Genomic DNA, 260,264 nt, shown 5'->3' on the forward strand with positions numbered 1-260,264 from the left:
GCCCAGCACGGAGCAGGCCCCGCACAGCCCTCACCGGGCTGGGGACGAGGCGTGTGGCAGCCGTCCCGAGGGCGGCCCCGCTGCGTGCCCCGTGTGCCCGAAGCCGGGCCATCGGCAGAGGAGGTGTCCGTGGGGCCGCTCCCGCGGGCGAGCAGCACACGGGGCTGGGAGCCCCTCGGGAGGCAGCTCAGAGCCGCGGGATTCAAACCTGTGCTGGCAGCAAATGCCAGGGCAGCCCACGAAGCCCCAGAGCTCTCCCACATCCGTCTTCACAAGCGCTCTAGTTGTAATGGCTCGGTCTCTTTGTCCTCATTTAGCCTTAACCTCCCTTGTAGGACAGTGAATTGCTCGGCTGCAGCCGGCAGCGTGGATTGTTCACCAAGCTCCAGCGAGGCACTTAATTGCTCTAATAAATCATGGGCTGAAGCGATGGAAAGGGACTGAAACGCTCCGCCGGCTTCAGTTTGCTGTTTTGAAGGCTGTCCAGGAGTCCTTGTGAACTTCAGGCTCTGCTGCCCTAGTTATGGGATGGGAGCGCGGCGATGCAGCGAAGGAGATCGCCAGAAGGTGGTGGTGTGGCTTTGGGAAAGGCGGGGAGAAGGGACGGGGAAAAGCTCGGTCTTGTCCCAGCTGCTGTGCACCGGGAGAGCCCGGCAGCAGCTCTCTGAGCCCTTATGTCCTCGTCGTTATTGTCACCAGTCCGGCACTGATCCGACCCTTCTGAGGGTGGCAATTTCTTGGTGGCTCACGTCCTTTCCCCTAGTCAGGGGCTAATTGCATCAGGCTGAAGGATCGTTCTCTGCCCATCCCCTTCAGGCTGCAGGAGAGCTTTCAAGGGACCCAAAACTCCTCCCCCCCTGGCAGCCAGAGTCACCAAAGAACCTCTCGTAGCCCAGCCCGGGACAGCGGTGGCACCCCGGGCAGGCTGCTGGGAGCTGTGCAAGGGCTTTCAGAATTTCCCTGCAGCCAGGAGCTGCTTAATTTCCCCATGCATAATGGCTGTTCTGCATTTCCCTCGCTCTCATGTGAATTTTGGGAACTTTGCGGGGGAAGGATCTGTGCGAATTTGCAGTTGGGTTGGGAGAGGAGAGCTGCAGCAGCGTGCTCCAGGGTGGCTGCGTGCTGCAGGCGGGCAGGGAGCTGCTGCTTGCTGTCCCAAGGAAGACGCTACAAAGTGAAAAGATCACTGGTTCGGCCTTTCCTCCTACGGGCTCTGAATGAAGGGGCCGATAGAGCAGCCTGGAGGAATCCATCCCTGTTGCAGCTGCGCTCCAGCAGCTGATAGGGGGAACCAGAGGAAGGCAGAGGGCCATGGGTGGTGGCACAAGAAGTGGGAGCACAGAGAGCTCTGCCAGACCCCGCGGGGGTGCCTGGAAAAGACGCTTCCTCCTGCTGCCTCAGCTCCTCACTGCTGAGATGTGGCTGCTAACGCTGCTGCGCTCCTTGCGTGGGGCAGAAACACTGAGCGGTGCCTCCGAGGTGCTCGGTTGCTATGGGGATGGGGATCCGGGGAAGTGCAGAGGCTGGGGAGCCTCGGTGAAGATTCGAAGTTGCTGGAGCTCCTCCATGCCGTGCTGTGCCATGCCGTGCTGTGCCATGCTGCTCTGTGCTGTGCTGTGCTGTGCTGCACTGTGCCATGCCATGCCGTGCTGTGCTGTGCCGTGCTGCACCGTGCTGTGCTGTACTGCACTGTGCTGGGCCACACTGTACCATACTGCACTGTACTGTGTAGTGCCACGTTGCACCATACTGCGCCGTGCCGTGCTGTATTGTGCTGCGCTCTCCCACCTGGCAGAGCCTCACGGGGCTGGCATCAATCCCGTGGTGGCTGCAGCACGCAGTCCCCACGCAGTCCCAGTTGCTGCTGGCCTGTGAAGAGCAGCGCACATCTCCAGAGCACCTCTATATTCTCAGGTGAAAACTAGACTTTCTTTCCAGCATTTCCTTTCTTATGGCACTGAGAGCTCTGTGGAATATGGTGCGTTCAGGAGCTATGCTGCCATCCCCTTTAAAGAGATGAGTGACAGCCAAGATGAATTCCACTGAGCTCTCCTGCTATAAACTGACAGGTCTGGGGAGACCCCGCTCCTCTCCCTGCCTTTCTGCTCTTGCTGAAGGGCCTCCGCTGATGAAGGGCCATTCCTCTGCAAGGCTCTGGCTGTTAGCTCTGTGCAGGCAGCTCTGCAGCTCAGCGGAGGAGAGCCCAGCAGACACGGACCCACGGATCAGGGATGGATGCGTGGGGCCTCAGGAGCACCTCAGGGCCTCGAGCACACAGCTCCCCATGGAGCTCAACGTCTGGAGCCCCTCAGCACAGCAGTCAGGGTCCAGGAACAAAAACACAGAGTATCAGTGGTGAATTTATTCTACCAAAACCAGATTTGCAGTACTGGAAGCAGTCACGAAGCACTAAAACTGGTTTTTGCTGCCCACCCCATGCTTGGCAGTGGGAAGCAGCGTGAGGAGGAAATATCAGGAGATTGCCAGTGAGGTCCCTCGCTGTTCAGCCTTGTCTTTGATCTTTACATTTTCGTTTAGGACCTCGGCACAGGCCTGAGGAGCGCTGGTAGCTTTTCTGATCGTGCCAAGTTTTCTGGAACTGCTGCAGTCAGTACAGATGGGGATCAGGAGATCAGGGAGATAAAAATGATGGGGTGAATTGGGATGAAACTAAGTGCCACAATGTTTGAGAATATGCACTTGGAAACTAAAAACAACATTTTCTTTTACAATCTGGAAAACATCTCAGTTGTGCGGGTGAATCATAGGAAGGCTATGAGCAGGGGCTGGGTGCTGGGATGCTGGGAGATAAATGAAATCCTAGAATGCAACAAGTCTGCATTTCCCGTCCAGATGGGGAATGTCTGGTTTGGAGCACAAGGCACTGGGAGGCTCACCTGGAGCACCCTGTGCCTCTGTTCAGGACGAGATTCGACCCAGGGGGACAGGCAGGGAAGGTGGTGAGGAAAAGAAGGTGGTAATGAAGCTGGTGAGGGAAATCCTACAAGAGCTTATTTTGCAGAAGGAGACCAAAGGACTGCTTGCTCAGACTAGGAGAGAGGTCTGAGAGCAGGCAGTAAATAGCAGGGGAATGATAAAGAATGAAGAAAAGGGTGAAGTCGGCAGTATATCACATGGGTACAAAACGTTGTGCATGGGGCAAAGCCGCTTTGAAATCTGGAGAGAAAGAGCATATCTGCCATGTCCCTCCGGGAGAACTTGCAGATGCCAGTAAGCTTCTTCACGGATTAGGTCGATGGAAAGTAGATGCCTCCAACCAAAGCCCAGGCTTAAGGCACGGCCTGAACCAGAGGCAGAAGACACTCAGGAATTTGGTCTGTGCAGGAGGGACGTCTCTGGGGCTGGGCACGGGGAAATGGATGAGCGGCTGCAGACCCCCTGCAGGGGCCAGGGAACCATCAGAAGCACCGATCAGGCGACCCGGGGACGGTGCTGGGCTTGGGCTTTGCTGAGTGAGGAGCGGGCGCTGGGCTGGCACGTGCTGCCTGGTGCCTCCTGGGCTCGCAGGCGCTGGGCTTTGCACGTCCTTCGTGCAGAGCCAGCCTGTGCCAGCACCACGAGCAGCTCTGCCCGGCAGGCTGCACGCTCTGGCTAACCCCACAGATCCTGGAGAGCACCAGGATAAGGGTGAAAACCCCCTGGGGTGGGCACGCTGCTGCGGATTTCAGCCAAGAGCTGTCACCAACATAAAGCTCATCTCCCGAAAATCTGCCCCCTGCTAACAGGGGAGACTTGGGAGCAAGGCTGACCTCTTTATTCGCCCGCAGGCACCCATGGGCATGTGCTGGGATCAGCCCCCAGCCCCCAGCTCCCCAGCCTGCCAGCTTGTGCATTTTTGCGTGTTTTTCTCACTACGTTGGCCCATTGCCTTTAAAAGGCTAAATGCTCCGGACTAAATTTGGTCATGCAGCTCTGCATGGTTCCCTGGAATGTCCTCGGGTTTCAGGCTGCTCTGATAGCACCATTCCCCGCCTCCCGCTGGGCTCCATTGGCTTCCCCGCACCCGAATCGCCGCTGGGCGCTGTTATTGGCCAACTCTTGGGCCGAGGGGTGTCCTCTCTTCATCACTACCAAGCCCCGGGGCTGCAGCGGTTGAGAGCTGCTGCGATTTAACGCTTCAGCACCTGCTGCCTCTGTGGGGAGCAGTGTTAGAGCTTCGGCTCTGTTTTTTTTCTCTTGCTTTGGGTACCACAACAACCGCAACCGTGTCTCGCCAACGGGCCAAGATGTCCAAAGTTGCCAAATATCGGCGACAAGTTAGTGAAGATCCGGACATCGACAGCTTGTTGTCGACTCTGTCTCCAGAGGAGATGGAGGAGCTGGAGAAGGAGCTGGATGTGGTGGATTCGGATGGAAGCATCCCTCTGGAGCAGAGTCAGAAAAACCAAACGGAGAATTCGCCGACCAGCCCGCAGAACTGCGACACGGTGCTCAACCACTGTGAGAAGGACACCAAGAAACGTATCCAGAGGGAGCAATCGATAGATGTAAGTCCCATCTCCCCGCGTTTCAGCTGGCTCTCGGACATACCCATGAGTTGGGGCTGTTTTAGGGGACGAGGCGGAAAACGTGAGCTCCGTGAGCGGTGTGTGGTGCGTGCTAGAGAGGAATAGCTGTCGTGGAGAGACCAGAGGATGAGGCGGGGAGCTGGTCTGGCACACCAGGAGCCAACAGGGGATTTCATGAAATCTCTGAAAGCCAAAACTGGTGCTGGTGCCAGGGGGTTTCTCTCTGCCTCTTCTCCAGCATCCTGGGGCAGGACTGGTGGCAGAGGTGGCTTCTACAGCCAGAAGAAGGCTGGAGGGGCAGCTGCAGTGACAGCGACCCTGTGGGCTGTGTTTCTCTGTCCTCCTGCTTTTGCCTTTGGAGATCTCCAGATTCTTGGTCCGTTCAGTTCCTCTTGTGCAAAAGCTCAAACAGTTTCTGGTTCTTGTGGAATAAAAAAAAGAGCAAAGTTGGCTAATTTGTGGAAATCACCCCAAGAAGTGGGTTATGTCCTAAGCCATTTGTTTCCTCTTTATTGTTCAGTTGAAACACATTCTTTCATTTTGATTTGGGCACATTTATCTCCTTCTCTGCACTTGGCAAATCCTTTAAGAGCTCGCCTTGAGCCAGAAAGCTTCATGCCAGTCCCTCATCCCGCCTATTTGTGCCTCGCCTCAGTGGGAGCCAGTCCCACTTCTCTGTAACATTTATTAACCTCCGCACTAAGAATATTTGGTATGTGCTCGGTGCGTGGGAGGCTGGGAAGCATTTGGTTTCCCTCGTTTTTTATGACAGGCTGAGCCAGAAAGCAAAAGAAGGGGACCCTGCAGCTATTTTTCTGTGGAGCACAGGCAGGTTTTGTGTCCCAGGCTGGGTCCACATCCTCGGTGCAGGGGCTGAGGAGCCTCATAGGGGGAGCGGAGCAGAGCCATGTGTGAGCTCCCCAGAGCTGCCTGCTCTGGCTCTGCTTCCCTGTCCCAGGGCACCCAGCAGCACCCTGCAGAGTAATCAAGCTCTACATGGCCTGGGAGCGCCTGGAAAGCTCCCTGGGGATGTGTACAGAGCTTATTATAGGACACCCTCTCCTGACTGGAGCCTGGGGTGCAGCCAGGATGCAAACAGGGAGAGAAAGATGAAAACTGCAGGAGAAGTAAGAGCAGGTTGGTTCTGGAGACCTGCACGAGGGGTTAAGCAGTTCTCCCAGCTGCTGGGGAGCTTTCCCCTGGCAGCGAGGACACGGCACTGGCAGCCTTCACCTTCTATATGTGGTGTTGGCGTGGGCTGGGGGACCCATTCCCACTGCTGGGTTGCTGCAGAAAGTGCTGTGCCCCTGGCTGAGGGCACCGCACTCACCTTCGCCCAGCGGAGAGCTGCCAGCACAGCAGGACAGGCCTGCCCCAGTCATCCCAGTGGCATCGCAGGGGTCTGCACTGGTTTGCAAGGGCTGGCACAGGGAGGAGAGGTGTCCTGGGAGTGTGCTGTGCAAGAGCTGGCGGGGAGCACAGTGAGGGAGCTCCTGGGAAAGGCTCTCCCTGTGCTCCCGTTTCAACGTCGGTAGCTTTGGGCCATGGCGGACAAAGCAGATGGGCTTCCCGTCAAATTGGGCAACGAAACTGGCCCCGTTAGATCGCGCTGCGGTGACTGGATATTGCAGAACTGGCTTTCTTCTTCTATTTCAGTCCCTGGAGGGTAAGAAAAAATACCCTCCATCCTTTCCTCCCTGGCATTGTTGGGACCTGGGATTAGCACCCAGAAGGTGCCAGCGCCGGCAGGACGGGCCCCGCCAGGCTCTGCCGTGAGGAGCAGGGGGCAGGACGGGATCACTGGGACACCGGAGTGCTCGAGGAGAGCAGCCCCGCAGGCAGAGTGCTTCCCATGCCCCAGGGGGGTGTTTTGGATGAAGTGAGTGCGTGGAGCCCTCTGGAGCATCCCGCGGCTCCCAGCTCTCAGCCGGCTGCTGGGAGCTGTGATGACAGCTCCCTCTCCATATCAGCAGATTTCGCGGTGCCATGGGCTGCAATTCACTCATGCCCACTGGCAGGAGTGCCGCGGGTTCACACAGCGGGTGGTGGTCAGGCTGGGTGCCGACATCGCCCACCCAAACCTCTGCCCCTCGGCAGCTCTCAGCCCTCCGCACCCTCAGGCACATGGCATCCCCCGTGAAATGCATCAAGTGAAAGCGAGTGAGAAGCAGGAGCCTAAGCACGGGGAGGTGTTGTCCTGCCTCTGGGCTGTCTCTGCAGCAGGGGGAGGCTGGCATCTTGTCCTGCAGCTACAGGTCCCCAGGTCCGCAGCTGCCTTGCACAAAGGTGCTGAGGATAGAAAATATTTGGGAGTTCCCTGCCCAGCTCCGCTCATTGCCCACCGTTCGTTGGTGCAGTTGCTCGTGGGGCTTGGGTGCCAGTGGGGACAGCAGGAGCTGGCCAAAGGGGAAGGAGGTGTTGTAAAGGGAAGGGGTTTTAAAGGAAAGGGCTCAGTGCCGGCCAGTCTCACGGTTCTTCTTGCAGGCGTTTCTCTGCTCTTGGACCTGCTCCAGGCACCCCAATTCCCTCCTCAGCGTTGGGTATATTTAGAAATATTGTAACTTCACAATAACATGTCGTCTTTCTCTGTGATGAAAAGGGCAAACTTGGGTAACTAGGAAGCAGTTTATAAACAGCTCAAAATAGATGTGAGCTTTGCCCTGACTTCTCCACACCGTGCAGCCAAATTCATATCTTGGTGATGCATTAATTAATTAATCTTCATTAAATATTGCTGGTGTGTGAAGGCATACCCCTGTTCAACCATGGAGCTCGGGGCTGTGCCTCTCCTCGGATGCACTCAGCACGGCCTCTCCGCAGGCCCGAGTATCAAGGGAGCCATGGTTAAACTAATATTAAAACAACGGGATAAATGAGGTTTTTAATGGGTTGTGGCTTTTTCATGTAGCAGGCAAAGACATCATGAAAGAGAAATTCGGGTTACAAACACGGCAGAGTTTGAAGCAGTGGCATTGTGCTGTGAGTTAGCAGGGGCCCAGCTGACTTGCTGTCACTTCAAATTTTTGTATCGTGCCTGGGATTCCTCTTCAAAGGAGGAGAAACTGAGGCAGGGCCTGGTGCATGTGGTGTCTCTGGGGGGGGTTTGCTGCCAGGAGAGCTGGGTGAGGGCTGCAATTTGGGAGAGCTGCTCCAGCTGGCTTTGTCTGCCTCTTCCTCAGTTGCTGGTGACACCTCTGACAGCATGTATGCGTCCATGTAGCACCGTGATGCACACCATGGGGATATCCCCATCTTCCCCATTGGCATTTGGTCACCCCCAGACCCCCTGGGGTCACACTAGCCAGGAGGGACCGGGCTGAGAAGAGCCACTGTGGGGAGCCCCGCAGCTCGGCGTGACCCACATAAGCCATGGCACCAGGAGGTTGGGTGGATGAGCACACCGTGGCGGTAGCCATGTCCTCAACGGGACATTTTGCTTTTCAAAGCACACCACTACACCCACCTGCTGATATTCTGGGCTCTCCCTGGGCTCCTGCCTGGCCTCAGGTGGCTCCCAACCTGCTGAGTGCCTGGTGGCAGCGGCACCGCCTTGTGCCCCCTTTCTGCAGCCCCACCACCCTCCCTAGGGACGGACGGAGCCTCCTTCCCTCACCCTCCACGCCTGCAAGGAGAGGACACCTGGATGTCCCGGTCCCACCAGAGCCCCCAGCCCTGCCTCCCTATGGGGCTGCACAAATTTCAAGCTCCTTCAGGCAGAGAAGGCTGGGGACGTGTGGGGATATTGCATGTGGGGGCGTTCATCATCCTGCCAGTGGAGGAGATTCGTGCCAGGGCCACAAAACTGCTTTTTTTTAGCAAGGTGCTTGCACGTGTCTCTGCGTGTAAGCCTTGGGACCCACTCCTTGGAGGTCCTACACAGGTCCTAGTGCCATGGTCGGGGATTATGGAACTCCTTGGGAAGATCTTCAAGAAAGTCCTGCTGCCTTCCTATCCTGTTGCTGAAGTGTGCACAGGTAGACTCGGGCGCACGCTGCTGGGTTGTGTTTAGGCCACTTTTAAGGATAAATAGTGGATTCACAGAGGAAGGAAACACCAGGAAAAGTGATGATCCCTACTGGCGAGCCCTTCTGCTACACTACAGAAAACCAAGTTAAAGTTGCCTATTAATGCTCAAAGCTTGTCTTTTTTTTTTCTTTTTTTTTTTTTCATGGAAATATCTGGAAGAAAAACAAGCTCCGGATTTAAATAGCTGGGACAGACTCAAGGGGAATTGTAAACGAGGGAAAAGAAGTGCTTGTATCATTCTTTAAGCATCTTACCAGTCTGTGACTAACACGAGTGTATTTAAACTCTGCTGCTCTGTTTATCAGCCGATCTGTCGATATGCCAAGGCTGTTCCCTTCCCTCTCCAAGAGCCGCCACCAGCTCCCCGTTTTGCCATTCTTTCAGCCCAGGCTGGGGCAGGCTCTGGCAACATCGGTGCCTGCTCTACCCATCAGAACAAGGAGGTGTTCTGCCAGCTCCCAGCCTCCAAAAGAGGTGCAGACAATAGCTGGGGACATCCAAAATAGTCACACATTCTGAAAGAAGCCAAAGGTGTTGAGTGGCTCCCATCTGGCCCTTAGGGGCAGCCACGGATGGTCTCTGCTCCGTGGGCTCTCCAGCCTGCTGCAGAGCAGCTCCTCCAGGAGAGCCCTTCCCCTTCTCACCTCTCACTGCACAAAACCAAAACCTGCTGCTGCCTGTGCTCGGATGTGTAGTTCTTTATCTCTGAAAATGCACCAACCCTGGAAGGAGAAGGACGAGCATCAGAAAGGAGCTCCGGCTGGCCACAGGCAAGGAGACAGACCTCCGAGGCAAGAAGGAAAGCAGGAACGATCCGCTGATGGGTGGCTGAGAGGGCTGAAGCAGGAGAGGAGGCAACACACAGGTCGGAGCTGCATTTTTGAACAACCACTGTGAGAACTCCCACGCCCGGAGCAATGGGCTGTAGTGCCGTGGGGAGGGGGTGATGGCAGCACAGCCTTGCTGTGACCAGCGCGAGTCGCAGCACGCAGTGTTCCCAGCGGCTCGCAGCTCGTGCCAAGAGCAAACTTTCTGCCTGGAAGGCACCCAGTCCATCTAAGGGCACAAGCCCAAAAAAACCCCGGGTTTCTGGTCAGTCTGAAAAAAGAGCAGTTAACGGCTGAGGTCTGTACTTACATAATCCACAACGGGGACGCAGACAAACCTATGGAAATGCTTGGGGCGTTCAGCTTATATGGGCCGAGCTGCCACCGATGGGGGGGTTAATTTTCTGTTTAGGTGTTGCTGATAAAGAGGTGCTGATGCAGGGTGCCGGGGCATTTGGGGGCATGCAGCCCCTTGATGTTGGGTTGAGCAGCCCAGAGCTGAGACCCCAGATTTGTGTCCCGGTGTTTGGGTCAGGATTCACACACAGATGTGCCGGATGCTGCCAAAGGCGCCGAGTGGCCCTGCCTTTGGCAGGGGGACCAGGGCCAGGATGTGCACGGCGTGGGAATTGGCACAGAGCTGCATGGGGATGGGAGCAGCCCGCAGGAGAAGGGGAGCTGCAGTTTGCTTCCTTCCAGGGAGCGTCTGCAGTTCCTAGGAAGCAGAGAGCGTGACCCCGGCATGCCGCGCTGTCTCATGAAGGGCTGGGTTTGGGGCTGCAGCCCCCACGTGGCAGAGGAGCCCAGGTGACGCAGGAACTCCTGGGGTTTGGGCCAACAAACCAGCCCTCTAATTTTGGCAGCGATGTCGTGGGGTGGCTGCGGTGGCCCCCGTGGGAGTCCTGCCCCAGCAAGGGGCTTGGAGATGTGTCCATGTAGCCCCGGGAGGCCGGGAGCCAGAGCCCTGCTGCTCCAGCATCCTGCTCCCAGTGGTGTGGAGGGCAGGAGGGGGTTGTGAGGATCACTACAGCTGGTTTTGACGTTCTTCTGTCCTAAAAATCCAAGGAATGCTTTTTGTGGGCTGCCCATGGAAACTGCACCAGGCAGAAATCCAGCCTCGAGGTGGCTGGGGTGCACATCGCTGACATCCACTGCCCTTCACCACCTCTGCCGAAGACGGGGTGAGCAGAGCAAAGACCTCAGCTTGGGAACATCCCCTTCTGCCACGGCTCTGCTGGGAGAAGGGGCTGGGAAATTGATGGGTAGAAGAGCAGAACCCAGGTTTCTAAAAACAGGTTTTGTTAGAGCAACAAAACTTTCCATTTGCAAAGTATCCCACGGCTTTAAGGGCCACTGGAAAATGGAAATGGAAAATGGCTCTCTGGAAAATGGCTGCGTGCTGCTGCAGAGGAGCTGGGGCTAGCCAGCTAAAGGAAACAGCTGAAATGTTTGTTATTCGCCTTAATTCAGCAACGAAGGCAAAGAAAGACAAAAGTCAGGGCCAAAAGCTGGCCAGTCCCTGGAGAACAGCTCTGCATCTCAGAAGGAGCATGTTTTAAACAACACTGGCCTGGGAAGTGCAAAGAGGCGGTGATGTTTGGGGTTAGAAAGGCCTGAGCAAAGGGGAAGGGGAATAACTGGGCTCCTCGTTAGAACAACAGTAAGAGCCGAGGCGGGACGGGGCAAGAAGTTGTTTACATCGCTCTGGGCTTCAGCACGCAGAGCACAGCCTGGGGGTCATGCTGGGCCTGCATCCTTCCAGCCCTGCTCCATGCCAAGAAAAACAAACGTGCCAAGGGAGAAAAGGGAGAAACTGGCTGCTGCCTGCGGATGGTCCTACCAGGGAGCCCACGGCAGGCACAGCCACGGGTGTGAGCAGCTTTGCTCTTGGCTGAGGAGCAGGAGGGCTGCCCGGGGTCTGCCCAACACAGACCAGCCCCAGGTCCATGCTGGCGGCGCAGTCCTGGGCTTGGTGGAGGAGCCGGAGGCTTCTGCTCCCTCCTGTGCTCTCCAGTGGTCTGGGTTTAGTAGCGCTCCGGCCTCAGCCAAGGACACGGCATTTTTCCAGGAATGTCCTTGGCTCTGAGCTGTCCCCGGGTTACTCAAACTTGGTTGAGGAATGGAGGAAGGGAACAGCTCGGCCCGCTCGTCGTGGATCAGCTTGGCTGCAGCAACCTTTCCCTAGAGCACAATGGCAACGGGTACCCAAACACCCAGCAGCATCTCAGGCAATGACAACCGATGGTTGGCCACTGAGACTCAGGGGACTTCTGCACGCAGAGGAACAGTCTCAGGGGGCATCCCTGTCCCCTGGGAGTTCTCACATGGCTTGTGCCCAGCATCCTCACCCCCTTCACCCACAGTTGTGCTGGGGGGTGGTGGGAAGCTGCTGACCTCCCACAGCCGCTGGGTAGATTCGGGTGAGTTGGGCAGGACGGAGGGGACACGGGGGCTCCATACAGCCCATACCACGAGGATGTTGCAGATGCCCAGTTAGAGCTGTGGGTTGGACCTCAGAGTCTCACAGTGGCTCTGGAGACCTTTGAAGGACTCAGAAGCACGTGTAGGACAGACTGAAACCCCTTGGGCACAGATACCAGATCGGGTGGTCAGTTATGGAGCTGTAACTATGCCTAAACCCCTTACTTCAAATAACCAAACCCTTCCCTTGACGGTTTGGGATCTCCCCGTTGTGTCTCAGATGTCTGCCCCCCGCGCCCCTGCTCTCCCCACTCCAAAATCCCCTCCATCACTCAGGATTTGTGCAGGTGGTTTCCCATTGCCCGAGCCACGTCCTGCCAAAAGACAGATAGGAAAATGTCCCACGGGGGGAACTTATTATCCTAGCAGAGGCTGGGAAAAGGGGACTGCCACTCGGCTTAGGCTTTGCCCTGCAGCTCTGGAGGGAGCCTGGTCGGTCTGTGCAGGGCACAGCTCTGGGTGGACGGCCCCCGTGGGTGGCAAAAGCCAGCAGGCATGAATGGCTCTGCCGGGGAGGGGTGGTGCAGAGGAGCCATGAGAAGACCCCTGGGCTCCAGTGGGCTCCAGGCTGCATGCAGTAGTTACCCCACGAGGCTGAAATCATTCCTGGGGCGATTAACTTCAGCTGGCCCAGCTGTCCTTCGGCAGACGCCTGCTTCTTGGTGCAGGAGAGCTGTGCACCAGTGCTCCCCGAGAACAGACGTCCCCCCCCTCTGCTGGGTGCCCATGTCCCTGCTGCCACCAAACAGCACCCAGAGCTGGCAGCCCCTTGGGAGCTGACCCCCCTGTGCCCCGGGGCTCACAGCCTGTTCTTTGGTGCCCTCTCCATCCCCATGCTGGGCGAGCAGCCCGATCGGCACCCACTGATTTCCCACCCCAAAACAAGCCGTGGGGCTTCAGGGGCAGGAGCCGAGAGCTGTCGAGCCCCCCACTCACCGGGGGGAGAAGCAGAGCCCGGCAGCCCCGGCTCCCACCCAGCCACCCCGGGGCCTGCCCAGCGCAGGGCTCAGCCACGCGGCACAGCCCGGCCACGGCTGCTGCAGCGGGCTGTGAGTGCCGGGATTCCAGGCAAGAAGTTCCCGCTCTGCTTTGCCTTTTAAGGAAGCATCTGAGTGGGTTTGAGGGTTGCAAATGCTAACAAGCAATGGCAATGCTCATTTTAGTCTATTTAGAGGAAACGGGGAGGCATTTCAGTTCATCAAAACACTGGTGATTAATCAGCCAAGTACCAGGCTGTTTTCATTAGGCTTATTTTTAAAGGTCTGACACGCAGTGTAAAAATATTCCCCTAATAATCGCGCTCGCAGCAGAGGGAATGGCACGGGAGCGGGTGCCGTGGTGCCTGTTTCTAGGTGCCCAAGGTAAATATGTCAGCGCTGGGGAGAGGAGCGAGCAGCAGGGCTGGAGATGGCCATGGAGAGGCTGTGGGGTGGCCACGCTGCTGGAGAAGGTGCAGGGAGGAGCAGGGGACGTGCTTGTTCCCCCCATCCACCCCCTCCTGCACCATCCTGCCACCGAGCCCCATGGCTGGGGTCCCCGATGTCCCCTCCGTGTCCCCCCAGCCCAAGGTGGGCCCTGGCGGAGCTTTTCCCTGCAGGCACGGGGCTCTTTCTGCCAGAGCCCGCAGCTCTAACAGCACACCCAACGTGGGCGCGCAAACGCTGCCCGCACCAGCAGCAGCGCCTGGGGTGGTCGTTGCACGCCAGTCCCTTCCCTTTTTGCTCTGGATGTGTGGCAGCATGTCAGGGGATGGTAGCTTTAATTAGAACAGTGCTAATGATGTGATAAAAAGATACACTTGCTGCAGCCACTTTGCCTAACGGGGATTTGCTGTTCATCTTATTTTGCTCTGGTTTCGTCTTGTTTGCAGAAATCCGTTGCCTCCTCTGCGTACGGGAGGTGTTGCAGCTCCTTCTTGCCAGGTTTTTCCTCCCTCTCTCCAGGATCTGCTCATTCCTGGCCAAAGCCTTTGCTCTGCTTGGTCTTGGAGCTTAGGGGAGCCCCAGGCCCCCATCACCAAGTGAGCTTGGGCCAAGAAGGAGAAGGCTTTTGAAGCACTCGGTGTGCAGGAGCTGCTGCCTGTGGGTCCGGGAGAGCTCAGAGGGCTGCAGAGCCCCGGGGGGCTGCAGGGACGAGCAGGAAACCTCCAGCCTGGGACATCCCCAGACACCTTTGAAGGGCACCGTTGGGCAATGCTGTGCAAGGCAGTGAGCCCCCATCCTGTGCACCTCCCGCCAGGGACCTGGCTCCCCTTCACCAAGGTGCTTCGGGATGTCAACGAGCATCCCTGCACCATCCCGACCCCAGGAGCAGGGCACACCTGGGTCAGAGGGGCCACCAGCTCCGTGCTGGAGGTGGTGGCACTGCTTCCTCCCTGCAGACCCCAGGACAAGGACGTGCTGGGATCAGGACATCCCCAGAATGGGGTCTGTCCCCGCTCCTGGGGGTCCGCAGCCCAGCAGTGCCGCAGGGGCAGCTCTGTGGGGTCTGGTGCCTCTCTGCTGTCTGTTCAGGTCCGTGCCAGGGAGCCAAGAAATTTCTTAACTAAACAAACAACTCTCGTCCCAGATGGCATCTGTGCACACGCCAGGTACAAGCTGTCCCCACAGCTGCCCTGCTGACGGCTGGGCCAGTTCTTTCCACCAAGCTGCCATCCCAGAGGGCTGGCATGGGGCTGGCAGAGCCGCAGCCTGGGCTATGGGGTCCCAGCTGGGGGGACAGCCCCGGCTGCACTCCAGGGTCTCCAGGCTCTTATTTGGGGTTTCAAGGCGCTGGGCGAAGCCACGGTGCTGTCCTAGTGCTATGAGCTCATAAATGCTGCATCTCCCAGAAGCATTTCTTCTGCCTTTCCTTGAAGTCCTGATGCCCCCCAGCAAAGATGACACTTGCCCTGACACCCCCTCGCCATGGTGCTCCCTCGTCCCGCAGCCAGCAGCACTACTCAGCCACCAGCATTGCTGTGGTCAAGATGAGGACACTCAGATTAACACCACCAACCTGAGCGTGTCCTGACCACAGCACCCAGCCCTCTGCTTCCCCTGGACAGAAACCTTCGAGGCCACCAAAACCGACTGGGCACCCAGGAAGAGCTGGGAGGAGAAGAACCTGCGTGCTCCCGGGCAGGGAACAAGGAGAAGGAGACTTAAATCACCAAACCCAGCCGCAGACCTTACAGAAGGCTCTTCCCCGGCACACCAAACCTGGTCCCAGTGTCAGGGGTTCAGGTGCAACCAGCATCGCTTTGTAACATCCACTCATCTCCGTCAGTGGGAGCAGAGGGGTCTCATCTGGTGTTAGGAGAGAGGAATCCTGCCCCACTGCCCCGCTCTTGCTGCGTTGCTGTAACCAACTCTTGCTCCCGTGTCGGCATCACTCCAGGCACGTGAGGAGGTGAACCCAGCGCTGTAGGGAAACCAGCAGGCTGGAGGGTGCTTGCACCCAGCAAAGCCTTGGGTTGCAGAAGCAGAGCATTGCAAAGTGGTGCTGGTGGGAGACGCTGCCCAGCCCCATCCACCCAGGGTGAAGGCAGCACCGGGACACGCGCTGAGTCCTGGCTGTGGTCAGCAGCAACGCAGATGCTGCACAAATGATCAAATGGCCCTAAAGCACAAAGGGAAAGGAAAATCCTTAGGTGCTAGAGGTAGCCCGTAAGAAAACAGCCCTTGAGCCTCAGGGTTGCAGCCCGCATGCAGGGAGGACGTGGTCACTGCCTGGCGGTCAGCGCTAGCGAGCCGAAAGCTGGACTGAGCCCCTGCTGCCCACAGAGCCCCGCGGGCACGGCAGGGGCATCGTGCTGAGCACACAACACAGAGCCAGAGCTCGCTTGGAGGAGCAGGCAGGCAGCTGCAGACAAAATGAAAGCGCTGCTGTTTGCCAGCCCGCTAGGGAGTGAGCAGACATCCTGACTGGCCTGGGGACAGAGGAGAAAGCTCAGGAGGTGCGAGCACTGCTGCACGGCCTCTTCGTGCGCATGGGGAAGGGGTGCCAGCTGCAGCGACACTGCCGTGCCCAACACGTCCATCCCTGAAACCGCCCTGTAGGAAGCTCTTCCCTCCTCTGATGCCTTTGGACACCAGAAGACGCGTTGCAGATAAAGGCCACATCCCAGTTCCTTTGGTTTTCTGCAGGGAGCTCAAACCTGCAGAATCCTGGCCTGGGGAACCCCGTTTCAGAGAGCCCAGGGCTGGCTGTGACCGCTGGGTGGGCAGCATCACCCGTGTCACCGTGCAGCAACGATGCCCTGGGGAGCTGCAGCAGGAGCTGGGTACACCCGGGTGCTGCAGGCTCTGCCTGCACGGGGGGCACTCGCACAACGAACCCCCCCCCGGAGCCAGGACCTCGGCTGGGATCAGCAGCCTCTTGCAAAGCAGGGCCATGGGCTGTAATGTGTGAGCAGTGCTGGGAAATCACTCGGGTGAGATGAGGAGACTCTGGCCTGTATTCAGGGCTAAACCAGCCCAATTTGGGGCAGATCGCTTAGCTGGCCTCGTGCTCCCCTCTGGCATCCCCATTGCCTCCTGGGGACCCTGTGCGATGCCCTCCGCAGGTTTCTATCACAAACTGCCCACGCCTCCCTTCACCCAATTGTCCTTTCCCACCCTGAGCAGTGCTGGGGCTGGGGCTCTGCCTTCCCCATCTCCCCCAGAGCCTCCAGCCCTTCGCTGGCCCCATACAAACGGGCTGAAAGCCACCAGCAGCAATTTAGGAAGATGGTGCCTGTTGTGTTTCAGGGCAGCTCATCCCTCGTGGGCTCCCAGAGCTCCCCGAGCCGGGCTGTGTGAGAGCAGCTGAGTTTGTGGCGATGAGACCGGGGTGGTGAGGCTGGAGGCCGGGGACCCTGCCCCTGTAACGCCTCCCTGTTTCTCTGTTATTAGGAAACCAGACTGGCCGAGAAGAAGCAGGAAGCCAAGAATGGAGAAGAAAAGGGAAAGGAAGCTCCGTCCAAAGACCTGGCCCGGAAACGAGATACAGGAGTGGGGAAAGACTCGAAAAAGGAAGAAAGTGCTCAGAAGACAGACCCAAAGGCTAAAGCTGAGGCTGAGAGCAAAACCAAGGATGGGAAAGCCATCAACGACAAGGTCAAGGCCATGGAGAAAAAGCTGATGGGGAAGGACAAGAAGGAGGAAGAGAAGGATTCAGTGGTAAAGAAGGAGAAGGGGAAGGACAAAAAGGAAGAGGAGAAGGGCTCAGTGTTAAAGAAGGACACAGGGAAGGATAAAAAGGAGGAGGAGAAGGGCTCAATATTAAAGAAAGATGCAGGGAAGGATAAAAAGGAGGAAGAGAAGGGCTCAACAGCAAAGAAGGAGACAGGGAAGGACAAGAAGGAAGAAGAAAAGGGTTCGGCATTGAAGAAGGGCACGGAGAAGGACAAAAAGGAGGAAGAGAAGAGTTCAGGGTCAAAGAAAGAGGCAGAAAAAGACAAAAAAGAAGAAGAGAAGAAAGAAAAAGACAAAAAAGAAGAAGAGAAGAAAGAAAAAGATAAAAAAGAAGAGAAAAAGAGTTCAGATCTGAAAAAATCAAAGGCAGATGAGAAGGAGGAACCTCAACCAGCGGCAGAAAAGGCAGCAGAGGAGAAACAGGAGGCCAAGGCGACGGCGGCGGCCGAGAGCAGCCCCTCCAAGCCTGCCACCGGCAGCTCCCCAGACCAGGCCAAGGAAGACGAAGCTTCCAGCATCTTCGATGAGCTCATCGAGAAGGTGAAGAACAACGATGCAGAGGTGACCGAAGTCAACGTGAACAACTCGGACTGCATCAACAACGAGACCCTGGTGCGCTTCACCGAGGCCCTGGAGTTCAACACGGTGGTCAAGCTGTTCGCGCTGGCCAACACCCGCGCCGACGACCACGTGGCCTTCGCCATCGCCATCATGCTCAAGTCCAACAAGGTGCTGACGAGCATCAACCTGGACTCCAACCACATCACGGGCAAGGGCATCCTGGCCATTTTCCGGGCGCTGCTGCAGAACAACACGCTGACGGAGCTGCGCTTCCACAACCAGCGGCACATCTGCGGGGGGAAGACGGAGATGGAGATCGCCAAGCTCCTGAAGGAAAACACCACGCTGCTCAAGCTGGGCTACCACTTCGAGCTGGCCGGGCCTCGCATGACGGTCACCAACCTGCTGAGCCGAAACATGGACAAACAGAGGCAGAAACGCCTCCAGGAGCAGAAACTGGCACAGGAGCGCGGGGAGAAGAAGGACCTGCTGGAGGTGCCCAAGGTCGGAGCCCCGAAGGGGTCCCCCAAGGGGTCCCCGCAGCCATCCCCCAAGGCTTCCCCCAAAAACTCTCCCAAGAAAGGGGGAGCGCCCGCCGCGCCGCCCCCGCCTCCTCCTCCGCTCGCCCCGCCGCTGATCAACGAGAACCTGAGGAACTCGCTCTCGCCAGCCACGCAGAGGAAAATGGGAGACCGGGCACTGCCGGTCCAGGAGAAGAACTCGCGGGACCAGCTCCTGGCGGCCATCCGCTCCAGCAACCTCAAACAGCTCAAGAAGGCAAGTGCGGGGCCGCGGCAGGGCTGGCGTGGGGGCTGAGATCTGCAGCCACGTCTGTCGTCATCTGGTGGTGGGGGGTGAGGGCTGCCCTCGGGGGGGGACAGCCTGGGGTCTGAGGTTGCAGCCCCCATGCACAGCACGCGGCAGGGGTGGGTCCGTCCCTTCACAGAGCACACAGGGTGGGCAGATCCGTCCCTCTGCACCATCCCTTGTGCAGTGCATGGGGCCAGCAGATCCAAACCTTGGCAGAGCACCTGGGGTGGGCACCTCCTTCCAGTGGCCTGATCTGGCCCAGGGGTTGGGATGCAGAAAAGGAGCCGGTTTTAACCCGTAAACCTAGGGGGTGGGGATCCAGGACTTCCCCATGCTGAGTGTTAGTGGTGCTCAGCTGCAATGGTGCCAGTGCAGGCAGGATTGTGTGGGCAGCAGGTCCCTGAGGACAGCAGCTCACCAGGCTCCTGCACCCCCGGGGCTGGGGGGGACCCCGAGGGGCTGCATCTCCCCCTCATCCCAGCGCCAAGCCCTGAAATTCCTCGCTTGCCCCAGTGCTTTGTGTCCCTGTGTGGGCTGCCCTGGGGACAGCTATAACCCAGCCAGGTGGGATGGGTGGCCCTGGAGCTCTGAGCATCCTCAGCAGCACTGGGGCAGGGTCCAGCAGCACCGGGGAGGGGTCCGGCACCACCAAGCAGCTCTGCATCAGGTCCTGGAGCCCCTCCAGCAGCCCCTGCCACCTCTCCCAGCTCTGCCCAGTAACGGGGTGTCTTCTCCGGCAGGTGGATTTACCGAAGCTGCTGCAGTAGGGAGCGGGACGGCTTTGCCCCCGCAGCCCGGCGTGGCAGACCCCGGGACTCTCGCCTTCCTCGTGACTCTTGCCATGACGAGCCCTCTGGGACCCTGCAGTGACCGACGCCGAGGAGCAGCGATCTCTCTGGGACTGATGGAGGAAGGGCTGGGCCTGAGAAGGGCCAGCACGGCCGTTCGATGCAGTGTGTGAGGAAGACCTTGTATTTATTGTTACGGTTGCAAAGCCCTCAAGCTCTCTCTTCTGCCAGCACCGTGCCCCGCTCTGTCCGGCCACTCGGGGATGTCAAGGACGGAGGAAGGGGTAGTGGCTGTCCCCACGTCCCTGCTGCATCCAACCCCACTGCGGGGAAAGGGGGCTCGCGGTGGAAGGGGGGCAGTGCCAGGGGCTGGGGGGGTGCAGTGGGGCCGGGGGTCCCCTGGGAGCGCATTGAGGGGCTGATGCCCTCCAGCCCAGTCCAACCTGGGCCGAGCAGATGGACTGCCCCATCCAGGGGACATCTGGGCCATCGTCACCGCTTGTGTCCCCGCGGGGTCTCCGAGTGGCTAGGAGGGTGATGGGGACATTGGTGGTACACGGGGTCGGAGGTGGTGGAGAGCTGCAGCAGGAGGTGGAGCTGGGGTGGGGGCGTGCACCCAGGGCTGTCCCCAGGACCCCAGGGCTGTCCTGCCCCTGCAGGATGCGGGACCTGACCTCTGCACCCAGACATTTGTCCTTGTGCGGTGATCAAGTGCTCCGTGGGAAGAGCAGGGCTCATAGGGGGGTCTGCTCCTGGGGTGGGGGGCAGCAGGAGGGGGTGGCAGTGGCCCCCCGTGCTGCCAGCATCACCTGCAGCCCTGCCAGGCAGGGGATGCTGTCTGCCCATGAAGCCCTGACTTGGGGGGGGCAGTGGGTTTTGGGGCCGCTGTGCCCACCCCTGGTGTGAAGCATTGCTCACGATTTGTACAACTGCGGCCACTGCATCAGCAATAAAGCTCACCCAACGCTTCCGTGCGCCTCGGGGACAGGGCTGGGGGGACCGTCACCCCCCAGGAGCCACAGCCACTGCACCCCTGCTGCACACCAGGGTCCTGGGAGGGGGGTACTGGGGTTGTTTGGATGCAGCTCCCTTCTGGGGCAGCTCTGGCAGCACCCAGAGCCCTGCCATGGGGACACCACAACTGGGACACCCAAAAAAAAAAGAAAAGGGCACCTCACCCCAAAATTGGGCACCCTGAGGCCACCTGGGCACCCCAAATTTGGCACCCAGCCGCTGTTGGATATCCAGAACCAGGCACCCCACAGCCACGCAGTCACCCCCAACTGGGCACCCTGGGGCCACACAGAGCTGTGCCAGGGCTCCTCAGAGGCGGTGATGGCAGCACCCAGCTGAGGCCAGATCTGGAGTGCAGGTGGGCACCGAGATGGGCCCTTGGGGGGGCTCCCTCCTTTCTTGGGGTTCCCCTGGCTGCAGGCTGCGTGGCTGAGTGGCAGGTTCTGGAAACGGGGAGAAATGCCTTTATTTGGGCATTTCACATGAGGGCACCCGTGCAGCGCGGGCGGGCGGCCAGCCTGGCTGGGGGGAGGCATGAGGACACAGGGGTGAGGGGGGCCCCACCACCCCCAGCCCCGGTGCTGCCCCCCGGGTCACACTGCTCATCGGGGACGGGGACGGAGCAGGGGTGTCTGGGGGTGTGGGAGTTTGGGGGTGCTTGGCACCCCGCTGGGGGCACGTATGTGTGGGGGCGTGGTAGCCAGAGACCCCACAGGACACCGCAAGTGGGCTACCCTGAGGTGAACCCAAACTGGGCATAGTGGGGCACCCAAGCTGGGCACAGTGGGGCACCCCGGAGCCCTCTGGGCACCCAAACCAGGCACCTTGGAGCACCCACACCGGGCACCGTCCTGGAGGCACCCCGGAGCCCTCTGGGCACCGAATCGGAGCACCGTGGGGCACCCACAGCGGGCACCTGGGGGCACCCCAAACCGGTGACCCCGCCACCTCCCCGATCCGTCCACCGGGGGGCTGCCGGCGACCCCCGCCCGCCTCTCCCGTGCGGCTCCCGGCGACCGGCTCCGAGCCCCGGCTGCCGGCAGGGGGCGAGCTCCGGGAGCGGGGCGGCGACTCCCGGCGGCACCGGCAGGCGGAGGGCGGCGGCGGCGGCGGCGGCGGCGGGGGGGGGGGACCGCAGCGCACCGGGGGCCGGCGGCAGCGGCAGGGGTCGCGGTGCCGCCGCCCGCCCCGCCCCGCTCCCCCCCGCTCCGCTCGGTGCCGGGGCGGCGGCGGCGCAGACAAAGGCGGCGGGGGGCGATGGGCGGCGGGGCGGCGGCATGACCGGGCGGCGGCGGCGGCGGCGGCGGCGGGCAGCATGGCGGCGGCGGCGGGCGGCGCGGCGCGGCGGGGGCTGCTGAAGCGGAAACCGAACTTCACGCTGCAGGAGATCGAGATCCTGATGAGCGAGGTGCTCCGGTACGAGCCGCTGCTCTTCGGCGCCGCCGCCAGCACCGTGAACGCGTACGAGAAGCAGAAGATCTGGTGGCGCATCACCAACAAGATCAACGCCGCCGGCCGCAACCAGCGCGACATCGGCGAGGTGAAGAACCGCTGGCGGGGGCTGCGCCGCCGAGCCAACGACAAAATCACCCGGCACCGGCAGGAGCGGCAGGGCCCCGCCGCCCGCCCCGCCGCGCGCCTCGGCACCGGCCCCGGCACCGGCACCGGCCCCGGTCCCGGCCCCGGTCCCGGTCCGCCCGAGCTCGGCCCCGGGCCCGCTCCCGGCTGGGGCCTGCGCGCCGCCGCCGGCCTCGACCCGCCGCTGGTCACCGTCGAGGTGGTGACACCGCACGGTGAGCGCACGGGCACCGGGACGGGGGGCGCAGGGTGGGCTGCACGGGGGCAGCGGGATGTGGGATGTGGGACTGGGACCGGGGACCGGGACTGGGGTGCGGGGAGCAGGAGCGGGATGGGGAGAACGGGGACAGGGGGACAGGGATGTGGGGGACAAGGGGGGCAGGACCGGGATGTGGGGTGCTGGGACAGGGGGACGGGGATGTAGGGGGACACAGGACAGCGATGTGGGGGGCAGGAACAGGGGGACAGGGGTGTGGGGGCAGCAGGAGCAGGACATGGGGGCACTGGGAGCAGGACAGGTGCACGGAGGGACCAGGGCAGGGACATGGGCACAGGGACCAGGACTGGGACAGTGATGTGGGAGCACTGGGGCCAGGACAGGGACACAGGAGAGGGGACAGAGACCAGGACAGCAAGGCAGGGACGTGGCAGACAGGAGCAAGGGACGGGGAACCAGGACAGGGAACCAGGACGGTGACAGGAGCACTGAGACCAGGCCAGGGACGTGGGGGACTTGGACCAGGACAGGGAACTGGGACAGGGCCGTGGGGGCACAGGGATGGGGACAGGGATGTGGAATGATGAGGGCATAGACACAGACATGGGGGGACCAGGACCAAGGAAGGGACAAGGGACAGTGTCATAGGGATGGGAGGATAGCAGGATCAGGCCAAGGGCACGAGGGACTGGGACTGAGACAAGGGCATGGTGGAGCCAGGACGGGGACACAGGAGAGCAGCACGGGGATGGGGACATGGGCAGGACCAGCACGGGGACATGGGGGACAAACATCATGACGGGGACGCAATGGGATCGGGACAGTGACATGGGAGACAGGACAGGGACATGGGGTCACTGGGACTGGGAGAGAGACAAGGGACATGGATGGGGGTGGGCGAGGGGCACAGGGCTGAGGGCACGCAGAGATGTGGGAAGGAGCAGGACAGGGACCAGGGACATGGAGGGGACCAGCTCCAGGACAGGGTCTCACCACCACAGGGCACCTCCCAGCCTCCTGCCCCAAATCCCGGTGGCACCGCACCCCAGCACTGGGGGCTCCCAAAGGCCACCGTGGGGTGGTGGCAGGACAGGGGACATGCATCTGCTGGCACCACCGCTCCAGGCAGCCCGGCGTGGAGCCGTCCAGCTGACGTCCACGGGGTGATGGGGCGGCAGCACGGCAGCCCCAGGGCATGTGCTCTGTCCCCACCGGGTGAGAGGGTGCGGGGCTGGGGGTGCCACCAAGGGGTTGACCTGACCACGTTCCCTGCCCGGCCAGGTGTGAAGGAGGAGCCGGTGAAGGAGGAGCCGGTGGAGGTGAAGACGGAGCCTTTCCACGACCCCGCCGACAGCGTCCCAGCGCGGCGGCTGCCCCGTGGCAGCACCCGCCCACCCGGCGAGGGCTGGAGCCCCCCGCGGCCCCCCCAGCCTGACCTCCCCCTGGGCGGCCTGGGCGGGCAGCCGGAGCCGCCGGGCTGCGACTTCCCCAGCATCATCTTCGAGCAGGAGCCCGAGCACCTCAGTGACTGCAGCCTGGGCGAGCCGGGGGGGGCCCCGGGCACGGCGGAGGGGACCCCCGAAAGCGCCCGGCTCAGCCCGGCCGAGCAGCGCCTCATCCAGTGCAACGAGCGGCTGGTGCAGGAGATGCGAGCCTTCCGCCGGGAGTGCGCCGAGAGCCGCCGCGAGACCGCCGCCGTCCTGCGCAGCATCGCCCAGGCGCTGGGCGGCCTCAGTGCCAGCCTGGCCCAGATCCGCGAGCGCTACCTCGGGGGGCCGCCGGCCCCCCAGCCCTGAGCCGGGACTGCCTCCTCCGGCCCCTGCGTCTTTGGTTTCTTTTTTGTCCTCCCACTTCAATAAAACTCAGCGCTGGCCCCCGGATCCCTCTCCCTGGGCTCGTTGCAGACGGCTCGCAGGATTTTTTTTTGAGGGGGAAGGGGTGCTGGCACCCAGTGTCCCCCCCCCCCCCCGAGATGGGGCAGCGTCCCGTCAGCCAAAGCACCCGCAGCGGGGCAGGATCCAGCCACTGGAGGAGGGCGAGCACCGTGCAGCACCGGTGGCTGCCGGGACGTGGCGGTCCCAAATTTAGCCCCTGTGGCGCGCCGGGCCCCCCCTGCACCGCTGCGGGGTGTGAATCACACCGAAAATAGCTGGGTGAATCACTGCCTGCGCCGCCTGCTCCGCGCCGCTGGCTGGAAAGGGAGGCGCGTCCCGGCCCCCGCCACACAGGGCGGGTGGGGGGATCGGCCGCCCTGGGTTCAGACTCCCAGATTTGCTGCTTTTTGCCCCAAAATGTCAGCGGGGGTTGTTTTCGTGCCCCGTTTTTGTGCTGGCTCATCCTGGCTGGTTTGGAGGGAAATAAAACATTGTGGGGGAGGGGGAGGGCAAAAATAAATCACCTCTTTTTGGATGGAGAAATGCCTGGAGGGAAAAGGGGAACTGACCCTCCAGGCCCCCCCTCCCAAAAAAAAATAAATTGTGCCCCCCTCCCCTCCCCATTGCTCCCAGGGCAGGGGGCACAGAGCCACCAACACGATACAACACGTGGGGGGGGGACACAATTTAATGCCACCCACTTGGGAAGAGCCAAGGGTTCGGGGTGAGCGGGGGTCCCACAGTGCCCCCCCGGTGCCGGCAGGCAGGGGGACCCCCAGCATCGCCCCTCCGTGTGTGGGGCCACTGGCGCCCGCGGGCACCCACAAAGGTCCCAGTGTGCGGGGCGGGCGTGGGGACAAAAGCGGCTCTGTGCTCCTCGTCCCCACGATGGCCGGGAAGGGCCGGATCCAACCATCAGCCTCACAGGGTGGCGTCACGGCCCGGGGGGGGGGGACAACAACGGGGGCCCCCAGGCCGTGCTCACCTGCCACCCATGGGCGCCCCAGGGTGTCACCAGTAGAAGCGGGGTCCCCCAGGGGGCTCAGGCACCGGGGTAGCTGGGCTGTGCGGGGACGTAGGGCGGTGGTGCTGCGGAGAAAGGGGGGGGGTCAGTGAGGGTACCCCCAAAAAGTTTGCCGTGCTGTTGTAGGGGGGGTGCAGTGCTCACCTGCAGGGTTGTAGACGGGGGGTCCAGAGGGGTACAGCGGGTACTGGGCGGCGGGGCCGACCGGCGGGTACATGGCCATGGGGGTGAAGCCAGGCTGGGGGGGCACGGGGCCGGCTTTGGGGTCCACAGGGAATGGGGCTGGGGGGGGTGCGGGGTAGCTGGCCAGGGGGATCTCGGGGCCTGTGGGAGAGATGGAGCTGGGGCTGGGATCCACGGGGATGGAGCCCAGGGGCTGTGAGCCACTGCCCTGTGCCCCCCATCCCTACAACCCCACCGCACCCCAGCCTCCCCCCTGTGTCCCAATCCCTCCCCCAGCCCCTCTGCAGGACTCCCCCACTGCATCCCATATCCCACATCCCTACAGGACCCCACAGCATGCTGAGCCCCCCACACACACACCTTACACCTTGCCAGCCCCACCCTACACCCCAAATCCCTCCCCCGATGTCCCTGCAGGCCCCCAGGTCCCCCTCGCCCCCCCAAGCCCCCCACCTTGCAGGGGGGTGCGGAGGTGCTGCCGGCGCTGGTAGAGGTAGCAGCAGGAGCACATGAAGCAGCAGACGATGGTGGTGACGATGGCGATGAAGAGCACCACGGCCGAGGCGATGCCCGCGATGGTCTTGGGGCTGGGGGACACCGCGGGGACATGGGGGCGCAGGGCCGGGGGGGGCACCCGGGCAGCCCCCTGCCCTGCACCTACAGCAGTGCCCTCAGCACCGAGGGGCACCCTTGGAGCACCCCCTTGGAGGGGCGGTGGGACGGGGACATCCGGACAGGCACCAGCACCAGGAACCAGTGTCCAGCACCAGCGCCCAGCACCAGGAACCAGGGACCAGGAATCGGGAACCAGTGCTCAGCATCAGGAAAGTGCCCAGCACCAGTGCCCAGCACCCCATGCCAGTGCCCATCATCAGTGCTCAGCACTCAGCACCCTGTATCCAGCACTCAGCACCCAGCATACAACTCCCCAGGACCCACGACCCACACTCAAACACCCAGCCCCATGCGCCCATCACTGAAGCTCAGCACCCAGCCCCAGCACCCAGCAGTGTGCAGCCGTGGCACCTGAAGGCGAGGCAGTGGCGCTGCTGGCGCTCGGTGATGAGGCGCAGCGGGTCGCGGCAGCAGTACCGCTGGTGGCACGTGCCGCAGCAGAAGGTGAAGAAGTTGCAGTCGAAGCCGGGGTGCCACGAGCCGTTCCTGTCCACGTACCACAGGCAGTCCTCGTCGCCCGCCGCTGGGGACAGCCGCCCGTCACCGGGGCCTCGGGCGCTGCACCCGGCCACCGCCACCCCGGGGCCCCCAGCAGCAGCCCACGTCCATGGCCCCCAGGTGCTGGCTCGTGGGTGCAGCCTGTGTGTCACTGCCCCAAACCCTGCTCCGTCCTGTCCCCATACCTGCCCCCATCCTGCCCCATGTCCCCACACCTGCCCCCGTCCTGTCCCCACATCCCTGTCCCCCTCTCCACCCTGTCCCCATATCCCCATACCCGGATCCACCCTGTGCAATGCCCCCCCCACACCCTGCTCCGTCCTGTCCCCATGTCCCCATACCTGTCTCCATCCCCTCCCATGTCCCCCCCCCGCTCCACCCCGTCCCACGACCCCCCCCCCGTCTCCATCCCCTCCCACGTCCCCCCCCGCCCCCCCGCTCTATTTCTGGCCGGAGCCACCTGCGCGCCCAGAATAGCCCCGGGGACGGGGCCCGGGGGCGGCGGGAGGCGAAGCGGCGCCGGTGCCACGGGCAGCAGCCGGGGCCGCCCTCCCCCGCCCCGTCCCCACGTGGCTCCCCGCGGGACTCCCCCGACGGGAAACTCAGGCACGGGCACGGCCCCCCCGGGCCGGCAGCGCTCAGAGCCCTCGGGAGAGCGGGGTGGGGACACCGGGGGGACACCGGGGGGACACCGGGGGGACACCGGGGGGACACGGGAGCCGCGCTCCGGTGGCACGGCCGAGGTCACCGGGTCCCACGAGCGGGCGCCCCGCGGGCCCAGCCGGTGGCACCGGGTCCCCCCACCCCACGGGGCGCCCCCTCCCGCTCCCCCCCCCCGCGTCTCTTACCCAGCGAGGCGGCCACGGCCACCAGCACGGTCCCGGCCAGGGGCCAGCGGCCACCGGGGCCAGCGGGCCCCATCCTGGGGGCGGCCGGGGCGGGGGGAGCGGGGCCGGGGTCGGTGCGGCGGGGCCGGGGTCGGTGCGGCGGGGCCGGTGCAGCCCCGGTGCCGGTGCCGGTGCCGGTGGGAGCGCGGTGCCGCCGCAGGCCCGCAGTGACGCCGCAGCCCGGCGGAGCTCGGTCGCTGCCCGGTGCCCCCCCGCGGCGGCGCCTCCAGCCGCAGCCACCGGCCCCGCGCCCGGCCCCTGCCCGCCCCCGCCGGGCGGAGCGGCACGGCCCCGGCACGGCCCCCGCGTCCCCGCGCCCCTCCTGCGCCCCAGGGCCTCCCTTCCCTTCCCTTCCCTTCCCTTCCCTTCCCTTCCCTTCCCTTCCCTTCCCTTCCCTTCCCTTCCCTTCCCTTCCCTTCCCTTCCCTTCCCTTCCCTTCCCTTCCCTTCCCTTCCCTTCCCTTCCCTTCCCTTCCCTTCCCTTCCCTTCCCTTCCCTTCCCTTCCCTTCCCTTCCCTTCCCTTCCCTTCCCTTCCCTTCCCTTCCCTTCCCTTCCCTTCCCCCCAGTGCTGATGGGGATGGGGATGGGAATGGGAATGGGGACTGGGATGGGGACAAGCATGGGGATGGAGGGGACAAATCCCGAGGGGCTGTCGAGGACAGGAGTGACCATGGGGAGATCCCAAATGACCACGTTTATTAGAGAAAAAAGCCCCAAATACAATGTCTTTGTACCACAGACCCTCTTGGGGTCACCGATGAGGGGACACGGGACAGCAGGTGGGGGCCAGCCCCAGCCACCCCATCCCAGCCCTGGGCACCGCAGGGTGCTGGGGGCAGCTGTGCCTCCCCCCGTGTCCCCAAGCCCGGGGAGGTGTGGGGGGGGGGCAGGACAGCCCCAGCCCCCTGTTCCCAGCGCCCTGGGCCAGCCAGGCCGTGCCCCCCTGGGCGGGGGGGGCCGCGCTCACACCTGTGTGACGATCTCACCGTTCTCAGGCACGTAGACCTGCACGGGCACGCCGTCCGGGGAGCGCCGCAGGACACGGATCGGGGGCGCCTGCGTGGGAGAAGGGGCCCGTGGGTGCCGGGACCCCACCCCATGGCGCCCTGGGGGGCACGGCCCCAGGGAGGGATGGGGGGGCTGTGGGGGTGGCAGAGTCTCGGCAGCGAGTCCTGACCTGCCCCGCGTGAGCCCCAGGGAGGAAGGGAGTGAGGCAGCCCCAAAATGTCTGCGGGAACCTTCCTGTCCTCATGGGAACATGAGTCCTGCTGGTGGGACCCTGGATGTGGCTATAGGGACCTTCTGCAGCCCCTCATCCTGCCCCAAAGGGGCTTGAGGACCTCGGTCCTGGCCCCAAGACCAGATCATGAGACCCTGGTGCTGTCCACAGGATCCAATTCTGCCTTAAGGACCCTTCTGGGACCCCTGTCCTGCCCCAGGAACCCCCTTGGGACCAGCTCCTTTACCTGGAGATCTTCCCCAGTCCTGTTCCAGGGACCACTGAAGGTCCCCAGCCCCACCTGAAGGACTCTCATGGGTCCCCAATACTTCCCTAGGGGCACCTCGGGACCCTGGCCATGCCCCAGGGCCCCCCATAGGACCCCGGTCCTGCCCCACCGCAGCCCCCTGTCCCCGTGCCACCAGCGGGTGACACCACACGTCCCCCACCCACCCGCAGGGCAGCACCCAGGGTTTCCCCACAAGGCGACAGCCACCGCGGTGCCCCCCACCCGCCTGTCCCCCGCTGTCCCCACCCCACTCCCTGCACCACCCCGGCCCTGTGCCCTACCTGAGCCCGCAGCGGGGCCCCACGGATGGGGGGGCCGTCACGGGGGGTCCCGCCGCGGGGTCCCCGGAAGGCGCCCTGCCTGTCGAGGGAGTGGGGCCGGGCGCCCCGCAGCCGGGCACGCTGGTGCCATGACTTGAGCTCCTCCGTCACCGCCGCCTTGGAGAGCCCGCGGGCGCCCGCCGGCGCGTAGTCCTTGAGTGAGGGGGTGCGCACGATGCGGCTGTGCGAGGGCACCAGGCGCTGGTAGCGCAGCGGGGCCAGATCCTGCTCGTAGAGGAAAGCCGGGGGGCCGGGGGGTGGCAGGAGCCGAGAGGCGCCCCGGGGGTAGTAACCAGGTTCGGTGAGGGGTGGCGGGGCTGGGGGGCGCGGGAAGGAGACGTCGGGGCTGCTGCTGCCCGGGGAGGTGGCGTGGGAGATGCTGGAGACGTCGGAGATGCTGTCGTCGGAGCCGGAGCGATGCGTGGGGCCGGGGCCCGTCAAGCAGGAGGTGGGCACCGTCACCGTGTAGTACGTGGGGCGGCGGCGGGGAGCGGTGCTGCGGCCCCGCGGCTCGCCGGGCTCCCAGCGCGCCTCCACCCTGCGGGCACAAGGGCTGCGGCTGCCTCCTGCCCCGCTCCTCCTGCCCCCGGGACAGGGCGGCCGGGAGGGCGTGGGGTGCTGGCTCCCCGTGGGCTTAGCTCCATCTTCCTCCCCAGGGATCTCTTGCCATCCTCCTCACCCCAGGGTCATCTCCAGCCTCCCCGTGGGGTTATCTCAGCCCTTCTCCCCATGGGTTTGCTCCATCCTGCCCATGGAGGTACTTCCTTCTTCACAAGGGGTTGTCTCCCTCTTCTTCCCCGTGGATCTATTTCCATCCCACCCATGGGATTATCCCTTTCCTCCTACCTGTGGGGTTACCTCCATCCTCCCCATGGTTCTATCTCCATCCTCCCCATGGGATTATCCCTCTCCTCCTACCCATGGGGTTACCTCCACCTTCCTTCCCCTCGGTTTCTCTCCTTCCTCCCCATGGGGTTATAACCGCCACCCCACAGGGTTATCCCTCTCCATCCTCCTCCCAGGAACCCTCGTCCCTGCTCCGTGCACGGGCCATACCTCAGGGACTGGGATTGTCCCCGCCGGCTTGGTGGCTCCGGGGTGCTCGGGGCGCTGGAGCCCGCCTGCCGGCACAGCACCAGGGTCCGGATGGGGACGAAGCGGTACGGAGGGACATCCGTGGCCCTGGGCGCCAGCGAGACTGTGAGGTCAGGGCTGCCAGGGGCGGTGGCGACAGCAGGTGGGGACGTGGGGCAGCATCGGGACCCCCAGGTTTCGCCGTCCCCAGGGTCATCGCCGACTTTCTTGGCATTCTCGTAGGGCCCATCGAGGCTGGTCTCCCTCCAGGGGCTGGCAGGTGTGGGTGGGTGCCCCGGCCCCTCCGCCTCAGAGCACTCCTTGGGGACTGAACGGGGCCGTGGGGAGGGGGACGAGGACGGGGACGGAGATGGGGACCCCCGCGGGGTGCCGGGTCCTGGCAGCTGCGTCTCCTCTGCGGGAGAGAAAAAGGGTTGGGGTGGAGGGAGAGGGAATGGGACACGGCTCTGTGGTGCCCCCCACCAACGGCCCCTTACCCTCCTCCAGCAGGACGGCGTCCGACAGTGAGCTCTCGTCCGAGGCGCTGAGCTCTGCGGGGCAGGGGACAGCGGTGGCACCGGGGGCTGGCACCGGGGGCTGGCACCAGCCTGCAGGCCCCGGGGCTGGCAGCGGCCCAGCGCTCCCACGGCCCGGCACCCGCCGCCACCCAGCGCGTCCCCATGGGCCCCCGCTCCCCTCCCGCGCCCGCCTGTCCCGACACGCTCGGGGACGGTGGCGGGACCGGCCGGGCCGGCTCAGCCGAGCCGTGGCGCTCGGGGCAGCTCCCAGCCCTGCCCAGGCGGCTGCTGGCACCCGCCGCGGACGCAGGGTTGGGGTGCGCTCACGAGGCTGCAGTCCCTGGGGGAGCACAGCGGGGTGCAGTCACTGGGGGGTGTTGGGGTGCTCCCGTGAGGGTGCATCCACCACGGATGAAGGTTTGGGGTGCGTTCACAAGGGCGCAGTGGCTGGGGGGTGTATTGGGGTGAATTCCCTGTGGGGAGGGCACAGCGGGGTGCCTGCAACACGGATGGCATTTTGGGGTGCAGCCATGAGGTGCCTCCATCAGGGACGGGGCTTTGGGGTGCACCCACGGGGGAAAGCGTATCGGGGTGCGTTCGGTGTACCGGTGTGGGAGATTGGGGTGCACTCAGTGGGGCACGACCCCTGGGGACGGGGTGCCAGCAAGCAGCCAGTGGGGACAAGGGTTGGGGTGCACCCAGGGGGAGCATTGTGGGGTGCACGCAGCAGGGACGGTGCATCGGGCTCCACACAAATGAGTCAGTTCCTGACCCCCCTTAACCGAAGCACCCCCGGCCTCACCCTGAGCACCCCCGGAGCCGCTGGCGGGCAGGGGCCGGTGGCCGGCCAGGAGGCGGCACTGGCTGAGGGTGTTCTCCAGCTCCTTCAGCTTCTTCTCCTCCTTCAGCGCCGCTGTCTTCCTCCTCCGGCGCAGCTGCTTGCTGATGTTCTCCTCCCGGCACAGGCGGTGGGCGGCCTTGGCGATCTGCAGCTGCAGCGCCAGGTCCCGCTCCAGGGCGCTCAGAGGGTCCTGGGGACAGAGGGGACGCTCGGCACCCCCGCACCCCCTGCCCCGTACCCCAGAGCCACGCGAGCCCGCGGCCACTCACATGCCAAGGGGCGGCTTTGCCTTCTTCACTGGGACGGGCGCGTGGCCCCCCGCACCCCGAGGAGCAGCGCACCTCCCCTGGGACAGGGTGCCGAGGGGTCCCCCGGTCACCGCCTGCCCCTTTTTGGGACCCGCCCCAGCGGTGAAGACCCCCCCTCCCCGTTTTGCACCCCCGGTCGCCCCTCACCGCCCCGCGCAGCACCAGGGTCTCGTCCAGCTTGAAGGCGGCACCGATCCTGCGCCGCACCTTGGGGGGCTTCTCGCCGGCCTTCAGGGGAAACTCACGGGGCAGCGTCCCCGTCAGCTCCTGGGGACGGCACGGGGACGCTGAGCGGTGGCCGGGGGGGTGGTGGGGAGGGTGTCAGGTCCCCCCCAGAGCCCCCCGCACCCCGCTCACCGCCTCGCGCAGGCAGAGCCGCCGCAGCTCCTGCACGCACGCCTCCAGTGCCTGCTGCTGCCGCCTCACCCGCTGCGCCAGCTCCTTCAGCGGGGACACCGGGCTGCCGGGGCCTGGGCGGACGGACAGACGGATGGACGGATGGACAGACGGGCTGAGGCACAGCCCGATCTCCCGCCTCCCTGCCTCAGTTTCCCCCCCTCTGCCTCCCCGTCGGCCCCGGTTCCCGGTTCTCCCTCCCGACCCCCGTGGCAGGACGGGTGCCGGCTGTGCCCGTGGCTGCTCTGGCCGTGACTTCCCAGCGGAAGGGGGGGGGGGGGGGGGCAGGTTTCACCCTGACTCAGCCCAGCCCGCAGCGAAACGCTGCTGAGTCAGAGCCAGCCGCAGACCCCGGCCCCCCCCGGCCCCACTCCCTCCTCCAGACTGGGAACCCCCAAATTTCCCAACAGCAAATTCCACCCCTTCCTGCCCCCCCCCCCAGCCCCTGCACAGCCCCTTGTCCCCTGGGGGGGGTTGGTTGCAGTTTTTACACCACCGCCGTGCCCCTGGCTGTGGGAGGGGGCACCCATCGCACCCCGGGATGCAGAACCCCTTTGCCCACCCCCCCGGCCCCCCCCTGCTCACCCGAGTGCAGCATGATCCCGCTGTCGGTGTCGCTCGCCTCCTCCCTGCCCTCCATGCTGGACCCTGCAGGTGACAGTGAGCAGACGCCGTGTCCCCGCGCCAGCCCCTGGCGAGCACCCATGGGTGCTGCCCCCCCCGCGTTCCCCCCAGCCCGCAGCATCGCCCGTACGGCTCTGCCACAGCCGCCGCGCCGGTGGGGGAGGAAGGCGAGGCCGTGTTTGCTTTGCCTTCCTGTAGGTCCTACGATAAACAAAGGTGTGCAAACACGTGCCTGGCAGCGCGGGCTGCCGGGATGAGCCCCATCCCAGGGGCAAAGGTGGCGGGGGCGCGGGCCGGTTTCGCTGGGTGCCTCTCCCAGTTTTTATTCCTTCCCCGTCTGGGCTGCAGGCATTTCCCGTGGTGGGGGTGGCTGCGGGACGTGGGAGCCTGCCCCCAGCCCTGAACCCGGGGTCCCCTCCTTTGGGGCAGAGCGGGTGGGATAGGAGCAGCCGGGGGGGCTCACGGCGTGCCTCAGTTTCCCCAGTGGGATGAGCCACACTGGTGAACACCCAGGGAAACTGAGACAGGGCCGGGGGCTCGGTGGGCTGGCTGGGGAGTGTTAGAGGGGCTGGGACCCCCGGTGGGCGCGGGGCTCAGCCAGGGCCGGGGCTCGGCCTTACCTGGGCGCCGGCGCGGCGGGGCTCCTGGCGCGGGCGCTCGCTGCGGCTCTGCTGCGCCCGGGCTGTGGGGACGTGTTTTGACTTGAGACGCAGGGGAGGAGCGGGTGAGCAACACCGGCCCCGCCGCCGCAGGGCCTGCCGGCTGCAGGGCTCGGCTCAGCGCGGCGTGGGGCGGCACGGCGTGGCAGGGGTGAGCGTGGCACAGCATGGCGCAGAGCACCCTGGCGTGGCACAGCGTGGCGTGGCACGGTGCAGTATGGCTTGGAAGAGTGTGGCACGGCATGGCACGGCACGGCACGGCATGGCATGGCATGGAATGGCATGGCACTGTGCTGGGTGGAGGCCCCATCCCAGGGCCAGCAGCACAGGGCCCGTCACAGTGCGGTGGCACTGTCCCCACCCCTGCCCACGGCCCCTGGCTGGGGACATCTGCCCCAGGGTCCCCCAGATGCCACCGCCATCCCTGTCCCTTCCCACACAGGGACCTGCTGGGTGCCAGGGAGCCCCGCAGGTTCTGCTGGCCTGTCCTTGTCCCCAGCCCCCCACCTCTGCCCCCAGGGCCCTTCTGCCTCATGGGGAGAAGCACTGACCCTCCTCCTCCTCCTCGGGCAGGGACAGGGATGGGGAGGGGAAGGGAGAAGGGAAGGGACAAGGGCAGGGGAAGGGCGAGGGGCAGCACAAGCTGTGTCTTGCTGAGCCGAGCCGTGCTGTGCCAGGTTGTACCATGCCGTGCTGAGCTGTGCCATAGCCGGCTGTGTCACGGTGTGCCAGGCTGTGCCGTGCTGTGCTGTGCCATGCCAGGCAGTGCCAGGCCGTGGGAACGGCAGGGCTGCGGCTGCCGGCGCAGTGTGAGATGAATCAGGGTGGCTGGCACGGGCGAGTCAGCCACATCCTGCGCTGCTGCATGGGGCAGGTGGTGGAAAGTGTGCCTCAGCTGTGCTGGCAGGTGCCACGGGCTGCAGGGACGGGGACAGGCACAGGGACGGCGGTGGGGTGCGGCAGGACCACCCGCCCTGCTGCAGCATCCTCAGCCCTGGGGGGAGCGCGTGGTGGTCCCTGAGGAGGAACTGAGCAAAGAGCGGGGCTGAGACCTGGCACGTGGGGCCCTGCACCAAAAAAGGGTGAATTTGAAGAGAAATGGCTCAGGGCTCCACTGGGAGGGCACGGGACTGTCCCCGGTGCCTGGGGACGCACCATCGCCCACGGCTCAGTGTGGCCCAGCTCAGCCCCGCGGCAGCTTTATTCCCCAGGCAGGCTGTGAAAAAGAACTCCACAACCGACACCGCTGTTGGTACGCCTACAGCTGTATTCGTTTTCTGTAAGACCAGAAGCAACCAGAGGCGCTGCCCGAGCCGTCCCGTTTAGCTCCGAGCCTGGCAGTGTCAGTGCAGCGGTGCCTTCTCGGTGGGACCTCACTCGCTGCCCGCACGGCCCCAGCTGCAGCTTTCTGCCCACACCGGGACGGCGCAGAAACCAGGACAGGATGGGACAGCGCAGCCAGGGGCTGCCCCTCGGGACTCCTTTGGAGCAGGTGAGCGCAGCGCTCGGGGGGGCTGGAACCACTGCTGGGGCACCGGGGCTTCTCCCGGGAGGGGACAAACCTCAGCGACCGCTTTGCCAAAGCATCCAAACACCCCCCTGGCACTGTACCGACAGAACCCCCCCCCAGCCCATTCGCGTCCCCGTCCCCCCTTACGTGCCTGGCCGGGGGCTGGGGACCGGGGGGAGCTTGGTCCCGCTGCCGGGCGAGGGGCTGGAGGCGGTGGTGGAGGGGGGGGTCCTGGCACCGAGGGCGGGTGGGCAGCGGAGGCGCGGGTCCATCAGGGCGTAGATGACGGGGTTGACGCAGCTGTTGGCAAAGGCCAGGCAGGTGCTGGTGGCCACCACCCAGCGTAGGGTCCCCTCCTGCCCCGCCGGCAGCACCAACGTCCCCTTGGCCAGGAGGAAGAGGAGCACCTTGCAGGCGTTGAGGGGCAGCCAGGAGCAGACAAAGGCCGCGATGATGGCGACGATGACGCGGTGGGAGCGCCGCACGCCCCTGCCCAGCCGCACGTGCCGCTGCAGGCGGCAGTAGATGGAGCAGTAGCAGAACAAGATGACCCCCAGGGGCAGGAGGAAGGTGAGGAAGACCATGGCCAGGCTGAAGTCCTCCCCGTCCTCGTCCCAGCAGTCGTCCCCGTCCAGCCGCCGGTACCACAGCGCCGGCGCGCCCAGCAGGAGGGAGACGGCCCAGATCAGCCCGCAGGCGAACAGGACGTGCCGCCTGGAGCCCGCCCGCCTGGTGTCCAGCACCTTCCAGATGACCAGGTAGCGCTCCACGCTGAGCGCGGTGAGGAAGAGGATGCTGGAGCAGCGGTTGACGCTGATGGCGTAGCTGCTCGCCTTGCACAGCCCTTCCCCGAGCAGCCACCGGTTGCCCCGCGCCCCCGCCGCCACCCAGAAGGGCAGGGTGCAGACAAAGACGACGTCGGCCACGGCCAGGTTCAGCACGAAGGTGTCCACCGCCCTCCTGCCGCCGCTCCTCTTGGCCAGCAGCACGATGACGAAGAGGTTCCCTGCGAAGCCGAGGAGGAAGATGAAGGAGTAGAGGACGGGGATGACAACGGTCGTGAAGAGCTGCTCCGGGCTCCCCGTCGCGTTGCTGCCCGCCAGGTACTCGTAGTCGGCTGAAGCCTCCGGTTCCTCGGTGGCCTCGGGAGCCATGGGGGTGGCCGAGCCCCGGGTGCCCCCCCTGTGCCTGGGTGGTGCTGGCGGTGCCCGGCAGTCGGGTTGTTGATCTGAGCTCTGCTCAAAACAGGCTTCTGCACTTCCTTTCGTACGGGGCAGGGTCCGTGGGGTGGATGGGTGCCGGCAGGCACGAGGTGAGCCGCAGTTAATTTTGGAAACAGAAAAACAACGAGAAAAACAGCCAGAGCACAGCGAGCCCCGGGAGGAGGGTGCAGGACGGCTCCATGCCCACAGGGACGGGCAAAGCCCCGGCAGTGCCGGCCCCGGCCCCATTCCTCAGCCCTGGGGGGCACCAAGCAACAGCTGCAGCTCCGTCACGCTCAAACCTCCACATCCCCTTCCCAGACACATCTGGTTAGCAAAAACTGCACAAAAGCCTTGGTTTTGTGGTGTTGTTTTTCTTTTTTTTTCTTTTTTTTTTTTTCTTCTTTTTTTAATTTTTTTTTTATATTTTTTTTTTCCCAAATGCACAGCAGCAGGTGCAGGGCTGTGGTGGGAGCCAGCACCCGTGCCCAGGCCCTGCCAGCTCATTCCAGCCCCAGGCACTCTGGTTCTCAGCACAGGGGGCACCGAGAAGCGATGCCCGCGGCCGCCCACAGCCACAAGTGCTCCTGGAATGACAACACCGGGCTGCGGGCACGGGACGGGGCCGTGGGAGCGCCGCGGAGCCCCGGTGGCACGGGGGGGGGAGGAGAGGAGGCACCGACCCCGCGTGCGAGGCCTCCTGCACCCAACGGCCGTGAACACCCACAGCCCTGCACCACGGCCCCAAACCCCAAACTGAGAGGGGTCGGGGATGGGAGTGGGGCCGGGGTGCAGCCAGGAGGGGGGCACCCATCCCGGGGACACCACGAGCTGCTCTGGTGGGTGCCCCGTGCTGTCACCTTCCTCTTCTGAGCCCCTCCTGTCCCCGTGACTTGGCCTCCCTTAACCTCCCCTCGCCCCGTGCGGCCTCCCCCGGCCATCCCCCGGCTCCTGCCCCCCTCGGGCACTCCTCGGCCCTCAGCCCAGCAGCTCGGCTGTTGCCCGGCCGCCCCCATGGCCCGGCCTCCCCCACCCAACCCCACCGTGAGGCCTCCTCCTGCTGTGGGGCGGTGAGCGGTGGGAGGGGGGGGGGGTACACAGACTGGGGAGATGGGGGGAAGGAAAGGGGGGGGGGGGGGGGATGGAGGGAGGGGGAGGGAAGGGAAGGGAAGGGAAGGGAAGGGAAGGGAAGGGAAGGGAAGGGAAGGGAAGGGAAGGGAAGGGAAGGGAAGGGAAGGGAAGGGAAGGGAAGGGAAGGGAAGGGAAGGGAAGGGAAGGGAAGGGAAGGGAAGGGAAGGGAAGGGAAGGGAAGGGAAGGGAAGGGAAGGGAAGGGAAGGGAAGGGTGAATGGGTGGATGGATGGACAGATGGGTGGATGTGTGTGTGGGTGGGTGGATGGATGGATGGACGGACGGACAGATGGATGGATGGATGGGTGTGTGGATGGATGAAAGGATGGATGGATGGGTGGATGGCCAGGCAGATGGACAGATGGATGGACAGGCAGACGGATGGATGGACGGACGGATGCAGGAAGGCAGTGTGCATGCAGGACGGGGTGCAGACACGTAGTGCTGGGCGAACAGACGGGGGTCAGCGGCCAGCAGGGCCCTCCCCTGCGCCCCGGAGCCGTTTCTGCAGCCGCTGCTCGGGCTCGCAGGGTCCCGGCCGCTCTCGCAGCGCTGGGCTCGGTACCGGGGCCGCCCGCCGGGGCCCGTCCTGTCCCCGGGGGCCGTCCCGGGGAGGCCTCATGGGGCTGGAGCCCCCCCCCCCGTGTGTGTGTGTGTGTGTGGGGGGGTGACCGTGAAGGAGATGGGGGGGGCGCAGCGCGCGCTCCCGACGCTCGGTGGAGCCGCGGGGCCGCGCCGCTCGCTCCCGGCGGGGCGTCGGCCGCGCGCATGCGCAGAGCGCTCGGGGCCGGGGCGGCGCTGAGGCAGGGCCCCGGGGCCGCCATGACCAACGGTGAGCGGGGGGGGGGGGGGGGCGGCGGGAGAGCGGGGGGGGGGGGCTCCGTGCCCGGTGCCCGGTGGCGGTGGCGGTGCCGGGACGCAGCCGTGCCCCGCAGTGTACTCGCTGGACGGGCTGCTGGTGTTCGGGCTGCTCCTGGTGTGCACCTGCGCCTACCTGCGGAAGGTGCCGCGGCTCCGCGCCTGGCTGCACGGAGAGAGGAGGGGGCTCGGCGGGGTCTGCTACAAGGGTAGGGGGGGACGGGGCCGGGACACCGGGGGGGTGGGGACCTGGGACGGGGAGCTGGGACGGGGACGCGGGTTGGGGACGTGGCACGGGGGACGTGGGGCTCCAGGATGGGGACACGGGGCTGCAGGGGGGGCGTTTGGGGGTGTGGGGCTCTGATATGGGGCCGGGGGGCTATGGGGGGGGGCAGGGGGCTGGGGGCGTGGGATGGGGACATGGGGATGCAGGGGGAACATTTGGGGCTGTGGGGTTTTGACATGGGGACAGGGGGCTCCAGGATGGGGACAGCAGTTGGGGACACAGGGCTGGCACAGGGACAGCTGGGGACATGAGGTTGGGAGATGGGGACACGGGGCTCCGGGATCGGGACATGGGGCTGGGGGCATGGAATGGGGACACGGGGCTGCAGGGCAGGTATTTGGGGACGTGGGGTTCTGACATGGGGACGTGGGGCTCCAGGATGTGGATGTGGGTTGGGGATGTGGGATAGGGGACCAGGGGCTCCAGGATGGGGACATGGGGCTGCAGGGGGGGCGTGGGGCTGGGACGGGGACACCTGGGGACATGGGGCTCTGGGATGGGGATGTGGGACAAGGGACAGGGGTTGGGGACATGAGGCTTTGGGATGGGGAGGCTGGAACCTGGGCTCCGGGATGGGGCAAGGGGCTGCAGGGGGCATGTGGGGGTGTGGGGCTGGCATGGGGACATCTGGGGACGTGGGGCTCTGATGGGGAGATGGGGCTGCAGTGGGGACATGGGGACGATGTGGGGCTCCAGAATGGGGACACAGGGCTGGGGGCATGGGGTTGGGGATGGGGAACACGGGGCTCTGGGATAGGGACATGGGATGGGGATGTGGGGCTGTAGTGGGCACGTGGGGCTGTAGTGGGCACGTGAGGCTGCACGGGGATAATGGGGATATGGGGACGTGGGGCTCTGAGATGGGGACATGGGATAAGGGACATGGGATAGGGGACAAGGGGCTCTGGGATGGGGACACGGGACTGTGGGCATGGGGCTCTGGGATAGGGGGCATGGGGCTGGGGGCATAGGATGGGGACACAGGGTTGGAGGGGGGATGTGGGGGTGTGGGGCTGGAACGGGGACATCTGGGGATGTGGGGTTCTGATATGGGGACACGGGGCAGCAATGGGGACATGGGGACACGGGGCTCTGGGATGTGGACATGGGTTGGGGACATGTGATAGGGAAAATGGGGCTCCAGGATGGGGACAGAGGGCTGGGGGCATGGGATGGGGACACGGGGCTGCAGGGGGGATGTCTGGGGACGTGGGGTTCTGACACGGGGCTGTGGGATGAGGACGTGGGGCTGGGGGCATGGCATGGGGATGTGGGGCTGCAGGGGGGATGGGGCAGCAATGGGGATGTGGGGATAGGGTGCTGGGGGCGTGGGGCTGCAGTGGGGACGTGAGACCAGGAGGGGCACATGGGGCTGCGGCAGGGATATGGGATGGGAGGTCCCGGGATGGGGACACGGGGAGCTGGGCTGTGGGTGCGGGATGGAAGTGGCGGTGTTGGGGTGTGGGATGGGGACACAGGGCCTGGGACAGGGGCATGGGGCTGGGATGGGGATGTGGGGCTCCAGGATGGGGGCACTGCGGGCTGGGCTGTGGGCACAGGGTGGGGGTAGTGGCACTGGGGTCTGGGACTGGGGTGTGGTGGCCGGGATGGGGACACTGGGGGCTGGGTTTGGGGGCACGGGGTTCCCGGCCAGGAACACGGGTGGGTGCGGTGGGGCTGGGGGCTGGGTTGGGGACACAGGGCACAGGGGGGGTGCTGGGGGGCTGCTCCGTGGGCTCGGGACGGTGGCGTTGGGGTCCCGACGGGAACGTGTGGGGCTGGGTGGAGGGGGGCAACGGGGCTGGGCTGGGGGCACGGGGTGGGGACGGGGGCATCGGGGTGGGGCCGTGGGGGTCGTGCCCATCTCTCCCCCCCCACAGCTGCCGTGATCGGCACCCGGCTGCACGCCTTCGTGTCGGTGTCCTGCGTCCTGATGGCGTTCTACGTCCTGGCCCTCAAGTGAAGCCCCCCGCGCCCCCCGTCCCGGTGCTGGTGCCGCTGCTCCGCCGCCAGCGGCCCGGGGGCTCGGCCCCCTCCCGGGCAGGACGCAGCCCCCGGTGCCGCCGGCCCCTCCCCACGGCCGGGGGGGACCCGCGGGGCCGGGGGGGGCGCGGGGGGGCGCGGGGGGCTCCCGGTGCGGCGGGGCCCGGCCAATAAAGCAGCGAGCTGCACGCAGGGACCTGACTGGGCGGGGCCTCGGGGAGGGGCGGGGCTACGGGGAAATGGGCGGGGGCTCGCGTGGTGTGGGCGGGGCTTCGTGGGAGGGGGCGGGGCTCAGCCGGAGGGGCTCTGCGAAACGGGCAGGGCTCTGTGGGGAGGGGGCGGGGCTCAGGCAGGGGAGGGCGGGGTTTCCGTGGGAGGGGGCGGGGCTCCGTGCATGGGATGTGCGGGGGGCGCGGCTCGTGGTGGGCGGGGCTCCGAGGTAAGGGCGGGGCATGGGGCGGGGGCGGGGCTCAGCGGTCCTCCCGCCGCCAGGAGGCGTGCGGCAGCGGGGCGGGGCCTGCCCGCTACCCGGCGTGCCCCGCGCGGGGCGGAGGTTATAAAAGGGCGGGGAGGGGCGGGGCCGCACGCAGAGCGGCGGCAGCGCGGGCGTGTGCGGGTGGGGGCTGCGTGTGCGTGGGTGGGGGGGGGCGTGAGTGTGTGTGTGTGTGTGTGTGCGCGTGGGCTTTGCGCGTGCCGCCGCCTACACGTTGATCTTATTTGATCGGCCCCCGGCCGAGATGAGAAGAGCCGCGCCGCGAAGCCCCCGGGCGCTGTGCGGCGGGCGGGCGGGATGAGTCGATCAGATAGGCGAGGCCCGGCCCCGCGGCCGGCCCCTGAGCGCGCCGCGATTCTGATCCGCCCGCCGGCACCGCGCCGCACCGGGCCTTTATTGCGGCGCTACGGGGAGAAGAAGCCGCCGTCCGCCTTGCGCGAGTAGCCGCTGTTGGTGGCCGCGCTGTGCGGGCACTCTGCGGGGCGACACGCCGAGGGTGGCGGCGGCACCGGGACCGCCCCCACGGACCCCCCCCCTGCGTCCCCGCAACCGGGCCGGGGGCACCGCGGCACCCCCGGCAGCCGGGTCACACCCCCCACCCCGCAACCGCCCCGTCCCGGTAGCCCCCGCCCCGTCCCGGTGCCCCCCGTACCGATGCCCCCCTGGATGCTGTGCACCGACTCCTTCTTGGGGCTCACCCAGCACCGCGGGGAGGGCTCCGGGGGCTGCTCCGGCTGCCGGGGGGCCCTGCACCGGGACAGGGGCTCAGCCGCCGCACCGGGGCCGGGGGGCGGCAGCGGGGGGCACGCAGCGGGCACTCACCCGTGGTCCCGGGTGCACCGCGCGGCCGTGGCGTGGAGGCGGCTCCAGGGCCGGGGGGGGCCCGGCGGGGACGCGGCGCCACCGCCTTCCATGGCGGGGCCGGTGCTGGCCGCGGCTGTTGCCCGGTAACGGCTGCGAGGGCGGGGCCGTCACCGGGGTTGCCCGGTGCGTGGAGGGAAGGGGGGGGGGGGCACACGGCGGGGATGCTTCGCCGTGACACGGGGACACCGGGAGGGACGGGGCACGGGGGGTGATGCCCGGCACCGGGCTCCCGAGGGGCGACGACGCCCGGTGCCGGTGCCGCCCCCGGGGGTGGTGGGCGGCGATGCCCCGGGGGACGAGGCCCGGTGCCGGTGCCCGGTGCCGGGGGCGGGGCGGGGGCGGTGCAGGTGGCGGCAGGTGCGCGCGCGGGGCCGTTGGCGGGGGGCGGGGCCGCGGGGCCGGTGCCCGCACGGGGCCGAGCGCTGCCGCCGCCGCCGCTGCGCCATGGCCGGGACCGGGGCCGGGGCCGGGGCCCGGCGGCTGCTGCTGGCGCTGTGCGTGGCCGCCGCCGCCGTGCCGCCGGGCCGCGCCGGGGAGCGGCTGCACGTCTGCAAGGAGGTACCGGCGGGAGGGGGGGGGCTGGGGGGGCCGTAACGGGAAGGGCGCGGGGGGCTCCGCGCCGCCCCCGGCCCGGTGGGGGGCTGTCGCCGTGTCCCACGCGGGACCGGGGCTGAGCGGCCCCCGGTGCGGGACCGGGACCGGGCGGCTCCGGGCCGCTGTCGGCTGTCAGCCGGGAGGAGCGGGGGTTAACGGGTGACAGCGGCGGGGACCTCGGGGACGGGGCCCGGCTGGGGCTCCGCTGCTGGGGGGGCTCTGGGGCTCGCCCCGTCGCAGCCCGGTGCCCCCATCGCTGCCCCCCCGGAGGGATACCAGCGGGGTCCCCAGCCCTGCCCCGTGGTGTCGGTGGCAGCAGGGCACGCGTCCCCTCGCCCGTGCGCCTTTGCCAGGCCGGCACGCGGTCACGGCACGGCTCTTATCTCGGGTCCGGCCGGCACAAAGCGTCCTGCACAGGTGAGCTCGGGGAGGTGCCGGGCACAGGGACAGTCTGGGGGGGGCATTCAGCTGCCCCCAGCTGCCCCCAGCTCCAGCCCCACCAGTGCCGTCCTTCGCCGCCTCCACATCTCCCTCCCCGCCTGGCAGCTCTTTGCCTTTCGACCCAGCAGCTCAGGGCACCTGCTGGGGGGGGCTCCCTGCCCCATGTGCTCCCCGCTGCCCCCCCCCCCCTGCTCCAGCGGCTGCTTTTCATCTGGGCCATTCTTTTTTGCTGTGATCCAATTTTTTTTTTTTTTTGTTCCACGGCCCAGAGCTGGAAACAATGGGCTGCAGCCGATGCTGGCACCGGGGGGGCTGCTCCCAGCGAGGTTCTGCCCTCGCCCCTGTCCCTTGTCCCCTTGCCTGTCCCTGCTGGTTGGGCATCGCTCGCTAGGAAGGGCTCGTGGCAGCACCTGGGGTCCTCAGCCCCGAACAGCCGCCCCGGGGCTGAGTTGGGTCGATGGAGTTGGCTTTAATGAGCACACAGCGGGTGAAGGCGAGCGACTCGCTGCTGTTGACAGCTTCACGCTGCCAGCCATGCGCTGAGACTGGGGGGGGGGGGGTTGCAAAGTTTGGGGAGAGGAAAACACCGAGGTGCAAGCCCCAGAGAGCCTCGAGCACTTGTGACATTGGATGCTCAGGGCTTGCTCTCTGCTCTGGGCTGCCCAGAGCGGTGTGAGGGTGCCCCCATCCTGCCCGTGGCCATAGGGACCCCCGTGTCCCCAAGAACCGGCCCCTGCAGCACCACAGACACCTCCTCTATGCCCAATCTGGGGGGCTGCCAGCGCCTCTGCGTCCCCCCATCGCTGCCTCGTGCTGGTAGGAAACATCAAAGCTTTGTTTTCGCACAAACCTGCCACGCTCCCGCGTCTGCTGCCGGCACTGAGCTGCAGCTTCGTGCTCTGGAGGGGCCGGGGGGGTTGCGGTGCCGCTGCCTCGCCCCCGCCAGCTGCCCGTGGGCACGGTGAGCACCGGGCGGCCAGACCTGGCCTCGGGGACTGAATGTGCCGCCTGCCTCCAGCGTCGCCTCCTCCCGGCCTTGAGCAAGTCCCGGTTGGGAGGCAGCTGGCGGCTTATTTCCTAACGGGGAGGATGCAGCCGGCTGCTCTGCGCTTCAGCAGCCCCATGCATCCACCCAGGGGGTGCTACCAACCCGTCCCCCCCCCTCCCCGTGCCCCTGTCCCTGTGCACTCTCCCAGTGCCTGGCTGCAGCCTGGGCGGCTCCTGAGCAGGACGGTGCATCCGGCAGCGTGTTTAATGAGCAACGCGTGCCGCGGCCACGCCAAGGCAAACAGGGCCTGGCTGCCTCCGGAGCAGGGCCAGGGGTCCCCCAGCCCTTGGGGTCTCTGCTGCAGAGGTGGCACGGTGATGGCACCAGCTGTCCCTTGTCCCCGCACCGGAGCGGTGCTGGTGCCGTGGCTGCCCACAGAGGGGCTGGCAGCGCCGGGTGCCTTCGCTGTGCTGGGGATGGCTCGTCCCCTGGGGACAGCCGGGGGACAGGTGTGTGGCCTGGTTGTCCCCACAGCCCTCTGGGGGTTTGGCACCCTGTGGGGAAGACGTCAGGGCTGGGGGATGTCGTCCTGCCTAACCCTGTCCCCAGCATCCTTGCCCGCCATGTGCATGGTCCCTAGAATCCGGCATGGTTGAGCTGCTCGAGCCAGCGCGCTTGAGGCGTTGCAGCAGCTGAAATGAAATGTTCAGAGCAACAGGGTGGGCACATGGGGGGGTGATCCGGCCCCATGGGGTCCCAGCTCTCCTGTGCGTTCTCTCTTCCAGTCTGAGTACCACTACGAGTACACGGCGTGCGACAGCGCGGGGTCGCGGTGGAGGGTGGCTGTGCCGCACACGCCGGGACTCTGCACCGGGCTGCCGGACCCCGTCAAGGGCACTGAGTGCTGTAAGGTTGGGGTGCAGGAGCGGTAGGGGGGCTTTGGATGATCAGCAGGGGTGTAAAAGTGGAGCAGAAAGGGGAGGGGCGGGGGGGACAAGGCTGAGCCTTCCTCCCGAGGAGCAGCTGCAAGCCGAAACGCGGCTTCTCAGAAGCCTGGTGGCAACGCGGTGCCTTCAAAGGCGCCGGCAGGATCCAGCTGCTCCTTAGCAATAAACACTCATTAACGGAGTTGTTGGTGCGGCACACGGATGGCTACAGCGGGGCCGTCCCTGGGATGCCGTGGGGCAGACAGAAGCCCCTCTGAAGAGGGTGGGTTGGGGGCTGTGCCTGGCCCGCACCTCGTTTCGTCCCGGGGTCCCTTCCCAGCTGCCACGTGCTGCGTTGTAAGGCAGTGGCACGGCCAAAGTCACCCATCCAGGGCTGCTCTCCCTCCTGCTGGGGGCTGTGCAGGATGCTCAGGACAGGGCTGGGGGGGGGGTCCAGCTGGGAAAGCAGAGCTGGGGGCAGTGAAGCCAAAGCAGCACCGGTGGGAGGGGGCAGTGGTGACGCTGATGCCCCCCCTGCACGCGGGCAGCTTTCTCCTGCAAGGCAGGTGAGTTCCTCGACATGAAGGCGCAGTCGTGCAAGCCCTGTGCCGAGGGCACCTACTCGCTGGGCACTGGCGTGCGCTTCGACGAGTGGGACGAGGTGCCCCACGGCTTCGCCAACGTCGCCACCAACCTGGAGGTCGACGACAGCTTCGGTGACACGGTGGAGAACTGCACGGCGTGAGTGGCCCCGGCCGTGTTCTGGGGGCTTCCTGCCCGGCTGTTGCCCGGGTACCGACACCCGGGGGCTGCAGCATGCTCGGGACACGTCCATGCATGGAAAATTGCCCCCCTGCTCCCTCCTTGCCCATCCCTGGCAGCCCTGAAGCAGCCCAGCCACAAGGAGGGGACATCCCAGCAGCCTCGTCCCACCCTGTCCTGGCTGCAGCCCCATGGCAGGACCCGTCCACAGCCCCCGTCACGGAGGGAGCTGCTGTCTGGGGCCCTCCCCGCTGCTGCCGCACGAGCGGTGCCTTTGTTTTCCACCGCGGGCCTTTGATCAGTGCCGGCAGCAGCCGTCGAGCCCCGCCGCCCGCCGTGCCAGCAGCCTGCGCCTGCCACGCGCCGCAGCGTCGATGCAGCTTGCAAATGTAACCTACTTCCAGCAGCCTTTAATTATTCACCCGCGGTCCCGGTGCTGCAGGATCCCCCTCCCGCAGCCCACCCGCGTCTCAGCCCACTTGGCTGAGGCAGCACCAGGGGCGGGCTGGCAGGGGGACGTCCCCTTGTCACCACGCTGTGACGTCCCCTGGGTTCTTCCCAGCATCCGGAGCTACCCCGCACTGGATTTCCCCCAGCCCTTTAGCACACCCCTAAACTCCTTGCCTCCTCAGCACCCTGCAGGTGCAGCAGCAGCACCTTGTGCTCTTCCATCCCTGTGCTTTCATGTGCTGTGCCCTGGGTCACGTTTTGCTCCCGTGGGCCTCCCAGGGCTGTCACCTGTCCCCACTGCCCTTTTCCCAGCATCCTGGCCACGGCAAGGTTCAGACCTCGAGATGCCCTGGGGACAGAGCCCGTGTCACCCCGTGCTGCTCTGTGTCACCTGCCCCAGGTCGACGTGGGTGCCACTGGGTGACTACATCGCCTCCAACACGGACGAGTGCACGGCCACCCTCATGTACGCCGTCAACCTGAAGCAGTCGGGCACTGTCTCCTTCGAGTACATCTACCCCGACAGCAGCATCGTCTTCGAGTTCTTTGTGGGTGCGGGGTGCAGGGCAGGGGTCCTGGGTTCACAGGGGGTGTCCCCCTCATGACGCCGTCCCTGTCCCCGCAGGTGCAGAACGACCAGTGCCAGCCCACGGTGGAGGAGTCGCGCTGGATGCGGACCACGGAGAAGGGCTGGGAGTTCCACAGCGTGAGCGAGGGGGATGGAGGTGGCACAGGGGGATCCACGGCACAGCCCCTTGGGGAAGCCTCACAGGGCTCCCACCCAGGGTCCTTGTCACAGCCCCCCCGAAGGGTCCCTCGCCACAGCCCCCCTGGGGTCATTTGTCACCTCTCACAGGTCCCTTGTCACCCCAGCACAGGGAGGTGCTCTCTGAGGGCACAAAGGGGAGGGTCGGCGGAGGCAGACGGGTGGGTGCCGTGACCCCCTGTGGGTTCCAGCCCCTCCCCGATCACTGGGATCCCCCCGCTCCCCCCCAGGTGGAGCTGAGCCGCGGCAACAACGTGCTCTACTGGAGGACCACGGCTTTCTCCGTGTGGTCCAAGGTCCCCAAGCCCGTGCTGGTGAGGAACATCGGGATCACAGGTAGGTGGGCACAGGGTGGGGGGCTCCCACTGTGCCCCACCCCACCCTGAGCACCTTCCTGCTGCCAGGAGTCGCCTACACCTCCGAGTGCTTTCCCTGCAAACCTGGCACCTACGCCGCCGCCGCCGGCTCCTCCTTCTGCCAGCTCTGCCCCGCCAACACCTTCTCCAGCAAAGGCGCCACCGCCTGCCAGCCCTGCGAGCCGGCCACCTACGCGGGTGAGAGCCGCGTGTCCCCGTCCCCGCTGCCCCTGCAGCCCCGGGATGCTCGGGGATAGCAGGGGGATGCTCCGAGGGATGTCCCCGCGGGGACATGGAGGACATCCCGGGGTGCCCCCTGGGGACCTCACCACTGTCACCGCCCGGCAGAGCAAGGCTCCGCGTCCTGCAAGGTGCGGCCGCCCTGCACGGACAAGGATTACTTCTACACGCACACAGCTTGCGATGCCAACGGGGAGGTACAGCCCCACCGCCCCCCCTGCCCTGGTCCCTAGGGTCCCCGCGTGCTGTCCCCACGCCCTCCCGGTGCCAGCTCACCCTGTGCCCCTGCCTGCCCAGACCCAGCTCATGTTCAAGTGGGCAGAGCCGAAAATCTGCAACGAGGAGCTGCCGCAGGCAGCCCAGCTGCCCCCCTCGGGGGTGAAAACCAAGTGCCCCCCCTGCAACCCTGGTTTCTTCAAAAGCAACAGCAGCGCCTGCGAGCCCTGTCCCTACGGCTCCTACTCCAACGGCTCAGGTAAGGAGGTCCCCGGGGCCGTCCCGTGTGGTGTCCGGGCACCCTCACACCTCGGGGGGGGCTGTGGGTGCTGCCCCCCTGCAGGGCTGTCCCCGGTGTCCCCAGGCTGCGTCCGCTGCCCGGCCGGCACCGAGCCAGTGCTGGGGCTGGAGTACAAGTGGTGGAACGTGCTGCCCCCCAACATGGAGACCACCGTGCTCAGCGGCATCAACTTCGAGTACAAGGGGATGGCAGGTACTGGTGGGCGCCGTCCCCTCCCCGTCCCCACGGGCAGCAGGGAACCTCGCCGAGTCGTCACCTCGTCCTTGCAGGCTGGGAGGTGGCTGGGGACTACATCTACACGGCAGCAGGAGCCTCCGACAACGACTTCATGATCCTCACACTGGTGGTGCCTGGCTTCAGGTGAGCATGTCCCCACAGGGATGGTGGCACTGCCGTGGGGTGGCCAGTGGTCCTCACTGTCGCCTGCGTCCCCAGTCCCCCGCAGCCGGCGCTGGAGGATGGGGACAGCAAGGAGGTGGCCAGGATCACCTTTGTGTTTGAGACCATGTGCAGCGTCAGCTGTGAGCTCTACTTCATGGTGGTGAGTGGTGGCGGTGGGGTGGTGGGCCCAGGCCGCGGGGTGTCCCACGTCCCCCTGTGTCCCCGCAGGGTGTCAATTCCCGCACCAACACGCCAGTGGAGACGTGGACGGGGCCCAAGGGGAAGCAGTCGTACACCTACGTGGTGGAGAAGAACGCCACCATGAGCTTCACCTGGGCGTTCCAGCGCACGCCCTACCACGAGGCGGTGAGCTGGGGACAGGGACGGGGCCGGCGGTGTCCCTTTGGGTGATGCTGACGGCTGCTCCTGGTGCCAGGGCCGGCGGTACACCAGCGACGTGGCCAAGCTCTACTCCGTCAACATCACCAACGTGCTGGGCGGGGTGGCCTCCTTCTGCCGACGCTGCGCCCCCGAGCCAGGGGGGGCCTGCGCCCCCTGCCCCCCCGGGCATGCCCTGGATCACGCCACCGGTGCCTGCCAGCCCTGTCCCCCCGGCACCTACCTGCAGGGGCACCCTCCCGGCAGCACCCCCACCTGCCAGCCCTGCGGCCCAGGCACCCACAGCAACCAGGTGACTGTCCCCACCTGTCCCCAAGGGTGGCATCCCCAGGGGTGACACCAGACCCCAGGCATCCCAGATGGGCCATGCTCTGGGCACCGAAGGGGGGCGCCAGCCTCTGGCCATCCCCGAGGGGGTGGCACCAGCCCCTAGTGGTTGACACCAGCCCCTGGTGCCTGGTGCACCATCTCCTAGGTCCCCAAGGGGGGGCACCATCCCCTCTCCATTCTGCCCCCAATAGCTCCAGTAGCTGGCAGTACCCAGCCCTGCAGGGCTGTTACCCTCCCTGGACGTCCCCAAGTGGGTGACACCAGCCCCTCTGGCCATCGCATCTTGGTGGCACGATGGGACCCCGGCTGGGTGACCCCAGCCCCCCCCAGCGGTCCCTGAGTGCCCCCCCCGGCCAGGTCCGCTCCCTCTGCTACAACAACTGCAGCTTCTCGCTGGCGCTGCCGGGCCGCACGCTGCACTACGACTTCTCGGCGCTGGCCACCAGCACGGCGTTCGCCAGCGGCCCCAGCTTCACCTCCAAGGGCCTCAAGTACTTCCACCACTTCAACATCAGCCTCTGCGGCAACCGCGTGAGTGCGGCGCTGGAGGCGTGCGGGCGTGGGCACGGGGCGGGGGGGGACACGCGGGCGTGTAGCCACGTGGGTGCGTGGGGTCGTGCAGATGTGTGCGGGCAGTTGTGTGCACCATGTGTGTGCACAGCTGTACAAACACGTGCAAAGCCACGTGCACGGCTGTGCAAACACATGCGTAGTCATGCAATTGTGCTCACGTTCAGGCATGCAAGCACACCTGCACGCACATGGCCACAGGCACGTGGTTGTGCAAACACGTGTGTGTAAACGCACGGTCATGCAAGCACACGCTCACAGTGAGTGTGTCCTGCATGTGGACATGAGCACACTTGTGCAAATGCTCGTGTTCACTTGCACAAAGTCAGGGCAACATGCATACACATGGGCATGCACGTTCACACATGCACGTGGTCATGCAAATGCACACCCCAAACGTGCATGCGCGCACACACACACGCACACACAGCCCTGCCCGCACATGCACACGCGGTGCCCCCGCCACGTGTCACACGCCCACCCCGCCGGCAGGGCAGGAAGGTGGCCTCGTGCACGGACAACGTGACGGACGCGCGGCTGCCGGATGAGGGGAGCGCGGGCCGGGTGGTGACGTCCCACGTGTGCCAGGCCATCGTGGTGCCCTCCGACGTGGTGGGCTACCGGGCGGTGGTGTCCTCGCAGCCCGTCAGCCTGGCTGACCGCGTCGTGGGTGAGCGGATAGAGCCCCCTTTTCTCCTTGATCCTCGCCCCAGCCCCTGGCGAGCCTCCAGGCACGCTCAGCACCTGCAGGCGCTCTTGGCACCCACGGGTGCTGGGACCCCTGGCACCAGGGACGCAGCGTCACCCTGCTGCCATCACAGGTGTCACCACGAGCCCCACGCTGGACGGCATCACCGCGCCCCCCGAGCTCTTCCCCCCTGCCAACCCCGAGCTGCCCGACATCATCTTCTTCTACAGGTGGGGTCGGGAGGGGGCCAAGCCCCCAGGAGTGTGGGAGGGGGACCAGGGGCCTTGCTGACCCTCCACCCCCCGGTGCCACCACAGGTCCAGTGAGGTGACGCAGTCATGCAGCGGGGGCCGGGCCACCACCATCCGCCTGCGCTGCGACCCGCTGCAGCCAGGCACCGGCAGCCTGGCTGTGCCCAGGTGGGTGACACCGCTGGGGACACAGGTGGCAGCATGGAAGGGGGGAGCCAGCCCTAAATTCTGCCCCCCAGGTGTCCCCACACACTGTGGTCCTTGTGCACAGGGAGGGTGGTGTCCTTGGGGACTTCGCTGTGGGAGCTGCCACCCCCATACCCTGTGTGTGTATCCCACCGTGCCCGGGTGGGTGCCACAGCTGGGGACCGGGCTGGGGGCAGGAGCATCCTCGCAGCCCCCCAGCTCCTCCTGTCCTCACACACCGCAGTGCCAGAGGAAGGGGGGCAGCCTCAGGTCCTTGGCTTCGGGGACAGCCCCCCTCTTGTCCCTCCATGCTGTGCCACCACTGGGGACTGGGGTGGCTGGGGACACAGGAGCATCCTCACAGCCCCACACTGCCGGGGAGGTTCCAGTGCTAAATCCCTCCCCCGATGCCCCCCAGCTCCTGTCCCCACACACCGCAGTGCCACAGGGAGGGTGGCACTCGGGATCCTCACTCTGGGGACAGCCACCCCCGTGTCCCCCGTGCTGTAGTGGCGGGTGCCACTGCTGGGGACACAGCACTGCCCTGGGGAGGGCGGCTTTGGGGACAGCCACCCCCATGTCCTCGATGCCCGTGTCCCCAGCAAATGCCCCGAGGGCACCTGTGACGGCTGCACCTTCCACCTGCTGTGGGCGACGGCCGAGGGCTGCCCGCGCTGCTCCGCCGGCCACTTCCGCGCCATCGTGGGCGCCTGCCAGGGTGGCCTGCAGGTACGGGGGCACCGCGGGGCCGTGGGGGGCTGTGGGGACATGGGGACGCCCCGCTGAGCCCCTTGTGTCCCCCCCCCACACACACAGAGGACCACCTACGTGTGGCGGGAGCCCCGGCTGTGCCGCGGGGGGCAGCGCCTGCCCCCGCCGAGGGTCCGCAGCTGCCGCAGCGCCGATTTCTGGCTGAAGGTGGGGGTCTCGGTGGGGACGTGCGTGGCCGTGCTGCTGGCTGCCCTGGCTGCCTACTTCTGGAAGAAGAACCAGAAGTGAGTGGGGGCTTCCAGGGGGTGGAGGAGGAGGACGTGAGGTCCCCCCCTCACCTCCCAGGGCTGACGGGGGGCCGGGGGTCCCCAGGCTGGAGTACAAATACTCCAAGCTGGTGATGAATGCGGCGGCCAAGGAGAGCGAGCTGCCGGCGCCCGACAGCTGTGCCATCATGGAGGGCGAGGACGCCGAGGACGAGCTCATCTTCGCCAGCAAGAAGTCGCTGCTGGGCAAGATCAAGGCCTTCACCTCCAAGGTGGGCGCCCGCTGGGGGGCACGGCCACGGGGCAGGTGGAGGAGACACATGGGGATGGGGGTGTCCCAGGGGACGGGGGTGTCATGAAGACTGGGGGCATCACAAAGATGGGGATGCCCAAGGGGATGGGGTGCCACAAGAACAGGGGTGTCACAAAGACCAGGGGCATCCCAGGGGATGGGGGTGTCCCAGGGGATGGGGGTGGGGATGTCCTGGGGTGTCCTAGGGATGGGGTGTCCCTGGCGTGGGGGTGTCCCCGGCGTGGGGGTGTCCCAGTGCCTCAGTGTCCCTGCTCCCCGCAGCGCACCCCAGACGGCTTCGACTCCGTCCCGCTGAAGCCGTCGTCCGGCGGCACCGACCTGGAGCTGTGAGGGGGCCGTGCCCGCCCCCACCCCCCGTCCCCGTGGCCTTACGGACCCGCGGAGCCCTGGGGCGCTTTTGTACCCCCCTGTCCCCCCCGGGAATAGCCACGAAATGCCAAATGCAGGGGGTGGAGACCCAGCCCGGCCCTGGGCACAGGAACAGCGGGAGCAGCCCCTGCATGTGTGTGGGGGTGCACACGTGTGTGGCAGGCGTGTGCTCATGCACAGGTGATTTTGCACGTGGGTGTGTGTGCACGTGGGCCCGGCTGCGGGGTGTGTGCGTGCATGGGGATGTGTGTGCATGGCACACGGGTGTGCGAGCTCCTGCGTGTGTGCCCCGTGCTCTGCAGCCACAGCGTGGGGCAGGGAGGCAGGCAGGGGCTGGCTGTGCCGTGTCACACCGTGTCACACCGTGTCACACCGCGCTGTGCCATGTCACGCCGTGTCACGCCATGTCGCTCCGTGCCATGCCATCTCATGCCATGCCGTGCCAGCCGTCCCACGACCCTGTGCCAGCCCCGCTCCCCCTCTCCTTGCCTTGCCCCCCCCCGGGAAGCACCAATTGGGGTGGTTCTGCCCCAAAGTGGGTGCCCCCGTGCTGGCAGCCCCCAGCACAGTGTTCCCCCCACTGCTGGGTCCCTCCCATGGGTGTCCCCGGGGGGGCGGCTGCTGCCCCCCGGTCCCGCGGCTCCAGCCCCCCCTTTTTACAGCGATCTCCACGTTTTCTAGGCGGCGCCGGGAGGCCCCGCATGTCCCGGCTGTGCAATAAAGGCGACGTTTCTGAGTCCCGTGGGGTGACTCCGTGCTGCGGGGGGAGCGGGGCTGGCTGGGGGGGCCCTGACACAGGGTGGGGGGCCCAGCCTGGCACCCAGGGGTGGGGAGGGAGCGGGGCAGGGGAAAGCTGGGGTGCCGTGGGGATGCCGTATGGTGACATGGGGTGCTGTGGGGATGTTATAGGGTGCCAAGGGATGCCATGGAGCACCTTGGGGTGCCATGGGAGACACCTTTAGGGTCCCACGCGGGTCCTGTGGGGTGCCGGAAGGTGCCCGTGGGATATTGGGGGTGCCGCGGGGTGCCACGGAGCACCCTGGGGTGCCACGGGACACACCGCAGGGTGCCAGGGGGTGCCCACGGGGGGGCCGCGGGATGCGCTGGGGCTCCCTGGGGGGCTGCGGGCACCCCCAGCGTCCCCCGGTACCGCTCCCGGCCCCGCCCCCCCGGGGCCCCTCCCACCCCGGGGCTCCTCCCACCCCCGGGGCCCCCTCGCGGCGGCTCCGCGCGGCCCCGCCCCGCGCACGCGCACCGGGGGAGCCGCTGCCGCCGCCGCCGCCGCCGCTCCGAGGCCGCCCCGAGGCCGCCGCCGCCGCCGCCGCCGCCACCACCACCACCATGGTGCTGGACCTGGACCTGTTCCGCGCCGACAAGGGCGGAGACCCCGGCGCCATGCGGGAGATGCAGCGGAAGCGCTTCAAGGACCCGGCGCTGGTGGACGCGCTGGTGCGGGCCGACGGCGCCTGGCGGAGGTGTACGTGGGGCGGGGGGGCGCGACCGGGACCCCCCCGGGACAGCCCCTCCACCCCCGGGACCCCCCCGGGACCCTCCCGGGACCCCCCGGCTCTGCGGGGCCCGGCCCCGGCCGCACGCCTGGCCCCGGGGGTACCCCCCACCCCCCCATGCCCCGGGCCGGGGGTCTCGGGGGGGTTCCCGGGGGGTCCCGCGGTGCCCGGGGGCGCCCTGGTGCGGGGGTCCCGGTGCCCCCTCCCCGCGGAGCCGCCCCGAGCCCGGGCAGCACCGGGCACCCCCCCCCCCCAGCACCGGGTGGGGACCGGGAGCGGGCACCGAGCCCCGGGTCCGGCTGCGGGGGGACCGGGGGGGACCGGAGGGTGCGCAGGGGGGGGGGCAGCAGCCGCCGCCCCGGTGCCGCAGGGGGGGGCTCGGCCTTACCGGGGGGGGGGGGCGGCTGAGCCCGGCCCTGCTGCATCACGCCCAGCACGTCCCCCGGCTGCCACCACCGCTGGCACTGCCATCAGCACCCCTGCTCCCACTGCTGTCACCGCTGCCACCCCCGCTGCCACCCCCACTGTCACCCCGCAGCGCGTGGCCGTCACCCCGCACTCGTGCCCTGCGACGCCGCGCTGCGGGGCTGAGCCGTGGCTGATGCAATCCGCGCCGCGCTGCCCTTGGGGCGGCCGCCAGGGCCCTGCATCCTGCACGGTGCCCGCGGGCAGCCCCTGCTCCGAGAGCCTCGTCCTGCCCGCCTGTGCCGGGTCCCCTGCGGCAGGTGCCCCCCCAGAGCTCTTCTCCTGCCCAGGGACGTTCCCGGAGGCAGGGGCTGGCTCTTCCCCCGTGCCGGTGTCACCGTGTCGGTGCCGGGGCTGCCTGCCAGCAGGGACAGCTGCGTCCTGCCTCCTGCCCGGCCCCGCTGTCACCCGTAGGGCCCTGCCCCGTGTCCCCTCCTTGTCCTCGCGTCAGCTCCTCCCCGGCTCTTTGAGGCTTTCCCAGGCAATAGCAGGGAGAGGAGAATGACCCAAATCTCTTGGCTGTCACCCTGTGGCCCTGGGTCCGCCCGTACCCCGACAGCTCCAGTCCGGCCTGGGGTCCCGGTGGGGCCGCAGCCCGGTGCAGCATCACTCCCGGTGGGCTCCAACAAATCCTCGGTGTGGGAGCTGTCTGCTGGGGGGCAGCGCCGGTAGGAGGGGGTCAGGGCGAGCTGCAGCACTGGGGGTGTGTAGGGGGGTGTTGTAGCCCCGCTTCTGTGCCTTGCTGACAGCATCCTCTGCTCCTCCCTCCAGGTAGGTTTCGTGCCGATAACCTGAACAAGCTGAAGAACCTGTGCAGCAAAACAATTGGGGACAAGATGAAGGTGGGGGCCTTGCAGGCCTGTTCCTAGCATCATTAAAGAGTATTTTTACTCTGTTCCTTCAGTCTTTACGCCCAGTGGTTTTTTTCTTTCCTCCCGCTGCAGAAAAAAGAACCCGTGGGGACCGACGAGTCTGTTCCAGAGAGCGCGCAGAACCTGGACGAGCTCACGGCTGACATCCTCGGGGTGAGTCCAGCCCCAGCTCCCCGGTGCTTTCATCCAGGGCTTCGCCTGTCCCTGCCCAAACTGGCAGCGTGAGGTGTATGGAAACCCCAGCAGCAGGGCAGGGGCGGCTGCCTGCAGCCCTGCAAGCAGCTCCCCGCTTCTCCCAGTCCCACGCCAGTGGTGACCGGCTCTTGCCTGGTGTTGTTCGTCTTAAGGTCCTTGCAGCCTCTGTGTGTTGGCCTGGTCACCAGCTTGTCATTTGGTTCCGTGGGGGATTTGAGCAGCCTCAATAATTGTGTGTCCTCTGTGAGGCCCTTCCTCCCTGCTCATTCCCCTCCCCTCTTCGTTAACTGAGATGTTTAATGAGCGTGGCACTGGCCGCCTTTTGCTGCCATGGGAGCTGACTGCTCCCCCTTGTTGCTGTCAGGCGCTGCGTGACGCCGTAGCTTGCTCAAGGCCTTTCAGAGCTTGACTTATGTTGGGCCTTTGTGCTCTCTGGCTGTTGTTTGATGTGTTCAGTCCATGGTTTCGCTCCAGAGGCCGTGTCAGTGGGTGGGGGTCCGTGATTAACTGCACTCAGCTGCCAGCCCCCTCTCCCCTGCAGTTTTCCTCCCTTCCCCATCTAACCCCGCTGCCTGCACACAGGGGCTGCAGGTATCCCAGATCAAGAAAGTTCGTCTCCTGATCGACGAAGCCATCCTCAAGTGCGACGCCGAGCGCGTCAGGCTGGAGGCAGAGCGTTTCGAGAGTCTCCGGGAGATCGGGAACCTCCTCCACCCCTCGGTGCCCATCAGCAACGACGAGGTAGGGACGGACGGAGAGCGGCTCCCTGCGGTGTGGGGAGCTGTGGGGCTGACCAGAGCCAGCTCTGCTGGTGCATCAAAGCCAGAAACCATCGGCAAGTGGGACGCGCTGCGGGGAGGTGCCCCCAGATCCGCGGGCGGTGAATGAAATCTGCATGACAAGGCAGAGTTTCCTGCCGGGAGCACACAAAGAGCAGCTCAGACAGCGCGGGACACGGCCATTGTTCGGGGAATACATGGGAAACTCGCTGGGAGCCGGGGGCTGGGATCTCCCTCGGCTGCCCTCATTCATCCAGCAGGAATATTTTGCTGGGGGAACACAATTGGGCTGGGCCGGCTGCCAAGTGGCCACATAATAAGTGACCAGCAGGGATCAGCACTGGGGTTCCAGCTCTGGCTCGGGGGTCTGGGTTCAGTCGCTGCCAGGTGGCAAAGCCTGGCCCCGGAGGGGGCTGGGGAGTGGGGAAGGGGAAGGGAAGAGGCTGGGGGCCCGGCTCCCAGCCTGGGCTCAGGACAGCGTGATGAGGAGCAGACTGGTGTCGCTGCAGCCCAGGGAGGACAGGTGATGGTCTCTGCCCCTTGCCTTTGTGCAGGACGTGGACAACAAGGTGGAGCGGGCCTGGGGTGACTGCAGCTGCAGGAAGAAGTATTCCCACGTGGACCTGGTGGTGATGGTGGACGGTTACGAGGGAGAGAAGGGAGCTGTTGTCGCGGGGAGCCGGGGCTACTTCCTTAAGGTGAGAGCCCAGCCCTGCGGCGCTGCTGGGTGAGCGGGGGCGGCGCAGCAGGGCACGTGTGACCGGTGGTGGCTTCCCCTTGTCCCGCAGGGTCCCCTGGTGTTCCTGGAGCAGGCCCTGATCCAGTACGCCCTGCAGAGCCTCCGCGCCAAGGGCTACACTCCTGTCTACACCCCCTTCTTCATGCGCAAGGAGGTGATGCAGGAGGTGGCCCAGCTCAGCCAGTTTGACGAGGAGCTGTACAAGGTGAGCCCGACGCCCGCTGGCTTTCTGCGTCTCGCCACCCGGCACCCACATCCAGCCCGGCCTCTGCTGCATGCCTTCCCCTGCCGGGAGGCAGCCGGCTGCTGTCCCTTTGCCCTGGCAAGGCCGTGGCATCGGCTCCCTGCTGCTCCCTGTCCCTGTGTCCGTCTTCTTCTGAGGAAGGCCCAGTGGGGACGAGGAAGGCCTGGCCTGCAGACGCAGCCAGTTGTCAAGGCAATAGGGTGACGGGTGACAGCTCGTCCCCAGCCTCGCCATCGGGAGCTGGCAGGAGGCCATTGGGGCCTATAAAGGAGGCCAAACAAGCAGCGAACAGCAGCTGCTCCCCTTTTCTTGACCCACTTCGGAGCCATCCTGTTCCCCTCCTGGGAAGCCTCGCTGCCGGGGAGCGCGGGTGCCTGTGCTGGCTGCCCTGAGCATCTGCCAGGGCTGGGGGGCTTTGTCCCCAGAGGTGCAGGGACAGCTGGGGACGGGGGACAGGTGCTCTTTCCCGTCCCCATGGTTCCCCCTGCTCCCCAGGTGATTGGCAAGGGCAGCGAGAAGGCAGAGGACAGCTCCATCGACGAGAAGTACCTCATCGCCACCTCGGAGCAGCCCATCGCAGCCCTGCACCGGGACGAGTGGCTGAAGCCGGAGGATTTGCCCATCAAGTACGCGGGGCTGTCGACCTGCTTCCGCCAGGAGGTCGGCTCGCACGGCCGAGACACCCGCGGCATCTTCCGCGTCCACCAGTTCGAGAAGGTGAGAGGAGCGGGGAGCCCCCGCGGGGCATTTGTGCCCCCTCCCAGGCCAGAGCTGATGGGGGGGCCGCTCTCTCTCCGCAGATCGAGCAGTTTGTCTACGCCTCGCCACACGACAACAAGTCGTGGGAGATGTTTGATGAGATGATCGCCACGGCCGAGGACTTCTACCAGTCCCTGGGCATCCCCTACCACATCGTTAACATCGTCTCGGGTAGGGGTCCCCGCCACGGGGCCGTGTGGGGTGCCAGCGTACCGGGAAAGCCCTTGGGGTGGGGACTTCCTTGCTCCATCTCCTTGCCACAATGGCCTGGGAGCAGACCAGGCGCCTCTGCCAGCGCCTCGGGTGCCACCGTGCCCTGACCCACTTCCTGGCACAGCTTTCTTTGTCCGAGAGCATCCCTGGCTCGCGTTCCCACGGTGTCAGTCCCCAGGCCTGGTCCAGGGAGGCGGCGCTTTGGCCCTGGGCACAGAGGAAGGGGACGCCAGCTTTCCTGCAGCGATGCTCTGTGTCACTCCAGGCCCACCAGGACGGACACAGACTGTGTGGGCACCCCCACCATGCTGGGACCATGTCCCTGCTGCGTCCCCACTGTCCCTCTGGAAGGGAAGGACAGTCTGAGTGACTCCTCCCAGGGGAATTGGCTTCTGTAGTGGCTCCTTCTAGCCTCTGCTCTGCTGAGCAGGGACACGGCTGCCCTGGGACAAGTGCAGAGCACTGGCACAGTGCTGCTGAAGCTGCTTTGTAGAATTCAAGCCTTAGCCTCCGCTGCCATCCTAACAGGGGGGCTGTTTGGGCTGGACTGTGCTAACTGCGGCCCTCCCATCTCGCAGGCGCCTTGAATCATGCTGCCAGCAAGAAGCTGGACCTGGAGGCTTGGTTCCCAGGGTCAGGGGCTTTCCGGGAGCTCGTGTCCTGCTCCAACTGCACCGACTACCAGGCACGCCGCCTGCGCATCCGCTATGGGCAGACCAAGAAGATGATGGACAAGGTGAGGGCGCGCAGCTTGGCTGGCGGGGGGTGGTCCTGCTCTCCCCGTCTTCTGCTTCACTGCGTCCCCCCCACCCTGCTGCAGGTGGAGTTTGTGCACATGCTCAACGCCACGATGTGCGCCACAACCCGGACCATCTGCGCCATCCTGGAGAACTACCAGACGGAGGAGGGCATCCTCATACCCGAGAGGCTGCGCGACTTCATGCCCCCAGGTAGCAGTCGGTGCCCTGCCATGCCCAGGCTCCATGGCTGGGTCCCCGGGCACCCCGCGTGCCCCAGGTGCGATCTGTCCCACTTGCTTTTCCCCCAGACCTCCGAGAGATGATCCCGTTCGTGAAGCCGGCCCCCATCGAGCAGGAGCTCTCCAAGAAGCAGAAGAAGCAGCAGGAGGGCAGCAAGAAGAAGTCGGCAGGAGGAGACCGGGTGCTGGAGGAGCAGATGCAGAACATGGGCGTGAACAGCGCCTAAATGCTGGCCCCAGGGCTGCCGTCGAGGCCTCCTGAATCATCTCGGCTTCTTCCCCGGCTCGGGCTGCGCCCATCCATCATCACCTCTGCTTCGGGGCCCCGTCTGCGTCAGGGAGCTGCTGGTCACCGCCCGGCCCCCCCGGCACGGAGCGCCGGGATGAAAAACTGACAGTATCGGGGCTCCGGCCCCCCCGTCCCCCCCCCCGAGCGGGGCCATGCGCCCCTGGGTCGCTGCCCTGCAGGCTCATCCCAGGGGCGGAAACTTTCCTCTCCTTCAATCCAATAAAGCAAAGCTGCTGAGATGTGTTGTTGGGCTGCCTGTGCCCCTCTGGGGGTCCACGCACAGCGAGGGGTGGTTGCTGGGGGGCTGGGGCAGTGCTGCAGCGTGGGGGGGGCTCCGGTCCCCTCTCCCCTTCTCTGTCCTTTCTCTGTAGCAGCAGCTGGGCGCGGGGCCGCTGCCGGCCCCACACAATGGCGCAGACAAAGGCCGCGCTCGGCGGATCCCATTTGTAATTCAACGAGGGGCCGGGGCCCCGCTCGCCCAGCTGCTGCCCGGGACCCCCGTGGGCAGCGGTGGGGGCGGGGGCGGCGTGCCTCAGTTTCCCAAAAGCCGGGGGTGGGAAAGTTGGGGGGGGTTGGTTGGTTGGGCCGTGCCTCCCACGGCAGCCGTCTGCGTGCCGCGCGTGGGAAAGCCGGGGTTGCACCCACGGGAGCTGGGGGGGCCCCGGCGCCGGCCCCCCCGCAGCCCGACCAGCCGGTTCTGCTCACCCTCGCCCTGCTTCCCCGCCTGGCAGCGCCTTTGAAGGGCACCGGGGGGGCCCCCGGGCAGGGCGGGGAGCGGCCCCGGCTGAGTCAGCGAGCCCTGGGCGGGGGCCGGGGGGGTCCCGGGGCGGCTTCGGCGCCGGTTCCTTTCCCCTCTCCGCCCCCCCGCACCCGTCCGACCCGTTCTGCGCCCCGGGGCCCGGCTCCGCGCCGTCTGCCTGGCACCGCGGCGCGGCCCCGTGCGGGCAGCAGGACGGGGGTGTCCCCGCCTGCAGCCCCCCACCCATCGCGGTGCTCCGCTCCATGCCCCCTACAGCCCCCCAGTTTGTCCCAGTGCCCCCCAGTGTCCTCCGGCCCGGCCCCGGAGCTGCGGCTGGCACAGTGTCGGGGGGCCCGGAGCTGGGTGCGGGGGTGCTGCACGCGGGCGGTTCACGCGTGTGCATCCCCCGAGTGTGCGTGCACGCGCGTGTCCTGTGCCGCGCGTGCACGGCACGCGTGTCCTACGTGTGTGCACGTGTGCCCCCCGTGCCCGTGCCATGTGCGTGCGTGGGCGCGCGTGTGCGTGGGCGCGTGCATGTGTGTGCATGCCTGTGCGCGTGGGTGCGCATATGTGCGCGTGTGCACGCGTGGGCTGGCGTGCGCGTGTCTGCACGGGCGTCTGCGCGCCCCCCGCGTGTGCGCCCCCCTCCAGCCGTGCCCGTGCGCCAGGTGCCGGGGTGCGGGGAGGTGCGGGGGGGGCGTTTGGGGGGTGGCGGCGGCTCCTTTAAGCGCGGCGCGGCCCCGTGCCGAGCGCGGCCCCGCCCCGGCGGGTGCGCGCCGGCGGCGGGCGCGGCGGCGGCGGCGGCGCGGGGCGCGGGGCGCAGCGGGCACCGGCGGCAGCGGCCGCACCGCGCCATGGGCGCTCCGCCCGCCCGCGGGGCCGCGCTCCTGCTGCTCGCGCTGCTGCTGCTGCCCGCGCCGGGGCAGCCCCGCCGCCCGCCCCCGGGAACCGGCACCGGCACCGGCACCTGCCCGCCCGCCGCGCCGCCGGGCGCGCTCCTGCCTCTGCCCCTGCGCCGCGGCGGCTCCGCCGCTTCCAGCGGCACCGGGGACAGCGGCGGGGCCGGGCCCACCCCGCGCACCGGGGCGCACGGCGGCACCGGGGACAGCGGCGGAGCGCGGCCGCTCTCGGCCACCGGCTCTTCCAGCGGCACCGGGGACAGCGGCGGCGGCGCCCGGCCTCATCCCGACCCCGGAGCGCCCGGCGGCGGCGGCGGCGGGTACGGCGGCGGCTCCGGGCCTGAAGCAGGCGCCGGCGCTTCCAGCACCGGGAGCGCTGGGGCTTCCCGCGGCACCTGGGAGCGCAACGGCACCGGGACCCCTGGGGGTGCCGGAGACCATGGAGGCGCCGGCAGCACCGAGCGCACCGCGTGCACCAGCGGCACCGCGAGTCCCGGGGCCACCGCGACTGCAGGGGCCGCCACGAGCCCTGGGGCCACCAGCACCATGCGGGTCCCCGCGGGCGCAGGGCGCTCCCGCCAGCGCCGCAGCCCCAACACGGCGCCGCAGTTCCAGCCCTCCAGCTACCAGGCGTCGGTGGCGGAGAACCGGCCGGCGGGGACGGCGGTGGCGCGGCTGACGGCGGTGGACCCTGACGCGGGCGAGGCAGGGCAGCTGCACTACGCCATGGCTGCGCTCTTTGACAGCCGCTCCGACGCCCTGTTCACCATGGACCCCGTCACCGGTGCCGTCACCACGGCCGCCCCACTGGACCGCGAGAGCAAGAGCACCCATGTATTCCGGGTGACGGCGGTGGACCACGGGGTGCCGCGGCGCAGTGCCATGGCCACGCTGACGGTGACGGTGAGCGATGCCAATGACCACGACCCAGCGTTCGAGCAGCCCGAGTACCGTGAGAGTGTGCGGGAGAACCTGGAGGTGGGCTACGAGGTGCTGACAGTGCGGGCTACCGATGGCGATGCCGGCCCCAACGCCAATGTCCTCTACCGCCTCCTCAACGCCGGTGGTGCCAACGAGGTCTTCGAGATTGATCCCCGCTCGGGCGTCATCCGCACCCGCGGCCCCGTGGACCGCGAGGCCGTGGAGGCATTTGAGCTGCTGGTGGAGGCCACGGACCAGGGCCAGGAGCCAGGGCCCCGCAGTGCCACGGCCACTGTGCGCATTGTGGTGGAGGATGACAACGACAACGCACCACAGTTCAGTGAGAAGCGTTACATCGCGCAGGTACCCGAGGACGTGGCGCCCAACTCAGCTGTGCTGCGGGTGACGGCCACCGACCGTGACAAGGGCAGCAATGCCCTGGTGCACTATAGCATCGTCAGTGGCAACACCCGCGGCCACTTCTACATCGACGCGCAGACGGGTGCACTGGACGTGGTCAGCCCTCTGGACTACGAGGCCAGCAAGGAGTACACGCTGCGCATCCGCGCACAGGACGGCGGCCGCCCGCCCCTCTCCAACATCAGCGGCTTGGTCACCGTGCAGGTGCTGGATGTCAACGACAACGCGCCCATCTTTGTCAGCACGCCCTTCCAGGCCACCGTGCTGGAGAACGTGCCTGTAGGCTACTCCGTCATCCACGTGCAAGCCATCGACGCTGACTCGGGTGACAACGCCCGCCTGGTCTACACCCTCCTTGAGACCAGCGCCGGCTTCCCCTTTGCCATCAACAACAGCACGGGGTGGATCGTGGTGGCCTCTGAGCTGGACCGGGAGGCAGTGGATTTCTACAGCTTTGGGGTGGAGGCGCAGGACCAGGGCAGCCCGCCCATGGCGTCCTCGGCCAGCGTCAGTGTCACCATCCTGGACGTCAATGACAACAGCCCCGAGTTCACGCAGCGGGAGTACGGTGCCCGCCTGAACGAGGACGCGGCAGTGGGCACCAGCGTGCTCACCGTCTCCGCTGTCGACCGTGACGCCAACAGCGTCATCACCTACCAGATCTCCAGCGGCAACACCCGCAACCGCTTCTCCATCACCAGCCAGAGCGGCGGTGGGCTCATCTCGCTCGCCCTGCCCCTGGACTACAAGCTGGAGCGGCAGTACCTGCTCACCATCGCCGCCTCCGATGGCACCCGCCAGGACACAGCCCAGGTGGTCGTCAATGTCACTGACGCCAACACCCACCGGCCTGTCTTCCAGAGCTCCCACTACACTGTCAACGTCAACGAGGACCGGCCGGTGGGCACCACAGTGGTGGTCATCAGCGCCACGGATGAGGACACGGGCGAGAACGCCCGCATCACCTACCTGATGGAGGACAGCATCCCCCAGTTCCGCATCGCCCCCGACACGGGGGCTGTCACCACCCAGATGGAGCTGGACTATGAGGACCAGGTGTCCTACACCCTGGCCATCACGGCCCGCGACAACGGCATCCCGCAGAAGTCCGACACCACCTACCTGGAGATCCTGGTGAGCGATGTCAACGACAACGCACCCCAGTTCCTCCGCGACTCCTACCAGGGCTCCATCTACGAGGACGTGCCCGCATTCACCAGCGTCCTCCAGGTCTCAGCCACTGACCGCGACTCGGGCCTCAACGGCAGGGTCTTCTACACCTTCCAGGGCGGTGACGATGGCGACGGCGACTTCATCATCGAGTCCACCTCAGGCATCGTCCGTACCTTGCGCCGCCTGGACCGGGAGAACGTGCCGCTCTACGCCCTGCGGGCGTACGCTGTCGACAAGGGCGTGCCGGCCAGGCGGACACCAGTGGAGATCCAGGTGACGGTGCTGGACGTCAACGACAACCCGCCCGTCTTCGAGCAGGATGAGTTCGACATCTTTGTGGAGGAGAACAGCCCCATTGGGCTGGTGGTGGCCCGCATCACGGCCACTGACCCCGACGAGGGCACCAACGCCCAGATCATGTACCAGATCGTGGAGGGCAACATCCCCGAGGTCTTCCAGCTGGACATCTTCTCCGGCGAGCTCACCGCCCTGGCCGACCTGGACTACGAGGCCAAGGCGGAGTACGTCATCGTGGTGCAGGCCACTTCGGCCCCGCTGGTGAGCCGCGCCACCGTCCACGTGCGCCTGCGGGACACCAATGACAACAGCCCCCAGCTGAGGAACTTCGAGATCGTCTTCAACAACTACATCACCAACCGCTCGGGCAGCTTCCCCGGCGGCATCATCGGCCGCATCCCGGCCCGCGACCCCGACGTCTCTGACAGCCTGACCTACGCCTTCGAGCAGGGCAATGAGCTCAACCTGGTGCTGCTGGACCCCCGCACCGGGGACCTGCGCCTCAGCCCGGCCCTGGACAACAACCGCCCGCTGGAGGCCGTCATGAGGGTCTCCGTCTCGGGTAAGAACCCCTGGGGGGAAACCTGGGGAGAGGAGGGGGTGGTCTGGGGGGGGGTCCACCAGAGTTTGGGGCTGGGGAAGCCCCCATAGGTGCTCCCTGCTGCCTCCTGCCCCGTGCAGGGAGGTTTTGGGGTGCCCTCTCCAGATCTGGGGACATCCTGGGGACCTTTTGTCTGCCCTCCCCCAGCCCAGGGGTCCCGGCAGGAGGCAGCTGGGGTCCCCAGCACCCCCATTGCCTTCCCCACCACCAGCCTCAGTCCTGGGGGGCCTGAGAGGGGCCCAATACTGCAGAGCATGGATTTTTTTTTTTGGGGGGGGGGGGAGTCCACAACCCTGTTGCATGGGTTTGGGAGCCCTGGGACCCTGTGCATGTGTTTGGGGGGTCCTGGCACTTCAGTGTGGGTTTGGGGGGGGCAGCACCCAATGTCTGGGGCCCAGGGTAGAATGGGAGGGTGCTCTAGGGGGGTGGGGGGCCAACTTGGAGGGGGGGAGGGGAGTGGCTCCGGTGCCACCCTGGGGACTGGGAGGGAAACTGAGTCACAGACACCTCGTGGGGCCAGGCCCCTCCCGCCCCAGTGGCTCCATGTCGGGGGGGCGAGGTCCTGGGCCTGCACGTCCCCCCCCCAGGGCCTCTGCCTTGTGTGGGAGTGACAGTGGGGGGACAGGGACCCCGATGGGGCTGTGACCAGGGAGCTTTGGGGGTCTGGGCTCACCTGGCGCAGTAGGGACCACACGTGGGGGGGGGGGGGGGCACAGCCACCACGTCTCACTGTGCTGGGGGAAACCGTGGCACTGGGGGGGACTTACTGGGGTTCTCAGTTCTCGGCCATGAGGAATCTGGGGGCAGGGAACAGGGTGAGGGCGCTTGGCTCCCCCTCCCCAAATCCTCTCCCCCCCAGCCCTTCCCTGCCTCAGTTTCTCACTTAGCCCCTTCTGAGGGCACGTGGGGGCCCTCACTCATGGGGGGGGGGGCAGCTTGGGTACAGAGCTCCCCCTCCCACTTCTCTCCCCAGCCCCAGCGGGATGGGGGGGCAGCCCCAGCCCCCCATAGCACGCTGCCTGGTGCTGCAATGTCCCCTGCCCCAGCCCCGCGTCCCCCAGCCACCCATCTGCTGCTCCTGCTCCAGCTGCACAAAGGGGTGGGGAGGGGGTCGCTGGGAGCCCCCCTGTGCCCCCCCCTGCACGGGGGCTGGGGAACAAAGGGTCCGGCCATAGCTGGGCCCCCGCTGCCACCGCCATGGCAACGCCCCCCCCACCCCCCGGCCACCAGCCACTGCCATGGGGCCACCGTCTGTCACCATTCCCTGAGCCCACGGCCCCCTGTCCAGTGCCACTTGCAGTCCCCACGTCCCCGAGCTGTCCCCTGGCTGCGTCCATCCGTCCATCTGCTGGTGCCCTGCCCATCCTCCATCTGTCCGTCTGTCCCTCCGCCACCCCAGCAAGGAGGAGGAGGTGGAGGAGGCACCGCAGGCACCGACCCCAGGGTGGGACCAGTTGGGTTGGTGCCCCACGGCCATCCCCATCAGGTGCCACCGTGGAGGGCACAAGGGGTGGCTGGTCACCCCATGACCAGGCCCAATGGGTGCCACCGCAGTGACCACGAGGGGCTGGGTGGTCGCCCCGTGACCATCCCCACCGGGTGCCACCGCAGTGACCACCACAAGTCAGGTGTTTGCCCCATGGCCGTCCCTGTTGGGTGCCACCGTGGCTACCACAGGGAGGTGGGTGGTCAACTCGTGACCATCCCCACCAGGTGCCACCGTGGTGAACACCAGCGGTTGGGTGGTTGCCCCACGGCCATCCTGCTGGGTGCCACCGCGGTGACCGCGGCCATTGTCCTGCCCGCAGATGGGGTCCACAGCGCCACGGCGCAGTGCACGCTGCGGGTGACGGTGATCACGGACGAGATGCTGAGCAACAGCATCACGCTGCGGCTGGCCGACATGTCCCAGGAGCGCTTCCTCTCGCCCCTGCTCAGCCTCTTCCTGGAGGGGGTGGCGGCGGTGCTGGCGGCCCCCCGCCACCGCGTCGTGCTCTTCAACATCCAGACGGACACGGACGTGGGGGCCGCCCGCATCCTCAACGTCAGCCTCTCGGTGCGGCTGCCGGCCTCGGCGCGCGGCGCCCGCTTCTTCTCCTCGGAGGAGCTGCAGGAGCGGCTGTACCTCAACCGCTCGCTGCTGGCCGCCATCTCGGCGCAGCGCGTGCTGCCCTTCGACGACAACATCTGCCTGCGCGAGCCCTGCGAGAACTACATGCGCTGCGTCTCCGTCCTCAAGTTCGACAGCTCGGCGCCCTTCCTGGCCTCCGACACCGTCCTGTTCCGCCCCATCCACCCCGTCACCGGCCTGCGCTGCCGCTGCCCGCCCGGCTTCACCGGCGACTACTGCGAGACCGAGGTGGACCTCTGCTTCTCCAGCCCCTGCGGCAGCAACGGGCGCTGCCGGAGCCGCGAGGGCGGCTACACCTGCGAGTGCCACGAGGACTTCACCGGTGAGAGCTTGGTGCTGTCCCCGGGATTCCTCGCGGTGCCCGTCCCTGCCTTGCTTCCCCCCGAGTCCTCCTCATCCTGCTCCCTGCAGCCCTCCGGCCTCCGTCCCTTCTGCTGCTGCCCCACTGCCACCCGGCCCCGTCCTCCCTCATCAGCCCTGTGCTCCCGTCCCTTCTTCCCTGCCGCTCCTCCATGCACCATGCCCGTCCCCTCGTGGTGCGTCCCTCCAGCCCTCGCAGCACCCATCCCCGTCAGCCCTCCCTTGTCCAGCCCCCAGCCTCCCTCGGTCCGTCCCTCCGTCCATCCTCTGTCCCCATCCTCCCCTTTGTCTCCCACCGTCGCCTTCCTCCTTTCGTGCACCTCTGCCCCCCCCCCCCTCCTTCCAGCCCCCCAGCCCCAATCCCCCTACCCCCTGAGCCCCCCCCGCCCCCCAGGTCCCTCTGCGCACCGCCCCCCCCCCCATTGTCCTCTCATTGTCCCCTCCTCCCTGTCCCCTCTGTCCCTCCATCCCAATGCAGACCCTGCAGGATGTCAGGGCGGAGGGAGACGTCTGGGGTGACACCCCGGGGACACCCTGGGGACACCCTGGGGACACCCCGGGGACAGGCTGCCACCACCACGTGGCCATCTGCCCCCCCCCCCCCCCCCCCAATGTGTGGCTCTGCTGGGGGGATACCACAATCGCGGGGTCACCCTGGAAGCGGTGGCACTGGGGACCCCCAGGCACCCCCAGCCCCCTGGGGGGGGGCAGCCAGCTGGAGGAGGGGGCTGGGGGGGGGGGGGGCTTTGTCTCGGTTGCCGTGGCGATGGGAGCTGGTTGCCACGGTGATGGAGCTGGGGATAAAGAGGCTTTGGAGATGCAATGGGGGGGGTGGGAGGTGGGGAGGGGACCCCCAGGGCTTGGGGGGGGGACGACGACCCCGGTGCCGGGGGGGCCGGTGCCAAGGTGCCCTCGTGCAGGGGAGCACTGCGAGCTGAGCGCCCGCCGTGGCCGCTGCGTGCCGGGGGTCTGCCGCAACGGGGGCACCTGCGTCAACCTGCTGGTGGGGGGCTTCCGCTGCGAGTGCCCCCCCGGGCACTACGAGAAGCCCTTCTGCGCCATGAGCACCCGCAGCTTCCCCCCCCGCTCCTTCGTCACCTTCCGCGGCCTCCGCCAGCGCTTCCACTTCACCCTCGCCCTGACGTGAGCCCACAGGGGGGGGGAGATGCTATGGGGAGGCCACGGGCAGGGGGCTGTGAGGCAGGGAGGTGGGCACCCCATGTGCGTGGGGTGGGGGCAGTGGGGTGTGGGGTGGCGGGAACCCCATGGGTGTCCCTGGGGGCAGTGGGGCAGGGGGTATGGGTGGGAAAAATGGGGCAGGGGCAGTGGGGTGCCCAGGAGGCATGGGGGGGTAACAGGGCATGGGGGGGGAGTGACCCATGGACGTGGGGTTGGGCAGTGGGGCGTGGGGTGGTGGGCGCCCCACTGGGGACTGTGGAGGCCCCGTGGACATGGGGGCTCCCAGATGGCATGGGGGGGGGGGCAGCGGGGCAGGGAGTGGCAGCGCATCCCGGTGGGCACCTGGGGTGTGGGGCACGCTGGGGAGATGTGGGGCAATGGGGCAGGGCCCCGAGCGCTCTGGGGACAGGACACAGCCCCTGTCCCTGGGCACAGGTTCGCCACCAAGGAGCGGGACGCGCTGCTGCTCTACAACGGGCGCTTCAACGAGAAGCACGACTTCGTGGCGCTGGAGATCGTCCGCGAGCAGATCCAGCTCACCTTCTCGGCAGGTACGGCCCCGCCGCTCCCCAGCACGGCATCCGCGGCATTTCCTCCTGGCACCGCACCACGGCACCGGCACCGCGTCCCTGGCACCGTGTCCGCATCCCTGGCACCGCATCCCATGCTTTGCATTCCTGGCACCACATCCCGTGCATCACATCACCGTTGTTGCATCCCTGGCACTACCTGGCCCTGGATCCCCAGCTCTGCATCCCGTACATAGCCATGTCCCATGCATCACATCCCTGGCACTGCATCCCTGGCACCACATGGCACTGCAGCCGTGGCACTGCAGCCCATACATTTCATCCACGTCCCTGGCACTGCGTCCTGTGCATTGCATCCCTGGCGTAGCACCTGAATCCCATGCGTCCACATCCCTGGCACTGCATCCACATCCCTGGCACTGCGTCCCTTGCATTGCACCTGCTTCCCATGCACCCATCCCTGGCGCTGCCCTGTGGCACTGTCCCCCCGCTGTCACCCCCCGCCCCCTCCCTGTGCCCCCTCGCTGCCCCCGGGCCGTGCCCACAGCCCGACATGCCGCGTGGTGCCCTCAGGTGAGACCACGACCACGGTGTCCCCGTTCGTGCCGGGCGGTGTCAGCGATGGGCAGTGGCACCGGGTGCAGCTGCACTACTACAACAAGGTGGGGGCGCGGGGGGGCCGCCAGGCTGCCACAGCTGGGGGGGGGACAGGGGGACGGGGCTGCATGGGGTGGCGTGGGGGGATGGACAGAGGGACGGGAAGGTGGGGGCTGATGGGGGGCATGGAGGGGAGCAGGGGGGTGGAGGTGGAGGAAGAGGGTGGAGGGGTGCAGGGACGTGGGCTTGGGGATGAGGAACAGGATGGAGGGGATTGGGGTGGGGATTGGGGTGGATAAAGATTGGGATGGAGGGGAGAAGAGGGAGTTTGGGGGTGGGTAAAGTGGGGATGGAGGAGGGTGAGGGGCTGAGGATGGAGGAAGAGGATGGAGAAGAGCGGGGAGGTTGTGGGATTTGGGAGGGGAGGAGGAGGATGGAGGGGAGTGGGGTGGGGGCTTGGGTGGATGAGGGAAAGGGTGAAGGGGAGTGGGGCACCGGGGATGGAGGAAGAGGATGGAGGGGAGAAGGGATGTGGGTTTGGGGTGGAGGAAGAGGACAGAGGGGAACAGGGATGTGGGTTTGGAGATGGAGGAAGATGATGGAGGGGACCAGGGATGTGGGTTCGGGGATGGAGGGAAGAAGGGCTGGGGCCCAGCTGGGAGGATGATGGGGGGATGAAGGCCAGCGGGGAGGGGGCAGCACTGGCACCATGGCTCATCCCGTGCCCCCAGCCCGTGCTGGGGAAGTCAGGGCTGCCCCAGGGCCCGTCGGAGCAGAAGGTGGCTGTGGTGGCGGTGGACGACTGTGACACAGGCATGGCCCTCAAGTTCGGCCCCATGCTGGGCAACTACTCGTGCGCGGCGCAGGGCACCCAGTCCGGCTCCAAGAAGTAAGGCCGGGGGCCGGGGGGGTGAAGGTGCGAGTTGGGGGTGCCCCCCGGGCCCCCGCGGGTGACGCTGGTGCTGCAGGTCGCTGGATCTGACGGGGCCGCTGCTGCTGGGCGGCGTGCCCACCCTGCCCGAGAGCTTCCCCATCCGCAGCCGCCACTTCGTGGGCTGCATGCGGCACCTGCACATCGACGAGCGCCCGGTCGACCTGGCCGCCTTCATCGCCAACAACGGCACCGTGCCAGGTGGGGGGGCTGCCGGGGCTGGGGGGGGGGCTGGGGAAATGCCCAGAGCTCCCTGTGCCCCCTCGGCGTGGGGATGTGGGGCTGAGGGTGGCAGGAGCAGGGGGCTGGAGGGGGCCGTGCACCCTGGGCATGGGGATGTGGGGATAGGGACGGGGGGTGCTGAGGCAGGGGGGATCAGCACACATGGGGCTGGGCGGTGCTCAGGGCTCTCTGCGGCCCCAGGCCATGGGGGTGTGGGACTGGGGCATGTGGGGTTAGGGGGGTGCCTGGCTCTGGGTCTGGATGGGGGCTGGGCGGGGGCACCGTGCAGGGAGCATTGGGGCAGAGGGTGGCCAGGGATCACCGTGCCACGAGGCACTTGGTGTGCCTGGGGATGGTGGGTCAGGGGGCTGCAGTCTGTAGGGCTGGGCGGGGGGCACAGTGCCGGGATCGCCCGCCACTCGGGGGGCACCAGCCCCGCACCACCCCATCCCCCCCCTGCCCTCCCGCAGGCTGCCCCGCCAAGAAGACGGTGTGTGACGCCGGCACGTGCCACAACGGGGGCACCTGCGTGCACGAGTGGGACAGCTTCAGCTGCCAGTGCCCGCTGGGCTTCGGGGGCAAGACGTGCCAGGAAGGTAACGGGGGGCTGGGGCCAAGGGGGGGGGCATGGGGCGGCTGGGGGGCAGTGGGCGCCCACGTTGCTCTGTGTCCCCGCAGAGATGGCGAGTCCCCAGCGGTTCCTGGGCAGCAGCCTGGTGGCCTGGAGCGGGCTGGCGCTGCCCCTGACGCTGCCCTGGCACCTGGGGCTGATGTTCCGCACCCGGCAGCCCCGCGGGTTGCTGCTGCGCGCCTCCGCCGGGCCCACGGCCACCCTCACCCTGCAGGTGTGCCGGGGGCAAGGGGGGGCACGGGGCAGAGAGTGTATGGGCCTGGGGAGCCATGGGCATGGGCGTTACTGGTACAGGGGTTATGGGTACAGGGGTACTGCCCTGGGGTGGGGGGCTGTGGGCACAGGGTCTGTGGGTGCAGGGGTTACGGGCATGGGAGGTGCCGCCCTGGGGTCTGTAGGCATACGGGGTGCTGCCCTGGCTCTATGGGCATGGGACTGTTGCTCTGGGGGGGCTGTGGGAATGGGGGGTGGGCACGTGCATGGGGGAGGGATTGCTCTGGGTCATATTGCTCTGGGGGCAGTGTGGGGTGGGGGGGTACTGTGCAGGGCTAAGGTTATCCTTAGGGTTAGGAGCTACTGCCCTTGGCAGGGGGGTTGCTGCGGGGTCTGTTGTCCAGGGGGTGTTGCCCTTGGGGGGGGCATTGCTGGGGGGTCAGTGCTGGGGGGGGATATTGTCCTGGGGGAGTTACTGCCCTTGGTGGGGGACGATGCTGGGGGCCATTGGGGGCAATCCCCTTATGGAGGGATTGCCCCTGGGAGCAGGGGGCTGGAGGGGGGATTACCTGGGGGGGATTTGTGCAGGGGGCATCGCCCTGGGGGCCATCACCTATCAAGGAGGGTGCTGGAACCATGGGAGGTGGGGGGGGGAAGGTTTCCATGGGGGCAGTGCTGAGGAGGACCAGGGGGGCACTGACACCTCTGCCCGCAGCTGAGCGAGGGGCAGGCGGAGGCAGGCGTGTGGCAGGGGGGCTCCCGCCTGGCCTGGCTGCGGCTGCCCCACGCCAGGGTCAACGACGGCGCCTGGCACCACCTCCAGCTGGAGCTGCGGGGGGCCCCCGGCCGCGCCCCCCCAGCCACCCTCCTCCTCCTCGCCCTGGACTACGGCCGCCACCAGGTGATGGGGACGTGGGGGCGCTGGGGCAGGGTGCAGGGTGGGGACCCCCCCGGGGCAGGGACCCCCCGGTACCCGCGGTGCCCTGGGGCTGGGCGCACTCAGAGCCCCTGTCCCCACAGGCGGTGGCCGACGTGGCCGGGGGGCTGCAGGGGCTGCGGCTGCGGACGCTGAGCGTGGGGGGGCTGGCGGGGGACAGCGGCCAGGTGGAGCAGGGCTTCCGCGGCTGCCTGCAGGTACGTGGGGACATGGGACGTTGGTTGGCAAGTGGGCGGGGGGCAGGGGCATGGGGACGTGGTGCAGGGCATGGGGACGTGGCTCAGGGCATGGGGACGTGGCGCAGGGGAGGGGGACATGGGCACGGTGCTGTGGGACATGGGTATGGGCATGGGGCTGTGGGGCTGTGGGCACAGAGCACGGTGTAGGTCATGGGGACATGGGAAGGGGGACACAGTGCCTGTGGGCTTAAGGAGTGGGGGCATGGGGCTTATGGGCATGGGGACAGGGACACAGGCTGCGGGGCCATGGGGACATTTGGGCACAGCGACACAACCTGGGGCACTGGGCACAGGGACTGGGGCTGGGGGGCCCGGGGGAACCCGGGCACGGCGGTGACGGGCGGTGCCGCAGGGCGTGCGCGTGGGCGAGACGGCGGCCAGCGCGGTGGCACTGGCGGTGGCACCGGCGGCGCGGGTGAACGTGGAGGGGGGCTGCGCCCTGCCCGACCCCTGCGACTCGGGGCCGTGCCCCCCCCACAGCTACTGCAGCGATGACTGGGACAGCTTCTCCTGCAGCTGCCACCCGGGTGAGACCCCCCGAGGCCACTGTCCCCTCCCAGCGCTGTCACCTCCCCAGGCGCTGCCACCCCCGGCGCTGCCACCCGCAGTGCTGTCACCTCCACAAGCAAAGCCACCTGCTGGGCACTGCCATCCTTGGTGTGGCCACCCCCAAGCACAGTCCCCAAGGCACTGTCACCCCCTGTCACTTCTGCCTTTGGCACTGCCACCTCCAAGGCACAGACCTCAAGGCACTGCCACCTTCCCTGGTCACTGCCACCCTTGTCACTGTCCCCATTATCACTGTCACCTTCCCTACTAACTGCCACCATCCTTTCACTGTCCCCATGGCCACTGCCAACTTTCCTGGGCTCTGCCACCCCCTCTCGCTGTCCCTGGGCACTGCCCCCCCATCACTGTCCCCCCATGGCCACTGCCACCCTTCCTGAGCACTGCCACATTCCTGTTGGTGTCCCCATGCACTGCCACCCAGGGCACTGCTACCCCCTCACAGCCACTCTTACCCATCCCTAAACAAGGGACAGGGGACTCTGGGGACACCAGCTGGGGACTCTGCCTTGGCTGCCCGGCGTGTGTCCCCAACTGTGCCTGTCCTCGTGCCCGGTGCCACAGGCTACTTTGGTGACAGCTGCATCAGCGCCTGCGCCCTCGACCCCTGCGAGCACCGGGGTGCCTGCGTGCGCAGAGCCGGTGCCACCCACGGCTACGTCTGCGAGTGTCCCCAGGGCTACTTCGGGCCATACTGCGAGCACAAGTGAGTGGCGAGGAGGGACAGGGCACACGCGAGTGTGACAGGTGCCCATCTGGGTGCCCATCACACTCGTGCGTGCCCCATCCCTCTTGCTGGGTAGGGGTGGGTGTGCAAGGACATGCTGGGGACATGAGGGGCACAGTGGCCTTGCGAAGGAGCAGGGTGGCCATGTAAGTGGCAGGGTGGGGACAGGAGGGGCACGGTGGCCATGCAAGGGACATAGTGGCTGGGCAGGTGGCAGGATGGGCATGGAAGGGGATGGTGGCCATGCAAGGACCATGGTGGCCCTGCACATGACAGAGTGGGCATGAGACGGGCATGCTGCGGTGTAAGGGTCAGTGGGCACTGCAGGAGCACAAAGGCCATGCAAGAGCCACGGTGGCCATCATGTCCCCACCGTGTCCTGTGTAGGACCACCGTGGCTCTTGGGGGAGATTCAAAGGGGAAGGTGGCCACACAAGTGGCAGGGTGGGTGTGAGGAAGGCACAGCGGCTGTGCAAGGAGCCCAGTGGCCATGCACAATACGTGTGCCATGCCGTGCTGCTGTGCCATGCCATGCTGTGCCACACCGTGCTGTGCTGTGCTGTGCCATGCCATGCTGTGCCACACCGTGCCGTGCTGCCCACGTAGGGTGGACCAGCCGTGCCCACGGGGGTGGTGGGGCCACCCCACCTGCGGCCCCTGCAGCTGCGATGTCGCCAAGGGCTTCGACCCCGACTGCAACAAGACAACGGGCGAGTGTCGCTGCAAAGTGAGCACCCATGCCCCCTGCCTGGCCCCGCACCCCCCTGCCTGCTGCAGCCCCACCGAGCCCCCTTGTGCCCCCCCGTCCCCAGGAGAACCACTACCGGCCGGCGGGCAGCGACGCCTGCCTGCTGTGCGACTGCTACCCCACCGGCTCCCTGTCCCGCCTCTGCGATGCCACCAGCGGGCAGTGCCCCTGCAAGGCCGGTGTCATCGGGCGCCACTGCGACCGCTGCGACAACCCCTTCGCCGAGGTGACGGCCAGTGGCTGTGAAGGTGGGTGCTGGCAGCTGGGTGCCACCGTCCCCAGCGGTGCCCAGCCCTGATACCTGGCCCCTTTGGCTTTTGCAGTCAACTACGACAGCTGTCCCCGTGCCATTGAGGCCAGCATTTGGTGGCCACGGACTCGCTTCGGGCTGCCTGCTGCTGCCCCATGCCCCAAGGGCTCCATCGGTAAGGGGGGGACATGGGGACAGGGCTGCCTGTCCTCACTCTGTGCCCCCACAGGGACAGGGCTGCCCAGTGCCACCCCGTGCCCAGAGTGCTCCATGGGAGTGGGGGGGAACATGGGGACAGAGCTGCCCGCTGCCATCCCATGCCCTGATGCCAACCTGTGCCCAAAGGTCCCCATGGGTACAGGGGACATGGGGATGTGCTGGTGTCCCCGTGGTGTCCCCGCTGACCACATTCCCTGCAGGCACGGCAGTGCGTCACTGCGACGAGCACAAGGGCTGGCTGCCCCCCAACCTCTTCAACTGCACCTCGCTGGCCTTCGCTGCCCTCAAGGGCTTCGTAAGTGTCCCCGACCGGGACTGGGAGAGGGTGGGGGGGACAGGGAGCAGGGTGGTGGGTGGCAGTGGGGGCTGAGGACGGTGATGCCGGCAGGCGGAGCGGCTGGTGCGCAACGAGTCGGTGCTGGACACGGCGCAGTCTCAGCGGGTGGCCCTGCAGCTGCACAACGCCACGCGCCACACGGCCGCCTACTTCGGCAGCGACGTGCGCCTGGCGTACCGGCTGGCCGCACGCCTGCTGCAGCACGAGAGCGCCCAGCGCGGCTTCCGGCTGGCTGCCACGCAGGACGTCCACTTCACCGAGGTACGGGGGGGGCCCCGCTGCGCCCCCGGTCCTGGGGAGGTGGGCTGGGATGGGGGAGGACAGGGCACACACTTGGGTCCCCTCGCCAGAGAGGGGTGCACAGTGGGACCAGCCGGGTGGCAGATGCACTGGGACCAGCTGGCAGTGCCAGGACACCTCCTCCTCGCCCTGCTCCCCAGGGGACAAGGAGCGGGGCTGGGGCCCAGAGGTCAGGGTGATGGGCTCCCGTTAGAACGCAGGGTGCGGGTTGCAGGGGTCGAGTGTGCTGGGGACCAGCCGTTAGTGCTGGGTGCCCGCATGGTGCCCCAATCCTAAGGAGGAGCTGAGCCCTGCGCGTGGTGAACTTGGTGCCCCCAAGGGAAAACCGAGGTGCCGGGGTGATGGGCACCCCCCTAACTCGGGATGGGGGGCACAGCAAGCCTGGCAGTGCCAGGCCCCCCACCACAGAGCCTTGCAGTGCAGCGAAGCAGAGGGGGAGGGAAAAGCCGTGCCCAGACGCTGGGGTGATGGGCACCACGGCCGTGGGCACCATGAGGCGCTGTCCCAGCCCTGCCCATCCCCCAGAACCTGCTGCGGGTGGGCAGCGCCCTGCTGGATGCCAGCAACAAGCGGCACTGGGAGCTGATCCAGCAGACGGAGGGAGGCACAGCCTGGCTGCTGAAGCACTTCGAGGACTACGCCAGCGCCCTGGCACAGAACATGCGCCAGACCTACCTCAGCCCCTTCACCATCGTCACCCCCAACATCGGTGAGGGAACGGGGATGGGAACAGGGAGGGGTGTGTGCCCGCAGGTGGGTGGGTGCTGGTGGGGGGGGGGTGCCCAGCGACATGTGCACACCTGGGACATGGGCACGTGTGTGCCCAGGGCTGTGGGTCCGGGGACACTTGTGCCTCTGGGGACATGGGCATGTGTGTGCCCTGGGGCTGTTAACCCCTGTGTGCCCAGGGATGGGGACATGTGAGCACCCAGGGACACGCCTGTGCCCCGGGACATGGCCACGCGCACACCTGTGGACATGATCATTGTGTTCCTGTTACGTGTGCCCAGGGGGCTAGTGTGTGCATGGGGACACCTGCAGAGCTAGGGACATGGATGTGTGCACACCTGGGGGTGTGAGCATCATGTATCCCCACCATATATGCCCAGGGGACACGTGTGTGCTCCCAGGACCGTGGGCACTTTGTGTGCGTGTGCTTGCACCAGTGATGCTGCCACACATGCCCAAGGCCATACGTGTGCGTTTACCTGCTGGGGATGCGGCCCCACACATGCCCAGGGGACACGTAACATAGCGGGGTTCTGCCCACATGGGCACTGGGTGCCAGGGGCTGCGGGTGCCGGTGCGGGGCTGGCGGTGACGCCCGGTGCCGCAGTGGTGTCGGTGGTGCGGCTGGACAAGGGCAGCTTCGCGGGTGCCCGGCTGCCACGCTACGAGGCGCTGCGGGGGGAGAAGCCCCCTGACCTAGAGACCACCGTCATCCTGCCTGAGAGCGTCTTCCGGCCCCCCGAGGGCAGGCGTGAGTCCTGGGCGGTGTTGGGAACAGGGGGGGTGGCACAGGTTGGGGGGGACACCCCACAGCCATGGGGTGGGCAGGGCCATGGGGGACCCCTGCACATCTGTGGGGATGGGAGGGTTGGGGACCCCGGTGTGGCCAAGGGACTGGCAGGGTTGGGGGTCCCTGATATGGGGCTGGCAGGGTTGGGGACCCCACTGTGGCCAAGGGACTGGCAAGGTTGAGGGTCTTCAGTATAGGGCTGCCAGGGCGCCAGGCTCCCACCATCCCCTGCCTGCCCACCCCAGACCACCCCACGGGGCACGGGAAACCACTGCTGAGCCCGGGAGGGCAGGAGGAGGAGGACGAGGAGGAGGAGGAGGAGGATGAAGAGGCTGCAGAGGAGGAGGAGGAGGAGGAGGAGGTGACCTTGGTGACCCGACACAAGCGGCACCCGGAGCTGAGCGAGGGCCAGGCCATTGCCAGCGTCATCATCTACCGCACCCTAGCCGGGCTCCTGCCTGAGCAGTACGACACCGACAAGCGCAGCCTCAGGTGCCATGGCCGCGGGGCCCTGGGGGCCACTAAGGGCACTGGGAGGGGTCTGGGACACGGGGAGCACAGGGGTAGGGGGAGTGCTGTAGGGTGCCCAAGCATCGGTGCACAGGGTGTCCGTAGGGTGCTAGGGCAAGGGAGGGAGCTGGGGGGTGCTGGGACACGGGGCAGCCCCCAAGGGACACACACAGGGGGCCTGAGTGTCCCCAGGGAGGGGCTGGACAGGGCTGCCTGCGGCTGCTGCACGGACATGTGGGGTTGTGGGGTGGGTACCCATGGCCCTGACCGCACTGTGCCCCAGGGTGCCCAAGCGGCCCATCATCAACACCCCGGTGGTGAGCATCAGCGTGCACGCGGCGGCAGGGCGGGCGCCACGGGCGCTGGAGAAGCCGATCACGCTGCAGTTCCGCCTGCTGGAGACCCAGGAGCGCTCCAAGCCCATCTGCGTCTTCTGGAACCACTCACTGCTGTGAGCGGGGGACAGGGAGGGGGTGGCCTGGCACCCCTGGGGGGAGGTGGCACGGGGACACAGGGCCAGGATGGGGACGCGGGGTGGGCACTGCGGGGAGGGGTCGGCGCTGTCCGTGGCGTGACGGGAGGGTGGCGAGGGGCTGGGGCTGTGCTGTGCAGCCCGTCCCTGTGGGTGGCATGGGGACAGGGCTTGGGGGTGGCAGCCCTGGTGCCAGTGGTGCGGGTGGGTGGCGTGGGGACAGAGCTGCGGGGTGGCTGCCCTGAGCCTGGGGACACGAGTGGGTGGCAGGGGCACGGCGAGGGGGGCAGCCCCAGCACGGGGTGTCCCTGGGGGTGTCCCCGGGGGTGTCCCCAGCATGGGCCGTCTCCCCCCGCCCCGGGCCGGGCCCCACGCTGCCGGGCGCGCAGGGCGGGCGGCGCGGGCGGCTGGTCGGCGCGGGGCTGCGAGGTGGTGTTCCGGAACCAGAGCCACGTCAGCTGCCAGTGCAACCACATGACGAGCTTCGCCGTGCTCATGGACATCTCCCGCAGAGAGGTGCGGGCCGGGGGGCGGGGCTTGGGCAAGGGGGAGGGTCCGGGAGGAGTGGGCGGGGCTTGAGGGGTGGGTGGGGCCACGTGGCTGGGGGCGCTGGGTTGGGATCGGAAGGCGGGGCTGAGCAGGGGGAGGGGCTGGGGGCCAGAAGTGGGCGGGGCTTCATATAGAGGGTGGAGCCCAGAAGTGGGTGGGGCTTTCACAGGTGGGGCGAGGCCCAAAAATGGGTAGGGCTCCCATAGGGGCGGGGCCAGTTGTGGGCGTGGCTTCCCATAGGGGCAGGGCCTTGCGATGGGTGGGGCCTGGAAGTGGGAGGGGCTTCATATAGGGGATGGGGCCCAGAGGTGGGTGGGGCTCCACATATGGGGTGGGGTCCAGGTTGGGCGGGTCTTCATATAGGGGGCGTGGCCCAAAAGTGGGTGGGGCTCCCATGGGGCGGGGCCAATTGTGGGCGTGGCTTCCAATAGGGGCAGGGCCTTGCGATGGGTGGGGCCCGGAAGTAGGCGGGGCTTCATATAGGGGATGGGGCCCAGAGATGGGGCGGGGCGGTGGGGGGCGGAGCTCCTGACTGGGTGGGGGCGTGGCTCGGCATGGGTGTGTCTCGGGGCGTGTCCGGGGGGCGTGTCCTGAACCCACCCACCCCCCCGGTGCGGCAGAATGGGGAGATCCTGCCGCTGGCGGCGCTGACCTACGCCTCGCTGGGGGTGGCGCTGGCGGGGCTGCTGCTGGCCGTGCTGGTGCTGGGCGCCCTGCGGGGGCTGCGCTCCAACCGCCACAGCATCCGGCGGCACGGCGCCACCGCCCTGCTGCTGGCACAGCTCGTCTTCATGCTGGGCATCAACCAGGCCGACCTGCCGGTGCGGGGCGGGGCTAGGAGGGGGCGGGGCTAGGAGGGGGCGGGGCTAAGAGGGTGGGTCCATCTGGGGGCAGGGCCACGTGGGCCTGGGCTGTGGGGGAGGGATGGGGGCGGGGCTAAGCAGTGGGCGGGGAGGTGGGGGCGGGGCTGAAGGTGGCACTGGTGAGGGGCGGGGCTTAAGGGGGTGGGGTCTATCAGGGGCGGGTCCATGGGCCTGGGGAGCTGGGGAAGGGATTATGGGATAGGTGGGGCTAACCGGGGGTGTGGCCAATGAAGGGGCGGGGTTAACCAATGGGTGTGGTCAACGAAGGGGCGGGGCTAGCTGATGGGCGGGGCCTACGAGGGGTAGGGCTAACTAGGCTTAGAACCGCAGTGGGCGGGGCTCCCTGGTGGGTGTGGCTCAAGGGGCGTGGCTTATGGGGGTGTGGGCGCGGTGGGCGGGGCTCCAGGAGGCCCCCCCGGGGTGCACCGTCGGTGACGCTGTGTGCGCGGCGCAGCTGGCCTGCACGGTGGTGGCCATCCTGCTGCAGTTCCTGCACCTGAGCGCCGTGGGCTGGGCGCTGCTGGAGGCGCTGCACCTCTACCGGCGCCGCAGCGAGCCCCGGCACGTCGACCGCGGGCCCATGCGCTTCTACCACGTGCTGGGCTGGGGGCTGCCCGCGTTCATCACCGGTGAGGGCCCCGCCCCCCGTGCATGGCCCCGCCCCCTTGCCCACCTGCCCCAATCGGCTGACAGGGTGTGGTCCTGGTTCCGTGCTGACAGCTGGCCAGGCCCCACCCCCAGCGTTCTGGCCACGCCCCTAAGATCCTAGCCCCTCCCCCAGGGCCTTAGCCCCGCCCCAATGCTGTAGCCCCTTCCACAAGGGCCTGAGCGCTCTTAGCTCCACCCCCAAACGCATGGCCCCGCCCCCAGGCAGCACAGCCCCACCCCAAGTGCATGGCCCCGCCCCCAGCACCTTCCATCTCAAAGATCCAGCCCCACCCACAACGACCTCGGCCCCACCCACAAGGCTTTAGCCCCACCCTTTAGTGCATGGCCCCGCCCCTTCTGACACACCCCAGCCCCGAGAGCACCGGCACCCCGCCCCACTTGCATAAGCCCCGCCCCCACGTGCTTAAGCCCCGCCCCCAAGAGCACAGACACCTTCTCGCCCTTCCCCTGCCCCGCCCCTGTCCGCGGAGGCCCCGCCCTCCCGGTGAGGCCCCGCCCCCTCGGAGGCCCCGCCCCGACGCGTGTCTGCGCAGGGCTGGCGGTGGGGCTGGACCCCGAGGGCTACGGCAACCCCGACTTCTGCTGGCTCTCCATCCACGACAGCCTGGTCTGGAGCCTGGCGGGGCCCAGCGCCTGCGCCGTGGCGGTGCGTAGGGGACCCGGGGCACCCTGGGGACCTGCAGGGGCCCCGCTCACCGCCCCGCTCGCCCCCTGCCCCACAGGTCGGCGTCTTCTTCCTCGTGCTGGCGGCCAGGGCCTCCTGCGCCACCCCCCAGGGCTTCGAGAAGAAGGGCACGGGGTGAGTGGGGGCACGGGGCGATGGGCACCCGTGGGTGCCAGGGGTGTGGGAAGGGCAGGGAGCACCCATGGGTGGTAGGGGCGCAAAAAGGGTAGCACCTGCTGGTGCCAGGAGCACATAGAGGGCACAGGGTGGCATGGGTGCCAGGAAGGAGTGGGGCACCCATGGGTGGCAGGGGCACAGGAAGGTATTCAAAGATACCCAAAGGACATGAAGGACAGGGAGCACCCATGGGTGGCACGGACATAGAGAGCACAGAGCACCCATGGGTGCTGGGGCACACAAAGGACGGGGCTGCCCACAGGTGGCAGCAGCACGGGGTGCCCATGGGCAGCCCCACACAGTGTCCCCGCAGCAGGGGGTCCCGGGGGGTCCTGCCCCACGCGGGTGCCTGCCCCATGGCACGGGGGGCGCTGACGCGGGGCCCCCCCAGCTCCGGGCTGCAGACGGCGCTGGTGGTGCTGGTGCTGCCCAGCCTGGCCTGGCTGCTGGCCCTGCTCGCCGTCAACAGCGACGCCATCCTCTTCCACTACCTCTTCGCCATCTCCAACTGCCTCCAGGTACCCCAGCCCCCCCGTGCCCCTACCCCACGCACAGCACTGCCCGCTGTGCCCCGAGATCTCTGCACCGCCCCGCTCCAGCTCCTCTCCCTCTGCAGCTGACGGGGGAACCCATGGGGGCACAGGGGTGGGTGAGGGGAGGGGGAGCACCCGACGTGGGGGGGCCTTCACCTGCTTTGGGGAGCTAATGGGGGGGCACCAAATGGGTATGGGGAGCCCCTCACCTCCTTGGGGTGCCACTGGGGGGCACCCAGTCATCACCAGTTGTACCTCACCCACCTGCAGTATCAGCAGGGTCACTCAATGGCTATGGGAGGACCCTCACCCACTTTGGGGTGCCAATGGGGGGCTGGGGAGCACCTGAAGGGGGCCCCTTGCCCATCCGGTTGCCGATGGCCCGCAGCTGTGCCGGCAGGGGCTCCCTCCATGCCCCCCACCCACATCCCCCCCTCTCTGCCCCAGGGCCCCCTCATCTTCCTCTTCTGCGTGGTGCTGAGCAGGGAGGTGCGGCAGAGCCTGCGCTCCAGCTGCGCCCGTGCCCGCGGCCCCGACCCCGCGCTGGCCACCAAGTCCACGCTGACCACCGTGAGTAGGGAGGGGGGACACAAGGGGTGGATGTGCCACCACAGCCACCACGTCCCCATCCCCTTGCAGGCATACAGCTGCGACACCACCTACGTGGCCGGCCGGCTCTACCAGGCGCCCTTTGGGGACTCCACGGGCTCCCTGCACAGCGTGGCCAAGAGCCAGCACAGCTACATCCCCTTTGTGTGCAGGTACGGGGCGGGGGGGGGCCGTGCCGGGGACACGCACATACCTTGGGACGCCCCTGTCACCGCTGTCTTGCAGGGAGGACGCGGGGCTGAGCGGCAGCCGCGTGCAGCCGGCGCTGGCCGAGCCGGGTGGGCTCCTCCTGGACGCCGCGGAGCAGCAGCAGGGTCGGTGCGCCGAGCTCGTCCCTCCTCAGCCCACGGGCAGCACGGGGTGGGGGCACCCGTTGACTTCTGTGTGTGTCCCCCCCCAACTCACAGAGCATGACACCGATTCCGACAGCGACCTGTCGCTGGAGGATGACCCCAGCGGCTCCTACGGCTCCACGCACTCCTCCGACAGCGAGGACGAGGCCGCCGGTGCCGGCTGGGACGCGCTGCTGCGCCCCGAGCAGCCGCCCGCGCCCACGGGTAAATCCCACAACGGGGGCCCCGGGGGGGTAGCAGGTCCAGGGGGTGCACCTTGGCTCAGCTCCCCCATCCCCACCCGCAGGTGACAGCCCGGTGGCCCCAGCGCGGCCGTACTGGCCCGGGGAGTTTGTGACAACAGCCAGCGAGAGCGATGGGCACGGGGGCTCGGAGACGCTGCGGGTGGAGCCGGCGGTGGGGGGCGAGGTGCCCCCTAGGCCCGCCCCACTGCTGCCGCTGCCTCATCCCCACAAAGGTACGGGGCAGCAGCACCCATGGGTGCCGGGGAGGCGTGCCCCGGGGCGGCACTCCCGGTGACGGCTGCGTCCCCGCAGGCATCCTGAAGAAGAAGAGCTTGCCCCCCATCAGCGAGCGCAGCAGTGCCCTGCGCCCAGGGCCGCCCGTGCCCCCCCCGCCGCCCCCCGCCGGCACCGCCGCCTCCTCGGGCAGCGAGGGCAGCCGCGGGGGGGGCCCTGGGGCGCCCCGGCCCCGCCAGAGCCTGCAGGAGCAGCTCAGCGGCGCAGCGCCCATCGCCATGAGCATCCGGGCAGGCACCGTGGACGAGGACTCCTCCGGCTCCGAGTGAGTGCTGGGTGCAGGCGGGGTGCCCCCTGGGTGCTGGGGTGCCCCCCGGGTGCTGGGGTGCCCACCGGGTGCCAGCACAGTGCCGTGGTTCCCGTTGGGTGCAAGGGTGGCCACTGGGTGCCAGTAGAGTGCCAGGGTTCCCCTCGGGTGCCGCGCGGGTGCAAGGGTGTCTCGGGTGCCCGTTGGGTGCAGGAGGGCCAGCCGGGTGCAGGGGTGCCCATCGGGTGCCAATGAAGTGCCATGGGGCCTGCTGGGTGCCTGTTGGGTGCTTGTTGGGTGCACGGGTGGCCACTGGGTGCCAGGGCTTCCCCTGGGCACCGCTGGCTGCCAGTTGGGTGCCCACTGGGTGCTCATCCCCTGTGAGGGTGCCCAGCAGGTGCCAGGTACCCCCTGGGTGCACGCTGCATGGCACTGGGTGCCCACTGGGTGTGAGGGTGCTCAGTGGGTGCCGCACTGTCCCTTGGGTGCCTAGGGGCTTTTTGGGTGTCCATGAAGTGGGGGCACCTGCACTGGCCCCGGTCTTGGTGCCGGCTCTGTCCCCGCGGGTGGCAGCGGGGGGCAGCTCGCACTAACCCTGCTCTTCTCTCCTCCCCACCCCCTGCCCAGATTTCTGTTTTTTAATTTTCTCCATTAACATGTGGGGGCTGGAAGGGGGGAGCGGGGGTGCTCCTGCACCCCCCACCCCCCGCCACCCTCTCCATCCCTTGTCTGTCGGGGCGAGCGCCGGGTGCTGTGGGCACAGCGGGCACCCCTGCTCCCGGCCCCCCCGTGATCATGCATCTGTCTGTCTCGTTTTTATCCCCCCCCCCCTCGTGCCCACCCCCCCGGCAGGAGCGACGAGACCTCCATCTAACGGGGACCCGGCGGGCACCACCCCTGCTCCAGGGACACCAGGGGGGGGCACTGGGAGGGGGGGGGGGGGCATGGAGATGCACCCCCCATTGCACTTTGGACCCTGCCCCACGCCTGGCAGGGCTTTGCCCCCACACACGCCCCGGGGGGCCATGGGGCAGCTCTGCCGGCATGGGGTGCCCCCCCCCGGTGCCATGGGGCACCCCCAGGAATTGTCCACGGCACTGATGCCCAATGGAGTTTTATTTAAAAAATACATGAAAAATACAAAAAAAAAAAATAAAAAGGACATACGGGGGCCCCTCACCGTGCCAACCCCCCCCAGGAGGGGAGTGGGGGGGGCACATGGCCGGGGGGTGCAGTCACCCCCTCCTCGGCTGTGCTGGGGCACGGGGGGGCAGGTCGGCGGGGGTGGAGGTGTTTTGCCACCCCCCCCCCAGGGACGAGGCTCAGGCAGTGTCACCAGGGTGGGGGTGGCACCGGGTGCTGGACGCTGGGGGGGGTGAGGGACCCCTGGGTGCGTGGGGTGGGAGGGGCCGGGGGGGTTTCCTACTGCTGGTGCGACCTTTTGTAATTAAAGCAAAATCCAACCTGAGCCTCTGCCTCCTCCTTTTGGGGGAGCGGGGGGGGCACCGCTGCCCCCTGCCCCGTGCCTCAGTTTCCCCGGGCGCCCCAACTCCGTCACCGCAGGGTGCTGCTGGCCGTCGTCTTCCGGGGGGGACGCAGGCGGCTGCTGGGGGGGGCTGCTCTGCACCCCGAACCAGCCCCCCCAGGGGCCGCCCCTGCACCTGGGGGGAGAGCAGGCATGGGGAAACTGAGGCTCAGGGCGGCCCCGCATCATCGGGGGCACAGAGGGGCCGTCCCCGTGTCCCCGGGGGCAGCACCCAGCCTTACCTCTCGGTGCCACCACGCTGGCCCGCGGGGGGCCCCTCCCGCCTGGTGCCGTCCCCAACGTCCCAGCCCGGCCGGGGGGCTTGGGGATGGCACTGGGTGGGGGGGGGCGGCTGCTGGGGACGGGGACGGCAGTGGTGGTGGCCCTGGCGCGGGGTGCACGGGTTGGGGGGGCGGCAGCAGCGCCACCCCTCGCCTTTGGCTGGCCTGGGAGAGATGGTGGGGTTGGGGGGGGGACCCCACTGAGCCCCCAGCCCCGTGGGGTGCGCTGGTGTCCAGGGGGTCTCTGCTCCCTGTCCCCATGCTGTCCCCATAGGATGGGTGACCCTAAGGGAGGGGCGTCCCCATGGCGGGGTGTCCCCATGAGATGATACCCCACGGCACGGGGGTCCCCATGGTGCGGCTGTCCCCAGTGGACGATGCCCCATGGCCGTGTCCCTGTGCCAAGGAGCTGCCCATGCCCAACTTGTCCCTGTCCCCCCCAGGCCCGTGACCCCGTTACCTGCTGGCCCTTTCCGGAGGGGTTCGGACCTGCCCCGTGCTGCAGCCCCTGCCCCACGTGGGGGGCACAGCCGGGAAGGGCCACCCCGGGCAAGGGTTCCCCTGCCCCTAGCTGGGGGTCCCTTGGGTGCTGGCGGGGGGTGACAGCTGGGGGTGTCCTGGAAGCAAAGAAATGGCAGGGAGCGGGACGGGGGGGGCGCAGCTCACACCCCGTGCCCCCTCATGACCCCGCACGTGGTGTCCCCCCCCCGCAGCGCCGTCACCTACCTCGCGGGCGGGGGGCACGGTGGGCAGCAGCTCCCGCACGGGGCTGTCCTTCACCACGAAGGTCTCGCGGCGGGGGTTTCGGGGGCTGCCCCCCCCCGCCGGGCCGGGGCCCAGGGGGGGCAGGTGGCTGTGCTGCAGCTGGGCCGCCAGCCGCGTGGCCTCGCGCACCATCTCCTCCAGCTGCGCCCCGCTCAGGGGGCTCCAGCGCACGCCCGCGCCCCCCGGGGACTCCTCATCCTCCTCGTCCTCCTCCCGGCTGCAGGGTGAAGGCCGGCCTCAGCCCTGCCCGGGAGCCCCGTGGTGGCCCAGGGGGGTGGCACGGCCACCGGGTGACCCTGGCCGTGGGGTGCCACGTCCCTGGTGCCCCCCAGCACCTCGGCCGGAGGACACGGCATCCCCCAGGCGCTGTGGCACATCCCCGTGTCCCCCCGTGTCCCCACGTCCCCCTGTGTATCCCAAAACACCGGGTCCAAGTCCGTGGGGTGGCCGTGTCCCTGTGTCCCCCCGTGTCCCCCCAGGTGCTCCCCGTGTCCCCCCCGTGTCCCCACGTCCCCCCCTCACCTGTCGGCGGGGGACAGGACGCTGAAGTCGAACCTCTCCTCGGTGATGAAGCGCACTTCTGGGGGGGCGCGGGGGGGACACGGGGGGAGGCAGCGGGGGGAGCCGTCGGGGGGAGCCCCGTGGGGCCGGGCCCCCTCCGCGGCAGCTGCCCTACCTCGCTCCTCCGTCATCGCCTCCGCTCGGCGGGCGGCACCGGGCCCCGGCCCATGGGCGACCTGGGGGGAGCGGCGGTGACCCCGAGCCCCCCCCCGGTCCCCCCGGACCCCCCCCTCCCCCCCCCGGGCCGGGCTGTGCCGGCAGCGGGCACAATCGCGCTTTGTGCCGCGGGGACGGCACCGGGCGGCGCGGGGACGGGGACGAGGGGGGCCGGGAGCCGAGCCCCGGGGGGGTTCCCGGCCCCGCAGCCCCCCCCCGAGCCCTGGGGGTCCCGGTACCGGGGGTCCCAGCCCCGAGGCCCCAAGGCCCGGGGGCTCCCGGCCCCGCCCCCCCACCCCGGGGTCCCGCCCCCCTCCCACCGCCCCCGTCCCGGGGGTCCCGGTCCCCCCCCGCCCCCCCCCCCCGCTCACCGCCGCCCCCGGGTCCCGCTCGGCGCCGGCGAGGGGCGGGGCCTGAGCGAGGGGGCGGGGAGAGGGGCGGGGCCCGCGCCTTCGAATTCTCCCTCCCGTGACGTCACAATAGCGGCGGCCCGCCCGCGCCGCGCCGATTGGCCCCGCCTCCGCGCCGCGAGGCTTGGCCCCGCCCACCGCGCGCCTCGGCCCCGCCTCCGCGCCGCGCTCGCCGCCCATTGGCCACCGCCGGACGGGAGGGGGCGGGTCTCCGGAAGCGCGCGCGGCGGCGCCCGGTGGCCGCTTCCGGCAACGGCAGCATGGCGGCGGTGCCGCCCGACTCCTGGCAGCCGCCCACCGTCACCATGGAGACCACGTAAGGGGCGGGGCCGCCTGGCGCGGGCACCGCCGGCACCGGGACCCCTCCCCCGGGAACCCCCCGGCACCGGGACCCCCCCGCGTCCCCCTCCCGGTACCGGCACCCCCCGCTCCCCGCCCCCCCCGGTTCCGGAGCCTCCCCGTGTTCCCCCCCCCCCGGTACCGGGACCTCCCCGGTCCCTCCCCGCGGCCCCTCGGTCCCTTTGCGTGCTCTTCCCGCCCCCCCCCGGTACCGGATCGTCCCCGGTGCCCCCCCGGTCCCGCCATCCCTCCACCTCCCCCGGTCCCGGGCCCCCCTCGGTGCCCCCCGGTGCTCCCCGCGTTGTCCCCCGGGGCCGCTCAGCCCCCGGTGCTGGTCCCGGTCCCAGTCCCGGTGGCGGTGACGGTCCCGTCCCGGCGCAGGATGGGGACCCTGGTGCTGGAGCTGTACTGGCGCCACGCGCCGCGCACCTGCAAGAACTTCGCCGAGCTGTGCCGCCGCGGGTACTACAACGGCACCCGCTTCCACCGCGTCATCAGGGACTTCATGGTGCAGGGCGGGGACCCCACCGGCACCGGTGAGTGCGGCCGGGACCCCCCGGCTGCGGGACGGGGACACGGGGACCCCCCCGGGGCCATGCTGGGGACAGCCCCCGGCCCTGTTACAGGGACACCGGGAGCCCCCAGCTGTGGGATGGGGACACTGGGACCCTCCCCAAGCCCAGTGGGACACCAGAGACCCCCCCCCAGCCTCATGGTGGGAATACTGGGACCCCCCCAGCCCCATGATGGGGACATGAGGGATCCCGCAGCCCTGTGACATGAGGGGACACTGATGCCCCCCAGCCCCATGACAGGGACACTGGGACCCCTCCAGCTCCCCAGTGGGACACCGGAGCTACCCCTCAACCTCATGGTGGGAATACTGGGACCCCCCCCCCAAGCGCATGGTTGGGACACCAGGACCCCTCCAGTCCTATGACAGGGACACCGGGACACCCCCAGCCCCATGATGAGGACACCAAGAACCCCCCCCAAACCTATGACTGGGACACTGACACCCCCCCCAGCCCCATGGTGGGGACATTGGGAGCCCCCCATCCACATCAGGGGACACTGCCCCTCCCCAGCCCCATGATGGGGACACTGAGACCCCTGTGTCCTGGGGGGGGCTCTGACCACCGTGCCCGCAGGCCGTGGCGGGGCCTCCATCTACGGCAAGCAGTTTGAGGACGAGCTGCACCCCGAGCTGAAATTCACCGGTGAGTGCTCCCCCACCCCCTTTCACCAAACCCGCCCCCAAAAAATATAGGAAAAAAATACTAATAACGGGGCTTTTCGGGGTGCGTCCCGCAGGCGCCGGCATCCTGGCCATGGCCAACGCGGGGCCGGACACCAACGGCAGCCAGTTCTTCCTGACGCTGGCGCCCGCGCAGTGGCTGGACGGCAAGCACACCATCTTCGGCCGCGTCTGCCAGGGCATCGGCGTCCTCAACCGCGTGGGCATGGTGGAGACGAGCGCGCAGGACCGGCCCCTGGACGACGTCAAGGTGCTGCGCGCCGTGCCCGCGGGCTGACGCGGGCAATAAAGGCGTGGAACGGCCCCGGCGTGCGGCACTGACACGGGGCTGGCAGCGGGGGACAGCGCTATGGGGCCGGGGGGGTCGCCTGCAGGACGTGGAGCTGGCACCTGGAGGGATGCTGATGGGGGAGGTCACCTGCGGGACGCCCGTGGGGTGTGGAGGTGTCACCCACATTGATGACATCTGGGAGGGTGTCACCCACAGCACACGGAGCTGGCACCCAGGGGGACACTGATGGGGGGGTGACCTGCAGGACACCCATGGGGGACACTGACTGCGGGGGGCACCCATGGGGTGTGAGCCACCCTTGGGGAATGCTGATGTCACCTCGGGGAGTTGTCACCCATGGGGGACTCTGATGTCATCAGGGGGGTGTCGCCTACAGGACAGGGAGCTGCCACCGTGGGGGACACTAATGGGGGGGTCACCTACAGGACACCCATGGGGGACACCAATTGGAGGGGGTCACCCATGGGGTGTGGAGGTGTCACCCTTGGGGGACACTGATGTCATCTGGGAGGGTGTCACCTACAGGACATGGAGCTGGCACCCATGGGGGGGACACTGTTGTCATCTGGGGGGGGTGTCACCCACAGGACACAAAGGTGTCACCCTTGGGGGACTCTGATGTCATCCGGGGGGTGTCACCTACAGGACATGGAGCTGGCACGCGGGGGCACACTGATATGGGGGGGGGAGTCATGGGGGGGGAGTCACATGTGGGGGGACACTGATGTCATCTGGGGGGTGTCACCTGCAGGTCATGGAGGTATCACGCATGGGGGGACACTGATGATGGGGGAGTCACCCACAGGGTATGGAGGTGCCACCTGTGGGTGCAGAGATGTCACCCGTAAGGGGACACAGATAGCACGCATGGGGACGTGGAGGTGCCACCTGAGGGCACAGAGGTGTCACCCATGGGCTGTGGAGTTGTCACCTCTGTGGGCATGGAGCTGTCACCCACACACACTGGTGCCACCCATGTGCGTGGAGGTGTCACCCACAGGGACACACCGGTGTCACCCATGGGGCATGGAGGTGTCACCCACGGGCACAGAGATGCCACACGTGGATACACAGAGATGTCACCCATAAGGACAAGGGGATGTCACCCATGGGTCCAGTACAGCTGACCAGTGCGCCCAGTACACCCCCACCATGGGGACTGGGGGGATACTCTGAGCACCGCAGGGCACTGGAGCACAGGGGAACTGGGCACACTGGGAGGCACTGGGAGGCAGCAGGGCATGGGGGGACGCTGGGGACATAGGGACACTGGGGGACATTGGACATGCATGCAGGTGGTGGGACTGGGGGGCACTGGGAGCAGCACTGGGCCATACTGGGGATGCAGTAGAGTGGCACTGGGAGATAGTGGGGACACAATGAGGCAGCACTGGGAGGTTCTGTGTGCATGGCACTTTGGCACTGGGAGCACTGGGCTGTACTGGGGACACAGCAGGACTGATCCCTGGGAGCACTGGGAGATACTGGGGGCACAGCAGGGTACCACATGGAGCACTGGGCCATACTGGGCGCACAGTGGGGTTGCACTGAGATACTGGGGGTGCAGCAGAGCAGCACTGGGAGCACTGGGCCATACTGGGGATGCAGGACTGTGGGACTGGCAGCACTGAGAGATACTGGGGGCACAGCAGAGTACCACTGCGAGCAATGGAATGCACTGGGGACACAGTGGGGTGGCACTGGGAGGTACTGGGGACGCAGCAGAGCGGCACTGGAAGCACTGGGAGACACTGGAAGCACAGTGGGGCACCACTGAGAGACACCGGGGGCATAGTGGGGTGGCACTGGGGGGTACCAGGGGCGCAGCAGAGCGGCACTGGGAGCACTGGGCCATACTGGGAGCACAGCGGGGGGGGGCACCGGGAGCCCCGCGCGATGCCGGGGGCGGCGCGGGGGCCGTACCGGGGGCCGTACCGGGGCCGTACCGGGGCGGTCTCGCAGGAGGCTCCGGGGGCAGCCCCGGGGGCGGCGGCGCTGCGGCAGCGCGCGGTACCGGGAGCCCCGAGCCGCACCGGGGCAGCCCCGGGAGCAGCGCGGCGGCGGCGGCGGCCCCGGGCGGGGCGGAGCCGGGGCATGGCGGGCCTGGGAGCGCTGGAACCGGGCACCGGCACCGGCACCGTCCCGGCCACCAAGGTGGAGCTCACCGTGTCCTGCAGGTGGGGGAGCGGCACCGGGCGCGGGGCACCGGGGGGAGCGGGAGGCGGCTGGTGCTGTGCGGCGCTGGGATGCGCTGGGAGGCACTGGGAGGCACTGGGGAGCGGGGGGGTCAGGGGGTGAACGGTACCGGGGGGACCTGGGGGCGAGGGGGGGGAATGGGAGAGTCGGGGAGGATGCGGGAGGGGGACACTGGGAGTACTGGGAGGCACTGGGGAGCCGGGGGGAGCACAGCGGGTGTACAGTGCTGGGGGAACCCAGTGGTTGTGGGGTACTGGGAGGCACTGGGGGGCACTGGGAGAGCAGATGGCGCTGGGAAGCGCAGGGCACAGTGGGAGGCACAGGGGAGTTATTGGGGGGTACTGGGGGGCACTGGGAGAGCAGAGATGGCTGGGAAGCACGGAGCACTGGGGAGCACTGGGGGGCACTGGGAAAGCAGATGGTGCTGGGAAGCACAGGGCACGGCAGGAGGCACCGGGAGGCACGGGGGTTATTGGGAGACGGGGGGGGGGGCACTGGGAGGCACTGGGGGCACTGGGAGGCAAAGGGGTGCAGGGCACTGGGAGAACTGGAGGGGCAGGGAGTGGGGGCTCTGGGGGTGTGCAGGATGGGGGGGCCGTTCCACCCTGTCTCCCTGAGCCTCCTCCTCTCCATCCTGCCCCCCTCTGGGGGGGGCTCCCCGCACAGCCCCCCCCCCGTGTCCCCCCCGTGCCCGGTGCCTGCTGGGGCTCGCTGCCACCTGTCACCCATCGCCTTGCACCCTGGGACGCCCGGGCCCCCCCGCGCTGGCACTGTGCTCGCTGCCCGGGGGGGCCTCACCACCCCCCTCCCTGCCTCAGGTCCCCCCCAGACCCCAGCCCTGAGCGAGGGCTGAGCCCCGCTGCGCTTTGGGACCCCCTGGGGACCCCCGCACCCCTTCACGAGGGCTGGGGGCGCGGGGTCGGGGTTCCCGGGTGGGTCCCCGGTGCGGTGCTGGGTGCCCCCCCCCGGCCGTGCTGCCCGCGGCCGCTCCGACCTATTTTCCTCCCACTCCATCGGGGACTGGAGAAACTCCCCGAGCCGCTGCTCCATGCCGCAGCTCGGGCGTGCGCACCCCGGCACGTGGGTGTGCACCGACACGCGGGGGTACACCCTGACACACGGGTGTGCGCCCTGCCACGTGGCTGTGTGCGCCCTGACGGGTGGGTGTGCGCACCCTGGCACGAGGCTGTGCACCCCGACACACGGCCAGGTGCTCCCCGACGTGTGTGTGTGTGTGTGTATGTGCGCACCAACACACGGCTGTGCACACCCCGGCACACGGCCGTGCGCACCGACGCACGGACACCCCCAGCCCCCCCGTGCCGCAGTTCCCCACTGGCCCGGCCTCTCCCCGCAGGCAGCTCCTGGACAAGGACACCTTCTCCAAGTCCGACCCGCGTGAGTGGGGCTGGGGCCGGGGGTCCTGGGGGATCCCGGGGGGTCCCGGGGGGCCGGGGCCTTGCTGAGCGCTGCCGCCTCTGCCCCCAGTCTGCGTCCTCTACACCCAGGGCCTGGACACCAAGCAGTGGCGGGAGGTGAGAGCCCGGCCCTGCCCCGCTGCGCGGCCAATCGGCACGTCGGGGTGCTGCCCAGATGGCCAATCAGCATGCTGGGGTGCTGACAAACTGGCCAATCAGCATGTCGGGGTGCTACTGAACCAACTAATCAGCACGTCGGGGGGCTGCCAAATCAACCAATTGGCATGTTGAGGTGTTGCTGAACCAACCAATTGGCATGTCGGGGTGCTGCCCAGCTGGCCAATCAGCATGTTGGGGTGCCAGCCAATCAGCATGCTGGGGTGCTGCCCAACCAACCAATCCGCATGTCGGGGTGTCAGCTCACTGGTCAATCAGCATGTTGGGGTGCTGGGCAGGCAGCCAATCAGGATGTTGGGGTGCCGGGCAGGCGGCCAATCAGCGTGCTGGGGTGCTGGGCAGGCGGCCAACCAGCGCTGCCAGCCCCGGGGAGGGGGTGCTCCACAGCCCCTGCTCCCGCCCCGCCGCCGCATGCCCTGTAATTAGCGTCTGGTTAATTGAGGGGCTCCGGGCCGTAATGAGCGGGTGGGCCGGGCGGCGCAGCCCCGCGCTGACGCACAAAGGGGCACCTGGCCCCCCCCGGCCCCCCCGGCCCACCTGGCCCCACGCCCCCGGCGCTGCCCCCAGTTTGGCCGCACCGAGGTCATCGACAACTCGCTGAACCCCGACTTCGTGCGCAAGTTCGTGCTCGACTACTTCTTCGAGGAGAAGCAGAACCTGCGCTTCGACCTGTGAGTGCCACGGCCCCGGGCACTGTGCTGTGCTGCCATGGCTGAGCCCGGCGGGTGCTGGGGGCTGCTCCCATCCAGTCCCATCCCCATCCCCGTTCCCCATCCCCACACCTCCTGTCCCACTCCCACTCCCATCCCTCTCCCATCTCAATCCCTATTTGCATCCCGTCCCCATCCCCGTCCCCATCCCTGTCCCCATCCCATCCCCATCCCACTGCCACTCTCCATCCATCCCACAGGTACGATGTGGACTCCAAAAGCCCCGACCTGTCCAAGCATGTGAGTATGGTACCAGCCCCGTGGGGCTGCAGGGTACGGGGACAGGGACGATGGGATGGGATGGGATGGAGATGGGATGGGGACGGGGACAGGGCTGGGGACGCCGTGCTGACCCCACACTCCCTCAGGACTTCCTGGGCCAGGCCTTCTGCACCCTCGGTGAGATCGTGGGCTCGGCCGGCAGCCGCCTGGAGAAGCCGCTGACGTGAGCAGGGCTGGGGGGTGCGGGGGGAGGGTGTGCGGGTTGGAGCGGGCTGGGTGCCCGGCGTCCCGCGGGTGACAGTGACGGTGGTGGCGCCCGGGTCCTTATCTTGCGCCCCGGCGGTGTCTGGGATGGAGAGCAGAGCCCGGTGCAGATAGCACGGCTCCGGGCTGCTCCCCCCCCAGGATGAGTGTCCCCCCCCTGCTCCCAGCCCTGCCTCAGTTTCCCCGTGGGGTCTGGCTGGGGGCTGTCCCCCCCCCCCCCCGTCACCCCGCTGCGTGTCCCCGCAGGATGGGGACGGTCACAGCACAATCCCGCGGCAAGAAGCCGGCTCCAGCCCTCTCCAACGGGTGAGCATTGGGGTGCCCCCCACCGGATCCCCAGACACACGGGTCACTGCACCCCCCCCTCATCAGGGACACCCGTGTCACCGTGTGCCCCCCTCACCACCGGTCCCACAGGGGCATCCCCGGGAAGAAGTGCGGCACCATCATCCTCCTCGCCGAGGAGCTGGGCAACTGCAGGGTGAGCGGCCCCGGGGGTGGGGGGGGGGCAGTTTGGGGACCCCCCTTTTTTGCCACTTGGGTGAGTGGGGGGGGGGGAAGAGCCCCACGTCCATGCCTGGGGCCTTCCTCCACTCTGCTGTGGGGTGAAGATGGGGGCCGGAGCCCCCCCCCCCCCAGCTGCTCCCGTCGGGACCCTGAGGTCCGTGGGGCGGTTCCGTGGCGGTGACACCCCCTCGCCCCAGGACGTGGCCACGCTGCAGTTCTGCGCCAACAAGCTGGACAAGAAGGATTTCTTCGGCAAGTCAGACCCCTTCATGGTCTTCTACCGGAGCAATGAGGACGGGACGTGAGCAGCCCCAAAACGCGGCCACTGGGGGGGGGGGGAAACACAACAGGACGTGGCCCTGCTGCCACTCGGGGGGGGGTCACGGCCCTGAGGCTGGCACAGGACCCCCCGTGTGTCCCAGTGGGGTGGGGGTGGCTCTGGGAGGGGGTCTCCAAGAGCCACCCCTGGGTGATGGGTGGGGGGTCAGCCATTGGGGGGTGACCACCCTGTTCCCCACCCCCCGTCCCCGCAGCTTCACCATCTGCCACAAGACAGAGGTGGTGAGGAACACGCTGAACCCGGTCTGGCCGGCCTTCGCCATCCCCGTGCGCGCCCTCTGCAACGGCGACTACGACCGGTGAGCGCCGGGGCCTCGGCACCACGGGGCCGCCCTGCGCCTGCCCCCCCCCTCCTCCCGCCTCGGGCTCCCCATCTGAGCAATGGGTCTGCGCCCCGGCACGGCCCCCCCGCCTCAGCCCCGGTGCCGGCTCCCGGTGAGCGGTGGCTCGGCGTCGCGCTGCCGCCGCCGGCTTGGCCCCGTGTCGGACGTTGCTGTGGCAACGGCGGATAAAAATATCCCACCGAAAACGGCCGAGGAGGAGGAGGAGGAGGAGGAAGGAGAAAAGGCCCATGGAGGCGTCAAAACAAACTCTCCGGGAGCGGGCGCTGGGGCTGCCCCTGCTGTGCCCGCTGACACCCCCGGCACGGGGCAGGGTGAGCGCGGGGCGAGTCTGCAGGTGCCACCCGCGACCCCCCCGCTCCTTGCAGGGCCATCAAGGTGGAGGTGTACGACTGGGACCGTGACGGCAGGTGAGCCGGGGGGGCCCCGGGGCCACCCGCCACGTCCCCGCACCCCGGGTGACGCTGCCCCCCCGCCCCGCAGCCACGACTTCATCGGCGAGTTCACCACCAGCTACCGGGAGCTGGCGCGGGGGCAGAGCCAGTTCAACGTCTACGAGGTGAGGAGGGGGACAGGGCGCGGGGATGGGTGCTGTGGCAGCGGGGTGCCCCCACCGCACCCATGGGTGCTGCAGTCCCCGTGCTGCACCCCTGGGTGTCACAGCCCTGGGGAGCCCCTGCTGCACCCTGGTGCCGCAGCTCCTGGTCGATTTGGGGCCGGCCCCCCCAGCCCAGCAGTGCCCCCCCAGCCTCCCCTCTCCCAGGTGGTGAACCCGCGGAAGAAGATGAAGAAGAAGAAGTACCTCAACTCGGGGACGGTGAGGGCCGGGCAGGCGGGCGCAGGGTGCCGCTGCCGTTGTGCTCAGCCCGCTGTCCCTGGCAGGTGACGCTGCTGTCCTTCGCTGTGGAGTCCGACCACACCTTCCTGGACTACATCAGGGGCGGGTGAGCCTCAGCAGCCCCCCATGAAATGGGCCCAGCTGGCAGCGGCGTCCCCAGAACCCAGTGGGGCGCTCAGAGTGGGTCCCTCTGGTCCCTCATGAAACCTCGGTGCTGAGAGACGGTGCTCTGAACGGGGTGGGGGCACGGCCGGTCCTTGGGCCTCCCGCCAGCTCCTCAGAGCCGCTTTCCCCTTCCCAGGACCCAAATCAACTTCACGGTGGCCATCGACTTCACCGCGTCCAACGGTGAGCGGAGCCGCAGGCTACAGCCCGGGGGCTCGTTACGGTGACACATTTGGGCCGGGGGGCACAGGACAGGGGCTGATCCCCCCCGGTGCAGGCAACCCCTCGCAGTCCACCTCGCTGCACTACCTGAGCCCCTACCAGCTCAACGCCTACACCATGGCGCTCAAGGCCGTGGGCGAGATCATCCAGGACTACGACAGTGACAAGATGTTCCCGGCGCTCGGCTTCGGCGCCAAGATCCCTCCGGACGGGCGCGTGTCCCACGAGTTCCCGCTGGTGAGGCTGAGCCCCTGGGCGCCGTGGGGGGGGGAGGCAGCGGCGGCCCCGTCACCTGGCGCCGTGCCCACAGAACGGCGACGCGGCCAACCCCTCGTGCAGCGGCATCGAGGGCATCCTGGAGGCCTATCACCGGAGCCTGCGCAGCGTCCAGCTCTATGGCCCCACCAACTTCGCCCCCGTGGTCAACCACGTGGCCCGGTAAGGAGGGGGACGTTGCTGCCCCGAGTCCCCCCCGGTGGCGGGGGTTGTGCCCGGCCCCCCTGCCCCACGCTCACCGGCTGTCCCGCAGCTCGGCCGCGGCGGTGCCCGATGGCTCCCAGTACTTCGTGCTCCTCATCATCACCGACGGCGTCATCTCGGACATGGCGCAGACCAAGGAGGCCATCGTCAACGTGAGTGCTGCGCCGCGGGGCTGGGGGGTGCGGTGCTCGGCTGGGTGCATGGGGAGCCCCAAAATGCTGGGGAGCAGTGTGTGGCTGGGTGCATGGGGGTGCCCCAAAGCATTAGGGTGCAGCATGAGGCTGGGTGCACGGGCTTGCTGCAAGGTGCAATGACCTACAGGGGACACGGGGTGTCCCAAGGCACCAGGGTGCACTCCCCCCAAGGGACACCCATGGGTGCAGTGATCGTCCGGGCACAGGGGGTGCTCTGAGCTGGGGTGCTCCAACCAGACAGATGCTGGGGTTTGGGGGGCAGAATGCTGGTGCACAAGAAGGGGCAGGGGGGGAACATGCAATAACCTAATAAATGAACTTTTTCTGTCCTCTGCCCCCCCCCCTCCCACACACCAGGCAGGAGGTTGGGTCCACGCTTCCCAGCAATTCGGCTGCTGGCCAGAGCAGGAGGGCGAGAAGCTTTTGTGCTTCTTGCTTGCTGCTTTTTAATATTTCGTGGCAGAGCCGCAGTGTGGGGGTGGCTGGGGGCAGCTCAGTGCCATCACCTGCACAGGGGCTTGTTGTGGGCCCTTGGTCCCTGCCCTCCAGCTGCCAGCACCGTGCCGGCCAGGCTGGGGGATGTGGCACTGGCCTGGCAGCAGGCACAGGGGGCTCACAGGGCTCCGGCTGCCGTGGTTGTGCTGAGTTTGGGGCTGGAGGCTTGGGGTCCCAGAAGGATGAGGGGCTCCTGTCCCTGGTGCTTTGGTTGGGGGGGGCCAGGGCAGGGATGTGCACGGGGCCCGAGGCAGGGTGCAGGGCGCAGGGGCGAGCACTGGATGCGCTCTGTGCCTCCGAGGTGGGATGCACAGCGCGGCACCCCCGCGGGATGCGCGTCACAGCACCCACAGGGGATGCACAGAACAGCACCCACGCGGGATGCACAGAATGGCACCCACGCGGGCTGCACGTCACTGCAACCACGCGGGAGGCACAGAACGGCACCCACGCGGGATGCACATCGCAGACCCGGGGCAGGCTGCACATCACGGCACCCACACGGGGTGCACAGCATGGCACCCACACGGCACCCACACCGCAGCACCGGGGCGCGATGCATGGTGCCGGGTGCGGGATGCCCGTGGTGGCACCGAGCGCAGGTGTTGGCAGTGCCGGGAGCAGCGGGCACACAGACAAAGCGCCGCGAGCTTCCGCGCTCCCACGCCAAGCAGCAGCAGCACTCGGTGCCTGGGGGGGGGACACATGATGGGGAGCGATGTGGGGGCCCCACGGCTGTCACACGCCACTGCCTGCTGCCACCCACATGGTCACTGCGGGCAAACACCCGGCACCCCGGGGACCGCGGGGTGCTGCTGGTGACACGGGGGGGGGGTGCAGCAGCACGCAATAAATCTTGTGCCTTTCCCCCCACACTCCGGGCCTGGCAGGCGGCCAAGCTCCCGATGTCCATCATCATCGTGGGGGTCGGACAGGCCGAGTTTGATGGTAAGGCTGTGCTGCGGGGCCTGCGGGGGGGCTGAACGGGGGGGCTGCAGCTGCCTTTGGCCACCAGGGAAATCCGAGTTTAATTTTCTCCGGCTCAGCGTGGCGCGCCGCAGCCCACAGCCGGTGATTATGAGCTGCGGCGCTCGTTATGGCTGGGTTCGCCTCCCTCGGGGGGGGGGGGGGGAGTGGGGGGGCATGCCAAAAGCTCAATTAAAGCTCTCCGAGGAGATGATGCTGACGAACCGGCCCTGCCTGTGTGCCGTGTCAGCAGGCAATTGCCCCGGTGCCGCTGTGGGGGGGGGGGGGGGTCCGGTGCTGCTCACCCCCCCCCCCGTGTGTCCCCTGCAGCCATGGTGGAGCTGGACGGGGACGACATCCGCATCTCCTCCCGCGGGAAGGTGGCCGAGCGCGACATCGTGCAGGTAGCCCGGCACGGCACAGCGCGACCCCCCCAGCGTCCCCCACCGGTCCCTGCTCTCCTGGGGGCCACTGGCCGGTCCCAGTATTGGGGGGGGGGTTATGGGGTGATGGGTGCATGGGGATGGGAGGGGTGCCGTGGGACATGGGGGTGGCACTTGGGTTTGGGGGGGCACAGCAGAATGCGGGGTGGGCTTTGGGGATGCACTGGGGCATGAGGGCGAGGCAGAGGATGGGGAGCTGGGGGGGGGGACGCTGGGACATGGGGACGTGCGGGGGACACTCTGGGACACCACAGTGCCCCGGGACATGGGGGCACACAGGGGCAATGGGGACACACGGCGGCCTGGGGGTGCTGGGGGAGGTAGGGATGCACTGGGCCATGGGGGTGCTCCAGGGCCTGGGGGGGTGCCATGGGGCCATGCCTGATGCCCTCCCCCCCTTCTCCCCCCCCCAGTTTGTTCCTTTCCGTGACTACATCGACCGCACGGGGAACCAGGTGCTGAGCATGGCGCGCCTGGCCAAGGACGTGCTGGCCGAGATCCCCGACCAGTTCATCTCCTACATGAAGGCGCGCGGCATCAAGCCCCAGCCCGCGCCCCCCAGCCCCGACCCCCCCGGACCCCCGCCGGCCCCCCCCCAGCCCTGACGGCTCCCGGCCCCGCTGTGTCCCCAAGGACCCCGCTCCAGCCCCGGTGACGGGTGGGGACGTGGGGACGTGGCCGGAGCCCCCCCCGTCCTCAGCTGAGGGATAAATCACTGCCAGGCACCCCCAGCCCCTCCCTGCCCCACAGAAACTGGATTTGGGGGGGGATTGGCCACATCCTGCACCCCCTCCTCCCCTACCAGGACCCTGACCCCTGAGACCTGGGGGGGGAAGGAAGGAGGATCCCCCCACTGCTCACAGGGAGCCTTTGGGGCACCCCCTTTGTCCCCCCCCATGCCCAGAGCCCACCTGTGTCATCCCCCCTGACCCCAGGTCACCCACCCTTTGTCCCTGTAGTGAGGGCCGGGGGGGTCCCTACATCTCCCCCCCCCCCATCATTTTTCTACGTGCATGGACGTGTTGTGTGCCTGTGCGCTGGGTCGTGGTGCATTGCCTTAAACTGCAATAAATTTCGGTCTTTTTAATCCGCTGACAGCAGCCCCCACCCCTGCCAGCAAGAGCTGTCCCCCCCCCGCTGTGCCCCCCCCCCCCAACAGAGATCAGGTCACACACGGTCCGTTTTGGCTTTATTTCTAATAACCCAAATATTGCAAATATACAGAAAAATGCCAGTACAAAGTTATTACACATCCAGGTTTATTTACAGGGCTCTACACAGGCCTCGCCCCCCCCCCTCCCACAACCCCTCCCTGCGGCCAGGGGCTGGGGGGGGTGGGGGGCTATGGCTTCTCGGGGGGGGGCACACGCTGCCCCCGTCGCGGCGCTGCTGAAGCACATGCAAGCGGCGTGGCTGTGCCCCCCCACCCTGCACCCCGGCCGGGGGGGGGCACGGAGAGCCCCAGGACCCCTGGGGGGGCATTTCCAGTGTAAGGAGACTGTGACAGTGCTGGGACCAAAACCTGGCGGGGTAAAAGCTGGGGGGGGGGGGAGCAAGGACCGAGCCCCCCCTCGGCCCCTTGTTAAAAGAGCTTCAAGCCTGAATTCATTATTGCTGCGTTTCCCTCGGCCAAGGGCAGCCTGGGGGGGGCCAGGCTGGGATGTGCCCCCCCCCGGCAGCGGGGGCAGCCCGGGGATATTGCTTTGGAGGGGGGGGGCAGCCCCTGGCCCCAGCTCCCTGCCCGTGCCCTCCTGCACTGCTGCACGGCGCAGCCTGAGGGGCCCGACAGCGGCTGGGGGGGGCTGCTCGGGGGGGGCACACCCCCAGGGGGTGCTGGCTGTAAGGGGGGCTGGGAGGGGGCTGGGGGGGGCTGCTCCCTGCTGGGGAATGGCTCGCAGGTGGAGGAGCCCCGGGTTGGGGGGCCTTGAAGAAGCTGATGGAAAAAGAGAGGGAAAAGGAAAACAAAACAAAACAAAACAAAAAAGCGCCCAGAAACCAAAACCACAAAAGCAAAACAAAAATAAAACAAAACAAAACAAAGACTCCCCACCAGCCAGAAACAAACCTTAAAGCAGCATTAACTCAACCCCCCCGTGTGCCCCCCAGCAGCGAAGCCCCCCGGGCCCTGCCCGCCGGGGGGGGCAGCTCGGCACCATCCCCGTCCCCGCCGCTACTCCAGCAGGTCCTGGGGGAGAAGGGCAGCGTCAGCCACGGACACCCCAATGGGAGGGGGGTCTCTGGGCGGGGGGGGAGACACACTCACCTCATCCGAGTCGTCGTGGTATCCCCCCTTGCGGGGGGGCGAGCTGGGATCTGTCCCCTCCGTCCCCTCAGCGCCGCTGGCCTCGGCGTGCTGCCGCAGCACGGAGTAGCGATGGACCAGGAACCTGGGGGGGGCACAGCACAGGGGGGCTGGGGGCAGCGCGTGGCCCCCCCAGGGATGGGAACACCCCCCTCAAGCATCGGGGTGGGGGGCAGCAGCAGCAAGAAGCGCCCCAGAGCACGAAGTAGACCTCCCCACCCCCCATAGGTGGGGACCCTGTCCCTGAGGGTGCCCCGCGGGCCGGGGGGGCTCACCTGCCCCCACAGACGTATTTCTTCACGAGCAGCACCCCGGCCACGGCGGTGACGAGCAGCACGGCCACCACGGCCAGGACGATGGGCACGGAGCTGGGGGACGCCGCCTGCGGGGGCAAGGACGGGGCTGGGTGGGGGGCACCAGGCCGGTGGCACCCATGGGTGGCGGCAGCCACGTCCGTGTGTCACCCACCAGCTGGCTGGGGCTCAGCAGGGTGCTGGTGCACTTCTTCTTCATGTCCTTCTCCTCCCGGCTGGGGCTCTCCCCCCCTGCGCACTTGTCCCCGGGGATCTTGCGGTACCTGGGGGGGGGCGACGCAGGATGAGCCCTGGGGACCCCCCTGCGCCTCGCAGCTGCTCTGGGGCCGGGGTTGGGGAAGGGACCGGGGCCGGGGCCGGGGCCGTACCCGCTGGTCCGCAGCAGCTCACGGCGGCCGTAGAGGCAGAACTCCAGGTCGTGGCCCTTCAGCTCCGGCTGCTCCACGCACACTGACTGGTTCTCAGGGCGGTAATACCCGAAATCGCTGCGGGCAGGGGGGAGCACAGCTCAGCACCACCCCCGCACCGCTGGCACCAGGTGGGCAGCACCGGGACACACAGGGGCAGGGAGGGGGCGCGACGCGGGGCCGGGGGCTACCAGAGGAAATCCTGCAGGGTGCAGGGGCAGACGGACGGCTGCGTGGTGACGGCGTAGTCGCGGCCGTTCTGGCACACCGAGGACTTGCGCAGGCGCCGGTACTGCTCCTTGTAGCCCAGTATGCAGCCGTCACTGGGGTCGCTGGGATCGCTGGAGTGCGCCAGCCAGATGGTGTAGTCCTTGTCCTCACCTGCCAGGAACAGGGCTCAGCACCCGTGGGTGGCACCGCTGCCACCACCCCAGGGCCTGCGGGTGTCCCCGTCCCCCCCGGCACTCACAGCTCCGGCTGAGCAGCTGGCTGAAGTCGATGGTGTAGGAGACCCACTTGCGGGACAAGAAGTTCCCCCGAAAGCCCCAGATGCTGACGTTCATGGAGCGGGCGCCAGGCTCAGACGCCAGCCCGGTGAAGAAAATGGGGTCCTTGGAGAAGGTGTACTTGTACCAGCACTGCCCCTCGTCCGTGGAAAACCTGGCACGCAGGGGACGCTTGGGGACCAGAGCCACCGCGGGGCGACCCGCAGCCACCGCCACCTCGCACCACCAGGACCCGCATCAGTGCCCAAACGTGGACCACCGCCCGCCCTGGAGGTGCTCCCCCAGCCCCCCGCGCCCCCGCAGCACGTACTCGATGACGTTGACGGGCTGGCTGGTGTGCTCGATGGCCACGATGAGGCCGCCCGAGTCGAGGATGGCGTAGTGGTGGGGCCCCTCCAGCATCCGCGCCCACGTGTAGCCCCCATCGTCCGAGATGTAGACGTCGGGGCTCATCACGGAGATGGCCCCCCCCACACTCCCTGCCAGACAGGGGCAGCGTGAGCGGGGTGTGGGGACCCTCACCCGCCCACCCCCATCCCCACTGGGTACCGTGGGCGATGATGATGCCGACGGCATTGGGCTCGGACAGCGGCACCATGGGCACGTTCAGCTTCTGGGAGATGCTGTAGGACGCGTGGATGTGGAGGCTGCACTGCAAGCGCAAGCACCGAGCCCGTCCAGGAGCTGCCAGGACAGGTCCTTCGCCTCGGGCAGCACCGGGACCCCTCCGGCCTGCTGGGGGATGCCCAGCACCCCCACGGTGCAACCCCAGCCCCCGGGCAGGGGCTGCAGGATCGGTCCCTGCCCTCCCGCATCCTCGTGCCCCCAAGCCCCCCAGCACCGCGCGTGGCCACCAGCCCTGCCCAGGGCAGAGCCCCCGCTCACACCAGGGATTTATGGCCGAAGCCCACCCACAGGGGACGGACACGGAGCCCGGGCACCGTGTGGGCACCAGCCCCTAGCTGGGGACAAGGGACAGAGCCACCTCCTCCTTGTTCCTCGCCGTGGAGTCGCAGGTGGTGTTTTTTGGCTTCCTCAGTGGCACCCACTCCCCGCCACGGTCAAAAGTGATCACGGACTGGATGGAGTTGTCTGGTGGGAGCAGGGGGAGATGGCAGGGCTGGGGGGACACCAAGCACGTCCCCACAGAGCCACCGCCAGCCCCCAGCTCCCCAATGCCCCCACCCCAGGGGGGTGTCACTGCCACATCCTCACCTTCGGAGAGGACGCTGGTGATGTAGATGCCCCGCAGCGAGGTGACGTTGGTGAAGTCAGTCTCCCCGCCGGTGGTGGTGTAGAGGTGCCGCTCCAGGGATTTGGAGTACACCACGCCCCGGTCGTCGGAGGTGTAGATGGTGCCGTAGCCCGTGTCTGGAGAGGGAACAGGGCAGAGGTAACGGGGGCTCCCCGGGCACTGACCCAGCTCCGTGCAGGAAGAGGAACCAAGGGCAAGGAGTAACTCCCGTGCCCCAGAGCGTGGCCACACTCCCCGCACACCACAAAGAGGAACAAGGTTTCTTGCACCCGCTGCCTGCTAATTAGCAACGTCTTAATGAGAAATTCCTTCCTCAAAGGCAAAGCCCTGCCCAGGCCGGCCAGTGGAGCTGGAGAGCCCCACACTTCGGAGCAGAGCTGGCTTTTAGTTCACGTTGCTGCTGCTGGGACACCCCCAGCCATCCGCAGATGGTCCCAGCTCTGTCCCTGTCCCTGTCCCTGCTCACCGCCCGGCTCGTCCACGTGCATGAAGACCAGGTCGTCGTTGGCGGCCAGGATGGAGTAGAACTGCTCGTGGCCGACTGAGGGCAGCTGCGCCATGCTCCAGGTCTCGCCCTGGTCCAGCGAGACGTGAATGCGCCTCGTGGTGCCCTGTGGAGCCAAAGCACCCTCAGCCCTGCTCCCCTCGCGTGGCAGCAGGGACAGAGGGGGCACGGAGGAACTGCTGGTGCCGACAGGCCACTGGTGCCCCAGGACGGGGGGGGATGGGACAGCCACCTTCTCTGTCATGACGGAGGCGAAAAGGAAGCGGCCGCCCAGCCCGAAGGAGTAGATCTTGGTGCCGATGACCTTGAAGGTTTTGCCGAAGTCAGAAGTTTTCTTCAGCTCCAGTAACCCAAGATCAGCTTCTTAAGAAGAAGGGACAGGGGGTTAATGATGCTGGGGCCCAGCGGCCCCCCAGGGGCTCTGTCACCCATCCCCGCAGCTGCCCCCGCGTCCCCGCAGCACCCCAGCTGGGAGCAGGCAGTACTCACTGCAGGAGTTGTTCAGGTAGGTGGTGAAGAAGATGGTGTTGTTCGCGCCCCTGGGAAAAGAGGGGGATGAGAGTGCTGGCGGGACGCAGCACACGGGGGTGCCACAGCACACGGCGGTGCCGCTGCATTTCCCGGCGCTGGGGGGTGCTGAGCGGCCGCTCACCACTTGGCCAGGCAGACGGCTTTGTGGATCTGCTCCCACTTCTCCCCGAAGTCCTTGGAGACCCAGAGGCCGTTCTGCAAGAGACACCCGGAGCTCACCACCAGCCCCGGCACCTGGCACCAGCCCCGCGCGGGCTCCGGTCCTTACGTCGGTGCTGAGGGCCAGCAGGCAGTCGGAGTTCTGCGGGTGGTAGGCGATCTGCACCAGCGGGTGGAAGGGCAGCTCCGTCTGCACGAAGTTCTTGGCGAAGTCGGACGAGCGGAAGATGCGGCCGCCATGGCTGCCGCCGGACACGTCGCCCGTCAGGATGACCTGGGGGGCACAAGGGGGGCTCAGCCCCAGGCCCGGGGACGCTCACCAGGAACGCCACCGAGAGCCTCCGCGGCCAGGGCACGGGGCTGCCAGGGGGCCCGCCTCACCGCCCCCTCCGCTCACCTTCCCCGAATTGTCGGGTCCGATGGCCATGCCGAACTCGGTGCGGATGAAGGTGTTGTTGATGAGGTGGGTGATGTCCTTGAAGGTCTTCCCATAGTCCTCACTGCAACGGGGAGCGTGGCCACGCCGTGAGCACCGCCAGGAGCCCTCAGGCAGGGGGGTCACCGTGCCACCACATGCAGCAACCCCAAAATATCTGGGGAGGGGTTTGGGGGGGGCTCACCTGCGGTAGAGCTTGGACTGGCCAAAGCTCATGATCACCAAGGGCACCTGGAACGTGGTCAGGACGAGGATGACCTGGCAGGGAGCAGCGGGCAGGGCTCAGCACTGACACCCCTGGCAGTCCCCCACCTGGGACACGGGGCCTGGCACCAGGTCCCACGGCCCCCCGTGGTGGGGGGCTGCCCACGGGTGCCAGCACCCCCAGACCTCTTGGGCGGCCCCCGGGGCTCTCGGCCCATCTTACCCCCGTGCTGTCGCCCACCCAGGACAGGGACACGGAGCCGCTGAGGTCGTCGAAGACGCACTGCGGGACGAGAAGGGAGAAGTGACCCTAAGTCAGCGTGGGGACCGAGGCCGCGGCACAGGGCTGGGGACGGGGGCCTGCAGCTGCCTCGGTGCCACTGGGCAGCCCCCAGCCCCAGCGCTGGGTCGGGCTGGGGACGCGGGGAGCGGGCGGCTTTGGGGACGTGGGGAGCAGGGAGCGGGCTGTGCCAGCGGCACGGGGAAGCCCGGCCCAGGAAGGGGAGGAAATGAGGCCAGCGCCGCCGTTGTCCCCATTGCCCAAGCCGCACCCGCGCCAGCCTGTGCCACCCTGTCCCCTCCCCGCGAGGCGGGGGGGGAAAGGGGGAAAAAAGGGGGAAGAAACGGAGCCGGGGCGCCGGGCAGCACGCAGCGCCCGGCCGGGGGACGCGGGTGGCTGAGCCGGGACCCCTGCCCCTGCCCGTGCCGGGGGCGGTTTGGCCGCGGTGGGGACAGCGGGGACACCCGGCACCGCCTGCGCACCACGTCCCAGCGCAGCCGGGTGCCAATTAGCGGCAATTAGCGGCAATTAGCGACCGGCCCGGCCGGCGGAACGGGCGCACCCTGCGGCGGGCGGTGGCGGGGACCCGGGGGTGACCGAGGCTGGTGGCACCGCCGGGCCCTGCACCGTGGGGACAGGGAGCTCCGTCCGTCCGTCTGTCCGCAAGCACAGCACAGCACAGGGCCTGTCCGTCCGTCTGTGTCCGTGGGTCCCGACCGTGCAGCACAGGGCCGCTGACCCGCCCCCGCCCCCAGCCCGTCCGTCCCGTCGCGTGTCCGCTCCGCCGCCTGCCCCGGTGTCCGTCTGTCCGCCCGGGGCACGTCCGTCAGTCGGCGCGGGGGGGGCAGGCTGCCCGTCTGTCCGTCCGTCCGCCCGCTGTCCGGGCGGGGGGGCTGCAGCCGAGCGTCCCCGTCCCGTCCCGTCCCCGTCCCGGTCCCGTGCCCCCCCGCCCGCCCGTCCCCCCCGCTCACCGGGTGCGTGTTGTTGCCCAGGGCGGCCGGGACGCCCCGCAGGCCGCCGCAGGCCTCGCCGCCCGCCGCCGCCGCCGCCACCTGCCCGGCACCGGGGCCCGGCCGCAGCCCCGCGGCCGCCGCCGCCGCCGCCAGCGCCAGCGCCAGCCCCAGCGCCGCCCCGCGCGGGCCCATGGCGACTCCGGCCGCCGCCGCCGCCCCGCGCCCGCAGCCGCCAAGCCCCGCCCCCGAGCCCGCCCCGCCCGGCCCCGTTGGCCGGCGCCGCGCCGCGCCCCGCCCCCGCGCCGCGCCCCCCCGGGCCGATTGGTCGGCGCGGCCGTCGCTCTCCGCCGCGGCCCGCCCCCCCCGCCGGACGGCGCTCGGGCGCCTCGCGATTCGCAGCCCCCCGCGTCAGTCAGCGCCCGCCTCCTCCCGCCACTGGCCAACTGCCGTAGCACGATGAGGGCGAGCCCGCCCCCTTCCCCGTTGACCCCGGGCTCTAATCCACCTAGCGACAGCGCTCTGATTGGCGGAGCCTGGGGGGGCGGCGGAGCGATTTTCTGATTGGCCGAGGCGGCAGGTAGCGGGGGGGGGGGGGGGGGGGCTCCGTCGGGTTTGGGGCAGAACCGCGGGGTTTGGGGCAAAAGGGTCGGGGGTGGGGCACGGCTTCTGGATTGGGGGCATAACGCCGGGCTTTGGGGCAGACCTCTAGGCTTTGGGCCAGAAATGCAGGTTTTGGGGCATAACCCCGTGGTTTGGGGCATAAACCCGAGTTTTGGGGCCTAACCCCAACTTTTGGGGCATAACCCTCGGTTTTGAGACATTGTCCCGGGTGCTGGGGCAAAGCCCGAGGCTTTGAGACAGAGCCCCAGGTCTGGGACATAACTCCCGAGTTTGGAGCACAAGGGCTGGGATTGGAGCAGAACCCCAGGTTTTGGGAAATAACCCGAGATTTTGGGAAATAAACCCCAGGTTTGGGAAAATAAACCCCAGGTTCTGAGGCATAACCCTGGGTTTTGGGGCCTAGCCGCTTGTTTTGGGGCACGGCCCCAGGTTGTGGGCCCAGCTCCCCGCTCTCAGGCCCAGGAGCTGCCCGGCCTCGCGCTTTCTTTGCCCTTTGTCATTCGCAGAGCTGGAGCAGGTTTTCCTGCCGCGTCATCCTTCTGTGTTTTTTTTTTACCCCCCTGAAAAGAGGCTTCTCCAGAACTGGCCTGGTGAAAGCTGTGAGGAAATCCCCGGGGGTGCGTGGCTGGGATGTGGCTGCAGCCCCTCACCCGATTGCCACGGAGCAGCCGCTGTGGAGCGCCACCGCCGCCAGCAGCCGCGTGACAAGGGCAGGGCACGAGGGACCACACCAGGAAGAATCGGCTTTTTGTGTTTTCCAGGACACAAACAAGCCTGGGAGGAGTGCCGCGGGGTCCAGCGTGGGACAGCGCGGCTGAGCTCAGACGAGGGGCTGCGGGGTGTTTGTTTCTTCCACCCCCACGGGCCGGTACCAGCCCCGGTTTCGCTCACGGGGCAGTTTTATGAGCACAGCACGTAGGACAGTAGCTGGACGAGGGACGTTCCCCTGCCACTGCCCAGGCTCATTTTGGGGACCAGGGCAGCAGCTCGGGGGCTTGGTGGGCAGAGCCAGAGCCAGGCACGGCTGCAGGAAGTGTCCCTGCGGGACGAAGTCCACAGCTCCCCACATCTGTTCCGCCGCCTGCAGGGCCGGGCCGATCCCACTGATCCCGTTGGCTGCTGTGCCACAAGGAGGGGGCTCAGCTCCTCTGAGCACTGGCATTACCCCAGCACTGGTCTTCCAGAGCTTCCCTTCCTACATCTGTTTGGCAGGAGCAAAAGAGGGAAAAAATGAGCAGGACCGGCCTTTTCCCCTCCGCAATAGGCCGAGGCTGGCTGCTGGGCCATGGGCAGCAGCAGGTCGCTGCGTGTGGCTTTGCCAGGCAGCAGGGACACGCAGAGTCCCCGCTGCTGAGCTGAGCAGAAAGCCAGTGCTTTCAGCCCAACGCAGCGCTGGAAGCGGCCCCGTGCCAGGGCACTCCCCCCAAGCAGCAGATGTTTCTCCCACTCAGACAACGCCGTTTTGTTCAGGATGAGGCTGTGACCTCGTGGAGCAGGGCAGAGCGAGCGGCCCCACAGGACCGGGCTGCCCTCCCGGGGTACCAGGCACAGGGCAGAGCCCGAGGCTGTGCAGTCCTGCGCTAAGCCCCGCTTACTGCCACGCCTGTACCAGCCTCCGGTTCTGAGATGTTCTTTCAAGGATAAGGACAGAGATGGCTGCAGGAGATAACCAGAAACAAGAGCAATACGCCCCGTTAAGTGGGTGAGCAGTCTGCCAGTCCGACAGCCCGCTCTCCAAACAAAGTGGTGTCTGCCCCATTTAACAGGCAAGGGTTGTCCCATTAACCCAGATCCATCCCACCCCGGCTCTGTTACTGTTATGGGCATTTCCAGCCTCCCACCAGGAGGAAACACAAACGCCCTCCGTTGTGGATTTCCTCCCTGGGTCAGAGCCCAGCTCCGCATCCTCCACGAGAGGGAGACCTGTGACCGGCGCAGGGCGAGCGCCGCATGCTGCAGGGACAGGGACAGCGCAGCCCCTGCCCCGCACCGGCTGCAGCGCGTCCTCATCCTCACTCCCCCCCCGTGGCCATTCTGAGCGCCCCCCTGTTAAAAGGAACCCAGGGTAGAGTAACAAAATGATTTATTATCATTTCCTCTTATTGTAGAGATCAGTTATGTACAGAAACTGTAAAAAAAAACCTCGAGAGCCTTCTGAGGAGAGCAATTACAGATGCTGCTGGAAATAAAATCACAGGTACTGGAAGGAACTGAGAGTCGGTTCTTTGATCGGGGGAATCAGCCTTTGAGGGAGTCTCTCTCTCCCTTTCAAATATCCTTGATGACCTCTTCAAGCTCCTCTTTCGTGTACATGTGGAACTTCATCCCAGGCTCCACAGTGGCAAGCTGAAAAAGAAGGAGCAAGGGGTTAAGCGTGCCTGCATATGTGAAGTGACAGCATGGGGCAGGGAACAGAGAGAAGCCCCAGCAGACAGAACAGCTGTTCCTTCTCGGCGGCCTGATCTGCCAGCCCAGCAAGATCATTCCACCCCGTAACATGCTCTTTGATTCCCTAAAATAGCCGCCTGCTGCAGAAATAGCTTTTAATTGACTCAGTCTCCTCATAGTAGCAGCAGCAGGGAACATCTATTGGGAACACTCAGGCCCTGCTTCTGCTTGCTGTGGAAAAAGACCCCGTTAACACGAGCTCTTCATCAAACACTGCTTGGGAGAGGGGTTCCTCGCGCTGCACCTCAGCCCACCCCTGCAGCCTCTTCTCCTCCAGCAACCAAGGGTACAAATCCTGGCCCATGATTGGCTTTAAGGGGACAGAGGCAGCAAAATACTCTTAAGGGGAATGCAGATTTGCTCTGCACAACTGAGGCAAACTGCTTGTCGATCACTAAACACCACCAGTAAGCAAGCTGGTCACCAGGATGCACCTTGCAACTGCCTGGTGCCCTACCAAGAGGGCCAAACACTGCCAAGACAACGTCTTACAAGGCACAGCCCAAGGGACGGAGCAGGGGACAACAGTGCCCTGCCACCGTGCCAGGAACAGCGTGAGGCAGCGTCCAGGGCAGACAGCTGAGACATTTCACAGGGCAAGCACCAGAACAAGAGATACTTGAAGAATTGTGAGACTGCCAGAGGAATGCAAGTGGGACTTTTGTTTGCACCTAGCTCACGGCGCAGAAGCCCAAGGCACAGGCAGCTGCTGCAGGCGGGTGAGCCAAGGAGCTGCAGGAGCTCCAGGGATGCTCCAGAGCTCGCTCGCAGATGCCCCCGGCTGTTGCAGGAAGCATGGCCAGAAGCACGACAGACACCAGCAGAGTCAGATCATGCTCCATTTTATTGCCCGAATAGCCTAACTTTTATAGTGAACTTAACAGGGGTGGACAGTGTTTCACACAAGATTATTGGTCAAAAGCACTCAGACAAACAACTACAAGAAAACATCCCCACCTGCAAGAAAACAACCCCCTTGTGATTAGCAGTCACATAGACCTTGTCCTTGAAGCCAGCTGCTGGTAACAATATTTTTCTGAATTCCTCAATTGGGCGATGTGGGAACACTGTCATGGAAACTTCTCATAGTTGCCCTGGTAGCTTGGTTTGCTCAGCTACAGCAAGCCATGGGATTTTTGCTGTTTCAAGAACTCCCTCAACACCAGGGACCGTGCCCGCATCTATGCTGCCGAGGGATCCGCGTGCGTGGCTGCAGTGAGCATGGCTCAGGGGGTCCTGGTGTGTCCCACAGCCCCTCCTGGATCGCAAGGTCACCCTACGAACAGTGCAGGTAGAGGGAGGGCAAATGCCTGCCTTCACCAAGGAGGAACAGCCTGCATGCTCTGGGTGAGACCCCTGCGCAGCCCAGGTTTTAGCAGGCGTTCTCAGACACATCGGGTGCTCCTACAAGCACCTCGAGCCATTGCTGCGTGTGCTGACAGCGGCCCTGATGGACCCAACAGCCCTGAACACGCGTGTTTGCACCCTGCTACCCACACCAGGACTCGCAGACACCGCTCAGCTTCTCCATGTCCGCTTGAGCCTGCGCCTCACTGCCTGCACACCAAAACTTCACTTAACTATTGCCTTACAGGCTTCACAGGGGAGTAATTAATTTTAAAAGCATAACATTGTTTAAGGTTCCTGAATGTGGCTGCCAATGGATTTAACTGTTCCATGACCACACTCCCCCTCCCCTTCCCTTTGCTGCTAGGTGGAAAAAAAAAAAGAAAAAAAGCACACAAGAAAGAGAAGTGACTTGAGTAAATGAAGTGAAGCACCACATACTTCTGCAAAAGCTAGAAAGCAAAGCAGTAACTTCAGGTGAAAGATTTTCAACCAGAAGGGTGACTTGAGTCAATAGTGACCTTTTAATCCTCAGCACATTCCTCTCGTACTTAACCCCGATATGATTCCTCAATACGTTCAGCACTTTGCCAAGCACAGTTAAGCCCTGTCAAACGGGGACATGACATAAGGATACTGTACATGCTAAATTCCTTTGCACTGTACTGCGGATATAGCAGAAGAGCCCTGAATCTGATCAGGAGAGAACTGATCTGCCCATGATGGGAGCGCAGCTGGGGAAGCAGATTTCAGGTGGCTGGCATCGTTTCTGGAGAGAGCATCTAAGTTTTCAGCATGCTGCTCCCTGCCTGCGGGCCCCTTCCCTTCAAAGGAAGCCAGTTAATCATGTCAGAAGGGTCCCCAGCAGGAGTATTTGGTAAAAACAATGGGGTGCGCACTGTCAGGGTCTTTGGGAAATGGGTTCCCAGTGCTCAGAGGAAAGGAAGGGGAGAACAGCAGGAGAAGAGCAGCTTGAGTCAGAACGACATAATCTGAAAAGGTCTAGTGTCTCATAACCTGCCAGAAATAGAAGCAAACTCTATATGCCAGCCTTGCTCATCATCTGTCCATTATCACTAACAAACTGGAAGGTTTCGTTTGTTTGTTTTACCTTTACTGCCTAAGGAGAACCGTCACAGCCCAACAATCAAGGTTTGAGGGGACAGGTACAACTGCTCCCACAGTAATCTCCGAGAGCCGCACGCCTGGGTCAGGCTGAACTCTGCCAGCCTCGCAGGCAAGAGCTGGAGGTTAGCGAAGCATACTCGTTGCTGGAGGCTTCACCTCTTTGGTCCTTCTGTCCGACAGATTTTTGGCACCCATCCAGGACTGAATATAGCAAGTCCAGAAGCTGTATAATTTTAATTCCTTCTAATATTACAAGTACCAGGGAAAAAAAGAATGGCTAAACCCAGAGGAAGAAAAAGCAATCCTGCTGGCATGACAGGTTCACGCTGGCTGCCTGCCTGCATACATACAGTCGGGGGGGGCTCTACTCCCACCCAGCCTAGGGAGAATTGCTTGCACCAGCACCCCGCTCAAGCCAGGCAAACGTACCTGGCTGCACACATCCAGAAACCAAAGAAAGCTCCAAAAGCTTTCCAGTGCACTCTACAGTGTACTACAACGAGCAGTTTCAAATCACAAGACCATCCGCAGCCAGCCAGCCACTGGCTTGGGGAGTCCTGAGCTACTCCGCCTGCCAAGCCCTTGCTCTACAAGCGCAGGCAGCCCTCCTCTCCAGCAGCCAAGCAGACAACTTTCTTACCCGGGTGTTTAAAACACAGCACGCTACTGACACGCCTGCTGTGCAGCCAGTGGGATTTGCACCAAGGAAGCCCAGGCTACATGCAGCACAGACTAATTTACGTCGCAAGCCACAACTGCGTGCTGGTAACAGTTATAGTTACCTCAATGTTGGTTGCATTCAGTTTCTCCTCCATAACTTGTTTCAGGATGACAAGGGAAGATTTGATTGCTTCTTTCAGCGTCATTGACTGTAAAACAAATCACTCATTAATTGCATTGTTGATGCTCAAGCAAGCACTCCTACTGTCGCTACCCCTTTGACTCCAGAAGCGTGCTGCTCTCTCCCTGCTCTTTTTCTCAAATCCTTTAAGCTGTCACTGGCAGCAAACTTAAAAGCTTATCAAATTATCTACAGTATCAACAAGAGATCAAAGCGCACTGTTCAGGCAGGACAGCAGCAATTGCGATGATGGCGACTTTCTGTTTCTGTATAACTTTTTATAAAGCTTAAGAACTGTTAATCTGGGCACACAAACCTTGCTGTCGGGACCAGGGCACGAGGGCCCGCTTCCCTTCACCAGTTACTGTCTGTCAAGCAGCTCCCCCCCAAGCTCCACTGGAAGCTCTGAAAAGCTGGACTCTTGGCAGAAGTCTTCATGCTTTAGCATCGTAAATCCCTGCGTGAGGGGAACTAGAGCCTGACAGCTGTGCAGTGTTCAGAGGGATGATAGCTGTGCTTGCAATAACTTTGCGCTTGGGAGATGGTGAACAAGCCACAGAGCCCAGAACTCTGGCAATTCTGCTACTTAATAAATTAGATTATCGAGTCTTCGGCTGGAAGTCTTCACGGCAATCAACTGCATCAATTACACTTTTCATTACAGTATTTGATTTCCTCTGACACAGAGCAGGCAGCCCCCCGTCACGGAGGGAAGGAATGTTTTACTGCTTATCCAACAGGACAAGGACTTGCAGTACAAAGCCATCAACTTCAGTGGCTCAACAGATCTGCAAGCCTAGCGAAACAACTCTTGCTTTACTTCCCTATGCTTTGGGCTGCATCCATACTGAGCCCTGCTGCTGACTGGCCATGCTCATACAGCAGCTCTTTTATTTATAGAGAACTTCCTGACATGGACTCAATTATCACCCGCTGGAGGCAGAAACCGGCATCTCAGGCTCTGGGCTTGTGTTCCACGAAGCTGCCTCAGCAGCCACAGCCTGGAGAGAAGCTGCTGGTTGTAGCACTCCTCACCGCAGAGATCCTTCCCCAGCAGCTCCCCGGCTGACATCCAATCACCGGATCAGCTGCCAAGGACCGAGCCCAACCCTGCCAGGCTCACGCACCTCCTCCAGAGCACTCGAGTCTCGCGAATCACTCATCAGTAAGGAAACGAGTGGATCCTTGCGAGTCACGAGCTACTTCTAACTCGTGCGACGTCAACCCAGCCCGGCCTTTTACCTTATGGTAAACCTCCTGCAGAGAGCTCTGCGCGCCTTCCGAGGCGGACCCGATTGCTCTGGCGTCGCACTGAACAAACGTCCCCGAGGGGTCCATGTGAAACCTGCCGGGAACACAGGTGACAGTGAACAGAGGCGCACCCTGCCCCGCGCTGCAGCATCACGAGGGCTTCTCCTCTGCCAGGCCCACAGCCTCCCTGCAGAGTGCTCAGCACTGCACAAAGCTGGGAAGGAACAAGGCCCCTGCAGGAGCAGCAGCTTGTCTGCCAGCATGTGGCCAAGCTCACAGCAGCCACTTGCTGCGCCCGGCCTCGGGGGCTGCTGCACCAAGCGCAGCTGCAGGTTGCTCCTCCAGGCACCCAGAGGAAGCTTTAGGAGTGCCCAGGGGTCTCCTGCAGCCCCCCAGGGGGCTGGTAAGCTCGGAGGGAGCTGTGCGCTCCTGACACTGCCCTCCATGCTCATAGCAGAGTATTTTTTGCCCTTTTCCCTTTTAAGAAAATCAGCAAGTTTGCACTACTGTTCTCGGGAGGGAGACTTTTTTGGGCTGGCTCTGCAGAGCCAGTCCCACCTCCAGCGGAGGCTGTGTTTCAAGCACACGAGTTCAGGTTACAAGCACTCCACCTCCCCAAGGAATGTTACAGCAGGCTGCAGATATTATGTTACCGGTGGCTCTGCTAGTCCTTTAGAGAAAGGTAAGAATAAACTCAGGACAAGGAGAGCTTTAACACCTCCCTCCTGCCCAGGAGGCCACATACAGAAAAGCAAAGATTCGCTGTAGACACAGCACACTCTTCAACCCTGAAGGAGCAGGCTGTGCTCACACTGCTGTAAGCCTTGTTTTGAAAGGCAGGCTTAAAAGCATTAACAAACACGTCAGGTACACAATGGGATAAACCCCAAGGGTTTAGCTTATAGAAAACCACAGAATCAAGTCATTAAAGAGCCCTGGAAAGATTCAGTTTGAGGTTTTCCTCTCTTCCCAAAGCTGGCCTGGATCACAGAGCTGAACTTACAGCTGGGGTCCCTTCTCATCAACTCCTCCAAAGAGCAGCGCGACACCAAACGGGCGAGACTGCAACAGAAAGCAGCCAACAGGTTAGGCAAGGCTGATGGCAAAGTCAGAGAGGCAAGAGCAGGCTCGGGGAGCACCCCCAGCCCTGCCACTACACACCATCGCGCCGGGGTCTGCGTCCTCCTCTCCAAACTGCAGTGCCAGGTTGGAGACGGCCTGCGTCACGCTCTCCACTGTCATGGTTTCATTGTAGGTGAACCAGTGATTCTGCAGAAAACATAAGGATTAGAATTATTGCCTTGTTCCCCTAAAATGACCATCCTGGATCACTCGCAGTGGTCCAGAGCAAGGCCCCGCGTAGCCACAAAGACAGCTTCGCCCAGCCGCTCCTGACAGGCGGTGGCACGCGGGGCGCTGCACGTTGAGCCCCGAGATGGGAGCACCAAAAGGAGCCGTTAGTGCAGGACACGCTGAGAAGCTCAGGACGGATCCCACAGAAAAGCTGCGGCCATCTGGGCCTTGGGATCCCAAGGAGGAAGATGCAAGGCCAGGGCACTCTGCCCCAATGCTTCCAGGGCCGGTTTCTGAATGGGTGGGGTGATCCAATTCTGCAGACACAGGAGCAGTGCTGGCACACAGGAAAGCCCCCCCCGGGATAAGTTTTTAAATACAGAGCAGTGATTTGTACCAGGACCTGAGTACCTGAAGTACATAGGAATTTTAAGGGTCCAAAATTACAACTGAGCCAATCTTCTGACAAAATGAAGCCTGACACACACATCACCACACATTCAGTGCCAGGCACTGTCAGCGTTAAGAGGCTACATGGGCACTGGACAACACGCCCTAAGATTCCCACCAAACATTCAACACCAGAAAGGAAAATACGCAGCGTGGGAGACTCCGCCTGGTTGTTCTGTAAGAGCCCCATGTGGGAAGCCAGGCTCCCCACAGGCCTCCCAACTCCACACCAGTTCCTTTGCTGCAACGACCTTCCCACGGCAGACGCCCCAGAGACCAACGCTGGTGTTTTGAGAAGAGAAACATCAAGTCTTACCTGCGTCTCCACTCTTGCTTTATCAATTAAAGTCTTTGCATCAGCTATTAAGCCACTCATGGCACACCCTGGAAGCAGAGGGAAACCACGCGTCACCTCAGCACCGATCTGCAAGGCGCTGTGCCCCAGATTTCCCACAGCCCGCGGGTCCCTGTGTGGGGGCGTCCCGAGACGCAGCAGCTCACCAGGGAGCGAGGAGCAGGGGATGGACGCGCAGCTGAGGGGCAGGCACGTGGCTGGCTGCTCCCAGGCACACCTCCCACCCACCCCAGGTCTGGATCAGCTCGAGGGGACACATTCGAGGCCTTCCCAGAGATGCTAACAGCTTGTAGGAAGGGGAAGGCGTTGGGCCCTGCTGTGGGGAGGGCTGGCTCGCTCCACGCTGGGGGTTTTGGAGCAGCCCTTGGGGGAGCCCGCAGCACGGAGCTGCTCCCTGCTCTGAGGAAGGCACATCGCAGGCACACAGGAGGAAGAAATCAGACTCTGCAAGGGCTCCTAGGCTGCCATGGCCCAGATCATCAGCAACACGGGTATTTTGGAGGTCTCCCGCTCCTCAAGTGACATATTTGGTAATGAGAACTTCGTGGGCCCCGTCAGGGTGCAGAAGGCTGCTGCGAGCAGAGGTCCGGGCATTGGTGCTCCAAGAGGACCTGGCCCAGAGTCAAGCCTTTACATTGCAGTAATTCCCTGCCCTCCCGGAGCTAATTTTGGGATGAGCCTTCACGAGGGAGGTCATGGAAGGCGGGGGGCAGGGGTGCCTCAGCTGCCTCTTCCTGCTCCCGTAGCTATGTCCTGCTGGCCTGCAGCCTGGAAAACCAGTGACCAGGACCTGCTGCTCGCTGCGAGGGGTGAGAGTTCCCACTTGGCTCGGCAGAGCTGCCTGCAGGAAAGGCTAGGCCTGAAATGCAGCTTCTGAAACTCGCAGGGGACAACTTTACTACGTACACGCCCACAAAACTTGAGGGACATGCCCAGGGGCAGCAGACGCGTGCTTCTCCTTTCTCCTTACCTATGTGGGAATCTATTTCTACGATCTTCTCGATGCTGCTGGGCTCCATGAGCGGGGAGGTGATCCTCTTCTCCACGGCCAGGCAAACGCCCTCCGAGGTCTGGATCCCGATGGCCGTGGAGCCAAGCTGCAAACAAGCACAGTTACAGCACCGTACCCAACGCAGGGTAGCCACAACAGAGCATCAATACCACGGTGCAACGCTAATCCCACTTTATGCTATTTGGAGGGACATTGTTTTGGGGCCAGACACATCATCAAGACAGAAAACCAGTGTGCAAAACTGTCTAGCCCTGCACACCAAACTGGAAGTGCTACAGCTCGAACTGGGGAGCTGGAAGGGCAAAGCCCGTGCTACTTCCTGCTGATCAGCTCCTCAGGACCAGCAGCGTTGGGGCAAATAATTCCATCTCTTCCCTGAGCAACGTCAATTTTTACAGCTTAAAGCCTTACGATTAGAAAAGGCCGTGTGAACCTGGCTCTGCAAGACAGACAGAAAATGCTGACATGAGACATGGAGCTCACACAACGGCCTTTAGTTCTGACGGTACCTGGCTTCTGGCTCAGGCACTGTTCTTTCGGTTTGCTCCTTTTCTCCTCAACGCTTTTTGTCCGTGAAATTTAGTGTGAATGAGAGTGAACTGCACATACACCACGCTTCAGGTAGAGGTCAGCCACCTGCAGGTGTTTCCCCCGCTGTGCAGGTGGTGCAAACACCCAGCGCAGCCACAAACCCGCTCGCCACGAGCGCCTCGGGGCTCAGTCACATCGCGAGCTCTGGGCCTTACCGGTGTGACTATGGGATGTCGTGCAGAGCTGCTTGCTCGGGAATGCTCAGATCAGAGCACCTGGGGGAATTTGAGCAGTGAGTGTGTCCAGGCCTGTAACCACGGCTCTGCCAGAGGCAGGCAGGAGTCTCCCCGCTGCAGTGCTCGTGGGTTTAGGCATCACCCAACAGCTCCTGTCCTCTAAGCGTGCGCCTGCCACAGCTGGGCACGAACCCCAAGTGAAGAAAGGACACCTGCTGTTATTTCAGGAGTATTTTTGTCCATGAAGCCACTGCATGTGAACAACAACTCGTCCCACACCCCCAGAGCGCAGGCACCGCACGTAACACGTCACAGGAGCCACCCGAGCTGAAACAATTGTGTTTGCAGCTTATCAGCTCATCTGGAAACCAGCAAAGTCTAAAAGCTTCCAGACGCTTTCTACTCTGCCAGAAGTATTTGCAGTTACAAAACGTGGCCTGACGACTGGCGTGCGCTCCAGAGTTCTTACCTCCTGGTGCCTTAATAAACACAAATTACTACTTTTTGCCTCCTCGTTTGAAGGATGCTTTACAGAACTAAAGCAGCAGAGGGAAGACAAAGCTAGCAGACCCCACCACACACTCCCCCTTCCCTCCAGTTCACTCAGAGGGCTGCTGACAGCTTCTCAGCTTCATCACCCCACCAGTTCTCCCCGAGTTTAATTTTGCTCCCAACCTCCCCCCCAATTCTCAGGGACAAGGACATTCATCTGGCCCAAGGAGGCCGTACGGTTCTGCAGCCATGCGTTAGTTTGCCCACAAGCATGCTGCCTCTTGCCTTTGCTGAGAAGTTCTACACTCCACCTGAGCAAACCACGAACCACTCTGAGCCCCGACAGCAGCAAGCTAAGAACATGAAAGGCAGCCCACCCAGAGAAGGGCTGCCACTTTGTTGCTGCTGTTTAAAAGTGATTCCACAATCGTAAAGCACACGGACCAGAACGCAAAGCTCCACTGGCTGAGGATGGCAAAGAGAAAGCAGAACGCTCCTCTGCTGTGTGAGGAGCATTTAGGAACATCACAGGTGCCAGCTTCCACAGTTGGAGTCACGGCATGCAAGCACTCGGCACCTCTCGCTTCAGCGCTAGCTTTTAGCGGTTTGATTTGGGGATTAGCAACTTTGGACTGAGTTTGCTTTGTGAGTAAATCACTGGCTAGGAGGCAGAGGGAAGCGTGGCCCAGCCCCTCTGGGCTGCCGATGCTTCAAGAAGCACAAAACAGCAGCTCCTGAGGAGCTGCAGGAGGCGCAGCTGGATAGAAGGGACTGAACTCTGGCACAACTCCTGCTCTCCAGACTGCACATAAAAGGCCAGGAAAGAGCTGCCAGCAGCCACAGGCAACAACAGCACCTATTGGGAAAGCAGCGTCCTCCTGGTCCTGCTCAGCGTTGCGTTGCCCTGGGAAGTCAGCCAAACTCTGCTTCTCTGCAGAGCAAGACCAAAGGAAAGAACCCGCCCGGCTTTCTTTGGGGCAGAGCCGCTTTGGAAGAGCCCTGAACAGCGCAGGGGGACAGCCAGGGGAGCAGACGGTACCTTTATGGCCTCGATAGCATACTCCACTTGGAAGAGCCTCCCTTCCGGAGAAAAAGTGTTCACACCCCTGCAAGAAAAACGTCAGAGACGGTGTAAAAAGCAGAGCACGGGACCTGACCCGGGGCCGGGGGCTCCGCCTCCCAGCACACCCGGCCCTTCCCTGGGCGCCCCCACGCCCCTGCCCCCAGCCCTGACCGAGCGCTGCTCCCCGGGCCCGCGCCAGGCAGAACGCGGGGGAGCGGCCTCGGGTCGTGTCCGGGGAGGCTCCGGTGCGGAGCGAGCGGCCGCTGCTGCTCGGACGGGGCGGGCGGCGCCGTCCCCGGGGGTGCTCGGGGCTGGGCCCGGTGCTCGGGGACGAGGCTGTGGGGGCGGGGGGCGGCCGCTCCCCGGGGGCTGCCCCAGCCCCACAGACCCCGGGGCCCTGCCAGGAGCCCCCGGGCCCGGCATCGCCTCGCGGGCAGGGCCGGCCGCAGGCCGCTGACTCAGCCGCAGGCCGCGGGGCCGGGCGGGGCGCGGCGGGGCCGGGCGGGCACTCACCGGTCGTACTCGGAGCGCGTCAGGAACATGGCGGCGGGGGGGGGGGGAGGCGGCGGCGGGGCGGGGGCGCGGAGCCGGGGCCGGAGCGCGGCGGAGGCGGGAGCCGCTGTGCCCGAGCCGGGTGCGCCGCCACTTCCGGCCAAGCTGCTGCGCGGCGCGCATGCGCGGTCCCGCCCCGCTCGGGCGACTTCCGCCCGCGCCTCAAAGGCATTGGGCCGCCGCGCGGGAAGCGCGGCCAATAGGGAGGCGGGGAGGGCGGGCTCGGCGAGGCCGGGAGGGGAGGGGAAGGGGAGGAGCGGGGACGAACGGGGATTGGCTGAGGCGAGGGAGGGGGCGGGGCCGCGCCGGGGGGAGGAGCCCGGGAGCACCCAGAGAGAGGGGGCGGGGCCACAGCTCCGGGGCGGGGCCAGAGCGGGAACGGGGCGGGGCCTCGGCTGTGTGGGGGCGGGGGCAAGGTGCTGGGGGCGGGGCCAAACGTGCAGGGGGCGGGGCCGTTGGGCGCGGCGGGGGGCGCGGGGCCGGGGGGGGGGCGGGGAGGGGGGGGCGGCCCCAGGAGCCCCCCCGGTGCCCCCCCCAGGGCCCCCCCCGGTGCCCCCCGGTGCTCCCCCTCCGGGCGTGGGGCCCCGGAGCCCCGGGGGGGCCGCCCCTCCCCCACCCTTCCGCTTCCCCCGGGCGCTTCCTCCCCGGTCCGTGCAGCACGCGGCGGGGGGCGGGGGGGGCCGGGGGTTCCCCGATCCCCGGCCCGGAGCTGCGCGGGATGTGGGGGGTGGGGGTCTCCTGGCGGGGGGGGCGTCGGTCCCGGTCCTGACCCCGACCCCGACCCCGACCCCGACCCCGCGCTGCTCCGGGGCTGGCGGGGAGCGGGGCAGGGAGCGGGGCCGGACACCGGGGGCAGCGACCGCCGGCCGGAGGCAGCCCCCGGGCCGCCCCCAGCCCCCGCCCGGAGCTCCGGGGCCGCCCGTCCCGGGGGGGGACTGAGGGGGGCCGGGGGGAGGGCCGGGGCCGTCCCGGGCTCGGTGGTCGGCGGGGGCCGGGCCGGGGGCGGGCCGGGGGCCAGGCGGGGCGGGGCGGCGCTGCCTGCCCGGGGGCGCTGGGGCTCCCGGTGGCGGCGCCGGGGCGGCTCTGACAGCGGCGCGGCGCCAGCGGGCGGCGGAGGCAGCCCCGACGGCCCCGACGGCCCGGCCATGTCGGAGCCCGGAGCCCCCGCGGCCGGCGACAAGGCGCCCCGGCTCCAGGTGGGGGCCCCGGGGCGACCCCCGGAGCCGGGGGCAGGTCCCCGCCACGGCCGCCCGGTGCCCGGCGCGGCTCCTCCCGGGCAGCCCCCGGGGCCCCCCCGGCTCACGCCGCTCTCTCCCTCCCGCAGGACCGGGTCCTGAGCGGGATGCGCTGGGGCCGCCTCCTGGAGCCCCTGGGCTTCGTCAAGGTGCTGGAGTGGGTGAGTGCCCCCCGCCCCCAGCGCAGCGGGACCCCCCCGGCCCTTTCCCCGGCACCCACGGGTGCTGCCGCCCTGCGGCCCCCGTCCAGCACTAACCCCAAGCCCAGATTTGGGGTGTCCCCGTTGCTTTCCTGAAGCCTGCGGGACCCTCCTCCCCCAGGGACCCCATAGTCCCCAACCCACCTGGATCCTCCCCCACCCCAGCGGCTGCGGGCGGGGGGACCCCAAACAGAGCTTCTTGGGGGGGCTCTGGGTGCGGGGCCGCTCAGCCGCTTGGGTTCGGGCCCCGCGGCCCCCCCGGTGACCTTGAGCAGGTGGCTTCACTTGGCCACGTCGGAGGGGACGGTGACATCGGGGTGCTGGGGCCCCCTCCTTCCCATGGGGTCTGGGGGGCAGCGGGCGTGCAGGGAAGGGGACAGAGGGGGGGCAGCGAGCCCCAAGAGGGGGCACCCTGGGCATGGGGGGGGCCAATTCCATGGCCCCGTCTCCGCCGTGCTATGAATGGCTCCGGGATTGTATTTCAGGGCCGCGGGGAGGGCGGCATTTCTGCAGCACAGCCACGCAGTGGCCCGTGGGCTCCGGCACTGGGGACACTGAGGCACGGGGCAGCCCGGCCACGGGGCCCACGGGGCCAAGGCCACGCACCTTTGGGTGTCTGCTGCCCGAGGGGGCGTCTCCCACAGTGCTGACCCCGCAGCTCCGGAGCGTCCCCCCGGGGAGGCACGAAGCACCCCCCGCCTTTGTGGCTGCTGGGCAGGATGAGGCCCCCCATGCAAGGGCAGCCTGAAACGGGATGCGGGTGGAAAACCCACGGAGAGCGAACGGGGGCAAAGGCCCTGCTGGAGCGGGGCAGCGCGGGGATATCCCGTGCTGGAGGGGCGCGGCGCAGCGCGGGGCAGCCGGGAGCGCTCCTGCCCCAGCGAGGAAATGCCTGTGGCGGTGGCAGGAGCTGCCCGGTGCCCCCACAGCGTCCCCTGGCCGGGTGGCTTCCCCAACGCTGCCGACACCTTCCTGGGATGGGACGCTGCCACCCCCAGGGCAGGACAGGCCACGGGGTCCCTCGGTGGGGATGCTCCCGGTGTCTGTCCCCCCCCACTGCCCCGTTTCGCCCCCGTTTCGCCCCCCGCCCGGTGCAGGCGGCAGCCCAGGAGCTGGCGCACGCGGCCGACAGCTGCGGGGTGGCAGCGCGCCCTGCCCGCCGCGGCCGTGACTCAGCGCCAGGGGGACACCCAGCCAGCTGTGGGGTCCGGGGGGGTCCCCAGGGTTCTGTGCACCCCCCGACCACTGCTCCCCTCTTGCAGCTCTTCGCCATCTTCGCTTTCGGGGCGTGCGGCTCCTTCAGCGGCGAGACTGGGGCGACGGTGAAGTGCAACGGTGAAACCAAGGAGATGAGCGCCATTTCTGTGCAGTTTGGGTACCCCTTCAGGTGAGGGGGGCGAAACCGGGGTCCCCCCCAGTGCATATAGCATGGCCCCGCAGAGACCTCGATGTGGCCGGGGGGGACACGGGGTGCTGGCTGGGGGTTAAACCCTGTCCCCAGCACTCAGTGCTGGCTGTGACTCTGCGGCTGTGGCACTGTAACCAGGAAGGGGCCACATCCAGCAAGGGTCCCTGCCCAGCACAGGGATTTGGTGCATTTTGGGTGGATGTGGGATTTTGTCCACCCCATCAGTGATGGCTTAGAAGTGCAAGCTGCTCTGGAGGAGCCTCCTCTGCTGTGTCACGCAGGAGCTCAGGCGTGGCCATGGGAGCTGCTGGGTCTCCCCGGTACCAGGGCGCATCCCTCTGTGAGGGCCCGTCCTCCTGCTGGCGCTGCATCCTGTGCCCATAGGGATCTTCATTAAGCAGCGAGAGCGAGGAGGGAGCTGTGCCAGCCACAAGCTGCAGCATTAGCCCCTTCCCTCGGTCGCCATGGATCAGACCTGGCTGCGGTCCATGCCCCGTCCTCCTCCCCTCCATCCTTCAGGGATGCCCCAGAGCAGTTATTTTGGGCAGCAGAGCTGTCCCCGGCACACCACCCATTCCTGGGCCACCGGCATCACCCCGCCGCTGTCCCCGCACCTAGGTTATACCAGATCCCCTTCGAGATGCCGGACTGTGAGGGCGAATCTGAGACTCGGACCCTGCACCTCGTCGGTGACTTCTCCGCTCCCGCCGAATTTTTCGTGACCCTGGGGGTCTTCTCCTTCCTCTACGCCATGGCAGCTCTGGTGCTCTACCTGCGCTTTCATTCCCTCTACGGCGAGAACAAGAAGCTCCCCTTCGTGGTAAGGTGGCTGCGCCCCGGGGCCGGATCCTGCCCCACAGCCGGCGCAGGCCAGGGAGGGGGCTGAGCCCGGTGCCTCGTCCCGGCAGGATTTCTGCGTCACCGTCTGCTTCGCCTTCTTCTGGCTGGTGGCGGCGGCCGCGTGGGGCAAGGGGCTGAGTGACGTGAAGGCGGCCACGCGCCCCTCCAGCCTCATCGCCTCCATGAGCGTGTGCCAGGGCCAGGACGTGGTGTGCAACGCGGGCGCCACGCCGGCCATGGGGCTGGCCAACATCTCGGTGGTGAGGGCACGGTGCGCGGGAGCTGCGCACACCATGTGCACATACACACAGCTGTGTGCACACGTGGATGTGGGCACACGCATTCATCTCTTTGCTGGGCCACACACACACACACACACGGCAAACCTGTGCACACGAATTGCAAACCTGCGCACACATGTTCACGCAGAAGCACACAGCTACGCCGTGCACACACGTGCACGCACACACACGCATGCACAGCCGTGCCCACGAGCCCTCGTGCACACACACACACGTGTGGGATTCCTGAGCTCAGCCGGGAGAGGGCAGTGGGAAGCTGTCGCACACACACTCCGCAGTTGCGCTCCTAACGGAGCCTGCTGCTGGCACGGGACGGGGGGCCCGTCCTGCACCCCCTGCCCCCGGGGACAGCACGGACCCCCCCTGCCAGACAGGTCCCCGGGGCAGGCGGTGGCACCGCAGCCCCTGGCATGGCGGTGGGGGATGTAGGAGGTGCTTGGGGCTGGGTCACCCCTGGGTGCCCCATGCCGTGGGTCTCTTCTCTCCCTGCAGCTCTTCGGCTTCATCAATTTCCTGCTGTGGGCCGGGAACTGCTGGTTCGTGTTCAAGGAGACGGCGTGGCACGTGCAGGCTGCGCCCCGTGACAGCGCGGCCGAGCAGGGAGCCATCGACAAGCAGTAGCCGCCCCGGGGTGGCAGCGGCATGGGGACGCGGGGGGGGGACGCTTGTCCCCGGGGGACCTCGCGCCGGCCACCAGCCTGGGGACGGGGTGCTGCGGGCCCCGGGGGCGTGGGGGGACGGCTGCCGCAGAGACGTGCGCCCCCAGGTGGGGGGGCACGGGGTCGGGGCATTAACCGCTGCTGTCTGGCTGTATGTAGGGGTCCGGGCGTCCTGCTCTGTACCCCACGTGTCCGCTTCTGTGCGGGGGCGTATAAAGGTCCTGGGTACCCAGCTCTGTGCGGGGCGCGTGGAGCCCCCGCGTGTCCGGCTCTGTGTCGGGGTGTACGTGGCACGGCTGCCCTGCCCTGCCCTGTCCTGCCCTGTCCTGCGCCGTGCCGGGGGGTTGGAGCACCGGGGGGCTCAGCTCCGTGTGAGGGCACGGCCGGCACCTGGGGCCCGGCTGTCTCGGGGGATGTACGTGAGCCTGGGGGGTCCTCTGGGGGGGTATCCACGAGCGGGGGGGGCAGCTCCCTATAGGGCTATCCATAAGCCGGGGTGGGAGCTCCCTACAGGGCTGTACATCGAGCTGTGCCCCGCGCTCCGTGCTTGTATTTCACGCCCTGGGGGCCCAGCTGTCCATGGGGCCGGGTCCCTCTGGGGCCGTCCTTAAGCGCTGGGTGCGGGTCCTACCGGGCTGTGTGCGCGCCCTGGGGCGCAGCTCCCCGCGGGGCCGGCCGGTGAGCCGCGGGTCCCAGCCCCCCGCGGGGGCTCCCCTCGCAGCCCCGGTGCCCGCCCCGGTGCCCCCCCTCCCGGACGCGCTGCCCGGGGCCGTGCCGGGAGCCGCGCACCGACCGCGGGCACCCGCCCGGCACGGGGCTCGCCGCGCACCGGGGCCCGGCGGGAGGTTGGGAGGGGAGGTGGGGAGGGGGGGTCCGGTGCCCCCCCCCCCCGGCCCCGCGCTGCCCCCGGGAGCCCCGGGGCGGGGCCGGCGGCGGGACTACACCGCCCGTGGGGCCGCGGGGCGGGCGGGGGCGCGCGGCGCATGCGCGGGGGCGCGCGGGGCGGGGGCGGCGGCGGCGGCGGCGGCGGCGGCGGCGGCGGGGGGGGCGCGCTCCCGCGGCGGCGGCGGTGGCGATGGCGGCGCGTGGGCGCGCGGCGGCGGCGATGGCGGCGGCGGAGCGGCGGCTGCCGAGCCTGGACGAGTTCGCGGGGCAGAGCTGGAGCGCATGGGTGGAGCGGGCCGGGCCGCCCGCCGACACGGGTGAGGGGCGGCGGCGGGGCGGGGGGGGCACCGGGGGGTTGGGGGGGCGGGGGGGCCGCCGGACGGGGCCGCGCCCGTCGCCCGCCCGCTCCCACCTCCCCCCCCCCCTCTCTCCCCACCTCCCCCCGGTCCTAACGCCGCCGCGCGGCGGGCACCGGGCGGCGGGCACCGGGCGGCGGGCGCCCCGCACCGGGCGGCGGGCGTCCTGCAGCGGGCACCCGGAGCGGAGCGGACCGGGAACCGGGCACGGCGGGGACACGGGGAGGCGGGCACCGGGCACCGAGCAGGGCTGCGCGCCCGGCAGTGCCCGCGGGGAACCGAGAGCCCCGGTACCGGCACTGCCCCCATCGGCTCCCCCATTCCAACTGCACGGGCTCGGCTGGACAGAGCTGGGTGCCCAGTACGGCACAGCTGGGTGATACTGGACAGCACTGGGTGCCCAGTACGGCACAGCTGGGTGACACTGGGTGCCCAGTATGGCACGGCTGGGTGACACTGGGTGCCCAGTATGACACAGCTGGGTGATACTGGACAGCACTGGGTGCCCAGTACGGCACAGCTGGGTGACACTGGGTGCCCAGTATGGCACGGCTGGGTGACACTGGGTGCCCAGTATGACACAGCTGGGTGATACTGGATGGCACTGGGTGCCCAGTATGGCACGGCTGGGTGACACTGGGTGCCCAGTATGGCATGGCCGTGCAGGACACCACGCAGCGTGTCCCAGTGCTGGGACAGCCACCTGGTGCAGCCAGCAGGGCCGCGTGCTGCTGGCACAGCTGGTGGGGACACAGGTGGCACTGGCCACCTACTGAGCGTGTCGCAGCCGGGGGGGCTGTCCCCAGGAGCCCCCATGTCCGCGGTCACTGCAGGGCCCGGCACCTGATAGCAGGGTACCTCCACGGTGGCTTTGGGCACCAGCCTCTCTCTCTCTGCCCCTTCCCCTTGGGCCCATGAGCCCCTGCTGGTGCCTGTTGTGGTGCCATGGTCACTGCCACCTCCTGTCCCCAGCCCTCGTGGGTCCAGGCCTTGAGCAGCTGAATGTCACCCACCGGGTGCCACCCTGAGCCTGGAGGGGGGGTAGGGGATATGGGGCCATGGGTACCCCACGGCATCACCTGATCCCGAGGTCAGCTGAGGGACCCGTCCTCATGTAATTTTAGCTCTTTTCATCATTTTGGGAGCGCTGGCTGGTGTTTGACAGCCAGGGGACATGGTGGCAGTGCTGCTGGTGAGGGCTCGGTGGCTGCAGCTGCGGGGCTGGGGACAGGGCAGCACCCGCGCCTTTGTGCCCGATGCTGGCTGCGGGATGGGGCAGACGGGCACTGAGGCCGGCACGGCTCGTGACAGCGATGGCTCTCCAGCAGGAGCCCACCCACTCACTTCAGCCCAGGTTTTACCCACGGAGGCATGAGTGGCGGAGCCAACAGCAGCTCCCGGCCCATGGCACCCTTGGGTCCTGAGCTCTCTCCACAGATGGGACCGGCAGCCGTTGGGTGCTGGTGCAGGATCCAGCCCAGGTGTGCCGCTGATGAGTTTTGGTCCCCAGCAGGGTTGGAGCCGGAGGAGAGCAGCAAGAGCGGGAGCAAGAAACTGGACGCCATGACGCTGATTAAGGAAGGTAAGCTCCCCGCTTTGGGGAGAAAATCCGTGGTATGGGGACCACACGTGCCCTGAGGCACCTGACCAGCCTCTGCCCCGCAGACATGTCCATCTTCGGCCACTGCCCAGCGCACGATGAGTTTTACCTGGTGGTCTGCAACCACTGCAGCCAGGTGGTGAAGCCCCAGGCCTTCCAGAAGCACTGCGGTAAGCGGGGACATGGGGAGGGTGGGTGGGGGGCCGCAGCCCCCTGCAGCGGGCTGACGGTGGGCCTTTCCCTGGCAGAACGGCGCCACGGCCCGCTCAGCAAGCTGTACGCCCGTGCTGCCGCCGGCACCCCCAAGTGCCACGCCGTCAACGGGCAGCCAGTGGCCAAGGCGCTGCGGGAGAAGCCGCCGGGCGCCCGTGGCCGGACCCAGCCGCTGCCCGACAAGGCACAGAAGGACAACCTCTGGTGAGCAGCCGGGCCGCAGCACGGCCCCCCCGGTGCCGCCGGGCGCCTCTCACCGGCCCCTTCTCTTCCCAGCTTGTTCATGCCTGTGGTGAACCTGGAGAAGATCCCCAGCCTCCCCAAGCCGGACGGGCATGGGATCAAAGTGCCCCCCAAAGCCCTGCCCGCGCAGCCTTCCTCCAGCTCCAAAGACCCCCCGGGGAGACCCTCCCCGACAGCGCCGCAGAAAGAGCCCCCGGTGCCGGCTGGGGTCGGGGGGGACTCGGCGCTGCCCGCCGCCGGCCCCGTGCACAAGCCAGAGAGCGTGCCCACCCCGGGGGAGAAGGAGCTGGGCGCCTGCAAGCCGCCCCCCAGGTCCCACAAGAAGCCGGCGCGTGAGTCCCGCTTCCCCGCCGGCCGCGGGCGGGGGGTGCCAGTGGGGGCCGCGTAGCTGCGGGCCGTGGCGCGGGCTCCCAGGCCGGGTCCGGCTGCTCGGTGGCTGGGTTCGGCGCAGCGGCGGGGTAGGTAACCTCGGCGGCTCCGTCCCTCCGCCCGCCCGCGGAGGAGCCGCGGCGGCCCCTGACGGCGGCCCCGTTCACCCGGCAGGTCTGGGGCCCCCCGCCGCGGGGGTGCCCGGAAGAGCTGCGTGCGGCGCGGGAGCCGCGAGCCCTGCGCCGTGAGCAAGAGCGCGAGCCAGGGCTGAGCCCCGCAAGCGGGACATGGACAGATGCTGCGGCGCTCGCGGGCACTCTCAGGCTACAGTGAGCGATGCCACGGCACAACCTAGGCGCAGGCCGGGGGCCGGGGGGGTCTCGCCCGGCTCCGGCGGGGAGCCCGGTGCTGATCTCACCGGGGGGCTCAGGCAGCGCGGGAGCCTCCACCGGGGCTGGCAGAGGCAGCGGCAGCCCGGTCATCGTGTGTGGCTTAGCCCCGCGCCCCCCTCAGCCCCCCCGGCATCCCACTGCCTCGCTCTGCCCGCAGGGAAGGAGTGCGACCTGAACAAGCAGTGCGGCGTGCTGAACCCCGACACCAAGAAGATCTGCACCCGCCTGCTGACCTGCAAGGTAGCGCCTCGGCTGCCCTGGGCGGGGGGACGCGGGCTTCGGGTGGTGGGAGCCACGGTGCCTCCCAGAGGGTGTCCCCCACCTCGTGTGACCCCCCCTGTCCCGCAGATCCACTCCGTGCACCAGCGCCGTGAGGTGCAGGGCCGCGCCAAGGACTTCGATGTGCTGGTGGCCGAGCTGAAGGCCAGCTCCCGCCGGGAGTCCCCGAAGGAGAAGAGCCCGGTGAGGAAGGAGCCGCTCCCCGAGCGCCCGGCCCCGGCCGCCCCCGCGCTGCCGCAGCCCCCCGCCGTCCCACCCAGCGCGTCCCCCTGCCGCGCCAGGCCCCCCCACTCCCACTGCCCACCCCCCAGGTGAGCGCCCGCCGTCCCCACCACCGGCATCAGCCCCAGCTGTGCCCGGTGGCTGCGGCTCTCACCGCCCCTCTCCGGTGCAGGGCCAGGCTTTCCTCCGACAGTGACCCCGAGGAGGGGGACGCGGGGCTGTTCCCCTTGCCCCTGCCCAAGGGGGGCAGCCGGGGGTCCAGCGAGGAGAGCGAGGAGGAGGGGGCCGAGGACGCCCACCGCCCCGACTGCCATTATGCGGCACGCCCGCCGCGGCCACAAGCGGTGAGTTTGGGGGGTGCCTCCTCGCACTGCTGCAGGTGGGCTTTGGGGTGCCCACCCTGACGCCCCCCACCCTGTGCCCTCCCCCCCCCGCAGTTCTGCACCTTTGGGAGCCGCTTGGTCAGCCCGGGCTGCTACGTCTTCAACCGGCGCCTTGACCGCTTCTGCTCGGCGCTGGGCTCCATGCTGGAGCGGCACCTCAGCTCGCACATGTGGAGGTGAGGGGGGGCCGGGGGGCATCCTGCCGGCCAGCGTGGTGCTTTGGGAGGGACTCAGGGGTGCCCAGGGCACCGAGTGGGGCCAGGGCTGCAGGGTGAGGTCTGTGCGGGGGTGCTGTCTTGGGGCCCATCCTCTTATATCTTTATTGATGACTTGGATGAGGGAGGGAATTGAGCGCACCCTCAGTAGGTTTGCAGCTGACACCAAGCTGGGGGGAAGAGTTGATCTGCTGGAGGGCAGGAAGGCCCAGCAGAGGGAGCAGGACAGGTTGGGTCAATGGGCAGAGTCAAGGGCATGAGGTTCAACACGGCTCGCTGCCGGGTGCTGCACATTGGCTACAACAACCCCACTCAGTGCTATGGGCTCGGGGCAGGGTGGCTGGAAAGCCATGCAGAGGAAAAGGACCTGGGGGTGTTGGTTGATGGCTCGTGTTCAGGTGAGCCGGCAGCGTGCCCAGGTGGCCAAGAAGGCCAATGGCATCCTGGCTTGTGTCAGGAACAGTGTGGCCAGCAGGGCCAGGGAGGTGATGGTCCCCTTGTATTCTGCTCTGGTGAGGCTGCACCTCGAGTGTTGTGTTCAGCTTTGGGCCCCTCACTACAAGAAGCACATCATGGCCCTGGAGCGTGTCCAGAGAATAGCTACGAGGCTGGTGAAGGGCCTGGGACACAAGTCCTGTGAGGAGAGGCTGAGGGCACTGAGGGTGTTTGGGCTGGAGGAGGCTCAGGGCAGAGCTCACGGCTCTCTGCAGCTCCTTGAGAGGTGTGGGGAGCTGGGGGTCGGCCTCTGCTCGCAGATAACCAGGGATAGGGCTAAAGGGAACGGCCTGGAGCTGTGCCAGGGGAGGTTGAGGTGGGCAATGAGGAGCCATTTCTGCTCAGACAGAGCGGGCAGGCGTTGGGACGGGTTGCCCAGGGAGGTGGGGGAGTCCCCGTCCCTGGGGGGGCTCCAGGAGAGGTTGGGGCTGGTGCCTGGGGACACGGCTCCGTGGGTGCTGATGGTAGGGGACAGTTGGACCAGGTGATCTTGGAGGGCTTTTCCAGCCTTAACAATTCTGTGGGGCAGGGTAGCTGTACCCCTGCAGCTGGGAGTAAGCACTGCCAGGACTCTGTGCAAAGACTGGGGGGTCCCATCTGGGCAGGGAGCAGCAATTTGGGAGTCCCTCTCACCATCTCCTGTCCCACCCCACAGGAAGATCCCCCCGGCTGCCGAGCCCCAGCTCCACACCGCCCCGGCGCCCCCCAGCCCCGCCGCCTCCCCCTGCGGCCCCGCCGCCCCGGCCCCCCCGCCCCACACACGGACACCCCCAGTCCCTGCCGGCCCCCGGGACAGCCGGGGCTCCGCCAGCATCAACTACACGGTGGGGTCCCCGCACGCAGCGGCCGCCTGCAGCCAGCCGGAGTGCGGGGGGGGTGGCAGCCAGTCCATCACCTCCCCGCTGCCGGCCAACATCCCCTCGCCCTCCTTCAGCAAGTTGCCTTCCACCAAGGCCAGCAAATCCTCCCGGGCCAAGGAGGCGGCGGGCAGCACGGAGCCAGACGCCGTCGCCCGCAAACGCAAGCAGCCCCTGGGCGCCGCCGCCAGCCCCCCCTACAAACGGACCTGCCCCGGGGACGGGGCGAAAAGCAAAAGTCCCGGCTGCCAGGTCTCGCACCCCCCCGGCAAGACGAAAGCCACCCCGGTGTCATCGCCTGCCACCGCTGCCCTCAATGGCTCGGTGTGCACCGGCGGCCGGCTGAAGCGGGGCCCCCCCCCGGACTGCCGCGTCCCCCCCAGCACCACGCCAGAGCCCCAGGACTCACCGCTGCATGGGGCCGGGGCGCTCCCCCCACCCCCCCGCTGCATCTCGGAGGACGAGGCCAAGAAGCGCAAGAACACGGCCACGTACTGCCGGCCCGGGAAGCCCAAGCACGCCGCCCCCCCGCCAGCTCCCCCACCCGCCCCCGGCCCGGCGCCCCCTGACCCAGGCTGCTCCGTCCGCAGGAAGAAGCCGGGGACCCCCCTGGGCTTTGAGGAGAAGCGGAGCGCCCTGAAGGTAGGGCTAAGGAGGGGGTGGGGGCGCCGGAGGGGTCCCCACTCAGATTGGAGGGCACGAGTGGGTTTTTGGGGTGCCCCCAGGCATATTGAGGGCCACAGGAGAGCTGAGCAGCATCAGCTGGGTTGCACGGGGCAGTGAAATGGGGGGACCCCACAGGGCCACCGGCACCCATGGGGGATGGGATGGCACCTACCTCCTCCTGGGGCTTGGGGACACTTGCGTGTGCCCCTTCCGTGAGGGTCACCCTGGTCCTGGTTGGGGGACACCATGGGGACAATGTGGTATGGTGGGGGATGGCAGGGGAGATGCCGTGCTGATGCCATCATCCCTATGTGGGGGACACCATGGGCACCCTCTGGGGACATCCGTGTCCCACGTTGGGGATGCCACAGGGACTCTCTGGGGATACCCTGGCCCCAGGCTGGGGATGCCATGGACACCCCTAGGGGACACCCATGTCCCAGACTGGAGGTGCTGGCACCAGGTAGGGGACTCCATGGAGGACACCGTGGTCGTAATGGGTTCTCCTGGTGCTGTGGGGCTGCCCTCAGAGGGTGGCTGGCATGGGGACCCTCTGGGGACATCCTAACCCTGGGAAGGGTTTGCCATGGGGATACGCTAACCCTGTGTGGGGGACACCACAGGGATGCCCTGTCCCTGGGTGGGGGACACCATGGGACAGGGGTGACCCCGTGGCTGACCGACGCCTCTCCCTCCCCGCAGTCCAAAGCCCATTAACGGAGGGGCCGGGGGCTTCCATCACCGCCCGGGGCTGCTGTGCGCCATGGAGCCCCGCGCCGCCGCCAGGAAGCACCGAAAAGCTGACGAGGGGAGAAAAACACGAGGATAAAAAGAAGAAAAAAAAAAAACCTCCAGAAAAATACCTCAAGACTCTTTGTTCCTGTTCCGTTGCTGCTAACCCAACCCCCGGGGAGAGGAGGTGGCCGCGGCCGGGGGTCCCGGTGCAGGAGCGGCCACGGGGCCTCCACGGGGCCACCGCCGGCTGCGGATATTTATAAGAATTCCTATTGCTGTTTTTTTTTTGTTGATTCTTTTTTTTTTTTTTTTTAAAAAAAAAAAAAGGAAAAAGAAAATCCGTATTGCACAGGGTGCCTGGGGCCGGGCCCGGGGGTCCTGGGGGGGTTTCCCCTGAGGTCCCCGCGGGGCCAGGGGTGGCTGCTGGCCCCCCAGGACGGCGGGGGAAGGCGGCGCCCCCGGGAGCCGAGCGGGGACGGGGCGGAAGGGCCCCGGTTACCGCAGGGGACGGGGGGGGCGAGCGCGGGGGCGTCCCCCGGAGCCCCGCGGTGTCGCTGTCCCCGCGCCGCAGCCTCCTGCGGATGGGAAGACCCCGCCCTCAGCCCCGCCCCCCTCCAACTCGGCCCCGCCCCCACCAGGTAAGGCCCCGCCCCTTTGGACAGGCCCCGCCCCCTCCCCGCCATGCCCCTCCCACCGGCCCCGCCCCCCGTGGCTTGGCCCCGCCCCACCCGGGGGTCCCTGTGGTGCTGGGGGGGCCCTGGGGGGGGTCGCGGTCCCGGCACGTGGCAGCAGCAGCGGGCAGGGAGCTCACGTTTATTGTCACCGATGCAGCAGCGCGGCCAGGGGACAGCACAGGGGGCGTGGGGGGGGGCTGAGGGGGCAGGCAGGGGCTGGGGGGGTCCCCGGCCACGGGACCCCTCCACACGTGGGGCGGCGGCGTTACCACCCCGGGACGGGACCCCGAGGGGGGCGCCGAGCGGGGTCCGCTCCGGGCTCTGCACTGAACGGGGGGTGGCGGGGGGGGGGGGGGGGGCCCGAGGGTGGCCGTGCCCTGAGCCCCCCCGGTGGTCTGGGTGGCAGCTGTGGCCTTGGGGACATGCTTCCCGGGGGGGTCATGCGTCGCGATAAACATGCGGGGGGGCAGCGCCGTGGGGAGGGGGGGGCCGGGATCTGGCTGCTGGCCCTGGGGTGCCCGTGCAGTGTGGGGCAGAGGTGGCTCCGTGTCCTTGGGTGCCGTCAGTGGGGGTCCTGCGGTGCGCGGACCCCCGGGGGGGCTCCAGGTCGCGCCGTCCCCGCCAGAGTCCCCGTGTCCCTTGAGTTCGGCGTGGCGGAGGCGACCTCTGTGGAGCCCGGGGCTGCGATGCACGCAGCGGGGGGAGCGGGCCGGCTGTCCTTCCTGCACCCCATCCAGCACGGACCAGGGGAAGGGTGCTGGGGGGGGGGCACCGGGGTGGCCCCCCTACACCACGATGGGGGTGTCCGAGAACACCGAGCTGACCGAGTCCGGGTCCGACAGCTTCCTCTGCGCTCGGGGGCCCTCCCGCGCTGCCGCCACCGCCACGGCCGGGGGGGTGCCCCCCGCTTTGAACCTGCCGTTCTGCCCCCCTGGGGGGGCGCGGGGCCCGGCGGTGCTGCGGGACTGGGGGGGCTCTCCGGCGGCGTGGTTGGGGGTGGCGCTGAGCACGGAGGAGTTGAGGCTGTCGTCACGGGGGGCCGGCGTCTTGTCGGCGCCGCGACAGCAGCAGCGGCAGGGGGTGAGGTACAGGTAGATGAGCACCAGCACCACGCTCAGGATGCAGCCCACCAGCGTGGTGTAGGCGGTGTTGAGGCCGTCGTGCGGGCCGTGCAGCGTGAAGTTGTGCACCAGCAGCTCCACGTAGAGCGTCTCGTTGAGCGTGGGGCCGGCCACCCGGCAGGCGTAGGTGCCGGCGTCCTCGGGGCGCAGCGCCCGCAGCTGCAGGCTGCCATTGGCCAGCACGGCCGCGCTGCCGTTGCCGGCCTCCTCCGGCACCCGCTCGCCGCCCGGCGTCACCCAGTGCCGGCTGTGCGCCGCCCGCAGCCGGCTGTCGCAGCCCAGCGTGACGGTGTCGCCCAGGTGCGCCTCCAGCACGGCCTCGCGCGCCTCGCTGCAGTTGAGCAGCTCGCGGCCGGCCAGCGCCAGGATGCTGACGGGCACCCCCGAGTCCTGCGGCAGGCACCGCAGCTCCTCCTGGAAGTCCAGCACGGCGCTGAGGCGGCGGCGCCAGCCGCGGGCCACCAGCTGGAAGAGCGGGCAGTCGCAGGTCAGCGGGTTGCCGTGCAGGTAGAGGCGGTCGCGCAGCCAGGCCGGCAGCGCCTGCAGCTCGGCCACGGGGAGGCTGCGCAGGCGGTTGGCCGAGAGGTCGAGCAGCGCCAGCTGCGGCAGGCGGCTGCCCTCGCGCAGCAGCTCCAGCGGGAAGCGGGCGATGTGGTTCTGGCCCAGGTAGAGCTTGCGCAGCCGGCCCAGGTTGTCGAAGGCGGTGCGGTCGACGGCGGCGATCTCGTTGTTGTAGAGCAGCAGCACCTCCAGCTCAGCCAGGTCGCTGAAGAGGTTCTCCTCCAGCGCCCGCAGGCGGTTGGAGGAGAGGTCAAGGTGCCGCAGGTGCGGGACGTGCGCGAAGGCCTCGGTGGACACGAAGGCGAGCCCGTTGTGGGACAGCAGCAGGGCGTGCAGGTGCGCCAGCCGCCCCGGCGCCCAGTCGGCGCGCAGCCGGCTCAGGTTGTTGTGGCTCAGGTCCAGCACGGCGGTGAAGCGGGGCAGCGGCGCGGGCACGGCGCTCAGCACCGCCTGCGAGCAGCTCAGGATGTTGGAGGCGCAGACGCAGCGCGGGGGGCAGCTCCCGCCCGCCGCCCCCGCCGCCAGCGCCAGCACCGCCAGCAGGGCCCCCGGCCCCGCCATGGCCCCGGCCCCGCGCTCGGCCCCGCCGCGGGGATGGGGACGGGGCCGCGGGGGCTCGTGCGGCCCGGTGTCACCGCACAGCCGGGTGCCCGGTGTCACGGCGTGCACCGCGGGGAGGCTGCGGCTGCCAGCGTCACGGCGCGGGGTGGCTCCGGCCACCCGGTGACACGGCGGAGGGTGGCTGGGGGCCAGCGGCTGTCACGGCTCGCACCGGGCTCGCCCCTCACCCGGTGTCACGGCGCGGGCTGGCTCCGGCCACCCGGTGTCCCGGCAGGTGCCGGGCCCGCTGCTCGCCCGCTGCCACCGGGCGGCTCCGGGCTCCCGCTGCCTCCCCCCCACTCCCCCCAGACCGGGGCCCGGCCGCGCCGCTCCCGGTGCCCCCCGCGCCCCCCCCGCCTCAGCCCCGCGCCGCGGCCCCGGCCCCCCCGCGGCGGGCGGGAGGACGCCCGGCTCCCCCCCACACCCCCACACCCCGACCGGGCGTTACCGGGGCCCGGGGCCGGGCCGGGCCGGTGCCGAGGAGGGCGGCGGGGGAGGCCGGGCCGAGGCACGACGACGCGAGCCGGGCCGGGCCGGGCCGGGCCGAACGGGGCTGAGGCGAGGACACCGAGCGGAGCGGAGCGGAGCGGAGCAGAACCGGGCCGGGCCCAGCCGAAGCGCCCCGAGCCGCGCCGGGCCCCGCGGGGCTGCAGCGCCCGCCCCGGGACAGCGGCCTGGGGGCGGCCCCGGCGCGGCGGCCCCCGCGCACGGCGGATCCTGATTGGCTGCCGCCGCGCCGCACGCGGCCAATGGCAGCGCCGCCCGCTTAACCCCTCGTGGGCCGCGCGCCGCCCCCAGCCCCGACCCCGGCCCCGACCCCGGCCCCAGCCGCGCCCCATCAGATCCTCACCCTGCCCCGGACCCTGTTCCAGCCCCATCCCACCCCCGGTCCCATCCCATCCTATCTGCATCCCAACCCCATGCTATCCCCATCCCCATCCCATCCCATCCCATCCCATCCCATCCCATCCCATCCCATCCCATCCCAATCTCATTCCCATCCCTATCCCTGGTCCCGTCCTACCCCATCCCATCCCCACCGCACCGCACCGCACCGTGCTGGGCTCACTGGCAGCACCCGCCCCCATCCCTCAGCACCAGCACAGACCCCAAGGCCCTGGCCCACATCCCTTGGTACCAGCAGGAACCCCACCGTACCAGCCCGTACCCCGCAGTGCCGGCCCAGACCCCCCAGTCTCACCCCAGTTTCCCCAGTCCCGCCCCCATCCTGGCAGCACTGGCCTTCAGCAGGCCACTTGCCACCCCCAGGTTGAGTTGGGGACCCCCTGCCCTGGGACCCCCCTGAGGGGCACCCCTGGGGCTGCTGCCCCCGGCCAGGCAGAGGGTGACCCCCTTTCCCTCCTTCCCCCCCTCCCCGATGTGCACAGTTGTTTCTCTGCCTCCCGGGCGTATTTTTAGATGCAAACATTTGTGCCGTTTTTTTGGGTCCAAAATTAGAGGGAAAGGAGCTGGAACAAACAGTGCCGTGATGATGCAGCTTTTTATTTGCAGGGGGGGCGGGGGGGGAGTAATTAAAGGGGAGCTCCTGCAAGGCACAGCGGGGCGTCCCCAGGCTGCCCCTCACCCCGTCCCCCCCCCGCCCCCTCTGCCCACTCCCTGCCCCAGTTGGGGTTTCTGCACCCGTGCGCACGCCCCGAGCCGGGTGACACCAATGCTGCCCCCCCTGCCCCCCCCCGCCACTGTCCCCTGCCGCTGGACCGGGATTTTTGTCCTTTGATCGTCCTCAATTTCTCTGCCATAATCCGGGTGCTAATCCCTGCCCTGTGCCCACTGCCAGCCCGGCCCCCGCCCCGCACTGAGCCCCCCCGAGGCAGCGGCACCCCCGCACCCCCCCTCCTGCTGCCCCGGTCACAGCGGGCTCCGGGCGTCCCCGTCCCTGTGCCACCGTGGTGGGATCCCCGGGGACCCGGCCATGCAGTGCCACACGGGAGCACGCACATGCTGGCACATGCGGGAGGCGCGGGCACACGCACAGCCAAGCACGGGCACGCTGCAGCCACGCGCACACACGCACGGCCCAGAGACACGAGTGTGCGCACCCCCCATCGCACACGCACACGTGCTGCCACACCAGGTTCATACACGTGTGAGCACACACACACAGCCACCATGCGTGCGCACACCTGCACACAGCCACATGCACACGCTGCACACACTGCTCACAATGCTCACACTGCTCACACTGCACACACTGCACACGCTGCACACGCTGCACACGCTGCACACGCTGCACACACTGCACACACTGCACACGCTGCACACACTGCTCACACTGCACACGCTGCACACGCTGCACACACTGCACACACTGCTCACACTGCACACACTGCACACACTGCTCATACCGCACACACTGCGCACACTGCACACACTGCACACGCTGCACACGCTGCACACGCTGCACACGCTGCACACGCTGCACACACTGCACACGCTGCTCACACTGCACACGCTGCACACGCTGCACACACTGCACACGCTACACATGCTACTCACACTGCTCACGCTGCACACACTGCACACACTGCACACACTGCACACACTGCACACACTGCACACGCTGCACACACTGCACACGCTGCACACGCTGCTCACACTGCACACACTGCACACACTGCACACGCTGCTCACACTGCACACGCTGCACACACTGCACACACTGCACACGCTACACATGCTACTCACACTGCTCACGCTGCACACACTGCACACACTGCACATGCTGCTCACACTGCTCACACTGCACACGCTGCACACGCTGCACACGCTGCACACACTGCACACACTGCTCATACCGCACACACTGCGCACACTGCACACACTGCACACACTCGTGTGCGCTCACCCTGCGCCTGCAGCGGGGCTGCCACTGCCAAGGTCATCAGGTGCCTCCTGGGGGGAGCGATTGGGTGCAGGGGTGCCTGGGCGCTGGGTGCCTGGGTGCTGGGTGCCCCTCCCCCGTGCCCCCTTAACCCCCCCAGCACCAAGGCGCAGGTTGGGCTGGGCTGTGGGGTGGGGGCCAGCAGCCAGCACCTGCTGGGAGGCAGCCCCCCCCCCCCGAGCCGCTGGGGAATGCCCCCCCCGCCCGGCCCACCCACGGCAGCCTCACCTCCTGCACCCCGTGCCTCAGTTTCCCTGCCACAGCATGGTCGGGGGGTGGGCCTGGGGTTTCCCTCCCCTCCCCCCTGGACGCACCCATGTGTGGGGGCTGCACGCCCCGCTGCGGGGACCCTGCTGGGTGCCTGAGGGGTGGGAGCGATGCTCCCGGTGGCTTCCCAGCTCTGGGATGGTTCTCGGGGTTCTGGGCCTGGCTCTGCTCCTCCGCACGCCCAAAATGCTGGGGTGCTGGGCGAGGGGGGGAGCAGCACGGCCAAACCCCTGCCCACACCGAAGCGCCGCTGGGGTGCCGCCGGGTTAGGTGGGCAGCCCGGTGCCGGTGCCGGCGCGGTGGTGCCGGTTCACACGAGGTCCTGCGTTTCTAATCCGGTGCGGCCAGGTTTATTTCGGGTGCCCGTAGCCTAGCAATGCGCACGTGACCGCCGGGCCTGCGGCAGGGACGCAGTGCCTGCTCGCCGCCTGCCCCCGGCACGGCCGCCACGCCACGCGGCCCCGCGCGACGCCCACCCACCCGCACGTCCCGGGGGACGGGGCCCAGGGCACTGCCGGGGGAAGCTCCCAGCCTGCGTAGGCCTTCAGGGGGTGCCGGCCCCCGGGGGGTCTTGGGGACTCCCCCACGTTGCAAACTGCTGGCTGGGCACCTGGGGAAACTGAGGCACAGCACGCGGCAGGGGCACCCCCCCCCGTCCCAGTGGCTTCATCGCTGAACTGGGAGGAGGTGACGGGGCGCTGGGAGGGGGGGGGCAGAGACAGGTGCCCTGCAACCCCCCCAGGTCCCTCACCCTGCTGGCCCTGTGCCCCTGCACCCGTCCCCATCCCCGCTCTGTTCCCCCCCTTGTGAAGCTGCCCCACGGGCCCGGATCCCCCCAGGTGCCCCCTGCACCCCCTTACCCCGTGCCTGCCCCTTTGTCTCCCCCCATGCCCCCAGGGGTTTCCGTCTCCCAGTTCCCCCAGTGCCTCCAGAGCCCTCCCCAGCACCCAGCCTTGGGCACTGCACCCCCACACCCCCACTAGGACCACCCCGGTGCCACAGAGACCCCGCACCTCACAGAGACCCCCCACCCTCACAACACGCTCCCATCCCTTCAGCGACCCCCCACCCTCAGAACGGACCCTCCGGGCCAACAGTGACCCCCCCCGCCCCCACGAGGACCCCCCAGCCTCGGGGGGGGGCTGGGGAAACTGAGGCACGGCCGATGCTCGGGGCCACAAGCGGGGCCGCTTCCCCCCCCCTCCCCACAAACCCCATCCCCTGGGGGCGTTGGGCAGAGCCGCGACCCCCCCCGAGACCCCGCAGATGTGGGGGGCTCGGCGGGGCCGGGTCCCCCCCCGTGTCCCTGCCCGGGGCCCGGTGGTCCCGGGGAGCGGCGGCGCGGGCGGGAGGCGTTTAGGACCCAGCAGCCCGGTTGGTGCGGGAGCATCCCTCGCCGCAGCGGCTCCAGCACCGGCCCCGGCCCCGAGCATCCCCGCCCGGCTCCGGCCGGGGGCCCGTGGAGCCCCCCCCGGGGTAGGTGCCGGGGCCGCGGCGGAGCGATGCCGGGGGGGGGGGTGTCGGGGAGGCAGGGCTGGGGGCGGTGATGGGGGGGGGGTCGGTCAGGCGGGGGTGGGGGCACCCCCTGCACCCCCGTTCCATCACCGGGGGGCACCGGCTGGTCTCGGGGACCCCCCCACACCCTGCACCGGGGGAACACCCATGGGTGGGGAGGGGCAGGGGGGGTTTTCCGGAGGGCCCCCGCCCCGGTCCCCACTCTCTCCGGGCTGTGTTTGGTGTGTGTGTGGGGGGGGCACCCCTCTGGGACGGGCAGGGGGTGTGGGGTCACACGCGGCCCCCCAAGGTGAGGGGGGCACCCGGGCGCCCAGGACCTGGTGTCCCCGAGCCGGTCCCAGCACAGCCACGCATGGTGCCCAGGCTCTGGGCGAAGGATGCAGGTGGGTGTTTGGGGATGAAGCAGGGGAGTTTGGGGGGTTTAGCCCCAGAATCGCTCATTTTTCAGGGGAGCAAGGGTTTTTCTTGGAAAAGGGGTTTGGCGGGGGGGTCGTGATGTGGGGGAACCCAGCAATGCCCAGGGTGCGGGGGGTTGCACTTGGGAGTCACAGCGGAGCTGGGACACCCGCATGGGGTCTCGTGGGCCCCATTTTGCCCCCACCATCCCAGCTGTGCCCTGCCGCTGATGGCTTCCCCTTCCCCGCAGGCACGCGGCTCTGCCCGGCGGAGAGGAGCGGGGAGATGAGCGGGGCCGGGGGGCACCCTTGGGTGCACTGAGTGCCGCAGGCTCGGCAGGACCCATCCTGCACCGGCACAGCGGGGCCGGGAGATGGCCCGGAGCCGGTGTCGGGCGTAGGGCGGCGGAGATGTGAGCACCCAGCGATGCCCTGCGGCCCTGCGCCGGAGGCCCCGAGGATGGGCGATGGGCCGGTGAGCGCCGGCGCAGCGGCACAGCATGGAGCCCTCCCTGCCCGCCCCCTGGGCCTGGAACGGCTCTAGGGCGGCGCGGGCGCTGCAGCCCTCCCCGGGCCCCATGCCCCCCAACAGCACGGCCGACGGCAAGCCCAAGGACGTGGCCTCCAAGTCGGTGGGGCTCTTCTTCATGCTGCTCATCGACCTGACGGCCATCGTGGGCAACGCCGCCGTCATGACCGTCATCGTGAAGACGCCGGCGCTGCGCAAGTTCGTCTTCGTCTTCCACCTCTGCCTGGTGGACTTCCTGGCCGCCCTCACCCTCATGCCGCTGGAGATGCTCTCCGGCTCGTCCATCTTTGACAGCCCGGTTTTTGGCGAGGCCATGTGCCGCGTCTACCTGTTCCTCAGCGTCTGCTTCATCAGCATGTGCATCCTCTCCATCTCCACCATCAACGTGGAGCGCTACTACTACGTGGTGCACCCCATGCGCTATGAGGTGCGGATGACGGTGGGGCTGGTGGCCTGCGTGCTGGTCGGCGTCTGGCTCAAAGCCGTGGCCACCTCCCTCGTGCCCGTGCTGGGCTGGCTGTCCCCCGACCGCCCGCCAGCGCCCGCCGGCCGCGGCTGCTCCTTGCAATGGAGCCGCGGCCCCTACTGCAAGTTCTTCGTGGTCTTCTTCGCAGCCTTCTACTTCCTCCTGCCCCTCCTCATCATCGTGGTGGTCTACTGCAGCATGTTCAAGGTGGCGCGGGTGGCCGCCATGCACCACGGTCCCCTGCCCACCTGGATGGAGACGCCGCGGCGGCGCTCCGAGTCGCTCAGCAGCCGCTCCACCATGGTGACCACCTCGGGGGCCCCCCGCACCACCCCACAGAGGACGTTTGGGGGGGGCAAAGCAGCCGCCATCCTGCTGGCCGTGGGGGGCCAGTTCCTCTTCTGCTGGCTGCCCTACTTCTCCTTCCACCTCTACACGGCCCTGAGCGCCCAGCCCTTGGCGGGGCCGGCGGCCGAGACCGTGGTCACCTGGCTCGGCTACTTCTGCTTTACCTCCAACCCCTTCTTCTACGGGTGCCTCAACCGGCAGATCCGCGGCGAGCTGGGCCGGCTCCTCACCTGCTTCTTCAAGCAGCCGCCCGAGGAGGACCTGCGGCTGCCCAGCCGCGAGGGCTCCATCGAGGAGAACTTCCTGCAGTTCCTGCAGGGCACCGGCTGCCCCGCCGAGCCCCGGCCCCGCCTCGACACCCCCAGCCCCAAGCGGGACCAGCCCCCCATTGACTTCCGCATCCCGGGACAGGTCGGCGAGGACGGGGCCGAGGGGCCGGAGCGGCGCGGTGCTGATGGGGCCCACGCGCCCGCGGCCGCCCCCGTCCCCCCGGGGCTGTAGCGTCCCCGCGGTCGCGTTCGGCTCAAACACGGCTGCACGGGGACGGCTGCCCCGCTCCGCTCTGCTCCGCTCTGCTCCGTGTGCTCTGGGGTCTCGCGGCGCTCGGGGGGTTTGGGGACGTCCCGGGGGTGCTCCCTCCTGGTGCCCCGTGCCCCCACCCGGGGCTGTGCGAGGCCGCCGGGCTCCCAGGGCTGGGGGGGTCGCGGCCCCGCGGGCGGGTCCCGGGGGGGCCCCGTGCTGCAGCCCCAGCCCGGCCCCGGCTCTGGGGTCCCGGGGGGGTCCTCGGGGTGGAGGGGGGGGGAGTCCCGGCCCCGCTGCCCCGCGCCCCGGCCTCGGCCTCCTCCCCGTGCCCCGGGAGCTCGGGCCCGGCCCCCAGCGCCTGACCGTGGAAGGGGGAAGTGTGGGGGGGCTGCCAGGCCCCTCGCGGCCTCGGGACTACAACTCCCGTCGTGCCCCGCTACCCCCGGGGCGGAAGCGCAGCGCGTGCCCCTGGCTTCCCGTCGTGCCCCGCGGCCCCGCGCCGGAAGCGGCGCGCTCCTCCCAGCTCCCGGCAGGCCCCGCGCGTAACGGTCGCGGCGGGCGGGCGGAAATCCGGCGCCGCCCGGGCGGGGGGAGGCGGCAGGGAGGGAGGGAGGGAGGCGAGAGGCGCGGCCCCGCTCCGCTCCGCTCCGCTCCGCTCCGCTCGGCCCGGCCCCGGCCCCGGCCCGCCGCCGCCGCCATGGGCTGCACGCTGAGCGCCGAGGACAAGGCGGCGGTGGAGCGGAGCAAAATGATCGACCGCAACCTGCGGGAGGACGGCGAGAAGGCGGCCAAGGAGGTGAAGCTGCTGCTGCTCGGTGAGGAGCCCCGCGGACCCCGGGCCCCGCGCTGCGGGCGCCGCCTGCCCGGGCTCGGCCCCCCCCGGGGGGCTCCCTGGGGCTCGCGGTGCGGGGCGACCGCGGGCTGCGCCTGTCCGAGAGCTTGAAAAGCGCTCGGCTGAGCACGGGGCTGTCCTGGGGGCACCCCCCCGGCGCTGGCTCTGCGTGCCGGGGCCGTGCCGGGGCCGTGCCGGGGGTTCCTGCCCGTGAGGAGGAGGCGCTGCCCCCCGGGGGCCCGCCGGGCACGGGGCTGCCCCCGCGCCGCTGCCCTGCTGCGGGGTGGGGCGGGGCGGGGCAGGGGGAGCCCGCCCGGACACGGCCCCCTCGTGCCGGGCCGCCCGGGGCCTCTGCTTGGGGCAGCGCCGCTGGGCCCCGTCTCAGGTGGGGGCGGGTGGGGTCGCTGAGGGCCAGAACAAAGGCGCCTGGGTTCTCTCCTTCGAACAGGAGGAGCAGGCTAGCGATCCTGCCTTCCGAGGGGTCCTCCTCCTGTGAACGCTTCTTTTCCCCCCTTTTAACTTGTTTTCGCTCATATCCTTGAGAAAAGCGCTCTGAGCTCTGTGATCTGTGCACACGGAGAGCTTCCCGGCCGAGGGTCAGGATAATCCTTTATTCCGCGGGGATTTGTGCTGTTGATAGTAAGCAATGCGTGCACATTCCCAGGGAGAGCGCATGGCACGGTTCTCCCTTTGTGTTTCCTGTGCCAGGTTTTTTCTCTGCGGTCTGGTGTTCTCTGTGGCAACATGGGAAGGGCTGTAAGGATTTTGGGGCAGGACTGCCTGACCTTGGCAGCGGGTGACAGAGTCGGGGGAGTTACCCAAAAGGTTGTCCAATAATTGTCTTCAGAGCGCGTTAACCTAGAGCCTGGGTGAGACTCCAAAACCCAAGCAGCGGTTGTGTTTTGGGGTTTCTGATGGCTTTGGAGGCAATGAAATGCCTGCCTGCTGTGCCTTCGGGTACCTTGTCAGTAGTGGGGTCACATATGTCGAAGTCCAGTGAAGCTTTTCTGGGATAACTGGGAGGAGATCTGCGTCGGGCCTCGGATCGGGTTCACGCTTGGCTGTGGCCTGCATCCTGTCTCCACCGTCACAGCTTTCTAGTTGAAAAATCAGTGGAAGGATTCGTGCTGATCAAAGGGGGTTCGGTGGCGCTGAAATGCGCCCTCCCCACGTGCAGCTCTGTTAATGAGCAGGTAGAGCAGAGCAGCCAACTGCCAGCAGAAAATAATCTGCAGTGGGAACAAACGTCCTTTCGGGGAGGGATCGAGGAGCTGATGGAAAAGTTCACGAGTTTTTTCCATTGTTTGAGCAAGCATTTTTTTCCCAACGTAGCATTAAGATGTCTCGGATAAGTAGTGTCTCGTATCATTAACTCGTCGGAGCTCCTGCGGTGGTTTATGTAACCGGAGCGAGCCTCCCGCCGTTCTGCTGATGCAGTGAAGTTTAGCAGAAACGCATTTCTCTAGAGAGAAAAGTTTGGACTCCGTATGTTCCTCCCCGGCCCTGTGAAAATCGCTGCCCTACTTGGGGCTTCGCAGAGCCCCATAGATGAGGGTAAGGCTCGCGTGCGTTCTTTGCCAGGTCTGGGAGCTGGTGGGAGGTGAGCGCTGCACCCAGCACCAGGGCTTTTGTTCCTTAAACAGTGTCTCCTCCTTGGCAGAGGAGGAAGGAGAGGGGGTTGACGTGCCCCTTCTGCTTCCCGGAGCTTCCCCTGGCCTGAGGTGGGAGATGGGACCCCGCAGGGGTTCGGGTGCTGGCCAAGGTAGCGCCGCTCGCCGGGTGAAGGTCCGGGAGCTGCAGGTTTGTGCGGTGGCTCCCGCGTGGGGGTCTCAGGTCACCTGGAGCGTTTCGCTTCCACAGCACTGCCTGTTGAGGAACTCCTGCGAGGCTTTTTGGTCTTTCCCAGAAATAAACGTGAGCGGTGCACAGCAGCTGAGCCCGGGTCCTGCCACCCCCTGCCTGCGAGGCGATGGTTGCTCGGTGCCTGGCCACTCCCGAGCCGGGGCTGAGCACGTGGCAGTGGGCGAGGGCTCACCCTAGAGCCCCGCCGGCTGCTGCCGCCCCGCTCCACCTTGCCTCTGGGACAGCGCCATTGTGCAGGCGTGGGCATGCGATTTGCCTGACGTAGGAAGCCGTGGGATTTTCCAGCTGGGATGAGCAGCAAAGTGCAGAAGGGCCGGGGGCTCCGTGCTCCTGCACCTTCCAGAGGTGCTGAGACGGGTCTTGGAGGGCTCTGGGCAGCTCCGAGGCACAAAGTCACTGCTGGGTGCATGTGGCTGTCCCGCTGCACGCTGTGGAGAGGTGTGGAAAAGGCCTGGGGTGGGTGGGTGCAGCCGGCCCCAAATTGTGTGTGTGCAGAACGTGCCCGTCCCCAGCCCGCTGTGGTGGTACGGGGTTCGGATGCTCTGCGTGGTTACATTGAAGGGCTCTTGCTAATTCATGCAAAAATAATTAAACGCATAAATTCGTTCTAAAATAGCCTTCATCTGCGTAACTACCCCAGCAAACTGCGAGCTCTGCTACTCCTGGAGATCTCAGCTATTTTCCAAGCCTGCCGTTCTCCCCTCTTTTCCCCCAGTTCACCTCATGGTGCTCAGCCGGCCGTGGCTGTGCTTGCGTGAAACGCAGAGAAGGGCGTTCTAGGGACGCAAATCCAGGCCAAGCTGTTGTTGCCGTCCATACCACAGGTCCCTACAGGCAGCTTTCCTCTGCTTCTCACAGCGATGGTGTGTCAGGGGACTGCAGGGGCACCGGGCCCGGCCGCCCCTCGCCTCTGGAGCCGCTCAGTGCTCCCTGCGGGGCGGCGCCGTCCCCGTCCCGTGGTGGCTGCCACGTGCTGCCCTCGCGTCTGGAGCGCTCCTCCTGCGAGCTCTGGTCTCGTGAGTGGCCACGTGAGGGTTTTCTCGCAGGCGCAGCAGTCAGGGTTATGTTTTCAGAAGGCAGTTCAATATCTCCGTGCAGTTAGCTCTGTTAGCGTTTGGGAGCAGCTGCTGTGTGAATGAGAACCCGGCTCGTGGCGCCTGGTGCCCGGCCGGGGCTGAGGAAGGCTCTCCGTGTGCCCACCGCCTCCCGGGCTGTGCCCGTGTTGTTGCTGCCACTTTGCACCTCGCAGGGGTCGGCTGCAGGACCCGAACCCTTCTGCTTGGTCTTCACCCCCCAGGATGGGGTGCAGGCAGGAGAAGGCCAGGGAGGTGCCAAGTGCTCACCGCAGAGCGGCGATGGGAGATTTCACAAAAATCCATCTCAATCTTTGAGGCTTGGCCCTGGTCGCTCAGGGTGAGGGCCGGCCTCGCGTGCTGCTGCATAGCGCGAGCTCCTCGTGCCGGGCAGGCTCCTGCTTCAGCCGTGTGCTCGTGCAGAGCCGAGGGACGCGGTGCTGATGGTGCTGCAGGCGGAGCAGCTGGCTGGGGGTTCAGTGTTGTGCCCCATCCTCCCAGGGCTCTCTGGACAAGGTTCAAGTTTCATTAAACGCGGAGGCAGAGCATCACAATAACTCTTTTTTTTTTTTTTTAACAAAGAGGGATTTTTTAATTTGAACGCGGCTTTTTTAAAAGTTTTGAGCAATGAGCTAGCATGCAGCTGCAAAGGCACGGTGCTCCTCGCTTCTGGTCCTCGAGGTGCTCCTCCCTCATGGGAGCTCGGTCGAGCAGCCCCAGGGGCTTGGTGCTTGAGCTGGCTGCTGCTTGGTTTTGCAGCGCACCCCGCACAAAGCCAGACGGAGGTTGGGCAGTGCGCTGCCCCCCTCGCTCGCCGTGCCACCGCCTTTTGTTCCCGGCGATCCCATACAGCGATCCCGAGCAGCCGTGGCTGTCACCAGAGGCACGTCTCCTGTTTCGTGTTTTCCCAGTTGGTGTTTGGTAACCGCTCTGACTCGTTTACCCTTCTCTCCTTACCGTGGTGGCACCGACTGGGCCAGCTCTAAGGGCAAACAGCGAGCGGGAGCTGGGCCCTGGGGTGGGCAGAGGCCCGAGGGGAGCTCCGTGTGTTGGGGTGTCCGTACGCCCCTGCTCCAGGTGTGTGCTGCTTCCCAGCGGGGAGCTCATGGGCCCTGCCCGCCTGCTCGTTTTGATAAGTGTTTGTAAAAACTCAGGGCTGTTGCCCCTCCATCAAATTCAGCGGGGATTTAACATCAGTCCACCCGGGTCACAAGGAAAATGAGACACTCAGGCAGCAGTGCTAGCGAGGAACTTTTTTTCAGACCCTTGTCTTCACCGTTCCCTCCGTGTCTGCCCAGCCCAGGTCTCTGCTGCTCTGGGACACAGCTCCCACCTCAGGGGCCTTGGTGGCGGGGTCTGCCTGCCCCCCCCCCACACCCTTGTCCCCGCAGAGCAGCCTGTGCCTTTCCTCCCGTGGCCCTGCACGCGCCCCCGTGCTGGGTCCTGCCCAGAAGGGCTGCCTCGCTGCCTCCGTGCAGGCTGAACGTGGCTTTGGGCTGACTCTGCAGCAGGTTGGGGAAGGCACGGCGCTCAGCACCGCTCCTGCAGCACGTGGTGAGGCTGAAGGCAAAAAGCTGGGGGCTCAGAGGGGCGCCGGGGCAGCCAGCAGGGGTGGTCGCTTGCTTTTCGGCCGGGAGCTGCACCATGAGAGCGTGCTGCGGGGCTGTGGGTGGGGAGGGGGGGTCGGGGCCCTTGGCAGAGCACTGGGGGTCAGGGTGCTGCTGGCCGTGCCGGTGCTCATGGGGCTGCCGGGAGCTGGTGCCAGCTTTGCAGGGCACGGCCAGTGCAGGTGGTTCTGGCCGGCTGGCCGTTTAATGGTGGGGACGGGGAGGCTGTCCCGCTGTCTGTGGTTGTTCTCGGGCCTTTCAGTTCGTGGCTCGCAGCAGTGGGTCAGCTCCACCAGCCTTTCTGTGCGCTGCGGGGTTGGGATGAGGTAAAGTGGCTGTAAATCAGACGTGAACTTTGATTTGGTTCTTGCCATGGAGGAAAATAGTTTCTGTTGTTTGTTTTCCTTCCATAGAAAAAATTTTGTATCAAAGGTAAAATGGACGTCGCAAGAGTTCAGGCTGTTCCCATTACCTCACGCTGTCTCCCAAATCTTATTGCAGCTAGCCTTCAGCGTTTGCAGTGCCGGAGGCTCCCCCGGCACCCCTGGCATCCCGCACCGGGTGCAGCCGGAGTCGCTTCACCAGCGCTCGCAGCCTGCTTGGAAGCCGCTGGGTTCGTGGGCACCAGGATCTGGCCCTGCTGCAGCAGCATGCGAGGACAAAGAGCAGTCTGCGTCCTGCCAGGGCTGGCCTTTTCTTCTCTCCCCAGTTTCTAGTTTTCAATTTTACCAAAGGGGAGCTTTTTTTTTTTTTTTTTTTTTTTTTTTTGACACCTTTAGGTTTGTCTCTGCCTGGTTTTGCGCCTCTTTCTGCAGTTCCTCAGGCAGTTTGTCGGTGCCGGGGGTTGCTCCAGCCGTGGCCAGCCTGGAGCCTGTTGGGTGGATGTGGGATTCCCTGGGCCGTATCCAGCCCCCCCAGAACAGTTGAGCAATGCTTTTGGCCATGTTTGGCCGAGGAGCCTCGAAGTGAGGGCTTCGCCTGCCTGGCTGTGGGGTGACGCCGCCTGCTTCGCGTGCTGCAGGTACTGGCCCTGCCCTGGGTCTCTCCCCCAGCTCCCTGTGAGCCCCGCGTGGGGCAGCCACTGAAGGCTGCGTTAAAATTTTCCCCTGAAGCTTTAAGGCAGCGCTCAGGCGTTCAAAGCCTTTATGTAAAATAAGGCTGATGCCCTAGGAAGGTTCTAGGCAAAAAGAAAAAGGTGAAGGATGGGTGCGTAGGAGCTCGTGTTGCTTATGAGCCATTTGCAGCTTTGTGGTTTCAAGCCTTAATTTTTCAGGCTTACACAAACACTGATGGCCAAATAATGCAGGCAAGCCTCTCTCCCTTCCTTTTCCATACAGGGATGAGGTGGGGTTCATATGGGAAAGATCCACAGTTGCATGCAGCACGAGGGCTGCCTGCGGGGCTGTGTCGGGAACCCCCCACGTCGCACTGGGTGCCGGGGGGCCTCCAGAGTCACCGTGGTGCCAGGGCTCTTGGTGGTGAGGTTTTCAGAAGGGCTTCCTGCAGCGGATCCTCTGCTTCTGCTTCGTGCAGAGGCAGCGACAGCTCGTCCTGTACCATTGGCTCCTGCTAGCCCGAGCTGGGCCCTTTTGGGTACGGGTGTTGTTTTTTTTTCCAGTGTGTGGTTGTCGCTGTCACAGCGTGTCAGCCTCAGCTGTTCTGATTCCTGTTGACTTTTCTAACAATAGCTGTGTCTCGTGGGGCCCGGTGGCCTGACACCGCTGCCCTCCTTTCTGATGGCATCTCCTTTTCCTGATTCCCGGGGCTGGGTCCTGTAGTCAGCCAAGCTCTCCTGGCCTTGTGCTATCCGAGAGCTTCCCAGGGCTGTGCTGAAATAAATAAAACATCTCTGCAAGGGGAGACGTGATGGATATCGGCGGGGCCAGCAGCGTGCACAGCAGGGGGGGGTGTTGGGGCTGGGCACAGGGCTGAGGGCCGGGGGTGCAGCCTGCGCAGGAGGAACGCGTGCCAGGGCTGCAGCCTCCTGGAAAACCGCGTCCTAGGAGCGTGTTTGTGTATAAAGGCAAATATCCACGGCTGTTTGCTAGGGAGGGGCTAGAATAAATGTTGACAAAAGGAAACATCTGTGCTGTTCGGGAGATAGTGTCCCCCCGGGGATGCTTACGAGCACTCAAGCAGCCCCTGCTCCGCCGTGGTCCTGGTGCTGGAGGGGCCGGGCTCCCCCCGGCTGCGTGCTCCGGCCCCTGGGCTCCTTCCCAGCTGGGTGACCCCACGTTGCTCCCGGGGCTGTTCCCAGGCTGTTGGCTCTGGCAGTGCCTGTGAGCTTCGGTGGGTTTTGGGGTTCAGCGGGGGTTGAGCATCCCCTGTTTCGGCAGCGGTCTGCCGAGGTTTCTGCCAAGCTCCTGCTGTGGTTTCGCAGCGGATGCGGGCTGTTGCTGTAGTTACGAGCTGTGCGTGGCCTCCTCCAGAGGCTAGGGATCAGCAGCGTGTCAGCCTGCTAAATTTTTGGGCTTTAGTGGATATTCCAGGTGCATCTCTTCCAAGTCTCGAGTAAGGATTTGTTTTGGCAGTAACCTGGTTTCCCTCCTGAAACTTTCAGATGCTTCAGGGCTTTTCCCCTTAACTGGGGGGAAAAAGTCCTCACCCAAAGTTTTGATCGAGCTTTAGAAAGAGCACTTTGCTTAAAATACCTTCTGAAACAGTGAGCTTGCTCGGTGCTCGTGTCTGGAAGGTGCAGGTAGTCTTTGGCCTCCCTTTCTCATTTCCTCGGCGGCGTGAATGAAGAGGTAACTTCTTTAAATATGCCGTTGTACCTGGAGCACAGCGGTGCAGGGCTGCAGTTCCCAGTCTGCTCTGTGTTTTGGTGCCATGCTCGTTGCCCTCTTCCCCAAAATCTTGTGAGCTCCAGGCTGTGCGGGGCCCCTTGGCTCTGCACCGCTCATTGCAGCAGGGCCTGGGGCTGCCTCAGGTTCCCCCTCGTCCACCCCGGGAGTAAGCAGGGGCTGGCTGGGGGCATTTGTCCCAGCCGGCTTCTGGGGGAGCGATCCTGGCCCCGCGGGGTGAGCGGAGGAGCAGTGGCTGCAGGGGGGTCTTGCGGGGTCAGTCGGGGGGGAGCCGCTTCTGTCAAAAGCAGCAGGAGGTTTGGGAGGGGAAATCGCCCTCCCTGGGGCGCGCAGGCAGAGCTGTGGGATCAGTGTGTTCCTTGCTGCCAGTCTGGGAGAAGAGGCGTTGGGCTTGTGAAGCCTTCTCTGCACATCCCTGCTCCATTCAGCCGTGGTTTCTCCTGACGAAAGGTGATCTCCCTGTAACTGCTACCTGAAGCACAGAGGAGAGGCTTGCTCTGTGTTTGACAGTGAGAAGTGCCCAAGCAGTGTTCCAGCCCTGGTATTGCTGGGCCCAGTGACATCCAGTGGCTCATTTCCTGATTTTTCAGCTCCTCAAAGCGCTCCAGCTGCCTGCTCTTCTGGAGACCTGCAGGCCCACGAGCACTTCCAACGCCACGCGGCCTGCTCGCACTATGCAAAGCGTTCCAGTCCCTGCTCTTTTTCCTGCTAAAGGTACTCGACTGAAGCTTAAGCCCCGCTGTAAGTGCAAACAGCAGGATTCAGGGCAAATGGAGCTGTGTGCGCCCGGGAGCAAAGGGTGTGCTGAGTGCTGGTTACCCAGGGCCTGATGTGCATCGCTTTGTGCAAACCCTTTGCAGCCACTCAAGTGACTTGGAACAAGGCAGAGCAGCAGCTTGCCCGGTACGTGCAAATATTTAGACAAACTGCAAGTGTCAGAGGACAGAAATGAGACCTGGAGATGTTCAAGCTGGGGCTGGGAACTAAGTAAAATGCAAACAACTGTGAAAATTTGGAGAGGAGGGAGATTAAAGCACAGGTAGGCAGTGAGAGGGGGCCCCTGAAAATGCCATGAGCTTCATGGGAGTACGCAGCACTGGTGTCGTGGAATAGACTGGGGCAGTGTTAACGTGTTGGTTTTTTTCCTGAGCAATTTGGAGGAGAGCATGCCTGATGCCAGCCATTGCCTTGGTAAGCAGCTGCTGTCCCAGCAGGAGCTCCTGGCGAGTGATTGTGGTGCTGGAGGGCAGGCGCTTTAAAATGAGGGCTTAATGAGGTGCAGGGCCAGGGGGCCAGGCTGGGAGCAGACAGAAAAATTCCCTCGGGAATCCCCTCCCAGAGGAGGTGACACGCGGCAGCCCTGGCAGCCTGTCCTGGGCTGCCTCTTGGCAGGGAAAGGGGCAGAGGGTGTGGGTCACTTTTTCCTGCCTCTTGGTCCCTTAGCAGCAGTAGGGTGAGGAACGGGCACCCCGGTCCCCAAAAGCACGGGCTGCTGCTTTTTGAGGCCGCTGCTGAGGTGCGTGGGGTTGGAAATGAGAAGGGAAAGAGTTAAACGAATGTGGCTCGAATTAGTGTTGTATAACCAACTTGGCTGTGTTGTCATGGCATAATTGTATCTGATATTGTTTTGTCACTCAGATGACAGGCAGTTCGGCGATGCCTGCTGCAGCAGTGGATTATTTTAAGGTAATCTGAGGAAATGGCAGCGAGTCTGGCGATGAGAAAAGAGCCAGAGGTTGTGCTCGGGAGCCTCCTCCGAATCCCTGCGCAGGGCTCTGCGGGGAGGTGGCAGCGCTGAGGCTTTCCCATCACAACGGCCAAGTGAGGGGAATGCTTACCTGCGGAAAGAAACACGAGGGCTTGCGTGGAGGAGCCCTTGTGCAGAGCGGGGCGGAGGCGCCGGGTACACGGAGCCCTAACGCTCCTGCACCCAGCTGTGCGCGCTGCCTGGGGTTGTCACCAGCGTGCAGCCAGCAGGTCGCTGCGCTGGGTGTCACCCCTGCTAGAAGCGAGCCTGCCCCAGGAGAGGCAGGCATCCCGGGGGGCACAACAAGAGGAAAGAGCCCGCTCAGCTGGAGGATGCTTCCTGCAAGCTCCGGGATTCGGATAGAGTCCTGCAGAAGCGGGCTGTGGTGGGGAGCCCTGCTGCGTCGTGCGCTTCAGGCCTCCGGGGTTTGCTTGGGTGAAAGGTGTTAATTCCCTCGGAGATCTGAATAAAGGTTTGGGGGATTCTGCTTAAAGCTTGCCTTGTTATTATTTCTTGCTAACGTTTCTTCAACGGCTTTAAAGATGGAATGTGTCTTATGTTGCCTGTTCTGCCTGGAGCTGAGTTGGCAATATCTTCTCTTTAAGACTTTAGGGAAGGAAAAAAAAAAATGAATTATGCTTAGGAATAATTTAAAAGTTGAGTTCTTTGGTTTCCAGACATGGAAGTACTTTGTCATGAGAGACTCATCTGGTAACCCTTCAGCCTAGACTAAAGGCTAATTGATTTAAATTGCACCACATGCCCTATCTCGGAAGCAGTTTCCCTGCTGCACAGGGCAGCTGCTAGTGCTGCCGTCCCCGAGGGGGATGGTGAGGCAGCTAAACTCAAAGCAGTATCTGCAAAATCGGTGCTTAAAGGTGTTCGCGCGCAGCCGAAGCAAGCAGAGCGGCCGCGTGCCCCAGGCAGTGGCACTCTGCTGCTCAGACAGCAGCGTGTCCCTCAGCTCTTCTCCGAAGAAGCAGAAACCCTCGTCCAGCCACTCTGCGTACAGAGGCTGGAGGCACAGCCCTGTGATACAATTTGTTAAGGCCTCATTTGACTTTGGTTTCCTCCCACCTGACAGCCTGAGAACCTGTCATCCAGCTGCTTGTCCTGCTGCGAAAGCTCTTGCTGGGTGAAGAACCAGATCTGCATCTCCTGTCTTCAGCCACCAAGAGCTGTAAAAATATTTGACCACTTGCTGGGTTTGAAGCTCCCTAGGAGGAAATGCACATTCAGCTTGAAAATGACCTTGTCTGATGTTGGGGAAACTTTCTGTTGTAATTTAATACAGCAGCAGAGCCTCAGGAATCCACGTCAACATCTGGGAACTGACGGATGCACTGGGAGTGGGCACAGTGCGTGTCTGTAAAGGCAGCGTTGTCCTCGCTCAGTCCTGGGATGATTGCTGCCTTCTTCCGAGGGTGACAGCGTGCTCACAGCCGGTGAACGGCAGCTTGTATTTGGCAGAAAGCAGCCGTCCTGTGTGCTCCTTCCCAGCCCGTGCTGTAAGCCCTACCCTGACGTTCTTGCAAGTACTTCGTGTTCCTCCAGGTTCTCTGCGGTATTGCCCTTTCCTCCACCAAAACCCTGTTGGCTGAATAGGGAAGGTGAAACGAGCAAGCTAGAACATGTGTGAAGTTCCAAGCGAGGAAGCAGCGTACCCATCCTGCTCCCAAACCCAACAAAGCAACCTTCTGTCTTCGGGAGTTGGATTTCTGGGTTCCTATGCCAGCATGGCATCGAGCAGTGAGACCGGGCAGTGAATTGTTTGTTTTTGAGCAACAGCACTGCTTTCATGCCCTATTTGTGGTGCTGTACCTAGGAGCCGGCTTTCCCAAGGCTTCAGGGATAGAGGAGTGGAACTGGAATGCAGTGTAGTCCGCTTTGGGTGTTGCAAGAGGCTTGGGAAACGCTCTTTTTCTGGAAGAGCATTTCATCTACTTTCTTCTAGAGAAGTACGCCACAGCCCGGTTCTCACAGCCTCTTTTTATACCTGAAATTTGGTCTTTCCCCATCAGTCTGATAACCTAAAAGGGATTCTCCTCTCCCAACAAAACTCGCCTTGCTGGCAGCAATGCTGCTCAGGGTCACCAGTCCGCCAGTTCTCAGTGTGCGCTGGGGCACCTGCAGTCCTTGTGCTGGAAGTGAACGGCAGGCTGGGTCCCCTGGCCAGGACACCTTTAGTCACGTAACCAAATCCAGACAGGCTCAGCTTCATTCTTTGGGCTTCAGCAAACCCAGTTCTGCAGCTCGGAGCGAGCCCTTTAGGCCGAGCAGCCTGAAACCCATGGCTGGTCCAGCTTGTTTGCAGGCAGCTCCTGCTGCGTGGTCGCACGGGGCAGAGCAGAGCCAGCTGTCCGCTGGCACACAGTGACTCCTGCGTGCTTTCTGCGTGCTTCATCACTGGCACGGGCCTCGCATGGGCAATGCCCCCTGGCTGCTGCTGCTGCGGGGCTCGGTGAGCTGTGATAACGAGCTGTGATAATGCCGTGGCTTTGGGGCACAGAGCCAGTGCCCGCTGCACTGGTGAGCAGAGGTGGCTGCTGCCCTCGCTGCACCCTGGGAAGTGGGTGCAGAGCGCTCTGCGATGCCTTGGATTGAAAGCAACGTTGGTGAAAGGAGCCTCTGACTCGGCGGGCTGGAATAAGTCAGCCCCCCGCGGTGTGCAGGGGCTCAGCAAGGCAGGTTGCTCCATCCTCTGAAGGAAAGGCGGCTGCGATGCAGGCGTGGCCAGGTGCTGCTGCCCACAGCTCTGATACTTCAGCTGGAAGTCATCCTGTGGCAAGTGCTCATTTCCTAAGTAAACCTGCGGGTCTCTTTGTCCTCGGTTCCCCAGAATAATAAAGCTTGTATTGTGGGAAACGATGGAGAATAGAACTTGTTAATCAATTGCAATTTGCCTTGCATGCGCTGTGGGTGTGCCGTGCCGTGGTGGAGGTGCCCGACCTGTCCTGTGGCTGTGCTCCCCCGTGGGAAGCAGCGAGCGGCTGCAGCGTGAGGCCAGGTCCCTGCTCTTCCTGCTGGTGACTCACGGGTGGCCGGGAGTTGCCACTTCAAGTCTGGGCAGGCCTCGTTGGATTCTGCTGCGGCTTCTTGAGAAGCACCTGGCTCGGGAGTGCTGTCAGTGTGCTTTTACCACTGTGCTGTATTAATGGAGCACGGGAGCGCGCCTGGGTTTTTCTGTTTAGAACATTATGGGCAGCATTTGGCTGACCGCAAAGTGGCCGAGGGACCTTGCAAGATCTATCATGGTATTCCTGCTCTGACAAAGTAACACATTTCTGGCCTTTAATGTCCTAAGCTGCTTCACCTGGATCTGTGTGCAGAATTTGTGCATGTTTTTGAGCTCTCTTCTGAGTCTGCTCCCTTCCTCTGAATACCTCACAAGATTGCTCTGAGTTAGCTGTTCCTTGTGAAAGTGCCCCAGGATCTGTGGCTATCCCCACCTGGTTGTTCAAGGCCAATGCTTTTCTCTTGCTCAGCCCGGCGATAGTGGCCAGGACCTGATGGCATCCATGCATTTAGCTGTTGGGCTGCCTCGGACTGGAGTTAGTGAGCTGGAAACAAGGGGTGGCGGGCAGACAGTCTGTTAGATAAATCCTGAGGAGGGTGCAGCTATAGGTGCCATCCCTCCCCCGGGGACGGTACAGCTGCTATGGGGCTCTGCTAGCACAGGAAGCATCTTATTCCAAACCCTGTCAACCTCTCTGTTGGAAGTGAGGAGGGCACAATCTGCTTTTTTTTTTTCTAACTTTGCTAACTGGAATTTGTTTGTGCTTTTCAGGTGCTGGAGAATCTGGCAAAAGCACCATTGTGAAGCAGATGAAGTAAGTGAGAGTGCAGTCATGTGAACTGCATTTCAGTGCAAGATGAAATAAGAAGTGCCCTTGTGCTTTGGCTTGGGAGTGACGGCTTGGTTTTTTTCCAGGATTATTCATGAGGATGGCTATTCGGAGGAAGAATGCAAACAATATAAAGTGGTTGTCTACAGCAATACTATCCAGTCCATCATTGCAATCATAAGAGCCATGGGAAGGCTAAAGATAGACTTTGGGGAAGTTGCCAGAGCAGTAAGTATTTCACTTATTTCCCTTAGTCTGAGTTGGTGCTGTGACTTGTGTTAATGAATCCTGGAAATTCTGCCCATGACGCTTATAGTGGAAGTATGTTTGTTGCAAGATGCATTAGTGGGACACTTCACGATCTGTAGTTTGAGTGCTCAAATAAATAAATAAAAATCCCCAACCATTTGTATAAGGTATTTGAATTTTTAACAAAGCTCTTAGTTTTGGTTTAAATTGCTTGTCTTTGGACGTCAGTCCTCATTAGTGTTTCAAGGCGTTGTGCCAGTTAGTCTTTAAGCTGAACCAAATAAACTTTGATCACACTTGTAGTCTTAGCATTCTGAGGATTGGAGGCCCTCCTTTACCATTCAGTTCTGCTGATTCCTTGTGCTCTTTCTTACTGGTGTTCACCATCAGTACTTCAAGCTGGTAGAAACTGAAGAGAGGAAGTCTTAACTGTCGTGGTGGGGGAAGGCACAGGCAGAATGGGAAGTCAGAAGCTCCTGAAAATGAGTAGGAGATGGGATCTGTGTATTCTGGGCGGTGGCTGCACAGCCTGTGACGTTTGCTGACTTGCACTGATTCCTTGTGCTTACAGTTAATACACGGTAAGTGAAGTAACACACTTTGCTTCTTTGTGTCGCAACTGCAGATATTTGGAACTTAAGATACAAAGTGTCCTTGCTGAAGGGCATATATTCACTTGCGCACTAACCTATGCTGTTACTCAACTGTTCTCCAAACCCACCCTGGCATTCTGCTCCACCTTTCCTCTGAGCTTGTGCAGGTTGAGTGATGATCTCAGCCTGGCTAATGTGGCTGGAAGGAGGAAGATGTTAAAATCCAAGTTCCTTTTTTTTCAGTTGACCTGCCCAAGCTTAGCTTGCTTTGCAAAAGCAGAACAAGAGCTGAATGCCAAGAATTTTCCCGTGCCCCAAACTACGCTGAAGGGCAAACAACTTGTTACAGTTTTGTAGGGCAAGACCCAGGGTAACTAAATCTACTGCCTCCCAGCAAACCACAGCGTATGACTTGTCAGCATAGCACTGTACCCATAAGTGCAGCACGTGCAAAGACTCATAACTGAGCTCCGGCTCTGTATTGCAGTGATTTAAACCTTGATTAAATTAATTTAGGTGGCTGTTGCCTTGTGCTCGGGAGAAGTACCCTTTGGAGTAGCAGGCAGATTTGACTGTTTTCCAAGCTTTGCTGGTAAATGCTGGACAGTACAGATACAGATACTCATTGGAGAGGAGCAGATATTAGGAGGGAGACAGTCTGCTGCAGTTGAGAACTTGTTGGGATAGTGAAAGGTCTCTTACATCTGAAAGGAAGCTGGCAGGTCTGATCACTGCAGAAGTAAACATCAGTGTGGGATGTAGGTCAGCCTGTTTTCCACTTTCAAATTCTGCTTGTTAACTTGCTTAGTTTGAAAAGCTTGAGAAAAAGCTTGCTTTTCTGCTTGGGAAGTAAGGTCCTGCGTTAAGACTTCTGAAAAGAATTTTTTGTGCTCTGGGGCAGAGAGTCAAATGCGGATCAGTCTGTCCCATCTCCTGATGAAACACTTGATTAGGAAATCAGTCTCCTTTCCTTCTGACAGCTGTTGCAGCAAACAGCGTATCCTCAAAGCTTTAAACCTGTAATCATCCAAAACTTGCTTTTGATACTGAGATTTTCCTTGTTACCGTACTGTATGACACTGCTCTGATAAAGCTTTTTCAGTTATAAGCCATTATTTATAGTTTAGCTATAATAGCACATTGGCATTCTTACCTCTCCTCTGATGATGGCATCGTGTGCCACGTTACTGAAATGCAGCATTTCTGATGTGAATGCTGCCTGTTGTGCTGGGGTGGAGATCCCTGTGGTGTTGGTGCTACAGAAGTGTTGTGTGCCACAGGCTGCCACCCGCCAGCAGTGCATCCCACCCCACAGGCTGGAGGAGGTGGTTTCTGGCACAGATCTCACTTTTCTGACTGCAGGATGAAGAAGAACGTGGTGATTTGCGGGAGAAGACTGGACAGCATGGCAGAGGGGAACATGACTCCTTAGTGCAGTTGCTGCAGCCTCTAAGACAGTTTCTGATGCTAAGTTTTGATTTTGATTTTTTTTTCTTCACCTCTTCTTGCAGGACGACGCCCGTCAGCTGTTTGTATTAGCTGGAAGCGCAGAGGAGGGAGTGATGACTGCTGAGCTAGCTGGTGTGATCAAGCGATTATGGAGAGATGCTGGGGTTCAGGCCTGCTTCAGCAGATCAAGAGAATATCAACTTAATGACTCTGCATCATAGTAAGAGACCGTTACTGGCTTCTGGGTTCTTCACAGCAAACCAAACACTGGTCCTCAAAAAGGACTTCCGTGGCTGCAAGCAGACAGAAACCGCTTCCAGAGTGGGCGGACAGAAACCGTAGTCTAGCTGGGCTGGGTTTTCTCAGGGCTTGGCTCTCAAGCTGACTTTGAGCTTTAGCTGATCAGTCAGTTTTACTCTATCTTTTCCCTGCATATGAGACTAGAAAAAAGAAAAAGCATTCCTTGTTTTGAGCCTAGGTGAACTTGGCGATCTGCTTGGAGTGGAAGAACAATGTACCACCTTGCATTAAGATCAGTTGTTGCAGCAGATCATCAGCGACATGACCTTTACTCCTTCCCTGCAGAAGGGAGTAACTCTTCCTGAAACTGAGCTTCTGATTTAACTACCAAATTCACAGTGACCAACAATTTCCAATACTGGGCTCTCCTGATACTGGCAATTCAATATTCATATAGTTGTTTTCTTTAACAGCTCTCGCTACGCTTCTGTTTCTGTGCTTAACATCACAAAGGCAGTGCTGCAGGCGAGCTATAAACCTGCTTACCGTTCTATTTCTAAAATGCACACAATTGCTTAACAATTGGAAAGTTATGACTAGATAAATAGTGAGGAACGCTGTAGGCTGCTGCTGGCAGCTGGCTGGAATTAATGAGAATTTTGACCAGAATGCCTTATCTATTTCTAAGAGGCAGGTTAGTGCAGGGAGGGGAAACTGTTGCTTTTAAAAAAAACAAGACAGTTGTTGCTTTTTTCTTTATGGAAAAAATTGCATGCTTGGTCTCTCTAGAGCAAATGTTTTATAAGTCAGAAGGGATGACTTTGGGGTCAAGCATGCTTCCTGATGTCCACCTGAAAATTCTTCAGTTTGGCCGTGTTTTATGCCTTTGAAAAATTAGTTTGGAAGCACTTTATAAAGAAACTTTAGATGAGTCACAGCTGAGTTGCCTGCAGGCTCTGTCTGTGCAGAGCAAATTTTAGCTTGAAAATAAGCAAGATTTTTTTTTTTAAATTGTAACACATCGGCAGATAATCATGGGTTTAGATCAAGGTTAAGTGAGTTGACAAGAAGAGGCTCAGATTCTTGAGTACCTTTGCAGCACACAAGGAGGAAGCTTCATATTTAAAGGGAGAAAAAAGGATAGATGAGAATGAGTGAGTGAATAGATTTAATAAAAAAAAAGACGTGGGAGAGAGGAGGAAAGCTGAAGTTCTTCTTGCGCACAGGATCTAAGGCAGAAAACCTAAGAGGTTGAGTGGAGCTTAAGGAGGAAGCGAAGATAGGGAGCCCTGGCTTTGTGGTCTTGATGGTCTGCCTGGGAAGATAATGTGAATGAAGGCAGGCTGGAGAACAGGGCATTAAGGGGCCAGCAACAAGGCAAATTTGGGAAGAGAGGGTGTAAGCCTGCTTGAGTGCTTACATGGCTTCACCTGACTGCTTTTCAAAGACTGGGCTTTAGTGGGTTGTTCCTGTTCCTCAGTATCTGCGGCATGTCCCATCTCGGGTATGTGTGGACACCTGCTGTGAGGAGTTGCTCTAATGGGCTGGTGTCAAATCTGCAGCAAAGAGATTTCAGCCTGGTGATGACCCGTGTGGCATTTTTCTGATACAGGCGTCAGAATTTTGCTTCCTGTCCTAAGACCGCAGGAAGTTGCATGAAGTCAGCATTGTTTTTTGAATCAGTCGCCAGGCAACTCCACGGTTAGGAAATGCTGCGAGCGAGCACAGCGCAATCACACAGTTCAAGACCTGTTTTCTTCCATGGGCCCCCTGCCTTGCTAATGTACAGAACGAGTGGCCAAGTGAGCGTGTGGCCAGCATTTGCTCCTCTTTGCTCAGCACGTGGCCCCTGACCTGCCTTATCTTCTGGTGTTTCTTAAGTCCATGCTTAAAGGATGGCTGGCTTGCAATCCCTTCTTGTGGTGGTGATTGTGTAGGCAGTAGCTTTTGTGTGCAGTACTGCTGGGGGAACGTCACCTCTCTGCTCCTTTCAGTGGCTGTTACAAGCAGGACTGGGCTTGGCAGCCAGTGCTCTTTTTGGGGTGGCTGGTTTTTCAGCTGAAATTCTGCACTGCACTGTGTGTCAACCCTGGTGCTGGGCTTCTGGCATCAGATCAGACCCAAGGGCCTCTGCTGAGACACCTGAAAAGGAAAAAGAGCAAGATACAAATGATCACTTGTGAAAATGAGGTGGTTTGACTATCATCAGGAACTGACAGGAGTGCTGTGGCGGAGTGCTAGGATTTGGAAGGTTGTGTCAAATTCTTCTGAAAACTTTTCTCTCCACTGTTGCCTGCCTGAGCCATTCCCCTTGTGCAGTATGGATCCTGCCCATCGCGTGGGAGCTCACCTTGTAACAGTGTGCTTGTTGTGCATATGCAAAGGGTGTTGGCAAGCTCCTGAAGATAACCACTGGTAACACCAATCCAAACGATCTGTCCTGGAACCTGAGTGTTCTGCATGTTTTCTCTGGCGTGTGGTTTGGTTTTTGGAACAGTTGAGTTAATTCTTGGTGTAAACTGTGGATATTCAAACACTGGCATAAATGCTCAGTGTCTTCTCTTAGGCACCATCTGATAACGTCCCTCTAGCAACTGTCGTGCTCTTTTGGTGTGATGTTTCGAACGTCCCTGTTTGTCATATTGCAGTTTCCTATTCTTCTTTACCTCTTGACGTGAACAAACAGCTCTCCCTAGATCACCTCTCCTGTCTCCAGTGGGTGCTGTGGAGAAGCATTTGGGAACCCTGTGCACGATTCTTGGTGTCACAGCAACAGCAAACAAAAACCTGCGATGAGGCAGCAGTGTGGATGCTAAGGCTTATTGTCTTGCACATCTCTGCAGTCGCCTCTATCTGATACTTGTAAGTGTTGGAAAGCGGATAATGCTCTAAAATATTTTGCTTGCTGGTATTGCTGCTTTTTCCAAAGGTCATGCAGGCACCAAACTGCAGATACTGTTGGGAGCTATCCGCAGGCAATTAGCATGCTTTCTGATGAACTGTTCCGTATCCTGGCATTTCTTGTCACGCTCCCAAGTGCCATTTCTGGCCTGAATTCCCTTACAGTTATGATGCTGGGTAAAACCTAGATTTCTTTTTATTTTATTTGCTTCACTTTCAAATAGAACCTCTCCCATGTGTCTCCTGGTGCTACTTTCTTGTGATTCCTCCCGAGTAACACACCACCTTGGGATCACAGTTCAAGTTTCAGATGAGAGTTTTTTCATCTGCAGGTCTGTGTTGTAGACTTAGGGTCTGTCTGAACTGCTCCAAATGAGCATTTGTATTGATAAAGGTAACACGCAGCATTCCCTTTTCCTGGAAATCCTGCTCTGTTACCATGTTTTCTGCTTTGTTTAATGTCATCATCTGCCAAAACCGACCTAAAGATGCAGGGAAAGAGGAGGCAGACTTCTGAAAAAGACATCTTTTAGATACAGGATTCACCAGGTCTTCACCCTTTTTCTTCTTGCTGCAGGAAGGCTTGGCTGTAGATCAAGTCTGTGTGAACCGACCTCCTGTGGAAGGAGGAATACCGTTTGCATTTTCAGGCTGACACGGATGGGTTCTTGTGATAAGGCTTCTGGAAAGCTCGGCGTTCGGTGGCTGCAGACAAAAACCCAGCTGGGCACCAGGCTGCGCCTCTCCTGGCAGCAGGTCCGAGGCAGGCTTTGTCTGTGGCGCTGCCTCCCGGCTGTGGGGGCCGCCCCTCCCTCCCGCAGCTCTGGCTGCGAGTGCCTTTCGTAAGAAATGCTTTGTATGAATCTTTCAGAGCAGTTTTTGGCCTTGGGAGCATTCTTTCCAGCACTGAAAGGAAGCATGACTGAATTGTGAGGAAAATGCCACTCCGGGGCTCGTGTGAGTGTGTGGAGGAGGGGAATTGTGTTTTATTCACCTCCTGAAAGCTGTGTGCTCCAGAGTCCTGCTGCTGCTGTCAGTGCTCCTTAGCAGAGCAGTCGGCCTGAGCGTGAGTCAGGATGGTGCTGAAGCTGATCAGGCTGGAACTACACATCCACGCACACGTCGGTATCGAACCAGGGCTGTCCTGAGAAGGCTTGGAGGGTCACTAACGCAAACATGAGTTATGCTGCAGGCTTTTGGTCAGCACTTCTGTGCCCAAAGCCTAGTTTTCAGTGTGGAAAAAGAAAAAAAAGAAAAAAAAAAAACAAGGAAAAAAACCACCCTTTTGCACGCTTGCGTTTGCGAGGTGGTGTTGAGCATGAGAAATAGCTGGTTCTGTAAACACACGGGTACGAGGTGGGGAACAAGTGTCGCAGCCTCAGCGTATGACTGCAGCCCAGTGACAAAGGAGGTTGTGAACAGGGCTGCAAGCTGCGTGGGATGTGGCAAGATTCAGTAAGGTGTGCATTTTCAGTTCTTGAAACAGTATTTTAGAGGAACATCTGTAAACTCTGAGGCAAACTGAGTGATGAGTAGCTCAAAGCCATGAGTCTCAGACTGTGCTTTTCCTTTTTTTTTTTTTTTTTTCCAAGTTTCACTCAGCCTGTATGTCATGGAGGGAGACGGAGGTGGTCAGCACGGACTGGGCTTCTGCAGCTGGGAGGCGTGCGGTGGGCACGGTGGTTTGTGCCCACAAAGTCATCTGCCCCTGGCGAGCCCCAGATAGCTGGGGGGGGTTGCGTGTACATGGGAACTAGTACCAAAAAATCCCCTGCTCAAAAATCCAACTGCTTCAGCATTGTCATGGGGTCTGGTATTTACTTGCCCTTGGAGTCCCTCTGAATTAATCTAGCCGAGTTTATTTTTAAGGGAACGTGCAGATGGAGTACTGCTTAACCTGATACACCTTGTTCCGCTGATCGATATGCAAGTGTTCGAGCGGCACTTTGCAGTGCAGTTGATGGGAGATGCCCCTATTCACTCCTGGCTGCCTAAAAAGCCTTAAGTGGGAGTTATGCCAGTTTCATTGCCCAGACTCCTGATGCTGAAAGCTGGCAATTAGGAGCAGATGCTTTACAGCCTCAGCTTGCACATTTATCGTTTCAGTGATTTGGGGCAGCCCTGTGACCTGCATCAAAGCCAAGCTGTTAAAAGTTGCTGGGTCAGTTCTTAGGTTTCATTTCCATCTCTTCCATTGGTTCTCAACCACAGTGTCCCAGCTGAACTAACACTGGTAGGAAAGAGGCTAACCACTTGGGCAAGTTAAATCCTCAGCAGAAATGCTTACGAGAAGCCTAACGAAGAGAGCTGCCTTCCAAATTCCGTTTTACCAAACTGAATCTAAAGCCAATCCCAAGCGTGAGTTACGGGCGCCGTGGTGCTGTGAAAGAGCAGTTTGCAAACCTCTCATCCCACTGGACAGGAGGAGGGAATGAGGGGAGTTGGCCTGTCCTGGGCTAAAACCGCTTGCAGATCCCAGCCCTTGGAGAAGAGCCCTGCGGTGCAGGAGGCTGGCAGGTGGGCTGGGTTCTGCTGGGGCTCAGAAAATAGGTCAGCACTGGGCCAGCACCCGCTGGTGCTCCTGGCAGAGGAGGGAGATGCCGCTCGGTGGGCTGCCTGCTTGGTGAAAAAGGCGAGTGAACTTTGGGCACAACGTTTGCTTGTGAGCAAACTCTGCCCGCTAATGGTCTGTGATGCTGCTTGCTTGGCATGGCAAGGTCGTTAAGATAGCGTAACACCGTTGTGCCACCGTGACAGCTGTACAGTTCTGTGCTGATTAAAAAGACACTCAGGGTAAAGGTGTGCCCGTAGCTGTGAGAGGTCCCTTCCAAATGGAGCTGCCGTCATCTCTTCTGCTTCCACCAGTGAGAAGGCTTCACTGTCCTCATAACGGGCAAAAACAAGCTCAGAGGTGTTGCTGGTTAGGGCACGATTTATGGTGCTGCAGGAAATGATGTATCCGAGAGCCAAACTTCAAAGGGAATCTGCTGAAGCTGAAATGAAGTCGGGGTCCTGGTGAGCACGGTGCTGTGGTGCCATGGAGAAAAGGGCGCTTCCAGCAGCCCTGGGCTCTGTGGGGCCGCCCGCAGGCACGCGGGCTTCCCAGCATGTCATGTTTGCAGCTTGAAAGAGTTACAAATTTCTGCTGCATCCTCCCAGAAGCTGGGATTAAGGCACCTCTGGTTGTTAGTTTGCTGTTGCTGAAGTAGGTGAATGAATCTGCTTGCTGTGGCGCTGGTCTTTGCGCTTAATTCCTTCCTGCTAGTTTGTTTGATGTATTCTTGCCCTTTAAAGTGAGCCACTGGATTTATTGCCTTGTGCTTTGATGTGAAAAACCTTGACTACTTTGAATTGCCCCAAGAGATACCAGTCTTGGTATGGCTTCTGCATCAGCAGTACCTCTTGTGCTAGCCTCTGATTAAGCACTGCTCCTGACCAGCTGAACTCCACCTAACACGTGCTGCAAGGCCACATGAAGGGGGTTAAAAAAAAAAAAAAAAAAAAAAAAAGATAACCATCCCGAGGCAGACCCAAGGGGATTTGTCTGTTTGCTGCGTGTTTGAGGTCTGCATTGTGTGAAGAGGGTGAATAAGTTCTGTGATGACTTTCTTCTGCAGTTTATAAAAGATTCACAGCAAACACAGAGGCTAAAAAAAGCTCATCTTATGTTGTCTCTTCTGGTTTAGTTACCTAAATGACTTGGATAGAATATCCCAGCCGACCTATATTCCAACTCAGCAGGATGTTCTGCGGACCAGAGTTAAAACTACAGGCATCGTGGAAACTCACTTCACCTTCAAGGACCTCTACTTCAAGTAAGTGAAGGGCAGCGTGTCCCTGTGGACTGCGGTGATTTCCTTGGTGCGTGACAGTAAGATCTGCACCCCCGGTGCAAAACGCCTCGTGCTCTTAAGTGTCCTCGCCTCCGTTGTACTCCCTTTCTACTGGTGTTGCTCACTGGAGATACTGGTTTGACTTTTATTTGCCTTCTTCTATTCTTTTCAGCTGCTTTTATGTTGGAATCGCACACACAGGTACTGACTGCTTGTTTACAGGATCAGAAAAAAAAATACTAAAAGGACACTGACTCCTGGGTTTTGAGTTTGAATTTAACCCCTTTCTTTGAATGGAAGAGAAGGGCTCTCTGTGAAGACCCAGCCTTGGCTCTGGGGTGCATGGTGTTCACAAAGCCAGTGATTGCTGACTGACACTTGCTGCAGAGGAGGAGTGCTGGGGCCTGGCTGCCTCCACGTGGTACTGCAGAGGATGGGACTTGCCTCCCCTCTCTGCCTCCTAAATTCAGCCCCTGAGGGGCTCAGCTACCAAGTCTGGTCCTGGCAGTGTCCCTTTCAGTATCACTAACCAAACTCCCTCTAACCTTTTAGCAGCTGCTAGTGTGCAGTCGAGCTGTCTTCCCTGCTCTTGGTCTGCTCCTTAGAAAATCCTCGCTTTGGGTCGCGATCACGCTCCTAACAACCAGCCTGGGGACCTGGGGGTGAGCAGTGCTGTCGCAGGACGTGGGTGTAGAAAAACAGTGCCTGTGTCTTGGGCGAATTCCCTTCATCCTATAGCAATGTTTTCAAGCTTTTGTTGCTGAAAGCCTTTAAATTTATTGGCTTATTTTTAGTTTGTGTTTGAAAACAGTTTGGAAGAACTATAGCAAAAATCCATGCATTGCTTATAAAACTGGATCCATTTGCACGCTGTTTGGGAGAGCAGTACGTTTTGGCTTCTGAAATGTCTTAACTTATGAACTGTTCTAACAAAAATGCCCAAACACTTTGCGTCTCGGAACTATTTATATGGCTTGTGGTTCATCTAGGGAAAACTTGTCTTCCATCACAATGTATTGGGATTAGTATTTCCAGCTGCAGTGTGTGGTGCTCTTTCAAAAATCATCACGTCTGACTAATGGGAGAGTGAGCTGGAGGTAGCAGGCATATTTGATTTAATCATTGTAGCCCTTCTTTCAAAGTGAAATGACTGAGCACTCTATGCACATGCCTCAGAGGGGGTTGCTCTTTCCCCCACCTCCCCAGAGGCACACAAGGTGTCTCATCTCAGAGGGATTTGCTCTGCAAAGGAAAGCATTAATGCATCTTAAACCCTGAAGCTGCCATCTTTCCTGCGACAGAAGCCTTGATGTTAAATCTCAGACATTAATAATGGGCTGAGGTAGCTTTAGTGTAACTGTGACTTGAATTTGGATTAGCTTGGAGAAGCTGAGTTGTCAGGGATGCTATTCCTCTTCAGATGACTGTGTGCTAAAAGCAGAGAGTAATGGCGAATAATGCAAACTAAGTAAACAGCCAGTATCTTTGCAGAGATTTTCATCTTTCCTTCTGTGCTCCACTGGGACAGTTTACCTTAAATAGAAAATTGGAGTTAGCTGAACTGCTCTTCTGGCTCCCTTGTTTGCTGTCATTAAGTTGTATTGCTTTTGGCCCACACTGGATAGTGTCTCTTGTCTATGTGTTTGCTGTGATAACAAATCGATGTTTATGATTTCCATAGCTCTTGGATATTGACTTGTATCTGGCTTGATTTAATTAAGTCACAGCACATCAGAACATAGTGGGCAACCCTGCATCTCATCAAAATGCTTCAGTGAGCAGGGTGTTGTAACCATCCAAGGTGCTTGCATCTCTTCTATAGCCAGAAATTCTGTAAGTAGCTGAAGCCTTTAAACTTCAGTAGACAACAGACACTTATTTTTGAAAACAAACAAACAAACAAAAAGCTGTTTCTTAACCTCATTAATTCTTCCGAGTCCCAGCAGTAGCATGCAGGTAGCGTGTTCCAGATAATCCTTTGTGAGATGCAGTGTAAATGAACTGGAAGAGCTGGCTGTGAGTAGGTGTTTGGAGTCCAGTCAAGCAAATGGATTGTTGCTAAGGAAATAGAAGACAGAGAACAAAATAAGCATGCCCTGATGAATCAGCAGACTTCTGGATAGTGATGTAGGTGAACCTCTACTTCTTCCTGCTGAAATTGCTCTAAAAAGAATTCAGTGAATTCTCCTGAGGAAGGGAGGCTCCGCGTTGTTGGCCCTGCTGATGGAAGGCTGTGTACCTGTTTTTCCCTAACCCCTGCTTGTTGGAAAGTCCTTAGCTGAGCCTCCCCATCTCTTGTGGATGGGGTGGTGGCCAGGGAGAGAGGTCTCCTTAGCTCCTGAGACTTTTCTTCTGCCTCTCCCAGGATGTTTGATGTTGGTGGCCAGCGGTCAGAGCGGAAGAAGTGGATCCATTGCTTTGAAGGCGTGACAGCAATTATTTTCTGTGTGGCCCTCAGTGATTATGACCTTGTCTTGGCCGAGGACGAAGAAATGGTATGTCATCGAGAAGTTACTAACGCCTGGCTGGGTGGCCCTGTAGCAGAAGGGAGGTGGAAGCAAGTGCAGATCTTATCCTGTGTGGGACGGGCATGTCTCTAGATCGTTCCCTTTGTTATGTGGTGGTTGTTCCCTGAAGTGGCCTGAGAGCTGTAAAGAAGAGCACTTCCTTGCAGCAGCCTGTGGTATCTTGCCCCAGAGAAAGATAACTGTAATGCACAATTTTCCCCAGGGCCTGTGTACAGGAGGGTGGCTCGTGGTGCTGGCCCCGCAGCCTGCTTCCCGAGGTGTGAGCTCCTCCGTGGAGGGTCGGGCATGGGCTGGGGGAGCAGCGGGGTGAGGCAGCACCAGCCTCAGGGCCACGGGCACTGTTCCTGATGCGGTGACAGTGAGGACGTGCGTGTTTAGCAGTGTAATGCTTGGTGCCTTAGTCTGGCCTTTGTAGTAAAGCCTGTCTGCCCCCACCTCATCCTCCCTAAATAGCTCTGGAGTGATGCATTGCCTTCTTCTTTTTTTACTTTTCAGAACCGGATGCATGAGAGTATGAAACTGTTTGACAGCATTTGTAACAACAAATGGTTTACAGACACCTCGATCATTCTTTTCTTGAACAAGAAAGACCTGTTTGAGGAAAAGATTAAGAAAAGCCCATTAACGATCTGCTATCCAGAATACACAGGTAAGGTTGGGCTCATGAAATGGCATCTTGTTTGCATCACCAGGGCCAGGAATGAGTCAGTTAAAGCCTACAAAATCCAAGATTATCTTTTTCCCTGTTCCCATCACTGTGTCTCTCGGGCAGCATCTCTGAGCTGTCCAGCTAGCTGATAACTCATTTTCTCAGGAGGGACGTGGTTGTGCATGGCTGTGGTTTGGAATAGCCTTTGTCCATGTGTTTTATGGCCTGGAGTTTGAAAAGCAAAGACACTTAACAGTATTGTACTTCAGCAAGTCAAGGTCACTGTGTTTTCCACATTATACTAGGACAATGCTTCCATTTAACATCTATTTTAGAGGCTATCAAGTTTATCCACATCCTGGGTAAGACCCTTGTTCACTCTGGTGTCTGTTTCAGCTATAGTCTGTTCTGCAGCCCTTCCCTGCTGCCACCTGCACAGGGACGGTGTGTTACGTGGTCAGTGCTTGAGGCATTTAGATTTTTGAAGCTGCCCTTCCCTCAAACCTGGTTGTTCCTGTCATTGTCGCTCTTGCAATATAACTGTTTCTAGCACAAAGCCTTTTGGTAGCCGATGTGCAGCGTTCCCTTTTGGATCTCGCAGGTTGCTCGTGAAGAGGTGTGATGGTGATGTTCCAGTCTCTGAGCGGAGGGTCTGGGGTGGGGAGCAGTCGGAGACTTGCAGCAGTGAACAACTTGTCCAAGGTCACTGGGCAGAAGCTGGGAATAGACTTCAGATTTGCAAGAAGGGGTTAATTGTGGATTTGGATTTGTAGCTGGATAAGGCAGATGGTTGCAAGCAGCTTAATATGTGCTTAAAAGATCTGTGCAAAAACTCTCTGCTGTGAACTGCTGGCTAAAGTAAGGGCTCTTATCTTTGTCAGGCTCCAACACATATGAGGAAGCAGCTGCGTACATCCAGTGTCAGTTTGAAGATCTGAACCGAAGAAAAGACACCAAGGAGATCTACACACACTTCACCTGTGCCACTGACACCAAGAACGTGCAGTTTGTGTTCGATGCTGTTACAGATGTTATCATTAAGAACAACCTGAAGGAATGTGGACTCTATTGAGAAGGGGCGTGGGAAGAAGGTAAAGCTAAGCTGCTTGGCTGCGCGCAGAGTTTAAGCTTTGCACACCAGCTTGGTCTGGCTTTGTCTTGTACTGCACTAATGCTCCGTGTTCTCTTTTCAGTTCTTATGATGTGGCGTTTTGAGAACCAGACTCTTTGCTGCCTCATGGGGACAGCTGCAAGCATGAACAGGACCAGGGAAACGAAAACAGCATGCAGAATCGTTGCATTCTTTAGCACAATCTTCTGTATTAGGGACCTTTATATTGATATGGGATGTTGAAGTTAGGTCAAGATGGAACAACTGTTAGTGTGACTAGATCATCCTGGCATCGTTTGGATGGTGTAATCTCAAATGTGTACAGCTGTTGTGAAGTTAAGGTGCTGGATTCCAGACCTTCGATATGTAGCTTTCTCTCTTTCTTTGGTTAACAAGCCACCACTAGTCTGTTTTTAAGGTTTTTTCCATCAAGAAAACTATAACTTTACTAAATTTTATTTCTTTATTTGCAAACAAATCTTGTTTTAAAAATAAAAACAAAAAAATCACTTAACTATGCACATGTGACCAGATCATGCAGAAAGTATTCCTCTTAGCAGGAACTCTTTGTTTTTAACACTTGGTATGGTCAGAATTTAATATTTCTGCAACTACTTAATGGATCCTTAGAGCTCTTACGGCGATAGCTTCGGCTTTTTCTGATGTGTAGTTTGTTACCGTCCTGCTACCATAAGGCTTTTTAAAGAAGCTTCTGCAGCAGGATATACGAAGTCTTTTTAGTTTATGGTTAGGGGTTAACCTGATTTATGCTGATATCCAAATGGGATTTATACTGTGTGGTAAGCATCAAGCCAGCTTTGTGGTGGACATGTACCCGGGCTGTGTCAGTTGGAGAGCTGAAATGCTGAGCTCCAAGTTAGATGGAAAATGTGTGCTGCTACAGAGCTACTAAATCAACCACTTAGATTCTTGTGCATTTTTGGTCTAAACCGGTGGGCAATTTTTTAAAGGGTGCACTTTGTTCTGCATTTACCATGGCTTTTTCTGTTCGGAGACTCTTAAACTGTATTGACAGCATGCCTTTACTTTGTATATGTGGTGCCAAATTCTTGTTTGCCATTGTTTTTACTGTAGTAATGTTCAGAACCAGTCAGTACATTCCTTTGCTGAACCATTGCATTTAGACTCTTTTCCCAGTTTGTCATGTGTACAGTTTCAATCTGTTATAGTTGTTGGCAGTATTAAAATGGTGAGTAAACAGTTGAGCCTTTTCCCTAGTTTTTGTAATTCCTCCAGAAGTTCTCTCCCCTTCTGTGCTTTGCCCATCCAGCTGCAGGAAGGCATGCACTTGGCTGGGAAGCAGGCGTAGCTGATGGGAGGGCTCCTCGGGCCGTGTAATACATGGCTCTTGGTGTTCTCTGCTGCTCCCGAAGGCTGGGGTTGTGCTGGCACAGATGGCAGAGAGCAGACATCCATCCAGTTGTTCACTGCTCTGGGCTGCTGTTAGATGACGTGGCTGTAACCCGTTCTGAAGCTTCTTGCCTAGAAGTGCAGCACTGCAAGAGCAAGATAACCTGAGGGATGCTTCTGGGTGTGGGAAATGGCCATGTCACGGTGTCTGCTGGGTGCCAAACATGCAGCAGTGCCCAGCAGCTCTACAGACTGTCGTTATAGTTCAGATTTTTTTTTCCCAAATTACCTTGAGCTCTACTGCCTGCCTGACAATTCCCTTTTAGCAAGGCCTCGAGGCTTTACTTGAGCTTCACTCTAATGCATGACACAGCTCGCCATGTCTTTTAAACAAATTAATGCAAAGCTCCCCTGCAATCACATTCCAACTGCTGCTGGAGCCGGGCGGGAGGGCAGCCCCAGGTACATCCCTTATCATAGGGGGGGTGTTTTGGGAAGGCTTAATTCCAGCTGGCAGTGGTTTGGTGGCACCCATGTGTACCCCTGGACAAGGAGGGTGGTGGTGGCCCTGCTCCATGCTGCCTGGGCACAGCTGATGGTGGCGGGGGACCTGTCTGTGCAGCATGCGGGGAGAGCAGCTCAGGCAAAGAACGCAAAATGTTCCTTGCTTCAGGCGTTCTGCGATGGGAAAGGGGCTTGGGAGCAATCATCACAGAGACATCCAAGTGGGAGAAATGAGACATCCATGTCATGCATATTTCTTTATTTTTTTCCCCTACTGTTAAGTGAAGCCGTATAGGTGACCCTGCAGTAGACATTGAGAGGATACAGGACTTGTCTACAGTACTGACACTGATTTATTTACAAACAGTAAGAGCAAATACAGCTCTAAGTAGCAGAATGAAAATCTTTCAAGTAACCATTTCCTCTTTATCCAACCCCTTCCTCCGCTGGAGGCGTGATGGCATCCCTTGGCCCCCAGTGCTCCTGCGTCCCCTGCCCTGGCTGGTGGGCACGGGACAAGGTGGCCAGGACCGGCCGCTCGTCTGCTTAAGGCTGTCGGGGGGCAGAGCACAACCGGGGGCAGCAGCAGCTCTTGACCTTTGTCCAGTAGGAAGATTTTTCTGAGAAATTCACCGAAGTCTCAGGACTTATATACAGCACAAAATAATTAATTCCTCCTGCCACAGGGCTGGCTACCAGGCATGACTCGGAGGCGGCACCGCCCTTGCCCAGAAATTCCCTGTTCAACCCAATTAAGGTTTGACAAAGCAGGCGAGGGCAGGGCGGGTGCCTGGCACCGGTCCCGTGGCGGTGCCACCTTCAGCTGCGCAGGGGGGCATGTGGCGGCTCGGCGTTAATTTCTCTGATGCACTGGGGTCTGTGTGCTCTTTGGTGTCAAACCGCTCCGCATCTCATTGATAAATGCTGACCTCCAAGCACTGCAGGGAGCCGGGGTTTCTTTCTTTAAAAAGAGGAAATGGCTGTGAAAGGGAGCAGGAAGTTCGGCTTCAGCCCCTTCCTATTATGGGCTTGAACGCAGGTGGTTGGTTGAGTAGGTCGTAGAAAAAGTGGGGGCCAGGTAGCTTTTTTTTTTCTTTAATCCTTTTGGCTCTGCTCAGCAGAACGGCGATGTGAAGCTGAAGTCATTTTCTCTTCTGGCAGGGAGGAGGAAAGAAGAGGGTATTAAACACAGCAAAGGTGTTACTAGCGTAACGCCCAGGAAGGGCTCCTGTAGAGGCAGATCTGCATTGCACCACCAGCTTCAAAAGCAGGGCCCGGGCGGCAGCACGTAGCTGGAAGGTGAGGGTGGTATAAACCTATTATTCCCTAGCTGATCATTCGCTGTAGCTTTCGCTGCTGCCTGTAACCCAGGGAGAAGGCAGGGCCCCCCGGCTGCTGCCAACACTCGATACGCTCATCTTTTCCGTGGTGCCAGCAGCGGGCTCGCAGCCGAAGCCTGCTGCGTGCTCCAAGCAGAAGGGGGCTGCGTTGGTGTGGGGAGCCCTGGCCCAAGGCTTCACCCTGTCCTATTGCCGCCTGCCTGCCCCATTTCCCCTGCAGCTGTCTTAGCAGTCAGGCACAAGGGGAGCTCCTGCTGCTGTTTTTCAGGGAGCAGTGAGCAGAGTGTTGTGGCAACAGGAGGCCTGAGATAAAGACGTCTGATCCTGCTTAAGTGCATAGTTTGGGCTGTAATCTGTTGTTTCCATCTCTCTCCACAAAGCAGGGGTGTGAACGTGTTTTGTCAGGCTGCTTTGCAGCAATAACCGGGCTGCTCGGGGAGTGGAGCGAAGCCGTGCTCAGGCAGTGCTGCCCTCCTGCTGCTGCCAGCACGTCCCTCGCCCCTGGAGGTTCCCAGCCCCAGGCTCAGGGGCTGCCCTCACCCTGCTGGCTGTGGCCCCCCCTTCCCCAGCACTTTTGGTGGCTCAGAGGCTGCTGCTCGTGGCTGCCGGCTGCCATGGGGAATACCTGCCACGCAGATGTTCAGAAGAGCCCGCAGTCCTTGAGGTTCTCTTTGATGATGACATCTGTGACTGCGTCAAAGACGAATTTGACGTTCTGTGTGTCTGTGGCACAGGTCATGTGGCTGTAGATTTCCTTCACGTCCTTTCGCATGTTGAGATCAAGGAACTGGGTCTTGATGTAATTTCCTGCGTCTTCAAATGTGTTGGGACCTGTGGAGGGAGGGAGCGATTCGCTGCAGGTGCCTCTGCCGGGGTGGTGACGCTCGGGGCCGGGGAACCTGGGGACGCCTGGGGCTTGTGTTTGGGAGTTAGACCTGCAGCCTGCCTCCCAGCTGGATGCTAACCGCAGCTACCAACTCAGTTTTAAAAGAAGCTGTTTTGCCCTGCTTCCATCCTCCAGATGGCACCAGTCATGCTGGCCTTGCCCCCGGTTTGCTCCCGGCCCCAGGGACTGCTCCCAGCATAATGGAGCCAGTGAAGGCCAGCCCCCAGGGGGACCAGACCCACTCACCATCATAATCGGGGAAGCAGATGCTGAGATGGACCTTCTTGATCTTTTCCTCGAAAAGGTCCTTCTTGTTGAGGAAGAGGATGATGGATGTGGCGGCAAAGAACTTGTGGTTGCATATACTGTTGAATAGGTGCAGGGATTCATGCATGCGGTTCTGAAAGCAAACAGGACAGAGCATGGGCACTTGGTTACAACCAAACCATCTTTAGTGCCCCGGTGCTGTGACGGGTGCTTTGCCCCAAGCTGCTGCTGCAAAACAAAGGGCAGCAGCAGTGGAGCAACTCTTGGGGCTGTGCTGTTTGCTATGGCAGCAAATGGCTCTACCCTCCAAAGAGCCCCCTTGCTCTTCTGAAGAGCTGCAAAGGCCCTGCACTATGGTGCGAGTGACCCAGGTATGTTGGGGTGCTGCTCATGGTGGGGAGCAGCACTGGAGCTGCAAAGCAGCTGCAGGCAGTGTGGGGCTCTGGGGCTCTGGCCCTGACGGTCAGCAGCACCAGCTTGCACTGATCCTGATGGGAGAATCGTTGGCAGGAGGAGCCCCAAGCAAGGGCCCCGTGCCCCTATCCACACTGGCCAGGCGGTGCTGCGATGCTGCAGGATTTCCCCGGGGTACTGCAGTCCTCAGCCGTTACCCACAGCTTGGCTTCGAAGGAGCACGGAAAGGGGAAGCATTGCTCTGCTCTGGTTTGGGAGCAGAGGCGCATTTTCCAGTTCGCTGCAGGGAGGACAAGGCTCCATCCAGCTGGACCTTTGCAGCTGCCCGCTGCAGGCAGGTGCTTTAGTGGGGATGGGTTTTCATTGTCTAGGTCCCTGCTGTGGCAGCGTTCCTGTATTGCTTCGGTGACTGGGGCTCCTACAGGGCCCTGTTTGGCTTAATCCTGCCCTGTCCTTTGCAGGGGAAGCATTACAGCCTCTCCCAAGGACTTCAGTGAGTAAGGTGTCATTGCGAGGGGCTGGGGAAGGGCTAGTGGCAGCCTGGGCACACCCGGTGTCACCCAGCCCCAGGCAGCAGAGCCTAGCTCTGGCAGCACCCAGCTCAGCACACCGGGGAGCATCCGCGGGACTGTCTGCTACGGGAGATAGCAGCAAGGAGACTTTGCCCCAAGCCGTGGAGCAGGGGAGATGGCAGCCTGCTTTTCCTGGTTGTCTTCAAAAATAATGATGAGAAATAAGGCACCTTCTTGGGGCCATCGTGTTTCTGCTCTCCAGGTCTCTGCCCTCAAAGCTACTTTCCCTGAGCAATGCACGAGTCCCCCCAGCACGTGGGGGGGGGGGAGCAGCAGCCCCGCCGGAGCAGCCCCTGCCCAGCACCCAGAGGCTTCGCTTGGTGAGCTTCTGCTCTCCTTCCCCGTGCTGCTGCTCGTGGGGAGCAGAGGAGGATAAAAGCTGTGCCCTGTTGCTGCTCCTCCACCCCCCAGCACCCTGATTTGCTTTGTTCCTCCACCAGGGCTCTCTGGGCCCCTCTGCTGGGGCTTCCTCCCCTCCTGCGTTGTCTCCGGTGTGTTTGGGTTGGCTCGCGGGGCTTTGCTGCACCCGGATGTTTGTTCCCGTAGGATGGCAGCTCTTGAGAGGAGGCCAGGCCTCCTTGGAAGGAGCTGATTTTTCCTCAAGGTCAGCAGGATCAAACCCATGGCACAACCACCCCAGCGTCAGCTTGGTTGGGCTGTTCCTGCCCCGGGGGGAGCACGGGTGCACGCAGGGGCTGGGGCCGGGCTGAGCCACCCCCACTGCCCCCCGTCCCGTGGCTGTGCCCCAGGCACCCAGAGCATTCACCTGCCCCACTGCGGCCAACCCGCACGGGTGCTGTCACCCAGCTCCTCTCCCCCATCGCTGCTGAGCCATTCCCCAGCCCCAAACCCACCACTTCGTCGTCCTCCACCAGCACCATGTCGTAGGCGCTCAGCGCCCCGCAGAAGATGATGCAGGTCACGCCCTCAAAGCAGTGGATCCACTTCTTGCGCTCAGATCTCTGCCCTCCCACGTCGAACATCCTGGGGAGGGGACAAGGACGGGGCAGTGACACGTCTGCTCCTGCCACCCCCGCTGGGATGGTGCCAGTGCCCCCATAGCACTCGGGGGGCACGGGTTCGGTGACCCATCTCTCATCCCTCTAGTCTAGGTGGCCCCAGAGCATCAGGGGGACAATTTGTTACCTTCATCCCTGACCCTGTTCCCACTGTCGGGGCTGGAGGGGCTGCCCGTGCTCACGGGGGTGTGTGTGGTGTGTGTGCATGTGCCCACCTGAAATTCAGGTCCTTGACAGAGAATTTTGTCTCAATGATGCCCGTGGTCTTCACGCGGGACCGCAGCACATCCTGCTCGTTGGGGAGGTACCCGGGGGCTGTGATCCTGTCCAGCTGGTTCAGGTAGCTGCGGGGACAGCAGGGGACACGCTGTGGAGGGGCTGGGGACGTCCCGGTCCCCGTGGAGGGTGCGATGCCAGCCCCGGGTGACAGCTGGGCTTTTAAGGGGTGTCTGGGGCTGGGTCTTGGTGAAGGACGTGACTCCAACCCGCACCCTGAGGGGCACAGTGAGACTGCAGCTGGGCACAGATGGCCCTGAGCTGGCCTCACCCTGCCCATGCAGTGGGGACATGGGGACACGGGGGGCTGTGGCCAGACGGCACCCGTGGGGCCCTTGGGTGGACAAAGAACAATGTGGTGCGCTGCAGCTGTTCCCAGAAGCAGGGAGGGGATTTTGGAGCTGGGAGCGACTGCAGCAGGCAGGGGACCCGTGCACACCCCCACACTCACTACGCGGCTGAGTCGTTGAGCTGGTACTCGGCGGCTCTGTCGAAGCAAGCCTGCACCCCGCCGTCCTTCCACAGCTTCTTTATGCAGTCGACAAGCTCGGGAGGCATGGTGCCCTCCTCGATGGAGTCGGCCAGGTTGAAGAGCTGCCGGCCGTCGTCCTGCAGGAGAGAGCCCTTTGCCACTGTCCCCACGCGCTGTCCCCTCCCCTCGTCCCCCGGGGCGGGACGCCCCCACTGACCGCCCGTCCCGACTCGGCATAGTCGATGCCCAGCGTGGACATGGCGCGGATGATGGCCAGGATGGACTGCAGGATGTTGCCGTAGATGATGGCCTTGAACTCCATGCACTCCTCGGGCGAGTAGCCGTCCTGGTGGATGATCCTGGGGGCCACACATCAGCCTCAGTCCCAGAGCCCGGCACCCTGGGGTGCCCCCTCTCTCCCCAGCATCACCCCCTCTTTGGGAGCCCACCACCAGCATGGTGCTGGGGACACCCCCAGGTCCTACGGCCCCATGCTTCTGCCAGGGGTTTCTGGAGCTCAGTCCTTGTCCCCCCTCCCCCAAATCTGGGTACCCAGCCATGGGGCGCAGCCCTTGCCACAGCCGTACTCACTTCATCTGCTTCACAATGGTGCTCTTGCCCGACTCTCCAGCCCCTGGAAAGGAGTCAAAGGAAACCTCAGAGGTGGCTGGGGCATGCCGCGTGCCTGACACCACAGTGATGGGCACTGCTCTGTCCCCCTGCCCTGCCCATCACCGTGGCTTCAGGCCTGCAGAGGCTGCCACCATCCCTGCGCTGCCTCGGCGATTGCCTTGGTGCTTTAAGCGGCTTAGGGCGGCACAGGAAGCTGCTTAGAATTAGGGTGCTAATCGCCTTGACCCTGGCCCCCCCTCACCTGGCTAAGCCCCCACTGCTGCTCCTGCCCCCCATGCCCTGCAGGGTTACCCCGATGGCTGAGCGGGGAGCAGGGTCCTCCAAGGGACAGTCCCCTCCTGTGCCCAGCAGTGGGGCAGGGTTTGGGGATGCTGAGGGTCCCACTGCCCCCCCACGCCCATCCCCACAGGTGTCACCAAGGTGTCCTGGCCTCAGCCACTCCATTCCCCAACCCCATGGTGTCCCCTTGGTCCCTGCCACCTGTCTACATGCCACCAAGAGCAGACGCCACCCCCAGCTCTTCCCAGGCACAACCCTGGGGGACATCCAGTGGAGGGACAACCCTCTGCTCGCTAAGAACAGCTCGTCAGACTAACGAGAACGGACCCAGCGCTGAGGGGAAGGGGGTCTCCTGGGGACAAAAAGGGGCAGCAAGAGGAGAGGATGAGGCCAGTGGCTGCATGTCCCTGCACCGACACCTCTGGGGCACCCGGCACCCCTGGCACCACAGCCCCAGCCCCAGCCCCTCTCTGTCCCCTTGCCCCAGTTGCTTTTGCTCTGTGCCCATCCCCAGAGGATACAGCTCCCGATGGGGACCGATGGGGTCCCTGTGCCAGGTAGGGACATGGGATAGTTCCTGTGTCCTCCCTGTGCCCAGCCAGCCCCTGTGCGGATGTCCCCTCCACCCTACCGAGCAGCAGCAGCTTGACCGTCTTCGCCTCCTTATCTGCGTCCTCCTGGAGCTTCTTCTCCAGCTCCTTGGACCTCTTGGCCATCTCCTTATCCTCTGCGCTCGCCCCGCTCCCCATGGCGTCGTCTTCCTCTTCCAACGCCTCGAGCTCCTCTAGGTCCCCGGGCTCTTCCAGCTCTTCGCGGGGGGCGCGCACGCACCCCAGGGGCGGGCGGAGGGCAAGGGGGAAGAAAGGGAAGCCCCGAAAGGCCGAACCAGGCGCCCGCTGCCCCGCGCCACGCCGGGGGTGCTGGAGCGCTCGCCTGGGTGCTCGCGGGCTGGCTGCCCCCCGAGCTCTCCCTTAATTCCCCATGGATAACCCAATTTCTGGGCTGATGGATTTGGGGACTTTTTATCTCTCCATGTGACCCAGGAAATCCAATTAGCCCAAGATGGCAAAGATTAGGGCTTGGAAAAGAAAGAGCATCTCGGGGAGGCGGCCAGGGAGGTGGGCACGGTGCCTTATGTAAGGGGGCAGGTGGCATGTCATCCCCTGCCCACAGGGGATGGGGACACCCCAGGTCCTGTGGGGTGTCTGGGGGGCTCTGTGGGTTTGGGGCACCCCACTTTTGGGTGCCCCCCCGTGGGGCTGCAGGGCTGGGCTTTGTGCTGGGGATGGGCTCAGCTCAGTTCCCGTCACACCCAGGGACCCCGGGTGCTGCCGGGGTGGTGACAGGGGGATGGCGGGGCTGTGGGTTTCCTCCTGTTGGGGAAATGGAGCTAATTATTGCAGGCAGTAACGAGCACCTGTAATCCTGCACTGCTGAGTGCCGCTCGCTGGGCCCCTCTCCTGCTGCCTAAGCTCTTTAACAGGACGGTGCTCAGCCTTCCTCCCCCCTGCCTCCTCCTCCTCCTCCCCAGCCCAGCAGGACCACAGGGCCCCCAGGGTGGGTGCCCCTGCCCCGCGCTGCTGGGGCTGGCTCTGGGGAGGCGGCAGTGCTGGGGACAGGGGACAGCCGCTGGGTCCCCGTGGCGGTGCTGCAGGCTCCAGGGGTTTGTTTGTGACCCCCCCGCGCCCTGCGGTGTCACCGGGGGTGGCATCCCCGCCTTTCCCCCCACCACAAACCCTCTCCCGCCATGCCCAGCAGCGGCGGTGGCATGGGGACAGCCTGTCCCCGCTGTCCCCACGGACACAAAGCCCCTTCTGAGCCTCTAATGAACTTGGCGCTTACGAAGGGGGTCCAATTAAAATACCAACCTCCCGACCCAGAGGCGTGGGGGGGTGGTGGTGCTGGGGGGGGGCACGGCTTTAGCCCAGAGCTCAGGCTGGGGGGGCCCCACCGCCCCCTCCCCGACAGCCCGTGTCCCCCCGGGTGGCCCTGAAGGGCGCTGTCCCCTCGCTGTCCCCGTCACTGGGGCTGGGGGGCGCGGGGGGCCGGCGGCATTCCCTCTGCTCCGGCAGCAGCTAAAAATCCCCCCGGCTCCGGTGCCGGATTAGGGGCACTTGGCACCCACCGGCACCGCGCCCGCACTCCCGGCCTGGGCACCGCACCGGGAGCAGCGGCGCAGGTACGGGGCGGGGGGGGACAGGGGGCGACACCCCCGGAGCACGAGCCCTTCCCCAGCCCTGCCCTGTTTGAGGGGATTTGGCTGGGGGACAGAGGGGGTGGCCGGGGGGGGGTGGGTCAGGACAGACCCCCCCTTCCCGGGCAGGGTCTGGGGGTGATGCTGGGGGGGAGGTCCCCTCCTGGGGGGCTGTCTGTGCGGGGGGGCAGGGATGAGGTTACCCCTCTTTGGGGGGCTTCGAGGCCTGGCTCTGGGGAGGGGGGCACCCGGTCCGGGGGCGGTGATGCTCGTCTTTTGGGGGGGGTCTCGCTGCGGGGCGCTGATGGGCCGGGGGGGGGGGAGTGCGGTGCTGGGGGGGGGTCGGAGCCGTGTCCCCGGCGGGGGGGGGGCTGCTGGAGGTGCTGATGCCATGGGGGGGGCAACTCCACGTCCCGGGGGGGCGATGCCTGAGGCGGGGGCTGGAGAGGGCAGCACCGCCCCCGGGGGCTGCAGCCCCCACCCGGGGGCGAGCCCCCGCCCTGCCGCGGGGCCGGTTGCTGCGACAACCCCGGGCCGCCTCCTCCCCCCCCCCCCCCCTCCTCCTCCTCCTCCTCCTCCCCCCGCCCCGCGCCCACATCCTCCCTCCGCCCCATCCTCTTCCTCGGGCCGGCTTCCGGCCTGCCTCCGCCGGGGACTTTGGTCCAGCCCCGGTTCCCGCATCAATCATCAACCCGGGGAGGGAGCCGGCGGCCAGCGCTCGGCCCCGCCGCCGTAAGAGTCCCGCGGGGCCCCGGGGGCCGCCCCCGCCCCCTCCCGCCCCCCCCCCCCTCCCCGTTACCCCGCCGCCCCCGGAGCCACCATGTCCTCGGCCGCCCCGGCCAAGTTCCCCTTCAAGAAGCGGGGCAGCCTGCAGGCCCCCGGCCCCGCAGGTGAGCCCCCCCCCAGCTAGGGGCGCCCCCTCCCCAGATCTCCCCCCGCAGCCCCTGGGGCGGCCCAGGCAGCTGGGGGGGGGAGCAGCGACCCGGGGGGGGGGCGGGCAGTGCTGCGGTGGGTGGGGGGGAGTCGGGTGGTGGCCCCCGGGGGGTGCTTTGGGGGCTGTGCGCCCATCACCGTGGCGTCGGGGCTGCTCGGCGGGGGCTCCTCTCTGCCGGGGGTTGGGGGCCGGGGGGTGCCGGTGGTCACGGGCAGTGCCGGGTGCCCCCCCCGATGGCAGCGGGGGCCGGGGGGGGGCTATGCGGCGGTGCCGTGGCGCAGCGGCTGTGCGAGCTGGCTGGGAGGAGGAGGAGGAGGAGGCAGAGGAAGGCTGAGGCTGGCTTGGATGCGGGCCCAGGGCACCCCCGGCTCATCCCGCAGCGGGGGGGGCAGCAGCCCCTGGGGGTGCTGGGGCTGGGGGGGCTTCGTGTGTCAGCCCCTGGGGGTCTCGAGGCGCTGGGTGGCGGTGGCACGGGGTGACGGTGGCACAGGGCAGGTGCTGGTCGGCACCTCGCCGGTGGGGATGCTCACGGGGGGGCTCAGGGGGGCTGTTCTCAGACTCGGGTGGCACCAGGTGCCAGCGGTGTTGCAGGTGGCACGGGGCGCTGGGCATGTCCCGGCAGCGCAGGGCTCACTGGGTGGCACTGGACAAGCCCGCGGTGCTGTGGGGTGACACGGGCACCCGTGCTGCCACCAGTGCCTGACGAGGGGCAGAGGAAGTGTGGTGACACAACCTGTGTGGGCACCCGTGGCAGTGCCCTGGGGGTCCTGGCCCCGTCCCTGAGCCCCTCTCCCACTAGCGATGCTGGCTCGTTACGTCCCCTGATGGGTGACGAGGGAGCTCCTGCCCTTGCGCTGCCTCAGTTTCTCCCCCACCACGGTGGGACCAGGATCCCAGTTCCAGAGGGCTGCGGGGGGGCTGGTTAACCCCTTCCTGCCTGGGAGCGGGGCGCAGACAGCCCCCCGCACCATGCTCACGCTGTGCCTGTGCCTGTGCCTGCAGAGTTGCGGGGGGGGCCAGGGTCCCGGCCCCTGCAGTCAGCGCGCTCCCTGCCCGGGACACCCCACTGCCTGAAGCACTTCCCTGTCGACCTGCGCACCTCCATGGATGGCAAATACAAGGAGATCGCTGAGGTGGGTCCTCCCTGTACCCCAGGTTTGCCAGGTCTCAGACTGGGGGGGCTTCACCTACCTCCTTTTTCCCTGGGACACAGAAACAGCCTGGCGTCCACCCCCCTGCCCGTGCAGGGGCCGTGGTGGCAGGGAAGTGACCCCACGCACCTGATTGATTCCAAACCTGTGTCCCCCATTCAGGGCTCTGCAGTGGGTTGGGGCTGGGGGGGAGCCCCGTGGCTGTTCTCCTTCCACCCCCAAGGTTGTGTCTCCCCAGCCCAACAGCGTGGCCTCCTCAGTGCTGTGGGCTGAGACTGAACACAGCTCATAGCAGCGGTGAGCACGGGCTGAGAGCAGGTCCAGCTGGTGGCAGGGCTGGGTGTTGGCTGAGACCTGGCACAGCTCATGGCAGGGGTAGTTGTGGGCTGAGACCTGGCGCAGCTCACAGCAGCGGTGGGCCCGCAGGAGCTGTTCTGTCGCTCGCTGGCTGAGAGCGAGATGCGGACGGCGCCGTACGAGTTCCCCGAGGAGAGCCCCATCGAGCAGCTGGAGGAGCGGCGGCAGCGCCTGGAGCGCCAGATCAGCCAGGACGTGAAGTAAGCCGGGGTCCCCCTGGGACAGGTCCCCACACGGGGACAGCCACCGCCCCGGGTACCGCGGGCACCCCGGCCCTGCTCTGGGGGCTGTCAGTCCTCTGTGCCAGCTCTGTGTCCTCTCCTCTCCCGTGGGTGTTGCGCTTGCTGTCTTCTTTTTCTCTTTTTTTTTCTCTTTTTTTTTTTTTTTTCTGGTTTCTGTGTGGTTGTGTTGGGTTGGGCATTAATGGGATGTTTTCTCTCCCCCCCCAACGCCTTGGCCCCTTTCTCCTCCTGGCTGTCCCCTCCCGGCTGTCCCCTCCGCTGTCCCCAGACTCGAGCCCGACATTTTGCTCAGAGCCAAACAGGACTTCCTGAAAGTTGACAGTGCCGCGGACTTACAGTGAGTGTTTGGCTCGGTGACACCAGGGGCTTGGGGTCCCCCCAGCCCCACTTTGGCCCCCCCACTTCTCCCCCAAGCACAGAGCCGAGAGGTGCCCCCAGCCCTGCTGCCAAGGCTGGTAGTGAAGGGGTTAATGCGCCCGGGGGTGGTTTAGGGATGGGGGATTTGGGGTGAGCTGGGGTCCCTGCTGCTGGCATGGGACAGATCTGTCCCCAGCCTGGCCTTGTCACCCCCCCGGCGCTGCGTGTCCCCTCCCTCCTGTCTCCGCTTGGGAGTTGTCTCTGTCACGAGTTGTTTCGTTCTCTGTCCCCCCCCCCCAACTTTTCGTTGTGCTCCTGTGGGGCTGGGGGATGCGTCTGGGCATAGGGGGGTGGAGGGGGGGGGACAACTGCCTCCAACCAGGATGTGACACCCAGCAGTGACACTCCTGGGGACGCCGCCACCTTCCTGCCTCTGGGGACCGTGTGCAGCCCCCGGTGGGGGGGCGCGAGGCCGTGTCCCCATCTCACTGGCCACTGGCCGTGCCCGCAGGCTCTTCAAGGAGCAGAGCGAGGACCTGGTGGACCATGTCCCCAAGGACCGTGACGCGCTGCTGGAGCGGGAGTTCCAGCGCGTCACCATCTCCGGGGAGGAGAAGTGCGGGGTGAGCCTCTGCCCCCCACGAGGGGCACCCTTCAGCACCCACGGGAGGTTTTGGGGTGAAATCCCCCCCACTTTGTTTTTGTGTCCCTTCCCAGGTGCCCTTCACGGACCTGCTGGATGCAGCCAAGAGCGTGGTGAAGGCGCTGTTCCTGCGGGAGAAGTACATGGGGCTGTCGCTGCAGAGCTTCTGCAAAACCACCGCCCGCTACCTGCAGGAGCTCTCCGAGAAGCCCCTGGAGACCCGCGGCTATGAGGAGGTGCCCGAGACCCCCGTGGCCGCTGGTGAGCATGGGACAGGAGGCTCCCTACGCTGGGGATGGGGATGCTGGTGGGGAGCCGTCCGGTGCGTGACCACGGGGTCTCTCCTGGCCGCAGATGCCCCTGTGCACCCCCCGTTCGCAGAGCAGCACCCCTACGAGAAGTGCGACCCCCAGACCATGCCGGCCGACCTGGGCTTTGGGCTGAAGATGGTGGATGGCGTGGTGCACGTCTACACCAAGCAGGACCCCACTGACAAGTGAGATGGGGAGGCTTGCCGCTCTGATGGGTTGGGTGAGGGGCTGTGGTGGGTGGCTGGGGACGGGGGGACCCGACCCACTGCCCCGTCTGTGTGCCTGGCAGGAGCACGGAGCTGGACCTGCCGTATCCGGACCTGCAGGAGTTCATCGCCGACATGAATTTCCTCATGGCTTTGATCATCAACGGGCCCATGTGAGGAGAAGGGCCCTGCCATGGGGGGTGGGCACCTTGGGGACAGCACTGGGGGACGTGGCTGTGGCTGTGACACCTGGTCCTGGTGCAGCCCCCACGTTTGTCCTGGCTCATGGTCACCATGCGAGGGGTGGGGGGCCCCAGAGTCCAGAGCCGTGTCCCCTCCTCCTGGTGGGCACCAGCCTTTTGGGGATAGATTTTCTCCCTTCTCGCCCCAAAACTGATGCCCCCTCCTTGCCTCGGGCAGCAAATCCTTCTGCTACCGCCGGCTGCAGTACCTGAGCTCCAAGTTCCAGATGCACGTCCTGCTCAACGAGATGAAGGAGCTGGCGGCCCAGAAGAAGGTGCCCCACCGTGACTTCTACAACATCCGCAAGGTACTGCTGGCGCGTGGTGGGGGTCCTGGCTCGGGCAGGGAGCACCCAGCGGCTCTCAGGGCTGAGCATCGCCTCTGGCTTGCAGGTGGACACTCACATCCACGCCTCGTCCTGCATGAACCAGAAGCATCTCCTGCGCTTCATCAAGCGGGCCATGAAGAAGCACCTGGATGAAATCGTCCACGTGGAGAAGGGCAAGGAGCAGACGCTCAAGGAGGTCTTTGAGACCATGAACCTCACTGCCTATGACCTCAGCGTGGACACTCTGGACGTCCACGCGGTACGGGGAAACATCCCCAAATCTTGGAGATGAGCAGGTCCTCCAGCTCGTCTCTGGCCAGGGTGGGAGATCTCCAGGGGTATCCCATGGTGGGGTGGGGGTGCCCAAAGCTCTGGATGGGGATGTTTTGGTGGCTCCAGGGTGCTGGGAAGCCTCAGCTCACGTCTGCGCCCCCATTTCAGGACCGCAACACTTTCCACCGCTTCGACAAGTTCAATGCCAAGTACAATCCCATCGGCGAGTCCATCCTGCGGGAGATCTTCATCAAGACGGACAACCGCGTCTCGGGGAAGTACTTTGCCCACATCATCAAGGTGAGGTCCCGTGCCTCCCTCCCTCCAGTGCTCACAGTGGCAATGCCACCCGTGTCCCTGTTCCTGCTGGCGGAAGGGTAACGCTTCCCCCTCCCTGGCAGGAGGTGATGTCCGACCTGGAGGAGAGCAAGTACCAGAACGCCGAGCTGCGGCTCTCCATCTACGGCCGCTCCCGGGATGAGTGGGACAAGCTGGCCTGCTGGGCCGTCAACCACCGCGTCCACTCCAACAACGTCCGCTGGCTTGTGCAGGTGCCCCGGCTCTTGTGAGTGCCGGGGGACAGCTGCCCCCACCTGGACCATGTCCTGGGGGGGGGGACTGGGGACCCCCAGCCGATGTCTGGCTGGGCTGGGACGGAGCACCGGGCTCTGACAGTCGTCCGTCCCCGAGCAGCGATGTCTACCGGACGAAGAAGCAGTTAGCCAACTTCCAGGAGATGCTGGAGAACATCTTCCTGCCCCTCTACGAGGCCACCATCCACCCTGCCCAGCACCCCGAGCTGCACCTCTTCCTGGAGCACGTGAGCGCCGCCTCCTGCAGGGGGGCCGGGGGCCACCAGTGGCACCTGCACCCCCAGCCTGGACCCGCTCCCTCCCTTCCTCACAGCTTTGGGGCTGGGTGTCCTTGGTGGGGGGTGACCGCGGCGGTGTCTCACCTGCAGGTGGACGGCTTCGACAGCGTGGATGATGAGTCCAAGCCCGAGCACCACATCTTCAACCTGGACAGCCCCCTGCCAGGGAACTGGGTGGAGGAGGACAACCCGCCCTACTCCTACTACCTGTACTACATGTACGCCAACATGACGGTGCTCAACCACCTCCGACGGTAAGGCTCCGCGCCTGGGAGTGCTTGGGGGGTGTCTTGGCAGGGGGTGGGTGCTGACGGTTGTCCCCCCCGTGGCAGGAAACGCGGGTTCCACACCTTCGTGCTGCGCCCACACTGTGGCGAGGCCGGCCCCATCCACCACCTCGTCTCGGGCTTCATGGTGTCGGAGAACATCTCACACGGCTTGCTGCTCCGCAAGGTGAGCAGGGCGGGGGGGATGCTGGGGGGACGCTGGGGTGCACGGCCGGGCCCCCCTTCACCCCGCTGTGCCCCCCAGGCCCCCGTGCTGCAGTACCTGTACTACCTGGCGCAGATCGGCATCGCCATGTCCCCGCTGAGCAACAACAGTCTCTTCCTCAGCTACCACCGCAACCCCCTGCCCGAGTACCTCTCGCGGGGGCTCATGGTCTCCCTCTCCACCGACGACCCCCTCCAGTTCCACTTCACCAAGGTGAGCTGCTGGGGGGGACCACGGGACCCTGACCCCTCCAGAACCCCCATGGGGCAGCCACCATGGCCACGGGACGGGGTTGGGGGGGCCTGGAGGAAGAAGAGGGCAGTGGGCTGCGGAGGGTGCTGGAGGCCCAGGGCAGGGGGGAAAAGCTGGGCCCCCCCCATCCTCTTTGGGTGGGTGGGTGCTGAGGCTGTGCCCCCCAGGAGCCGCTGATGGAGGAGTACAGCATCGCCACGCAAGTCTGGAAGCTGAGCTCCTGCGACATGTGCGAGCTGGCCCGCAACAGCGTCCTCATGAGCGGCTTCTCCCACAAGGTACCGCTGCCCCTGGCCCCCCCCGGGACCCCGGCGCTCTGTGGGGAGGGGGCGGGCGGCTGCAGGAGCCTCCCCTTGCTCTGCCCCCAGGTGAAGAGCTACTGGCTGGGCCCCCACTACCTGAAGGAGGGCCCGGAGGGCAATGACATCCGCCGCACCAACGTCCCCGACATCCGCGTCAGCTACCGCTTCGAGACGCTGTGCCAGGAGCTGACACTCATCACGCAGGCGGTGCAGAGCGAGGAGCTGGAGACCATCCAGGAGGAGGACGCGCTCACCATCACCTCCACTCTGCCCCCCCGCTGACCCCCCCTGCTCCCGGCCCCGTGTCCCTCCCAGGCTCTGCCGCTGCTGCCCCCCTCCTGCTGCCCAGTGCCCTGAGCTGCTCCTCCCCGCTGCTGTCCCCAGGGCTGTGCCAGTGCCTCTGCTCTGGGGGCTTTGTTCCCTACTCTTGGTAGTGTTATTATTTTTTTTTTTTTTTGCCTTCTTGGTTATTTTCCACTGCTTTCTCTCAGCTGGGTTGGGCCCTGCTGGGGCCAGCCTTTGGGGGCTGATGTGGGCACGGGCCCTGCTGGGGGCCGTGGCTTCACCTCCCGGTGCCGGGCTGGGGGCTGCTGGTGCCGGGTGCGGGGATGCCGTGCAGGACCCCCACCGAGTCCAGGCGGGGGTCCTGATGCCCGTGAAGGGCCTGCCCCAATCTCCGTCCTCTTTCTCGCCCTGCTACGAGGGGCTGTGGGGACAGGCTGGGTGCAGCCCCCACCCCAGCCCCTCGCCCACGCTGTGCCCTCGTCCTGCTGGGGACCTGGTGGCCCAGGGGCTGCCTCGAGGGAGGCGTGGGGCTGGGGCGCTGCCTGCCCCCATCCCCTGCACTGCCAGGGGGGCTCCGGGCCCTACGGGGCCGCTTCGTCCCGCGGGGGCATCGCCCTGTCCCAAGTGTGTTCCCCCTTTCCTGTGCCCCTGATGTGGGCTCCGAGGTCAAGTGCTGGTGACCACACGGCCACCAGAAAAAAAAAAAAGAAAAACAACTGAAAAAAAAGAAAAGCATGAGAAATAAAAGTATTTAAGTAAGAGCCGGGGTGCTGTGAGGTTGGGGTGCAGCGGAGGGGGGGGGACACAGCGCAGCCCCGAGCTCGGGGGAAACTGAGGCACGGGGGGGGGCGGGGGCCGCTCGCGCTCCGGGGGGGAGGCGGGGAGGGGCAGGGGGAGGGTGCGGGGGAGGGGGGGGGCTCGGCCTCTCGGTGCCGCCCCCGCCCCACCCCGTCCCGGCTGCCCCCGGCGCTGTCCCCGCAGTCGCCATGGTGGTCACGCTGGGCTACTGGGACGTCCGCGGGGTGAGCGGGGAGGGGGAAGGGTGCGGGAGGGGGGGGTCCTAATCCGGGGGGGCGCCGAGCGGGGTGACCGGCGCCGTGCTCTGCCCCCAGCTGGCCCACGCCATCCGCCTGCTGCTGGAGTACAGCGGGACCCCCTACGAGGAGCGGCAGTACAGCTCCGGGCCAGGTAGGGGGGGGCAGCACGGCCCGAGGAGGGGACCCCCGGCTGCCCCCCCCCCGCCCTTCTGCGGCCCCCCCCCGGCCCTGGAGCTTGGCCCTGGCTCGGTGCCTGCGGGCGGGGGAAGGGAGCCGGGGGGGGGGGGGGTCTGCTCCCGGGGAGCCCCCTCTGCGCGTCCCCTGCCTCCTTGGTGCAGTGGGGGGAGCCGGGGGGACCCATCTCCCTGTGCCCCCCCCTCCCCGCTCCCCCCCGCGTTGCTCCCCCTATCTTCCTTTCCCTACCCAGCCCCAGACTTTGACCCAAGCGACTGGACCAACGAGAAGGAGAAGCTGGGCCTCGATTTCCCCAACGTAGGTGGGGGCTGGGCAGGGGGTGGGGGCGCACGGTGGGGCTGGGGCCTTCCAGGACTGACCCCCCCCCCGCTGCCTCCCCCAGCTGCCCTATCTCATCGATGGCAACATCAAGCTGACCCAGAGCAACGCCATCCTGCGCTACATCGCCCGCAAGCACAACATGTGTGAGTGCTGGGGGGGCTGCGGGGCAGAATGGGGGGGTGTCGGGGGGGGGGGCTGACGCCTGCCCCATCCCTCAGGTGGGGAGACGGAGGAGGAGAAGCTGCGCGTGGACATGCTGGAGAACCACCTGATGGATCTGCGCCTGAGCTTCATCCGGCTGTGCTACAACCCCGACTTTGTGAGTGCCATGGGGGGGGAAAGGGGGACAGGACCCCCCCTGGGGTCCCTGGGCAGCTGGAGGCACGGGGTCATCACAAAACACACCGCGGCCTCTAATTGCCACTGCAAAGGTGCGCTGGGAATGGGCCCCTTCCTGCCTGGTCCTGGCCATGGGGCTGGGACCCCGGGGGCTGGAGGGGCTGGGGAGGGGGGGGTCCTGCACCAGCTCTGCCCCCCCCTGTGCACAGGAGAAGCTGAAGCCGGCGTACCTGGAGCAGCTGCCAGGGAAGCTGCGGGAGCTGTCGCGGTTCCTGGGCTCCCGGGCCTGGTTTGCTGGGGAGAAGGTGGGTGCTGGGGGCTGGGGGGGCTGGGGCTTGGGGGTAGCGGTCTGACCCTACTGTTCCCCCCACCGCAGCTCACCTTCGTTGATTTTTTGGCGTACGATGTGCTAGACCAGCAACGCATGTTTGTCCCCAATTGCCCTGAGCTGCAGGGCAACCTGGGCCAGTTCCTGCAGCGCTTCGAGGTGAGCGGGGACACCCCAGTGTCCCTGTGCCCATCCTTGTCCCATCCCTATCCCTATCCCTACCCCCGTCCCCATCCCATCCCCGTCCCTGTTCCCATCCCCGTCCCTGTTCCCATCCCCATCCCTGTCCCATCCCTATCCTTGTCCCTGTCCCCAATCCTGTCCCAGCCCTGTCCCCATCCCCGTCCCATCCCTGTCCCTGTCCCCAGTCCCCATGCCCTCTCCACCCCGTAGGCTCTGGAGAAGATCCGGGCGTACATGCAGTCGGGGCGCTTCATGAAGACCCCCATCTTCTGGCGGACTGCGCAGTGGTGCAACAAGAAGGAGTGACCGAGATGCGTGCCCCCTACATGTGCCCCCCCCCCCAGCCCCCTCCCCTGCAGAATAAAGCTGGGGGTCCGCACCCTCCCCTCTGTGCGCATGGAGCTGCCGTGGGGTGCTGGGAGGGGTGGGGACCCTGGGGACAGCTCCTGGGGGTGACAGCGCCCTCCCGCATCCCGGGGGGGTGGGGGGTTATCCCTCCATGCCCCCCCCCGGATAAAGGGAGGCGGGAGGGCCCCCGCGCACCCCCCGGGGTAATGAGACCCCCCTGCACCGTGCGGGGGTGGAAGGGGCCCCCAGGACAGGGGCTGCTACTGTGCAGCTGGGGGGGGGGGGGCAGAAGAAAAGAGACCCCCCCGTGCAGTCTGGGGCAGTGCAGAGCCCCCCCGGTGGGGGGGGGGGGGGGGTGGGGAGGGCGCACGCCCGCCGTAGGGCCCAGGGTTGAGGCTGCGCCCCGCGGCCCCCAGCGCACGCAGCCGCCTTCCCCTTTAAGGGCCCCCCCCCGCCAAACCCCGCCCCGGGAAGGCGAAGGGGAAGGGGAAGGGGGGGGGGCGCGGGGGGACGCAGCGATCGCGGCCATGGCGGTGCTGGGATACTGGGACATCCGCGGGGTGCGTGGGGGGGACGGGGGGGGCTCCTCAGGGCCGGGGGGGGACCCTGATGCTGCTGGGGGGGGTGTGAAGCCCCCCCCCCCTTCAGTGCCTCGTGCTGTGCCCAGGGGTCCCTGTACGGGAGGGCGGGGGGGGCGTCCCCGGTGTGGTTGGTGGGGGGGGGGCGTTAAGGGCTCTGCTCTCTGCGCTCTGCTCCGTGCCTCGGTTTTCTCCGTGGGGGGGCTCATTTCCGCCTTCGCCCCCTCCCCAGCTGGCTCACGCCATCCGCCTGCTGCTGGAGTACACCGAGACGCCGTACGAGGACAAACTGTACAGCTGCGGGGAAGGTGAGGGGGGGGCGGCACATCTCACACACCTCCCCCCGACTCCCCCCGACCCCCCCACTGCTCTCCTGGGGCACGCGGCTGGGCCCCACGCCCCGATTCCGCCACCGGGGGGGGGCGATGTGCAATGGGGCTGGGGGGTGTCGGGGGCCCCCCCCAGCGCCTCTGCCCTCTCCCGAGACCCAAACGGAGGGGCTGTGTCCTGGGGGGGCATCCAGCTCCCCGCCCCACCGGGGGGGGCACAGCACGGCCTCACCCCCCTGCTCTCCCCACAGCTCCCGACTACGACAAGAGCCAATGGATCAACGAGAAGGAGAAGCTGGGGCTGGACTTCCCCAACGTAGGTGGCCAGGGGCTGGGGGGAGCCATGGGGGGGGCACTCCGCTCTGTGTCCCCTCCCTTGCCCCCCCCCCAGCGTCCCCATACCCCGATGTCCCTTCCAGCTCCCCTACTTCATTGACGGCAGCACCAAGCTGACCCAGAGCAACGCCATCCTGCGCTACATCGCCCGCAAGCACAACATGTGTGAGTGCTGGGGGGCTGCGGGGCGGGGGGGGGGCTTTGTTGGGTGGGGGGGGGCCTGACGCCTGCCCCGTCCCTCAGGCGGGGAGACGGAGGAGGAGAAGCTGCGCGTGGACATGCTGGAGAACCAGGTGATGGATTTCCGCATGAGCCTGGTCATGGTCTGCTACAACCCCGACTTCGTGAGTACCCCCTGGGGGCAGCAGGGTGTGGGGGGGTCATTTCGGGGACCCCACATGGGGGGTCCCTGGGCGGCGGGAGCCACGGCCGCCCCCTTGCCCTCGCAGGAGAAGCTGAAGCCGGGGTACCTGGAGCAGCTGCCAGGGAAGCTGAAGCTCTTCTCCAACTTCCTGGGGGACCGCAAGTGGTTTGCGGGGGACAAGGTACGGCTGGGGAATGGGGCGGGGGGGTCATCCCCACGCTGCCCCTCACCGTGTGTGTCCCCCCCCCTGCAGCTCACCTTCGTGGACTTCCTCATGTTCGATGTGCTGGAGCAGAACAGCATCTTCGAGCCCAAGTGCCTGGAGCCCTACAAGAACCTCAAGGACTTCATGGACCGCTTCGGGGTGAGTATGGGGGGGCCGTGGGTGGGGACCCCTGAGGTCACGGCTCGGGGGGCAATGGGTCCCCAGCACTCCCCTTGCTCCTGCAGGCCCTGGAGAAGGTCGCTGCCTACATGAAGTCCAGCCGCTTCCAGAAGATGCCCATCAACAACAAGATGGCCAAGTGGGGCAACAAGAAGGAGTAGGGGTGGAGGGGCTTGCTCCCCCCATACTGGGGCTGGGGGGCTCTGTAGGTGTGAGGACCCCAAACACAATAAATTGTGGAGCTCCAGCACCCTGAGTCCCTCCTGAATTTGTATGTGGGGGGAGGCACTGGACTTGGCCCTCCCCATCTTGGGGGGCTTGAGGCCAGGGGCAGAGTGAGGTGGGAGGGGGCTGTCACCCTGCTGTGTCCCCGGCACCCCCTTGCTAGGGGTTGAGCTCCTCTGTGGGTTGTCCCCTCCGATGTCCCCGTGGGAAGGAGCCCTGGGTCCCCTCTCACTAGGGGGGGTGCTCATTAGCACATATCTGCCCACTAACAAGGTGGTGCTGGGGGGGGCTTTGTGCCCCCATGGGGACAGCCGTGCCCCTTGGGACCCCTGTGAGAGGTGTCACCCCCAGCCCCTGCTGGGCTGGGGTGGTGTGGGGCAGGGGTATGGGCCCCCCATTTGCACGCAGAGCCCGGTGCTTTCATTCTCTTTATTTTCCACAGCAGCAGCTCAGCCTTGCAGGGCTCGTGCGAGCCTTTCGCAGTGCATGGACCCCCCGGAGGGGTACCCGGCTTCCCCCCGGCTTCTGCAGAGCACATCTCCCCGGGGGAGTCCCTGGTGCCCCCCCAGCAGCTTCCCACCGCCGGTGCTTTTGGGAGGAATGGGTGCCCTAAGGGGCCGGGGAACCTCCTGCTGCCGGGCCCCCCCACTCCTGCAGGGCTGCCCCCCCCCCGGGGCGCTCCGTCCTGGGGTGGCAGCAGGAGGATGTTGGGGATGGCGTCGGTGTGGTCCCTGGGGCTCAGTCCCTGGGGTTCATCTGTAGGGAGGGGATAACAAGTATGGAGCGGGGAGCCCGGGGCTCGCCCCCCTGCTCCCTGAAAGCACCCACTGGGGGGGTGTCACAGTGCGGGGGCTCGGGGGACGCACCCCCAGGGACGTCTTGACGGAGGAGAGCTTGAAGAGGACGCGTCGCCACTCCTCGGGGCAGACGGCGCGCAGCTCCTCTGGCGTCATCTGCAGCAGCTGGTGGCCCGACAGCACCCCGAGGCACCTCACCGTGCTGGGGACAGACAGACAGACCGTGAGGGGTCGGGGGGGCCTGGCTCAGCCAGGGGGGTGACCCCTCCAACGGGGGGCCACGCTCTGGGGACTCAGGGGACAGCGCACATCCGCGAGAAGCCCTTGTCCTTCAGCCAGGCCGTCACCTCCGCTGGCGAGGAGCCCATGTGCAGGTTGGGGGGGCTGACCTGGGAGGGGGGACAAAGGGACAGAGGGTGGTGGGGTGATCCCTGCACCCCCCTCCAGGTGCTGTTGGTGTGGAGGAGGCACGGGGGGGGACCCACCTGGCTCCAGCCGTCCTCGTGCCCCAGTGGCTCCAGGATGTTGCTGGGGACGTAGCCCTTGTGCCCCATGCTGTTCTGCACCAGCCACCACTTCTTCTGCTGGTCCAGCACCTAGGGCAGGCAGTGACAATGCGGCAGCTCCCCCGACCCCCCCCACAGGGGGGGGTCCCGCTCTGATTCCCCAGAGAATACCCGCTGGGGGTCCCCGGTTTGTACCTCCAGCGTGTCCCCCATCCTGACGCTCAGCTCCTGTGGGTTCCTGCCCTGAAACTCATACAGAGCCCGCGCCAGCCTGGGGGGGGGCGAAAAGGGCCTGAAGGAGGGGGGGGCAGCAGTGAGCACCCAGGGGTGCCCCCAACCCTGGCTGGATCCCACCCAGCACTGTTGCTGCAGTACTGCCCCTACAGCATCCGTGGGGCAGTGGGAGCACTTACACCTGGCCAGGAATGTCCCCACGTCTGGGAACGTCCCCCCGGTTGGGAGTGCTCCCGTAGCCGGGAAGGCTTCCGTAGCTGGGAATGTCCCCGTAGCTGGGAATGTCCCCGTAGCTGGGAATGTCCTCGTTCCTATGGCCGGGAATATTCCCATAGCTGGGGGTGTTCTTGTAGCTGGTGGCCAGTGACTGTGCGGGGAGCAGAGAGGGACGCGTGCTCAGAGCAAGGTGGGGAAACAGAGGCAGGCAGTGGGGTGTCCTTGCTGCCCCCCCATGCCCTGTACCTGCTGCTGCTGCTGCTCTGGATTCATCATGGGTGGGGGCAGCCACCCGTCAGAGAAGGTGGGGATGTAGGGGGGCACCTGCTCGCTGTTGGGGTACTCGGCCCTGCCAAGGCGCAAAGGAGGTGGTGGTGGGCGTGCGGCCCCCAAAGTGGGGTGTCCCCAGCCGGGGGTGCCGCTCGGAGCCCCCCTTGGTGGTGGAGGCCCAGAGCCCACCTGGTCTTGTTCCAGGCGATGCCCAGCATCTTCCAGGTGCTGTACTCGTGCGGGTGCAGGGTCTTCTCCAGCAGCTCCACCGCCTCCGGGATCAGCAGCGGTGCATCCACCGCTGGCGCCAGTCTGGGGTTGGGGCAGTTATCCAGGACCTGGGTAACGGGCGGGGGGGCTCCCTCAGCACCCCAAGAGCTGCCCCAAAGGCAGGGTGCCAAGGGCAGCCCCTGGCTGGGTGGGGGGTCCCGCTCCTGGGGCACTCACGAAGGACAGGGTATCGAAGATGAGGTGCAGCAGCTGGGCAGGGTCCGGGTTCTCTAGGTGCTGGTGGGTGATTCCCTGCGCAGAGAGAAATCACAGAGCGTGGCCCCGTGTGGCCCCCCCCAGCCCCACACCCCCTGTAGCCCCAGCGAAGATGCCCCAGAGCCGTGGGGTCGTGTCCTGCCGGGTGGGACCTACCAGGAGGTTCAGGGCATATTTCACCTTCTGGAAAAAGTCCTTGTAGCTGGCCTCGGGTGGCAGAGCTAGAGGGGTGAAGAGAGGGGGGCTGGCACTGGGACAGCCCCCCAGCATCTCCCCACCACCCCCTGGCACAGCCCCCCCCTTCCCACCTTTGCTCTTCTTCTTCTTTTTCTGGTTCTTGGTGCTCATCAGGCTGAGGGCATCCTTCACCTGCTTCACGAAGAGCTCAATGTCATCCAGCACGTGGTTGAGGACCATCTGTGGGAGCAGCATAGATGTGGGTGAGCCGGGGGGGCCAATGGGGGGGGATGTGGGGATGGGGGTGCACAGGGTGCCACTTACTACATCTCGGTCGGTGTCGGACATGGTCTGGCCTGAGGGGTTGACCCAGGTGTTCTGCTGAGCGGCTGGTGCTGGGGGGTGGTCCCAGCTGCCCCCCCCTGCTCCTGGGGAAGATGAGACACACTTTAGGGGACCCAGATGTGCCCAGCACCCTCCCCACACCCTGACATGGCCCCCCCGGGACTCACTGTAGTCCAAGGAGGATGATCTGTGCTGGGGCGGCGCTGGAAAGGTGGGCTCTGGGGTGGTTGCCCACCGCTCCGGGGCTCTGTAGGGGGCTGACATGTACGGGGGGATCGGGTCGGGCAGGTCCAAAGGGGCCCTGGGCAGGGAGAGATGGGGGGGGGGCTGCTGAGGTGCCTGCGGTATGGGGCTTTGCCCCTGGCTATGGGGGTGCCGGGGGTCTGTACCCATGGGCAGGGGAAGGTGGGTGCTGAGCCAGGGGCTGGGGCAGCAGGGGGCCCACCCGCCAGGAGGGTGCTGGGGGGGTTACACCGGGAGGGAGGAAGGCAGGGGCAGAAGGGGCCCATGCCCATGGGGAGGGACCCTTTGGAGCAGGGTGGGGGGCAGCGGGGTCCCCCACCAGAAGGGAGAGCCCCCCAGACCCTGCCACCTGGGGTTCCCCAGCCTGGGCTAGGGGCAGGCTTGGGGAGGGCCCAGCCTGGTTGCCCCCGTGGAGGGGGTGGGGGCACGCGCCCCCTTACCTGTGTCCGTACTGGTGCTGCTCCTCCTTGCACTGCTTCACCAGCTTCTCCAGGCTGCTCTTCAGCGTCTGGGCCTGGCACAGCCCCAATGCCGTCAGCCTCCCACCCTGGTGCGCAGCCCCCCCCCCCCCCCCCAACCCCCGTGCCCTGTCTCACCCCGATGCGGTCGCACTGGAAGAGCAGGACGCTGGTGCCGGGGGGGCCCTGCTCCTGCACGCTGATGGCCAGCACCGAGTCGTAGCTGCAGGCATCCAGCAGGGCCGCGCAGTCCCGCACGCTGCCCAGCGGGTAGCTCTCCAGCTCCTCCTGCACACGGGGGCGCAAGGGGTTATAGGGGCACAAGGGGCAGGGAGCTGCAAGGGTTATCGTGGTGCAAGGGGCAGGGGGATTACAGGATTATTGGGGTGCACAGGAGAAGGTGGGTGTCAGGGTTATGCGGTGCCCAGCCAGGAGCAGGGGGTGAGGGGGATATCGGGCTCCTGGGGAAGGTGCCGTGAGGCAGGGCTGCGGGTGCCACGGCCAACGGGGTGCCAGGCTTAGAGGGGTGTAAGGTTTGTGGTAGGCGCCAGGGCAAAGAGGGTGCCAAGCTTATAGGGCTGTGATGGCAGGGGTACCAGGGTTATGTGGGGTGCCACAGGTGGGGGAATAAGAGATGTATGGGGGTGAAGAGTCCAGGGTAGGTTTCGTGGCCAGGGTGGGTGCCAGGGACAGGGGGGCATCGGAAGGCTGATGCTTGTGCTGGGGTTGAGGGGAGTGCCAGGCATACAGGGGTGCCGTGGCTGGGGGAACACCGCGTTTATGGGGAGCTGGGTCCAGAATGGGGGGGTGCCAGGGTCGGTGCCTGCTCCTGGCTGGCTGCCAGCTTTTGGGGGTGCTATGGGCCCACTGTACCTTGCTCTCCACATCGCTCAGCACCAGCTCCTGGTTCTTGACCTGCAGGATGAGGTCCTGACCCCACACCCGGCCCTGGGCCTCCAGCGCCTTCAGGCGAGCCAGGCAGTCATCGGTGTTGCGGATGTCCCTGTCCAGCCGCATGGTGAGCAGGTGCTGGGGGGGGGGACACAGCACGGGGAGTCACGGGGTGCCATGGGGCGCCCGTCACCTCCCCACAGCGTGGGGCACCAGGGAGGCAGTCGGGGGGGGCTCCTACCTCCACATGGTGCTGGAAATTGCTTTGGGGTTTGAGCAGGCTCTGGCTGTAGTCCTTGCGCTGGTCTAGGGGGACACACAGGGTCAGGGGTGGGCACGCGGGGGGGAGCTGGGTTTCGGGGGGTTTCTGCTACTCACTGTAGATGCTTTTCCCACTGGGTCGGGCAAAGCTGTTGGAGCGGTGGAGGTGGGAGCTGTCTTCGGTTTCGCCCCTGGCCGGACAGACGGATGGCGGTGAGTCCGACAGTCCCACGGCCACTGTGCCCCGCAGCACGGCTCCTGCCTCCCCATCGCTGGGGGCGCGGGGCACCCACCCTGCTGGGCACTCACCTGGACGGGGGGCCGCTCCAGCGGCCAAAGGGGTCTCCCATCTTCTTGGGCAGCGATGGCAGCGCTGGTGGGGGAGGGAGAGGGGGGAGGCCGTGTGTGGCTGCTGGAGGGGATGCAGGCGGTGTGCTTGCCCCTGCCCCAGCCCCGTACGGGGCACCCGGTGTGGCCCCAACTGGTTTAGGGCCACATAGGGTGGGCAGCGCCCTGCTGGAGTCCAGGATCTGGGCTCGGTCTGGGTGCGAGGTCCTGAGCCCACCACCCAGCAAGGTCCCCAGGTTGCTGTGTCACCCCCGTGGGTTCCCAAAAACATTGGTGGCCCAGGACCCACCCTGTGTCCATCCCCCCCCTCCCGCCAATGGTCACCAGCAGGACCCCTGCCCCATCCCAGCCTCGCAGGGTTCACCCAGTGGCCAGAGCCCCCCCTGTTCCCCCCCCGATCTGGGGGATACCCAGAGGTCCGAGCTCACCCCAAATCCCGGTGCTGTTCCCTCGGGTGCCCGGGCTGGAATTGCACAGCTGAGGGTGGCACAGGGCAGGGGTAAGGGCTTGACGTCAGCACCACACCCGGCTGGTCTTTGCCCTAAGGCGTCTGCCTCGGGCGGGGGGGGGGGGAATAGAAAAACAGGGGAGTGGGTGTGAACACCTGGCACAAACAGCTGCCACCACCCCGCTCACCCTGGGCATCCCTGAGGTACCTGCCCTGTGCCGTGGGTCACTTGCCCTGGGGGCACCTGGGGGGATGCAGCCCCCAGCAGGTGGGGTGCCCCCACACCCAGCCCGGGCTCCCCCCCGCCCCTGGGTGAGCCTGTGACGTCTCACGCTGCTGGCACCCAAGCCTTTCTCCCACAAACCGCTGCGCCTCTGCCCTCTGGGTAACCCTGGCCTGCCTGGCTTGGCCGAAACTGGGCAAGTGGAGGGGAACGGGTGGGGAGCCCTTCCCGGGTGCCAAGGAGGGGCCAGATCCGGCGTGCAGGTCCCCAGTGGTGACCCCGCAGCGTGGGGCTTTGTCCTTTGTCCGTGGGCAGGCAGCCCTGCTAGGTCCCGGGGGGGTCTCCCCCTTGCAGGATCTGGCCCTGCTACCCCCCCCCTCCCCATCAGGGAGGAGACCCCCCTGCTCCAGCCCTGTGCTGTGCCACCACTTGGTGAGGTGGGCGCTGGCCAGGCTGTGGCCGGGCACATGTCCCTGTACCGGGGGGCGACACACCATGCCTCCACTCCTGGCGCGGAGCAGTGGGGCTTTGGGGTTTGGTTTGAGGCTTTTGGCTTCTCCGACCTGATCCTGATGCATCTGGGCCAGATAAAGGGGTGGCAGGGCTGCAGTCACTGTGTCCCTTTGACCCCCCCCGACACTTCAGAAGAGGCCCTTGTCCCCACTGCCCCCCTCGCTCGGCTTCCCTCACCTTGGAGGACAGGTGGGAGCAGGGCAGGGGGCTGGGGGCGGCCCCAGGGAGCAGGGAGGGGTGCAGGGGTCGGGGTCGTGCCTCAGTTTCCCCGCGGCGCAGCCCGCAGCCCTGACCACCAGGGGGCAGCGCGGCCCCGTGCTCCCTGTCCCCAGAGGTCGCCCCCCCCCCCCCCCCCCCCCCCATTTCACGGCCCCCCGGACCTGCAGGGACCCAGATGTGCCCGCTGCCAGCCCGGGTCCTGTCGGCCCCACTCTGCTCCCTGCTGCTGGGAGCGTTTGTGTGACACTTCTCAAGGGGGACACGGGTGTCCTGCTGTGGGGCATCACAGATCCCGTTGGAGGTTTGGGGCTACCGCCACCCCCTGCTATGCCAACCCCTCCAGTAGATAGAGACATGCAAGGTAAGGGGTTGTGTCTGTGTCCCCAGCCTCATTCTCCCTGTCCCCAAGGGGGAGGGGACCTAGAGGAGAGGGGGGGCACGGGGAGGGGGTTGGGGTACGGGGCAAAATGCCTCCCACCCATCCTGTGAAGCCCAGTTCTGCTCGGGGCAGCATACATGGTGTTTGGGATCTGCGGCCACCCAGGTGTGCCATCCCCATGACGCCCCCACTGCCACCAGCCAGCACTGGCTGCCCTGTGGCACGATGCCACTGCATCATGCAGCGGGCAGGGGGCCACCCAGTGACCCTTACTGGGCGCACTGTGGTGCCCCCTCCCACCCAGCCCGGCCCTGTGGTACCAGGCTCTGCCCTGGGGACTGTCCCCAGCGGTGGCCCTGGGGATGTGACGCGCCGTGGCGTTGCGAGGAAGCAAAGTCCCCACACTGGCCATAAACCCTGTGTCCTTTGGGCACTCATTAACCCAGGTGCCGGCACCACCCGGTCCCTGCCACAGGGGACACAGTGACACCGGCTCAGCCTTGGGTGCCAGCAGGGACAGGAGAGCAGCCCCCGGGGACTTATGTTGGGGGATTATTTCATCACTGCTTTATGGATTGTGAAAACCCCATGCGGGGTTTTTCTCTGGCAATGCCAATGCTGCCTCCCATCCTCTTGCCCCACACCTCCCAGTCACCCCGCTAGGCAAGCTGGGGATGGCATCAGCTGCAGCACTACTGTAAAATATTACGAAATGTGTTATTTTATTTTTTCTTCCCCCACCGACCGCCCTGGCTCCCAACCAGAGGTGTTTGCCAGTGCACAGCCCCGCTGGGCCCCGTCGCCCTTCCCCAGGCTCGGAAAGTCCCCAGGGACCAAAAGCATCCTTGGGAAGAGCCGAGAGCAGAGCTGGAGGCTCTTTCCCAGCCCAGCGGCCCTGAGCGGAGGCGGAGGATGGGGCAGAGCACAGAGTAAGAAGCTGGACTTGGCCACCGCTCCAGTGCCCGCCATCAGAAAACGCCATTTCCAGGCAACCCAAACAAGTTGGACTTGGAGCAAAACCTGGGGGCTGCTTTTTTGCAGAGGGACATTAGAAGCAGTGCTGGGTGCTGGTGGGGGCTGCTGCCCCCACATTCCCCTTCCTGGGGCCATTTTTGGGTTTGGAAACCCCCAGGTGTCAAAATGAGCAAAACCAGTGTGTTGGCCACAAGACACAGTGCTTTTGGGGAGGAAAAGGCCCCATCCTGCAGCTCCCACATGTGTCCCCCCTGCTAGGTTTTCAGTGTTGGCCTGTATTGCTGCGTAGGAGCCCCGAGGGAATTTTCTGCTCCAGACTAGGGGGGGGACATAGGCACATGCGAAGGGGACAGCCCAGGGGACACGTCCTGATCCCAGTGCGGGGATTTTCTCTTGCATCTGCTGAGGCTGCAGGGGCAGGATCCGGCCTCAGGGTTGGGGCAGACTTGGGGGTGTGCAGGCAGAGAGGGACAGCAGGGCCGCGGGTTCCGGGAAGGGCCGGTGACACATCGCTCCCGGCCAGGTGCCACCGGGGAGCAGCTGCGGCTCTGGTGGCTGGGTGCCGGCCAGCGGCGCTAACCACCGGCAGCCTGGGTCCGTCCCCACGTCAGCGAGGCGAAGCGCGGGGCGGGCCGCGGTGTACCCGGACCTGCTGCCTAATTGCTGGGGACTGGCAGCTCCTCGTCATTTCACCGCCGGGCAGGGACGTGGGGGGCCGTTAACCCCTCGGGGGCTGGGAAACTGCATCAGACCTTTCTGCCTGGGCCAGAGGAGTGGCTTGGCATGGCTCAGCACAGCTCGGCATGGCTCAGTGTGCTGCTTGGCACAGCCCCCAGGGCCGGGACGTCCCTGTTGGCGATGCCCAAATCCACCAAGTCCTCCTGCCCTCTGCGTGGCTTCTTCAGCTGCGGCAGTGACCATGTGCCCTAATGACCCAGCTGTCCTGGCAATGGGCTGGGATGCCATTTTGGGGTGAAAAGTGAAGAGATGCAGGGATGCTCAGTGATGCCTTGACATCACGGTCCCTGCTTGCTCTTCATGTCCTGCTGGCTCATTCCCCGCTGTCACCCTGGGCTGGGGTGCATCTGGTTCTCTTATGGTGAGTGTGTGGCCATGGTGACACTCCTGGGTCGCATCCTGCCTGGGCGGTGCTGGCGCCTGCACCGCACGGTTGCCACATGAGGGCATCATGAAGCTGGTGTAGGTGATGAGAGCTGGATCCCTGTCACCCCGCTGTGGCCCTCTGCCCTGGGGGGTGCTGCCTCCCTTCCACCTTCATCCCCAGAGGGACCTCTTGGTGTGCCCACCAAACTACTCGCTCCTGTGAGTCCTTGGGTGGTGTTCCCTTTGCAGGAGCAGGAGGGCAGCTCCAGGGTGTTACTGGTGCACCAGCTTCCCCAGATCCCTCCTGCAGCATCCTCGGAGGCTTTTGAAAGCAACACCTGAGCAGCCTCCTCCTCTCCTCTCTGTTAACCCGCCGCCGCTGCTCCTCTTTCTCATTTCTGCAGGGTGCCCAAGAGGATGCTCGCAGGCGGCCGGTGTGCCAGAACAGCTGCACAGTTGGTGGCCCCCAGCTGAGCTGCAGAGACCTGGCTGGAGGCTGGTAATCTTCATGTGTTGAGGTTTTGCTCTGCAGAGGCCAAAAGGTAAAACAGCAGCCACGGAGCTGTGATGGCTGAGGAGTGCTGGGAGGCTGCGGGGCAGAGGGCAGGGACTGCTCGGGTCCCTCCAAGTCCCAGGCCGTTGTCCCAACCACCTAGGTGTGGTATATGACCCCTGGTGAAGGAGAAACCCATGGAAAAAGTTATATATATATTTATTTATTTTTTCCTCCAGAGAAGCAGCCAGACCCATGGCGTTGGCTGCACACCTGCAGAAAGCAGCTAGGTTTTGGGGTGAAGAAGGAAAACTGGCGTCCCTGGGGCCACCCTTGTGCCACCCCCCCATTGCTTCCCTACTCCCCTCTGACCACCATGGGTGAGGGAGGCTTCACCCCCCTGCCCCCAGATGAGGGTCAGAAGCCCCCCAGACCCACTGCTGGCGTAGCTGTACTCCCTGTGCCAGCAGCGAGGGGTTTGCCCTGGACCCGCAGCTGAGCCCCAGCACAGAGCAGCACCCGCAGACAGTGGCGGCACCCGGGGATTTCCAGAGGCGGTGGGAGACAAACGGGCAGTGGCAGCACATGGGTTTAATTAGAGGCGATGAGAGCATGCAAACGAGCAGGTTTCAGCCAAGCCGGGGGCGGCTGAGCTGCTGCAAATGGCTGCAGGCTCTGGAGGTGCTTCTTGGTGTTTCCCAGGCCCTGGAATAGTCGGGAGGATGGGTTTTGGGGGAAGCGGTGGGTGAGAGGTGCAGCGGGGGCGGGGGAGGGGGGGGGGGCAGAAGGGCAGAGCTCAGGGGTTGTCCATGCCCCAGGCTGTGCCCCTCCTGGGGACACAAGATCGTTCCCTGCTGTGCACAGTGTGGGGAAGCTTGAGCAGCACGGAGAGCTTGGAAGGCTTTTATTCTGCTTCCTGTTTGGTGTTTGGGATGAATCCCCCCACAGGAGGAGCTGGCATCTCCATGGCCACAGGCCCATCCCTTGCATCCCACCCCATTCCTCCTTATCCTTGCTGCCCAGCCTGGGGGTGAGCCTAACCTAAAAGCTTCTAACATGCCCCCTCCCTCCGAAGCAGCACCCTTCCTAGTAGCAGGATCTGGCCCTTGGCAGCATCCCAGGGATGCCAGGCACTTCCCTCTGCCCCTAAAACCCCACAAATTCAGAGGTCAGCAAAGTTCAGCCACCAAATCCCTCATGGTGTTGGCAGAGGAAGCAACCCTGCAGAGCCCGGGAGCCCCAGTGCTTTCCTCGAAGACAGTGAGTCAAACTTCTTGCCTGGGTGGAGCAGGCAGAGCCGGTCAGGGGACTTGGTCCCATTGCTGATGCAGCCTCGACATCTGATTTGCTTTCATGCATGGGTGAATGTGGCTGTGGCTGGGGGAGGATGGGGTGATGGTGCTTGCGAGGGGGTCTTTCCAGGAGCCCGGGTGGGTGATGAAGGCTGTGAATAAGGATGCAGCAGGCGATGCGAACATATGACTCTGAGCTGGTCGGGATGCAGATGATGCAGCCAAAAAAGGCTGTGACCAGGCAACGCTGTGTTTAATTGCAGTAAGTGCTTCCCTTCCCCAAAATATGAGGGGACCCTACTGGTGACGCGCTCCTCTGCGTCAAAGCCCAACGTGGCCTCGTGGTCGGTGTGTTGAGCCTAGGGCTGCTGAGAGCAGGGACACATGGGGACCGTGCCACCAAGCACGTGGGTGCAGCGTGCACCGGGCTGACACTTGACCAAGTAATGCTGGAGGAAATTGTGAAAGGGCAGCCAGATGCTGTCTGCATCGAGAAGTGGAAGAAGTGGTGTGAGCTGTGGGGAATCCACGCCAGGAGGTTCCCACAGTGTCACCGGGGCAGGACAAGGGAAGGTTGAGCCGGGCGCATCAGGGATATACCTTCCATGGGGAGTCACTTGGGTCCGGTGTGTCCTTGGAGGTTGGAGGAGCTGGGTCTGTAGTGGGTTTACGTGGCAAGGTTTTGGTAGTGGGGACCATAGGGGTGGCTTCTGTGAGAAGAATCCAGAAGCTGCCCCATGTTAGATAAGGGCCCTGCTGCTCGCCAAAGCTGGGCCCATAAGCGATGTTGTTTGTGCCTCTGAGAGCATATTTAAGGAAGAAAAAACACTGCCACACAGTAGCTGACAGAGGCAAGAGTGAGAAGCAGCCCTGCAGCCCCCCAAGGTGAGTGCAGCAGGAGGCCAGGAGGTGCTCCAGGCAGGCAGCAGCAGTTCCCCTGTGGCCTGTGGAGAGGCCCCTGGTGGAGCAGGCTGTCCCCCTGCACACATGGGTCCCACAAGGAGCAGATCTCCACGCTGCAGCCTGTGGAGGAGCCCCCGGTGGAGCAGTGGATGTGGCCTGGAGGAGGCTGCAGCCCATGGAGAGCCTCCACAGGAGCAGGCCCTGGGCCAGAGCTGCAGCCCGTGGAGAGGAGCCCACGTGGAGCAGGGAGTCTGGGGGGAGCTGCCGCCCACCCATGGGGGACCCATGCTGGAGCAGTTTGCTCCCTGTGCTACAGAGCCTTACTTGAAGAGCTGCTGCCTGTGGGCAGCCCCTGCAGGGTCACTTCGGGAAGGACAGCATCCCATGGGAGGGACCCACGGGGAGCAGGGGCAGGGAGGGACCAAGAAGGAGCAAAAGAGATAAAGTGTCAGGGACTGACCACAGCCCCCGTTCCCCTGCACCCCTTTGGGGGAGGAGGTGGAAGAGGGCGGATGTCAGGAAGGTGTTTTTAGTTTTAGTTTCTCACTGCTCTAGCTTGTTAGAAATAGGTAATAGATTACATTAATCTCCATCTGTTGAGTCTGTTTTGCCCATGACGATAACTGTTGAGTGATCTTCCCGTCCTTATCTCAACCGCTGATTCCTTTCCATCGAATTTTCTCCCCCTTTCCCTTTGAGGTGGAGGAGTGAGGGAGTGGTTGTGGTGGAGATCAGCTGCCTAGCTGAGTGAAACCACCACATGGTCAAAGCTGGTTGCAGAAAGGGGGCAGAACTGGAGAGGGGAAACAGCAGTGGGGCGGTGAGTGTGTGAACCCAAATCTCACCTTCTTTCCTGCTGCTCTCACCATCAGGTGGCATCTCCTGCACTTCCCGGTGCTCCCTGGTCCAGCATGGGTGCAGACACCCATGGTCCCCAGTCCCCCTGTGCTGCTTCCAGACCAGTGCAGCTGGGGTTTACTGGGGACATGCGGCTGCTGAGTGGACACATATGGCTGTTTTTTCCCTGAAAGGCAAGTGCTTCCTGCCAGAAAAATGTCATTCCATCGATAAATACTCAGAATGGAAAAATGTTTGACCTTCCCTATTGTGTGACTTCCATGGGAAGTTGGCCAGGGAATAGAAGGAGCTGGCTCCCAGTCTTATTCAGCCCAGTGCAGCTTCTGCTGGACACCAGGAGGGACGTGTGCCTGGATGCCATGAGCATCCAAGACCTTTTGCCAGCCAGCAAGGGCCTGATCAATGTCCTAAAAATGCTCTGTGTAAACTGTTATAAAAGATTCTCCAAACCTCTGAGGACTTGGATGCTCACTCTGTCTTTTTTGGCACATCTCAATCTGTCTTATCTGCAAGACCCAAGCAACTTCTTCAGAATAGACCAAAACAAAAGCTGGTGTTTTTTTCTCCTTGTTTGGAAGGCATTTGCTGTCTGTGGAACTGAAAGACATGGCAAAGGTAAGAGAATAGCAAAACCAGGTGGTTAACCAACTGTTTAGAAGATAACTACAAGTCACCAGGCTTCTCATCAGCAAGGGCTGAATATGCCAACAGGGCTGGGAAAGGAGCTTAGGATTTGATGTCTTCCAGTTGCTTGTGCATGAAGATGCTTGAATGTCTCACCTCTGCATCCAGGCACTGGGAGACAGGGGATGGATCATGCCAGCCCGGCCAGAGGACCATGGAGGCCTCCAGAGGTGCCTCCAGGAACTTCCTGGAGCCACTAAGTGTCTGTGTCACTGCTATCATGGGACACAGTTGGTCCTAGAGCGATACGTGTGTCTGAGCTGGGCCTCACACCGGACTGATGCTGGTGCCTGCAGAGTGCCTGCTGGTGCCTCCCTGGTCTTTGCCAGTCTGCTTGGAGATGCCTTGGCCAAGGCTGGCCCATGGGACTGCAGAGAGCTGAGCCTAAGGGGGAGCTCTGAGCTGTCTCAGTCCCTGCCAGCAAGAGATGTCCACAGACGTGCTGGGGTTCAGGTGCCCTCAAGGTGATGTCCAGAGCAGTGCTGCAGGATGCTCCTCGAGCCTCTCTGGGAGATGCCACACAGGAGGGCTATGCAGAGGGTGCCAGCCAGGATGGCTTATGCACATGGGCACTCCAGCCCATAAAAAGGCTTCAGCATCTGGCTCCAGATGCTGAAATTGGGCGACTGCTAGAAAATGTCAGCTTGCACTGAAAAAAATAATAAAGCAGTATGCTTCTAGCTTTCAGGGTGGTGCAAAGCCAGACATCAAGAACACAGACTGCGAAGTCCTGGGGCCATGGGCAATCTGGGGCAGGCTGAGGAGCAGCAGATGGAGAGGAAAGCCCAGTTCTACAGCAGCTCAGACCCCATAAACGATGCTCCATACGGCACCATCCTCACTGTCGCCTTCGCAGATAGCTTTTTTGGCTACCAGGCTGGTTATTTATAACTCTCCCCTTTTGTTTTTATTTGTGAGCAATAGCTCATGGCTGCAGGGAGGACAGATACAGCCAGCCCCGGCACGCAGGATGCAGCCACTTCTCAGAAGAACGGAAAAGGGTTTGCAGGTCCCAGCTGGGGACACCAGCCCCAGGGAGGGGACACCACCCCATGGGACACACAGCACAGGTGTCTCTACACACAGCAAGGTGGCACCCAGCTCCAGGTCTCCCCAGGACCCAAGGGTGACCCCGTGCCAAGAAAAGGGGGCTTGAGGTGAATTTGACCTGCAGTCCTGCTTGCCAGAGGGGTTAAATCTCCTCCTCTGCTCCTGGGAATTGCTGGCTCCCTTCCAGCCTGCATAAGCCTGTTTTGCCTGCCAAAGTCCCACTCAGGGTGCTGACTGCGGTTGCAGGTTTTTTTGGCTGTAAACAGCGCTGCTCAGTGGTGTGGGGCAGCTGCGTGTCTGCCTCTGGCACCGCTCCACAGCACGGGGCTGCTTGAGTGGCACTGATGGAGAGAAAAAGCTGTGATGGGGGAATATTCTCTGTTTAGGGCTTTTCACGCTATCTCCAGGTATTTTGATAATATTCATTAATTATGATCTGGCAAGAGTTGCCTCCCTGTTGCTGGGACAGACACCAATCATGGAGCAGGCGCTCAGCAGCAGCTCCACACTGCTCCCTCGCATGGCGTGGGTTTGCTCTCCAGTGGGAGCACAGCAGTGGCCCCAGTTCCTGCCACTGATTTGGGCTCATTTCTGCCAAAATCCCTTGGAGGGATGGTGCTGGCGCTGGTGGGGATCTGTGGCCACGGCGAGAACGGGATGCACGGGTCAGCGGTCGCTGTGTCTGGCCAAACCCTGCTGCTGGCTATTTTGAAACACACGTGGGGACTCACTGCCTGGCTTGGTTTTCCCCTCCCTGGCCTCATCACCCCAAACATTTGGGGCAAAGGAAGAAGTGTGCTGCTTCTCACCAGGGTTTTGCTGGCATCGCCTTTTATCCCTGGGAAGGACTTGGGATGAGAGTGGGGTGGGAGCAGTGCCCAGCTTGCCGGAGGGGTTAAATCTCCTCCCTGCTCCCCAGACGAGCCAGCTCCCTTCCAGCCTGAGTAAGCCCATCCTCGCCCCTGCCAAAATCCTGCTCGGGAACGGCACAGACCAGGGAATGCGCCTAGCATAACACAGCCTTGAGTAATCGATACCAGCACCCCAAGTGCAGGGAGCAGAAGTGTTCCCCCAAATCCCCCCAGACCCATCTGGGGGTGAGCACCCAACACCTCTGTGGCTCCACTGGCAGCTCTGGCACCAGCTGGGTGAGAGAGGTGGGAGTTTTGCCTTTGCTTCCCTTATTCTTTGTTTTTATTTTTTATTTTTTTATTTCTGACTCATCTCGGATGGTTGCCGGGAGGAAACTAGAATAAAAAGGACCTCAAACATCGTTTGTATCAGCTAAATAAAAACCCTCCCAAATATGCAAGGAGGAAAGTAAACCAGCTGCTGGGACCGCCCAGGACAGAGCTGCTTCTCCTTCCCCTGGTCTCATTCCTGTGGAGGAGGAAAACTAAATCTTTCCTCTTTCTTCCAAGCCACAGCTGTTTTCCTGCTCTGCAAGTGCAAAGCCAGGCCCAGAGCTGCTCACACGCTGGGGGGCAGAGGTGATGCTTGGCAGCCCCATGCAACCTCCAGTACCCTGAAGGCATCTAACCCCAAAACCCAAGGGATGCAGCACCATAGGGCTGCCAAACAGGGCTGGCAACCTTCAACGATGGGACTGGAGTGGGATGTGCTGGAGAGGAGGCTGTCACATTAATGAAGGCAATCCATTAATAAGGGTGTCTCAGAGATGAGGGTTCCCTGTTAACAGAGGCGTTGTCGAGCCAAAGTGGACCTGGAGATGAGGGTGCCCCAGAACCACGTGTACCCAGGGACAAGGGTGTCCCATTAAGATTTCCTTGGAGGTGAGGGGACACCAGAGGTGAGAGTGCCCCATTAATCCGGGACCCCTGGTGACATGAGCACCCCGTTAATGTGGGTGTCCCTGCATGGCCCTGGCCCGTTGGGCTACTGAGAGGGTGTCAGATGGGGGGGGGAGTCCCTTTTCCTCCGCCAGGTCCTCTTTGCTGGCCAAGTGTGACTCAGCAGCGGAGCCTGGCTGGAATGCATGAAGCCCAGGGGGAAACAGTCTGAAAGCAGTGTGCTGTGTGTGGGGAGGTGTGATCCGTGCCTCCAGCACGCCAAGCATTCCCCAACGCAGCCACCTGCTCCAGAACCACTGGGGACGGATCCTGCTCATGGCCCCGTCTCCCAGCCCAGCCCTGAGAGCTGTGGGTGGGCATAGTGCTGCGTTCACCCCCCCGGTGCTTGCTTCTTCCCAGGAATTACCCCCCCCCTCTCCCAGCCTGCCCAGCAAACCCCCTCCAGGATCCAGTTTTCCCTTTCCAGAGGGGAGAAAACTGCTTGGCTGATGCTCAGCCACTTGGGTCCAGGTGAATCCTGGGAGCTAATAGAAAACAGTGGGCAAGTGTTTGCCCTGGTACTGGGAAGGATAAATTTGCCTTCCAGGCTCAGTAAATGATTTTTTGGAGAGAAGGAGGGAGGCTGCTGGGCTCCTGTCCCAGTCCTGCTCCTAAATCCTATCCATCTTCTCTCAATTGCAATAACAGCTCAGCTCCTGCCCCGTGCCTTGTGCCAGGTGCCGTATGAAGAGGAGCTAGCGATTTGTTTGCACCTTTTGGGGCTCTTTTTCTTCTGAAACCTGCAGTGTGGAGATGGTCCTGCTGCAGGTGCCTCCTGCCCTGGCTGTGGGCACCGTGGGCAGGATGCTCAGCACCAGTCTGTCCCCTCAGCGCCTGGGCCAGGTGTTGGGCTCGGTGTGCTGGGGACAGGGGCAGCACAGTGGCACCAAGGCAGGAATGGGGAATGTGCTCCCTCCCCGCTGCCTCTGAGTCACCAGTGTCACCCGTTGTCACCATGCGGCTGGTGGGGTGTTTGGGGCGGAGGATGGCAGTCAGGCGTTTCCTCGAGGTCTCCCCTCTGCTTTCCGGTCCTGCAGTGTCTCAGCGGCTCCGTCAGCAGCCCCGAGCACTCTGCCTCTGAGGGTTTTGGTCCAAACAAAACCTTCACCTAGGGAACGGGATGGGGAGCAGGGTGAAGCACCTCCGGGGGTGGCACAGGCACACGTGCTTCCCATCCCTGCTCCTTGCAAACCTTCCCCCAAAAAGGGATGTCAGCCCATAAGTGGCCCCAGTTTCAAACTGCATTTTTCCATCTGGGGCGGGGGGAGGCAGAGCAACCCCATGGCTTCCCTGGGGTTCGGTTGGTTTGTTTGTTTTTTCCCCTTGAAGCAAAGGTGCTGCTTTTGGGGTCAAACATTTTGTGGTGACGTTGAGCCCCAGCTACACGGGGAAGGGATGGGGCGAAGGCAGTGTGCCCTGGAGCTTTCAAGCAACCGCCCTGATGCTGGGGAAGAGGAACCAGCAGCTTCACATTGGCCGGGCATCCCTGGGGATGGAGATGGGCCCTGGCCCAGCACTGTGTCATGCTCCCTGGAAAGAATTTGTTTTCCTTCTCATTAACTGGCATTTCCCTTCCTGTGCTTGCCTGTTGGCTGTGCTGGCATGGGGCTGGCTGCGGGGGATGCTCAGGGAGCGTGGGGGTGTCTCCAGTGGATGGAGGGGGGGAGGGACATGATCCACACGGAAACCACAAACGGTTTCGATGTGTTTATTAGCCCAGGCTTGACTTCCCCTGCCCCTGTTTCCCAATGCTGGCCACTGCATTGCGAAGCCGCTCAGCTCAGCTCTGTGCGTGCTGAGGACATAGGGGGGACGCGGCACCCACAGGAGCACGGTGGCAACCTGGGGTGCCCCAGGGACATGGCAGAGGTGAGCTGGGGAGGTGGATCTCAGCTATGGCACAGCTTTGAGCTACATCCCCTTGTCCCCATATCTATCCTCCCATCCTTGTATTTGTCCCCATGTCCTGCGGATGGGGGAGCAGAGTCAGGGCACCTCGTGGCTGGAAGGCTCATCATCGCTCGCTGTCGTGGAAAGGGTGAATGGTGCTGGCCCTGGGTCACACTCTCTCCCCGAGGAAAAGCCCGGGCAAAGGTTATTTCTTTATAAAAGATGCTTTTCCTTCCTCATCAGGAGCATGTGGTGATGAGGTCATGGAGCGCCTCGGCTCACAGCAGGACGTGCTTCCAGCTCCGCGTCATCCCCTCTCCAGGGCCATGTTGAGCTTGTTCTTGGCTGGGCCCCTCCAAGCAGGCTGGGGAGGGAGCTTTCTCCTGCCTCTGCCCCAAACCAGTGGTGCTCAGTCTGTGCCCCTCCAGCCCCACTTTCCTCCTGGCCAAGTGACCACATCCTGAGCCTGGCATCTGGCTGCGTCCTCTGCTCCCGCGGGGCTTCCCAGAGCAGCCTCTGTGTCCCACAGGCGAATGTGGCTTCGCCTGGAAAATCAGACACAGATGTGGCTGAACCACGGCTGCTGCAGCTCCTCCGAGCAGGGACAAGGCCCAGGAGGGTTTGTGGGGGAGCTGGGAAAGGTTTGGGGGTATAGGGACAGCAGGAGAGACCTGCTGGTGGCCGGGACCTCAAAGCTCCTGGTAGGGTTTATCTCATCAGGGAGTGTGGGCTGGGGGGGCCGTGTCCCCTCCACAGCTGGGTGATCCCCAAAGGGGTTGGGGGGAGCACCCAGGTCCCCCATCATTGGCCTGTGGGGTGGTGCCACTGCCTTTGGCTGAACAAAGCCCTGTTTCTTTGGCTATGCTTAAGAGCCCGGCAAAGCCTCCATCTTGGCCTGGCAGCCCCGTGGTGGAAGGTCAGGGGCCAGCTCCCTTTTGATTAGCAGCTGGCTTCCGTCTTGGGATGGTTTTCTGAGAAACGAGTTGATTTGGGGCAGAAGAAAAGTCCCCCCCAGCTGATGGGACAGCCGTGCTGGGGGGAGGCTGTGAGTTTTGTCAGAAGGGGGCTGCTTGGTGAGGCCAGGGCCCACCTCCCCGGGTGTGCGGGGGGCTGCCGCCCCGCTTGGGGCAAACTGGCGGGGAGCTGTGGGGCGGCGACCGCACGCTAATCAAAAGAGGATGGAAAACTCTTGTGGTTGCTCAGGAATGGAGCAGGGCTGCAAGCAGACCACACGAGCCTCCAGATACGACAGCAGTGGCCGCAGGATTAAATTCCGCTGCATTATGCTTAATTAGGAGCACTGAGGGGGGTGGGGGGGGGCATTGACAGACTGGCCCCATTGCACCGTCGGGCAGGGGGAGCAGCATGGATCCCCTGGGGAAGGATGGGCAAGTGGGTCCCATGTTGAGCTGGGACTTGCTTGGCTCATGTCAGCCCCCCAAATTTGAGCCACCCCCTGATCCTCAGGGATCCTTGTGCCAGTCCTCTGACACTGCTTGGGATGGGAGGAATCCCGCTGGGAGGTGCTGACTCTCCCTGGCTCGGAGGTGCTCAGCCTCCTGTCCCAGTCCTGCCTCCTGCCCCTGTCCTGCATCCCACCCTTGCAGAGGCACAGAGGATGACCCAAACTCAGGGTTAGGCCAAGCAGGCAAGGAGCCCCAGCAACCCCCCATGCCCCTGAGCATTGCCCTCTCTCCAGGGCCAGCCCTGCCCTCGCAGGTTCCCCACCATGGTTTTGTGCTCTTCAGCCTCGCTGGGCACTGTTTCCGCTGGCTGCATTGCGACAGCACCTTTCTCCGGGGCAGAGCGTGCACCCAGGCACGGCGCAGCTTGGGGTGAACCCATCAGGGTGACCAAATGTCCCCTTGCAGGCTTCTGCTCTCCACAGCCATCCTTGCGCCAGCACGAGCGAGGGGCATTTGGAAGAAGCCTCTGGGTGTTTTTTTGCTGCCGATACATCTCGGCCGCCTGCAGCGGGGTTCACGGGGGATGCAAGGGGCCGGCGGAAGGATGGGTGGAGGCATAGCAGCACATGCCAAAATGCATCAGACTGTTTTTCTGGTGGTGGATGAAGGTTGTTTGTGCTGTCCCGGGGATGATACAATGCTCTTGGCGTAGGTGCATGTCCCTGCGGCCGGGCACACGAGGCTCTATCGACCGGGCAGGAGGGTGAGCGAGGCTACGCTGCAGCATCTGCTCTTGCAGGCTGAGGGAAACAATTCACATGCTGAAAGGGCCCTGTTTTGAAAAACAAAACCAAAAACTGCATCAAAATCTTGAATCTACAACCACAACCATGCAAGCAGTCCGAGTCCCCTCACCCCCTCGCTATAGCCTGCTCAGCTCTGCTTTTGGCTGTGGATGGGGGTCATGGAAGAGGATGGAGAAAAAGGGAAAGTGAAGGTGTCAGGGTGGGAAACGTCCCCACAGGAGGGAAGCTGAGGCCACCAGAATGGAGGCTGGGGAAGCCTCGGCCAGCTGTGAGGAAAGGGGAGGCCGAATTTAGCACCAGGGAGCGTGGGAGCAGCTCTGTGTGCTGTACGGCAGCCTTGCACCGCGAGAGCCTGGCTGCTCCTTGGTCCCACCGTGTCCCCCCTCGTGACACGGGGCATGGGCTGCCTAGTAGTGGGGCCTTGGAACTGGTGTTGCTTGTGAGGCATTTGGTTTCCCAGAGCCCAAAAGATGATTTTAATAAAAGCAAGTGGATTCCAGACCATTTCCAAGCAGAGAGTTTGGCTGGAGAATAAGGCTGGAAAGCTTTATGCAACACCCCCAACTCCCTTTCACGCAGTTGTAGTGGGTCCAAATCTCCCCTTTTCAGCCCAAAGCGACCCGTTTGACTCAGCCAGTGCTGGGGCTCAGGGCTGCGAGCCCAGCTGGGCTCGCAGCACTCGTGTGCCACAGGGGCACATGAAAGCGGGGTGGCCCCCTCGATGCCACATGGTCCCTCTGAGCATCCCAGCCAGCAAGTGCACATCAAGACCAGCTCAGAACATGTCCCTGTGGTGGAGGAGGGCTGGATCCAGGCATCGAACCACACTCTCCTGCAGCCAAGGCTCATTAGGGCCAAACCACTGGCAGGCTGCATTGGCACCCTGGTCCCCAGGTAGGGCTGGGGCTCTAGGGGCTGTCCTGGAGCCGTGCGCTGGAGGGAGGAGGCAGCTCTACTGCGAAACTGTTGAAATCACTGCTCCTAATGAAAAACAGCCTCACAGTGGCCAAACAGCTGATCCGCGGCCGGCAGGCTAAGTAATGCCTCGCATTCCTGGCAGGAGCCACTTCCTCCTGGAGGCGCGGGCTCTTTCCCTGGCGAGCAAGGCCCTTGGCATTCCCCTAGGCATGGGGCAGCCTCCAGACATTGAGGACAGCACCGGGCTGTAAAATTATGGCTTTCTGTGCCATGAAGGGGGTCAATTTGGTAGTTGAGCTGTCTGTCCATTTGCCTTTCCATCCAGATGGCCCCATTGATGTTTGTCTCCTTCTGCCTCCATCCACAATGAGGAAGATGATGGCGTTTGAGTCCCGCTGCACTCTGCAACCTCCAGCACAGACCACAGCACCCTGGGGACAGGTCATTGTCCCCCGGAGCATGACTTTGCCTGGCAGAGGAGGGAGATGCCGGAGATGTCCTTGCTTTGGGGGCCACCCCAGATGCCAAAGATGGATGTGCGCAGGGGAAGGGGCTCAGCATCTCCCGGGGATGGATCCTGCACAGGGCAGAGCTCCTGGCCCCAGAGCAGGAGGGAGGTGGGTGTGGAGCAGGCTGGGGCCGTGACTCAGCCCTTGCATGGCTCTCGCACACAGCCTGTCCCGTCCCTCTCCTCCCTCATCCCCAGCACAGCCCCGGCGGCACCTGGGGAGCCAGGGCCATGGCGGGGGCGCAGGCGGGGACGGGGCCTGTGTGTGATCAGGGCCAGTGGCTGATGTAAACAGCTCTGGCTGCAGATAAACAACCAGCCCTGCTGGGGAGGACAAGCAGCTCCTCTGTTCGCGCCCAGGGTGGCCGGGCCCAATCCAGACCCTCCCCGCACTGCCCAGGCAGCATCTCCATGGCAGAGAGTGGGGCTGGTGGAGCAGAGCACCCCTCCTGCCCCGTGTGTGGGGCTGGCACGGGGGTGCCATCCTGACAGCCTGGGGACTGTCCCCTGTGGGGTGCAGGCACCCCGCTCGAGGGTGGTGGTGGGGATTCGGCCATCTGGGTGCACACAAAGCACAGCAATTGTGTTGTCCAGCAGAGCAGCCTGAATGCAGCAGCCAGAGCTGTGTCAAAGCTCCTGCCTGGCCCTTGCGGCATCCGGGAGCCCCTGACCCCCCCGGTCTGGGTGCCGACGGTTCTCCCCCCCATGGCGCCAATGCTGGGCTTCCCTGGAGTGCTCCCAAGCCCTTTGCCCATCCATCCCCCGCTCCTGGCACGGAGATGCACTGTGTCCCGTCCCTCCCCATCTGTGCCCAGCTGCTCCCAGCACAGCCCCCGGACCCCCCCGTGGGGTGGCACCCGCCTGGCTCCAGCCGGGCTGACCGGAGGGTGCTGGGGCTGCGCCCACGCCGCACCGCAGGCAGCGGGTGGTGCCAAGCCAGCAGTGTGCAGGGCTGCGCAGGAGGTGGAGGGAGCTGGGGGCTGCCCACCCCCCCAGCACCCCAGCACCTCAGCTCTGGCTGTAGCCCTGGGCACTCATGGGTGCAGCCCCCGTGTTGCTGCATGGACCTGCATGGGGTGCAGAGCCTCCTGCTGCCACGCTGTAACCGCTGCAGCCATGGGGCTGCTGGTGGCAGCTCCTGCCCCCTCCCCCTTCCCCCCAAATCTTGATGGGTGCTGGGGCCACAGCCGAGAAGGCTTTTGCCGTGGGTTTGGCTGCATTCCTCAGCCTTGAGAGTGCCGGTGGAGGGAGGAGCGGGGCTGGAGCCTGGCGTGACTCAGCCACGGCGTGCTGGGGATGCGCTGGGGACACTTTGGGGCCATCACTTGTCTTCTGTCCCCCCTAGCCACATGGCACACACCACTGGTGTGGGGAAATGTTCCTGAATGAAAGGGATGGGATTTATCCTGCTGGCTCCTGCCCAGGGACCCCCCAACATGCTGGGGGGAGGGGGGAAGGAAATCCCCTGAGAGTCACCGTGGTTGCAAGCGGCCGGACCTTGGGTTACGATAACTATAAACAGGACTTTCTTTGCAGATGCAGCCTGACCCTGCGGTTCCCAGCCTGTCCCGCCAGCAGCCACCAAATCCCCAAAGCCCTGCACTACTGTCCTGCAGCACTGCCCTCCCATGGGGACCCCAGCACCCACCCAGGAAGGGGTGTAGGGCCCCGTGCACAGGGGGTGCACAAAGGTGTTTGGTGGGTCCTTCTGAGGAGCAGGGGGCAGAGGGTGCAGGAGGGAAGAAGAAGGGATTTTGTGGCGCTGATTGCTGTGGGGTGATGGCTTCAGCCTTGTCCCGTCATCTTCTCGTGACACCCTCAGTCTCCAGCACTGCTGGCCACATTCCTCCGGCTCCTCAAGGACTGGTGCGGGGCATTCCCACGGGGATTTCCAGCCTGGCATGCACCTCCCTGCCCACCCCGGTCCCACAGCAACACTGGCACAGGGGCAAAGCAGAGCCTGAGAGAGAGCCTGAGCCCATGGGTGAATCAGCAGGAAAGGAACAGATGAGGAGCTCGCAGCACTTCCTTGCTGGAAATAACTTTCTCTGTAGTGTGGTGAGTGGGCAGATGTGACTTCAGCAGATTTCCAGATAAGCCGATGGAGACGTGGGCTGAGCCTGAGTGCATGTCCCATGTAGGGAGCTGGAATGGCTTTGGATGTGCTGCAGGGTTCACCCCAAGAACCTCTTGGTGTTTGCCATCCCTAAAAAGCCTGCCAGAGGGAGGCACTGGGCTGTGCTGTGCTTCTGCTCCCATCGGGGCTGGGAAGAGGGGGAATATCTGACCACACTGCACCCCTCCAGCTCCCCGCATGGCTCGGGTTGTGCTGAGGTTTCCTGGGTGCTCCAGCCTTGGGTGCAGAGGAGGAGACGTGGCTGCAGATGGGATCTTGCTGGTGCCTGGCCCTTTGGAGACGGGAGCATCCTGCATCCTGCCCCTTGCCTTGGGGCTGGCTGGGGCTGGGGGCCGGCAGACATGGACCACCAGCCCCCGCCAGAGCCGCAGGGACCACAGCCACCATCGGCAGCCCAGAGCTGAGCAGAGCCCAGGACAATGCCCTCAGCCCCACTGCTTCATCCTGCCTTTCTCCCCCAGGTAACAGCCCCTGGCTTGGGGATGGCTGTGGGGGAGATGCTGACAGCAGCCACCAGGCAATACCAGGGTGGTGATGGGGCCACTGGTCCCAGTTTGCAACTGGGAAGAGGCCCTTGCTCTGTTCCCCCCTTCCACAGATTTGGCATCACTAAGGAGATGCTGCTGCTGGTCACCCCTAAGCTCCTGCTGCCGTTTCTATTTCTGCCCCATGACTCAGGGATTTCGGCAGGTTTGGGAGGGGAGGAGGCATGACAGCACTTCCCTGCCAAAATAAAAGAGGCGTCTGCTTCCTCTGCTTCCCGCGCGCAGGGGGTGGATTATTAACCCGAGCGTGGCGCCGTCCGTCCAAACCCCGCGTTCACCAGCGATACGACAACACTGTCCCATGACTCTGGGCTGTGACAATTATCCGGTCACTTAAAGAGGAGGCGGGGGGAGAGTGTGCAAGAGAGAAGGAGCAGCGCAGCCCTCATCGGGCGCACAAGGGCTCCAAGCATGTGCACGGGGTCCCCGTGAGTCACCCCCAGGCTGGCGTCACCCGGCCACGTCCCTTGGGTGCCCACCTCGGCTTCCTCCCACTGCCAGGCGCCGCTAAGCCTCTGACAGCTCATGGTGGAAAATGAAAACAATCTCAGCAGCGGGGGGAGGAGGGTGCTCAGGAGTGCAGCTGGCTTTTAACCCCAGCATCCTTCCTCTCCTGTCCCCACCATCCTTAGCATTGATGTTTATCTGAGCGCGGATCCTAAAGGGCACTCATGGGTGAGAAGAGAGCTTGCCTATGTGGCACCCCTGAGTGCAGATGTGATGCCCTCTGGGGGCTGTCACTGCTGTCCCCATCTCTGGATGGCTCCCAGGTCTGCCCTGACCCCAAATCCCCATCGCTCCTCATCAGTTCCCCAGCCCTGTCCCCCCTCTCTCTGGGGTTATCTCAGCTCCAAGAAAAACCCTCAGCAGCTTCTGAAACCCCGCTCGCGTTTCCGGCCTCGAGGAGCTGATATTGCTGCTTCCTCGAAGCTCGGATGTGGTGGCTGTCACCGACACGTGGCCCCTTGTCACTGCACCGTTGTCACCGCTGCAGCCCAGGGCTACTGCTTACATCTAGTTGTGTTTGCAGAGTATTTTGCTTTCTGCTTCCCTGTTGGTGTGACGAACACTTTGCAAGCAAACATTTTGCCTCTTGACAACTAATTGTTTCCAGTTGCGTGCAAAACAAACAGGCAAAGAGCAGGAAAACCCCCAAAGCAGAGAGTGGGGCTTTCTGCATGCTGAGTGCCTAACACTGGTGGCTTTTGTGTCCCTGGCGGTGGCATGTCCCCAGATCTGTCCACAGATGGATCTCTGTGCACAGGAGTGCATGAACAGGTCCGTGCACTCGCGGATCCCTTCATGCACACCCTCACAAGTGGAGCTGTTCATGCACACGTGGAGCCATCCATGCACATCTGTGCACACAGATCTGTCCTCGCATGCCCGTGCGAATGCATCCGTTCATGCATACATGGATCTGCGTGACGATGCACGCAGACCCATTCCCACACCTCCAAGCCCACTAGCTGCCTGGCACCAGCAATAGGAAAAGCAGCTGGGGGGAGCTGGAATCAGCCGAATGCCCTGGGGTCTCTCATCGTCCTCCTGTCCCGCAATGCCTCTGTTCCTGCCCTGCTCACACCTGCTGGCACTCACTGCCCTGAGCAGCATCCAGGGCACCCAGGAGCCCTGCAACCTGCACCCTGCCAGGTGCAGCGGGGGGCACCCTGTCCCAAACCCTCTGCAACCCTCTGCATGGCAGAAGTTTCTCACAAGGGCTTTTCTCCTGCAGGATTTCCTGCAGGAAAACTTCTGGCATGGATAAAAAGCAAGGCGCAAAGTCACATGTGCTGCACTGGCGTGTGTGTTTGTGTATGAGCACGTTTCTGTATCCCAGGCAGGGACTGTGTTTATATACCCCGTGTGTGCAACGGGTATGTACAGGTGTGCACACAGCTGCATGGCTACGCAGTTGTGTGTGCATGTGCATGTAGGAGTTCACGCAATTGTACACGACAAGAGTGTTTGTTCGGGCATGCACATGTGTACGCCTGTGCCTGCATGGGTGTCCATGCAGGACTGTGTCCGTGTGCAGGTGTGGGGGCTGTGCATGCATGTGAGGTGCTGTGTGTGTGTTGTATGTGCATGTGTGTGTGTGCACAGGGCTGTGCATGCATGCTTGTGTGTGTGTGCACATGTGTACGTATCCAGGGGTGTGCCTGTCTGCATGTGTGTATGCATACCAACACATCCCAGGGGTGTGCATGCACATACATGTGTGCACATCCCAGGGCTGTGTCTGCATGCACACGTGTGTGTTCCAAGGGGTGTGCATGTGCATACAGGTGTGTACATGCCTCAGATCCGTGCCTGGATGTGCGTGCACGCACTTCTGCACATTCCAAGTGCTGTGCGTGCACAGACACTTGTGCACATGCCAGGGCCGTGCCTGGACGCGCGTGCACGTGCGCATGTTCCGAGGGGTGTGCATTGCGTGCACACGGGCGTGCAAGCTCCAGGGCTGTGCACGCAGCTGCCTGTGTGTGTCCAAGTGTGCGCGTGCCCGGGGCGTGCCCGCGCATACGAGCGGGTGTCCAACGCCCCCCCCCCCCCCCATCTCTCTCCCCATTCCAAGGCCTGGACGCGCGCAAGTGTGTGCGCGTGCATGTGCCTGCGTGCGCGAGCCGCACGGGACAGATGGGGGGGGAGATGGGCAGGGGGAGATGGGCAGGGGGATATCAAGGGGGTGGGGGGGGGATGGCGGGGCCGCCCCGCGCCCCCCGGCCCGAGCCGAGCGGGGCCGAGCGGAGCCGAGCGGGGCCGCGCCGCGCCGGGGGCTGGCCGCCCGCCAGCCCTTTCTCATAAACCACATGCTGCCGCGGCCCTATAAAGGGCAGCGCGGCGGCGGCGGCGGCTCAGCCCGGCCCCGTTCGCCGCCTCGCCCGCACCGCCCGGCCCGCGGCACCCCGGCCCCACGGCAGCCCCCATGCCCCGCCTCGGAGCCAAGGTACCCTCGCGCCCCCCCCCCCCGCTCCCTCCCACCCCTTAAGCTCCTCGCCGGGCTCCGGGAGACCCCCTCCCCTCTTTGCCGCCCCCCCTCCCTCCTTCTCGGTCCCCCCCCCCCCTCCGCTCCCAGCTCCGGTCCCGTTGCCACCTGTGCGGATCCCCCCCCGGCACGGGGCTCCTCGCGGGTGCCCCCCGCCCGCCCCGCCGTATTCCGGCCCCCGTGTCCCCGCCCGGGGCTCGCAGAGGGGACGTGGCGAGGGCCCCCCCTTGGAGACCCCCGGATCCGGCCACGTCCCCGGCGCCGGGAGGCTCCGGCCCCGTCCCGGCCCCCTGTGTCCGATTGCTTTCGCTTCCAGCCCCGTCCCGGTTCTCGCTCCCAGCCCGTCCCCGGCGGGGTGTGGCTCCATCCCCGTCCCCGGGAGGCTCGGACCCCGGCTCGGTCCCTGGCTCCGTCCCGGTCCCGGCGCGGGGTGGCTCCGTCCCAGCGCCGGTCCCGGTCCCGGTCCCGGTCCCCAGCCCCGTCCCGGCGGGGCGAGGCTCCAGCCAGCCGTGGCCGTGGCCCGCCGGTGCCTCGGGCAGCATCCGCAGTTTCACAAGCCGGGAGGATTTCTGGGCTGGCTCCCAGGGAAATTCCCCCCGGCCGCCACCCGGGCACCCTCTCGGTGCTGGGATGAGGGACACGCGTGTCCCCCACGGGGGGGCTCTGCCCAGTCCCTGTCGCGGGGGAGTCAGCCCCGGGGGAGCCCCGCTGCCCACCGGGGTGCTCGGGCCTCCCCGCGGCTTGCAGGGAGCTGGGAGGGGAGGTTGGGGTGATGCCAGAGCCGACGCGTGGAAATAGCCCTGCGGGTGCAGACGGTGGAGGCTGGGGAGTCTGGAGGGTGGGAGAGGATTTTTGGGGGTGGGTGGCTCAGTACCCCTGCCCGCAGCTGGGGCGGAGGCATGAGAGCCACGGTGGGGAGAGGGGACGGGGCTGGATGGAGGGGGGGAGCTTGTGCCTCGGCCATTCAGCCCCTGTGCCTGCTGGCGACTGGGAAATTCCCCTCTGACCTGGTGCCTGAAAATAACAGGATGGCATGGGCACGGGTGGGAGGACAGGGGTGTCTGTGTGTGTGTCTGTGTGTGTGTCTGTGTGTGTGTCTGTGTGTGTGTCGTCTACTGCAAAGGTGGCTCCTCTGGGGGAGGAGGCAGGGAAGGGCGGGGGGCTCATTGGTCCAGCACCGCTCTGAGCCGTTGCTCTGCTGTGCTCAGGTGTGCCTGCTCCGCTGCACCGTGTTGTCGTCCCTCCTCCTCCTACTCATCTGCAGCATCCATGAGACGGAGCAGAACAGCTACTGCCAGCAGATCATCACGGAGAAGCACCTGGCTGAGCTGGAGGAGCTGGTGAGTGCCCTCCTGGGCCCTGCTGCAGGACAGAGGCTTGCTTGGGGCCGGGTGGGTGCCAATCAGCCCCCGCAAGCTCTTCAGCAGCTCCACGAGCAAAGTGACAGCACCCAGGAGCCAAGCATCAGTGGGCACCCGACATGAGTGGGAGCTGGGAGTGATGCACCGTCATGCCTTGAGTGAGCGTGGCTGCAGAAAAGTGCCAGTGGGAGAAACAGCTGGGAACGTGAGCTGGAAGGGGGCAACGGGCACCAGCATCTGCCACAGAGAGCACGAGGCAGGGGACAGTGGGGAAGTGGCAGAGAGGACTGGGACTGTGGTGTTTTCCGGGCTGCAACGGCTGCGCAGGGGTTAAGCCAAGGAATCTGGCTGCATTCCTGAGTCCAGCTGCTTGCCTGGAAGCTGGGCTGGCAATGGGGCTGTGGGTGGGTGGCAGGCAGTGAGGGGGGCCGCTGGCCAGGCGATGGAGCCAGCCGGGCTGGTGCGATGGGTGCCTTTGCTCTGCGTGGCGCATGGGCAGTGCCGGGTGCTCGCACTCTCCCCGGGGGAGACGAATCCTGGCCCCATCCCTGCTGCCGGGGCTGCATCCTGTGCTGGCCCTTGGCTCACCTCTTGAGTGGGAATTACGTGGTTGCCCGCGGATGCTCAGGGGAGGCACGGGAATCAGGGGCACGCAGGGATTTGTACGGATGCGTTTGTCGCAGATTAAATTCTGCCGTTGTGGCACTGCTGGCCTCGCAGCTAACAGGGAGCAAGAGGCAGCAGCGGTGCCACTGAATCCTGCACCGAGCTCAGCCGCCACTTCTTAGCATGTAACCGCTATGTCCGGGCTCACTTTACCTCTTCCTCTTTAAGCACCAAGCTGCGGTGCCAGGAGCTGGCAGATGTTGTATTTGCAAGCTTGGCTTCCTCTGCCCAGGCTCTTCCTGCAGCCCTGTGCCCCCAGGAAGCCTTTGCTTTGCAGCCCACCGGGATCAAAAACGGGCGCGTGGCAGGGGGAGAAAGGGGATGGTGCAGGTTTGAATGAAAGCCATGGTTTCCCTGCTGGAATCGCAATCCTCTCCTCCTCTGGCCGTGCAAAGGCGTTTGCAGAGCCGGCCCTCGCTGCAGCCCCGTGGGATAATGGAGCAATTGTTTCCAGTACGGCACAGCTCTTCTGGCAGCCCGCACCCTCCCAGCCTGGGATGCGGGCCCGGAGGCGGGCTGCACGCCCTGGAGGAGGGCTTGCCTTTGGGGCGGTTGTTTGGGGGATTTTCCTCCTTTTGCATTGGGAAATGTTCATGGCACGGGGCTCTGCTCAGGTCTGGGCGGCAGCACTGCCTGCAGGATTCCAGTGTTGTGCAGAGCTGGGGATTTGTGATCTCGGTGTCATGGTCACATCCTGGCGTGCTGTGAAGTGCCCCGGTGCAGGAGGTGGCAGATGCTCTTTTGCAGCTTGGCTGCAGCACGAGCTGGGCTGGGAGGGGGGTGGGGAGGAGGAGAATGATGGATGGAGAGGGAACGGTGGGGGAGGCAGGACGTCCCTGGTACGGGGCCATCCTGGCGGGAGGAGAGATCTGGCCTTGACCTTAGGGGAGTGTCTGGAGGAGAAGAAGGGTGTGGGATCAGTGTGTGGGGGAGCAGAGCCCCCAGCACTGTGGGTCCGGGGGGCTTGTGCACACTCAGGCGGCAGGGCTGGGTCGTGCCCCCTCCTGCTGCACTGCGTGGCTGTGGGCTGACACCCCGCTCTGTCCTTGCAGGCGGACACCCAGATGCAGCATCCGGGCAGGGTCTCCTTCAAGTTCATCAATAAGATGCAGCTGGTGAGTGGCTCCTCGCCAGGTACTGGGAGATGGAAGGGGACAGGGACTGGGGCTGGCTCCCTGGGTGCTTTGGGGTGTCCATATTGGGGTGCACCCCTTTTGCCCACAGACCCCACGTCCCCTCAATCGTCCCCCTTTGCAGGAGGCAGGACAGGCCCCTTGTGGGGAACTTCATAGCCCTTCTGGTCAGGCTGTGAAGTATCAGCTCAGGCAGACTGTGGGAGCACAGGAAGGCATTTTGTGTCTCCGTGCCTCAGTTTCCCCAGGGGGGGTGGGACGATGGTGCTCCCTGTACCCATGCAGTAACCAGTCTCTCCTCCTGGGGGTCCGTGCCCTCCCAGAGTGACTCCGTCTGCTATGTGAAAGCTGCCTTTCCTCTGCTGGGCAAGATCCTAAACAGAACAGTGTTCAAGGAGAACTCTTCCAATGCCAAGAAGATGCAGATGGTGCGCAGGATGTATGACAGCATTGATGAGAACGTGGACCCCTGCATCAGGGAGGAGGATGACAAGGAGCGCATGGTATGGGGTCCTCTGCCCTTCCTGGTGGCTGCCAGACCCACAGGGGTATGGGGCTGAGTGCTTGCCTGTGGGGTGGGCGCATCCTGGAAGTGGATCAGAGCTGGGTGGCTGTGGGGAGCCCCTATGTGGGTCAGACCCAGCCACGGGTGCAGCACTGTACCCACAGTGGGGACACCGGGCAGGATCGGGGCAAATGCTGGGACCCGGTGCTGAGCCCAGCTCTTCCTCCAGCTCTCAGAGATGTGCTTCGAGGAGTTCACCACGTCCCCCTATGAGATGCTGGCACTGGTGAAGCAGTTCTTCCAGGACATCAACCTGCTGCTGCAGAGCAAGGAGACCTTCGAGAAGGACTGCAGCCAGGTGTACCGCAGCATGTGCGTGGGGCCCAGGCAGCCCAGCTCCTCGCCAGGTAAGGCACCGGGGCTCTGCCTCTGCCTGCCAAACCCAGCGCAGGCTTGCCTGCATGGGACAGCTTGAGAGCCGCGCGTGCACCTTCTGTGCACACGTGGGTGCAGCTCGTGTCTGTGGGTCTGTCTGCGTTGCTCGGCTGGTGGCCGTCCCCGTGGTGTTGATGAGCTCTGTGTCTGCGTTTGGGGAAGGGGCCAACCACCCTCTGGGGGTGGGAAAAGCTTCAGAGGGGGGGCCGCATCCTGCTGGGATGGGAAATGCAGCTGGAAACAAGGCCAGAGAGAGGCACTGAGGAGTGTCAGGAGGCAGCTCCATCGGCTCGGCTTGAGGTATCAGGCTTGGCTTCATCTCCAAAGACTGAGCATCTGGGTTGGCAAAAGAGCCAGCATGCTGCATGACCTCAGCTGAGCCCCGTTGCTGCCCTGTGCCTCAGTTTCCCCTGGGAATGGTCCTGTGGAGTAAATGCCTCCAGGCTGGGTGAGGCTCAGCCACCATGCCAAGTGTTGCCCGCTGGGGTGGAAGAGCCCCTGCTGCCGTCTGTGCTTGCGCGAGCACCCACGCTGTTGTCTGCATGCCTGTGGAGGAGATGTCTCACTGTCGTCTGTGCTGGGCTGTGCCTTGCCACCGCACCGTGGGGACCATGGGGACGTTGAACCTGGCCAGCTCCTGTCAGCGATGCTGTGCTGTGGATAACCCGCTGCTGTCAGCTCAGGGGACCCGGTGATGGGGCTTGCTTCATCCTGCCTGGTTCCTGTCACCTCTGTCTTGCTGCCATGTCTGGCCCTGCCTGCTTCCTGCCTCCCCTTCGCTCTCCTTCCTGGGGCTGTTTGGTTCGCATGGGAACACAGGGGGCTGGGGGAGCTTCCCCTGCCTCAGATCTGCTGTCTGCCCTTCTTGGAGGCTAGTGACCCCACGGCCGTCTCTTCTCTCTGCTTCTTTCAGGTGTGGGGACAGATCCTGACTGCAATTGCCTGTCCCCTGCCCTCCCTTCTGCCACCCAGCCCTCCCTATCTTCTGCCACCCATGCCAGCAGAGAAATGGCACCCGCTAGTGCCCAGGTCCCTTTCAGCTTCCTCCATGGCACCCTCGCTGAGTTAGGCAGCAGCGCCCTGTCTCAGTCCCCCAGTAGCTTGGAGGGCAGCTCAGGGACCGACGAGGTCCCAGGAATCGAGCTCAGTGACATGGAATCAGCAGTGTCCCCCAGGATGCAGCAGACGGCTGGAGCCAGCAGCAACGCCGAAGCCCTCCTGGATCCGGCCACCACCGCCGACCCGGCAGCTGAGGACATCTCCATCCCCTCCCGAGGGATGGCGGAGGAGGGCACCGGAGCCTCTGTCCTTCCAGATCAGCCCTCCTCGCCCCAGAGGATGAGCACCAAGATGCCAGCAGCGTCCCCCAGCACTGTCTCTGTGGGCCACCGCGGGGCCAGGATCCGTCCCACGGAGACACCTGAGCCGGTCACGCAGCTCCGCTTCTCCAGGATGGCCCCGTCGGCGCGGGGCCGGGCACCGGGCAGCCTTGGGGACAGCGCGAGGGCGCGGGGCTGGGGGCTGAGTCGGCTGCGGGATCCCGAGGACGGCGGGGCCGGACCCAGCTTTGACTCGAGCTTTGTTCTGAGCGCAGAGCAACATAGGAAGGAGCCGAAAGCCAGGGAGAGCCACCGGGAGCTCCTGATATACGTCATGGTGGCCAGCGTTGTGGCTGTCTTGCTGGCCATGGGCGGGCTGCTCTTCTACAAGTATAAATCCAAGGTGAGCCCATCCCTGGCTGTGAGCATCCTCATCCATCCCTGCCTCCCTTTCCCCACTCATCTCTTGGATTTCCAGTGGGGTGCTGCATGGGTTGACATGGGGACCGTGTGAACCCCCTTCCTGTCAGTGCCCCCCGTTATGGGGCAGGGAGATGCGGAGCAGGGTGGAGGGGTGTTACTGGGGAGATTTCTACCCCCTTCTCCTGGTTTTGTTCTACTGAGTGTAGGGGGTGGGAGCCTCCCCCATGGGAAGCCCCATTCCCAGGGCTCACCCCCCGTTCCCTCTCCCTCCGTGCAGGTCCTGGAGAGGCCACTGGAAGAGGGGGGCTGCGACCCTGAGGAGCCAGAGCGAAGGTGGGTGCAGGGTCACCCAGTGCCATCACAGCTCTTGGTAGAGGGCTCCAGGGAGCCCCCCACACACACACACCCTGGCTGTGGCCCCCGCCCTGGGGACCCTGGCTGGGGCCATCCTGCCCTAATCCCCTCCTGGGCTTTTCTTTGCAGGGCGCTACAGGGAGCGAGGGGGTGCCCGGAGGTGGAGATGCAGGAGCTGTGAGGTGAGTGGGGGGGGCCCAGGGGCAGGGGCTGGACCCCTCCCTGTCCCTGCAGGCGCTGGCTTTGTTTTTTATTCAGCTGCTGACAGTGCTGAGCAGGGTGGGGACACACAGATGAGCAGGGCTGTGCCCTGATGCTGCCGGTGTGCAGTTTTGTAGCCTATTAATTCATTATTAGGATTTATATACATTTAAATAATATATTAAAAATGCATTTGTTATTTTTTTTCCATTTTAAAAAACATATTACTCCCCTCCTTAGCATCATGTCCCACTGACACTTCTGCTCTCCCCAGGGCCCCAGGTGGGATGTGAAGCTGCTCGGGGGACGGACGGGGATGCTCCTCGCTGTGCGAAGAAGGGCCGGTGCGTGCTGGCCCTGCTGCAGCCTCCCCCCGGCGGCGATGATGCTCACACCCCCCCCCTCCCTAGCCCCATGGCAGAAGACTGCAAAACCACGGGCAAAGACGGAAGGGTGGGGGGGACGCACCCCGTGCGGAACCCCGGCACCTGGGAGCACATGGCTGGAAGGCGCTGGAGCATCACCAAGGGGCTCTGCGGGGCCGGCGGCAGAGGCAGGGCTGCGGTGCACGGAGCGTGGCGCTGGCTGCGGGACAGGGACAGTGTCGGATTTGGGCTGCACTGCCTGAAGCTCGGAGAGGAGTAGCTCCCCGGATCCAGCCAGGATTCGCCGCTGCCCATTGCTCCTCTCCCACCCCGGCACAGCAGGAGCTGGATGGCACCCTGTGCACCCCTCCTGCACCCCAGCTGCCGAGGAGCCATGGCCGGGACCCCCCCACCCCTCTGCCTCCCCGTGCCTGCACAGACTGCATGCCCTGAACTGCAAGGGGAGAACCCTCACACTGTGAATATTTAATGCCCCCAGGCAGGGGGTTGACGCTTGGTGCCATCTCCGTCCTGCTGCCGCTGTGGCACGTCCTACGCACCTGAGCTGGCCTTGGGAGCTGCCTGGCACCGCTTTGTGCATTAGGGTTTTATTTTAATGTGGTGGATGAATGCCTTTATCCGACAGAAGATTTTTTTGTTTTTGTTTTTTGGGGGGGGGCAGGGGGAAGAGGGCTCCTGCCTCCCTGCAAGGTTATTGCCGCGAGCTGGCCTCGCTCCAGACTGGATTTTTGCAACTGTGCTTTGGAGCAGGGGAAGGCAGCGGTGCAGGGGCTGCTTTCGCATGGGTGGGAGCTGGAGCGTCCCCCCTGGCACTGCCTTGGGGCGTACCGACAGCACCTTGGGGTGCACCTGCACAAGCTGCCCTTGCCCCTGGGCTTCATCCTGCCCCCCTGCAGCGTTCCCCAGGCCCCGCATTGAGCGTGGCCGTGCTGCTCTTTGGATTTGAAGCATTATTTTTATACAGTGGAAGAAAATTGGAACAAACCACACTTTTTAAAGCATTACGATTAATTTTTCTATGTGTATTTATGACGGCCAAAAGGAGATGTTTCCTGGGGTGAGAGACCAGCATAAGTCAGGAGAGAAGCCCCGCAGCAGGGTGCCCAGGCTGGGTGCCCGCTGGTGTAAGCCTCCAACCTGGCAACACTTTGCACGGAGGGGGAGGTGGGGGGGGAGACAGCCTGTGGTCAGACCGGGATGGGCTCGTTTTGCCTCTTTTTTTTCTTTTTTTTTTTTTTTATACAGTGAAATATTTTATACAAAGTCATTTAAAGAAGTCTATTTAAAGAAAAGAATAGAAAATGGCTTGTATATTTAATATTATTAATAAACACAGATGTGTAGCACTTTGCAATGGTGGGAACTGATTGGGGGGGGAGGCAGGGAGTAGGGGGATGCATCTTGGGATGGGGGTGTCCTGGCCTGGATGTCTGTGCTGATGCGGGGCACGTTCTGTGGGGTGTGGAAGGGGGACCCTGGCTCCCAGAGCAGAAGGGATGTGGGGATGGGGACAGCGATGGCTCCATGCTCATTGCAGCTGTGTATCTGTGACTTCTGCCTGTGCTGGGGGGGGGGCATTTCAGCTGCTCTGCCTGGCCCCCTGCCCCTTGGCAGCAAGCTGGGGGCTGTCCCGCTCCCTTCCCCTGCAGGAAAGCCAGGGGAGGTGGTTTCCCGGCCCTGGGGTGCTCCAGCTGGCCCAGCACTGACCTGGGACTGGTCTAAGGAGTGAGGCTCAGATCTGCAGGGAGCCCCCTTGGGGGGGGGGCTGGGGGCTGCAGGGCAAGGTCTGGCTGTGACCAAGGCATGGGGCCGGTGCTGGGGTCAGGGTATGCACTGCCCCTGCCCTTTTCCTGTTGATGCGCGCTGGAGTTCACGGTCACGGCAGGAGGGCGGCAAGATGGATCCGGCCTTCCTGCTGCCTGGGGCATTCCACCCGCATCCCTGTGCTGCGAGTGAGGGTGCAGGGCTGAACCACCACCCCCCCAACCCCAAAATGCATGGGAAGGAGCTGAAGCAGCTGCTAAAAGCAAACACACTTGAGGCTGCTTCCTGCGAGCACTTTGCTTGGCGAGGCAGCGCACCGCAAGCTATTTCCTTCTCCCCCCTCCAGCTGCCCGAGCCCCTGTCCTGCTGCTGCTGCACACAGACAGTTCCCCGGGGGCACACGGGGGGTTGAGGAGGGGGCTTTGCCACTGCCTGCAGCCCCATGATGGGCCTGAGTGGGGTCTGCGGCTCAGGCAGTGCGGGACTGAGCCCCTATCGCTTGCCCCTATCGCTTGCCCCTGTCGCTTGCCCCTATCGCTCTCTGGGGACACGAGGCGGGGGGGGGGGGGGGCAGGATGGGGCCAGGGAGCCCTTTGTGGGCTTTGGGGCCTTGTTTGCTGACAAACAGGATTCCTCGAGGAGAGCTGACTCAGCCCTGCCCTTCCTCTCCCCAGCAGCAGCCGGGGGTTTCCCAGGTCCACATCCCCTTCCCAAGGAAGTGGGACCTATATATATCCCGCCGATCCAGGCCACAGTCATTATGGTCTCAGTGGGGGGGTGTTTAAGGTCAGAGGCTGCCTGGGTGGTGGGGAGAGGGTGGGCAGGGTGCCCGGGCTGGGAGGGCTGGGGGCAGCCAGCCCCTGCCCTGCAGGCAGCTCCAGGTGGAAGCCAGCAGCAGAGGAGAGAGTGTTCACTCTGGAGCTGAATGATGGCAGGGATGCGGCCACGCAGCAGAGCTCGGCAACGTGGTGCTGTCAGAGCAAAGATCCTGGCTGCTGGGGTGGGGGGTGAACCCCTCCCAGATTTACACCTCTCCTGTACTCACCCTGACGCCCCCAAACTGGCAAAAGCACAGAGAGGAGATCTGGGGGAGCAAAACCTGCTTTCAGTGCCCACTTTTGGGAACCATATAGGTAGGGGGGGAGTGGTGGAGCCATTCCCATCACTCCATGCACGTACAGGAGGGTGGAAAATAATCCCCGGGGGCTTGAAGAAGGCGGTGGGTGCCTGAGACCCTCCAAAATCTGTTTTTATTTTGTATGCCTTAAAAGCAGATGATCTGCCTCAGCAGTGTTAAAATGGGGTGGTTTTGGGGGAAAGACGCTTGGGCAGCACGTGGCTCGGCCTGGGGGCACCCTCCCTGCAGCTTGGGGGGCTCGTGACCCCCATGCTAAGGGGCTCTGGGCAGCCTGGCCGCAGACTGCTGAGGGGGCAGCGCCGGCCCGGGCAGCGCCACGGGGCCGTGGTTCCCCCCATGGCCCTCAGGCGGCACAAACCAGCCCCGGCCACCCCTGCGTCCACCCCTGTGTGATGCTCGCCGCCTCCGGCGAGAACCAGCCCGGTGCCGTTTTGTGGCCAGACAGAGTGATTTTGGTTAAAAATGTTATCTGCAGGCCCCAGTGGGTTGTTAACCAAAATGCTGATGTTGGCCCACTCTGCGTGTTGCGGGAAGGCCAACGCTGCGCCCCGGCGGGGTCAGGCCTGGAGGGGCTGTGGCTGGCGCCCGCGGGTGCAGCCGGGCCGGATCCTGGGGCCTGGGGTGCCCACAGCCCGCGGCCCCCCAGGGCAGCCGGGGACAGGCAACTGCTGCAGGACCGGGCCCCGCGCCTGCACCCTTGGGGAACCCAGCACGGCACAGGATGCGGCCCCCCGGCACCGCCACTGAGCGGGGGGCTGTGGAGTGGGGGGGGCTGGCCCTGACCGGGGCACGGGGTCCGGACCCCCTGGGCCGGGCACCCCCAGGCCCTGCTGGCCAGGGCAGGGGGTACGGGGCTGCTGCTGCCGGGCCTGCCGGGCCGGCCTGCCCCTGTGGCTTTTTCTGGTGGTTTATTTATGTACTTAAGCTATTTCCCCCTCTTGTGATTTACTTCTTTATTTTTTATTTTTTTATTTTTATTTCTATATTTTTTTAATTTGTGTTATTTCTATTATTATTTGTGTTACTTCCATTATTTCTATTTCTATTATTTCTATTTCTGTATTTATCTTTTTATTGTTTATTATTTTTATTATTTCTCTTCTATCTTTTTATTCTTTTTATTGTAATTTCATTATTATTGTTGATGTTTTGATTGTATTTTTTCTTTCTCTTTTTGTTGTATCTTACTGTATTTTTGTTATTTTCGCTGTTCCTTTCCTGTACTCTCACCGTTACCGTCACAGTCTCCGTGCGTTACTCTCGCTGTCCCCGTTCCTGTCCCGCCGTCCCGTCCCGCCCCCCCCAGGCTCCCCCCGCCCCCCGCCCTTTCTCTTCGTGCCGCGGTTCGCTCTCCCTCCGCTCCCCGCCGCCGCCGCCAGGGGGCGCTCCCGCGCCGCTCCCGCTCCCGCTCCTCGCCGCGCGCGGCCTCGCGTGCCCGGCGGGTGCGCGCTGACGTCAGCGCGCGCCGACGTCACGGCGTGGCAGCCCCCGGTGCCGAGCGCGGCGCCCGCAGTCCCCGCCGCAGCGCCGGCACCGGAGCCTCCGCCGCGGGATCGCGCCCCGCCCCCCGCCCCCGTGCCCGGCCCCGCCCCGCCGCAGGATGTCGGTACCGGAGCCCGCCGGCGGCGAGGAGGCGAAGCAGGCCAAGGAGGCGGAGGACGCCGAGAAGTTCTCCTTCATGGCCACCGTCACCAAGGCGCCCAAGAAGGTACCGGCACCGGCACCGCGGGGCGCAGCCCGGGGGGGTTCTCCCGGCACGGCCACCGGGGGCTGCCGGGGGGCCTCGGGGCCGCGCCGCCGGCGGCCCGGTGCTGGCCGCGAGGTGCTCGGCGCCGCGCGGGGCCGCGCAGCCGGGGCACGAGGTCCCCGCGGGGCTGAGGGCCGGAGGCGGCCCCGGAGGCGCCCGGTCCCCGCGGCACGGCCCTGCGGGGGGGTCGCGGCCGCTGCTGCGGCGGAGGCAGCGCTGCCTGCCCGGGCTGGGGCCGGGACCGGCAGCTGGAGGCTGCCCCGTGCCCGGCGCGCTGTGTCCGGGCTGAGGACGGAGCCCGGAGGAAGGAGCGGAGGAACGTGGAGCTGGGATCTGCCTCCTGCAGGGGGGGCCCAGCACGGCTCGAGCTCAGGGGTTGTTTTTTCCTTTTTGTTGCTGTTGTCTTCCATGAGGCTGGGAAGTTACCAGCGTGCGGCTGTGGCCAGCTGAGCTGGGAGGAAGAGCAGTCTGTGAATCCTGAAGCATCCTGCAGGGCCAAAAGACACGCAGGAAAAAGAAATGCCCCGTGTGCCTAGGGGGGGACCATCCCAGCATCCTGAGAGACGAGGTTTGCTTGTTCCTGGGGGGTGTGGGGCAGTTTTATTTCCTTGAATTTGCTGCTGTACACGCAGGCTCCTTGCACGGTGTGAAGAGCACCCGTCCGGCTCTGCAGTTGCCGCGGCCTCTCCCAGCTGGGTGCTGATATGAAAGGCGCCCTGAGCAACACGAGGCAGTGGAGGCTGATAACATCAGCAGGCAGCGAGATCTTGGGGATCGTGCGATGCAGCTGAGGTCAAGGAACAGAATGCTTCGGGCCACTGTTCTCCTTGCCTGGCTAGTTCCTGCAAATAGAGCTCGGTAATGGCGAAGGCGTTGGCAGAAGGATAAAAGGACGGGACGGGAGAATTGCCCTCCTGAGATAAGGCACTGACTGCCTCCAGCTCAAGGTGTTTTCAGATGCCTTCAGAGCAGGATCGCAATTAAACCATTACAATGCCTTCCAGTTTTAATGCAAGTCAAAGCTGCTTATTGCAGTTCTCAGTGTGGCCTGCGAAAAAGAGGGCTGAGAGGTGATTCACCTGCGTAAAGGTGGGGGATGTCGTGCGTGGCCTCCAGGTTTTTGGGCTCCTTGAGCTTGTGGCTGCAGCTCGCATCAGATGCTTGGAGGTGGGGGGGGAGGGTGGGACTATGGCCAAGCCGAGCACAGGCTCGGTCTCCTCTGCATGACCTGCTGCTGAAGGGATTTTCAAAGAGGGGCTTTGGCTTGTTCTGGTGTTTGGGCAGTGCCAGCGTGCAGCGGGAGGGCTGGTGTGAGCCTGCCCACGTTGCCGTCCCCAGCTTGAGGCCCCTCTTGGCCTGAGGGGAGGATCTCGGGTGCAGCTGGAGCTGCGTTGGCCCCATAGATGCTGTGCAGTCTGCGTCTCCCTTGCCTTTGGTAACGCTGCCCCGGGCACTGGCACGAGCCCGAGCAGCGCAGCACACGCAGAGGATTGCTGACGTATTTTTTCCCCTCTTGTCATTGAGTTGTTTAAGGTGAAAAAGTGAAACAGCAGGAGGTAAGAGATTAAAAGATTAAATATGATCAACTCTGGATTTAAGTTGGAGCCGCAGCAGTAGAGGTGAACAGAGCTGTAGCCTTTATGCAGAAATGCGTCTGGTTTTCCTCCAAGATCTGGGGTTGCCTGGCTCCACTGAAACTCCTTTTTTGCTACTGTTTATGGGAAATTGGTCTGTCAGCAAGATAACACCAGCTTTGGTCAGAGTGAGGCGGTTCCTTGGTGGGGAGTGGTTTAAAGGCAGAGGTGAGTGATGTTCAGCCTTGTACTTTTTTCAATGTGTGCCTTGATGTTGCAGGGGGATTCTGGGGACACTGAGGCTTGTGTCTTGCCCAGGTTAAGTGAAAACGGGCATGGGGGTGAAGGAGAGCTGAAGGGTAGGGTGTGCTCTTCCAAAGCTCCGTGTGTGCCTGGGCATCTGCTCTTCTCCACCCTGGGGACCCACAGGTGCCCTTGGCAGCGGTTTCTTTTCCAGTCTGCATCAGCTGCTCGGCAGAGCCTTAAACTCCTGGCCGTGCTGCGCTGTGGGTGCCCTTGAGCCTGGGGGACGTGGCGCTGTCCTTGGGGACTGGTGGCAGAGCAGGGGATGGCTCTGTAAGCCCTGTCCAAGTTCGTGTCTTCACCTGATCCGTGCCGTGTCCTTGTTGCGCGGGCTCGGGTGCCCACACAGGCTGCGTGCCCTTTGCGTGCCTCCCTCCTGTGCAGCCCGCTCCTTCACAGGCGGGTGCTGGCGGACAGACAGACAGACGCTGTCCCTCTCTGCAGACAGGTCTGCTTATTCATGCAGCTGGAGCGTGAAATGGGCTGCGGCCTCGGACTTGCCCTCGGGGAGGTGAGAGCCGCACGGCAGCCCTGCACCCCGAGCAGCCGGCGAGCCCGTTGCCGGCCCGCTGGGGTCGGTGTGGTGTCCCCGCGGATGCTGGTGCCGGAGGAGTCCTGCGGAGGCTGCGCGGCAGGGGATGCTAACGCACAGCGCCGCAGCTTTGCAGTGGTGCTGAGCCGGAGCCGCGCGGGGGTGGCAGGCGGTGGGAGCAGGGGACGGAGCTGCCGGTGCCTGCAGTCCCCTGGCAGGGCCGACGGCTGTCCCCCGAGCATCCTCTCTGCTGTGGCTTTTTGAGGTCGCCTGCGGGGCTGCTCTCCTGCTGTTGAGCTCTGCCTGACCTTGCTGCGGTTTGCTGCTTTCTGCGCAGCCCCTTCCCAAGGCTGGGTTTTCTGCCGGTCCTGACTTGTCTCTGGTCCCTGTTGTCCTGCCAGGGCCAGGTGCTCACAAATTCGCCTTCCCCCTCGGTGTGCAGGGGGGATAGGGCTGCCCTTGTGTGTATTGACACTGCTCCTGGAGTCACTTGTTTTTCCTCTTTAATTTCATCCCTTAGACTGACTGCTTGTAAATCTTTGTCTGCCTTTGTGAGCTTGTCCATGGCTCTGGCCACCACCTCCTTTGCTGGCTGTTTAACCAGACGTGGTGTGCTTGATTGTGTTTGCTTCCTTGCCCAAACCATCTTTTGGTTTCTCATCACCTTCTCCCAGCAGGTTTTCCTTCCCATCTAGATGCCAAGGCTGGGATGCTGCTGGAGGGCTGCTGCTCTGCAGAGACCCCTGTGGTGGATCTGGCCTTTTTCAGGGTGTAGGGAGGCAGTGAACACGCTGGGTTAGAGGGCTTGGGGCTGATCTGGCTGGACCCCTGGCGAGTGCAAGCCACGTGGGTGTTAGGAACTGAGGTGATTTACTTGGCGGTTGTTCAGGGCTGGCAGCAGGCAGGTCACCGGTGGTGCTTTATTAAATTACAGAATCTTTAATTATTTCTGATAGAAGTTGCTCTTTACATGTATGTCCTTTTCATCGCCCTGACTTTTTGGAGAGTCTCAGTGATGTATGTAAAGGAGGCCTCTGCTTGTGACCCAGCACTTCTGCAGGGTCAGAAAGTGCTTAATTAATTAATATTGAACTGAAGAGCAGGAAGAAGGGAGACTTCCTGGGCTCTGACACAAACCATCTTCAAAGTGATGTGTCAGGGTGAAGCACCTGAAGCATCTCAAAAAGCGTCTGTGATTCTGTGAAAACAGACAAGTTTTGCTCATCTGTTCTCCCCCTCCTTCAGCACATGAGGTGGGTTGTTTCCGCGCTGCTGGAGGTGGAAAAGGAGGTGCATGTCCCTTCGCAGCACCATCCAAAAGCAGCTCCTGTCCGTTGATGGTGCAGGCGTCGGGGCAGTGTGCCTGAATGGCACTGAGTCTCCTGGCCCCTCTGGGAGCCTCCTTCCCTTCCCTCTGGACCCTGGGAAGCCTGCTGGCGGCAGGAGGGTGCTGCTTTCCTTTGGCCTCACCCCAAATGTGCAGTTGCCTTGTGGAAGGACTTGGCTGTGCCGGTACTTTCTTTGGGACCTCATCCTTTTTTGCTGCGCAGATGCCGGAGCCTGCTCTCGTGCTCCCTGCTGGGCCTGGGGTCTTGCTCTGGAAAGCAGCTCCTTGAGGCCAGCCTGGAGGTGCCCTTGCAGATAAGCAGCCGGCTCAGCACAGGGCTGTGAGCTGAGGACCCTGCCCAGATTGTTCCTCCCAGGAGCCAGCACGTTCCTTGTCCCAGGTGTTTGAGCAGTGCTTAGTCAAAGAGATTTGCTCGTATCTGGCCGGGCCTTTTATCATCAGCAGTTTCCTGCGGGCAGTGCTGCTGTTTGCAGAGGGCTTTGCTGCGCTTCCTGCTCAGCCCTTGGACTGGGGCTGCTTATCTGGGGGCTCTGACCCACGTCCACCCAGCAGGTCGTGGTGACGGTGGAGGCGGCTGGCCCTGAGCCCCTGCCGCTCCCGTGGGGCGCAGACCGCAGAGGACCTTGCACCAGGGCTACAGCAGCACGCGGCCTCCCCTTCCCAATGAGCGTGGGGACAGTGGCTGGGGGCTGCTGGGGGGGGCTCTTGGAGACCCGCGGAGCGAGGTGGTTGAGGACCGGGGCGGGAGGTGGGAGCTGGAGCCGTTCGTGCCTTTGGGAGGCCACCCTGGTTGCCCTGTCGCGTTGGGCTGCTTGAACTCTGAATTTTAATTACACTCGGGGATCAATACGGTGGCCTTGGTAACGAGCTTATTGCTGCTGCAGAATCTGTTTACTTCAGGTTGGTGACAGCCAAAGAACTTTGGTGGCCGAGGACATGATGTTCCCGCAAGTCAATCAGGGCGCGTTGTAATGCGGGTGAGGCTCCCCAGCCCTCGGCAGAGGGGACGGCTGCTCCTTGGCTGCTCCTTGCCTGCTCCTGGAGCCCGCTGGCAGGGCCCGCGGGTGCTGCTCGGCTTTGCGGGCTGGGCTTTGGGTGGATGCTGGTTTACGAGCGGGGTGCGGGCGCAGGGAACGGCTTCTTGCAGCCTCTGCAGGGAGAGGGAAGGTAGGCGGCGTGGAAAGGAGTCTCCTCGGGGCTTTGCCTCGCTGAAACTTCCTGATGGCCTGCGGTGTGAGGATCAACCTGTGCCTGCTGTTTTCTCTCTTCTCCTTCACCTCCCTGCAGGGAGCCCTGAATATTACAGTTTTGCACCATGGGGAGAGGCTTGTGTGGAACCTGGGCAACTTCTGGAGTGAAAACATCTGGCTTGGAGCTGTCTGCCTCCTGCAGGCAGTGCAGCCTGTGTCTCCGTACGTTTCAGTTCCTTCTACAAATACTCTCTGCACTTGCTGTCCCCTCAAGGAGAGCCAGTTCACTTCTTAGCCCTCCTGCAGCCTTTAACTTAATGGAATGAATCCTGTTTGCAGGAGGCTGTTGTCTCTGCCCTGGCATGGTGGGTTGGTGTCCGGGAGGGTGACGTGCGTCCGTCCTGGTAGCGAGCCCTGAGCAGCAAACTGCCTGCGCTGAAGTCTGGTGTTCCTCTCCTGCCTTGCAGCCCCTCCAGCCAGATGCAGCAAAACACAGGACTTCTCTAAGGCTGAAAGAGTCCGTGTGAGTGAGAGGCAGCTGTAGGTGACGCATCCATGGAAATACCATTGCGAGGGGCCGGTGGGCAGTTGGCCAGGGCAGGGAACATGAGGAAATGGAAGAGCTTGTTGTTACATTTCCATCTGCATGGCTATTTCCCGACTTGCTGAGATGTGCTGCAAACGGGCCGCGTCTGTTTTGATGCTGATCCTGCCAGGCATTTTTCTCTAGAGCCAAGGCACAGGGATGGAACACCTTTTAAGTGTGGCTGGAGTCAAGGTGGGGTGGTGTTTGCCATATTCATCTCTTGAAAGAGCAAAAAATGTCTTGAAATACTGGGACTCAGCAGGCCAGTTCTGGGGAAGAAACGGGGGCAGATGGGACACTCACTGTGCAGGGAACCAGGGCTGAACAGGCTGGTTTGCTCCCCAAGCACACGTGATGATGCCTTAGGGTTAGGGAGAGGTTTGGGGTTTTCTTGTGTTTGGCTGCTGGCTGTGGCTAACCCTCGCTCTGGCCTGTGCAGTGGGGCTGGACTCAGAGCGCTTCCTCATGTTCCCGTGGTCTTGTCCAGCTGTGACTGTAGACGAGTTTGATTTAATTCAAAAATCAGAGTTAATTACTGTTACACAAACAAGTTTCTGTGGCCTTCAAGCTCTAAAGTGGCCAGACACCCCCTTGGGGCTTGTAGTCCTCCGCCTGCCTGCCAGCCCCTGTGGATGACTTAACCCAGCAGGGGGTCTCCAGTTAATACCAGTGACCTTACTGCCTGTACCTGTGGTTTGCCACAGGGGCACAGCTGGGGCGTTGCTGCAGATGTGCTGCTAGGTGGTAAGGCTGTGATGTCTTTACACCCCACAGCCAGCTCTGAGCGAGAAGCCCGTTGAAGACTTCTCCCAGGGTGTGCTTTCCCTGTTTCCAAGCCTTATCTGTCCTCTGCATCCCTTGCTATCTCTGCTGTGTGAGCTAATTAGCTGACCCAGCAAGCAGAGCTGATTGCTTTTTGCACTGTGGAAGGTGATGCTTTCCTGCCCGGGTAGCCACAGCCCCACGCTGCACCATGCTGGTTTTCTAGGGTTAACCTCTGAAACACCATGGGCGTTCACTGCCCTTAAAGATTGTGGGTATCTGACCTGTGCTATCCCTCCGCGTTACAGCGGGAGCGATCCTTTGCCTCGATTCCTGGAGTCCAAGGACCAGGTGCCTTATCTGCTGGGGGAGAGCTCCTGGCTCCTGCTGGAGGGAGCACACCTTTGACCTCAAGGCGTTTATAAGGCAGCAATTACTCCCAGTTACTCTTTAACAGTTGGACGCTTAAAATCGCATTTACTTTATTTAATCCTGTGTTCTGTTTATTTTTCCCTTAACTAGCAGTCACAGTGATTCCTGTGATGGCTGAAATCTTGTGGCGGTTTCCAGCCTATTAACCTTTGGAATGGACCCATTTTGTTCCTGGTGTTTCTTTTCTACCGAGCACTGGGTCTCGTGTGAAAGTTCTTAATTTTCCTCTTGTACTCATGGAAACTTTTTTTTTCTTCCCAGTGCTTTACCCAGCCATCCCTCATCTGCCAGTGACGGATGGAGGCTGGTATTAGGGCTTGGCTGGTTTACTTTGCCAGGACCTCAGTGCCCTTTATTTCCTTGTCGGGAACGGTGTGAAGGTTTCCAGACAGAGGCCTGGCTGCGGTTCCTGCTCAGGGAGTTGGCTCTGCCTTGCCAGTAGAAAAACCTGCCCCGTGAGCCCTCCTGGTGCCAAAGGCACAGATTGGAGTGGCACTGAACGTGGCGATGATCCCACTTGGGTCTGCAAAGTCGAGTGGCACCCTTGGGTGGTGAATCTGCCCAACAGCTCTTGGTGTCAGCGCATTGAAGCCCTTTGAGATGCCCTCTAAGGTTTGAGCTGGGGAGCTGTCATGTCCCCGAGGAGTTGCAGGTGAAGTCCTCTGGTTGTGGAGGCCATGCCTGGAGCTGAAGCAGGTCCTGCTCATGGACATCATGCCTGTAGCCCGTGCCGTGCCCCTGCTTGCTCTCCCTTGGTGCTCTTCCAGGTGTGGGGAGGTTCGGAAGATGCTGATGTTGATGCTGGGCTGTTCTCTCCCGTGTCCCTGGCTGGCTGTGTGTGGGCAGCAGGCGATGATGGCTGAAGCCCTGGGCACTGCTAACGCACCTGCTGTCTGGGTCTGCCCTGCCTCCTGCTCTGGCTGGGTGCCTCTTGCTGCCAAACTGATTGGAGCTGGCAGTCGGGTTGTGCCATGAGCTTGGCCACAGCCTCCTGCGAACTCGTGCTGTCCCTTGTCTGCTAGCCTTGCGCTGGCTCGTTTGGCCAGAGCTGGGAGGAGGTGAAATGGGCTGCTGGTACGAATCATGGAGCCAGATGCACCTCTGAAGCCCTTCTGAAAGCCTCCACTTGCTGGAGGTTTGGGGCAAGGGATGGTGAGAGGTCGAGGTGGAAGCTGCTTGCTGGCTCTGACATCCCCATCCAAGTGCCTGATTTTTTCCTCTCTCCGTCAGTCCTTGCAGGATGCTGCAGACTAGAAATGCCCCCTGGGGCTGGATAACCCTTACAGGGTAGGAACCTGAAAACACCTGTAGCTGCCTTAACGGTTTCTACCACAAAACCATGTGTGTCCCGTTGGGTCCTGAGCAGGATCCGTGTCCCCTGCGTGCGGGGGGCTGCGGCCAGCCCACAGTGGGTCCATGCCCCTCGTCTAGATGCTACTGCCCTTTGGGAGGCCACGGGAACGGGGCTGGGCTAACCCAGCCTGCAAGTAGGGCAGAGTGGGTCTGAGGACAGCGGCAGCGCTGCTTGCTCGGGGCTGCTGCCAGCGATTGTGGCAGGAGACTGCGGGTCACTTCGGGGAGGGCTGTTTGCTCCCCATTAGGACATTTTGGTCCTCTCCAGACCCTGTGGTTGCAGGAGCGGAGCCCAGAAGAGTGCCGTCCCCTCTCTGGGGAGGTGGCCCAGGCAAACCTGCTGCTCTGCTCTTCTTATTGACCTAGAAAAGAAGAAAAGCCTCAAGCTGTTTTTTTTTTTTTTTTTTCCCTCCTCTCCCTGTTGGCTGCTGTGTAGCTGAAGAGACATCAGCCCCTGGGGTGCTTTTTCCCTTTCTTCCTGCTGCATTGACTGAACGTGATGACTTGCTTCTGAAAATAAGTGAATTTAAACAATTGCTGTTTAGAAATGTCCAAGCTCACCAGCACGGCAGGACTCGGCTCTGCATGAGAAAACAGTTGTGGCTTCCCTGGGGGAAACCGTGCTGGGGAAATGGACTTTCTGCAGACAACGAACCCTCAGCAGTAGCCTGGGTGTTTGAAGCTTCCCATCTCCAAGCCTTCAGAACTCAAAAAGCTGCTGATAAAGTCTGTGTGCCTTAGCAGTAGCTGAGTGTAAGTGGTTTTAGGTGGTTTGCTGCTTTCTCATCATGTTTGGAGCTCAGAGCCTGTTCTTGTCCCCATTGTGTTCCTGCAGGGCAGAAGTGCCTGCAAGGGCACCTTCCTGTCCCAGTGTGGCTGCACCATCGCTCACCTTGTCTGTAAGGAGAGGGTGAAAAAAAGGGGTAAACCCGGTGGCTCCCTTCCCTGGGGTATGGGGGGAGCCTGGCGCCGCTCCCCAGCACGTGTCTGTTCCCTGTGGAGCCCGTGCCTGGGAGAACCAGGTCAGCGCCTGGCCTGGAGCTGGTTGATGCCTTTTCAAACCCACGTTCTCCTTCCACCGCCCAAGGCTGTGCAAGGCACAACCAAGCCGGAGGGGTCCCTGCCCCTGAAAACAAGTGGCTGCTGTTGGAAGTCGTCGGTCGGCGTGGGGATGTGTGCGGATGTGCCAGGTTTTGCACGGGGAGAAAATGTACTTCAGCCTTGGCGGGGGTGACTGAGAGCCGGCAGCATTCAGCACTGCTGGGCTCAGATTTGGCCAGCTGGTGTCAGATCCTACAGGGCTTCTCCCTGAAACCCTGCTGTACCAAGCGAGGAGCTTGGTGCAGGGCTTGGTGCCCATTGGGACCCCGTTCCTGTCTCCTGCTGCCCAGCCCGAGTGGGGAAGCGATGCTGACCTGCCGTGGAAAACACACGGGCTCTGTTCTGGGGTGTACTGTGCAGAGAAATCAGTGCTCTGTTGCTTTGTCTCCTTGGTCGTGAATTGCTGGGCCGAAAAATATTTTCCTTGCTCTCAACCATTGTGCTCCACCCGGCTGGAAAAGCCGCTTCCAGCAGGACGGAGGCTGGGACGCGGTTTGTGAGCGTGCCCCCTGCAGCCAGGCATGGAGCCCCTCGCTCCTGCTCCCCTCCTGCCCCTGCCAGCCCGGCGTTGTGCGGCTGCCTCCGCAGCCCCCGGCCATTCGTTCAAACTCCTGGGACATCCACGGGATTACGAGATTTTCTCCTTTGCTTTAATGCAGCTAGAGAGTCTGGCACGTGGAAGGTAACGCGCTTCGCCTGGCCACAGTGCCTGCTGTCCCCCCTCGTCTGCCTCTCGGCAGGTTGCCGAGGCTGCGTTAATTTGCTGGGTTTGGAGGAGGTCTGAGATGCAAATGGTGCCTTAGATTTGGGAGCTGCTTGCGATGTTTGGTGATAATTTTAGACAGGGCAGATTTTGTTAAGCTGCAGAGTTGAGATGAGCCCTGGTAAAGCCACGGCAGGGATTACTGTGGTTAATTCGGCGCTTGGTTTCCTTAGCAGTGATTTTTATTCTTCCCTGGATTCTGACTGGTTCCAGAACTGCGTGCTTCCCCCAGAGTGGGGCTGTGCCCTGGAGCTGGCTCAGCGTCCGCGGCCAATCCCTAAGGAGGGACCAGAGTCTGGAGGGGACGGCGGGATGCGGTGGCAGGTAGATCTCGCCTGTCGTGGCAGCATGGGCAGAGCACTTCCATGTCCAGCCCCACCTCCTTCCCATCATGGCCCAAATGTGCTTTCCTCCAAGAAGCCATCCAGGCCACACAGATGCTGTGCCCCGGCCTGGGGGTCTGATGTCGTGGATGCTGTAAGCAGGGACAGATGTGTGTCTGTGACCTGGGCTGCAGCAGTGAAGCCTGGGTTATCTGTTGGTTTGTTTCTTTTACCTCCTAGGTTCACACCTTTCCTGGAAATGTTTTTCTGAGATGGAGAAAATTCCTCAGCTAACACTTTAAGCTGTTTTAATGCCAGCAGCTGTTTTATGGGGCATGTTTACACCCTCTGGTTTGATGAGCTGCCAGAGGAAGAGTTGGGGAGGACAGGGTGGAAATCTTGCTGTGCTGATGTTGCTGCTCTGTTTTCGCCCTGGAAATGCCCACCAGCAATTTGCCGATGCAGAGTTGACGCAGGCCTTTCTCCGGCTCTCTGGTGGAAGATTGACCCAAGCGACAGACGTTGGAACGGAGTCCAGCAATGCCATTCCTTGGTTGGGGACCTGCACAACAGCTCCAGCCCCGAGGACACTGCTGCTACCTGCCTGACGCCACTTGCTGGAAGCGTTCCCGTACCTCTTATCTCCTGGCATCCTGCAGCTAGGATGCCCTCAGGTTCCTCCCTCTGTGCTGAGCAGCCTAAAAGGATTGCAAAAACAAACCTGCAAATTCCATTTAGCATTCTTTTTCCTTCCACTAATGCAAATTCATGCAATTTGTGTCTGAATCACACGGCGTCTGCTGGGAAGGCTGGTCTGGGCAGCAGATGCCAGGCTGTTATGTACCCAGTGCAGAGTTGCTGGCTGAAAACCTTTTAGCAGCAGCACCCACAGAAATGCCTGGGATGCTTGCCTGGGAGCGCTGAGGGACTTGGCCTGCGGAAAGGGTGTCTTCAGCCTGTCTTTGGAGGAGATGCTGGGTTTGTGTCCTTCACCCGCGTATCCTCCTGCTAGCTTGGACTGTGCAGTGGGCTTCGCGTCCCTGCTTCCCCTCCTGAGCAGAATACCAATGCTGCTTTTGGCTCCTCAGCTGCCTTTCTCCAGAAGCTGTCTCCATTTTACAGCCCAAATAGCCGTAACAGCGCAGCAGCCGCCCCGTCTCAGGCTCTGCAGATTCTTCCTTTCTGGGACAGATGGTCTCAACTAAATGGCTTCATTCTTCTCCCCATGAAGACTGTTTGCCGCATCAAAGCTTTTGGGGAGCTTTTGGGGTTATTGTGACATGGAAAACCCCTCCTTGAGGCCACTGTGGCTTGTCTCTTTCCATCATCTTGATCTCTTCAGGACTCTTCTCGAGGTCTCCGGGGTCCGTAGGGATGCTTTGTTAATCCCACTCCCTGTGATGATGTTTCATCCCTGTTAAGTGGCAAAATTAAATCCTGCAGCAACATGATCAGAGGGAAGAGACCATGCTGGGGGTCTTGGTCAGCAGGGTGGGGGTCTCCTGCCTGGCAGCATGCCTCGGGGGTGGGCATCAGCCTCTATTCCTAATTCCCTTTAATCTCTGCTGTCTTTCTCTTGCAGAAGCAGCAATAGGGCTTTTGCTGCCTGATCAGACGGCATGTCAGCAGCAGCAGAGCAGTTTGGGGCTGTTTTTCCACTGCTTTGATGAGCCAGCTGTAGGTGCTGGAGCCTCGAGTTGCCTCTGGCTGAGCTAGGAAGGAAGGGTGGCTGATTTAGGACTTCTTTTACAATGGAAACATCTGTAACACACAGGAGATTGAAAGTCAATGCAATGTCAACTGCTTTTTGTTGAAATGTTCTCTCGTTAGGTTTTCCCCCTGCTTTTAGTGTTGCTTTTGGAAGAATGTGCCATGTTTTTAACCTGCGGGATGCCCTGCTCCTGAGAAGGAGCCCAGAAGCACCAGGGATCTACTTTTCTAACAGGACCACCCCAGCTTTCTTGCCGCTGCTGCATTTTCAGGCAGGACCAGGTGGACCTGATTCGGGCAGGGGCTGCTGGAGCCTGGGCTCCTCTGAGCTGCGTGGGGACCTCTGCCTGCCCAGTGCATGTCTGGAGGGTTGCACAGTACTTGTGTTGTGTGGGCAGTCAGACCTTTCCTGGAGGAGTGTTGTGAGTCAGAGAAGGGCTGAAGGGGATGTTTCCAGGCCTGCTGAGTGCCTTTTTTTTTTTTTTTTTTCCGTTAACTTCAGGTGTTAGGCGTCAAATTGGCTTTAACCTTCCGGTGGCAGAGCTGACAGGGCTGAGGAGGTTCAATTTTGGGCATCTGTTCATAGCCACAGATCTGTTCCTTGATCCATTTGGTACTGCTCATTTCTGTGTCTAGAGCAGTCAGGGTGGACTGAAGGGAGCCCTGGGCTCATATAGCCTGGATGATGGCATGCCATGAGGAGCACCTGCTGACTTAGAACTTCTCTTCCTTTGCATATCTCAGCAAATCCAGTTTGCAGATGACATGCAGGAGTTCAGCAAGTTCCCGACCAAGACTGGCCGCCGGTCCCTGTCCCGTTCCATCTCACAGTCTTCCACAGACAGCTACAGCTCTGGTAGGTTCTGGGCTCCTCGTGCCTGCGCAGCTGTCTCCTAGGTCCGGTGTCAGGGCCACATGCTGCTTGTACCAGGTGTTGGGATGCTCCATGCTGCTGGGTGGTACTCAGATGTGGAGGCTTTCTCAGGCTTTCTGAAGTTCAGACATTGATTTTTTTTTTTTCTTCCTTTCCTTTTCTCTTGGTCTTTCTCTAGCAAAAGCTTTTTTTTTTTTTTTTTTTCCTTCCCTACGTGTTGAGCGCTGGGTTTTGTAGAAATCTAGAAATCCAGCCTGCAGAAGATGTTGGGGAAGGGATTATACTATTTGATTGCCTCCTCTCTGGCTATGTGGACTTCATCCATATTCCACAAAGCTGGGTTTTAACTTACCTGCCTTTGAGAGGTTTGTATTTTGGTAAACCAGCCTTATTCACTCTCATAGTTAAACTTCAGTGCATCACTTAGCTCTGGGTTATTTTAGAGAATGAGAGTGCAAAATCCCTATGGGCATTGGCTTTCCTTGTGAAATTTGTAGTTAGAGCCATTGGCATGTGTGTGCATGAAAGCCGGAAAGCAAAACAGAACAGAAACCTGCCCAAAGGGTGGGTTGGAAAAGGGTCCCTGGGGTGACGTGCGCTCCTCTGTTGGCTTTAGCTGCCTCCTACACAGACAGCTCTGATGATGAGGTGTCCCCCCGTGAGAAGCAGCAAACCAACTCCAAAGGCAGCAGCAATTTCTGTGTGAAGAACATCAAGCAGGCAGAGTTTGGACGCCGGGAGATTGAGATCGCCGAGCAGGGTAAGGGAGTGTGGGATGTGAGGGGTTTGTGGGGCTTGTGGCCGGGTCCTATGCCCACTGGGGGCAGGAACTGAGACGAGGTGATTCCCAAAATTCTCATTATGGCCTTGGATAGCTTGACTGCACTGTCTCCCACCCCCACCCCCAAATCAGCAGATGATGTGGAGAAGAGCTAGACGCAGTAGCAAGCATTAACAACGTGTTGCATCCATCTTCTAATGACAGCGAGGGCTCTTGTAGGGTTTAATGTCCTAGTGGCTCTGGATGGGAAACCTCAGTGGGCAAGGATCTTGCAACGCCTTCAGAGACACTAAAACTGACTGCCCCAACCCCCTCCCTTGGGGCTTGCGGGAAGCCGAGTTACCATTTCCCGCAGGGCTGATTGGGTAACTTTGCTTTCAGGCTCCTTTTAGACACATGCTACAAAGCCAGAGAAGGGGAAGACAATACAGGCACATTTAGAGCAGCTCTTTTGAGATGTGGCAGCACTGTTTATGTCTTTATGTGCTTTTCCTCGGTGTAATTCTGCTGCAAGACTGGTGACTCCGTAGCTGGGGCATATTGGTTACCTGCCATGGGCAGTGCCTGCTCTTTGTTATGTAGCTTGGAGGATGCTGTGTCCTGAATGGCTCTGTCAAATGATGGGTGATGATTGTGTCTTGATCCCAGTTTGGACAGAGCAGTCAGACCGGGGATGGGGAGTTTTCTCACTGGCTGTATGACAACTACAGGAAGAACTGTGGGGATGGATGTGTCCTGTGAGACCACTGAGAGGGGAGCAGGTCTGGCAGAAAGGAAGTCCTCCAGAGTAAGCCATCATTAAAACCCCTCTTTTCCTTTTGCAGATATGTCTGCTCTGATTTCACTCAGGAAGCGAGCTCAAGGGGAGAAGCCTTTGGCTGGAGCTAAAATTGTAGGCTGTACACACATTACAGCACAGACTGCGGTGAGTGGCTGCTTGTTGGGGGCATCTGGGGTGGGAGAGACGAGCTTTTCCCTGGAGAGGAAAGTCTCTGAAGTCTCCTAGCCTTGAGGAATTGGTGGAGGCACCTTCACTTTTCTGGTAACCTCTCAGAGAGGTTCTGCTGCCTACATTTTCCCAGGGCGATGTTTGCTGAAGCCGGTCCTTGGTCAGTTCCTGGCTGCCCATAGCACAAGGCTGTGCTCGGGCTGTGCTGGTGCTGTGGCTCACTCCGCTGTCTCGCAGGTGCTGATCGAGACCCTGTGTGCGCTGGGAGCGCAGTGCCGCTGGTCTGCCTGTAACATCTATTCCACCCAGAACGAGGTGGCGGCCGCCTTGGCAGAAGCAGGTGAGTACAGCTGAGCCTGGGTGAGCGGAGTCCCTTCCAGTCCCTCTCCTGGCGCTGTGGCCTTGTTCTAGGAAAGGGTTGGACCAAATATCTTTTAGGGAGGGATAAGCAGATCTGCTGTTGGTGTGGGCTGGGATTTGATCCCTGCGTGGCCCTCCTGTCTGTGGCTTTCCCAAGCTGGCCAAGCAGAAGAGAGCTCTGCCAAACTCAGCGGGTGCCAAGGATACTCCTCTTTCTCCTTCTAGGTGTTGCTGTGTTTGCCTGGAAAGGGGAGTCAGAGGATGACTTCTGGTGGTGCATTGACCGCTGTGTTAACGTAGAAGGCTGGCAGGCCAACATGGTAATGAGCCTTCTTCCAGCCCTTCCTCTGTGGAGCGGTCACTGGGGACTCCTCACCCTTCCCTTCCTGGGGCTGTTCCTAGGAGCGTGCTGGGGCTGCCTTGGCACCTGCTGGTGTTGCAAATGCCTTCGAGACCCTGCTAAAGCTAGCGTCCTGCAGAACGGCAGCTGGAGCTGGGCTGGGGGCCACCGTGAGGGTTATGGGAGCTGTGGAGGCAGTGTCCAGAGTTGTATAGCCCAATGGCATGGGAGCATCTCCTGCCACAGCTGCCAATGAGCTGAGAAATCACAGGACCTCTTTCCCCAAAGGGGCAGCCCCATGGGAGCTGCCCCAGCTGCTGCTGTCTTGACACAGATCCCATCTGCAGGGGTCTTTGAGGGAGACCTTTCCCTTGCTGAGAGCCAGTGATGCCACTTGCTGCCTTGGCTTGGGGTCTGTGATGACTAGTCATGCGAGAGCATGTGGCACAGGGCTGTGACAGCTCCTGTAGCCTTTCCTCTTGGCTGTTTGCTTTTGGAGCACGAATGTTGTATCTTCCTTCTAATCTCAGACTGTTTAGTTAGTGCTGTCTGTGGTCGTGTTTCCAGGCTGCAGAACAATAGCAGGGGCAGAAAACCCTGCTAGGGTTCATCAGCTCCACACAGTGGGTAAGAAATCCTCCCTTCCAGAGGAGACCCTGAATCACTGGCATCTAGGAGAACCTGGTAGTCCTGGTCCCCAGTCTTCAAACAGCCAGTCCCCAGGCCCAAATAGCCTTCTATCAGTGCCTGGAGATCCTTTCCATCTCTATCCCCATCCTGTCCCAGTGGAAAGACTGACTGCCCCATGCTCTTACTTGCCTGTTCTGTAGATTCTGGATGATGGTGGGGACCTGACCCATTGGGTTTATAAGAAGTACCCCAACATATTCAAGAAGATTCGAGGGATCGTGGAGGAGAGTGTGACTGGTGTGCACAGGTAGGAGGTTTGGGAAGGCTGATCTGAAGATCTCATATCCAATTGCTGCTTTCTGCTCTGACCTGGCTCTGTCCTCTTCCAGGCTGTACCAGCTCTCCAAGGCTGGGAAGCTCTGTGTCCCAGCCATGAACGTGAATGACTCTGTCACCAAACAGAAATTTGACAACCTGTATTGCTGCCGGGAATCCATCCTGGATGGGTGAGTCCATCTCTTTTCCCCATCCCCACTTCAACTCTTAATGGTGGATTTGGCTCTGGTTGCTCTTGAGTGGAGACTGCGCTCTTTGCTGCTTCGCCCTCACTGTGTGTTTGCAGGATTTGGTTTTGGGGCTCCTTGCTGTCAGCGGTGTGCGCCTGACTAATCCCAACACAGGTCTCTCTCTGTCCCCCAGCCTGAAGAGGACCACAGATGTGATGTTTGGAGGGAAGCAAGTGGTGGTTTGTGGCTATGGGGAGGTGAGTTTCATAAGCTGTGAGTCAGCCTCCTGCCCAGCTATCCTTCCCCCAGGCTGTCTCCTGCTCCTTCCCTGCTCAAAGGCCACTCACCTTTGCTTGATATAGGAGATCAGATCGGGTGAGCCATTATGGGGGAAATCATGCTAGAGCCTACTGGGAGGCTGGAGAACAAGCATCAGATTTCCCAGCTTGCCTGTAGATTAGCTGGGCTGTAAATATGACGGCTGCTGGGAGCGCTGGCCTGAATTATAACTACCCATGGGTGCACCCATCTGCTATCCCTGGACCAAGTTCAGCATCCAGCCTGGCTGTCACTCTGCCTGTGACAGAGGAGGTGGAGGGGCGGGCTGCATCTTGCTGGTCGATAACGTTCTGGCAGGGGGGAATCGTACCGCAAACTTGTAAATGATTCTGCCCTGGCAGAGCACGGAGCCAGGAGCTGACACCTTCCCTCCATCTGTGCGCTGTCTGTGTGGGTGTTTATCTTCCTGCGCTGCAAAGGCCTGGCAGTAGCTGCAAATGCTCTTCCCGACAGGAACATGCTTACTAATTTATTTAGACACGAGTGGAACCCAGCTCTGCTTGACCAAGAGGTTGCACTGGCTCTTGCCCAGGCCCTCTGTGGTGCTGTGTGCTTCTCTAGCTGTGTTTTGTGCTGGGAGTTGTCATCTCTGGGGCCTGTCCTGAGTTTTACTGGATTTCTGCACATCAAGGGAGCCTTTCCACCCTCAACGGTTTTCCCTTTGGATGTGGGTTGGAGTCCCAGTTTGTCCTTCCTGGCTATTTTCAGTAAGTGAGGTTGGAGCTGGGTGATAAGTGAGGGTGTCTCTGGAGACGTTCCTTACAGCACTGAGCTGGCCCAAAAACAGGGCTGAGCATGGGCATGTGGAGACTAGCCAGCTGTTCGTGTGGGTAAGTGGCATGGAGACCAGGGTTTTGCTGGGATGTCCTGTGTAATTCTGTAGTGGACAGAGAGGGCTAGAGTTGAAGATGCTTTAAAAGGAGCTCTGCTCTCCCACATGCTGATGTGGGAAGCATGGGAAGGAGGATTTGTCCCCCCCATCAGTGCAGAACAGCTCTGAATGTCAAAGCCCTTTGGTTTAGGGGCAACTGCAGGAAGTACACACTAATCCATGCTCTGCTGACTGGGAGTGGGGTGGTTTTAGAAGCTCCTGGTGGCTGTGCTTGGGGGACAGGTGTCCACGAACAGGGAGCTGGGCACATGGTACCCAGCAAATGGGGCTTATGCCTTGCTGAGCTGCTCCTGGCATTAGGCAGAAGGGCAGCTGTAGTGTTGCCCAGCCTGGGATGTACTCTGGCTGTTTTGGGGAAGGGATTTCTGCACTCAGTGTGTCCTGCATTTGGCTTCATGCTGGTGCTTTGCCTCTGCAGGTCGGCAAGGGATGCTGTGCTGCTCTGAAAGCCCTGGGAGCAATCGTCTACGTCACGGAGATTGACCCCATCTGTGCTCTCCAAGCCTGGTGAGATGTTAAACGTAGCTTGTGAGCACCTCTTCCTTCTGCTCTCTGGCCTCCTTTGAAGTCTGACAGAGGCTAAACAGAGACAGGAGAATCTGTGGCTAATCTCGGGGAGTGTACATCTTTTTGGGGTGTGATGGGGAAGTACTGGGGTGTTTTCAGGACTGGTTCAGTGGTGGGATATCAGCTGCTAGGCACCTGCCTAGCTGGCTTGGGAAGACTGCTTAAGGGTTCCTGCAGGGCTGACTGAGTGTTTCATACATCCTCCAGCTCTTACAGCATTTGTGAGAGCAGGTTTCATGCCGGATCCTTTGCACAGCCCTTCCTCTTGCATCTGGCATCTCTGGGGGTGTGGAAAGGTAGCCTGGCTGCTGTCGTGAGTGATTCAGAGCTGCTCCATCAGTGTCTGGACACCTAACTGGGCAACCTGCTGTAGGGAACCTGTTTTGGCAGGGGGATTGGACCCGATGATCTCGTGAGGTCCCTTCCAACCCCTACAATTCTGTGTGTGATAGCACTGAGACCCCTTCTGGCCTAAGGCAGAGGGGGACCAGGCTTCTCCTCCTCATCGTGGTTCCAATCTCTTTTTTTGCCAGCATGGATGGGTTTCGTGTGGTGAAGCTGAGTGAAGTAATCCGTCAGGTCGACGTTGTCATCACCTGCACAGGTAGGGATGGAGAAGGTCCTGGGTGACCCTTGAAGCAGGCTGGGAAGGAGCAGTTGTTCCCAAGCCGGTGTCTCAAGGGCTCTGGGGCTGTTTGGGGTGGAGGACAGTTTGTTGCCACATGTTGCTGATTCTACACCAGCAATAGCTACTCTGTGGGGAGAGTTTTTTCTCTTAACCCCCAGTTTGCTGTTTGATTGTGCTCTTCCCCAGCCCCTGGGATGAGGAAATGTTTTTCTGTGGCCAGCCAGGAGGGTGCTTGTCCTGGTTGATGTCCAGTTGATGTTGTCTCAAGCTGGGCTTCTCAGACCCAAGTGCAGGGAAGGAGAAATTTGAGAGTTTATATTGCCCTTGCCTTGGGTTCATCTGTGCCCTGCCACAGGAAACAAGAATGTTGTGACCAGAGAACACCTGGATCGGATGAAAAACAGCTGCATTGTGTGCAACATGGGCCACTCCAACACGGAAATCGATGTGGTGAGTGTGCCTACTGGCTGTGTCCGCCCTGTGGTCCTCCCACAGTGACTCCAGCCTCTTCCTCCTGCCCCTGCAGACCAGCCTGCGGACCCCTGAGCTGACCTGGGAGCGGGTGCGCTCACAAGTGGACCACGTCATCTGGCCAGATGGGAAGCGGGTGGTGCTGCTGGCCGAGGTGCGCTGAGAGCTGTGCTGCCACATTGCTTTGGGCATCTGCAGTGATTTCCAGGCGGGTCAGAGTTTGAAACAGTCTTAACCAGATAGAAAGGTGCTGGGATCCTTGGAACCTAGGAGGAGGTTCAGAGCGCAGGAAAGGGTTACTTGATTTTATTTTATTTTTTCTTGAGGTAAGGGAAGTATTGTGTACCACATGCAGCCATAGAGTATCTGGTTCATTCTTTTGAGCCAGGAGCCATTTCTGAGAGCCAAACACCGTCTGCATCTGGCTTTGACAAGGTTTCCCACGCAGCAAACTGGCTGGGTGTCTCCTCTTGCCTCTCAAGCTCTACTGGCACTAGGAGGGGCTCCGTTTTTAGGGACTGCAAAATCTCCCTGCACCAAATCTGAGGGGTAGGGTGGAAACTAAGACAGAGTCTGGGCAGCCTGGTCATGTGCATGGCCCTTGAATTATTGCCCTGTGGTTGTCCCCTGGCCCAGGGAGAGGGTAGAGGTGAATCATATCTCAGGTGATTCAATTTGCCTTGGAGGCAAGTTCAGCTCTCGGCACCCTTCTGCTGTCTCCTAGGGCCGTCTTCTCAACTTGAGCTGCTCCACGGTTCCCACCTTTGTCCTCTCCATCACAGCCACCACTCAGGTCTGTACACTGTGGGGCTGAGGGGTGTGAGCGGTGGCGTGTGCCCTGAGGGTCTTGTAAGAGCCTTGGGGTGGGGGCGGTTTGGAAGAAGCTGGGAACCCGCAGTGCTTGGGGTTGTGCTGGCGCCACAGATGTGGTAGGCACCACCTCTTGGCTGGAATGTGGCTAATGATGGCGTGAACTTACTGCTTTGGTTACAGCTGGGAGATAACTTTTAAATGAGTCACGCTCTGTTCTGGCAAAGTTCCTGTTGTACCATAAGCAACTGGAGAGCTCCCTGAGCACAGGTTTAAGCTTACTTCTAAGCAAGGCTTTGTTTTGTCTTTGGAGTTCTGCTTTCTGTATGACAACAACAAAAACACATAACTGGAGTGACTCTTGGAGATCTGGGAGTCAGTGGTTAAATGCTTTTGAGCATCATCACCGTCTCAGCTGGGCGGACATGGCTTGTATCCTGCAGTTTGCCCTGACTCCACCTTTCCAAAGAAAACGATGATTGAATTTGGCTCTGCTCTGTGATCTGTGCTCAGCGCTGGCCACATGAGCAGCATGGTGCCGCAGGCAGCCGAGGACAGCACAGCCTTTATTCTGCAAGTGGTGGGAGGAAATTGTGGGGCTGCAAACACAAGGGGGGGGACCAACGTCTGGGCAAAAATCACCGCTGTGATCAAGGGGATCATGCTAATTGTGGGGAATCTTCTTTTCCTCACACTTGTCTGTGTAAAGTGGTGGGGACAGGGGCTGTGTTTTGGACCTCATTCTCAACTGCATGAACTGGCCCTCAGGAAGATGCAGTTTTATTTCTGTCAAAGGAGAGGCTGTGGTTTTTGGAGCAATGCTGCCAGCTTAAAATGAGCAATTCCTTTATTTTCAAGTGATGCAGCAGCCTTACGGTTTAAGGGAGTTATAGCTGCTCCCCTTTCCTTCATCCTTGTGTTCTGGATTTCCCTTGGGCATTAAGCCCTGTGCTGCAAACAGGCTGGGTGGCACCTCATCTCTGACCTCTCTGGTCCTCCCCTGGTGGTGGTGGGATCCTGGAACCTGGACAGGGATTCACCTTTGGGTAGAAGTACCTCCTTCAGGGCATTTTGGAAATGGTCACTCCCCTCTCTCAGGCTTCCAAACCTGATCTCGACTGCTGGGAGCTTTGTGCTGGTTGCAGGTGTTCAGTGCTGCCTGGCTGGTGGCTGTCCCTGACTGTCCCCGGTCTGTCCCCTGTGATCTCTGCAGGCTCTGGCTCTGATTGAGCTTTACAATGCTCCCGAGGGCCGCTACAAGCAGGACGTGTACCTGCTGCCGAAGAAGATGGGTGAGTGAAGAAACTGCTTGCTGTGTCCAGAGCTGCTTTATGCACTGACTTGTCCCCTGACTGATGGGGGGCAGCAGTTTTGGATATAAGGAGAAATTCAGATCTGGGTGGGACAAATCTTCCAGCTAGAGGATGAGTTCAGGGAAGCAGCAGCAATCTTGAAACACTTGCACCTTGTCCTCTTTATTTTCTTTAATGCTCTGTGGTGTGTCAGGTGTCCCTCATCCTGAAGCCTTCCTGCTTGGAGGCTTTCATGTGCCTTTTGGTGCACATCCTGCCCTCCTCGGCACCAGGGCTTGGGCTCAGCTCTGCCACTGGGTTGCCTGATGGTGAATTAGCGGTACTAAATGGCAAGGACAGCCCAACTAGACCACTGTGTGTTCCCCTGCCCTGCTGTGGTGTGATGAGTTCACTTCCCTCTCCTTCCCAGACGAGTACGTTGCCAGCTTGCACCTGCCTTCGTTTGATGCCCACCTGACGGAACTGACGGATGATCAGGCAAAATACCTGGGACTCAACAAAAACGGGCCTTTCAAACCCAACTACTACAGGTCAGTGCTGGCTGGATGTTGCTGGGGACATCGCTTTCCACTGGGAGCTCTGTGACCCCTCTGCAGATGGGAGCTGTGTCCCCAGGTGCTCATGGCCTCACTGTCACCTCCCTTCTCTTCTAGATACTGATGGACCATACCTATGAAGGACCAGACCACACAAGGCAACATGAGAGATTATTTTTAAAAATCATTTTTTTGACCTACTTTTTTTTTTTTTTTTTTTAAACCAACAAAGAAACCTGTTTTTACTTTTATCAGTGTGATTTTAAGGTCACCTTTTTTTTTTTTTTTTTTTTTTTTCCTCTTGAGTTTTCACCCTTTTATGTGACCACATCTCTGTCTGATCTTGGCAGACAACCTGGGATTTGCTTCCTGCTTTGATGTGGCTGAAGCCGCTGGTGGCTCCCAGCCCTGGTTCCCTTTCCTGTTGTGTGAAGGGCAATTAATTCCTGCAGTGGTGGTTGTTTTTTTTTTTTTTTTTTTTTTTTTGACCTTTCCAGCCCATGTTAGTCTTGTCCAGGATATCTGCAGATATGGAGATGCTGTTCTACATTATCTTACATTTTCTTTCTTTGTGTGGATTATCTGCAACTTCTAAATTGCCTTAAAGAGCCCAGTTTTAGCTGCTAGATCTATGCTCCTAGCTCTGCTTGGGAGCAGAGTGGCGCCTGCTGGCCACCTCGTGAATAGGTGACTGTCCCCACCCGGCCAGGGTCCGTGTGCGGAGGTGGCTGCTGGCCTGGGTTTGGCTGGCTGGGTACGGGGAGTTCACTGTTCCAGGGTGCTAATCTGAATTTGGATGGGGGTCACTCACCCAGCATTATCCTCATCTCTCCTAGTGTGTTTTTTTGTTTGTTTGTTTTTGTTTTTTAGCCAAACTGCACCTTAATTGAGTTTAAAACTTTTTTTCCCCCTCTTTCTCCTTTTTGATTCTTAAAAAGATGTATTAAAGAGGGGAAAAGCACTGGGGGTGCATCTGGCTGCAGAGTTTGGGCACTTGCTGCATCAGAGCGGCCCCATCTCCCAGCAAGAAGTGAGGGTGGTTTTTAATGGTGTCTGGGTTTTTCAGGGGGGCATTTCACTTTTGTTTCAAGATGGATGCAGAGATGAACCTTCCCCCTGTCCCAGCCTGGGCTCCCCTTTGCTGCCCCATCCCTCGAGCTGGGCTTTCTCAGCTGCCTCCCCTGCCCTCTTATAGTGTTTCAGCTGCTCTCATTGCCTTGTTCTTTCCTTTCCTATCCTTGCTGGTGACAAATACTTCTCTTTTCCATCTCTTGCAGCTAGCCCTAGGACAGGGAAAAGTCCTTGCAACCCAGTGAGGTTTCTCTTAGCTTTTATTCCCCCCCCCCCCCAATGCCTCTTTCTTCACCTGGCGAAGGCCAGAGCACAGCGGAAAGGACCCTAGCCCTGGGTTCTCTTGTTCCCTTGCTGCCTGTGCTGCCTGCGTCGCCTGGTACACGGATGTGAGATGCTGTGGTACCCACGAGAGGGCTGCTCTTGCTGCCCTGTCCCCAGGGACAGGGGATGCTGTTTTAGCGCTGGGTTGTGGGTGCTGCTGATAGCGGAGGGTGTAATGCTCCTTTTCTCTTGGTGGGGACTGGAGGATGATGCAACCCTGAACGGTGTGGCTTTGATCACCCTCTTGTCCCCACCTTCTCCTTTGATTATCCCTCTGCTGAGCTGCACTTGCCCAGCAGCTACGTGGGGAGCCCTCTGCTCTCCCTTAAACTCCGCAGGGGCCTGGGGCTTGGGTCTCTGGGGGCCTGGGCTGGGCCCCCTGCCCTGGGAGCACAGCGTCCCCCTCTGTGCCACCCCTGTCGGGCATCAAACCCGGGAGTAGGGCCTCCAGCTCTGTATAAGCCATGTTGTGCGGGGCAGCCGGGGTGGTGGTGGCAGCGTCGGGCTGGGAGAGAGAGGTTTATTTTGTATATGAATGATTTTTAATGAATGCAATATTAATCCTTGCAGTTGAGCAATAAATCATTAAAGTCTAATTAAACTATTAGGAAAAAGAAAGCACTCCTCCTGTGGGCTGTTTGTTTGAAGACCACTCGCATGCACCCCCTGGGGGTTGCATCTGAGCCCCGTGTGTGGTGGGGGCTCTGCCTGGCACCAGCTCGGGGCCGCGCCCAGCCCCCGGGGAGCTCCTCCAGTGCCCTGCATTTGGGGTCTGAGCCTCCCTGACCCCACTGAGGGGGACTCTGATCTTCTCTGAGCCCCTCTTGGCCCTCTGAGAGGCTGAGAGTTCTATGGGGCCTCTCTGCTGGCAGCTCGTCCCCCTCTAATTGGGATCTAAGCCCCCCCCAGTCCCCTCGGTTTGAAGGTTCGCTGCTTCAAGGCCCCTCATTTTGGGGTCCATCCCCAGCACCGCCCCTTCTTGCCACTCCCAACATGGCGGCTCGAAGCCGTCGAACCGCGGGCGGAAGTGCCGCTCACAGCATGGCTGCGGGCCGCGCCGGGGCTCCGGGGGCTGTGCCACACCTAACATGGCGGCTCGGGGGCGGAGCTCGGTGCCGGCCGGGTACCGCGCCGGACGTGGCCGCCGGGGGCGGGCGACTCCGAGCGGTGACGCGGCCGCCGCGGCGGGGCGGCGGGACGGGCGGGCGGAGCCATGGCGCAGCCGCCCGAGCGGCCGGAGCCCGGCGCCACTCCCAACATGGCGGCGGCGCTGCCCCGGCTCTCCCTGCCGCTCCCGCGAGAAGGGGGGGTGAGTCCTCGCGAGAGCTCGGCGCGCGCGGCGGAGGGCGGCCGACATGGAGCCGGGCGGCGGCGGCGGCGCGGGGCCGCTCCCGGGCAACAACAAGGCCCGCGGCGGGGCGGCGCCGCCCGGGAAGGGCCGCGACCTGGGCCGCCCGCCGCGCAAGGACTCCGAGGTCAGCGCCGCCGCCGCTGGGCCCGGCTCTGCGGGGGGCGGGCGGAGGCCTTCCCGGGAGGGGCGGGGCCCGGCCGGTGCCGGTCCCGGTGCTCCCGGTGCGGCGCCCGGTCCGGTTCCGTCTCGACTCTCCCCCGGCCTGGGCCCCGCCGCTTGGTTCTGGTGCCGCCCCTCCCGGCCCCGCGGCGGGCACGGCTCGGCTCGGTTCAGCCCCGCGGGGCCGGGCCCGGCCCCGCCAGCCCTTGTCCGTTTGCTCTGGGCTCGCAGCGCCCCGGTGCCGGCACCCCGCGGGCGCTCGGTGCGGGCCCGGTCCGGGCGAGAGGTGACGGAGCCCTGCGAGGGGTTCCCGGGCTGTGAGGGGCCTCCGGGCCGGGGCCGGGGCGCTGCCTCGTCCCCCGGCCCTCCCGGTGTGTCCCCAGAGCGTCCCGGCCCCGAGGGCTCCGGAGCTGCCTTGGCGGGGGCAGGGGAAGCACCCCCAGGAGCGGGAGCCCCGCGGCTGGGCAGGGTTCACTGGGGCTCGGCTCCGATGGGCCGCTCGGAGCAGACTTCAGTCCCCAGAGGCCTCCCGCGGGTGTTTTCCCAGCCCCACCAAAGAAGCTCGGGTTGTTTCTTCACATCTGTTGGCATCTGTCTGTCGCTGGGGGAATCGTCGAAGTTTTCTTAAATCTGTGCAAAAAGGGTGAACAGCTCAGTCTCGTCTAACCCACGCCTTTCCCAAGGTTGAGCACGCCCTGCCTCCTGCTTTGTGTTTGGGTGTTTTGGGGCTCCTGGACTGTTCTGGAGGTGGTGCAGTGGCGGGGGCTGCCTAGCAGTGAAGCGCAGCCCAGCAAAATGCGGCAGCAGGGCTGGGGAGAGCTCTGCTGGGGGTTGCCTTGGTAACGTTTATGCTGCTGCGGGTAAATTTGTTATTTCTTAAACAGAAGATATAGTCCTGGATCTGCAGGAGGATGAGGTGAATCGTGATTGTCTTGGGGATGTTGATTTTACTGAAAAATGCTGTAATTGAACTGATTTTTTCTACTTTTAGGGCTACTCCGAGTCCCCAGACCTGGAGTTTGAATATGCAGATACTGATAAATGGGCAGCAGAGCTCTCTGGTAAGGGACTCATCCTGATGAATCAATTAATCAGCCATGATTTTCTTTTCTGGTAATGGTTAAAGGAATTCTGTCGACTCCAATGTTTTTGTTATTGTCTTTGAATACCTCACTGGTGTTAAAAGGGATGTGATATCATGTAATGATTTTTTTTTTTTTTTTTTTGCCATACACTGGGTTTATTTTTTTTGCATTTCCCTCATTGTAAATAGCAATTAACTTGTCAGGGTTGGAGCTTTCTCTGATGGCTTGGTGCAGGTTGTGAAGATTTTCTCCCTGTGTTCTTTTGACAGAGCTGTACAGCTACACGGAAGGGCCAGAGTTCCTGCTCAACCGCAAGTGCTTTGAGGAGGACTTCAGGATCCATGGTAAGGCCTTTCCCTTGGAGCGCTCGCCCTGCTGGGAGTGGGATGGGGATCTCGTGGAAGAGATGCAGGGGTTGCTGCACTAATGCTGTGTCAGAGAGCTTGAGCAGGCAGTGGCAGTCTTCATGTGTTTTGTATTGCAGACCTCATTAGCACGTGTGGGCTGGCCCTGGTGCACAGCTCACTGTGTCCAGCATGATCAGCATTTGCTGGTGTTAATGACCAAGGAGATTTGTCGGTGCCAGGACAGCTGTGCTGGAACATACTGGCAGCAGCAAGAGCATCCAGCTCATTTTCCATCAGCTGCTAGTGGCAGTGTAGATGGATGGGATTCATCCATCCCTGTGACGGGAGACAGGAGACAGTCCCTCTGCCCTGGTCACGCATGCGTGGCCATTATTCCCAGTGATGTCTAGTTTGCTGGCCAGCCCTGTTTTCCTTCAAGCTGAATCCTTTTGAGCTCTTCCTGCGATGCTTGTGCCCAGTGCAGACAGAGGTGCTGCATGCCCTCAGCCTGTCTGCTTTGGCTTTCCAGTGCGGGACAAGAAGTGGACGGAACTGGACAAGAACCAGCATCGCACCCATGCCATGCGGCTGCTCGACGGGCTGGAGGTCACTGCACGGGAGAAGCGGCTGAGGGTTGCCCGAGCAATCCTTTACGTTGCCCAAGGTACATCCTGACACTGGGCTGGCGGCCTTTACCCTGTTCCTAAATCTGGGTAAAGGGTTGGAAGCTATTGATTTAAAATATTTTGAAGAGTTTATTTTTCATTGCATCTTTGATTCTACTTGGGATGCCTTGAACAAAGCTAATTCTTGAGGGAACTAGACAGTTTGTAGGAACTTTGTCCAAAACTTAGAAGTATTCTATGTGCTATGCTTGCTCTGCCTGATTTGGACTCTTGTTACCCACAAGAGAGCAGTTCTGTCCCTCTGCATCTGACTTTTGGCATTAAATTTAAGAAAGTGTTTGTCGTTCCCTCTGCAAAGCGTTCTGGCTGCATGGAAGGGCCTTGGGGTCCCTGCAGAGGTGGGATTCAGTGAGGGTGTCATTGCAGGCACGTTTGGGGAGTGCGGCTCTGAGGCTGAGGTGCAGGCGTGGATGAGGTATAACATCTTCCTGTTGCTGGAAGTGGGGACGTTCAATGCTCTGGTAGAGCTGCTGAACATGGAGATTGAGTGAGTACTGTGGGCAGACACTTAAGAAGTGGCTCTGGAGCTCTTCCCTGGGTGTTTTTTTTCACAGAATCACAGAATGTTAGGGATTGGAAGGGAAAGATCATCTAGTCCAATTCCCCTTCCAGAGCACAAACACCTAGATCAGGTCACACAGGAACGTGTCCAGGTGGGTTTTGAATGTCTCCCGAGAAGGAGACTCCACAACCCCCCTGGGCAGCCTGTTCTGGTGTTCTGTCACCTTCACTGTGAAAAAGTTTTGTCTCATATTTAAGCGCAACCTCCTGTGTTCCAGCTTGCACCCACTTCCCCTTGTCCTATCATTAGATGTCACCGAGAAGAGCCTGGCTCCATCCTCCTGACACTCACCCTTTCCATATTTATAAACATTAATGAGGTCACCCCTCGGGCTCCTCTTCTCCAAGCCAAAGATACCCAACTCCCCCAGCCTTTCCTCGTGAGGGAGATGCTCCACTTCCTTAATCATCCTTGTGGCTCTGCGCTGGACTCTAAAGCAGTTCCCTGTTCTTGAACCGAGGGGCCCAGATGCAGTATTCCAGATGCAGTCTCACCAAGGCACAGTAGAGGGGGAGGAGAACCTCTTTTTGACCTACTAACCACACTCCTTCTGATACACCCCAGGATGCCATTGGCCTTCTTGGCCACAAGGGCACAGTGCTGGCTCATGGTAATTGTGTGTTGTCCCAGCCCCATTCCTGGTCTATCCCTAATGTGATTCCTGCAGCCTCTGGAGTGACACGCATTGTTTTGGGTCATGTCATGTAGAATTAAATGGGATCAATGCAGAAATTCACCAAGAGCTGTGTTGTCTGGCAGTGAATGAAACAGCTGTGTTCCTCCTTTCTTGTTGATGGGGGGGGGCTTGTTGCAGCAATACCTATTCCAGGGTTCCAGGGTTTGGCTCTGGTGTGTGGGTTGCTCGTGGCAGAATTAAAATGTCCCCAAACTCACCGAGGATGTTTTCCCTCCGCAGTAACAGCGCAGCTTGCAGCAGTGCTGTGAGGAAGCCTGCAATCTCCCTGGCTGACAGTACGGACCTGAGGTATGGAGCAGGGTTTGGAGGAGAGGCGGACAAGAGTTTCTGGCTTGCTTTGCTTTGCTTTTTTTCCTCTGCGCCTGAGCCCAAACTCCTTGGTGTGGAGTGGTTGAATGGAAGGCAAGCTGTGGTTGTGGCAAATGAAGCCTTCCCCCAGAGCACTGGCTGCTGGCAGCCTCCTTAACCCGCCTCAACCTCTGGTGATTAGCCCAATCTTCTGCTCTTTGCAGGGTACTGCTGAACATCATGTACCTGATCGTGGAGACAGTCCGGCAGGAGGCTGAGGGGGACAAGACCGAGTGGAAGAGCATGCGACAGACCTTCCGAGCAGAGCTAGGTGAGGACTCCACACTTGTTGGGGAGGATGGGATGGGGGTTCCTGAGGCTGAAGAGCAAGAGGGCAAGATCGGGTTTGGCTCCAGGCCCCAGGTAGCAGGGCTCTGAGTTGGTTTCTGCTAGGCTGAACCTTGCTGGATGGGGTGAAGGAGGGGAGCAGAGGAGGCCAGCCAGCCAGCCTT

General features: G+C 63.4%; 27 protein-coding genes across 42 annotated transcripts in view; 17 read left to right on the forward strand and 10 right to left on the reverse strand.

Moving 5' to 3' along the window:
- Positions 1-4,058: 4,058 nt before the first annotated feature.
- Positions 4,059-20,148, forward strand: LMOD1 (leiomodin 1). The gene is made up of 3 exons (XM_084498069.1): positions 4,059-4,508; positions 16,738-18,357; positions 19,131-20,148. Exons 1-3 carry the CDS (start codon positions 4,248-4,250, stop codon positions 19,155-19,157), a joined length of 1,908 nt encoding a protein of 635 aa, XP_084354195.1. The 5' UTR covers positions 4,059-4,247; the 3' UTR covers positions 19,158-20,148.
- Positions 20,149-20,896: 748 nt separating this feature from the next.
- Positions 20,897-23,867, forward strand: LOC311423716 (uncharacterized protein). Its single transcript, XM_084498075.1, has 2 exons — positions 20,897-21,985; positions 23,269-23,867. The coding sequence occupies exons 1-2, from the start codon at positions 21,508-21,510 to the stop codon at positions 23,781-23,783; spliced, it is 993 nt and encodes a 330-aa protein (XP_084354201.1). The 5' UTR covers positions 20,897-21,507; the 3' UTR covers positions 23,784-23,867.
- A 666-nt stretch (positions 23,868-24,533) lies between these two features.
- SHISA4 (shisa family member 4) lies at positions 24,534-27,320 on the reverse strand. Its single transcript, XM_084498077.1, has 5 exons — positions 27,090-27,320; positions 26,095-26,266; positions 25,522-25,655; positions 25,030-25,209; positions 24,534-24,950 (listed from the first exon to the last, which is right to left on the reverse strand). The coding sequence occupies exons 1-5, from the start codon at positions 27,160-27,162 to the stop codon at positions 24,904-24,906; spliced, it is 606 nt and encodes a 201-aa protein (XP_084354203.1). The 5' UTR covers positions 27,163-27,320; the 3' UTR covers positions 24,534-24,903.
- A 487-nt stretch (positions 27,321-27,807) lies between these two features.
- INAVA (innate immunity activator) lies at positions 27,808-33,382 on the reverse strand. 2 transcript variants are annotated; one of them, XM_084498295.1, is made up of 9 exons: positions 33,338-33,382; positions 32,679-32,741; positions 32,055-32,167; positions 31,845-31,964; positions 31,351-31,579; positions 30,528-30,581; positions 30,013-30,445; positions 28,918-29,494; positions 27,808-28,184 (listed from the first exon to the last, which is right to left on the reverse strand). In XM_084498295.1, the coding sequence occupies exons 2-9, from the start codon at positions 32,731-32,733 to the stop codon at positions 28,092-28,094; spliced, it is 1,674 nt and encodes a 557-aa protein (XP_084354421.1). In that variant the 5' UTR covers positions 32,734-32,741; positions 33,338-33,382; the 3' UTR covers positions 27,808-28,091. The 2 variants fall into 2 exon arrangements, with proteins under 2 accessions (XP_084354421.1, XP_084354420.1); XM_084498294.1 differs by lacking the exon at positions 33,338-33,382 and having other exon boundaries at positions 32,679-33,295.
- Positions 33,383-35,029: 1,647 nt separating this feature from the next.
- On the reverse strand, positions 35,030-36,395 carry GPR25 (G protein-coupled receptor 25; the record flags this gene model as incomplete). Its single annotated transcript, XM_084497549.1, has 1 exon — positions 35,030-36,395. Exon 1 carries the CDS (start codon positions 36,335-36,337, stop codon positions 35,030-35,032), a length of 1,308 nt encoding a protein of 435 aa, XP_084353675.1. The 5' UTR covers positions 36,338-36,395.
- A 1,576-nt stretch (positions 36,396-37,971) lies between these two features.
- On the forward strand, positions 37,972-40,533 carry TMEM167B (transmembrane protein 167B). Its single transcript, XM_084497623.1, has 3 exons — positions 37,972-38,050; positions 38,154-38,285; positions 40,243-40,533. Exons 1-3 carry the CDS (start codon positions 37,987-37,989, stop codon positions 40,323-40,325), a joined length of 279 nt encoding a protein of 92 aa, XP_084353749.1. The 5' UTR covers positions 37,972-37,986; the 3' UTR covers positions 40,326-40,533.
- A 400-nt stretch (positions 40,534-40,933) lies between these two features.
- CFAP276 (cilia and flagella associated protein 276) lies at positions 40,934-41,877 on the reverse strand. The gene is given in 4 exon segments (XM_084497808.1): positions 40,934-41,313; positions 41,491-41,641; positions 41,643-41,660; positions 41,663-41,877. Coding segments are annotated over 4 exon segments (330 nt in total). The 5' UTR covers positions 41,753-41,877; the 3' UTR covers positions 40,934-41,242.
- Positions 41,878-42,076: 199 nt separating this feature from the next.
- ELAPOR1 (endosome-lysosome associated apoptosis and autophagy regulator 1) lies at positions 42,077-52,942 on the forward strand. The gene is made up of 22 exons (XM_084498058.1): positions 42,077-42,260; positions 44,511-44,631; positions 45,200-45,392; positions 46,264-46,411; positions 46,489-46,569; positions 46,860-46,965; positions 47,034-47,183; positions 47,334-47,422; positions 47,523-47,700; positions 47,806-47,934; positions 48,012-48,102; positions 48,178-48,283; positions 48,352-48,489; positions 48,560-48,814; positions 49,210-49,383; positions 49,915-50,092; positions 50,244-50,340; positions 50,428-50,529; positions 51,150-51,276; positions 51,364-51,542; positions 51,631-51,796; positions 52,099-52,942. Exons 1-22 carry the CDS (start codon positions 42,147-42,149, stop codon positions 52,165-52,167), a joined length of 2,991 nt encoding a protein of 996 aa, XP_084354184.1. The 5' UTR covers positions 42,077-42,146; the 3' UTR covers positions 52,168-52,942.
- Positions 52,943-53,464: 522 nt separating this feature from the next.
- Positions 53,465-59,485, forward strand: SARS1 (seryl-tRNA synthetase 1). 2 transcript variants are annotated; one of them, XM_084498304.1, is made up of 11 exons: positions 53,465-53,683; positions 54,951-55,021; positions 55,124-55,204; positions 55,829-55,987; positions 56,580-56,723; positions 56,814-56,969; positions 57,504-57,725; positions 57,809-57,938; positions 58,559-58,716; positions 58,801-58,930; positions 59,029-59,485. In XM_084498304.1, exons 1-11 carry the CDS (start codon positions 53,548-53,550, stop codon positions 59,184-59,186), a joined length of 1,545 nt encoding a protein of 514 aa, XP_084354430.1. In that variant the 5' UTR covers positions 53,465-53,547; the 3' UTR covers positions 59,187-59,485. The 2 variants fall into 2 exon arrangements, with proteins under 2 accessions (XP_084354430.1, XP_084354429.1); XM_084498303.1 differs by having other exon boundaries at positions 58,559-58,930.
- Positions 59,486-60,835: 1,350 nt separating this feature from the next.
- Positions 60,836-84,567, forward strand: CELSR2 (cadherin EGF LAG seven-pass G-type receptor 2). 2 transcript variants are annotated; one of them, XM_084498056.1, is made up of 35 exons: positions 60,836-64,259; positions 66,107-66,751; positions 67,710-67,932; positions 68,404-68,519; positions 69,072-69,160; positions 69,827-69,984; positions 70,064-70,227; positions 70,719-70,844; positions 70,927-71,093; positions 71,808-71,993; positions 72,113-72,226; positions 72,621-72,795; positions 73,400-73,541; positions 74,169-74,289; positions 74,375-74,558; positions 74,634-74,735; positions 74,980-75,074; positions 75,168-75,377; positions 75,942-76,125; positions 76,753-76,896; positions 77,181-77,427; positions 77,729-77,896; positions 78,307-78,433; positions 79,087-79,287; positions 79,784-79,958; positions 80,532-80,644; positions 80,721-80,797; positions 81,231-81,357; positions 81,820-81,942; positions 82,012-82,133; positions 82,207-82,295; positions 82,389-82,538; positions 82,621-82,791; positions 82,871-83,117; positions 83,727-84,567. In XM_084498056.1, exons 1-35 carry the CDS (start codon positions 60,842-60,844, stop codon positions 83,752-83,754), a joined length of 8,928 nt encoding a protein of 2,975 aa, XP_084354182.1. In that variant the 5' UTR covers positions 60,836-60,841; the 3' UTR covers positions 83,755-84,567. The 2 variants fall into 2 exon arrangements, with proteins under 2 accessions (XP_084354182.1, XP_084354183.1); XM_084498057.1 differs by having other exon boundaries at positions 83,952-84,567.
- Positions 84,198-86,804, reverse strand: PSRC1 (proline and serine rich coiled-coil 1). Of its 2 annotated transcripts, XM_084498073.1 has the most exons (6): positions 86,759-86,804; positions 86,193-86,407; positions 85,632-85,887; positions 85,366-85,522; positions 84,867-85,190; positions 84,198-84,760 (listed from the first exon to the last, which is right to left on the reverse strand). In XM_084498073.1, the coding sequence occupies exons 2-6, from the start codon at positions 86,360-86,362 to the stop codon at positions 84,654-84,656; spliced, it is 1,014 nt and encodes a 337-aa protein (XP_084354199.1). In that variant the 5' UTR covers positions 86,363-86,407; positions 86,759-86,804; the 3' UTR covers positions 84,198-84,653. The 2 variants fall into 2 exon arrangements, with proteins under 2 accessions (XP_084354199.1, XP_084354200.1); XM_084498074.1 differs by lacking the exon at positions 86,759-86,804 and having other exon boundaries at positions 84,867-85,070; positions 86,193-86,647.
- A 175-nt stretch (positions 86,805-86,979) lies between these two features.
- On the forward strand, positions 86,980-88,697 carry PPIL1 (peptidylprolyl isomerase like 1). The gene is made up of 4 exons (XM_084497503.1): positions 86,980-87,113; positions 87,518-87,672; positions 88,288-88,356; positions 88,451-88,697. The coding sequence occupies exons 1-4, from the start codon at positions 87,058-87,060 to the stop codon at positions 88,669-88,671; spliced, it is 501 nt and encodes a 166-aa protein (XP_084353629.1). The 5' UTR covers positions 86,980-87,057; the 3' UTR covers positions 88,672-88,697.
- A 2,009-nt stretch (positions 88,698-90,706) lies between these two features.
- Positions 90,707-99,752, forward strand: CPNE5 (copine 5). 2 transcript variants are annotated; one of them, XR_014685854.1, is made up of 21 exons: positions 90,707-90,863; positions 92,240-92,280; positions 92,371-92,417; positions 93,045-93,148; positions 93,388-93,427; positions 93,556-93,632; positions 93,920-93,979; positions 94,091-94,154; positions 94,378-94,481; positions 94,714-94,818; positions 95,229-95,270; positions 95,344-95,419; positions 95,624-95,677; positions 95,743-95,804; positions 96,000-96,046; positions 96,141-96,322; positions 96,425-96,523; positions 96,615-96,717; positions 98,145-98,202; positions 98,551-98,624; positions 99,077-99,141. XR_014685854.1 is itself a non-coding variant. In XM_084498201.1 (21 exons), exons 1-21 carry the CDS (start codon positions 90,781-90,783, stop codon positions 99,266-99,268), a joined length of 1,743 nt encoding a protein of 580 aa, XP_084354327.1. In that variant the 5' UTR covers positions 90,708-90,780; the 3' UTR covers positions 99,269-99,752. The 2 variants fall into 2 exon arrangements, 1 of the variants encoding a protein (XP_084354327.1); XM_084498201.1 differs by having other exon boundaries at positions 90,708-90,863; positions 96,396-96,523; positions 99,077-99,752.
- Positions 99,753-99,839: 87 nt separating this feature from the next.
- Positions 99,840-106,722, reverse strand: SORT1 (sortilin 1). Of its 2 annotated transcripts, none has more exons than XM_084497699.1 (20): positions 106,534-106,722; positions 105,506-105,565; positions 105,263-105,336; positions 105,040-105,142; positions 104,752-104,916; positions 104,605-104,678; positions 104,442-104,491; positions 104,185-104,312; positions 103,914-104,058; positions 103,408-103,563; positions 103,178-103,284; positions 102,742-102,844; positions 102,503-102,671; positions 102,156-102,346; positions 101,878-102,067; positions 101,648-101,764; positions 101,434-101,542; positions 101,241-101,347; positions 100,927-101,050; positions 99,840-100,848 (listed from the first exon to the last, which is right to left on the reverse strand). In XM_084497699.1, the coding sequence occupies exons 1-20, from the start codon at positions 106,705-106,707 to the stop codon at positions 100,834-100,836; spliced, it is 2,361 nt and encodes a 786-aa protein (XP_084353825.1). In that variant the 5' UTR covers positions 106,708-106,722; the 3' UTR covers positions 99,840-100,833. The 2 variants fall into 2 exon arrangements, with proteins under 2 accessions (XP_084353825.1, XP_084353824.1); XM_084497698.1 differs by having other exon boundaries at positions 104,185-104,315.
- A 2,480-nt stretch (positions 106,723-109,202) lies between these two features.
- Positions 109,203-120,184, reverse strand: PSMA5 (proteasome 20S subunit alpha 5). The gene is made up of 9 exons (XM_084498076.1): positions 120,097-120,184; positions 119,560-119,626; positions 117,220-117,346; positions 116,211-116,278; positions 115,313-115,420; positions 115,155-115,213; positions 114,143-114,245; positions 112,842-112,928; positions 109,203-109,482 (listed from the first exon to the last, which is right to left on the reverse strand). Exons 1-9 carry the CDS (start codon positions 120,123-120,125, stop codon positions 109,405-109,407), a joined length of 726 nt encoding a protein of 241 aa, XP_084354202.1. The 5' UTR covers positions 120,126-120,184; the 3' UTR covers positions 109,203-109,404.
- Positions 120,185-120,993: 809 nt separating this feature from the next.
- SYPL2 (synaptophysin like 2) lies at positions 120,994-125,011 on the forward strand. Its single transcript, XM_084498311.1, has 6 exons — positions 120,994-121,331; positions 121,460-121,531; positions 122,833-122,957; positions 123,597-123,798; positions 123,887-124,078; positions 124,613-125,011. Exons 1-6 carry the CDS (start codon positions 121,281-121,283, stop codon positions 124,739-124,741), a joined length of 771 nt encoding a protein of 256 aa, XP_084354437.1. The 5' UTR covers positions 120,994-121,280; the 3' UTR covers positions 124,742-125,011.
- Positions 125,012-125,271: 260 nt separating this feature from the next.
- ATXN7L2 (ataxin 7 like 2) lies at positions 125,272-132,995 on the forward strand. 2 transcript variants are annotated; one of them, XM_084498136.1, is made up of 11 exons: positions 125,272-125,981; positions 127,531-127,602; positions 127,686-127,790; positions 127,869-128,037; positions 128,110-128,408; positions 128,995-129,077; positions 129,186-129,427; positions 129,511-129,682; positions 129,776-129,897; positions 131,087-131,930; positions 132,657-132,995. In XM_084498136.1, exons 1-11 carry the CDS (start codon positions 125,855-125,857, stop codon positions 132,669-132,671), a joined length of 2,250 nt encoding a protein of 749 aa, XP_084354262.1. In that variant the 5' UTR covers positions 125,272-125,854; the 3' UTR covers positions 132,672-132,995. The 2 variants fall into 2 exon arrangements, with proteins under 2 accessions (XP_084354262.1, XP_084354263.1); XM_084498137.1 differs by having other exon boundaries at positions 125,274-125,981; positions 127,534-127,602.
- A 491-nt stretch (positions 132,996-133,486) lies between these two features.
- AMIGO1 (adhesion molecule with Ig like domain 1) lies at positions 133,487-135,752 on the reverse strand. Its single transcript, XM_084498070.1, has one exon. The coding sequence runs from the start codon at positions 135,604-135,606 to the stop codon at positions 134,149-134,151; it is 1,458 nt and encodes a 485-aa protein (XP_084354196.1). The 5' UTR covers positions 135,607-135,752; the 3' UTR covers positions 133,487-134,148.
- Positions 135,753-140,274: 4,522 nt separating this feature from the next.
- Positions 140,275-142,568, forward strand: GPR61 (G protein-coupled receptor 61; the record flags this gene model as incomplete). The annotated part of the gene is made up of 2 exons (XM_084497550.1): positions 140,275-140,290; positions 140,976-142,568. The coding sequence occupies exon 2, from the start codon at positions 141,225-141,227 to the stop codon at positions 142,566-142,568; it is 1,344 nt and encodes a 447-aa protein (XP_084353676.1). The 5' UTR covers positions 140,275-140,290; positions 140,976-141,224.
- Positions 142,569-143,158: 590 nt separating this feature from the next.
- Positions 143,159-171,134, forward strand: GNAI3 (G protein subunit alpha i3). The gene is made up of 9 exons (XM_084498071.1): positions 143,159-143,404; positions 156,303-156,345; positions 156,447-156,588; positions 158,714-158,871; positions 165,479-165,607; positions 167,991-168,120; positions 168,649-168,802; positions 169,684-169,893; positions 169,996-171,134. The coding sequence occupies exons 1-8, from the start codon at positions 143,287-143,289 to the stop codon at positions 169,872-169,874; spliced, it is 1,065 nt and encodes a 354-aa protein (XP_084354197.1). The 5' UTR covers positions 143,159-143,286; the 3' UTR covers positions 169,875-169,893; positions 169,996-171,134.
- Positions 171,135-172,032: 898 nt separating this feature from the next.
- On the reverse strand, positions 172,033-179,137 carry GNAT2 (G protein subunit alpha transducin 2). Its single transcript, XM_084498072.1, has 9 exons — positions 178,578-179,137; positions 177,626-177,668; positions 177,252-177,393; positions 177,014-177,171; positions 176,502-176,630; positions 176,122-176,251; positions 174,261-174,414; positions 173,754-173,959; positions 172,033-172,942 (listed from the first exon to the last, which is right to left on the reverse strand). The coding sequence occupies exons 1-8, from the start codon at positions 178,693-178,695 to the stop codon at positions 173,769-173,771; spliced, it is 1,065 nt and encodes a 354-aa protein (XP_084354198.1). The 5' UTR covers positions 178,696-179,137; the 3' UTR covers positions 172,033-172,942; positions 173,754-173,768.
- Positions 179,138-180,768: 1,631 nt separating this feature from the next.
- Positions 180,769-188,148, forward strand: AMPD2 (adenosine monophosphate deaminase 2). 2 transcript variants are annotated; one of them, XM_084497700.1, is made up of 18 exons: positions 180,769-181,030; positions 182,077-182,207; positions 182,652-182,782; positions 183,093-183,161; positions 183,693-183,804; positions 183,899-184,085; positions 184,179-184,320; positions 184,425-184,514; positions 184,762-184,891; positions 184,977-185,171; positions 185,354-185,485; positions 185,587-185,750; positions 185,879-186,005; positions 186,147-186,310; positions 186,389-186,509; positions 186,588-186,761; positions 186,968-187,078; positions 187,169-188,148. In XM_084497700.1, exons 1-18 carry the CDS (start codon positions 180,961-180,963, stop codon positions 187,382-187,384), a joined length of 2,466 nt encoding a protein of 821 aa, XP_084353826.1. In that variant the 5' UTR covers positions 180,769-180,960; the 3' UTR covers positions 187,385-188,148. The 2 variants fall into 2 exon arrangements, with proteins under 2 accessions (XP_084353826.1, XP_084353827.1); XM_084497701.1 differs by lacking the exon at positions 183,093-183,161.
- A 181-nt stretch (positions 188,149-188,329) lies between these two features.
- LOC311423503 (uncharacterized protein) lies at positions 188,330-192,380 on the forward strand. Its single transcript, XM_084497551.1, has 16 exons — positions 188,330-188,409; positions 188,500-188,575; positions 188,852-188,916; positions 189,002-189,083; positions 189,159-189,259; positions 189,489-189,584; positions 189,656-189,766; positions 190,001-190,090; positions 190,123-190,698; positions 190,949-191,024; positions 191,297-191,361; positions 191,465-191,546; positions 191,625-191,725; positions 191,831-191,926; positions 191,999-192,109; positions 192,196-192,380. Exons 1-16 carry the CDS (start codon positions 188,374-188,376, stop codon positions 192,289-192,291), a joined length of 1,860 nt encoding a protein of 619 aa, XP_084353677.1. The 5' UTR covers positions 188,330-188,373; the 3' UTR covers positions 192,292-192,380.
- A 390-nt stretch (positions 192,381-192,770) lies between these two features.
- EPS8L3 (EPS8 signaling adaptor L3) lies at positions 192,771-198,058 on the reverse strand. 4 transcript variants are annotated; one of them, XM_084498063.1, is made up of 19 exons: positions 198,016-198,058; positions 197,549-197,612; positions 197,357-197,430; positions 197,220-197,284; positions 196,961-197,116; positions 196,226-196,375; positions 196,070-196,143; positions 195,554-195,687; positions 195,366-195,469; positions 195,173-195,281; positions 195,021-195,085; positions 194,826-194,900; positions 194,568-194,716; positions 194,355-194,457; positions 194,072-194,259; positions 193,854-193,950; positions 193,462-193,748; positions 193,222-193,354; positions 192,771-193,111 (listed from the first exon to the last, which is right to left on the reverse strand). In XM_084498063.1, the coding sequence occupies exons 2-19, from the start codon at positions 197,587-197,589 to the stop codon at positions 193,094-193,096; spliced, it is 2,022 nt and encodes a 673-aa protein (XP_084354189.1). In that variant the 5' UTR covers positions 197,590-197,612; positions 198,016-198,058; the 3' UTR covers positions 192,771-193,093. The 4 variants fall into 4 exon arrangements, with proteins under 4 accessions (XP_084354189.1, XP_084354192.1, XP_084354190.1 ...); XM_084498066.1 differs by lacking the exon at positions 198,016-198,058 and having other exon boundaries at positions 193,462-193,541; positions 193,638-193,748; positions 197,549-197,796; XM_084498064.1 differs by lacking the exon at positions 198,016-198,058 and having other exon boundaries at positions 195,366-195,463; positions 197,549-197,809.
- Positions 198,059-219,638: 21,580 nt separating this feature from the next.
- On the forward strand, positions 219,639-227,906 carry CSF1 (colony stimulating factor 1). 2 transcript variants are annotated; one of them, XM_084498222.1, is made up of 9 exons: positions 219,639-219,738; positions 220,986-221,117; positions 222,857-222,919; positions 223,261-223,440; positions 223,672-223,849; positions 224,791-225,599; positions 225,897-225,952; positions 226,103-226,155; positions 226,449-227,906. In XM_084498222.1, the coding sequence occupies exons 1-8, from the start codon at positions 219,718-219,720 to the stop codon at positions 226,152-226,154; spliced, it is 1,491 nt and encodes a 496-aa protein (XP_084354348.1). In that variant the 5' UTR covers positions 219,639-219,717; the 3' UTR covers position 226,155; positions 226,449-227,906. The 2 variants fall into 2 exon arrangements, with proteins under 2 accessions (XP_084354348.1, XP_084354349.1); XM_084498223.1 differs by having other exon boundaries at positions 225,472-225,599.
- A 3,043-nt stretch (positions 227,907-230,949) lies between these two features.
- On the forward strand, positions 230,950-255,195 carry AHCYL1 (adenosylhomocysteinase like 1). Its single transcript, XM_084498068.1, has 17 exons — positions 230,950-231,170; positions 243,931-244,042; positions 244,677-244,820; positions 245,666-245,766; positions 246,028-246,130; positions 246,376-246,470; positions 247,321-247,427; positions 247,510-247,626; positions 247,820-247,883; positions 249,276-249,364; positions 249,958-250,028; positions 250,408-250,502; positions 250,579-250,677; positions 251,248-251,316; positions 252,547-252,625; positions 253,056-253,176; positions 253,300-255,195. The coding sequence occupies exons 1-17, from the start codon at positions 231,063-231,065 to the stop codon at positions 253,304-253,306; spliced, it is 1,581 nt and encodes a 526-aa protein (XP_084354194.1). The 5' UTR covers positions 230,950-231,062; the 3' UTR covers positions 253,307-255,195.
- Positions 255,196-255,767: 572 nt separating this feature from the next.
- Positions 255,768-260,264, forward strand: part of STRIP1 (striatin interacting protein 1) — a 10,929-nt gene continuing 6,432 nt past the window's right edge. The window contains exons 1-7 of one of the 4 annotated variants that reach the window (XM_084498060.1): positions 255,768-255,886; positions 257,079-257,148; positions 257,442-257,516; positions 258,049-258,183; positions 258,572-258,692; positions 259,684-259,752; positions 259,977-260,083. In XM_084498060.1, coding sequence (XP_084354186.1) covers positions 255,791-255,886; positions 257,079-257,148; positions 257,442-257,516; positions 258,049-258,183; positions 258,572-258,692; positions 259,684-259,752; positions 259,977-260,083 — 673 coding nt within the window. In that variant the 5' untranslated portion in view covers positions 255,768-255,790. Of the gene's footprint in view, positions 255,887-255,912; positions 256,053-256,170; positions 256,771-256,964; positions 257,004-257,078; positions 257,149-257,441; positions 257,517-258,048; positions 258,184-258,571; positions 258,693-259,683; positions 259,753-259,976; positions 260,084-260,264 lie in introns of those variants that run through there. The other 3 variants (XM_084498059.1, XM_084498062.1, XM_084498061.1) reach the window with 3 other exon arrangements.

Source organism: Aythya ferina (genome assembly GCF_964211825.1).
Source record: "Aythya ferina genome assembly, chromosome: 25".
Taxonomy (NCBI): Eukaryota; Metazoa; Chordata; class Aves; order Anseriformes; family Anatidae; genus Aythya; species Aythya ferina.

Excerpts from the sequence above, each read along its gene's own strand:
- LMOD1 (XM_084498069.1), top strand. The coding sequence starts at position 4,248 with ATGTCCAAAGTTGCCAAATATCGGCGACAAGTTAGTGAAGATCCGGAC. Across the intron at positions 4,509-16,737 it reads AGAGGGAGCAATCGATAGAT|GAAACCAGACTGGCCGAGAA; the intron begins GTAAGTCCCATC and ends CTCTGTTATTAG. Across the intron at positions 18,358-19,130 it reads ACCTCAAACAGCTCAAGAAG|GTGGATTTACCGAAGCTGCT; the intron begins GCAAGTGCGGGG and ends CTTCTCCGGCAG.
- LOC311423716 (XM_084498075.1), top strand. The coding sequence starts at position 21,508 with ATGGCGGCGGCGGCGGGCGGCGCGGCGCGGCGGGGGCTGCTGAAGCGG. Across the intron at positions 21,986-23,268 it reads CGAGGTGGTGACACCGCACG|GTGTGAAGGAGGAGCCGGTG; the intron begins GTGAGCGCACGG and ends CTGCCCGGCCAG.
- SHISA4 (XM_084498077.1), bottom strand. The coding sequence starts at position 27,162 with ATGGGGCCCGCTGGCCCCGGTGGCCGCTGGCCCCTGGCCGGGACCGTG. Across the intron at positions 26,267-27,089 it reads GGCCGTGGCCGCCTCGCTGG|CGGCGGGCGACGAGGACTGC; the intron begins GTAAGAGACGCG and ends GGCTGTCCCCAG. Across the intron at positions 25,656-26,094 it reads CGCCACTGCCTCGCCTTCAG|CCCCAAGACCATCGCGGGCA; the intron begins GTGCCACGGCTG and ends GGTGTCCCCCAG.
- INAVA (XM_084498294.1), bottom strand. The coding sequence starts at position 32,838 with ATGCTGCGGGCTGGGGGGAACGCGGGGGGGGCAGCACCCATGGGTGCT. Across the intron at positions 32,168-32,678 it reads CGGGATCATGCTGCACTCGG|GCCCCGGCAGCCCGGTGTCC; the intron begins GTGAGCAGGGGG and ends CCGTCCGCCCAG. Across the intron at positions 29,495-30,012 it reads GGACAATCCCAGTCCCTGAG|GGTGGAGGCGCGCTGGGAGC; the intron begins GTATGGCCCGTG and ends TTGTGCCCGCAG.
- TMEM167B (XM_084497623.1), top strand. The coding sequence starts at position 37,987 with ATGCGCAGAGCGCTCGGGGCCGGGGCGGCGCTGAGGCAGGGCCCCGGG. Across the intron at positions 38,051-38,153 it reads CGGGGCCGCCATGACCAACG|TGTACTCGCTGGACGGGCTG; the intron begins GTGAGCGGGGGG and ends CGTGCCCCGCAG. Across the intron at positions 38,286-40,242 it reads CGGCGGGGTCTGCTACAAGG|CTGCCGTGATCGGCACCCGG; the intron begins GTAGGGGGGGAC and ends CCCCCCCCACAG.
- ELAPOR1 (XM_084498058.1), top strand. The coding sequence starts at position 42,147 with ATGGCCGGGACCGGGGCCGGGGCCGGGGCCCGGCGGCTGCTGCTGGCG. Across the intron at positions 48,103-48,177 it reads CTGGTGGTGCCTGGCTTCAG|TCCCCCGCAGCCGGCGCTGG; the intron begins GTGAGCATGTCC and ends CTGCGTCCCCAG. Across the intron at positions 48,284-48,351 it reads GTGAGCTCTACTTCATGGTG|GGTGTCAATTCCCGCACCAA; the intron begins GTGAGTGGTGGC and ends GTGTCCCCGCAG.
- SARS1 (XM_084498303.1), top strand. The coding sequence starts at position 53,548 with ATGGTGCTGGACCTGGACCTGTTCCGCGCCGACAAGGGCGGAGACCCC. Across the intron at positions 56,724-56,813 it reads GCCGGGGCTACTTCCTTAAG|GGTCCCCTGGTGTTCCTGGA; the intron begins GTGAGAGCCCAG and ends CTTGTCCCGCAG. Across the intron at positions 57,939-58,558 it reads CATCGTTAACATCGTCTCGG|GCGCCTTGAATCATGCTGCC; the intron begins GTAGGGGTCCCC and ends CCCATCTCGCAG.
- CELSR2 (XM_084498056.1), top strand. The coding sequence starts at position 60,842 with ATGGGCGCTCCGCCCGCCCGCGGGGCCGCGCTCCTGCTGCTCGCGCTG. Across the intron at positions 69,161-69,826 it reads AGCTGCACTACTACAACAAG|CCCGTGCTGGGGAAGTCAGG; the intron begins GTGGGGGCGCGG and ends CCGTGCCCCCAG. Across the intron at positions 81,943-82,011 it reads CCAAGTCCACGCTGACCACC|GCATACAGCTGCGACACCAC; the intron begins GTGAGTAGGGAG and ends ATCCCCTTGCAG.
- PSRC1 (XM_084498073.1), bottom strand. The coding sequence starts at position 86,362 with ATGACGGAGGAGCGAGGTAGGGCAGCTGCCGCGGAGGGGGCCCGGCCC. Across the intron at positions 85,888-86,192 it reads GTCCTGTCCCCCGCCGACAG|CCGGGAGGAGGACGAGGAGG; the intron begins GTGAGGGGGGGA and ends TTCACCCTGCAG. Across the intron at positions 85,523-85,631 it reads CCGTGCCCCCCGCCCGCGAG|GACACCCCCAGCTGTCACCC; the intron begins GTAGGTGACGGC and ends CTTTGCTTCCAG.
- PPIL1 (XM_084497503.1), top strand. The coding sequence starts at position 87,058 with ATGGCGGCGGTGCCGCCCGACTCCTGGCAGCCGCCCACCGTCACCATG. Across the intron at positions 87,114-87,517 it reads ACCGTCACCATGGAGACCAC|GATGGGGACCCTGGTGCTGG; the intron begins GTAAGGGGCGGG and ends GTCCCGGCGCAG. Across the intron at positions 87,673-88,287 it reads CGGGGACCCCACCGGCACCG|GCCGTGGCGGGGCCTCCATC; the intron begins GTGAGTGCGGCC and ends CCGTGCCCGCAG.
- CPNE5 (XM_084498201.1), top strand. The coding sequence starts at position 90,781 with ATGGCGGGCCTGGGAGCGCTGGAACCGGGCACCGGCACCGGCACCGTC. Across the intron at positions 93,149-93,387 it reads CAGAACCTGCGCTTCGACCT|GTACGATGTGGACTCCAAAA; the intron begins GTGAGTGCCACG and ends TCCATCCCACAG. Across the intron at positions 93,980-94,090 it reads GCTCCAGCCCTCTCCAACGG|GGGCATCCCCGGGAAGAAGT; the intron begins GTGAGCATTGGG and ends CCGGTCCCACAG.
- SORT1 (XM_084497698.1), bottom strand. The coding sequence starts at position 106,707 with ATGGGCCCGCGCGGGGCGGCGCTGGGGCTGGCGCTGGCGCTGGCGGCG. Across the intron at positions 104,316-104,441 it reads CTACCTGAACAACTCCTGCA|AAGCTGATCTTGGGTTACTG; the intron begins GTGAGTACTGCC and ends CTTCTTCTTAAG. Across the intron at positions 102,672-102,741 it reads CGGCATCATCATCGCCCACG|GGAGTGTGGGGGGGGCCATC; the intron begins GTACCCAGTGGG and ends CCTGTCTGGCAG.
- PSMA5 (XM_084498076.1), bottom strand. The coding sequence starts at position 120,125 with ATGTTCCTGACGCGCTCCGAGTACGACCG. Across the intron at positions 119,627-120,096 it reads ACGCGCTCCGAGTACGACCG|GGGTGTGAACACTTTTTCTC; the intron begins GTGAGTGCCCGC and ends TTTTTCTTGCAG. Across the intron at positions 109,483-112,841 it reads TGAATGCAACCAACATTGAG|CTTGCCACTGTGGAGCCTGG; the intron begins GTAACTATAACT and ends CTTCTTTTTCAG.
- SYPL2 (XM_084498311.1), top strand. The coding sequence starts at position 121,281 with ATGTCGGAGCCCGGAGCCCCCGCGGCCGGCGACAAGGCGCCCCGGCTC. Across the intron at positions 121,332-121,459 it reads ACAAGGCGCCCCGGCTCCAG|GACCGGGTCCTGAGCGGGAT; the intron begins GTGGGGGCCCCG and ends TCCCTCCCGCAG. Across the intron at positions 122,958-123,596 it reads CAGTTTGGGTACCCCTTCAG|GTTATACCAGATCCCCTTCG; the intron begins GTGAGGGGGGCG and ends CCCCGCACCTAG.
- ATXN7L2 (XM_084498136.1), top strand. The coding sequence starts at position 125,855 with ATGGCGGCGCGTGGGCGCGCGGCGGCGGCGATGGCGGCGGCGGAGCGG. Across the intron at positions 129,078-129,185 it reads CCCGCCTGCTGACCTGCAAG|ATCCACTCCGTGCACCAGCG; the intron begins GTAGCGCCTCGG and ends CCTGTCCCGCAG. Across the intron at positions 129,898-131,086 it reads CTCAGCTCGCACATGTGGAG|GAAGATCCCCCCGGCTGCCG; the intron begins GTGAGGGGGGGC and ends CCCACCCCACAG.
- AMIGO1 (XM_084498070.1), bottom strand. The coding sequence starts at position 135,606 with ATGGCGGGGCCGGGGGCCCTGCTGGCGGTGCTGGCGCTGGCGGCGGGG.
- GNAI3 (XM_084498071.1), top strand. The coding sequence starts at position 143,287 with ATGGGCTGCACGCTGAGCGCCGAGGACAAGGCGGCGGTGGAGCGGAGC. Across the intron at positions 165,608-167,990 it reads TTCAAGGACCTCTACTTCAA|GATGTTTGATGTTGGTGGCC; the intron begins GTAAGTGAAGGG and ends TGCCTCTCCCAG. Across the intron at positions 168,121-168,648 it reads TGGCCGAGGACGAAGAAATG|AACCGGATGCATGAGAGTAT; the intron begins GTATGTCATCGA and ends TTTACTTTTCAG.
- GNAT2 (XM_084498072.1), bottom strand. The coding sequence starts at position 178,695 with ATGGGGAGCGGGGCGAGCGCAGAGGATAAGGAGATGGCCAAGAGGTCC. Across the intron at positions 177,172-177,251 it reads ATGCCGAGTCGGGACGGGCG|GACGACGGCCGGCAGCTCTT; the intron begins GTCAGTGGGGGC and ends TCTCTCCTGCAG. Across the intron at positions 174,415-176,121 it reads TGGTGGAGGACGACGAAGTG|AACCGCATGCATGAATCCCT; the intron begins GTGGGTTTGGGG and ends GTTTGCTTTCAG.
- AMPD2 (XM_084497700.1), top strand. The coding sequence starts at position 180,961 with ATGTCCTCGGCCGCCCCGGCCAAGTTCCCCTTCAAGAAGCGGGGCAGC. Across the intron at positions 183,162-183,692 it reads GACAGTGCCGCGGACTTACA|GCTCTTCAAGGAGCAGAGCG; the intron begins GTGAGTGTTTGG and ends CCGTGCCCGCAG. Across the intron at positions 185,751-185,878 it reads GTGCAGGTGCCCCGGCTCTT|CGATGTCTACCGGACGAAGA; the intron begins GTGAGTGCCGGG and ends GTCCCCGAGCAG.
- LOC311423503 (XM_084497551.1), top strand. The coding sequence starts at position 188,374 with ATGGTGGTCACGCTGGGCTACTGGGACGTCCGCGGG. Across the intron at positions 188,917-189,001 it reads TGGGCCTCGATTTCCCCAAC|CTGCCCTATCTCATCGATGG; the intron begins GTAGGTGGGGGC and ends TGCCTCCCCCAG. Across the intron at positions 189,084-189,158 it reads CGCCCGCAAGCACAACATGT|GTGGGGAGACGGAGGAGGAG; the intron begins GTGAGTGCTGGG and ends CCCATCCCTCAG.
- EPS8L3 (XM_084498063.1), bottom strand. The coding sequence starts at position 197,589 with ATGGGAGACCCCTTTGGCCGCTGGAGCGGCCCCCCGTCCAG. Across the intron at positions 197,117-197,219 it reads ATTTCCAGCACCATGTGGAG|CACCTGCTCACCATGCGGCT; the intron begins GTAGGAGCCCCC and ends CCCCCCCCCCAG. Across the intron at positions 195,470-195,553 it reads ATCATCCTCCTTGGACTACA|GAGCAGGGGGGGGCAGCTGG; the intron begins GTGAGTCCCGGG and ends CATCTTCCCCAG.
- CSF1 (XM_084498222.1), top strand. The coding sequence starts at position 219,718 with ATGCCCCGCCTCGGAGCCAAG. Across the intron at positions 219,739-220,985 it reads TGCCCCGCCTCGGAGCCAAG|GTGTGCCTGCTCCGCTGCAC; the intron begins GTACCCTCGCGC and ends TGCTGTGCTCAG. Across the intron at positions 223,850-224,790 it reads GCAGCCCAGCTCCTCGCCAG|GTGTGGGGACAGATCCTGAC; the intron begins GTAAGGCACCGG and ends TGCTTCTTTCAG.
- AHCYL1 (XM_084498068.1), top strand. The coding sequence starts at position 231,063 with ATGTCGGTACCGGAGCCCGCCGGCGGCGAGGAGGCGAAGCAGGCCAAG. Across the intron at positions 231,171-243,930 it reads TCACCAAGGCGCCCAAGAAG|CAAATCCAGTTTGCAGATGA; the intron begins GTACCGGCACCG and ends TGCATATCTCAG. Across the intron at positions 252,626-253,055 it reads CCTGCTGCCGAAGAAGATGG|ACGAGTACGTTGCCAGCTTG; the intron begins GTGAGTGAAGAA and ends TCTCCTTCCCAG.